We start from the raw sequence: 288,358 nt of genomic DNA on the forward strand, positions 1-288,358 counted from the left end.
TACACCACAAGTTTATCAAGAAATGTTTTTGTTGGATCAGAGGTTCTTTCCAGTAACAGCATTTTTTAAAAACAAAACAGTCTGCTAAATCTCTACAGTGCAGTAAGTAGGATAATGTGCAACTCAAAATTTAAAGTGAATCAAAGTAAGAACATTTATACAGGGGTGATTTTTTTTGTCTTGCTGTTGTGCTGTTTCCAAGTGTAAGGAGAGACGATGCAAGATGAAAATTCAAAACAATTGTTAACTTGCTCCTGTTGGACTCCCCATTTTGAATTTCCAATTCATCTAGACTTGGGCGGTTCCCGTTACCACGGGAACAAGTGGTGGTTTCATGGCTATATTTAAAAGGTTGTTCAAAGGCTGTCATTTTACTGCTAATCAGTACTGGGGCACTGCAACTTTCTCAGCTCCTGGCCATGTTTGGGAGACGGACATTGATTGTAAGCAGCAGTTGGGCCAAATGGCCGCCTCCTGCACCTTAGCACTTCCGTGATTCGTGGTAGAAGTGGAAACAATGGAAACCGATGGAGGTTCCTGCTGATGTGACTGGGCAGACAGACGAATCGTGCTCAACAAAAACAGAAGATGCTGCAAAATCTCAGCAGGTCTGACAGCGTCTGTGGACCTCTCACAACACCAGGTTAAAGTCCAACAGGCCTATTTGGAATTAGGAGCTTTTGGAGGACTGCCCCTTCATCAGGTGAGTGGAGAGGTAGGTTTCACAAACATGGCATATATAGACAGACACAATTGCAAGATAATGGTTGGAATGCAAGTCTTTTCGGTAATTAAGTCTTTACAGATACAGACAATGCGAGTAGAGAGAGGGATTATCACAGGTTAAAGAGGTGTGGATTGTCTCAAGCCAGGACGGTTAGCAGGATTTTACAAGCCCAGGCAAAAGGGTGAGGGTTACATGTAGTGTGACATGAACTCAAGATCCCAGTTGAGGCCATCTTCTTGCAAGACACGTGACAGTGCAGAATGGCAAAGCAGAAACTGATAGCCAAGTTCTGCATGCACGAGGACACAGTGGAAGGGTACTGTTATCTTTCACTAATCAGGAGGGCTGTGACAAGTGGTGTTACTTAGGGATCGGTGCTGGGACCTTTGCTGTTTGTAATACATGTAAATGATTTCGAGGAAAATGTAACTGGTTTGATTAATATATTTGTGGACCACACAAAAGTTGGTGGATTTATGGATAGCGATGAGGGTCATCAGAGGATACAGCAGGATCAGTTGAAGACTTGGGCAGAGAGATGGCAGATGGAGTTTAATCTGGACAAATGTGAAGGAATGCATTTTAAGAACATAAGAAATAGGAGCAGGAGTAGGCCATCTAGCCCTTCGAGCCTGCCCCACCATTCAATAAGATCATGGCTGATCTGTCGTGGCTCAGTTCCACTTTCCCGCCCTCTCCCCATAACCCTTAATCCCCTCTCTTGTCAAAAACCCATCAACCCGCGTCTTAAAAATATTTAGTGAGGCAGCCTCCACCACTTCAACGGGCAGAGAATTCCAGAGATTCACCACCCTTTGAGTGAAGAAGTTCCTCCTCAACTCCGTTCTAAACCGCCCCCCCCCCTTATCTTGAGGCTGTGCCCCCTAGTCCTACTGTCTTTTTTGAGCGGGAAGAGTCTCTCCACCTCTATCCTATCCATCCCATTCATCATCTTATGCGTCTCAATGAGATCTCCCCTCATTCTTCTAAAATCTAACGAGTACAAGCCTAGTTTATTCAGCCTCTCCTCATAGCTCAACCCCCTCAACTCCGGTATCAGCCTAGTAAACCTCCTCTGCACTCCCTCCAAGGCCAAAATATCTTTGCGCAGGTGCGGCGCCCAAAACTGCACACAGTACTCCAGCTGCAGCCTCACCAATGCCCTATAGAGCTGCAGCAAGACCTCCCTACTTTTATATTCAATCCCCCTCGCTATGAACGCCAGCATCCCATTCGCCTTCCTGACCACCTGCTGCACCTGCAAGCTGGGTTTTTGCGACTCATGCACAAGGACCCCGAGGTCCCTCTGCACCGTCGCCTGCTGCAGTTTTTCGCCACGTAAGTAATAGTCCTTCCTACCATTATTCCTACCAAAGTGTGCAACATTAAATTCCATTTGCCATTTCCTGGCCCATTCGCCCAGCCTATCTAGATCCTTCTGCAGACTCTCCACATCCTCCGCACAATTTGCCGTTCCCCCAATCTTGGTGTCATCAGCAAATTTCGACACTCTACACTCGGTTCCCTCCTCCAGATCATCTATATAAATGGTAAAAAGCTGAGGCCCCAGCACCGACCCCTGGGGCACTCCACTAGTCACCATCCGCCAATCCGAATAGCACCCATTGACCCCCACTCTCTGCCTCCTATTTGACAACCAATCCTCTATCCACGCTAACACCCTACCCCCAACTCCATGTCCCTCGACCTTCTGCAATAACCTCTTGTGAGGTACTTTGTCAAACGCCTTCTGAAAATCCAGAAAGACCACATCCACCGGCTCTCCTCTATCCACTGCCCTAGACACATCCTCATAGAACTCCAGTAAATTTGTCAGACACGACTTCCCTTTAATGAAACCGTGCTGCGTCTGCTCTATCAAGCAATTGCCTTCAAGATGCCTTGCAATTTCCTCCTTAATGACGGATTCTAACATTTTACCTACCACAGACGTTAAACTAACCGGCCTATAATTCCCCGCCTTTTGCCTGGCACCCTTCTTAAACAACGGCGTAACATTAGCCGTTTTCCAATCTTCCGGCACTTCCCCGGAATCCAGCGACGTCTGGAAAATAACCACCAAGGCATCCACTATCACCTCCGCCATTTCTTTCAGAACCCTCGGATGCATTCCATCCGGTCCTGGGGACTTGTCCACAATCAGCCCCTCCAGACTGTCGAGCACCGCCTCTCTAGACCTTTTGGAAGGTCTAATAAAGATAGGAAATATGCAATAAATGGCAGAACCCTTAAGAGTATTGATAGGCAGAGGGATCTGGGTGTACAGGTACACAGATTACTGAAAGTGGCAATGCAAGTGGAGAAGGTAGTCAAGAAGGCAAACAGCATGCTTGCCTTTATCGGCCAGGGCATTGAGTTTAAAAATTGGCAAGTCATGTTGCCGCTTTATAGAAACTTAGTTAGGCTGCACTTGGAATATAATGTTCAATTCTAGTTGCCACACTACCAGAAGGACGTAAAAGCTTTGGAGAGGGTACAGAAAAGATTTACCAGGATGTTGCCTCGTATGGAGGGCATTAGCTATGAGGAAAGGTTGGAGAAACTTAGTTTGTTCTCACTGGAATGGCAGAGGTTGAGGGGCAACCTGACAGAAGTCTACAAGATTATGAGAGGCATGGACAGAGTGAATAGTCAGAAGCTTTCTCCCAGGGTGGAAGAGTCAATTACTAGGGGGCAAAGTTTAAAGGAGAAGTACGAGGCTAGTTTTTTAAACAGAGGATGGTGGGTGTCTGGAACTCACTGGTAGAGGAGGTAGTGGAAGTGGATTCTTGACAAATACATGAATAGGATGGGAATGGAAGGATTTGGTCCCTGGAAGGTTAGGGCTTTTAGTTCAGTCAGGCAGCATGGTCGTTGCAGGCTTGGAGGGCCGAAGGGCCTGTTGCAGTGCTGTATTTTTCTTTGTTCTTTCTGGTTTTGTTTCAGATTCCAGCATCTGCAGTATTTTACTTTAATCTTCAAGGAATCATCCTCTCCCCTGTCCTTGTGATGTACATCACAAATCAACCCCTTCGCAGAGCTTCTGTGGTGTTGCTCACAGTGAGTTTGAGAACCATAATATTTTATTAACTCTCCCCTAATTTTCCTGGGTTTGCCAGTCCAGTTCTGTAACCATTTGGGCCCCTCACCCTAGTCCATGCAATTTTGAATTAACTTTTTAATGTTTAAAAGTTGATTTTTTTTAAATAAAATTTATTCCATTCTTACAGTTATAAAGCCAATGCTCAGAATGGACCAGGCAAACTCAAATCCATTCCTCGCTTGCTCCAACAGCCAAATTCCGATCCAAATGAATCCAATTCATGGCCCCTACAAGAGAGACAAACAAGATCCAAGCTGACAACATAAGGCATTACACCCCATCTTTGGGTTTGTTCTGACGCTTGAGCTTAGGCTGAGAAGCAATAATGCTGAGTTTTGTCAATGTAATAAGCAATGCCATTTCATGTCCAAAGAGGTTTGTCCACCAGCACTAGCCGTGGGCTCTCTGCTTTAGGCTGTGGCTTGTCACTGCCACACAATCATTCTGCTCCATTGGAATGATTGTCATTTCCCAACTACAAAACAGCGAACAACCAGATTGTGTTCCGGAAAGGACGCAAAAACATTGATAGATTTGAGCAGTAAACCTCATTTCCCATCAGAATTATCTTCACGTAAGTTTTTCAATAAATTATCATGTTTTATTGCAGTAGCAGGTTTTCATCTGAATTAAGAAAGATCAGAGGTGATTACTTTCAGATTTGTGAACTGACGCAGAATTTGAAAATGTGCAGAGAACTGGGAAAGGGACACATTAGGAACAGTCACACATCTGGTGTTCATATTGTATTTTTCACTAATCAGATCTGTGCTGTGTCAGATACTGTCACTGTGTGTATTGTGTTTAGGGTGGGGAAGAGATAGTCACGGTTCACAGACAGACACTTCCTCCTGGTTCCATCGTGGGAAGAAAGCATGTTGATTTTATTAAAGACTGTTAACCTTCACTGATTGCACTCTGGAAATCACTGCGTGTACATCAGCAAGTGTGTGGAATTAGAGTTATTATGGTAAATATTTAGATTCAGGATCCCAGGTTACCTGGACAGAGTTGGAAGTAGGGAGTGCATTGATTTTCTGCTATAAAGTTTGTTTTTTTCAAACAAATTTGTTTTTTGTAAACACTCCATTACTGCCACCTCAATGCAGTTAAGGTGGGTGGCACGGTAGCACTGTGGTTAGCATTCCTGCTTCACAGCTCCAGGGATCTGGGTTCAATTAGTTTGCACATTCTCCTCGTGTCTGTGTGGGTTTCCTCCCAGGTGCTCTGGTTTCCTCCCACAGTCCAAAGATGTGCGGGTTAGGTTGATTGGCCATGCTAAAATTGCTCCTTAGTGTCTTAAGATGCTTAGGTTAGAGGGATTAGTGAGTAAAATATGAAAGGATATGAGGGGTAGGGCCTGGGTGGGATTGTGGGTTGGTGCAGACTCGATGGGCCGAAGGGCCTTTTTCTGCACTGTAGGGATTCTATGATGATGGAGTGCTTTATGTTGAAGGTAATGTCCTTTGGACCCTGTCTGTTTTGTTTGTTCAGATGGGAATTGGAGATCACACAGCACTATTGGAAGGGCAAGGTGTTAGGCAAGGGATGCTTATTATCCAAGTATTGATTTCTCGTGGAGGCTTAACTCAATGTACTCAAAGGCTGGCATATCCAGCCATTTACTAGCTAACTGGACCATTAAAATTAGGAATCATTCAGGATGGAATCTGGAAAGGTAAACATGGACATATTCCTTAAGTGGAAAAGGGTACATAAAAGAAAGAGGACCTGCAAATTATCTAGTGCCTTTCATGATCTCAGGATGTCTCAAAGTTCTTTATAGTCAACAAAATATTTTTTAATATGAATTTGCTGTTATTATGTAGTAAAAAATGACAACCAATTTGCACATACTAAACTTGGTCAATCTAGCTCAGTTGGCTGGATAGCTGGTTAGTGATGCAGAGTGATGCCAGCAGTGTAGGTTCAATTCCTGTACTGGCTGAGGTTATTCTTTCACTTAGATCTGTGGTGTGTCAGTGTGGTTGTCTGTTTAGGATGGGAAAAGATAGTCAAGGTTCACTTAATGGCCCTGCTTTCTCAGCCTTGCTCCTCACCTTAGGTGTGATGGTCCCCAGGTTAAATAACCACCAGTCACAGCCTATGGTCATCTGGAGATTTGGTGACTTTATCCAGCAATTAATAAATGACCAGATTTACTGTTCTTAATTATGTTAGTTGAGCAATAAATGTTGGCTAGGACACCAATGTTCTTCTCTGTTGATCAACTTGTGATGTGAATCATAGAATAAAATCATAGAATCCCAAAAGTGCAGAAGGAGGGCATTCAGCCCAGTGAATAGGCACCAACTTTCCATTAGAGCATCTGACCCAGGCTCTATCTCCATAAACCATGGCTAATTAGTCCCACAACGAATGTATCTTGAGACACTAAGGGGCAATTTAACATGACCAACCTACCTAATCTGCATATCTGTGGACTGTGGGAAGAAACTGGAATACCTGGAGGAAACCCACACAGACATGGGGAGCATGTGCAAACTCCACACTGTGGACAGGATTTTAACATCTTGCTTGTCCTGAAATCATAAAATCCTACTCGAGGTCAACAGACCTTCCCATTGTCCGTCTCTCGCCTACTCCAATTTCTGTAGTGGGCAGGGTGAGTAAAATTCCAGCAAGACAGTTACCTAAGCCAGGAATTGAACCTGGGTCCTTAGTGCTGTGAGGCAGCAGTGCTAACCACTGTGTCATTGTGCTGCCCCAGCTATGTAGGATAGTTTGTGTCCACTTGCAAAGCCCAGCATAAATGTATAGATTTGGAAATTAATGAGGAGACAGGATGGAGTTTGTTCCAGTTGTTCATTGATTTGTACTTGATCTCAGAATTAATAAATCTCCAATGGGTACTTGACACCAAACTCAGGGAAATGGTTCCTGTTAACTCTGGCACAGCACTTACAAAGATATAACTTTCAGCTCACAGGAGATGAGATCTTCTTTCCATAATGAACTCAAACTAGAAGTGTTTTAGATTAACCCAAGGTTGCTTCTGGTTTGCTGAAACCAGCTGTTTGGCAAATCAGGTGATAAAAATCTAAAGATCAGTTTTGGAAATCCTCATCCAGAAAAGTGAAGTTGAAGCCTAGGATAACTCTGTGGTGCTGAAAGAGTTAAAATATGTTCACAGCATCAGGTCAGAAATTACACCCAATGCCAATGGTCATTTTGGAGTTTTTCCTCATTAGTTAACATGTGCAAAACATTTTTCTGCAGACACTTGAATAATGTCAGGAATTTGTTCACATTCTGCCAGGAACTTTGGCAATGTGAAATTTCCACAATTTACAAAGTATTAAAATGCAAACCGGCCAGACAGAGTTTGAGGGCAAGTCTTGTTGTGGAAGAGATATTAGGCAGCATTTGGAATGAGCTTGTAATTCAAAACTTAGGACGCAGTAGATGAACAAACAGCAAAACTCACTTTTATCTCTTAAAGAACATTCCCTTCCTGGAGGAATGTTATTTCAAATGGAACTATGCAGTTTAAAAAAATATAGAATCATACAATATAATCCCTACAATGCAGAAGAGCCATTTGGCACATTGAGTCTGCACCAACTCTCTGCCAGCATCTTTCACAAGCCCTCTCCCCTGTCATATCCATGTAACCCCCACACATTTCCCATGGCTAGTCCATGCAACCGACACAGTTTGGGACACTAACGGGCATGTTAGCATGGCCAATCCACCCAACCAGCATGTCTTTCGGACTGTGGGAAGAAACTTGAGCATTCAGAGGAAACCCGTGCAGACACGGGTAGAGAACATGCAAACTCCACTCAGTCACCCAAGGCTGGAATTGTACCCGGGTTCCTGGAACTGTGAGGCAGAAAGGCCTTTAGTGAAAATCAAAATACTTTATCATATTATGTATGTAATATAGGTTTTTATTTTGCAATGGTGGTGACTCATAGGTGAGATCTCGGGGCTTGTGTGTTTTAACATAAACACCTTTATTGGTGGGCTTTAACTACTTACAGGTCTTGTGTGGTGTAGTTTCCACCATGCAAACGAGCTGCGTAGACTGGTGTTCTGGACCATTCCCTGACCATGTGACCATTCACATCACACTGTGGGTGATGCCACTGTCCAGCTAACTCTGGCTCTGCCAAGTATCTTTCATTGTAATGCAGAGTAGGCACATCCCAGACTTCATCGCTCTTCCCAGTAGCACTGTGGGTGCTTGTTTAATGCCAGTCTTTTAAATGAATCAAACACACCAGACTGATAAGGGTAAAAAGATTGGTTATATAGAGCCAACTGACAGAAACAGGCCATTCAAATCCAGTTCAAGTCTCCTCATATTTCAACTCAATGTATCCTCTATCCTTTTTACCCTCATGCACCGCTGTTCATCCCCATCTTCTCAAGGCAATTGCAGGATGGGCAACAAAACTGCATTCCCATGAAAGAAGTAAAATAAAGACTTCCTCAATTCTGGATTGAAACAGCGAGTAACTCCTGGCTTGACCGTCAACATGCATTGTAACGACAGAAAATTAGGTTTGAGAAAATCACTGTCTTAAAAAAACTGATGCCAATTTGGCGGCTAATTATTTTATTCTTTCAGGGGATGTGGGTGTTACTGGCTGGACCAACGTTTATTGTCGAACTTTAATTGCCTAAGTAGCTTGCTAGGCCATTTGTGATGTCAGTGAAGATTAAGAGATTTATATTTTTAATCATGCTCTCTGCAGCTCACAGCCTTAGCTGATGTAATTGGCACTGGATTGTCTACTAGGAGCTCTTTTATTGCTCTTTCAGTGATTTAAATGAGGGTCATTTATTTTTACTTTGGGAATTAGTTTTATGACCTTGCATTGTCAGGTGGAAAATGAGTTGTTAAGTCAGTTCTGAGCTGCAGGTTTTAGTTCAGAAGGGAGTGGATATCAAACTGAAAGCAATGTCTGTCTCTCTCTCTCTCACCCTGGTTTTGGAAAATTCTGGTGGTTAGCTGGAAGTCTTCCTGGAGTAGAGAATCTGCTGTTGGTGGCTTGACCAGAGAGTCTCCCTGGGGTTCTGGAAAACTGTTCTGACTTTAAACTGTTCTGAGTATTTCAAGAGAACTACAGCATTCATCCAAAGGACTCAGATCCAGTGTTACTTGAGCATTAGTCTTTGCGGTGTTAAAGCTATGGAAGGATTTTTTGTTTATGGGACTGGTTTGATTGGAATATTTTAGATATATTTGTTAAGGGTTAAACATTATTGTGGTTGTTTTGTTTTGTTTGTAATTGATAAAAGTTATTGCTAATTTTCTTTCCATACATGTTAACTATATTCTTAAATAAACTTTGTTTAATAAAAGCTCCCTAGTGGGACACTTGAATCATACCTGAAGTGAAACCTATCATGCTTATCTCAGCCAAATTCAAGCTGCAAACTTATGAGCCAGGCGGCCCCATAAAACACTTTGGAGTTTCTGACCTGAACCATAACACATTTCAGAGGGCATTTTAACAATCAACTGCCTTGCTGTGGCTCTGGAGTCACATGTAGGCCAAACCAGGTAAGGACAACAAGTGTGCTTCTCTAAAGAACATTAGTGAACTGGATGGGCTTTTCTGATAGTTGATATTGGTTTCATGGTCATCAGTAGAATTTTAATTCCAAATTTTGTTTTACTGAATTCAAATTTCGCCATCTGCCATGGTGGGATTCCTTAGAGCATTTAACTGGATGACTAATCCAGTGCCAATATCACTATGGCACTGCCTCCCTTTGTGAACACCTTGCCCTTGTATATAAATATGAAATGCTGCGTTAAGCCTGTCGATACATAAATAAAGTCTTTTCCTTCAATAATCAAAAATAATGAAGGCAAGTTAACTTTTTGGCTGTACACCTTAAGCATTAACCTGTCTCTCCGTTCAGTACCTGCTGCATAGTTCAGGCAATTCCTGTTTCCATTTCAGATTTCCTGTATTTTCAGATATTTTTATATTTTAAAGAAGAATCTGAACACAATGAAAGTTATTGCCCACCCCGGTTCCCAAACTCCGTCCGACCTGTGTTCCAAGCCAAACATCTTTACCTTTCCTAAGACTTGGTCTTTGGAGAACAGCTCAGCTTCAGGCACTTTTAAAGTAAGTAACCAGCTGGAGACATTTCAAGTTATGAAGGAATATATTGACATTTTTTTTTAAATGAACTTCAAAGGCTCCAGAGAGAAAAGTTGACAGCGGTCTGTTGTGACTTAACTCAGAACATTAAAGAATGCAGCATAGTCAGAGATGATTCAGTCCAGTACTGTCCGTGCTTCTTTCAAACAGCTGTCCAAATAGTCAGACACCCCTGTTCTTTCTCCGATAGCCCTGCAATTTCTTTTTATCCTTCTCGAGTAGATATCAAATTCGTTTTGAGGTCTAAGACATGTACTAGCTCCATTTCTAAAATTTTTTTCAACAGTAAGTTGAGTCAATTCAAGTGGAACCTAAAAGCTCGCTTGGAAATTGCTTCAGATGCTGCTCAGGAGTTGTTTGATGTTCAGTTGCTAAATGCATTTCACAATTTATTATTGATATGAAGCTACTGCTATCTCTGCTCTCTGGTCTGTGCTGAGTTCAGGTCCTTCACCAGGGCAATAGCTACAATAAGCTTCAAAAGTTTCTTAGACATAGTGCTTTTAGGCAGTGTTCAGTTGAAATCAGGATGAAAGCAAATTACTGCGGATGCTGGAATCCGAAACCCAAAAGAGAAAATGCTGGAAAATCTCAGCAGGTCTGGCCGCATCTGTAATGAGAGAAAGCTTTTAGCTTTGACAGAGGATCATCAGGACTTGAAACGTCAGCTGTTTTCTCTCTTTACAGATGCTGCCAGACCTGCTGAGATCTTCCAGCATTTTCTCTTTTGATTTCAGTTGAAATCATTTGAGTGTGAAGTCAGGTCGAGTTGTATTGTATGTCTGAGAAGACTCACTGTCTATGATCACACAAATAAAGAAATGGCCAAACACTGGCAGTGTTTGTAAGGCCGCCTTCAAGAATCAGTAACTGCATCGAAGAGAGGAAGTGAAAGCACAAAGAAACCCATTTAGGAATTTGAAGCTTCGATTTGCCATCCACAAAATGTAATGAACGCACAGGCCTGAAATCTACTTTCAAACAGTCCACTATTGCTGCCACATTCATTTCTTTGTCTATGGATCACATACACTAAATACAAAGAAATCTGATAACACAGCAAAAAAAAATGGTCTTGTACCAGTCCTTCCAGAAATGGTGCTGACCCAAGCTGTGGAATGGTTGCAGCAGAGAATAAGTGCTCTTATGGTGAAAACCCTAATGATGCACTTGCAGTGATAGCTTTTTGGTCACATAGAAATCCTGCAAAGAAAGATTATACGGGTTTCAAAAAATTTATATAATTTATGGAATACAGATGTTGCTGTCAAGGCCAATTTTTACAAATGCACCACAGAAAACATCCTTTCTGGTTGTGCCACAGCTTGGTTTGGCTCCTGCTCTGCCCAAGACCACAAGAAACTACAAAGAACTGTGAACGAAGCCCAGTCCATCACTCAAACCAGTCTCCCACCCACTGACACTGTCTACACTGCCTCGGCAAAGAGCCAGCATAATTAAGGACCCCACACACCCCGGACATTCTCTCTTCCACCTTCTTCCATTGGAAAGAAGATACAAAAGTCTGAGGTCATGTTCCAAATGACTCAAGAACAGCTTCTTCCCTGCTGACATCATACTTTTGAATGGACCTACCTCGCATTGAGTTGATCTTTCATTACACCCCAACTTTAAATGTAACACTCAATTCTGCGCTCTCTCCTTTCCTTCTCTATGAATGATATGCTTTGTCTATATAAGGAATATTTTTCACTGTATACTAATACATGTGACAATAATAAATCAAACCAAATTTGTTGCCCATCCCTAATTGCATGACCAAGTCACAAGTAGGGCAGATTATGTAGGAATGGCAGATTTTCTTCCCTAAAGAACATTAGTGAACTAGATGTGTTTTAACCACAATTAGCAATGGTCGTTATTAGACTTTTAGTTCCAGATTTTTTATTGCATTCAAGTTTCACCATCCACCATGGTAGGATTTGAACCCAGATCCCCAGAGCATTGCCCTGGGTGTCTGGATTGTCAGCACCTTAATTCTAACCAAATAGATGGTGCCGTCAGTTCCTAAACTACATCATCAGTATTTTTCAATACTGCCAGTCCTGCTGCACTTCTTCCTTCTCCATCTTTCCTGTAGCCAGGAATATTAAGTGCTCAGTCCTAATTTTCTTTGCTATTTGATTCTCTGATCTACTGTGCACCTTGTCTTTTTGCTCTTTAATGTTTCATCCTGGTGTCCATTAAGTTACAGCGGTACAGTGGCATAGTGGTTAGCGCTGCTGCCTCACAGTGCCAGGGATCCAGGTTCAAGAGGAATTTCACAATAACTTCATTGCAGTGTTCGGTGTAAGCATTATTTGTGACTAATGAATAAACTTTACTTTTCAATTGTGGCCTCAGATCACTGTCTGTGGAATTTGTACATTCTCCCCATGTCTGTGTGGGTTTCCTCCAGTTGCTCCACAGTCCAAAGCTCAGGTGGGTTAGAGGCATAAATACGTGGGGTAAGATGCTCTGTCGGAGAGTTGGAGCAGACTCAGTGGGCCAAATGGCTTCCATCTGCGCTGTAGAATTGTAACCATTTTAAAGTGAAAGATTTTACTGATTCTTCATTCCAGTTGTCATTGTTCTAGTGCTTTGTGATGTTTCAGATTTGGTAGTACATTTTTTCCAGTTTTGTCAGATTCTTTTAACCGTCTGCAGATGTTATTTGAATGGAATGTACTTGGAGCCATTTTATTTCCCTGCCTAACCCAACCAATTTACTAAAATTCAATCCTGTTAACCCTATTCTCCAAAACAAAGTTGCTTTTATTTCTTTACACACAAGCAGCTTGGTATTATTACAAATTTAAGGGTTGATTTAGGAATAACTTTGTGGGGGGACATATTAGCAATAAAGTCATTTTTAAAATCAAATTCTTTTCACTACAGGTTCTGTCAACAAGAATGTACACAAAGCATTAATAGCTCACCCAGCTAAGATACTGGATGACTGACTGGGAAAATCAAATTTGAATACAGTCCATGCAGAATTAGTTGATCTTGCCAGTAGTATGCTTTAGTGTTAATTAAGGTTAGTTTTAAAGGAAGGATATGCTAGGGTTTCCAGTCCAAAATGCAGAGGCCCTTGTTATGAGAAGTACATATGCGAATGTTACACTGGAATGGGAAGGGGCACAGCGATTCTCTCGAATAACCTGCTGCCATTCATGGTTTAGGTTCCAGCCTGAAGAACAGTAAAGGTCAGCACAGTGGTTAGCACTGCTGCCTCACAGTGCCAGATTGGGTCACTGTCTGTGTGGAGTTTGCACATTCTCCCTGTGTCTGTGTGGGTTTCTTCCGGGTGCCCCAGTTTCTTCCCACAGTCCAAAGGTGTGCAGGTTAGGTGCATTGGCCATGCTAAATTCTCCCTCAGTGTACCCGAACAGGTGCCAGAGTGTGGCGACTAGGGGATTATCGCAGTAACTTCATTACAGTGTGAATGTAAGCCTACTTGTGACTAATAAATAATCTTTACTTTAGATCATCCAGTGCCATGGAACAAAATACTAAACAAAAAATTGGTGTGAATGTATTTAAATAGCTAGAAATTATTGGACCACAAAAACAGGAAAATGACCAACAGATCTTTCAGATCTAAAGATTTTAAATCTGTTTTAAGTAAATTTTTAATCTGATTTTAAATAACAGATAATCAGAAGTAAAACTGTGTGCTTTTAGCAATAATGAACTCCAGAAATGATACCAGTTTTGTGGTAGCATTGGGCAGTCATGAAATCTGACACATGGTTTAGAAACATTTGTGTGAATATATTTTCCTATGGATTAAATTCAAGTGCTGGCCAAAATCACAAAAGTGCCTGAACCTATTTTCTCATCAGATTCCAAGATCATCTCAAAACTGTTCCATCAGCTGGCAATCATTAGGGACGTCTTTCAACAGTTTTGTCTTTCACTCGAGGTAAGGTAACGGTTCTCATAAACTGATTGAGTTCCCCTTAACTAAAACCTATATCCTTTATAAGTGCTGATGGAAAGCATGTCAGTGGACCAAACAGTGCCTGCTTGATCACTGGACACAATGTGAAGTACTCACCATCATGCCGATCTATTCTGGAAGGCTGTAAATACACACTATTGTCATTCAGGCTATTACTAATAGATTTGTTTACAAGAAAAACACAAGATGCAGAAAGACAAATAAACCAAAACATATAGTGCAATACATAAACTGTTTCTAAACATTTAATTACAATTTCTTTAACTCTTTCAAGCAGCTTCTGCAGGATAACAAAGGAGATGACTGACCAAGAAATCTTCTTATCCACTTCACTTGATATCAGCAGTACAAAAGCGTCATGAAAACCTCAAAACTGACCACAAAATTATGCAGACAGTCTCCCTCAGTGTTAGTTGCTGAAACCACATCCTGTATCATTCACACACACCAGGAAATAACCCGGGTCCGTCTTAAAACATTGCAAATTGTAATGACTGACTGACCTCAGATGTGGATATGGTGACCATTTCAGATATACACACTAAAATTTGTAGAAAATGCCCGATGTACCTTACAAACAAATGTACTTCATATAAGCCAACAGCTATAACCATTTAGTGCAAAACCAACAATCTGAAATTCTGATGCAAGTTTAACAAATATCAGGACATCTTAGTGAACCTCAAGTTTTTGATAGCAGTTCTTTGACTTCAGTGATTTCTGTGAATGCTTGCTCACAAAAGACATCAGTCAGATTCCTGCTCTCCATCTACAATGTGGTTAGTTGCTACATTTCCTGTGTCATTATTTGCCCAGTTGGAATTGTGCATTATTACAAATAGGCCTGCTCTGCCATTCATTATGATCATGGCTGATCATCCAACTCAATAGCCTGATCCTGCCTTCCCCCATATCCTTTGATCCCCTTTGCCTCAAGTGCTGTATCTAACTTCTTGAAAACATACAATGTTTTGATCTTAACTACTTTCTGTGTAGTAAATTCCACAGCCTGACTACTTGCTGGATGAAGAAGCTTCTCCTCATCTCTGTCCTAAACAGTCTATCCTGTATCCTCAGACTGTGACCCTTGGTACTGGACACACCCACCATTGAGAACATCATTCTTGCGTGAACCCAGTCTAGTCCTGCTGGAATTTTATAGGTTTCTATGAGATCTCCCCTCATTCGTCTGAACACCAGCAAATACAATCCTAACTGACTCAAACTCTCCTCATGTGTCAGTCCTGACATCCCAGGAATCTTTTCTGCGTTCTCTCTAGAGCAAGAACACCCAAGGAGACCAAAAATGCACAAAATATTCCAGGTGTGGCCTTACCAAGGCCCTGTATAATTGCATCAAGACATTCCTGTTCCTGTACTCAAATCCCTGCGCTATGTAGGCCAACATATGATTTGCCTTTTTTACTGCCTGCTGCACCTGCATACTTACCTTCACTGACTGGTGTACGAGGACACGCAGGTCTCATTGCATATTCCCCTCTCCTAATTTATGGACATTCAAATAGTAATCTTGGTTGGGTTTATTTACTTCTGTTGGCCTGAATGGTTATTTGAAATGGGAAAACCGCAATGCCAACACACTTATTTTCACACGGAGTTCTGTCTTTATCTCTGTTTATCTCCATTATCTCTGAGCCCTATTTCAAAAGTGACTTGCTAGCTATTCTTCAACATGAGCAAATTGCTTAAACTCTCACTTAATCAATTTTCTCTATATCAAATAGAACATGTCAGGAGTTGGGTTGGTGAAACTTTGCAGCTGTTACTTCAGCATATTTCTGCTCCTATGTCTTATGGTCTTATAATGTACTCCTGATTACTTCTCAAGCCATCTTGAATTTGGATTTCAAGTACTTTTTTTTCCAGAGAGAAAAACTAACCAGAGTTTCTACAAATTATAAAAGCTGCGATTTTCTGCTCATTTCAAGTTTTAAAAACTCCACCTGGGAACCACGAATTTCTGAGAACTTACCAGCAGGGAGAAAGATTAAGAAGGAACCAGGGAAAAAGGTAGGCTATGTTTGAAGATTTAGCACAGCTATGATGTTGCCAGACTGAAGAAACCCCTGACACTGGATATCAGCCTCATCAAGAATAGTCAAGGCAGCCAAACCCCATTCTGGAAACTGCTCCATGAATTACGGATTATTGGGATCTGGTGGGAAAGTGGAGTTGAAGTTGAAGGTTAATCATGACCTTACTGAACGGTGGGCCAAGTTCAAGGGGTTGTTTAGATTACACCTGCTCCATTCCTTATGTGTGAAAGGTATGTAAGGAACAGAATTTTTAAAAAAGCAGTCGGAAGATTTAATCATGAAGCAAACCCCATTTTTACCCAACATGCTAAAACCATAACTTGGAAATTTCGCTCATCACCAGAATGTATCTTTTCAGATCATCCATTGGCTAGAGAACAATTCGACACATATTTTCCCCTTCAAAGTAAATAAAGAGCTGTGGTTTGAGGATACATCTAACATATTAATCACCGTGTATGAAAATTCAATCTGTAAAACAGAGCAGTTCATAGTTTACAGGGAGAGCTGATTAAACACAAACATTCAATGAGGTGTATTTAAAGCATGAGTGGAAATAGACAAAGACTAGAATACAGCTCAAATATAATTTTGTCTATCTCATGCAAACTTGATAGAATCTTCAATTCTCACAATATACAAAGCTGGAAGATCTTGTATGTACATGTTGGCTGTCTAACTCTTTTATTTTTAATATTTTATTATTAGTGTCATAAGTGAGCTTACATTACAACTGTAAGAAGTTACTGTGAAAGTCCCCCTAGTCACTATGCTCTGGCACCTTTTTGGGTACCTTGAGGGAGAATTTACTATAGGTGCATTGGGCAACTAGCATAAATACTGCGGATGCTGGAATCTGAAACCAAAACAGAAAATGCTAGAAAATCTCTGTAGGTCTGACAGCATTTGTGGGGAGACAGTAGAACCCATGCTTAGAGTCCAGATGACCTTTGTCAGAGCACCTAACCTGCACATCAATCGGACTGTGGGAGAAAACTGGAGCACCTGGAGGAAACCCATGCAGTGATGGGGAGAACGTGCAAACTCCACACAGACAGTGACCCAAGCTGGTAATCGAACCTGGATCCCTGCTGCTGTGAGGAAACAGTGCTAACCACTGTGCCACCGCCACGGCTCCCCCCTCCCCACTCCCCACTAGGATGCAAACCTAGCATTGCACATAGTCCCTCTTTAACTCTGCAGTCTTTTTCAGTTGCATTGGCTTAAGTGTTAAACAGATGAAATCTTTATTGTACAGAATCTCTGCTGGAGCTTGTCTCTTGCATTTCCATTGCATTAATTATGAAATTTATTGGCAAAGTTTATTGATTTATATAAGTGTTTGAGCTGTACAGTTTTTAAAAAAAATCACACCATTATTATCAAAGTAACAGACTTTGCTGATTTTTTTTCCCTCCCAACCTTAATGTTCACCAGCTATCTAAAATTTTTTAGACGTAAATCTTATGCTATCAGTTACATTAACTTCAAGAATTAATCCATATAGAAAGAAATTCTAAGAAACTTTAAATAGCTCATGAACTTCAAGGTTGGGAGAAAAGAAAATCAGTAAAGTCTGTTACTTTGATAATAATGGTGTGATCTTTTTAAAAAACTGTATAGCTCAAACACTTATACAATCAATAAACTTTGCACTAATTATGCAATTTATTGACAATGAAAATGTGAGAGACAAGCTCCAGCCGAGATTCTGTACAGTAAAGACTTCAATGCTGTACACAAAACCCCATCTGTTTAACATTAAGTCAACGCAACTGATCGCTTCTTGGCCTTTTGGCTAAGATCAAGTGTAGTATCGACATGCTGTACTTGGTTGAAGTCATTAGTTTACATTTTAGCTTCATTTGAAGCAATTTTTAAAAGCGGCATCTCGGCTTTTTGGCTAAGATGCAAATGAGATCAAGCCTTGGAGGAGGAGCTACGTGTACTCCAATCAGTTTGGACCATGTAGATCAAGCCCAAGACAGGAGGTGAGACCCTGTCTTGTCAGCTTGGATCGGGAATGTGTCAGCTTGGATCGGGAATGTCTCAACTTGTTGAGACTCTGAATTGGACTTGATTTGATTGAACTGGAATAGAAACAAAAAAAAGACTGCAGTGTTAGAGAAAGACTGTGTGCAATGCTAGCTTTGTGTCTTAGTTAGATACCTGTCAAGTCTGCACAATATCTTCCAGCCTTAAATATTACATTGTAAGAATTGAAGAATTTTCTTTATTAAGTTTGCATGAGATAGACAAAGGTATATTTCAGCTGTATTCTAGTTTTTGTCTTTTTCCACCTATGCTTTAAATAAACGTCATGGAAGGTTTGAGTTTAATCGGGTCACCTTGTAAACCACTCTGTTCTATAGGCTTTTTAAAGTGAGATGGAAGGCCTATCAAAACTGGTTAAGGCAGCGACTAACTCATCCATAAAGACCGCTGGTTCAATGACTGTTCTAACCACAGTTAACTGATTTCAGCTGGGACATCAGACTCAGTGCCTTCAGGTTATGAAGGGAAAACTGGCTGGAGTTCTTGTTCCTGATTAAACAAAGGTCACTTGATGGTAATGTGTCCATATATGACCGTAACATGCAAGACGAATCAGGTCCAGAGGGTCTGCAGTTCAAGTCAACAAACTATCCAGGCCACACAATATACTTCTATTTTATGCAGCATGCAGCAATTTAAGATTTTTATTAACTTGCATACTAATGTTATGGACAGAAGACTTGCATGAATTGCAGGAGCACTCATCTATTTAAAACTGCCACAGTAATTTCCCATGAGGAAGTTCATTCTACCAAAGATTAAACATTAAAATTCAATGATTTTTTTTCCCCTCAAACCACAAAGATAATTAAGCAAGGAGTCTACAACAGGCGATGATTAAAATCTGCATTACTATTCAACTCCTATCAGTTGTATTGTGCTGATGACATTCCCATTGCAGCACAGAAATCACAGATGGGGTTGAGAGTAAATATAGGCAGACGAACAATTGCTTTTCAAAGGAGTTAATTGACATTGCATTAACCACTTTTGATCAGATTCTATTCAGTAAATCTGCCACTCTCAGACAATAATGGTGATGATTGGTGGGCGTGGAGAACCAGAATTTTAAATCGCATAAAATGCTGGCTAGACACAGCAGATCTGGCAGCATCTATGTAGAGAGATCTCACTCCACGGATGCTATGATGTGGAGATGCCGGCATTGGACTGGGGTAAGCACAGTAAGAAGTCTCACAACACCAACTTAAAGTCCAACAGGTTTATTTGGCAGCACAAACTTTCAGAGTCTCAAGCATCTTCATCAGGTGAGTGAGGACTTCTGTTCACAAACAGGGCATACACAGACACAAACTCAATTTACTAGATAATGGTTGGAATGCAAGTCTTTACAGGTAATCAAGTCTTAAAGGCACAATGTGAGTGGAGAGAGGGCCAAGCACAGGTTAAAAGTTACTATTGTCTGTACCTTTAAGACTCGATTACCTGTAAAGACTTGCAGCCCAATCATTAGCTTGTAAATTGAGTTTGTGTTTTTATATGCCCTGTTTGTGAACAGAAGTCCTCACTTACCTGATGAAGGAGCTTGGGACTCCAAAAGCTAGTGTTGCCAGATAAACTTGTTGGACTTTAACCTAGTGTTGTGAGACTTCTTACTGTGCTCCACAGATGCTGCCAGACCTGCTGGGTTTATCCAACATTTTCTGCTTTTATTTCAGATTTTCAGCATCCTCAGTAGTTTTTGATTTATTATTGTCTCATGTATTGGGATACAGTGAGAAGAATTGTTTCTTACGTACTATACAAAGCATACCATTCACAGAGAAGGAAAGGAAAGAGTGCAAAATGTAGTGTTATGTCACAGCTAGGACGTACAGAAAGATCGACGTCATATAAGGTGGGTCCATTCAAAAGTCTGATGGCATCAGGGAAGAAGCAGTTCTTGAGTCTACATGGCTCAGACTTTTTTTTGTTTCCTGACAGGAGAAGTGAATATATCCAAGATGTGTGGATTCCTTAATTATGTTGGCAGCTTTTCCAAGCAGCAAGTGTAGACAGTGTCAATGGATAGGAGGCTGGTTCGTGTGATGGACTGGGCATTGTTCTCAATTCTTTGTAATGTCTTGTGCTCTTGCACAGAGTAGGAGCCATAATCAAGCTGTGATACAACCCAGAAAAGAATGCTTTCTATGGTGCATTTGTAAAAGTTGGTGACAGTCATAACGGACGTGCCAAATTTCCTTAGCTTCCTCCTAAAGTGAGGCATTGGTGGGCTTTCTTAACTATAGTGATTTGGCTTGGAGGGACCAGGACAGGGGGTTGCTGCATGTTTCCAATTCTCTTTCTCTCAATCTTTCATGTAGTGAGAGTATTGTTGGCAAGATCGGTATTTGTTGCCCATACTCTCACGCCCTTGATGTGAATGGCATGCTAGGCTATTACAGCAGGCAAAGAGTCAACCATGTTGCTGAGGGTCTGGAGTATACGCAGGCCAGACAAATAAGGACGGCAGATTTCCTTCCCTAGATGGGTTAATAGTTGTCATGATCACCATTATGGAGACTAGCTTTAAAATCCAGATTTACAAGTAGTTAGTACAGAACTTGAGCATTGCTGAAAAAAGACATTTTGTCAAAGCTGGAACTCAGACTGGGCTGGCTAGATGGATACAGAAGTGGCTGGTTATAAAAGACAGTAGTGGTGGAAAGGTGTTTTTCTGTAGTTAGTAGTGTTCTGCAGGGATCAGTGCTGTGACCTCTGTTGTTTGTAGTATATATACGTGATCTGGAGGAAAATGTGGGTGGTCTGATTAGTAAGTTTGTGGGTGACATGAAGATTGGTGGAGTTGCTGATAGTGCTGGGGATTGTCAGAGGATCAAACAGGATAGAGATAGATTGGAGACTTAGGCACAGAAATGGCAGATGGAGTTTAACCAGACAAATGTGAGGCAATACATTTTGAAGGATCGAATTTAGGTGTGAACTCTATTGTAAATGGCAGAACCCATAGGGACATTAACACACAGAGGAATCCGAGTGTGCAGGTCCATAGTTCCCCAGAAACGGCAACACAGATGGCCAAGGTGATTAAGAAGGCACATGACATACTTGCCTTCATTGGCCAGGGTATTGAGTACAAGAATTGGGAAATCATGTTGCAGCTATATTAAACCTTGGTTAGACTGCATTTGCAGTATTGCATGCAGTTCAGGTCACTACACTACCACAATGATGTGGAGGCTTTGGAGACAGTGCAAAGAAGGTTCACCAGGATGTTGCCTGGTCTCGACGGTGTTGGCTATGAAAAGAGGTTGAATAAACTGGGATTGTTTTTACTGGAAAGATGGAGGCTGAGGGGACACCTGATAGTCGGCTACAAAATAATGAGAGGCGTAGACAGGGTGGATAGTCAGAGGCTTTGTCCAAGGGCAGAAGTATCAATTACAAGGGGGCACAAGTTCAAAATGAGAGGGGGAAAGTTTAAGGGAGAAGTGGGGGGTGGTGGGGGATAAGTTTTTCATGCAGTATTGTTTAAGGTTTACTTAGGCACATGAGCGAAACTGGGATGGAGGGTTATAGGAGACGGTTTTAAATTAGGATCAGAGACTTGGGATGTTCCTGGAAATCTAATGCTACGTGTGTTGATGTTTTGTCTCTTTTACTCCGCAGGTGCGTCGGTCCACCTTGTTGTCTAACGAGGGGCATGCACATGGTGGGTTGTGCGTGGGCTGCTCCTGGATGTTTTGCGAGTGGCCTAGTACTTTGTGTCGTTTGTGTACGCTTAAAACTGGACCAGCAGATGGGCACCACAACAGCTTAGTGACTATCACTGTTTGCTGTGCAGATACATGGATTTGGGCCAGTGTCTGTAGGAGTTTGCGCATTCTCCCTGTGGTTGCGTGGGTTTCCTCTGGGTGCTCCGGTTTCCTCCCACACCCCAAAGATGTGCTCTTAGGCTGATGGGTGTAACAAATTGTCCCTAAATTATTCTCCCCTTAATCTGGTTTCCAATGGGGATACCATAAGCATAGACACGGGTCAAGGGTGGTGTAGAAAAAACACATTGTTAAGATGGTGGCGCGGGCTGGTTGGGCCAAAGGGCCTGTTTCTCGTGCTGTGTTGTTCTTTGTATGCCTGGAATCCACTGCCAGAAGAGGTCGTGGAAGCAGGCACATTAGCAACATTTAAGAGGCATCTGGATGGGTACATGAATAGGGAAGGAATAAAGAGTTTATGGACTGAGTAAGAGCAGGAAGTTTTTTTTAAGTTTACTTAGGGCATCATGATGAGTGGCTTGGAGGACCGAAGAGCCCGTTCCTGTGCTGAAATTTGTTCTTTTCATCTTGCATTCATCAGGCCAAATGCAAGAATACCAATGTCAGGGGAAACATCTATATCATGTGAGTAGAGAGTGTTGATTGGTTGGGAAGTGGGCTCTGATTGGTAGAAATATCACCATGGAAAATGCAGCAGTTAATGGTGATCGACAGTTAACTGCCAAGCATTGTTTGAAAATTTACACCAGACAGCTTGACTCTGACTAGTCAAGCATTGCCCTGAGGAATGAACCAGTAAATGACTATCACTTAGTTGTTAACTGAAATAGGGGCAGTGTGTGTGCATGTTCTGTCTGCAAAGTAACACACATATCTTCCTGTACACACAAATGCACCACACTGCAAGCCTGACTGAACAAATGTAATATACCACATTATTCATCTATGTGATAGGCAGAACGTCTTTCTGGCTTGCCAGCAGCATCCTGTTAGTGGCGAATACCACTTTTGTTGCTACTGCATAGTAGTGTGAAACAGCTAGCTTCGTCTGTTACTTAATTTTTTGAGACACCTTGTCCATCCAGGGTAATGTGTGGTAGAGTGTGCACTTTTCAGGACTGAAAGTAATAGCCTTAGACCCAGTGCACAGTGACCTGATCAGGGTAGCCATTAGCCCACAGGATGTCTTTGATGCATTCTATTTTAGCATCAAGCTTACATGGTTAGCAAATCGCCTGGGCGCTATTTATAAGGTGGCCGATAAGGTCAATCCTGTAGTGCATAGAATTGTAAGAATCCTAACATATGAACTGACCAGTGAAGGGAGGCTTGTGATAGGTCATGTTAGAAAACTCCTGACAGATTTTACAACTAATACAGCAAAAGGGAATTCACGTGGTGGCTCCACGTCAAAGGTGAACCCAGGATGTAGCCTGGTAAGACATGCAAGAAAATTACATGCCACTATGGATTTAAATGTAGAAAAGGTATAAGCTACATCTGACAGGGGGAAGTGGCACTAGGAAGGGAGAAAGTTGGTTGTGTGTGGAGGTTATTGGATTGGAATTAACAGATCAGAATGCTAGCCAATAACAGCCAATCCCTTCACTTTTCTTAACCGGAATCACTGAAGCCTACTGTCGCTCCCTTTGTGCTACTCTGGCTGAGCCTGTTTGTGTTTCTCAACAACTCATCTGAAACAGCAGAGTCATTGGGAGTGAAAATATAATTCTTTATAATGTTCCTTTGGTTCTCTTGAAGCTTGTTCATTTTGTACAAGTCCTCCTTAGATTTTGGAAAAAATCAAGTTGCTTACATTATAATGTTGAAAAGCTTAATATAACAGCCCAAAACCTGATCAACAGTCTTTTCTCCAAAGAAAGAAAATAACTACACTGAACCCTGGTAATGCATTAGAAACAAGAGGCTTTAGAGATGGCAAATGTCCAGATGTTTCTGATTTAAAGACGGTGCAATACAGCATCAGGTACTTCACATCAGCATTTACAGAATAAAGCATGACAAGTCTTTCTTAATGCTGCCAGGAGAAAATACCTATTACATTATTGTGACTTTTTCATTTTCCTCATAATTCATTTAGGGCAGTGTTGTACTGCAGACTATTTTACCCACTAAGATCTGGATTGAGACGGGCCCAAATTCATTATCGTCACAATCATTACGGTAGGCAGAAAGACTTCAATCCAGGTTTCCAAGATGAAAGGCAAGTATGCTTAACCTACTGTGCCAAACAGACCTGAGGGGCTTTAAGAGGTACTGATAATGTTGCAGATCATACCTAGCTTACCAGGACCAGGGCAGGATAAATACGTCATTAGGTACATTTATTTTGAAGGTAAGTTGCTTTAACATTAATATTTTACATGCACATCAATACAAACATCTGGCTTCCAGCACTCAACTTGAACTCATCATATGCTCCAGGGAAGAGAGCACAAACATTTAATACGCATTCATCTGTGTGCAGTCAGCATATTTATTATTGGCTAGTCACAATTTCCATTGACGAAAGCCAAAATGCACAGTGTTCAAAGGCTAGCCAACCAAATATAATTATACAACAAAACAACTGGAGTGTCGATGTCTTATAATGCAGTTTTTGTTAAATATGTTCAGACAGATTTGAAAGTTAACAAGTTAAATGTATTGTAAAGCTCACTGCATTCTTAAGAAGTCTATTTTCAAATAAGATTACCAACTACTTTTTTTAAAAACTATACTTCCATGAATATGTCACCGGCAGTCTGATTTCTGTGTAAACTCACCAAATCTTTGAAAATACAATCTAATAATTTGCAAACCTGTTAATAAGATTGGAAGACTCAATTTCTGATACTGCACATTTCAATTACAATATGTGTAACATTCTCTTAGGCCATTGTTCCTTAAAACATAGTAGGTAGTCTCACAACACCAAGTTAAAATCCAACAGGTTTATGTGGTAGCACAAACCTTTGGAGCTTTGCCCCTTCATCAGGTGAGTCTGATGAAGAGACAGTGCTCCGAAAGCTTGTGCTACCAAATAAACCTATTGGACGTTAACCTGGTGTTGTGAGACTACTTACTATGCCTATCCCAGTCCAACGCTGGTGACGCTACATCATACTTAAAACATGGCAGGCCAGGTATTAGATCAAGCTTGGTACTGAAAAGCTTGGTATATACTTAATCACATTCACAAGTATATGAAGGCTATGTACTGAAAATAAAATGTTACTTTGATATTTTTAAAAACATACTGTAGTTTAGGTTCTGAAGTTTCTTTCAGAAGGTTGGATTCTCAGCATTTTTACAGTAAAAAATGGCAGATCGTAGTCTGGATACAACCTCCTGGTTTCAGAAACATGCAACTGCACTGGGCTGGATTTTGAGCTTTAACAAATTCTGGCAAAGACACACAAATAATTAAGGCCACACAGTCACAATGGATTCAAAGGTTTTGCAACTCAGTTTTCTGATCAAAAAGTTTTATTTCTTTAAAACTGTATTCAAAAAGCCAAAGAAGGAAGAACTCAGTCAATGCTTCCAGCTATCAAATGCAACTACTGAACTTTCCTAAGACATCATCAGCATGATCATGGTGTGATTGAAGTCCCACAACACTGAGATAATTCCCGCTAATTAATATCTACAAAGACTCTGCAATTTTTAAAAATTTTCCATCAAAAGATTTCCTAATATTAAAAGCCGATGGAGTAAAGATCTGAAATTGCTAACTCTATACAATTATATAATTAAAAAGAACTTTACAAAAAAATCCTTCAATCAGTAGGGATCACATCTAAAAAGAATGGAATTCAAAAGTACAGAGCTGCTTTTCACAGTAGGATTGGGATCATAAGCCCCTTGGATGCATACTCAGCATATATCAATGTGCACGAGAAATTAAGTTCTTCTTCTGCTTTACATTATTAAAAAAAACTAAAAACTACTTCAGCGCCTCAATATTTTTCAAATGTCTAAACTGCAAACATGATTCTTGTTTCAGTGAGGCACTTAAATCTTGCCAGCAACATCCTGGGCTGGATAAGGAAACAAAAAACTTTATCTGCAATCTAATATGTTATATTTCTGTATAATCAGCTAGAATATATTAAGAGTTTATCCAGCCAAGACAATGTATGCTTTGAGAATGTGACAGACATTTTTTTTTTAAAACCTGAAACGCAAGAAAAAGAGCATATGTAAAAAAAATTATTCTAAATAATTTATTTCATATTCCTTAATTTAGCACTTGATGATCACAATCCTACTTAATGCATGAGCTTTTTTGGTTGGGTGTCCTGAAGCCTTGTACAACTTCCTGATAATATCAAAGTTGTTATATCCTTTTTCTGAAGTCCTTTACAGGTTTACCTTTAAAAATAGAATAAAAATTTAAAAGCTGCCCCCCCCCCTACAAAAAAAAGGAGCCTTTTCTTTTGCAGACTTGCGAGTTTCGATCATTGTTTATCAAAACTCCATCGAGATCAATCAAATGGCAGAACTGCCCGCTCGCTGGTGCTGAATCTCAAGGAAACTTCTTTAACTTTGAAAAAAGGATACAACAGCTTTTAAATGTAAAACAAAAGTAGAAGGCTCTAGAAAGGTAAAAATGACAATTCATTTTGATAAGATGTCAGAAATTGAAGTGTCAAAGTTCACAACTATTCACAGCTCCTTTAATTCACAGTATAAAATGTTTCATGATTGAAAAATGCTGGAATTTCATTTCTCCACTCTTCACAAACTACTCAACATTTCAGCCTAAATACTGAAATATAATCTGATGTTTTGCACACTAAAACAACCAGTGGGGGAAAAACCCAAAAGCAAAGCAGTTTTCTCAATCTGTGTTTTTAGGTACTGAAATATGTAAAAATCTATGCATCTAAAACTGTATCAAATAGAATGTTTCCATGTAATAAAAAAAAACTACAGAAAACAGTCCAAGTTTACACATTGGCTTAGAATTCTCCTTGTTTTTCAAATGTCCTTTGTGTACTTGGTTCCATTTATAAGATTTGGTGATTATTGAAGGGTTGCTAAATAAACGCAAATGGCAGTGGTCAGATCCTAAAAACGTATAAAAATATTCCACTGAATGGTCAAGCAGTAAGACTTGAAAAAAAGTTGCTTGCAGCATTTTCTTCTGTAACACAAGAAATATTATATTAGTAGATTTTAAATACATCTCTCTCTTCACTAAATCACAACAATGGCTGTGGGGAGGCGATGGCCTACTGGTATTATTGCTCGACTATTAATCCAGAAACTCAGCTGGGGACCTGGGTTCAAATCCTATTACGGCAGATGGTGGAATTTGAATTCAGTAAAAAATATCTGGAATTAATAATCTACTGATGACCAGGAAGCCACTGTCGATTGTAGAAAAACCCACTGGTTCACTAATGTCCCATAGGGAAGGAAATCTATCAACATTACCTGGTCTGGCCTACATGTGATTTCTGAGCCATAGCAATTTCAACTGCTCTGGGGCAACTAGAGATGGGCAATAAATGCTAGCCAGCCAGCGAGGTCCATATCCATGAATGAATTGATCTCCATAAAAAGGGCCTTCCAAAACTAGGTCAATGTTACTGCTGGACTGACATGGATGGTATACAGGATCTGTTGATTTTCAATCCCTGGGGGAAATACATATCTTGGCTCAGCATCACCATGTGCAAGACTAGCTGTGTAGAAGGTACATCTAAAGTAATATACAGCTAATCAATAAAACAAAGGTGCTACCCTATTATCTTAACTATCTACAACTGTTTTATAGAGACAGAATGGTTGAAAGCACAAATTGTTGTTTTAAATGGAGAGTGAAGATGCATATCACACTTCAGCTACTGATGAAAAATCCAAACCAGGATTATGTAATGCAGATTATCACTATTCTATGTCTGCTGTCTAATAGTTCTGATGAGTCTATGACTTGAGGTCCCCTAGGATGTCATTCCTTGTTATAGGACACTGCATTAACAGCTCAAACCTGTCCTGGTGTTGTCATTCAACTCATACCGAGTCTGGTTCAACATATTGGGCAGAATTCTACGAGAATTTTCCTAAGTGTCCAGCTAATGTGAAAACAGGAGAGTTCCTGATCCATTTTTCGGCCCAGTTTTCATGCCCAATTATATGCACTTAGTTTTTGAAAATATGAGCCAGATCAATTCCAGCCACTGGAGGCAGTGGGCGGGGCCTAATTCACCAAACAGCCTGCAGCTTGGATCCGAGCCACAAACTGCACGTGCACAGGAAAAGCAGAAGAAAAACAACACTGACAGATACCACCACCCAGGGCCAGATACAGTCATCCACCCCGCCCCACCACGGACATCAAAGACCACCCCCCCCCCACCCCAAACCCTTTACTGTCCCCCCAGGACCCAGTTGCACATGCCTCCCTCATCACCCCATGGCCCCTATGGCTGAGGGACATGGCCCTCTCCCCCTACCCCCCCCAAACTCCATCAGCACAGCTGCAAGTGCTGACTTGGCTTCCCGCCAATGGAAACAAGGCAAACTGCTTTAAACTCACTAGAATACTCTAATGGGCACTTGACTCACCCAAACTGTCTGCACCTGAACTGCCCTAACAAGGGAAGGCTCCATAAAAACCCCAAGGATGGACAGACAGGCAGGCAGTGCAGGAAGAAATGGCCTCCAGGAAGACAGATTTTCAGATGCAGATCTTGCCAAGTTGCTGGAGTAGGTGGAGGCAAGGCAGGACATCCTGTTCCCTAAGCAGGACATCGCTCCAGGGGAATGGATGGAAATGCAACCTGGGAAGTAGTGGCAGCATGTGTTAGTGCCAGGGCACTGGCCAGGAGAACTGGGAAGCTGTGCTGAAAGAAACTGAATGACCTCATCTAGCATCTTACCCCTCAATGACCCCCAGGTCCCCCCAACCCCAGCACCCTGCATGCTTCCAGTCCTTGACCCCAAGCACTTCCCATCTCCCCTCCAAGAGTATCATAACCCTTGCCCTCTGATGGCCACCCCTGAAACGCTGCAAGGCTCATGCCATCAGATTTTACATGGCTCTTTCTGTCCCTACAGGAGACGAATTCCTATAATTGCCAGGAGAGAGTGAAGACAGGGGTAATGTGCCTGAGATTCAGGTCCTCACCCCTTTTGAGAAGTGGGCACTGGAACTAGTGGGAGGGGGCGGGTGCAGACTACTAGCGACAGCATGGTCTGTCTGAAGCATAAAAGTGAGCACCTGCCAATCTTCCACTAGTTGGAGATATCTGAAGTAAGTTGCATGCAGCCCAGGTTCCTCTCCCTCCCTTAACCTTGTGACCTGTGATGCAGGAAGGGACCCTGATTCACATGGGCCATTTGGCATTTTGACTCACCCTGCTACTCCCATCCATCCTGCCTCTGACACCTTGGAGGGAGCGGATTAAGGGACCTCTGAGGCCGGCACCAGTTTTGCATCAGCTTCCACCTTGCAGTTCACCATTCCAGAGACTCTCACATCACAAGTTAGTGGCAAAGCATCCGGGTCACTCTGGTGAGCACAACACATCTGCTGATGTGCCTTGGATGGAGGAGGGAACATCTGAGGCCTCTGGCACATGGGGGCCTGTCAAAGGTGAGGACTCAGCATATAGCTGGAACTCCGATCACTTCTCCCTCAGCTGCTGGAGATGCAGCAACAGAATGCGGGAGGGGCTGACAGCAACACTGGATCGACTGTGAGGCTGTTGGGGGAAGTATGTGGCTCCCAGACCAAAACTGCAAGAGTGGTGTTCACAGCAGAAAGCCTGGAAATCCTCATCGTGAGTGAGTCACAGCGGAGTCCCAGTTGGCGATAGCTGCAGCCCTTTTGAGAGTGTGGTCCATTCCTGGAGGATCATGCTGAAAGGCTGCAGAGCTTGCAGGAGATCCAGTGGCACAGCGCTGAGACTCAGTGGACTATGGCAGCAGCCTTTGAGAATGTGGCCAAGTCACAGAGGGTCGTGGCTGAGAGGCCTAGTCTCAAAGGGCACTTGCTGCTGCCTTTGAGTCGGAGGCCATTTCTCAGAGTGCCATTGCAGAGGGCTTAGCCACCATGGCAAAAATGCAGGTCGTCCTCTAGGACTGGCAGGGCCAGGTGAAGCGCCGCAGTCCCATGGAGTGACCCAGGGGCCCACTAGAACCCTGAGGGAGGAGAAAGGACTCGAGCCCATCCCAGTGCCTTTCACCCAAGAAACTGCGGCTGTGGTGATACTTTCTGACTCCCCCTTCCTGACACTGGGCATCTCAAGGGCAGTAAGCAGAAGAGGATGTCATGGATACATCCCTGAGACTTGGAAATCATCCAGGGCCCTGAAGAACCAGGGCTTCCAGAGGATGACTGCCAAGGGCATCACAGGCTATGGGGCATGGTAAGCAGCTGGCCACCTCCACCTCCGATGTACATCCTGGGAAGACACTGAGACCGTAGTAGTAGAGCACGTAAGGTTAAGAAGTTGTAGTGGCACTAAGATGACATGGGGTGAAGGGCAACACTAGGTAGATGGAATATTTAGGCACCTTGAAGTCTCATGTTTACAGGTTTTTATATTATCACTTCTTTTGAAAGCACTACTATTGGCAACATTAAATGTTATTTCATCCCATACCTGTGACTAACTTGTCTCTAATCAGCTGCTGACAGGAATGTACTTACCCTGACAGTTGCCAGAGTGACCCTGTATATTGATATCAGTGGGGGAGGCCCTTCAACTCGCTGCCACCAATAAAATCAAAGCGCTCAAATAATTCACTGGCTACAGTGGGTGGCATGCACTGGTAGCGATTTACAGCATCTGTCATGGCATCTCCAGAACCCACAAGAGAGATTCCCACCCCACCCCAATTGCCCCAGAACTCTGCATGGAGATTTAATGCTCCCTTACCCACCTCCCAGATGTGGGCCCAGGTGCCAGCGTGCATGTGTATCTTGGGTCGGAGTTGGACTAGTTTGCAGGGCATCATCACAAGGGCACATAGCGAGTCATCACCACCCTCCATCACAGAAACTCGCTAACACAGCATACCAAGGCCCACCACTCTGGTATTACAACGTTGCAGGAGATTGTAGGACTTGAAGGGGTGAGTAATGGAACCCATATGCAGCAACACAGGCCCCTTAGTGACCAAAGTATGTGGTGATCTGGGCCGTCCTCGTCGCTCTCACATGCCTGATCCTTGCTGCCGCCAGTCCTCCAGCACCTGGGTGCTGTTAGTTGTCATTGTCGTCGTCGTCGTCCTCCTCCTGCTGGACGGCCTCCTCCCCAGCGACCCCCGACTGGTCAGCCTCCATGTCCTTCTCTTCCTCCAAAAGGCCCCCTCACAACTGCACCAGGTTATGTAGGGCACAGCACACGACCACTAAACGGGAGTGATATCGGGGGCTATTTGAAGCGCCCCGCCAGAATGGTCCAGGCAACTGAAACGCATTTTGAGGAGCCCTTTGCACCTCTCCACTATTGAACGGGTAGCAATGTGAGCCCATTATAATGGATCTGCACCTCATTCTCAGGCCTGCACATGGGCATCATCTGTTAAGTCTGAAGTGGATACCCCATATCCCCCATGAGCCATCCCTGCACCCTGGGCTCCTCCTCAAAGACCTCTGGGACGTCAGAACTCCTCAATATGAAGCTGTCATGCAGGCTGCCAGGGTGTCTGGCACAGATGTGCATTATGTTGTGCTGAAGGTCACCCACCAATTACACATTTATTGAATGGAAGCCCTTTCTGTTCATGAATCTTCCTGGATTCTTCACTGGGGTTTTGAGCGCAACATGGGTGCAGTCCTCTGTACATTTGGCTTTCTGCTGGGCCTGATCCAGTTCAAGTTCAATATACTGGCCAACCCGGGCATATAGGGATTGTGACCTCCTTCACAGACTTGTGGACAGATGATTGAGAAATGCCACAAAGGTCTCCACTGACAGCCTGGAAGGGTTCAGTGGTGTAAAAGTTTAAGGCAGTCATCACATTCACATCCAGTGGAAGTTGGCGCCCCCTGTGCCCTGAGATGGCAGGACTTGCAACAAATGCCACAGATATTGCACTGTCTCCTTTTGGAACTGGAGACGTTGGTGGCACACTATGTCCGACAGAACACTCGCGGGCAGAACTGCCGATGTCTCTGCTCTCGCCTTCTTCTGCACCCCCCACCCTCCCTGGGGCAAACGGCAACCATGTTCTGCCTCTGGCAGCAGTCTGCATCGACTACTGCGAGCGGTAAGGCATGGTCCTCGTTTGGCCACAATTTATCCTCTTGCTCCTTCTCCTCATCTCCAACAGCAACCAAAAGAACATCAAAGTCAATGGGTTGTATTGCAAAAGCCATCTTGGCAATCTGAAGGGGTGGGGGTGGAAAATTGGGGAAAGGCAGAGACAGATGGAGAAGTTAAAGAACTCTGCTTGCCCCCAGCCCAGCAACACAAACTCCCCATACATCCCCACTATAGACCCCTGGCAACACATACTCCCCATACCCCCCTCCCCCACCACAGACTCCCAGCAACTCACACTCCCCATACTCCCCCCACCACAGACCCCCGGCAACACATACTCCCCATACCTTCCCACCACAGAACCCCAGCAACACACATTCCCCACATCCCCCACCACAGGCCCCCAACAACACACCACTTCCCATACCCCCACCACAGGCCACCAACAACACACCACTTCCCATACCCCCACCACAGGCCCCCAACAACACACCACTTCCCATACCCCCACCACAGGCCACCAACAACACACATTCCCCATAACCTCCACCACAGAACCCGAGTAACACACTCCTCATACCCGCTCAATCTTACTGATCAAGTGCCTGAATGTGACTTTTTTACATGAGGTGTTTTCCTGACCAATCCGGCTGCACCTAATAAGGTGGTTAAGGCGGGTGAGCTGGGACACTTGGGAGTGAAGTTCACTAATTACATTGTGATAAATGCTAAAATAAAAGAAATTTGATGTTTCGCCCTTTTTTGGGCAGGCTCCTGATCGCGCCAATATTTTTCCTCGGTAAAATGGGAATGGGTGGCTTTCCCGCTAGTTGCAGCACGCTCGATTTTACGATATTTTCCTGCCACAAAACAGGTGCGATGAGGTCATAAAATTCTACCCATAAATACTGGTATACAATCTACTCGGCAATTTGTTTCATTTAATGATGCTTCGGAAAAAAAATACTACTGTCTTTCAATATAAATAATAAAAAGCTTTACCTGGCCTTATTCCTCAGCTACCTCTGTCTCTTGATGTACCACTACCTTGGTCACTGACATATCTGGATGTTGCTCTTTGGCTTCTTTGATGGCTTGTGCCAAAGCCTGCAAAAAAATCAAGAATGTTAAAGGAGGAACAGAATAATCTTACATTTGTCTAATCGCGCTGCTGCAACATGTTATTATCAGATGTGTTTTTTTCTTTACCATTTCTTTGGTGAAACTTGCATGTAACTTTTCTTTAAAAAAAATGTCAATGCAAAACTTAATAAAATTAATAAAAGATCGTGCCTTGAGTCGAGCAATATGGAGAGAAAAATATAGAATCATACAATCCCTACAGTGCAGAAGGAGGCCATTTGGTCCATTGAGCCTGCACCGCTAACAATCCCACCCTTTCCTTGTAACCCCACGTTTTTACTCTGTTAATCCCCCTGACACTATGGGGCAATTTAGCATGGCCAATCAACCTTACATCTTGGGTGGAAACTGGAGCACACAGAGGAAACCCACGCAAACATGGGGAAGAATGTGCAAACTCCACATAGATAGTTACCCAAGGCCAGAATTGAACCCAGGTCTTTGGCGCTGTGGGAAAGCAGTGCTAACCACTGTGCCACCATGCTGCCCACTGACACTAACACACATTTGGATTAAGCTACTGATTTCACCTTGAAGCAGGTGTAAATGAACACATTTGTATGAGCACATGCATTGTACAGGTGCAGCACACTGAGCCACAACACACTGCACCATGGGGTGGAAGGATTCTGATTTTATATTTAGAAATCTTCTCACTGTAACTAATTCAAGATTAAAGGAATGAGGGGATGTGGTTGGACAACTTCCTTTAAGTTCCATGTTAATTTTTACCCACCTTCTGATAGCAGGATGAACACTGATGCTGGTTGAGGCCACAAAGTGGGTCGCTCCATCTTGGCCATACCATTACTTCTGCTGAGAAGTAATCTTATCATTTTAAAATTGGGGAAAATTCTCCAGTAGTAACTAATTAGTAATGCAAACTTCAGCACAAATTTTAAATTATGAAACCTGTCACTCACTAACAGCACATGGGGTAGCACAGTGATTAGCACTTGATTCCCAGCGTGGGTCACTGTCTGTATGGAGTTTGCAGGTTCTCCCATGTCTGCATGGGTTTCCTCCAGGTAATGTGGTTTCCTCCCACAGTCCGAAAGATGTGATTAGGTGCATTGACCAGGCTAAATTCTCCCTCAGTGTATCCAAACAGGCACTGAAGTGTGGCAGCTAGGGGATTTTTACAATAACTTCATTGTAATGTTACTGAAAGCCTATTTGTGACACTAATAAATAAACTTAAGAAACTTAAAATATGGTACAATTTAAGCTTGTTATGGGCAAGAAAATAGACAAGCTGCAAAAAAAATTTGGATTGTGGGGGAGCTGGTTTTAGTAAAATAAGACAGGATCTGGCCAATCTAGATTGGGATCAGCTACTAATGAGAAAATCTAGAGAAGAAGACCAAGAGGCATTCAAAAAGGTTATGGGGAGGGTGCAAGCCAGCACGCTCCCTTGAGGGTGATAGATAGGAATAATAAGCCCAGAGAACCAGGGATGATCAGAGATATTCAGGATACAACAAGAAGGAAAAGAAAGGCCTTTAATAAGTACAAGGGGAGCAAATCAGTGGAGGCATTAGTGAGGTATAGAAAGTATAGGGTGGAGCTTAAGAAAGCAATTAGGAATGCAAAGAAGGAATATGAGAAAGTTCTGGCTGCCAGAAGTAGGGAAAACGCCAAGATATTCTATAGTATATCAACGGGAAGAGGAAAGCCAGGGAAAGAGTAGGGCCCCAAAAGAGAAAATGCTGGAAAATCTCAGCAGGCCTGACAACATCTATAAGGAGAGAACAGAGCTGACGTTGAGTCCAGATGGCCCTTTGCCAAAGCTAAAAGGCATAGAAAGTGGAAGATATTTATACTGCAGGATGAGGGAATAGAAGATGAGTCATAGCCACAAAAACCAGGGGAAAGGCTGCTAATGGCAGACCATAAAGAGAATAGAAGGTGTAAATGGCCAAAACAGATGAGAAGCTGAAATCAGAGGGTAAACTGTGACAGAGGAAGATATGGGTGGGTGGGTGGGTGGGGGGGGAGGGGGAGGGGATGGGTGGGACAGAGGTAAAATGGAGAAAAAGGGGGAAAAGGAGCAGCAAAGGGGGAGAAAAGGTAAGAAAAAGGGGGATAAAGTGGGGGAAAGGGTGGGGTGGTAAAGAAAAATAAAGAAAGACAATAAAGAAGTGAAAAGGTAGAGAACAGTTAAAAATGTAAAGGAAATTTTCATCTGTCACAATTTACCCACTGATTTCAGCTTCTCTGCTATTTGGCCATTTACACTTTGTATTCTCTCTATGGATTGCCGTTAGCAGCTTTTCCCTTTGTTTTTGAGGCTATGACTTATCTTTCATTCCCTCACCCTGCAGTATATCTCCCACTTTCTATGCCTTTTAGCTTTGATAAAGGGTTATCTGAACTAAAAACGTCAGCTCTCTCTTCTCTTTACAGTTGCTGTCAGACTTGCTGAGATTTTCCAGCATTTTCTCTTTTGGTTTCAGATTCCAGCATCTGCAGTAATTTGCTTTTAAAGAGAGAACGAACCAAAGGAGCAATCTATGGGTGAAGCTAGAGGACAGTGGTTAGATGTTGAATGAATACTTCACATCTGTCTTCACCCAAGAGAAAAATGAAGGTATGGAATTCACAGAGAGAGACTGTGAAATTCTTGAGCAAATTGACATAGGAACATAACATAAGAACATAAGAAATAGAAGCAGGAGTAGGCCATCTAGCCCCTCGAGCCTGCCCCGCCATTCAATAAGATCATGGCCGATCTGTCGTGGGTCAGTTCCACATTCCCGCCCTCTCCCCATAACCCTTAATCCCCTCGCTTAGCAAAAACCCATCAACCCGCGTCTTAAAAATATTTAACGAGGCAGCCTCCACCACTTCAACGGGCAGAGAATTCCAGAGATTCACCACCCTTTGAGTGAAGAAGTTCCTCCTCAACTAGGACAAGATATTGGAGATCTGGTAGTTTTAATTCAGGTCCAGATGAATTAAGAACATAAGAAATAGGAGCAGGAATAGGCCATCTAGCCCTTCGAGCCTGCCCCGCCATTCAATAAGATCATGCTGATCTGAAGTGGATCAGTTTCACATTCCCGCTCTCTCCCTATAACCCTTAATTCCCCTATCAAAAACCTATCTGCCCGTGACTTAAAAATATTTAGCGAGGCAGCCTCCACCACTTCAACGGGCAGAGAATTCCAGAGATTCACCACCCTTTGAGTGAAGAAGTTCCTCCTCAACTCTGATCTAAACTGCACCCCCCTCTCTTATCTTGAGGCTGTGCCCTCTAGTCCTGCTGTCCTTTCTAAGCAGAAAGAACCTCTCTACCTCTACCCTATCCATCCCTTTCATTATCTTATACGTCTCTATAAGATCCTCCCTCATCCTTCTAAACTCCAACGAGTACAGACCCAGTCTATTTAATCTCTCTTCATAGTCCAACCCCGTCATCTCCGGTATCAGCCTAGTGAACCTCCTCTGCACTCCCTCCAAGGCCAAAGTATCCTTGTGCAAGTGCGGCGATCAAAACTGAACAAGTACTCCAGCTGTGGCCTCACCAGTGCCCTGTACAGTTGCAGCAAGACCTCCCTGCTTTTATATTCTATCCCCCTCGCTATAAAGGCCAGCATTCCATTTGGCCTAGGTTGCTGTAGGAGGCAAGGAAGAAGATTGCAGGGGCTCTGACCCAAATTTTTAAATCCTCTCTGGCCATGGGGGAGATGCCAGATGACTGGAGAACAGCTAAGGTAATTCCGCTATTTAAGAAGGGTTGTACAGATAAACTAGGGAACAAAGACCAATGAGTCTCATGTTAGCGGTGGGTAAAATATTAGAGAATATTCTTGAGGAGAGCATCTATCTCCACTTGGAGAGGCAAAACTTGATCAGAGATAATCAGCATGGCTTCGTTAGAAGGAAGTCATGCCTAACAAATTTGACTGGATTTTTTGAGGAGGTGACCAGGTGTACAAACAATGTAGTGCAGTTGACGTAGTTTACATGGATTTCAGCAAAGCCTTTGACAAGGTCCCACATGGGAGACTTGTAAAGAAGGTAAATTCACATGGGATACAGGGTAATTTGATAAAGTGGATTCAAAATTGGCTCAGTTGTAGGAGACAGGAGGGTGATGGCAGAAGGTTGCTTTAGTGACTGAAATGAAGGAGGAGCGCTTCAAAAGCTAGTAGCTTTTGCTACCAAATAAACCTGTTGGACTTTAACCTGGTGTTGTGAGACTTCTTAGTGACTGGAAGCCAGTGTCCAGTGGCGTATCACAAAAATCAGTGTTGGACCCCCTATTATTTGTCATTTATATAAATGACATTGATGACAATGTGCGGGGTATGATTACTAAGTTTGCGAATGATGCAAAGATTGGACGGGTGATTAACAGTGAGGCAGAGTGTCTTGGGCAACGAGAAGAAATAGACGGAATGGTCAAATGGGAAGTTTAGAAGCAGGTGGAATTTATCCCTGAATATTGTGAGGAGATACACTTTGGAAGGAGTAATTTGATAAGAAAGTACTCAAGGAATGGTAGGACACTAGGAAGTTCTGTGGAACAAAGACACTTTGGTGTGTTTGTCCAAACATCTCTGAAAGCACAAGGACATGTTTACAGGGTTGTGAAAAAGGTATATGGGACACTTGCTTTTCGAGCATAGATTACATGCAGAAGTCATGTTGGAGCTGTATAGAACTTTGGTGAGGCCATAGCTAGAGTATTGTGTGCAATTCTGGTTGCCACATTATCTGATGTGATTGCATTGGCAGGGGTGCAGAGGAGATTCACCAGGATGCTGCCTGGGATGGAACATTTAAATTATGACAGGCTGTGTAAGCTTAGGTTGATTTTGTTGAAACAGAGAAGACCTGATCGAGGTGCACAAAATTATGAGAAACATGGACAGAGTGGATAAGGAGCAGTTGTTCCTCTTAGTTGAAGGGTCAATGATGAGGGGACATAGGTTCAAGGTGAGGAGCAGGTGGTTTGGGGGGGGGGTGGGAGGGGGATGTGGTTTTTTTACCCAGAGGGTGGTGACAGTCTGGAATGCGTTGCCTGGGAGGGTGATTCATTAAAATGTATCTGGATGATACATTTATTAAAGATACATTCATTAAAATGTATCTGGATGAGCACTTGGCACATCATAACATTCAGGGCTATGGGCCAAGCACTGGCAGATGGGGTTAGTTCAGGTGTTTCTAATGTATTGCTGTAGACTTGATGGGCTGAAGGGCCTCTTCTGCGCTGTATGATTCTAACAGATTATTTGTTCATTTGAGGTTTAATATCCTTACTCAAGATTTTACTTTTTTTAAATGAAAGCTAGAAACCTATTGCATAGTTTAAAATAATTTTCACCTGATCGTGATCAACATCTGTATCTCCTGTGATTACAATCCGTTTCTCAATTCTGGTTTCTGAAATTCCTCCCTTAATAGTCTGAAAGATAGTGAAAATGGCAGCTTAAATTATATTGTATTTACGCATTCATCTTAGTATATAAATTTCTGTTTCTTCACAAGATTGAACCGGAATGTTGAGCCATATTGGCCTGATGGTTGGCTGAATAACAGGACTGGCGAGTTGAACTCTACATTTCCTTCGCACAAAAAAAAAATCCTTCCAATCTAAATTCATATATGTTATAAACCCACTACACTAGAAAATGTAACCAGGTAATTTTGGTCACACAACAGCAACAAACAATCTATGAAAACCCTCAAAATGTTTCATTAATTTTTCCTTACCTTTGTGATTTGAGTGGTTGTAGTGGTGGAGATAGTCTCAGATGTGATGGTCTGGGCGCTCATCAATACTCCAGGTTCACAATCACCATTACCATCATCCGCCTGCAATAAATTGCAACAATTTATTAATTATTAGAAGTTTAGTAAAGAGGACGTACAGTATTGTGATGGTGATACATCATCCATGATGCTCACACCCCAATGTTGAATTTTTAAAAATGAGATCTAGTCTACAATATCTGTGAAAGGGGGCCATTCTTTTTTTTAGATAAATTAATCGCATTTATCTATACTTTTTAAGTAATAAAACATTCAATAGTGCTTCATAGGGGTGTAATCAGACCAAATTTTCAAATATAGTCAAAGATGGAAATCTTAAAGAGAGATGGAGAGGTAAATGGGACTTATGGTGGAAATTCCAGAGTCCAGATTGCCTGAAAGGCATTGTTGTCAATCTTAATTCAAAAGGGAGAGAGTGATACACTCTGATAGAGCAATGCTGGAGGGACGCCGAGTTCTTGGAAGACTGTAGTGCTGGCAAAGGTTGCAGAGGTAGGAAGGACCATACCTGTGGAGGTATTTGAACGTAACAGTGAGCATTTTAAAATGAATGCGTTGGTGCCAGTTGGGATACAGGTAGCAGAGTTTTGGAAGAGTTCAAAGATTATTGAGTTTGAAGAATGGGAGGCCAGGCAGTAGGGCATCCAATTCTGTAGAACAATAACTTTGAAAGCTAACAAGCAGATTAAAATGCTTTGAAAATCATCTTAAACAAGTTATTGCATAATTAACATCAAATCAGTTCCAAAGTTCCAATTAATAAGACGCTATTGTAAATCCGTTAATGTCAGTTTCATGGGAAAGCTATTTTCATTCTTCAAAATAAAATTGTTGGACAGCAGAAAGTTGGTTCACACACAAAATACATTTTTCACATAGTCAGCTCCCACAGAGTCACTTCCCTGTGTTGAGGAAAGTGCAGAAACAAATCAACCAGTGTCTCTTGTACAGTTGCTAGCCATAGTTAGTGACCAATGCCTGGAAGTAGATGTGTTATCATGGTCAGAGTGTAAAGCCCTGAGTGAATTGCCACAAGCTACTTAACAGTAGAGGCTGAAGTGGAGTAATTGAAATAATTCAACTTTTAGATTTATACAAAGATTAATAGCTTTGGAGTAGACAAATGTAGTTATGGGCATTAACAACTTTAAAGAATACTTATTGGAGCCCTTTCTCAGCACAATGGTTTTGGAAAGTTACAATCACAAACTTAGCGATCTTCACAGGAAGGGTAAGCAAAAGTGTGATCAGAACCATAGAGTTGAACCATCCTCCCAGTATTGCTGCAACCTGAATATTTCTCATCTAGTGAAATTGGATAACCAAAAAAAAGATGTTACACAGACTTTGTATCAGAGAGACACCCTTTAGAAACAGGTTGCATCTCCCAAGCATGCTTGTGAATAAAAGTGCCTGTTACTGCAACTTACAGGCTGGGGTGATTTCAATCTTCCACCACACAAGGCCATCACAGCTGATTTTGAAACATTCCTCACCTGATGGTCACTTTCCAATAGGGATTACTGAATTCTTTCACAATTTTAACCCAGTTACTGAAGCCAACTGGAGAACCTTGTGGGGTGACATCAGTTCACAGCATTTACTGGGGACCAAACCGGGAAGTTTCCTAATTTCTATGGCTCAGTTAATTCACTGATTAAGCTCAGTGAGCCATGTCTGAGGCACCCTCCCAAAATAATGCCAAATCAAAATACAAATCTCAATTAAATTCTCCAATTATGATCAAGATAAGCTGACTTTACAATATTTTCAAACCTGTGCAGCTTCATAGGTGATGGTCTTTGTCTCAGTGTGAACAACGGGAACTTCATTTGTTGCAATTTCACTTTCGGAGTTGGGCATGTCAGAGATGGTCACAGTTTGAGTCTTTACAAGTGGTGGCTATTCAAAAGCAGAAACAGTAATCACGTTTACTGAAAGATTTTCAAGTAGGCTTTTATACATGGCAACAAAATTGAACATTAGTCACTTTTGACAATGGCAAAACAATTATAATGCTGTTACAATATATCGTAGACCACTAGAGCACAGTAGCAAAATCTATTCAGTACCCTTTTACTAGCTATCCCAAATTACTTTTAGATACATTGAACTGCACGTCAAGCAGCAGAAAATCAGTGCTGCAACTGGATCCGAATTGCCCTCTTGTAGCAACTGGTACCTTTTCATTTTGCCACTGAGGTTAACTCACTAAATACAAAACTGGAATACTTAGTGATTAAGGAGCGTTTCCTGACACTGTTTATTTATTTTGTCATGAATATTAGTGGTTATCATTCCTTATCTTTCCATATATTTTTGTTGTTTTATTTTTAAGCAGCCACTGGAGAGATGCTGAAAGATCCCCTTTCCAATAACCCATTTTATGAATAAACAAATTAAACAGGGGTGATTTGACAGGATGTCAAAGGAGAGGCTGGATAGACTGCGACTTTTTTCTCTGGAGCGTAGAAGGCTTAGGGGTGGTCTTATAGAGGTCCATAAAATAATGAGGGGCACAGATCAGCTAGATAGTCAATATCTTTTCCCAAAGGTAGGGGAGTCTAAAACTAGAAGGCACAGGTTTAAGGTGAGAGGGGAGAGATATAAAAGGGTCCACAGGAGGAATTTTTTCCACACAGAGGGTGGTGCCTGGAACAAGTAGTAGAGGCAGCTACAATTCTGTTCTGTAAAAAAGAGAATAGACAGTTACACGAGTAAGATGACTATTGAGGGATATGGACCAAGCGTGGGAAACTGGGACCAGCTCAGTCATAAAAAAAAGGGCGGCATGGACAAGTTGGGTTGAAAGGCCTGTTTCCATGCTGTAAACTCTATGACCAAAACACACAGGGAACAGATTACCCAGTGTTTATACCAACTCCAGAGATTTAACAATTTTGACAGGAAGCTTAAGAAACAGCATAGCACCATTGAGATTTGAGACTTTTTTTCACTCAGTAGAACATTTAGCAATTAGTAATGATGGAAAGCAGTGACCTCTGGTCACCCAAGGCAAATAGAACCTCTATCTACATTTAATATCTTTCAATAAATGTGATCATAGGTGAAAGTAGGTGAAAATGTGAAAACTGGGGGAAAAAAATCAAAATCTGGAAGTCAATTTGTAGCAGTGGTTGCTTTATACCTCACGGAATGATAGGGTTCGAAATATAGAATTTACAAGTTGGATATTATAGACTCATCTGCTATTCCCAGATGCAGGAAGCAGCTAACTGTTAAACTTCGACTATCAATTGTCATGGTTCAAAATGTGCAATGCCAGGAATGAACTAGTAATCCTGACAACAGTAATGAATATAAAAGATTTAGATAATTGAGTAAATTTCACATATATAAACATATAAATTTAAAAGTAAGGATTTGTTGCTGATATGCTAAGAAAAATGTGCAACCAAAACCTGAAAGGAAATAAAAATATATAGCTTAAATGTTAAAATAATGACTGTGACTTTCAACCTTGTTTTTTAAATCAATTTACTGGTGGGCACTACTAGGAAAAACAAAGAAATTTTTCTGTTACCCAGCCCAAAACTAATAATTGTGGCGTAGTTTAACAAAAAGTATTGAAATGCAAATCAAATTCATGACGCATAAATAAGCTGTGTCTGAAAATGCTGCCCACCTATAAGTATTATTCTCTTATACAGGAAATTAGTGTTAAGCGTTTCTACCACCACCATTTGTACCCATTGTTAATGATCACCATGCAAAAAGCAACATTAGTACTGGAGTAGGTCAGAGTTGAAATACAAAATAGATTAGGTAAAGGCAACATTTGTCATAGTTTCTCAATTTGATTGCAAGTCATTTGAAACGTACTTCACCAAAATTTCCCAGTGTCTAGAAACCACTGACACTGAAGCAAGCAAACGCCAAACAACCCTTTGCTTTTCAAAAAACAGAAGTATTATATAAATTATGTTTTGAACATATCTAAATATATAGTCAGATTTTCTCAGGAGCTCATGTTAAACTAACATGCTGCAGTGTCTTGGTTTTTTTTAAATGGTGGAAAATAGGTCAGTAATAGGAGTTGAAAGAACCTTGTGGTCTCCTACTTCAACATTACCTGAAAGCATCGGATTAGCTGAGGAGGTTCACGGTAATGAGACACATCACCATTTATCTTTAAAGGTCGTTCTTTCTGTTCCCCTTCCTTCAGATGGTCCTTTAGTTGAGGAGCAGCAGAGCTCGAGAGGGCCTTTGCTGTAATCTCCTCTGAAGCCTCAGCCTGCATATTCAAGCCTATTTCTGACCTGTTTTGCCACTTCAGCTCCTTGCTCTGAAAGAGGTACAATCCTTCCTCCTCCTCGCTGCTACTCACAGAGAAAGGGATAGAATCCCATCCCTGTGAATGTTCCATTGGGTCGGCCACTCGACTCATGCTGAAGCCATTTTCCAGCTTCAGTCCCTCTATTTCTGCCTTGTGATCAACTTTTACACATACTGACTGCTCTTCCAGTTCTGATTTCAGACTGTCATCCACATTCTACAAGAAAATGGCAGAAAATAAGGCCCAAAACAATAATGTCAAACACAACTATAGTTGAGTCAAGATGTCAACAAAGAAACTTCCCACCATTTCTCTTATGTTTTGTACTATTTTGTTATTGTGATAACAATCAGACTTATTGTGTTGAATAAAGGACTGATTTTAGTTACAATAGTTCTGTTGAGAAAAATCACAAAAGCTTGGAACCTCAGCAAATAAATATTTTGAAAAGTGAAATAGCAAGGTATTTACCGGAGGAATCTTGAGGTAATGAGGTTATGATTCTGGGAGTGGGGACAGAAATGAAGTTGAATTGCTCTTGCAGAGAGCTAGCACAGGCTCGGTAAGCTAAGTAACTCCTCATGTGCTGTAACCATTCTGTTGTAACTTCATTCCAAACTTTAAAAGGGAAATAGAGTAATGTCTTAAACAGCTTTACTTGCAATTTTACATGTAACTTTATATTCCCTGATAAAAGCTTCTTTTATTATCCATATGTCAGTGTGTTGAGCGTGCTAGAGAAAAAGTAATGGAAGTAGTAATGGGATTAAAGGCTAACAGGTCCCCCAGACCTAATGGCCTACATTCTAGGGTTTTAAAAGAAATGGCTCCAAAGATAGTAGGTGCATAAGTTTCAATCTTCCAAAATTTCCTGATTCTGGAAAGGTCCTAGCAGATTGGAAAACTGCAAATGCAAGAGAGAAGCAAGAAAGACAGCAGGAAAGTAGAGGCCAGTTAGCCTAATGTTTGTCATTGGGAAAATGCTCAGATTCATTATGAAAGAAGTTACAGCAGAACATTTAGAAATTCATAATATTATCAGAGAGGGTCATTTGATTTTGTGAAAGGGAAATCCGTTTGACAAATTAGAGTTCTTTTGAGGATGTAACAAGTAGGATGAATAAAGAGGAAACCAATAGATGTAATGCATTTGGATTTCCAAAAGACATTTGGTGAGGTGGCAGATAAAATGTTATCACACAAGAGCTGATGGTGTTGGGAATAATACATTAATATGGATAGAGGACTGGCTAACCAATAGGATAAATCAGTCATTTTCAGGATGGCAAACTGCAACTAGCAGAGTGTCACAGGGACTACTATAGGGGCCTCAACTGTTTATAATCTATATTAATGACCTGGATGAAGGGACCGGCTGCATTGTAGCTAAATTTACTGAAGATATGAAGATAGAGAGGAAAGTAAGTTGTGAGGATACAAGGAGTCCATAAAAGGATATAATAGGTTAAATAGGTGGGTAAAAATCTGGCAGATGGCGTGTAATGTGGGAAAATATGATGTTGTCCACTTTGACAGGAAGAATGAAAAAGCAGATTATTAAAATGGAGAGAAACTATAGAATACTGCAGTATAGAGGGATCTGGGTATCCTATGAATCACAAAACTCAGTACGCAGTTACAGCAAGTGATTAGGGAGCCAAATGGAATGCTGGCCTTTACTGAAAGGAGAATGAATAAAATTAGTAAATTTTCCTACAGTTACACAAGGAACTCCTGCAGTTTTGCTCACCTTAAAGAGGGGCGTTCACGCAGCAGAAGCAGTTCAGAATTCATTAGGCTGATTCTTTGTATGAGAGGTTTGTTTAATGAGGAAAGGTTACATTCAATGGAGTTTAGGTGAATGAAAGGTGATCTTATTAAAACGTAAAAGCCTCTGTGGAGGCTTAACAGACGAGACGCTGAGAGGATGTTTCCTCCGGTTTCCAGCCAAAGGAGTGCAGGTTAGGTTGATTGGCCACACTAAATTTCCCCTTAGTGTCCCAGGATGTGTGGGTTAGGGATTAGTGAGGTGAATACATGAGGTTACAGGGATGGGGCCTGACTGGGATGCTTTGTCAAAAAGTTGGTGCAGATTTGATGAATCAAATGGCCTCGTTCTGCACTGCAGGGACTTTATGATTCTTGTGGAGGATTCTAGAACCAGGGAGCACAATTTCAAAATAACATCTTTTTAAGATGGGGGTGAGGAGGATTTTTTTCTCTCAGAGGATCATTAGTTTGGAATTCTGTTCATGAAGAGGACATTGGAGGCTGGAACATTAACAATTTCAAGGCTGAGTTAAACAGATTTTTGAAATGACAAGGGGTCAGGAGTTATGGTGGGGTTGGGGGGGGCGCATGAGGGAGGCAGGAAAGTAGAGTTAAAGCCACAGTCAGATCAACCATGATCTTACTGAAAGGTGGAGGAGGCTTAAGGGGCCATAGGGTGTATTCCTACTTCTATTTCACATGCAACTGCAAGTCCAAATTCTTAATTTTTGTAAATAGTGTAAGCCAACATTAAAATCAGACCAAAGATACACTTCACAGACAAACTAATGGAAAAAGTCACCTCCCACAATATATTCAACATGCCTAATGAAAGGAATTTGTAAAGCCATGCCAATATCTACCTGTATTAATCAAACATTGCAATTTATTCATATCTATATTATATAATTTGCAGTCCTCTTCCATGGCCCCAATTTCCTCTTTCTAAGTTGTGCCCAAATAAGTGAAAGCTATTCAATATAAAACAAGAAGATTCAACCTACACCAAAACATGTCTGCAGAAAGGCAATTTGAAAGTCGCATTAGGTGCAAGACTTCTCAGGAAATACCTAACAAGGAATTAACACAGATTAGAACTTCCCAATATTAAGGCTTTCTACTGGAAACAGTTCTGCGTATTAAAAATTACATTGTAAAATAAGTTGCCTTTCTGAAAATTGGGAGACCATTGCTGGTCAGAAGTAATACAAGATTCAATACTGAACACAATATGTAACAGCCAATATGAGAGAAACAGACCCTGGATGAAAACTTGTCCCCATTTACATCACTAGTAAAAACTCAGCCAGCATAATAAAAGTTATACACATTTATGTTACATGATACTAGTTACAAGTTAAAAATCCACTGGTTAACAGGTAGTCAAATTTGATGAATTTCATGATGAATGGAGTGGCACAGTGGAACAGTGGTTAGCACTGCTGCCTCACAGTGCCAGGGACCCGGGTTTGATTCCCAGCTTGGGTCAATGTGTGTGTGAAGTTTGCACATTCTCCCAGAGTCTGGTGGGTTTCCTCCAGGTGCTCCAGTCTCCTCCCACACTCCAAAGTTCTGCAGGTTAAGTGGACTGGCCATGCTAAATTGTCCCTTGGTATTAGGGGACTAGCTAAGGTAAATGCATGCGGTTATGGGGATAGGGTCAGGGTGGTCAGTGTGGACTTGATGGGCCAAATGGCCTCCTTCTGCACTGTAGGGTCTATGATTCTACTCATTTTTAATTAGCCAGTAGATCTTGCACACCATATCACTTTGTTTTGGGGGATGGATGGGAAGTAGGAGGAGATCTGTATTACCTCTTGCACTTTGGGATGGGTAGAAAACAGTAGTTCTGACATTGAAATACCTCAATCACTAGAACTGTACCATTTTCTGGGAAAAAAAAACCTGTATGGTACTGGTAAAAAGTTAAGTGATTCTAAGCCATCAGCTGCTGAGAATGTGTGAAAACAAGAGGCATTGAAGAGAAAGATACAGGAAGGATAAAACACATATAGCACCTGAGGGTGTGAAACAGAGCAAAGCAAAGCAGATTTATTTGGAGTCTGTTTCTGTCCTTCACGTACAGTCTTCTCAGGTGTTGAATATGGGAAGTACGTTGTTTGGAATATTGCTGGTTTCTCATTGGTACGGAAATGTCCATATAGGCCTTCTATTAATTTCTAGGTAGTCAGCAGGAAACAGTGGAAAAAAAGAGGAAAGAAGAAAAAGTAATAAGCTCAGTAGTTATAGACAGCAGAATGAGAGAGATTCATTTCACAACAACATCAACTCATATTTGATGAAAAGTCCAAAGGCACTTCACAGGAGCGTTATCAAACAAAATCTGCCACCAAAACACTTAAGGAGATATTAAGTCAGATGATCAAAAGCTTAGTATAAAGAGGTAAGTTTTAAGGAACATCTTAAAGAAGGAGAACGAGGCTAAGAGATGGAGAAGTTTAGGGAAGGATTCCTTAGGGCTTTGGCAGCTGAAGGCATGGCCATCAATTGTGGAGCAATAACAATTGGAGATGCTCATGAGACCAGGATTAGAAGGGTGCATGGATCTCAGATTGGTCACTTTCATTTAAGAGTTAAAATAATAGCAATTCTTAAACAAGAAGTGATTTTGACTTGCTTTCCTTCTTTTGCAAAGGCTTGGTTTCAGACAACTTACTCGTTATAACAGAATGTCTCAAATTCAGCACTGGAATCTGAATGTTAATTCACTAACATAATTTAGTAGATTGAGTAGCTTAAATATATATTATACTTGACTCAAAAGACCCCATGAATCAGTCAGAATTTCTGAAGCTACAGTATCCCTTTTCTGAATTTCAGACTTATTCGATGGTGTCAAAATTTCGTTCATGAGTATTGCTGAAATAACCCACATTGTGAAGGTCGCATTTCTACATCATTTTGCCAGGAGTATTTTCTTGAACAGCTACATTTGAGAGCTGGCAAAGGGATACTGCAGCTTTAAAGAACATCTATATAACAAGCAGGCATGCAGTGAAACATGAATCAAATTACAAACCTTCTGCAGAAAGCAACAGAAATTGCATAACCGTATTATTTTGGGTACACATACACCATAGAAACAGGGTTTAAAATACTTGGGTGCCCATCAAATTTATTTTGGGAGACCCAAAGGTGTAAGCATCTGAAGGCTCCATTGATCATAGTGTAGGCAATAAAATATTAAACACTGATACTTACAGGACTTTATTTCAAAAATCACACGTTTAAATTTTTAAAAATCACAACTGCAAAGGAACAAGTAACAACCTAATCTTGTCTCTATAAATGGTACAGGTACAAGTTCTTTGAGATTGCACAAGAGATGATATTTAGATGATCTCTTGAAATTATCATTCTGAAACAGATATTTTAGCACATGATACATTAAACTAAGATATTTTTGAGTGCCCAATTGATATTTAATCTACAGGATTTTTAACAGTGATTATGTTATGTCAACAACATTTTTAGTAGGGTAGTGCAATGCATTTGATTCCCAAATTGATCACAAATGATAATTTTAGGAAATAATGAACTAGAATTGAGCTGGTGTGATGAATTAAAGTATTAAAAGATTCCATACCTAAAAATCTAAAACTTAGTGGCTTAATGAAAACATTGCTTTTGACTGCCATTGCACTTAAACGGGTTCTCTGTTATTGTTGCAACAGATCCTACAAATAGTGATTAAAGACTGCATGAATACAGGAAACATCTGATTAAAGCACCATGTGATAGAATTTTAAATCTGAAGTTTACTGTTCTAAAGTAAAATTTATTCAAATCATGTATTACAGCAAATTTTAACCTGTGTTAAAATGGCTTGTATGTTTTGCCACAGGGTTTCTTTTAAGTTGATGGTGATAGTAATTTTTCAATACTGCAAAATCTTTTAAATTTTATATTGTGTCATTAGAAAAAATGAAAGAAAATATGGAAATCTCCACACTGAAAAGGGAACAAATAAGTGTTAAAATTCATGAATTACTTAAAAAGTAATTAATAGTTTAGTCTAAATTAATTTTACATTTAAGCAGGCTGACAATGCTGATGAGATTTAATTAGAACAGACTACAGCTGATTAAATAGGCTGCACATTTCATGCTCAAAGCATCAAAATAAAAGGCCATTAGTTGCCAATAACTTTTTGTGCCTACAGAAGTTTTAAGTTATGCATTCCATACTAGGAATTTTGACATTCAGTGCAAAAGATTCATGTGCATGGGGCAAAGATGGTTTTATAGAAATTTTTATAAACTCTTCAAAAATTTGACAGACCAGCATTTTCTTACACCCAAGTTTCAAAAACTCATCATTCAGATGGACACCATTCAATTTCACAAGTATTTTAATCCCTCTTGGGAAAAAGAGTCAACTTGAAGTCCATCTGGTGATCTTGCTGCTTTTAATAATTAAATATGCTCCAAAGTAAAGGCCTTAAAACAGGATTAAGAGATGCAGTGGCCACATGGCCAACAGAAAGCAAGCTAAGTGTGATGCCACGTGGCAAAACTCTGCCACAGTCATGTTCAGGGAGAAAGGAAAACAAATCATTCCAAAGCAAAGTAGAGGCTTTTCCTTGACCTACGTAGACTGCAGTTTTGTGAAATAAACTACAATTACAAATCCTAATTATGAAGGAAGAAGAAATTTAAAGTCCTCCTGCTTAGTGTACCTAACCCAGGGCAAGTTAAGATTGCTTCAATTATACTAACAATACAATTATGTCATTATGTCTAAATAAAGCCATTTAAAAAATGGCAGCACGCTACAATATATATTACTGCTAAAGAAGTAGCATATTTGCTTCCACATAAATCCACAATGCCAAAACAAAACCTCTATGCATAATAATGCTGTACAAAGCTTATGTACAAAGTGTTCCAAGAACAAAATGCAAATTTTGTTTAAACATCTGGAACAGCTGCCTAAGTAGGTCAAGACAAGGATACCGTGTCTATCACCTCCATTCCAAGCAAAAACAAATCATTACTCATTTATATCTGGTACAGCCAAGGTGTCAGTTACAAAGCCATAAAAATGAAATATAAAACTGCAATGCATATAACACTTAGGAGCACTCACCAGTAACAACTGTAGTTTCAACTGCTGGGTATTCAACATAGTGAAGTTACATAGTAGGAATGCTATAGCAAAGTGCTCAATTAGAAAGCATATGTACAACAGCAGTTTGTTACTTTTTGTATGAACGAGGATCCCCTATTCACAATGTAATTCAACTCAGGCATTCCATGTTTAAGATAATGCATCCAGGATACGTCTCTCCCTTCAGTTTTCATTTGGAATGTGATCAAGAAGAATGTTGCTCATTAATCAAAACACCCATTTGCAGCAGAAAGTACAAACATTAGAGACTGACCAGGCAGTTACAGAAATACCTGTATAATTAAGTGGTTTGTTTTAATGTGATTCTACAACTTTTCAATTATGTAATTTATAAAGACATAGTGACAAAACTGTATTTATTTATCAAATAAGGAGCAGGTGAGGTGGATTATAGCCTTAATATTTAAAAACAGCACATTCATACTTTCCCATTTTTTCCTGTAACGACATATGATGATTATGTGAAATTATAATCCCAAAGAAACAAATCCAATTACTGCTACAAAAATCTTTTAAATGCATCAATGTACTGTTTCACTGCAAAATACTTTTAGACAATGCATGTTTTTCACATATTATGTGGGCAATTTCAGAATAAACAGAGCTGAGCTGTATAAAGTTTATAAATGAAATTTATTTCTGTTCTATTTAGAAATCTTAAGCATTTGATGCATGGGATAAACTTTCTGCACTGCCAAATTTTAGAAACATCTTACTAAGCTGCAACTATAGATGAACAAATATCACATGTTATTTTGATAGCCAAGACAATTGTAGGTAAGTTCTGATTGTGTATTGGATAGTAGACCATAATTTTACATTAGGTTAAGGACCACAGAATAACATATTAAGGTTCATAGGGCTCTTCACACCTATCCTAAAAATTGCATGCATGCACACTCTGCAAAAATCTAAAAAAGTTTATTGGAAGTATGTGATACAAGCTAACTTAACACTTCTACAGATGACAAATCAGTATATTCCAATGTCTCCTAATGCAAAATAAACATTATATAGGGCAAGTCACAGTACATATGCTTGTTTCTTAAAATGTTCCAATTAGCCACACTGACAGTGGCAAAATTAAGGTATGGCAGATCTGATTTGAATTGAAACACTGCATTGATTTGGTATGCTCATGAAAAAGAAAGGATATCTCAGCTTAAGTTTTAGAAATACATCAGAATTTTGCAGAGTTGGTATTCATCCTTACGGTGTTTATTGCCTATGAATTGTTGTGAAATCAGGTTTGACATCTTTAATAAAACTAAAAGAAACATATCTTCTGGCTCAGGATAACTGATATTGCCAAAATCTTCTTCAGAGAACGCGATCAGATCATTCGTGAAGTAGAGCTTTGAAGATTCAAGTAAAGTTTACTAAGTGCTTGGCATCAAGATTTTACTTATTCCAAAGGAACAAGCTACAGTTAACTTTATAAAAACATAACCAAAATGAACAAACAAGCCTTTTTAAAACATTTTTTGCCATCATATTTAATTACAAATGAAGGCTATCATTTTAACCCTAATTAGCTAAATTCCAAAAAACTGATGTTTGTATCACCACTATGCATCAAAACTATTTTAGTATAGTCAGCTACAATAATTCAGGATGTTGGGCAATTACCACAATCTTTCCCTTCTGTGCATTTTTGTATCTCATATGTCCACTATCCTCTGTACTGCAACCGTTACCACTTTTGTGTCACTTTGCACCCTAGAGCAATCTCCCCATTTCTATCAAAAGCAGGTAATGGCAAGAGAAAACTGAACATGTTTCTGTACTTTTAGATCAGGATATTAACTGTACAATAGATTGGAGCTGCAGAAAAGTCTGGTTAAATATAGTCCACAAAAGTTGTTCATCTACAGACTTCAACATGCATGCGTATTTCCCTCCAGTTTAAGTCTTCATTTTAGCAATTAAAGTCACTGAACTTAAGTGGGTTTTAAATGCAACTGTAATTGATTTAAAGTAATAAAGTGCTCAGGCATTCTGTTCAAACTCTGGTCACGAAGAAATTTCCATTAAAAAAAGACTTACACTTTTCTACTGATTTCCCTTTCAGACATTCACTACAGTGTATGCTACTGTCTAATCAGCAATTAGATTGCATTGTTCAAACAAGTTAACTTCTCCTTCAACTGCAACTACCTTGTCAAATGCATGGGATGCCAGCTTAATAGTAAATTGCAACCAAAATAACTAAGGATAGAAAATCCATATGATAAAAGCTAAATATTTCTGTATCATTTATTTTAAACTTCACAGTCCACTTACAAGTTCTATGTCTAAAATAGATTACATTTTATATTCACTATCTGTGATCTACTGTAAATTTGCAAAACACTCTTCAGCTGATTCAAATGACCTCCTAAACCTGCTTAGGGAACCCGTTCATACAAAGAACTCAAACCAATTTCCCAGGATTAAATGATATCTATAAGGTGCAATATGGACTGGCAATGAGTGAAAGAAAACTCCCAGGCTTACCGTCCATTCTCTGCAATTAACAATAAAAATGTTATATATTGTAGTTATACATCGTTTATTTTATTTTAAATTTTTGATTTTAATTTTTTTGTTTAAACAGATTTTCTCTGAAGGTTTAAGGAGTCAATGGAATAAACTGATTAACTTGTGCCTTCAACTTATTCCATCAAAATACTGGTTTTACTTTTTCATAAATTCCTACCATGTTTTATGATTACATGATACTAACCTAACCAACATGCAACTGTGTAAATTAATAAACAAAGTTTAAACAACATGTCGATTTATCAGCACAGTTCAAAGGAAAACAGCAAGCCTGCAGATCAAGTTTTCATGATGGCGTGTTTATTTTTCTTACATATGTACACAAAAAATAAATCCAGGAATATACAAGGTTGCACTGAAAGGGTTTATTTGTATACTCTATTCATTCTGAGAGATAGAACATATTGCGAACTTGTTCTATAATTAATGTGGTTGAGTCTGGAAAATTGTTTGTCTGCAATTCATGATGGGGGAATTCCATGGCACCAAATCTAACCACTCACCTATACATGTCTTTGCAAATTATGTGTGTTTGTATCACCTGAATTCACCAGGAATACAACTTAAAAAAGATTAAAAGTACAATTTAAAGTCATAAACTTGTCATTAAGGTTATTTGTATAGAAAAATAAACTTTTGAAAAATGTTGTAACTGCAGACTATTTTATGATACTGTTAGCCAGTCTCAGACTTTACCTGTCAAAATTTGAGTAAGCATCTAGACTATTACTATCAACATCAGACTAAACATTTAAAATTCAATGCAAATATACAACCAAGTTCTATCTAGAAATAAATTACTTTTTAAATTATCACTTACAAATTGACTAGCTGGGATTTTCTGGCCGCACCGCAACGGGTTGCCCCGGCAGATGTGGACAGCCATTCAAATGTCTCCAGGCCTTGGTGTGACCGGAAGATATTGCTGATGGGAGGGGCTGAAAAATTTCAGTCTCCATGCTAGTTTTGCTTTTTCCAAGAACCTTTCATATTTCAAATATATATGATCTCAACAGGTGGCCATTCATCACACTGCTAAAAACCAAACGTGTTACTCTCTAGTTGCAAAATGTTAAAAAAAAGTAACATTCATTTTCACCTATCCAATCTTTCATTACCTCAAAATGCTCTTTTTGCATACACTCATACTTATTTCTTCTCCTCAGTGCCCTAGCATCCTTTATACAATTGCTGATATTAATATGTATCTGTACCCTGCTCTCCACTTCTTCTTCCACGCTCTCAAATACCCTTACATATCCAGATCCATATCCAGTGAATGTCCAGCACCATCAGTGAAACATCGAACTATTAATGTGGAAGCCCAATGAAAAAAAAACTTAGATAGAATATTTACGTAAACTGGTATCAGTTGTCCCCTACAGCGATAACCTTGAAGATTCAATTGAATAAAACATATTCAGGTCATAACACGGCCTTACATAAAAACTCTCGTAGCATCTTTTCTTGCATTCCCTGGAAAATGAATTTGAATGATAAACTATTTTCTCTTCCTTTCACCATAATAGTAACAGCATTGAATAATAAAATTCTGACATTTGATAACATTTTCATGAATATCTATATAGATATATTGACTGAGCTACAGTCTGACAAATCATTGAATATAGCTGCTACATATTAGTTTATTTCCTGCAAGCCAATGAGGAAACTCATTACTTGAAGATATCATATTCAAAAATATCTCAAGTTTTACAACTTGAGGTCTTTTTTCCCCAGGTATTATTTCATTGACTGTACTATGTTAACTTAAACCATCCACATATCTCAAGGTAGTAAGTGCCAAATTCTAAGTCATTGCTTTATACAAAACACCCTTAACATTAAGCACACTTTGATACTCCTGTAGTAAGAAATGAACACTAGTCTCCTATACTGTATCCTGATATCTAGTTTCTAAATGTCTCAGCAACACTATTACCAACTGGTACATTCAATTTCAACTCGCTTTTTAAACTGGTACAGTAACTTACTGGACAAGTATTCTGAAGCACAACCACTGTCGTTGAACAAATTTCAATAACGAAACTGACATAGTGCCATAGTTTTTCTAATTACAGTAGCTGTTGCATAAAGCTGTTTTCTTCTGGTCTCCTCACATGTATGCAATTCTACTCATCTGCATTCCTCAAATGGATGTTTATTTATACTTAAAAACAGGAGATTAAAAGTTGGCAAACCCAATAGAACAATTTGAAGATAATTGGAGTGAAGTCAAAGCAAGGCATTAATAAGTTCACTAAAATCATTTACAGTTAGCATGACATTGTGAACCACAGTTTGATTCAAATGGTGTAGCTGCTGTATGTATTTTTAAATATCCTGCATTAGGAATGACTAAAGGAGCTAAAAACTATTTGCTTGTTATCGAATGTACATAACATTCAAGTGCAACCTGCTGTATGGAGAAAAGTTGAATATTATTGCTCTGTCTTGTACTGATCAGCTTGAAATGCTTTGGAATGTTCTTTTAGATATTTTAAGAATAAAGTATATTTTTGGGGAAAAAAAACTGTAGCCAGAAATAATAACATCCTTTTGTTTACGAATAAAGAGCAATTTCAATCATTTTCTCAACTTGCACCAACTTTTCATCTTACATAAATCAGTCTCTATTTATTCAAAATTTTGCATTTCACCTACTGCCTGCTGTATTGCTCTGTAATTACCATTTTGAATACGACTACAGAAACCTTACAACTAGAAACAAAAATTACGCATTCCTGACACACAATCTAGCATTTGGCTAATAGCACGTTTCTTTAAGATCCTCACTCAAGTTTGAGCAAAATTACTTTGGAATGAGTTAGCCAAAATGGAGGGTTAATTTCCAGCTTAACATCTGTCAACATTATCTAAACTAATACAATAAATCCAACTACTTAGCATTATGTATGCAAAAGGTACATTTCAATGCACCTTAGCTGAGGATGGATGTACCCAAAATACTCATATTCAATTAACAGGATTAAAGTGAAGCGTCATTAAATCATATATATATAAACCACATTATTCATTTAGGTTTGCAGATTAGGTTCAGACATACCATATATTCTTGTTCCAGTCCTAAAATGATTTGAATTTAAGTTTGCTTGCACTTTGTATCACAGGGCTGAATAAAACAAATGCTGCTAATCAGATATAAGGTTCTAGTTTGCCATCTCTCAAAGTCCACCATCATGAATGTAACTAGGTAGAAATAATAAGAGAGGTTGCGTAATTACCATCTAAATCATCCTTCACACATCCACCATCCAACTTGCATATGACCATTATCCAACTGCCACTCTCAACCACAAATCAAACTCCTCAGATAACAACTTGCAGTTATATAGCATCTTTAACATAATGTAACCTGAGGGTGATAGAGCATCATCAATCAAAATTTGGCACTGAACCACATAGTGGGACAATAAATAAATGTTTAGTCAAAGAGGTAGATTTTAAGGAGTGTTTTAAATGCAGCAAGAGGCAAGCAAAGGACAAAACAGTCAAGGCAGCCTGCCTGAATGACATGTCATTCACCACCCTAGACATTCACTCTCCACCACCATTGCACAGTGACAGCTGTGTATCATCTACAAAATGCATGGCAACAACTCACCAACGCTCCTACAACAGCAGATTCCAGTCTCGCAACCTCTACTACCTCAGAGGGCAAGAGTAGCAGATGCATGGGAACGGCTGCATGTTCCCCCACCATCCTGACTTAGAACTACAGCACTATTCCATCACTGTCACAGGTCAAAATCCCTGAACTTCCTAACAGCACTGTGGGTGCACCTACAGCATATGGACTGTAGCAGTTTAAGAAGGTGGCTCACCACCACCTTCTCAAGAGCAATTAGGGATGGGCAATAAATGGTGGCCTACCCAGTAACACCCTTATCATGTGAACATATAAAGTTAAAAACATTTGAAAAAGAGTTTAGGTAGGAAATTCCAGAGTTTAGGGCCTAGACAGCTCAAACACAGCTGTCAATATTTTTAAAAAATGATGTGCAATGGTCCAGAATTAGAACAGTATGGCTATCAGGGCAGATTGCCAGGATGGACAAAGTTACCAAAACAGGGAAAGGTGAGGTCAAGGAGAGATTTGCAAACAGAGAGTAATAAGAGCATGGAATGCCCTGCCTGCAACAGTAGTGGATTTGTCAACATTAAGGGCATTTAAATAGTCACTGGATAAACACATGGATGATATTGGAATAGTGTAGGTTAGATGGGCTTTAGATTGGTTTCATAAGTCGGCGCAACATCGAAGGCCAAAGGGCCTGTACTGCGCTGCAATGTTCTAAAATTTTAAGATTGTGGTTCTGCCGGACTGGCAGCCGATGTAGGTTAGCAAGCACAGAGGTGAAGTGTGAATGGGACTTGGTGCAAGTTAGTATATGGGGAGCGGAGCTTTGGATGAGCTCGTTTATGGAGGTTGGCCTGGTCAGTGTTGGAATATTTAACTCCAGAGGTAACAAAGATGAGGATGAGGACTTTTGCTGATAAGCTAAGGCAGCAATGGAGCCAGGCAACATTACAGAGGTGGAAGTATAGTGGATACATGGATGTGGGGAGGCAATGGTCTAGTGGTATTATCACTAGACTATTAATTCAGAACCTCAGGTAATGCTCTGAGGACCCAGGTTCAAATCCCGCCATGGCAAATAGTGGAATTTGAATTCAAAAAAAAAAATTCTGGAATTAAGAATCTACTGATGACTGTGAAACCATTATCGATTGTCAGAAAAACCCATCTGGTTTACTAATGTCCTTACCTGCTCTGGTCTACTAATGTCCTTACCTGCTCTGGTCTACTAATGTCCTTACCTGCTCTGGTCTACTAATGTCCTTACCTGCTCTGGTCTACATGTGACTCTGGAGCCACAACAATGTGGTTGATTCTCAGCTGCCTTCTGAACAAAGGCAACTAAGGATGGGCAATAAATGCCGGCCAGCCAGTGACGCCAATGTTCCACAAATGAATTTTAAAAAAGTGATTAGAAGCATATCCACAGAAAATGCTGGAAAATATCGGCAGAACTGACAATATCTGTAGAGAGAGAGAAGAGAGCTAACAGGGGTAATCTTAAGTCTGTGCTCACTGTCTGCGGGAATGGTGAGGGTTCAATATCCAGCAAAACACAGAAGCTGTACAGCTCAGCAGCGAGATTGCGATTTCTGTTGCCCTTCACCAGTGATGTAATTCTAATCCATTTATATACATTATAATTTTAATAATTTTCAATACATTAACATTTGATTAAAGACACCACTCACCATATAGTGAGCCTAAGGCATACTTTTAAACCTCATCGACGTGATTTGCAACAGGGTCATCCAGAGGTGAAGCTGTCATGGGGTTCCCCAGGTTGGCACTATGCAGGGGGCAGTGCCAGGACTGACTCCAGTGGGAGCCTCATGGGTGAGGATTTATTTATTGGTGGTGGTAAACAGGATCGGATGCAAGAGCTGGAAATGTTGGCAACAGATGTTTGGGTGGAGGAAGGGGTCCAGTGCTCAGAGGTTGTGGGGAGGGAGTGTTGGCTCTGACTGAGAGTTGGAGAATGTTCTGATCACTGATTTATTGGTATGTTTAGAGCCTGCCCCTCAGCATTACAGCAAGAAGCACGCCCACTTTTTTTTTAGGCAAAGTGCCATAAGCTCTGGAAAGAAAACCAGCATGTTTCTCTGGAGAAAACCACACCAGTTTTTAGTCAGCCTTGACACTTTGTTATTTTTTGGTAAGGATGCCCCCAACCTTTCAAGTCTGGGCAATTCTTCACCACAGCAGGGTTGCTAACTGTTTGGTTCAATATCAAGACAATTTTCAGGGAGAGGGATGAAGTCGGTGGCTAGGGAAGAGTGGGGACCGAAGATAGTGGTGTCAGTCTTTCCAATATTCAGTTAAGAGGCAATTCCTGCTCATCCTGTACATGATGTTGAGCAAGCATACCGACAGCTTAGAAACAGTGAAATGGCCCACTGCCTCACATGCAATCAACACCCAACCTGTTGCCTCACACAAAATCACAGTCCAAATCCATATCAACAACAAATTTTGATACCATTCCTCTTGTGCCCATGTCCAAATCATGAACAGAAAAGAGCAATGAATTCCTGCAGAATGCTACCAAGTGCATCCACCAATCCAAAGAACATTCTACTCTTTGCCTTCTACTTCGTACATGCATAATAGTTTTGCACTTACAGATAGAAATAGGATTAAAAGGACTGTATTTTCTCAGCTTGCTTCTGAAGCAAAAACCAGTGAAACTACATTTGACTATAAAAATTAAATAACAATTCATAAATACAATTAAATTCTGCCTAAATGCTTCCATCTTCAGAAAGTCAAAAAATGTACTTGAAATAAAAGCAATATTTTTGTCTCAATGCACACATTTTTGCCTATCCATAATTTAAACAACAACATTCTGCAAAAAGTTTTAAAAAATATCCTTTACACTTTAATATATGTCCTGATGTCTCATTATTCTACACGTAAACTGTAGTATCATCTTGAAATATTGGTATGTTATAATACTGATACAGTAATATATTAATAATAATTTCAGCACTAACATTCCAAAGCAATTAAGGGTCTATTCTGTAGATGATCAAATGGAAGCGGAACAACAAACCTATATACGGTTGTCAGAATACTTGGCTTTTCACCTGCCTTTCTTTATCAACTAAAGCTGAACAAAATGCTTATTTGCTGTAAATGCCAAATAGATTAAACTCTGCTATCAATAATGTTTAAAATCTGACTGTTTACAGCATTGCACCATTTTAAAAGGTATAGTATATAAAATTAAAGTATCCATTTAAAAACCAGGGATGAAGAAATACATAACACCGAATATATACTGAACGGTATTTGTGGCATCAAAACTCCTTAAAAACCATAAATTTGACAGAAATTCAAAGGGTGCAATCGCTATCTTTTAAACTGTTTTGGAGACAGCAATTGGATAAGGGCCCTTTAAACCAAGGGGTTTACAGTATGAGAAGTATGAAGCAGTTTTGGCAAAAGTTAGAAATGTCATTAATAGTGTATTGAATCCAAATACAAATGGCACAGCATGCCACAGCACAAATACAGGTAGAAGTCTTAACAATGACGAGGAAAACTATTCAAGAATTGCACTGTACTCAACGTAATAGAATAAATAAATAACACACACACTCACAGAGAGCACAAATTTTGTGAGTAACAAATCAGAAATATAAATTAGACAGGAATTTCATTTAAGAAAAACAATGTAGGATTGAAAAATACAGCTCAAAAAAGGCCAAGGCCCGACCGGCTTAGAATACAGCTTCAAATGAAAGCCTGTTTGCACTCATACAAAGATAAGCCACCAAACTGTCAAAACAAACACTATAAGGAATGACATTACAAAAGAAATGCGAGGGCGCTGAAGTGCAATAGAATAGAGGTGACAAGATTTAGATTTAGGTTTGTCATCAGGAATCTGAATGGAAACCTTTGGGGAGTTTTCTTCTTTGCTTTCTTGTGCAAGCTCAGTCCCTGTTGTTTCCTGTTTTCCTTTTATCTTATCTTCTTCCTGTACTAACAGAGCCATTTTCTTTGTCTGCTTTCATGACAGAAGACCAAGAGAAAAAGAGATGAACAAATGCAAGATGGAAAACTTAGTTTGAAATAAAAGTGGTGTGCAAAAAGAAAAGGGAACAATGTGGCAGAGGTAGGAATACAAAACAAAATCAAAAAAATGTAGTGAAAATTTGGGCTTGAGGAACTTTCCTATGTGGATTTTTAACTTTGAACTTCAAAATTTAAAAAGGAATGACAGCAAGAGTGATGTGTATTTTCAGGAAAAAGGAGGAAAGGAAAAAAGAATAAAATGTAAAAATATTGTAACAGAACAGGGTTCACTTGCACTTTGGTAGCTTTTTTTTTGAAAATGTATGGCCATTTCCTCATGCAACCTTTAAATCAGCCATGCACTGTTATGTAGGCATTCTTAAAGCTGCAGCAGTGGAAGTCTTCACTGTTAGTTTTGGGAACTGTAAGAGTAGAAAAACTAATGTCTGTTGTCTAGCAACTAAAATATAATTTAGCATTGATGAGATCTGTTTGAGCAAATAAAATATTAGCAATCACACAGCACAATTGTAACAACTTTACCTCTGGCCCACCAAGCTTCTTTTCAGGGTGTAAGCCTGAAATCACCATGGCCTGTACACACATAAAGTTAGCAATTTTAGATATTTCAAATACATATTTATTCTATGCACTCATTTTAATGGCAACACAAGAATGTAGAATTCCTAATTCATTAAAACATCTCTATCATTCACCATTGGGATAATGAGCTGAAGTCATTAATCCCACGCAGAGGATTATTTTCTTCTTGTGTTCCTTACCAAGTTATACCATCTTGTGAGTTCTATCCCACAGCTCACATCTAGTGGAACATATCAATCGTTCTTAGAGGTTTTGTTTTAGTTTTCAAATTGATTTAATAAAAGTAAAGTACAATAACTTCTACTAATTATGGAAATTAGTGTTTTTATTTCATATTTTATCATGTGTTGTAAATCACTGTTTCATTTGAAGTCAAAGTCTTAGAAGAAAGATTTGAAAATTGGTATTTGCAGCAAATTACTAGTAGAATAACAGCATCACCTAAACAGGGTGAATATTGTTCAACTCGTTCAGTCTCCTGCACAAGGCGTGGATAATTGTTGTAAAGCAAAACAGGCTGGACATATCCTGTGTGAATAGGTGTCTAGAAATTAGTGTCAAAATTGCTGGCCCTAGTTCCAACCTCAGTACTAGTTTACTTGACCTGGGAGAAACTTTAATCTGGATGAAAATTGGGATATGTCATCTAAAATATGCAGCATCTTTCTGAAGTGCACTTGACAAATTCTTAATGGATCACTAAGTTAAGCTATGTTCTATTTTTATTAAGTTCTGCTATGTTTACTGATGTTTTAGGGAACTGTGTTTAAGTTAAATTCCATTCTTATTACATGGAATTCTAGGGTTTAAACAGTGCATTGCAGATAAAATTTAGCCAGTCTTCACAAAGACCATATATAAGTGCCATTACTTGCAGGTTGAATGGTTCCAATCCTAACTAACATTTGCATCTATAATAGGACCATTTCTTTGTCTACCTGTAGTTACATAAGAACTTAAGAACATAAGAAATAGGAGCAGGAGTAGGCCATCTAGCCCTTCGAGCCTGCCCCGCCATTCAATAAGATCATGGCTGATCTGTCGTGGCTCAGTTCCACTTTCCCGCCCTCTCCCCATAACCCTTAATCCCCTCTCTTATCAAAAACCCATCAACCCGCGTCCTAAAAATATTTAGCGAGGCAGCCTCCACCACTTCAACGGGCAGAGAATTCCAGAGATTCACCACCCTTTGAGTGAAGAAGTTCCTCCTCAACTCCGTTCTAAACCGCCCCCCTTTTATCTTGAGGCTGTGCCCCCTAGTCCTACTGTCTTTTTTGAGCGGGAAGAGTCTCTCCACCTCTATCCTATCCATCCCATTCATCATCTTATACGTCTCAATGAGATCTCCCCTCATTCTTCTAAACTCTAACGAGTACACTCTGGACCAGGCCTTCTTTCCTGCTCTGTCAAATGTTGAGAGGTCCACTCTTTCTACAGTTGTTGCTCCTGCCATTGTACTTCCCACTTCCCATCTCAATATACTTAATTGCCTTCTACTACCTGTCAGCTGGACAGCTGCACAGATTCATTCCCCCACTTCAGACAGTTAATCCTACCAAAATAGAAAAGCACAATGTTCCTTCTTCTTTCTACCTTACCATCTGGGAGAAAACCTCTCCAAGTTTCTTGCCATTATTCTTTTAACTCCTATCCATCTACTCAACAATGCACTTCAATATTTCCACTCCTTTGTAAATAATTCTCTCATGCGCAATTATAGCCTACTTAAGCTCCCCAATATCCTTGCAGGTGTCTTCTTCTCACTCATCTTGGATACACATCATTGCCTATGTTATTGTGGCTCTCTCCTCCAGGTGCTGCCACTCAACTTCTCTAAGCATTTTCACATAATCCTTTGAGTATTATATCTCTGGCACCTCTCTTTCAGTGTCTTAATTATCTAATGGCCACTTCAATCTTAATGGCAAATTTCTGGACAGAATCTCCTCACTCCTGCTTCTGTGTTGCGCAATGGTTCATTTATGGCAATTTCAACACACTCACTTTGCCCCTTCTCCACCCAATCTTTCTGAATATTACCCTGTAAGCTTTGTCAGCATATGCCATACTACTTCCTCTTGTCAATTCCTCATCTTTGTTGGCATCTTTAATCTCCTTCGAACTCTGTTACACTATCCATCCTGGAGATAGAAAATCTCCCCTCTGCGGAATACAAAAAAATTCCCATTCTCCGGCACTTGTCCCATCATAGCACTGCTGCCACTGTTAACTTTCTCAATCTGTTTTAGTTTTAACAACTTCACTGCCAAGTTCCCCACTGTTTCACCATCTATTGTTCTCCTGGTATACCTCTGCCTCTTCAAGTCTTAGAACTGCAGGCACAAATGTAAATGATACATAAATGACCTCTGCAATCAAATGTTCTTACATTTATCCTGGAGGGCAAGGGCAGTTTCAATTTTCAACAAGGAACTGCCTTCATTGACTACCTTTTGCTGCTGTCAGATTATCAATTTACCTTCCTCAGTTTCTCCCCAATTTCCACAGCTCTCTATCATTAGGTAGCTTCTCACTTATGTGCCCATGGCCCTCAAACCCATGTCAACACCCACCTCCTACATTTCCAGCACATTTTCAACCCAAATCTTGCCAAAGATCTATTTTTTTGGCCAATACTCAGTAACGTTACCAATAGTTCACCCAAGTGATTCTCTCCTCAAAAATCTTATATTTAACACCCATATTACATCTACCATCTTTCTTCAACATTGTTAATAATTTCATTTCCTACCTCTGCACTTATTTTCATATCACATTCTGTCTGAATTCCTTTGGGCTAGTTTCTATCCCACCCATTGTACCAAGCCAACTCTCTTGAGTGTTTAGTGCCAGGCATAATACTTTGACAAAACAATATTGTTGAACTTGTATAAACTGCAAAATTGAGGACGTGACAACATTTGCCAAATTTTTAGGACATAAAACAGAGGGGAAAAAATAACCTGTCTGCAGTTACTGATGTAGATTGCAACAGGCCAAACTCACTGTACCATATTCAGATCATTTTCTCTCTGAGCAAAAAAATATATTGGACTGAAGCCAAAAGGATAAATAACAGCTTGGGCACCATATAAGGTATGGAAAACAAAATACTAAAACGGGATATTGCATTCTTTAAAGATGTGCCCTCAAAAGGAATTTTCACCTTTATACTGTTGTTATCTTTCGTATGTGGAAAATGGAGAATTGAATCATTCAGAATGGATATGATGGATTGAAATTTAAATAGCAAAGACTGAACTACAAACATTTTATAAAATTCTTACTTCAAGCTTCGCATATTAGGATAAATCAAGTTACATTTCACATTGTGAAATGGATTTCCTGTTTGGCAAATATATATATACACACATACACACACACATTAACAAGCATATGTAAAATAGAAGAATCTGAGAACTACATGCCAAATTTATATAATGTTATGTATAAAGGTTCCTTCCCTCTGTACCTGGTTACAAACAAGTCACAATAGTGACTTTGGCAGGAATAATAAGATTAGGAGGGATTACTATTTAAAGGGCGAAAAGCTGCAGCATGCTACGGTGCAGAGGGACCTGGGGGTCCTTGTGCATGAGTCGCAAAAACCCAGTCTGCAGGTGCAGCAGGTGATCAAGAAGGCAAATGGGATGCTGGCCTTTATAGCGAGGGGGATAGAATATAAAAGCAGGGAGGTCTTGCTGCAACTGTACAGGGCGTTGGTGAGGCCGCAGCTGGAGTACTGTGTGCAGTTTTGGTCGCCGCACTTGCGCAAGGATATCTTGGCCTTGGAGGGAGTGCAGAGGAGGTTCACTAGGCTGATACCAGAGATGAGAGGGATTGACTATGAAGAGAGACTAAATAGACTGGGTCTGTACTCGTTGGAGTTTAGAAGGATGAGGGGGGATCTTATAGAGACGTATAAGATAATGAAGGGGATGGATAGGGTAGAGGTAGAGAGATTCTTCCCACTCAGAAAGGACAACAGGACTGGAGGGCACAGCCTCAAGATAAGGGGGGCGGCAGTTTAGAACGGAGTTGAGGAGGAACTTCTTCACTCAAAGGGTGGTGAATCTCTGGAATTCTCTGCCAGTTGAAGTGGTGGAGGCTACCTCGCTAAATATATTTAGGACACGGGTAGATAGGTTTTTGGTAGGCAAGGGAATTAAGGGTTATGGGGAGAAAGCGGGAAAGTGGAACTGAGCCACTTCAGATCAGCCATGATCTTATTGAATGGCGGGGCAGGCTCGAAGAGCTAGATGGCCTACTCCTGCTCCTACTTCTTATGTTCTTTTGTAACGGTCTAAGATGAAGCCAACAGTTGATAAGCTGAAAGGAACTAATTCTAGAGATAAGGGATTAGACAATAGGTATGACTTGAGGTTTTATTAGTGACATGGTTCTATGCAGGCTTGGCAACCATGGTTCGATATAGGTACTAGCGCTTTTTGGTGTTGGTTTCTAACTAGATTCATCCATAAAATCTTAACAGGATTGCAGTTTTAAATGACTGGAAGACTGAAACAATACAATCAAATAAAGCAAAGTATATAGTTAAACAATAGAGTTCCCCACTGAAATTCTGAAACACAACCACAAACATGAAAATAATTTTTGAATTGAATGTTGAACAGATCATATAGGAAACCAATTTAGCAAAAGACTAATATTTTCAACAAGTCTATCTCAGGGTTCTAGGAAGCATTAGTTTAAAGTACTATTCACTTTAGCTATAGTCAAATTCAAACCAAGTTTTATTGCCAACCTATGTGAAACTTAAGTGTCTGCATTTGAATCTATTTAACAGCATTAAGCGAGGACAAAATGTAAAATATTAGGAGATATGCAAATATTCACTGGTGGGGATGAGAGGATAAACAGGCTCTTCTGAATCTGAGATATGTTATTGAGTAACGTAAAGGAAGCTTTTCTAAGTAGGTATCTGACCAATGGAATACACATGCAGGCTTCCTTAATACCCTAAAGAATGAAAATTTTCAATTTTCCAATAATGACAACTCTCAGCGAGGTTGGCACATTTTAAAAATCAAACATGCTCACAATGCCCACACTGTTTGTTTTATTCAGCAACACTTCCCATGACACCATTCATTGGGTTGAAGGGATTTTAGTTTGTAAATAGAATATATTTTAAGTTTGAATTATGAAGAGATCAGAGCAAATTATGAAGAGATCAGAGATCAGGGCCATAACTTCCTTGGAATACCAATCAGCGTTGGATTGTTGCTCTGAGCCCAATTACTTATGTAAAGTTTTTTCAATGCTGTCTTGCCTGATCTTCTGAGCCAGGTCAGGCATGAACCTGGTAGCGCAGCTCATCCTTGGGGCCCAGCGCTGAAATCCAGCTCCGGTGAAGTGAAGGAGGACACACCTCTATTTTTAATGGCACCAGCTGCTGTAAACCAGGTAAGTTAAAAGTCCCACTGAAATTCAAAGTCTTTGCCAGTTCAGGGAGAAGGTAAGTGGATAGGATTTGGGGTCAGCAAGGGCTTTGGGCCATGTCCAGTCGAGACTGGAAGTGGAGACGATGGGGTTTTAAGTCCTGTGGGGGTCTGGGTCTATACAATAGTTACCCAAAATTAGACGAAGGTTTAATTCTTCTAACTTTTTCTGAGTAACTACTGGTATAACCCTGTCAGGACTAACTGACATTTGTGATTTAAATCGCGTTTCCAGATGCTTCTCAATGCAGGGTATTTGCCCAATTTGTACTACTGGGTATTTGATACGCAAACTTTACCTGTGAAGTTTTGAAAGGGGCTTCCCTGTGCATCTCTGGAGTATCCTCCCAAACTGATAGTGGGGAGCTTGGAGGTTACAGTCCATTTTTTTTGCTAGGGGATGATCGGTGCACATTCAGTATATTTCCACAAACACAAATCTATATAATTTATCCAGTTTATCAAGCAATCCCACCCACCCCCACCAAAAATATCATTTTGCTAAAGTTATTTTTTCAGTGGGGGGAGATCAGACTGTGAGGGTGCCTGCGATCAGCCTGGGTGGCGGGGAGGTCGGCAGGGGCTGTATCTTGTGTCACGGGCCCCTGTGTTTGCGTGGGGGAATGGGAGGGGGGGGGGGGGAAGCTGCTTCAGGCTGCCTGCACTAGCAGGGGCTTGACAGCTTTCTTTTTTCTATTATGATCAGAGGCCTACACGTGCACACTACCTTCCTCTACAGGCTTTTGGGCACATTAAGCCCTGCCTACAGGCTTCTGTAACAAGCAACAGGCACACTCAGAAATTTTAAGGCAGACTGCATGTGGTTGGGGGGGGGTAGGGGCCTAAAAACACACCTAAAATACCTATCTGAAAATCTCCCAGTTTCAAGTCTGCCCAGCAGTTAGGCAAAAATTGGTAAAATCACCCCCTATATTTCTTACTAGTCAAAGATGTAATGGAATTTTACGAGCAAAAGGATGAGATTCCTTACTGGTTCTCCAGAATGTGGATTGGAATAATTAGAAAGTAGAAAATTGTAATTCACAAATGCAATTGCCAGTAATTGAAATTTAAGTTAGATGGCCAAGAGATGTGTGATAACATTGATGAAAATAATAACTTATCTGAAAGTGTCTAACACCATTCATATTTCTTGTCCACCTGCACAATGGCTCATGTGCCAGAGTAAATCTTACAGGTTAACTAGCTTTTTTGAACTTTATTTCTTTTGAGATTTAATCTGGTTAAAGTCAGGCTTAATCAGGTTTAAATAAGTTAGAACGAAAGAACATCCACCAAGAACGATTCAATTAAGTGAAAGTATGTTACTAATAAACATATAGAAGTGTATGCTCAAATCATAAATACATTGACAGATTTAAGAATGAAACTTGGTGCTATCTTTGGCTTATTTCAACATAATATTGAATGAATGACATTTTTGACAAGAGCTTTTATAAACAGCTATAAAATTATATAAGGATGATCTCCATTTCTATATTCCTACCATCGCCATCTTTCCAAGTTCATTCTTACTCATGTTTTGCTCCACAACTGAGGAAACTGCAGGCCATTGGCTTCCAAATCTCTGTCAATATTGTGCTTATCTAACAGAAACCATACAGGCCATTCACACTCTCAAGTTTATTCTGCCATTTAATTAGATAGCAGACTCTGTACGTTCTCCCTGTGTCTGTGTGGGTTCCCTCTGGGTGTTCTGATTTCCTCCCAGAGTCTGAAAGACATACTGGTTAGGTGCATTGGCCATGCTAAATTCTCCCTCAGTGTACCCAAATGGGCACCAGAGTGTGGCAACTAGGGGATTTTCACAGTAACTTCATTGTTAATGAAGTGTTAATGGAAGCCTACTTGTGACACTAATAAACATAAAAAAAATGGCTTATCTATAACTCAACTCCATTTATCCGCATCCAATGATACCAAATCTCAACTGACTCCCAGTATCTACAGTCTTCTGGAAGACAGTATTACACATTTTCATTACCTTTGAACCTCAAAATAAAAATATTCTCCCTGATCTCCTCAATTGCCTAGCTCTGATTTTAAGATTGTGCCCTCTTGCTCTGGATTCTCACACCAGAGGAAACTGCTTCCCTGTATTTACTTGATTTTATCATTTTAAACAATTTTGTAGAGATCATTCTGTGGTAAATGGCCATCAGAACACAAACTTTTTAAATGGAGAGAAAAAAATCAAACTTACTCCTTCTGTGCCAGACTGAACTTGTCCGTTGATATTCAACGTTCTAAAAGGTGAGTGTGCCGAGAGCCGTTTATCCCATTCACTAGGGCGTGGTTCAGGTACAGACTCCATAAAGCTGCGCTTCAGTTCGCTAATACTAGCATGATGTTTCATTATCTCATCTTGGGTTTTGTCTAGATCCTATTACAAACATGAAACAGAGGGGAGGAAGGTCTTAGATATTAGAAATTCTGAAATAAGTTAAATGGAAAGCCCATGCTCTTAAAAGGGACATTCAAACCAGATTAATTAAGCAACCAATCCTTTTGAGGCAATACGAATAAAGCACAAACAGTGAATTGTATTTTATTTCTGAAATAGCTTTTTTAATCTAAAATGTACTTAAAAGCTTTCTTGCTTAAATTATACTTTTATCATCAACATTTGTGCTAAGTTATGATAAAAAGCAAAAAAAGTATTTTTTAATCATTTCGCCCCTTTTCCCTTGGAAGTATCACCTCATCCTAGAGAATGGTCCTATGTGCACTAGCAGCCCTCTGGAACTTTGTATGGGAAGAATGGCCACTTGGGCAAGTTCCAGTGACTGTTTCCTGGAAAATTGCCAGTGTTGGTATCGCAATTGAGATTAAAGCCATCGGCCAATACCTGCACTTTCCAGTAGGAATTACTGGCTGAATTCTTTCCTAACTCAAGGAATCACTTTTAAGAAATCTCAATTCATCCCCCTCTGATAAAAAGGCAAAATGAAAATAGATTTGACTGACCATTTTAGTGTATATCTCTGTAAAAACACCAAAGTCTTCAAGTGAACTGCTCAGTAGTGAATACTCTGAAAATCAATCAATATGGAAACTAGAAAGAAACAAATCTTCGAAACTGTGCAGTCTGGTCACTTGTAGCAACACTACAAATCCTATTTTCTTCCAGTGAGCTGCTCTGTTAATTTACCATGATGTTTAAACATAGTTACAGATGAAATGGAACACACACAAGACCAGAAGCAACATAAAAATATTTTGATTCTCTTTATAAGCTTATGGCTAGGAAGCTGGATACACAGTACCTTGCAACATAAAAAGACAGTGGAGAAGAATGAGCATAAAAGTTTGTGTTTGACATGCCCAGATATTTACTCTCAGGATCCTCTGAACTTGCCTCTTCAATTTTCGTAAACTTACAAGTACTACTTTTCTCTATCTTTTGTAAGATTTCTGCAGCTATTTAGCTTATGAGAAATGGAATTTTTAAAATAAAGCCTGATCTGACAGCAGCTTATTCACATGCTCAACATGTTCACATTTAAAATGCATCTAAGTAAAGGGGGAAGAGCAATATTAAGCATCAAGGTTCAAATTCAATAACCATTCCATAGTGGTACAGAACAGCTGATGAGGATGGAAAATTTTGTATGCAACTTTTCAAAGCAATTGACCAAAATAAATCAGCTGATTCACATCAGATCAGTAGTAATAAAGCTGGCCTCAAATAATGATGTAATGATGCACATCAGGAGATAACTAACCAACACAATCAATATGTACTTCTTAAAGTTCAAAAGGAATCAATGATATCCTGGTAAGTTAATGGGAAAAGTCTCTCATTAATGGGAAAAAGCTCCCAGATTCAATTCTATTTTTGCACTGTTTTTGGAAATCTCAACTAATAGAGTAGTTGCAAACATCTTCAGTGTTAAGGTCCTCAGTTCCTCATCAGTACTTATTGTGAACTCTCCTGGAAAGGAGTCAGTGTGAACACTAGATGAGAAGCCTCACAAGAGGTTATTGCAGAAGGTCAGGGGGCATGGAGTTGGGTGTAGGGTGTTAGCGTGGATAGAGGATTGGCTGTCAAATAGGAGGCAGAGAGTGGGGGTCAATGGGTGCTATTCGGATTGGCGGTTGGTGACTAGTGGAGTGCCCCAGGGGTCGGTGCTGGGGCCTCAGCTATTCACCATTTATATAGATGATCTGGAGGAGGGAACCGAGTGTATGGTGTCGAAATTTGCTGATGACACCAAGATTGGTGGAACAGCAAATTGTGCGGAGGGTGTGGAGAGTCTGCAGAAGGATCTAGATAGGCTGGGCGAATGGGCCAGGAACTGGCAAATGGAATTTAATGTTGGCAAATGTGAGGTTGTCCACTTTGGTAGGAATAATGGTAGGAAGGACTATTACTTACGTGGCGAAAAACTGCAGCATGTCTTGCTGCAGCTGTATAGGGCACTGGTGAGGTCGCAGCTGGAGTACCGTGTGCAGCTTTGGTCGCTGCACTTACGCAAGGATATTTTGGCCTTGGAGGGAGTGCAAAGGAGGTTTACTAGGCTGATTCTGGAGTTGAGGGGGTTGAACGATGAGGAGAGGCTGAATAAACTAGGCTTGTACTCATTAGAGTTTAGAAGAATGAGGGGAGATCTCATTGAAACGTATAAGATGTTGAATGGGATGGATAGGATAGAGGTGGAGAGGCTCTTCCCGCTCAGAAAGGACAGTAGGACGAGAGGGCACAGCCTCAGGATAAAGGGGGGACGGTTTAGAACGGAGTTGAGGAGGAACTTCTTCACTCAAAGGGTGGTGAACCTCTGGAATTCTCTGCCTGTTGAAGTGGTGGAGGCTGCCTTGCTCAATATTTTTAAGATGCGGGTTGATAGGTTTTTGATAGGCAAGGGGATTAAGGGTTATGGGGAGAGGGCGGGAATGTGGAACTGAGCCACGACAGATCAGCCATGATCTTATTGAATGGTGGGGCAGGCTCAAGGGGCTAGATGGCCTACTCCTGCTCCTATTTCTTATGTTCTTAAATGATCTAGATTCAGCTGCAATGATTTCCACAGTTCAATGGTCAGCCTTACCCTATTAAGATAATATCAAATAGAGGAACGCCAATGGAAATATAACTTGATCAGCACGACCAAGGAAACAGAACTAAAAGGGGAAGGAAAAAATGAGTGGCAATGTGTGGTGATGCAAAATTACCCCAACTTGAGATTTACACAACCAGTTTGACGCCTGAATGAACTTTTCTTTTGCATGTTTCCTTTCCTATTTTCTCACTTTTATTTCCATACCATTTAAAAACTTTTTTCAGTTCTTTTGATCCTGGTTTTTTACTGCAGATGTTTTAAGATCATGCTCACACCATTTAAATTTTCTTTGTTTAAGTTCAAGTTCCTATTCCTTAAATCTACCTGGAAGAGCAAACTAGATCAATGTCACTGCACATCTACCACATTCATATGAGCACTCCAGAATCTTTCTATGATTTAGCAGACAAATGCAATTTGGAAGCTGTTGTATCTTAGGTGCAAGACTTCTCTTCAACTTCTTCAATTTGTTTTGAATCTTCAAAATATGCTTCTAATCGCTGAGGTAGGAGGACAAGAAAACAACAGCCACAAGTATTCAATATTACATGTCAAACTCAAAAGTGATCATTCTTCTTTTGACCCATTAAGTTTTATGTAGGATTAATAAAAGAAATTTGAGCCAATCAAGTTGCCAAATGGACAAGCATAATTCAGCAAAGAGTAAAATTGTGTTTCAAGGCTGTTAGCAAATTAACCCAAGGGGACACTGTCTTTTTAAGCATTAAGTGCTACTGTGGTTCAAGAATCACCATTTTATGAAGAGTGCATTTATTCTTTTGAAACTTTTTTTTTATATTCACAGAAATGTATTTCTGTGCAAACATTAGCAGAACTCTGGTCAAAAAAAAGGCAAAATTAATTTACAGTTCTAATGCCTTCTTGGACCTCACTGTGGACTTCCATAATGGGTGATCTTAAATGACCACCTTCCCAACCATACTTTCAAGCAGCTTGAAGAAAAAGAAACACAAAACATGCCATGGCTTGCTTATAAAGAGGCAGTACTAAAAGAACAAAAACTCTGGTTGCGTTTTGGTTACATGCAGCACGTGCAACATTGTACGAATGCAGCCAAAAAATGAATGCAGAACTCTGGACTAAAGACAAATTGATGAATAACAAGCTTTCAGTTCATACAAACCTCCAACATTAAATTGCTATGCCTGACATAAATGTTTTCACCCTCAACTTTCTTTGATCTCTTCTGCGAAATGAAAGAAGGGAAAAAAGAAAAGCACAAAAATTAAAATACTGTTCTTGTGGCATTGCAAAGTAGCAAATAAAAGTGTTCAAAAAAAAAAGTTCCATTAGCGCAGCATAATCTAGACAGGATGATCATGGAACCACAAGAACACACCCAGATTTGATCACCAAAAGAAAAAGCAGAATGAGCAATTCACTATTGATGGGGAGAACATATTGTGATTAAATAAGGAAAATGATGCTTGGGTCATAAGGACAAAGATTCCCAAACACCATCTCATTAGAAAACTAAAAAATGCTAACCTTGCGCATTCGGACAACCTCTTCCTCTCCATCAGGTTTTGGCTGTTTAAGTGTTGAAAAAAAATGAAGTTCAGTAATACTTGTCCATGTTAACTTTAAAACTTTTTTTTAAAAAAGTTCACAGATTTTAACCATTTTCATTCCAATTTATGGAGACAAACCTGTGATTTTTCATTTGCTGTGGTAGGAACTGGTATGACTTCAGCCTGCTGCGTGATGACCTGCTTTATCAGAAATAAATTGTAGATTTAGGATAAATAATAATCTCAAGTATATAATTTTACAGAATAATTTGTAAAGCTTTAATAATATCAAGCTGAAAAATGCTATTTAACATTTACAAACATTATATTTCTACGTTGTAAAGTTAAAAGGTAAAGTTTATTTATTGGTCACAAGTAAGACTTACATTAACACTGCAATGAAATTACTGTGAAATTCCCCTAGTCACCACATTCCAGCACCTGTTCAGGTCAATGCACCTAACCATCACATCTTTCAGACTGCGGGAGGAAGCCAGAGCACCCAAAGGAAACCCCCACAGACATGGGAAGAACGTGTAAACTCCACACAGACAGTGACTCAAGGTGGGAATTGAACCCAGGTCCCTGGTGCTGTGAGACAGCAGTGTTAACCACTGTGCCATCCTTGTTACACAGTTAGTGGGCATGGTTAGTGAGCTTATATTCCATTTCCAGTTTTTAAAAATTATTTTTGATTGTCAGTCTTCAACGTGAAAGAGAAGCTACTCCTGCAATCCAAGCTGTGATTTTGTAAATCCTGATGTACGTAACTGCAGCAAGTATCAATAAATTTAAGCAGACTTCATATACAAAAAGGTTATGTTCTATCTTATCTCCCTGTACTGGATATCATTGCAGGAAGAATTTGGTACTGATTCAAGTTTAAGCATTTTAATGACCAATGACAAAAAAAATTAAACAGAAGCAGTGTGCACATTTTTTTAATACAGTGCATCACCATTAGCTGTTGTCCTGTTCCTCTTACAGTACAATACTTAAAATGTATTCTTTCACTGGATGCAGTCTTCACTGACAAGGTCAGCATTTGTTGTCCATTCGGCCCTTTGAGCCTGCTCTGCCATTCACCTTGATTACGGCTGATCATTGAATTTCTCCCCCCTTCCTCCCAGATCCCTTGATTCCTTTAGCCTCAAAAGCTATATCTAATTTCTTCTTGAAATCAGACGTTTTGGCCTCAGTTACATTCTGTGGTAGTGAATTCCATACCTTCACCATCCCTGTGGGTGAAGAAATTTCTCCTCACCTCAGTTCTAAAAGATACCCCTTATCCTCAAACTAGGACTCTTAATTCTGGACTCCCTCACCATTGGAAACATTCTTTCTGAATCTATCTTGTCTAACCCTGCTAGAATGTTATAAGTTTCTATGAGATCCCCTCTCATTCTTCCAAACTCATGTGAATATAACCCCAACTTAGCCTCTCCTCATATATGGACCTGCCATCCCAGGAATCAGCCTGGTAAACCTTTGCTGTACTCCCTCTATAGCAAGGACACCCTTCCTCATATAAGAGCACCAAAACTGTACACAATACTCCAGATGTGGCCTCAGCTCTGCCCTATACAATTGCAGCAAAACATCCCTTTCCCTATATTTAAATCCTCTTCCTATGAAGACCAACATACCATTTGCCTTCTTTACTTCCTGCCCTACCTGCGCACTTACTTTCAGTGACTGATGCAAGAGGACTCCATGCTCTTGTTGAGTGTCCATGTTTCTCAATTTACATCCACTCAAGTAATAATGTCTTTCTATTATTGCTACCAAAGTGGATAACCTCACATTTATCTATATTAAACTGCATCTGCCATGTAAATACCTACACACACAGCCTGTCCAAATCATGCTGAACCATCTCTACATCCTCCTCATAGCTCACCTCCCCCCCGCCACCGCCACCACCCAGCTTTGTACCATCTGCAAATTTAGAGATGATACATTCAGTTTCCTCTTCCAAATCACTAATATGATGTGAACGGCTGAGGTCCTAGCACAGATCCCTTCGGAATCCCACTAGTCATTGACTGCCAATCAGAAAAAGACCTATTTATGCCAACTCTTTGCTTCCTATCTGCTAATCAGCTTTCTATCCATCTCAAGACATTACTTGCAATCCCATGTGTTTTAACTTTACATACTAGCTTGTTATGTGAGACCTTGCTGAAAGCCTTCCGAAAGTCTAAATAAACCACATCCACTGGTTCTCCTCAGTCAATTTGTTACATCCTCAAAAAATTCCAACAGATTCATCAAGCATGATTTCCCTTTTATAAATCTACGCTGACTTTGTCTGAATATACCACTGCTTTCCAAATGCCAAGTTATGAAATCCTTGATAGTAGACTCCAGCAACTTCCCCAGTACTGACGTTGGGTTCGCTGGTCTACAGTTCCCTGTTTTCTCTCTACCTCCCTTTTTGAATAGTGGGCTTACATTAGCTATCCTCTAATCTATTCCAGAGTCCAAGAAAGTTTGGAAAACAAGCAACGGAGCTATTTCCAGGGCCACTTCCTTAAGTATCCTGGGATGAAGACTATCAGGATCTGGAGATTTATCCACCTTCAATCCCATCAATTTCCCAAACGCATTCCTCTACTACTATTGATTTCCTTCAGCTCCTCAATAAAACATGTTTCTCTCAGCACTTCTGGCACATTGCTTTAGTCTTCGCAAAGGAAGACATGAATAAAGTACAAATTTAATTCCTTAGCTATTTCTTTATTCGCTGTTATGAATTCTCCTGTTTCTGACTGAAAGGGTCTATATGAGTTTTTGTCAATCTTTTTCTCTTTACATAGAAATTTTTACAGTCAGTTTTTATGTTCCCTGCTAGCTTACTTTCATACTCTATTTTTCCCTTCTTAATCAATTGCTTGGTCCTCCTTTGCTGAATTTTAAATTGTTCCCAATCCTCAGGCTTATTGCTTTTTCTTGCCAATTTGCATGCTTCTTCCTTGAATCTGATACTATCTCTAATTTCCCTTGTAAGCCATGGTTTGGCCACAATTCCCTTACCACTCTTGCGCCAAACAGGAATAAACAACTTCTGGAGTTCACCTATTCGTTCTTTAAATGCCTGCCATTGCATATCCACTGTCTTTCTTTCAGTAATGTTTCCCAGATCATCATGGCCAATTCATGTCTCATACATCATAGTTACCTCTATTGAGATTCAGGACCCTAACCTCAGAATCAACTAAAGTTGCCCATAATAACAGATGTTCCTTTAACACATGCATTACTGATTTCCTATCTAATGCTTTTCCCAACATTACCACTCAGTTTAGTGGTCTGTATACCACACCCACAACGTTTTTGCCCCTTGTTGTTTCTTAACTCAACCCATACAGATTCCATATCATCAATGCTAATAACTTTCCTCAATATCGTACAAATATCATCTTTAATTAACAATGCAACTCCACTATCTTTTCCTTTCTGTCTGTCCTTCCTAAATGCTGAATAGTCCTCAATGTTTAGTTCCTATCCTTGCTCAACTTGGAGCCACATCTCCGTAATGCCAACTATATCATACCCATTTACATCCATCTATCTGTGCAACTAATTCATTCATTTTGTTTTGAATGCTCCGAGCATTCAGGGAACTAAACCTTAAGGTGGGCACTTGTAATTTTCTTTTTCCTCTTTCCTACTTTTTTTTAAAACTTGATCCTTTTCTGACTCTGGCCCTTGATTCCTCTGCCTTTCACTTCCCTTATTCTCCTTACCGTCTTTTCCTCTTGTTCTTAATTCCCCCTGAATCCTTGCAAAGGTTCCCATCCCCCTACCATATCAGTTTAAACCCTCCCCAACCACTCTAGCAAGTACCCCCACCCCTGCAGGTAGGAATCATAGAAACTCTACAGTACAGAAAGATGCCATTTGGCCCATCGAGTCTGCACCGACTATAATCCCACCCAGGCCCTACCCCCATATCTGTACATATTTTACCCACTAATCCTCTAATCTATGCATCTACAGTCAATTTAGCATGGCCAATCAACCTAACCCACACATCTTTGGACTGTGGGAGGAAACCGGAGCACTCGGAGGAAACCCACATAGACACGAGGAGAATGTGCAAACTCCACACAGACAGTGACCCAAGCCGGGAATTGAACCCAGGTCCCTGGAGCTGTGGAGCAGCAGTGCTAACCACTGTGCTATTGTGCCGCCCAATGACAGGTTTCTTTCCATAGAGGACATTAGTGAACCAGATGGGTTTTTAAAAAAAAATAATGAGACTTTCATGGTTACCATTAAAGATTAGCTCCAGTTCCAGATTTATTAACAGAATTCAATTTTGCATTAATCTGGATCTCTGGATTATTAGTCCAGCAATGTTATCACTATGCCATCATCTCCTCTAAAGATATTTTTTAAAAACTCCATTCTTCACTTTTGCCTCCAGAAATTATTTCAAATTTCATCATGTAGCATCTATTCTACTAGACAGAAATCAAGAGGGATAGCTGCCATTTATATCTCATAGTACTGCAGGAATAGAATGGAAAAATAGCTAATATCAGCATTTAATGTAATTGCTCTAGAATAACACTGTCACTGGCCAATCACTTTTGAGAAACTACTTAGCAAGTATGGTTACCTAACGCATGATATCCAACCCTGAAATAAACTGCTCCCCCCCTTCACCAGGTCCTGAGGGAGATATCAATTTATTGTACTCTTAAATAACAGTACTAGTTTCAGTAGAGTCATAGATCAAAGAACTCTATAGCATGGAAACAGGCCTTTCAGTCCAACTTGTCCATGCTACACTTTTTTTTAAAAAGACTAATCTAATCCCAATTTACTGTGCTTGCCCCATATACCTCAATACACGCTTTTTAAAGGACAAAACTGTAGTTGCCTCTACTACCACCACCTCTGGCAGCTTGATAAAGGTTCACTGTAAAATTGGACAACAATTGACCAAGACTTCAACTCAATATCAAGAAGACTGAGCTAAAGATCTATTAACTAACATTTTAAATGCATTTAACAAAAGTACGTTAAAACAAGTAAAAGGTTTAGCTCCAAGAATATACCTTAACCTCCTGGGCTGGTTCTGATCTTTTTTTGTCAACTAGATGCTCTTCTTGTTTTACCTCTACCTTCACTTCTGCTTTAGCTGCTTTTGATTCTGTTACTCTTGTCTCGGCTGTGGGTGGGCTGCTGGCTTCCACTGAATGACTTTGAGTTATGGTTGGTGCAGAGGTAGTAACTGCCCTTGGGCTTCTGTCTGGAGTCCCAGCTACTGCCGCTGTAAGAAATGCATCAAGCTCACTTACTGGAATTATACAAACAATACAAATTTGCTATTTATCATTATTTAGTGTAGGAAAATGCAAAAAATGCAATAAAAGTGCAAGGAATTTTGGAATAAGTAACTTGTACCTTTAGGAATGAGAATGTCAAGTAGGTATAAACAAATGATTTTATCCACAAAATTTGTTGCTAATCTGCATAAAGGTTTCAAAACAATCAGTTCTTAAATCTTGCTGACAAGCTTTCATCTTGCAATGAGTGAATTTGCCGAATTATGGATTTTATCAGAAGACAAAAGCCTGAACTAAATAATGGGCGTAAAATGTCATTAATCTTGAAGTAGTGCAAACCAGGATTAAGATACATCTTAAATGAAAACAGAAAATGTTGGGAATCCCCAGCATGTCTGGCAGCATCTGTGGAGAAAGAAAGAGTTAATGCGTGGAATTTTCTCAAAGATGAGCAGAGTGGAGCAGCAGGAGGGAAAATGACAAGGAAGCCACCAGTCTCAAAGGTGGCATTCCCTGCCATATTGTTTGGAACAAAACCGAAAAAATGAAGTGGCAAGGCCCACAATGCAAAGGACATCCAGATACAAAAAACTGAAAACAAGCCTCCCCTCTCCCTGCATTGCCCCTCTCCCCCAGGGGATGTACTGACCTGTGTGCCTCTCGTGGGTTCTGCTCACCGGATGTGCAGGTTGTGGAGGTCCTGTCATAATTCTACACCAAATACATAATCTAACATGGGGAGGGGAGATTTCCACTGATATTTGTATTTAAATGCATTCAAATTGGGATTCTGTTATGCCATTGGTGAGGCTGCGGGTGGGAGTGATGGGACAGGACATTCTGCCAGTGTAAACCACGTTTTGGACTCACTGAGATTTCTCCGATTCTGCCATTGATCTCCTCAGCCCTTGCACTCCATCTCTCCAAAAATAGGAGTACAAAATCCCCCAATGTTTTAAGATTGTATGATTCTTCTTCAGAACTAAAGAGGGAGAACTGTAATGGAAGTTATACTGTTTCAGAAGAGGCAAGGCAAAGAAAAAAAGTCAGGGATAAGTGTAAACTAGGAAAAATTGGGCAAAGGTGTTTAGGGCACATGATAAAATAAGTGTTAAAGACGGAGGAAGCTGCAGATACTAGGATCTTCAGAAGACCATAAAGTGTCTAATCAGGACTCAATATTGAGTTCAACAACTTTAAACTGTGAACTTTCTCCTCTATCTTGACCTTTATTTTTAAACACAAAATTTTTTTGACCCAACACAATGTACTATTCCCCAGCCCCCCCGGGCCATCGTTACTTATTCTTGTGATTTGCTTGTACACGGTGTGGACCTTTGTTCTGCTATTAACACATTCTGTTATCTTACTTTCTTTATGCCAGTATCAGCATCTTCTTTAATCTTTAACACTACCATTAATATTTCCTTTATCCAAGCTCTAAATATCTTTATCTAATATGTCCTCACACACCAATCTACTTTGGCTTTCTACTTTGCTCCATCCCCTCTGAAACAATGCAAAATCCATCACATTTCTATTGCTTTAGCACTGAAGAGTCACACTGACTCAAAATGTTAACTCTGTTTCTTCATGGATGCTGCCAAACCTGCTAAATTTTCTGCATCTTCTGCTTATGTAAGAATCATCTATTCTTAATTCAAAATAACTGAATTATTTTCAGTTGTAATTTCCCAATGCTCCACAACTCTCCAAAACATCTGTGCTTGCTAATTCTGTCTTCTTGGGCAACCCCAATTGTAATCATTTCACCATAGGTCACATGCCTTCATCTGCTTTGGTTCCAAGCTTGGAACTCCCTCCTTAAACCTCTCTATTTCTAATTATTTATTTAAAATGCTCTTTAAAATATGCTTCTTTCATCAAGTTTTATGTGGTTCACTGTCAATCTTTGCTCTATAATGGTCCTGGGAAGTGCCTTGGGACATTTCATAATGTTAAAGGTATAAACACAAGTTATTATTTCTCAATGTATTTATGCTGTTTAATTCAAATTTGTTAGGAAAAATGTTACTATCAGAGTAGATTGTGGGGCTGAAATCTTGCTCATGCTTTGCAGGAACATTATGTCATACTGCCCAATATCAACAAATGCACTTTTAAGAGATAAAGGTATAATTATAATGGTTCAGTATTTATCTGCAACATTATTGTGAAGTTCAATCTCAAATAAAGAAAATGTCATGTCAAATTTTAAATTATGTAAGGTGAAGAGAGAAACACCGTCAGCTGGCCCAGATGTACGAGACACTAAAACAGGCTCCAAATGCACTTATTCAGAAGCTAATTTATTGTATTCTTCTACAATGACTCATCTGATACTGCATATTAATCTATAACAGCTTGACTCACCAAAGCAAGAGCAACATTTATTTTGAGAACGTTTTACATTACAAACTTTAGGTCCAATTTTAATATGCTGCAAATGTTCTCACTTAACATGCACTTTGTTGAGCAATTGCATGGTGTTTTGTGCAGTAATGCAAGTGTGTATCTCATAAGAACTTAAGAAACGTGAACTGTAGTAGGTCACAGGCCTGTCAAGCTTGCTTCACCATTCAAAAAGACCCTGGCTGAATTTCTACATAAACTCCACTTTCAAGTGTTATCTCCACATTCCTCAATTCCCTTAGTCTAAAACCCTTTTGATCTCTATCTTGAATACACTCATTGACAGAGTGTACATCATCAACAAGGTGTACTCCAGAATCTTGCAAGGTTTTTATGAACAGCAGCTTTCTTTAACACTGAGAAAGACAAGGGCAGCAGGTGCATCGGAACCCCAACACTTGCAAATTCCTTTCCAAGTCACATTCCAACCTAACTTAGAAATATATTGTCCTTTTGTCTTGTCATTGAGGGCACTTTCTACCCAATATCATTGGACCATTGAGCAGTAGTTTAAAGAAGGTGGCTCACTAGCACCTTTCCAAGGGCACTTAGGGAAAGGTAATAAATTCAGTGAAGCCCATGTGTAATGGATAACCACATAAAACTATCCTCTCTAGGGTAGAGATGCCACAGATTCACAACCTTCTGAGTGAAGAATTTTCTCGCCTCAGTTCTAAATTTAAAAAAAATGGTTAACTCCTTCATAACCTGAGATCAGGATACCTTGCTTGCTGCTCCCCAACCAGGGAAATAAACTTTCAACATCTACCTTGTCAAACTCTAAAAATATTACACATTCAAATGAGATCACCCTTCATTCTTCCGAACCAGAGAATAATATGCCCATTCAACTCAACCTTTCCTCACAAATTCCTGGGATCTGAAATTTGTACTATCTGAAGAACCTTCATTGCACCCCTCTCCAAGGCCTTCCCGAGGTAAGAGGATCCAAACTCTACACAGTAATCCGTGTGTTCTCAGCAAAGCCATATAATTCATAGCAATACTTCCTTATCCTCATTCTCCATCACCTTTGCAATAAAGACAGATAAACCATTTGCTTTCCTAACTGAATATTAATTTACACATTAACTTTGTAATTCATGCGCAGGGACCCACGATATTCTGACTTCTAGCCTTTATGAACTATATTTTGTGTTTCTGCTCTACTTAGCAAAGTGGATAATTTACACTCCCCCCATTATACTCCACCTGCCATCTTCTTGTTCAATCATTGAATCAGTCTATATTCTTTTTTATCTTTATCACAGCTTACTTTCTCACCTAGCTTTGTATAACCAACAAATCTGGATTCAGCAGACTCTGCCCCCTCATTCAAGTCATTGATTTTATCCTAATTATCTGTGGTCCAAGTACTGATTGTGCAGCAATCCACTGGTCACACCTTACCATCTGAAAATGAGCTGTTTATTGCCACACCGATTTGTGTTGACAAACCTTCAAGTTATGCCATGTTCCCAGTCCCAAGAACCCTAATCTTCTGCAATAACCCCTCATGTGACATTTTATCAAACGCCTTCAGAAAATCTCAAAATGGCATAAGCATCTATTGCCTTGTATCTTCTTTTCTTTGGTTGCCTTAATGTACAACTTATAGAACAATATATCTTTCAATTGAAAGTCTGATGTATTTATTGCGGTGTTATACAAGTATTTCAGTAGTAAGGTCAACATTTGCTGTCTGGTTGTGAAATCTTTAAAAGTAGATAATATTTTCACATTTGCACGCGTCCAACTTTGGGACTATGCCTACCATAAGAGTCTTTAGAGCACTAAGTTGAAACTTCGAGGAACAAATGATTTGGGCTTCATTAACATTTTAAATAAATTGTTCAACTATCAAAAATCTCTGTTCAAGAAATGTAAATAAAACTCTGAGACCATCCACCACTATACAATATAGGAACAAGTCAGTGACAATGCAGGAACAGGTCATCACCGAACAAAGTACTGAACTAGTAGTAACAATGCATAAAAGTCCCAGGTTAATCAATTAGAACCTAGACCAGCAAGCACTGCACCAGTTAATGTGAATGGAGAACCTGAATAGTTAAATTTGATTAGAAGAAATTTCAACATGGAAATGGGGAGTAGAGAGGGTTGAAAAGAGAATTACAACTAACCCATAACACTGGCAAATTTAAAAATATTAAACATTACAAAAACAAGCTTTATAAGCTTAACTAAATGTTGCATTACTCCAAAATAACTCATTAGAAACCCATGAATCATTACTCTGTGATCCTCCCAACATTCTCCTTCACTGGATTGACTCTGTCTACGCTTCCTGCTGCCTTGGCAAAGCAGCCAGCATAATTAAGGATCCCACTCACACAGGACATTCTCTTTTCCACCTTCTTCCGTCGGAGAAAAGATACAAAAGTCTGAGGTCACGTACCAACTGACTCAAGGACAGCTGCTTCCCTGCTGTTGTCAGGTTTTTGACTAGAATTACCTTGCATTAAGTTGATCTTTCGCTACACCCTAGCTATGACTGTAACACTACATTCTGCACTCTCTCCTTTCCTTCTCTATGAACGGTATGCTTTGTACAGCATGCAAGAAACAATACTTTTCACTTATGTTAATACATGTAACAATAATAAATCAAGTTATGAGTACAACATTCATTCAAAAATGGCTGTGTATGTGACATTATTTGTATATTTTCAAATGTGGTTTTCTTTTTTATCTTAGAAACCAACAAAGATTAAATTATTGCTGCTTTCATAATGAACTACAAGTATGACAATTCAAATGGCTGTTTAAATTAAGGTGGTTCCCGTTCTTTCAAATGAAGCAGGAACCTAGGCTAGCGCTTCATAAATTTAAAATTGGTTAGAGTTCTGCAGTTTTCATGGTTTTTAAGTAAATGCACTGAAGGGCAGCTTTCCCTTCAAATCTTAGTGTTTTAAATCAGAATGCCCTCACATCCAGACTTTACATACAAATTCAAACTTCTCATCAACAAATGCTTTGCTTAATTATTTAAAACAAATGCTGAAGTGCTTGTAAATATGCAAAGTTAGTTCCTTTTCAAAAAGTAATCTCAGAAAGCACAGATTTTCATTTACTTTGTTGTTTTGTTAGTCAGGGTACTTCAAAATAATTACACAAGATTGCACAAAACATTCCTAATGCCAACTAGATGCAAGAATGACAGAATTTGGATTAGTTGTAAAAAAGAGTTGGATTTGGCTCCAGGTGAGCTCTTTAATTTTAAATCATGCTTTGCAAATTAAACACAGGATGAACACAAATATTTCAAGTGGTCAGTGCAACAATTCAAACGGAGGTTGCAAAAAGGAAAGATTGAAGAAACAGGAGCACCGCAGAGCTTTAAGCCAACAAACTGGTACCTGGCTGCTCTCTGGGTGCTTCAAAGCGTCTGGGTTCAAAATCCTCGTCCACTTGTAATTCAACAGAAGTTTTTGGAAACTTACGTTTAGCTGAAGAAAATGTGTACACGTTAATAAGTTATTTTTAATGCATTATGGTGAGCACAATTCCAAAATTTGTGGTTTAAATTATTTGAAATCTATTAAATGTTCAATCTTATTAAATATTTATTGGAAGGAAAGAGAGAAAGTAGCTCTTTTTAAAACTGAATTCGCACATTGGAATAGATGCAAAATTTCCTAGGGGATATTCAAGTGTTGGTGCATATCTAAGTGCATCAATTTTGGATTCTGAATAGCAAATGTTGTTTTACTCCAAAAAGGAGTCAAAATATGATTTATAACTTTACTTTCATATCATTCACTTGTTAAAAACAAAATCAGTTATGGTGTGTCTCATCAGGATGAATATGTAACATGAATGCTGAAAAATTATACTTGGCCCCAAATCATTGCATTTCTCATTGTTACAATGAGTAATAAATACTGAACATTTCGTCAATAAGAACTACAGTAATTCATAAAATCCAAACTCATCTAAAAATGTTTAAAAGATTTTCTTCAATTCAACTCAAATTTTTAAGAACAAGCTTAGTTTTGTACTTAGTTCAGAAGAAAATTCAACTTTCCTTTTCTCAGTCAATCTATCATTTTATATGCAGTTACTGTTTAGACCAAAGCATCAGTTCTTACAGATTAAAGCCTGGTAGAATAAACAAAATGTAAAGTTAAATATTTATTTAGTAAAAAGTAACACATTTATTTAGCTAACAACTACAATCATTATGGATGAACATTTGTTATGAAGAATGTCCTGAAAGGTAGACGTGGCATTTTGAAGTGTGGCACATAAAAATCCATGTGTTTCTGGAAAATTAAGCATCAGTCCCACACTTAAAGTTTCTACATAAAAAACAATTGGTTTTTAAAAGTTTAAAAGTTAACTCACACTACACGCAGCAATCAAATCACTCTATTCAATCATCTGAATATTCTGCAATACTTTGTGTGCAATGAAAATACTGCGTGATTTGTCAGTGACCCATTATCTCTTCAACCTGTACTGCAATCTAGGAATGAGATCAAAATTCACATGTGAACTTTCTTCAGAGGGAGTGTAAACTTCAAAGCTACTTTTTATCAATTCTCTAATTCCTTTTCTAAGTCCACTTTTTAATCAATTACTTGATAGTATGAAATGCTCTTTGCAACTTTAAAAAGTACTCAGCACTTGATAAGGCACATGTTTGCAAGTTTTGGAACTGTGAAAAATGAAGGTCAAATCTGATTTAAAATATTCAGATCCATTATTAGATCCTATAAAGATTGCATAATTTATAATACAAGAGTGAAGGTAAGATCATCAAATTAGAAACAAGAACTTCCAAACTTACGATAAGTATGTTTTTTTTGCAGAATTTTACACGATAAAACTCTTGCCTTTCCCCATCCTAAGTTTTAATAAATTACAATATTTCTAATCATTGGTGCTTTGAATGTATATTTGAAAAAAATGAAATGACCAATGTATGTGTGAGTGAACCCGAGGTCAAGTTGCAAAAATGGATTGGATACTTTTATTAAAGGCCTATAAATTAAGCTTCAAAAGTTTATCTATTTGCTATTACTGTCGTCAGTTGGTTCAATTCACAAAACACTGCACAGAACATCAATAAGTCATCCTTCATTGACAACTAAATTACATTATCTTGTATTTCTAATGATATAATGCACGTTTTGCAATCTCAGATAATTTTACCTCCATCAAGGCTTCTGGATGCCCGTTTGCTGGCTGTACGTTCAAAGCGAGGTGCAGGTCTGTCAATCAGAGCACTTGCTTCCCTGGTCTGAGCCTGGGTTCGACCACTGTAACGGAATTTGGAACCCAGAGACAGGAATTTGCTCTTCGATGTGGATTCTGGTGTCGTTAGTCTAGCAAGAAAATATAAGCGGCAAGTTAAATATCCTGAACAAAGCTTCTAAAAATACTCTTCCAACCGATGCACAAATATTACTGATCTATTTGTCGCCCAATCTCTGATTTTTGCTCTTGAAAATTGTGGCTCTTGCTGGCATATTGTTCCTGCAGCCTGATGGGACTTCACCAAGTTGTCATTTTTCATTTAAAGGGAAGATAGTAAATGTTGGAGGGATATTTGACAATGGAGGAGATCAAGTCTGATCCTAATCTTGTACTCACTTGGCCTCCACAAATGCAAGCTTTTTAGTAAGTGACTGATAACAAATTGAAAGCAAGAGTGACTAATATTCCTTCTCCTTGTCTGTAGTGCTGAGGCAAAATGCTAGCTGATGGCCAGTTGAAGTCAGCTAATACAGCATAAACTAAGAATTAAACATGGGATTTTCTGGTCTGTATGACATAATTATAACACCAAATGGTGCATTTGCTAAATGACTCAGGAATTCTAGTAAGTTTTCTTTATTAAAGTGAAAATAGCTTAAAAGGTAAGAAAAAGTGAGCGCAAATTCCAAAGCACAAATAGCACTGACAGTAATATAAATACTTCAAGTTCAGAGAAAATGTCAGAAAATAACACAACAGCTCATAAGAATGCAGGAAAGATGAAAACCAGAAAGTGTAATAAGAAGTGTGAGAAAAACAGCCTTAGAACAAAAGGCTGTTGACTTAACAAGGGTTTTATACACAAATGCATAAATATAAGAGACAAAATAAATGAATTAATTGCACAAATCTAGCTTGTGGGGCAAGAAAGGTGCACTTACTAAGATAAACTGGGTAGTATTAGGAAATAAATATTATAGGTTATGAACATTATTAGAAAGAATAGGGAATTTGGGAATGGAGGTGGTGTCGCAATATTAACAGTAAATACTCTTTCCTAATGTTATAAAAGTTGAAACTTTGCTTAAAATCAAGGCAAAGAAAATATGATCTGGCCTCCAATGGCAGCTAGGCAAAGCAGAACAGCTCCTGAAGTCAAATGAAATAACAAAACCTTCTCCTTCCTGTGTTTTCATGTACTAATTGTTCCCTATCCACTGATTGGTGCTCCTGAGTCAAAGTATACATCCCTTTCTATGGTATGCTCTCACTCAGAGATGGAGGGGTGGGGTTGGGGTGCGGGAGCGGTGTGGTGTGCACATGTGAATTGACAATGACAGGAGTAACACATACAGAAGGAGGGAAAGAGAAAACCGATATACAGTTCCCAGCACAAGAAGCCTATTTCAGAATTAAGCCGCTTCCTGAGCTGGTGCGGAGTTACAAAGCATAAAAACAATTGCTAAAATTTCCCGCTGCTTCTGTTAGGGGGTCTTCCAGTCTCGTTAACAAGCCCCCCTCTCAGATTCCCTGGAATTGGAGGGTGCGAACAACAGGAAAATCCATTGACATCCATGGGACAGGAAGATCCCAACAACAGGCCATCACCACAAAACATACTGTGGGGTGGCGGAAAACCCTGTCCAGTAGGTCTGCTCTCCCCTGCCAGACATTTGGATATGGAAGTAAAAACTTAAAAAGGAGAGAAATATTGAAATGACCAGCTTCTGAAACAGAACATGACACAACAAAAAAATCTGTTCTGCGTTAAGGCAATTCAATGTTATTATTGAGGTAACTAAATTAATTCAAATTGTGAATTTTATAGAAAATTGGAAGTGGTGGGCCCAATTGTCCCAAAAAATTCTAAGTGCTGAACTGGTAGGAAAACTGATGTAAATCACGATTGTTTATTCAGTGAGACTTCAGACTTGAATCTCCACACTCTCTGCAATGCAGAGGTCACAATCGTGAATATCATTAAAAGCTCGAGGGGGGAGGAGCCAGCCCCCCCAATCACTGGCCTCCCTCCAGCCCCAACCGATCCCCATGCAAAGTGGCAGCGGGACCCTGCACACCCACCGATCGCCCAAATCCTGCCCACAATAGGCCCCATGCTCTTGACAATACCTGATGCCCGCTGGACATGGGCACTTGGCTCCTTGGGCAATGCCAGGGGGCACAGGCTGGCACTGCCGGGGTGCCCATGCCACAGGCACTGCACCTGCTACCCAACTCCTTGGGGGGGCCCCGCTTGCCCCCCCCTTCACTCCAGCGGGGTCTCCCGCTAGTACCCCAAATGTGGGGAGCTACTCTAAACCCTGCCAGACTGAAATACTTCTGGCGGGGTGGGAGATACTAACGGGCCAGGACAATTCAGTCATGGGCCCAATAATTACACTCAAATTACATGAAAAATAGATTAAAATCACTTACCTGGTCTTCCTGCCAGTTTCCAGCATGGTCTCGACTGCTCTGTGGCGATGGCGCATATGTCGGGAACGCATGTGCGAATCTCCCAACCTTACCCGCCAAAAGATGAGCACGTCGCGATGGGAGAAACCGGCCCAATATCTGTCTTGCTCCCCCTTTATGTGGTTCTAACTAGACTTTGTGAGATTAAGTATAATATTACGAGAATTATTCTGAGGTACTCCATGTCAGATCAGGTTGGACAGTTTCACAGCTTCTTTAGTTGAACTGCTTATTCAGGACTGAATATTTGAAGAAGATTTGCATGGGAGAAGGATTCTGTTATCTTGCACTCTAAATGTTTTTAACGTAATGGAATAGCACGTGGACTTTCTTTACAAGATTCTTGGTTTTCTTAACATCGTGCACTGTACACATACCTGAAAAAGGTATGATTTTCCACGCATACCTTCCACAACTTCTTGGCAGCACGGTAATTGGGCAGTTTGAACCCAATAGTGCTTTCACATTGATCCTGAAAAATATATACAGAACACATCAGCACTTCAAACGTTAATGAATTACATACGAAGCACAAATAATTTCAAATGTTTAGGAAGAGCAGTAGAGAATGTCTCAGTGTCAGGCCATTTGAAAGTCAGACCACCTGAAAGTACGCAATACCCTCTCTGGCTTGCGCGCGCGCCTTCTCTGGCAAGGACGTGGACATCTGGCCAGTAGTGTACTGGAACTATCAAGTCTAGGCGTAACAAAGATCTGCTTGAGCATTTCAGCAGATGAGTTGAGGCAGCAGTGGAATTGAACAATGTTACAGGGTAAAAATGGGTGGTAAAAGTGAAATACTGTGGATACTCGAATCTGAAACAAAAACAGAAAATGCTGGAAAACATTAGCAGGTCTGAAGCATCTGTGGAGAGAGAATAGAGCCAACGTTTCAAGTCAGCTCTGACTAGGCCAGCAATATTGTCCATTTCTAAACGCCCGAAAGAAGATGCACTGCAGCAAGTCACCAAGGCTCCTTTAACAGCACCTTCTAAACCTGCAACCTCCACCATTTAGGTCCATGGTCTGCATGTGGGAACACCACCACCTGCAAGTTCCCCTTCAAAGCAAACACTCCTGAATTGGAAATATATCACTGTTCCTTTACTGCCACTGGGTCAAAATTCTGGAGCTCCCTGCTTAACAGCACTAAAGGTATTTCTACAACATACAACTGCAGTGCTTCAAGAAAGGCAGCTTGCTTTCACCTTCTGAAGGACAATTAGGGATGTGCAATAAATGCTGGCCAAGCTAGTGAAGTCCACACCCTGTGGACAAAAGAAAAGAAAAAGTTCCAGCATTATTTTGGGAAAATGTGAAAAATAGAATAACACGGACAAATAAGAAATGCCATTGCTCCTCAGTAACGTTTTAATTATTCATTGCTCGATGAGATTCCTATCCAGTCGTGCTAATTGCAAATAATACAAGCTCTGAAACAATGAATTTCTTCTTTCAAATATACATTTACATTTTTCATAGGCTTTTTACTTTGGGGCATCCCAAACTGTTCACCAGACAATTAGAACGTTTTGAATGGTGGTCCCTGTTTTGATACAAGGAGAATCAATAGGAATTCTCCACACGGCTAGCTCCCACAGTTATGAGCTATTTGACCAGGTAATCCATTTTATTGATCTTGTCATGATGTTTAGTCTTAAGTTTTGCACAAGTCTGGCAAGTTCATTTTCTATCCCAATGAATGTATTTTGTGTCTCCGATTCCACAGTTTGAGATCTTTATGTTGCTGTTTATGTACTTGGAATCTGTCTTGTGGTGTGAGACTGAGTAAGTGGCACTATCTATTCTTGAGAAATGATAAAACAAGGCAGCTTTGAAAGTTTTATAAAATAAATATGTGGCGCTACCTACTGGTAGAAAGAATAAATTACAGTTCTCAAGGTTTCTTAAACTAATACACTTTAGCACTTCATTTTCTCTTAATTTTCCACATTATTCCCTTTTCATGAAAATAGTATTTTACGCTGGTGCTGACTGCTTTTTAATCCTTCTTTCTCAGATGATCCTTGCAGTTAGGTGACTGGTAGCTATGATATAGTCAAGCTTAATGGTGATTTTGGTTGGTGTCCAGCAGGAACGGACGGATACCGAGTAAGAGTGATAGCTTTGGCCTTATCATTTTATTGTTGCACTCTTTCCAATCTCCAACCCCACCCCTGCTGCACTGGCAATGTTGAGGCCAGTTCTTCTGGTCTAATAGCTGATTTTGCTGAGATCTGCTTGCTAATCGTGGTTTGAATCTGCGATCACTTAGCTCAGTACCATAACTGCAAGCAAAATAGAAACAAAAACTGCAAGAAATACTGAGCAGATCTGGAGAAGGAAACAGAATTAATGGTTGGAATTCTCTGGCTATTCACATCCTGCCATCGCTGCCAGATAGGACAAAGAATTTGGTGCTTAGCTAAATCTCCATTTACTGCAGCCAGATGGGAGAATCCTGCTGGCGTGAATGGCTGGAGAATTCTGGCCAGTGTTTCAGATCTGGGTCACAGACCTGAAACGTTAACTCTGTTTCGTTCTATCTTGTGGTATGAGACTGAATAAGTCTATCCTTGGGGTGGTGGTGAAACAAAGGCGGAACACAAGTTTTGAAGGTTTTAGAAAATAGATGTGTGGCACCATCTAGAGAAAGAAAGAATAAATTACACTTCTCAGGGTCTCTTAAAGATTACACTGCTTCGCTCTGTAATCAAATTGCTGAGTATTTCCAGCATTTTCTGTTTTTATTTGGCACAGTGCTCCATCATGCAGTAAAAGTTTTTTTTTAAAGTAAAATTTACTTATAAGTCATAAGTAGGGTTACATTAACACTGCAATGAAGTTATTGTGAAAATCCCCGCGTTGCCGTACTCCGGCACCTGTTCGGGTACGCTGAAGGAAAATTTAGCATGTTCAGTGCATCTAACCAGCACATCTTTCAAACTGTGGGAGAAAACTACATTACCCAGAGGAAACCCACACAGACACAGGGAGAACATGCAGACTCAAAGATAGTAACCCAAACTGGGAATTGAACCTGGTTCTTCCTGATGCTGTGAGGCAGCAATGCTAACCACTCTGCCCCTGTGCCACCCTTAGTGAAAAAAGATGCAACACAAATATTAAAAGCAGATTGGGATTTCTATAATGAAATTCTCACTGATCTAGAGGCAAAAGTTTATTAATTTGTGCTCCATTCTTGGATGTTACTTGGGCCCTATGGTTTAAACAACTGTTTTATTCTCAACCTTGTTTCGTTCTACCTTTTCTACACAAAGCACTGTTAGCAGAAATGGGACCATATGCAATTGCAGACAATTTTTCAACATCGGTACAGAATTGTTTGGGACATAGAAGACAGAGTAGGAATGATGAGTATGTATTCCAAGTGGCAGAATCATGACGTCCCTCCGGGATATGTTCTGGTACCTCATCTCCTAGCAGATGAAAGTTAGAAAATGGAATTAATAGATTGTGGCCAAATCTGTAGCAGCTAGAGTTCAACATTGATGTTTTATCGTCCACTTTGGGCCTAAAACAAATAGATTAGAGCACGTTCTGAATATTGAGAAGCAAGGAACTGTGGAGGAAGAGAAATTTAGCAGCCCATATACATAAATCACCAAAGTTAGTGAGCAGGTATGAAAAAAAAATAATTGATGGTCTTCATCTCAAAGGGAGCTGGAATACGAAGATGTGGAAGTTTATGCAGTTGTACAAAGCTGTGGTTAGCCCAAATCTGGAGTACTGTGTTCAATTCTGGTCACTACACTTCAGGAAGGATATATCGACATTTGTGGATGTGCCATACAATTTTCAATTTGGGAATCCCCGAGTTAAGTTAGGAAATCAGATTGCATAGACTGGGCTTTTAATTCTTTTAATTGGTATCAATAGGGAGAAACTATCTCCACAGAGAAGAGAGTTCAAAGCAAAGATATAACCTTTAAACTAAATAGCCCAGTGATTCAAGAGTGATGTCAGGAAGTACTTCTTCCCTTAGATATTCAATAACAATACCATGAAACACTAATAACATTGACTAGAAACTTAACAAGGACAGCCATGTAAGTTCTGTGACTCCCAAGTGGGTGGCACAATGATTAGCACTGCTGTCTGACTGCGGAGGCCCTGGGTTCAATTCCCGGCTTGGGTTTCTGTCTATGCCAAATCTGCATGTTCTCCCTATGTCTGCATAGGTTTTCTCTGGTTGCGCCAGTTTCCTCCCACAGTCTGAAAGGCATGCTGGTTAGGTACATTGGTCATGCTAAGTTCTCAGTGTACCCGAACAAGCACTTTGCGAATTTTCACAGTAACTTCAAGAGAGGGAACAAGTGAGCGTGTGAGAGAGAGAGACAGTGAGGGTGAGTGCAAGAGAACAAGCAAGAGAAACTGTGAGAGTCCAAGATAAACCCATTAACCACAACTCCATTTTCTGTGTTTTCATCACGTTTTATCCAACTGATAGCATTCATCTCTGCTCAATCTCAATGATTTTTATTACCAAACATCCAATGTTAACACCACCAGCCAATATTAGCTGACAGTGAAAAATAGAAATGCAATATGTTTCATTAATTTGAAAACTTTACGGTATTATCTAAAAGTATGAGCTGATAATCCAGAGTACATGAATTCAAAACCTACTGCAGTTTGCAAAATTGAATTCTATTTATAAAGCCTGAAAATAAAAGTAACCAAGAATCTATTCGATTATTGTAAAAACTGAAGTGTATCACTATTATTCCTGTGAGGAAATCTGTCTTTAACTGGTCTGACCCACATGCAACTCCAGTCCTATATAAATAAAAACTGCAGCAGGCGACGGTGCAGAGGGACCTCGGGGTCCTTGTGCATGAGTCGCAAAAAACCCAGCTTGCAGGTGCAGCAGGTGGTCAGGAAGGCGAATGGGGTGCTGGCCTTCATGGCGAGGGGGATTGAATATAAAAGTAGGGAGGTCTTGCTGCAGCTGTATAGGGCATTGGTGAGGCCGCAGCTGGAGTACTGTGTGCAGTTTTGGGCGCCGCACCTGCGCAAGGATATTTTGGCCCTGGAGGGAGTGCAGAGGAGGTTTACTAGGCTGATACCGGAGTTGAGGGGATTGAGCTATGAGGAGAGGCTGAATAAACTAGGCTTGTACTCGTTAGAGTTTAGAAGAATGAGGGGAGATCTCATTGAGACGTATAAGATGATGAATGGGATGGATAGGATAGAGGTGGAGAGACTCTTCCCGCTCAAAAAAGACAGTAGGACTAGGGGGCACAGCCTCAAGGGGGAGGCGGTTTAGAACGGAGTTGAGGAGGAACTTCTTCACTCAAAGGGTGGTGAATCTCTGGAATTCTCTGCCCGTTGAAGTGGTGGAGGCTGCCTCGCTAAATATTTTTAAGAAGCGGGTTGATGGGTTCTTGATAAGAGAGGGGATTAAGGGTTATGGGGAGAGGGCGGGAAAGTGGAACTGAGCCACAACAGATCAGCCATGATCTTATTGAATGGCGGGGCAGGCTCGAAGGGCTAGATGGCCTACTCCTGCTCCTATTTCTTATGTTCTTATGTTCTTATATGACCGATGCTTAACTCCCTTCTGACTGGCCTAGCAAGTCACTCAGTTGTATCAAATAAATACCAGCTGTTCAATCAGGTGGCCCAATAATAACTCTTCAGAGTAATGAAGGATGGGGGTTAAATGCATTCTATGTGAGCAGTGACCGCTAAGTGTGTAAGTTTGTGCATTAAAAAAAAATCAATTTTCCATTAAGGAAATGTGGTTAACATGCCCGCTAATTTGAATCAGCATCAAGAAAGCACTCGGTTAACACCCAGAAATTATTTGGGGCAAATGGGTTATTTTGACATTTTTTCATAAAGGCAAACATTTAAAGTTAGAAGATACGAATAACTTCACTTTTTAAACTTGCTCCTGTTAACTTCAGGACATACGTACCTCTCCTGGACGAATTTTAATGAAGAAGCTGCTACGTTTGTATGAAATCTTGAGAACTTTAGGCCAGGCAAAGCGATTTATTCTCAGCCTGTCTTTGTAGACAAGAAGACCACCTGAACATACACCAAGCATGATGTCCACTCCCTCCAAGTCCTAAGGACAAGACAATTAAAGAACAGTGAAAACCAAGAGCTACACATGGCCTGTCAGAAGGAAATCTCTAGTTTGTTTACCGTATTAAATAGCAGCAAACCATAACACTTATGTATTTGCGCCATTCAAAAGACGCTAAAACCAAGTTTTACATTTATGAATCATAGCATCCAATTTTCTGACCAACTTTGCTGGGAAAAACTGTACGTGCTAGGCTAACAGTTTCATGTTTTCACGTTTCACACATTTCCTGCCTTTAAAAGATGCAATATGTCTCTGCTAATTAATTGCATAAGTTCAATTTAGAAACCATTCACCACCCAAAGATCAGAGGCCAAATGCCCATGACCACTGAAGTGTTCCCCACAGGAAGGAAACAAGTCTTGCCTGGTAATTGTTAAGCGGTGTTCATTCATCCATTGTCGTAGCGTCTGCATGGCCTCCCCAACGACGTCTCCTCTGGAGCCTTCAACATGTCATTGATGAAGATGAATATCTCGCCAATGCCATCTCCACACCCCCAATTCTTGTCTTCAAACAACCGCACGACCTCAAAGAGACCATGTCCGCAGCAAACTACCCAGCTTTCAGGAGAACAGTGACCATGACACCACACAACCCTGCCACAGCAACCTCTACAAGATGTGCCGGATCTTCAACACAGATGCCATCATCTCACGAGAACACCATCCACCAGGTACACGGTACATACCCTTGCAACTCAGCCAACATCGTCTACCTGATACGCTGCAGGAAAGTATGTCCCGAGGCATGGTACATTGTTGAAGCATCTGCATGGTCTCCCCAACAGATGAATGAACACCGCTTGACAATCACCAGGCAAGAGTATTCTCTTCCTTTTGGGGAACACTTCAGCGGTCACAGGCATTCAGTCTTTGATCTTTGGGTAAGCGTTCTCCAAAGCGGCCTGCATGACACATGACAATGCAAAGTCGCTGAGCAGAGACTGATAGCCAAGTTCTGCACGTGAGGATGATCTCATCCGGGATCTTGGGTTCATGTCACACTATCTGTAACCCCCACGACTTGCCTGGACTTGCAAAATCCCACTAGCTGTCCTGTCTGGGGACAATACACATCTCTTTAACTTGTACTTAATGCTCTCTCCACTCACAATGTCTGTACCTTTAAGACTTGATTAGCTGTAAAGACTTACATTCCAATCATTATTCTGTGAATTGAGTTTGTGTCTTTATATGCCCCGTTTGTGAACGGATCTCCCACTCACCTGATGAAGGAGTAGCACTCCTAAAGCCAGTGGCGTTTGCTACCAAATAAACCTGTTGGACTTTAACCTAGTGTTGTGAGACTTCTTACTGTGTTTACCCAGTCCAAGGCCAGCATCTCCACATCAGCATTTATTGCCCATTTCTAGTTGCCCCTGGGATAGACAATAAATGCTGACCAGCCAGCAATGCTCATGTCCCACGAATGAATAAAAAATATCAAATACCTTCTGTGTGGCTCAGTGTCAGACTTTATTGGTGTCATACATGATTGCTATAAAAGAAAGCAAGTGTCTTGGGACATTTCATTATGTTGAAGATGCTTTACACATATGCAAGTTATTATCTGGTGATCAGAAAAGTACCGCAAGTCCACAGATAACCTCATGATGCTCCACTTCTCCTGCTTCCACCCTAAACATGTTAAAGAAGCCATCCCCAAGGACAAGCTCTTCGTATACAAAGGATCTGCTCAGATGAGGAGGATTGCAACATACACCTTCAGACACTGAAAGGTGCCCTTCTAAGAACAGGATATGTTACTCGACTCATTAATTAACAGTTCTGATGCGCCACAGCAAAAAACTGCACTACCTCCTCAGAAGACAAACATGGGACATGGCAGAGTATCCTTTGTCGTCCAGTACTTCCCTGGAGCGGAGAAGCCATGACATCTTCTCTGGAGCCTTCAACATGTCATTGATGAAGACAAACATCTCGCCAAGGCCATCCCTATAACCCCGCTTTCTTGCCTTTAAACAACCGCACAACCTTAGACAGACCATTGTCCGCAGTAAATTACCTAGCCTTTAGGAGAAGGGTGACCATGACACCACACAACCCTGCCACTTCAACCTCTGCAAGGCGTGCCGGATCATCAACACGGATGCCATCATCTCACGTGAGAACACCATCCACCAAGTACACAGTATATACACTTGCAACTCGGCCAACGTTATCTACCTGATACGCTGCAGGAAAGGATGTCCTGAGGCATAGTACACTGGGGAGACCATGTAGACGCTATGACAACAGATGAATAAACACTGCTTGACAATTACCAGGCAAGAGTGTTCTCTTCCTGTTGGGGAACACTTCAGTGGTCACAGGCATTCGGCATCTGATCTTCGGATAAACGTTCTTCAAGGTGGCCTTCACGACATACGACAATGCAGAGTCGTTGAGCAGAGACTGATAGCCAAGTTCCGCACACGAGGACGGCCTGAACCAGGATCTTAGCTTCATGTCACACTATCTGTAACCCCCATGACTTGCCTATGCTTGCAAAATCTCACTGACTGTCCTGGTTGGTGACAATAGACATCTCTTTAATCTGTGCTTAACCCTCTCTCCACTCACATTGTCTGTACCTTTAAGACTTGATTACTGTAAAGGCTCACATTCCAACCATTATTTTGTAAATTGAGTTTGTGTCTTTACATGCCCTGTTTGTGAACAGAACTCCCACTTACCCGAAGAAGGGGCAGCGTTCCAAAAGCTAATGGCTTGTGCTACCAAATAAACCTGTTGGACTTTAACCTGGTGTTGTGAGACTTCTTAAATCAGAAAAATACCACAGAGCACCCTGATGGTGGGGCTGGTGGGAAGGAAAGAGTATATTGTTGAGAAGGACATTGATAGGGAGCTGTACCTTATGTTGGAGTGGAAATAAACTCACTTTAAATAAGTTTGGAAATTTGAAGAGTTACAAACGAGAGAAAATGTAAAAATTTCAGTTGTGAAATACAACTCTGTCTAATACATGGCCAATTTAGCATCCATCTGACAAACTTCCCAGAAGAGATAAAAGAATTCTCTGACTGACCTTGGTTACATTTATCTTGCTCTGACTAGAGTGCTTGCACTTCCTATTAATTATACAATGCTACAAAAAAGAACTGCACATTACTTATTTCCAATATGGAAAAGCAGTGCATTTATAAATTAATGTCACTGGGGTTTAATAGATAAAAGCTTCCTCTGTTGTAACAGGGACAATAAATCTCCTGAAGCACTGTATAAGAATGCTGCAACATCAGCAAAAAATGTGCAGAGTCATTTCAGCATTCATTGATCCTAAACAGAAAATGCATAAAATATTCCGAGGTGTTCCAAAGATAGGACTGAAGCACCGAAGGAAAGGATTAGGGGGTTTAACTGCAAAGTTTGGTTGAAAATTTAGGATGTGGGACTTTTTGAAGGAAAGTGAGGGGTTGTAAAGTTGAAGTTTATTTATTAGTCACAAGTAGGCTTACATTAACACTGCAATGAAGTTACTGTGAAAATCCCCTAGTCACCACACTCCGGCGCCTGTTCAGGTACACTGAGGGAGAATTTAGCACAGCCAATACACCTAACCAGCACATCTTTTGGACTCTGGGAGGAAACCGAGGCGCCCAGAGGAAACCTACAGAGACACAGAGAAAATGCTCAAACTTCACACAGACAGTGACCCAAGCTGGGAACCAAACCTGGGTCCCTGGCACCGTAAGGTAGCAGTGCTAACCACTGTGCCAGGAGTTCTAAAGAGTAAGGGGGGGCAGAATATTCTGCAACCAGTGAAGCAAAGGGAGAAAATGTACAATAGACTGGTGAATTGGGTATGCATAGCCATAAAAAACACACAAGCAGTCCTTCCTTCCATCCACATGTTTAAACAAGAAGAGCATTAAAAAAAAAGGGCCAAGAGTCCTACATAGAAGAATCAATATCAATTCCCCCCAGTAGCACATAGCATGGTCGGTGTACCTACACGTCAGGGTCCACAACAGTTCAAGAAAGCAGCTCATCACCACCTTCTTAAAGTTAACTAAGGGCAAATAAATGCTAGTCTAGTCAGTGATGCCCACATCCCCGTAAATGAATTTAAAAACAAACTCATCTGCTGGATTAAAAATAAATCTTGAGCAGTACCTCTGTCTTGACCAAAATATTGCTCTACTTCAAGTAAGCTCCTTAAACAAAATCCAATTTCTCTAAAACATAAACCCATTTAGGAGAAAACGTCTTACTGATTTGATCTTGTTATACAATTTTTTAAACACTTGGGAATAGATGAGATCTTTAGAGCCATAAGTCACAGTATCTAGGATCCACTGATTTTTTAATGAGTGAGAAAGTATGGCCATCTTTTCCTCCTGAAAAACAGTGTATTTAACAATCTGATGCTGCTGGCCACTGGGAAAGGGGAATCTCTTGAATAGTTACCCCAGTTCAATTAGTGGAATATATAAATTGCTGTTTTTATATGAAATGTGTAGGTTTAATTTTTATTCATTTTTGTACAAGTATGTTTCCTGCACATATTATAGTCTTTTTTTTCCACTGATTTGTCTTTTATCATTACTGCACCATAATTAAAACAGTATAATGTAAGGTGGCGGCAATATACAAGTTAAAACCCTGTCACCACTGGCCACAAAAAAGTTCAAAATTGCAAATAAACCATTAATAAATATTTTTAACCGATTGTGTGTATCTACAAATTCTAGATGAAAATACAAATGGCAAGTGTAGGTCCACTGTGAGACCACAGTCTTAACATTTATAAATCCTATTAAATATTTATTCTATACAGGCTCAAAAGTTAGAAGATGTACTGAGCTACATGTAAAAATAGTTTTTAATTACTGAATTAGCCACTGAAGTTGATAAACTAAACATCTGCAAATGGAACACTGTACTATAGGTTTCTGGATCTCAAGCTGCTTATAAACCAATCAAATCTATCAACATTTATTTGCACATTCCTGCTGCCAACTATTCTCTGATTAGCTAGTTAAAGTCTGATGCTAAAAGACGCATAACATTTGAGAACTGAAACATTCAAACAACTGCTCTTAACACGGCTGATTTATATTATTTATGCTACCCGGTCCAAATGTTTCTATTTAACAGGCAGAAAGTCAAGGATAGATGTTTTAAATCAGCTATTTTAAGCCAATTATAAAAGCAAAATACGGTGATACTGGAAATCTGAAACAAAACCGAGCTTCAGTGAGCATCAACCTTTGTTCTCCCATTAATACATTCTGACATTTTACCTTTATGCCACTACTACCACCTTCTCTGGCCCTTCACACTGCCATTAACGCTTCCTCTGTTGCTTAACCTACATATCTTTGTTGTAATCTCTCCTAGCTTCCACCTATCACTGACCTAACATGCTCCAGTTGCTGCACCCTCTTATACAGTATATCATCAATCGCATTTCTCCCTCTATTTAACTCTCAAAAGTAATACAGATTCAAAACATTAACTATTTGTCCCTCCACAGATGCTTACAGACCTGCTAAGTTTTCCCAGCATTTTCTGTTTTTGATTCTAAACCAGCTGCTGCAGATTAAACAGCCAAGTAAATTTTATCTCAACTTTTTGACAGGTGAAGTGTTTCTTGCAAAAATAGGTGTTTTGTTTCTAAGCAGTTGATTAAAGAATTGAAAATGAATAAACATACCTTAGCTGGATGGAAGTCCACACCATACATTGAAAGTTTCTTTGCATTCTCCAAGAATTGCAGATCTGCTTGTGCTGGAGTCATAGCCCTAGGAAAAAACATTGTTAAAGCCAATAACACAGAACATGAATAGTCACATGTTTCATTATCCACCAAAACTGCAATGTGGTAGCAACTTCTGAAAATCTCTGACTTAACAAAGATTGTTCTCATATTCATTTGTATTTGCATGAAACACATTCTCAGACAACTGGACAGCAATGTGCTTGAAGCTTGCAAATTCAAACAATTTGCTATGAGTTACCCACAAAAGTGTTGTGACTTGCCATTTATTATCCAGTAGGGCATCACAAAAACATTAGCCTTGTATGAGCAGTTCCCCTCATGACTTGATTAAGATAGTGAATAACTGCACCATAGAACAGGAAGTTGCACAATACCAACCATGGATTGTGCTGTGCTCGCAGTTTTCAACCCAGGATGGTAAGGGAGCTAAAATTGATCTTAGTTCATTTGGTTTAGGGGAGATAATACAGACTACAGTTCTGGCTCCTGATCAATGCCTGGAAACTGTGCATGTTCAGCCACATTAACAATTCAGATTCACGCACTGAGAATGGTCACTCCAACAAAGTGATCAGCATCCACAGTCAAGGAACGGGGTGGGGGGGGGCAATAAGCTAATGGGAAAGGGATACATTTAAGACATGTCTTCATTACAGATGGGAGTTAGCATAATTTGGGAAAAAAAACCATTTTGAAAGATTCTAACAGCAAACGAAGGATTAACTTCATGACATTGCTCAAAAAAATTCCACCTCTACACTCTGGCTATTCATATTTCTATAAATAACCAAAAAGGCTCTAATAAACCAAATGTTGATGACGTGAACAAATTCAATAAACATAGAATCTGCATATGAATAGCAGCTCTCGATTTAAACTTTGATCATTTAACACTGGGTGAGGTCAAATTGGCTATATGCTGGGCCCACAACTACAAAACAAAACACTCACCGATACAAACAATTACAAATACTGCCAACCAAGGGAAGAGAAAGAGAAAACAGAATGCAGGCCAAGACAGATGTACATGTAGTAACAGGGCAAAGGTCATGCATCTTAAAAATGTAAATAATTTGTTTAAAGTATTGCATGATTTCCCAACTCAATGACTGATCTCAACCTTTTTTGGATACTAGGAAAATTGATTCATAGTTCAAAAATAATAGCCACTTATATAAATGAAAAATCAAAATGAACACAATTCACATAGTAAAAGTGCAACGTAATTTAGTAAGTTTTAGCATCAGTGGTAGTACACTTGCATCCACAACCATTTGACTCAGATCGATATGCCACTTTCAAGGCTTAAGCCCATGACTGGGGTCAACGTTTTAATGCAGTGTCGAGGAAGTTGTGGAGCTGATGCCATTTTTTTGGATGAGGCGACAAACCAAGTTCCCACCTGCCTTTGTAAGTGAATATAACAGATCCCATAGCACTATAGGAGTAAGAAATGTTCTACAGCTATCCTTGCCTAAACTTGAAGATGTTGCACAGTGGCTAACACTGCTGCCTTGCAGGCACAGACTCAATTCCAGACTTGGGTGACTGTGTGAAGTTTGCATGTTTCCCCGTATCTGTGTGGGTTTCTTCCGGGTGCTCCGATTTCCTCCCACAGTCCAAAGGTGTGCAGGTTAGGTGGATAGGCCGTGCTAAAATTATCCCTCAGTGTTAGAGGAATTAGTAGGGTAAATATATGGGGATAGAGTATGGGTGGGATTTTTCAGTGCAGACTCGATGGGCCAAATGGCCTCCTTCTGCATTGTAGATTCCGTGAAAATTTCTCTCTCAACTAACATTATCAAAAATGTTCTCAGTATCCCATTGTTGTCCATGGTACCTTGTATGCAAATTGGCTGCTGTGTTTTCTGCATTATAACAGTGACTACCTTTCCAACGTACTTCAACGCCTGTGATGTGCTTTGGGACATCTTGAGGGCTTGAAAGACACTAAATAAATGAAAGCTCTTTTTTTATAGAATATGGTTCATGAAGCATGTATGTCATGTATGTCAGTTGTTAGTTTTTATGCATCAAAGCATTTGAATATTATACAAGAACATGGAACTCACAATTAGTGGCTTCTTAGCTCCCTAAAAATAATAGTGTTTCAATGCGATAAAATCTGAAGTTACAAATATTATCAATTGTCAAGAGGGATCATGTATACTGGTAAAATATTATGGGGCGATGCTGGCATTGTACTGGGGTGGACACAGTAAGAAGTGTTTGTCTTGTTTGTGAACCCAACTCTCCACTCATCTGATGAAGGAGTGGCGTGCCGAAAACTCATGCTACCAAATAAACTTATTGGACTTTAGCCTGGTGTTGTGTGACTATAACTGTTTTACCAGTAAGAAATCATGTGTTTTGAAACAATTCAATTAATTTCCAAGATAGAATAAGCAGCTTGCTTTTCCATAATAATTGTTGATAACTGAGCACTCTAACATGCAAGTTAATACATATTTTAAAAATAAGAATGCGTACCTGTGTGTTTTATGAAGCTCCATTATTTTCTCTTCCAATTCTTTTGTTTGATTTGGAGCCAACTTAAACTCACTAACATAATCTGTTCCATGTAACTCTGGATCATATTCACCTAGTTCTGACTGAACAGTGTAAGATCCCAATAGAGCAAGGGTAACAAATGAACATGGCAGACATCCAGTAATGATGTCCTGACGCAACTGAAGACACAAGTAGTATCTGGAAAGAACACAAATTTGCAACCACATGTGGATCAATAACTGCTTGACTTTAGTCAGAAAGTCTAGCAAGCATATTCTTCATAATAAATAATTCAATTTAAAAGAACACAATCAATCATATAATGGGTGAGATAGCATCCTCCCAATCATGGTATAGTGCATGGTGGTAAAACTGAATCAAAGAACGATGCAGCAGCACAGAAGAAAGCTATTCAGCTCATTGAACTTGCAGTGGCTATTTCAAAGAACACAGTTGGTTCCTCTCCTCCCCCAATTCCTCAAATTTGTTTTTCCTTTCAAAGCATTGAACAAATTCCCTTTTAAAGGTTGCTAATGAATCTGCTTTCAACACACATTCAAACCAAACCAAATGCTAACAACTCATTTTGTGAAAAAAAGTTTGCCCTCATGTTCTTGATTTCTACTGTCAATCACCTTAAATTGGTGCTTCCTTTTTTTCGCCTCTAGGCATTGGACCACATATATGTTACTTTATATCATAACACCTCTATTAAATTGCCTCTGCTCTAAATTCTTTCTGTACCCACTCCAACTGCTTCATGTCCTTCCTGAGCTGTTGGGGACTACAGGTGTGTGTGCGCGTGTGTGAGGCTAGTTGGCCCAGCAAAAAAAAACTTTAGAGTTGGCCACAGGGGCTACTGGGTGCGAAGGTGGGCTCTTTAAAAGGCCATTCTCAGTAATGTAGGGTTTTGTCTAATTTGCAATGAAAAAAATTGCCCTAACTTCCTTCCCGCGCCCCCCCTCACCTTACCCCCCATCCTTCTAGTACACAGTCTATGCCACCTTATGCTCCACTTTGGCTCCTCCTGCCCTCATGCCAAGGTATGCATCCCACTATAGCTTCTCATTTTTAAAATTCTCTCACAGGATGAGAGTGTCTTTAGCTAGGCCAGCATTTATTGCCATTCCTTAGTTGCCCTCGAGGAGGTGGTGAACCCCTTCTTGAGCTGCTGCAATCCATATGGTGTTTTAAGGGAACAGTTCTAGATTTTGACCCAGCGACAGTGAAGAAATGGTGATATAACTCCAAGTGAGGACTGTGCGCATCCTGGAGGAGAACATGTAGGCATTAGTGTTCCGCTGCATCTGGTGCCATGTCTTTCGAGGTGGCAAAGATCACGGGTTTGGTTGGTGCTGTCAAAGGAGCCTTGGTGAGTTGCTGCAGTGCATCTTGAAGATTGTACAGAGTGCTTTCACTTTACAGGGTGGTGGGAGAAGTGGATATTGAAGGTGGTAGATGAGATGTCAATCAAACAGATTGCTTTGCCAAGGGTGGTGTCAAGCTTCTGGAGTGCTGTTGGAGCTGTCCTCATCCAGCCCAGCGGAGAATATTCTATCACACTCTAGACTTGTGTTTTGTAGTTGGTGGACAGACTTTGGGGAGTCAGGCGAGTTACTTCCTGCAGAATTTCCAGCCTCTAACCTGTGTGGCTGGTGTGCTTCAGTTTCTGGTCATTGGTAACCTCTAGGATGTTGACAATGGAAGATTCAGCTATGGTAATGCCATTGAATGTCAATGTGAAATGTTTGAATTGCTCTTGTTGGAGATGGTCATTGCATGGCACTTGTATGGTATGAATATAACTTGCCATTTATCAACCATGGTGGACGTGTATTTGAGGAGTCAATACCTGAGTCGCCTTGTCGCAACTGTTGTTGAACATTAAACGTTATTGCACAATGTTTAACATTATTGTTTTTTTTAGTGTCACAAATAGGCTTGCATTAACACTACAATGAAGTTACTGTGAAAATCCCTTAGTCGCCACACTCTGGCACCATTCGGGTACACTGAGGGAGAATTTGGAATGGCCAATGCACCTAACTAAATGCTCAATGACATTCTTACTTCAGATCTTCTGATGGAGGAAAGCTCTTTGATGAAACAGCTGCAGTTGGTTAGGCCTAGGACACTACCCTGAGAAATGCCTGCTGTGATATCATGGGACTGAGATGATTGACTTCTGACAATGGCAGCCATTTTCCTTTGTGCTAGGTATGACTCCAGCTGATGGAGAGCTCCCCATCTTGCTGATTCCCACTGACTCCAGTTTTGCTAGGGCTCCTTGATATCAAGGCAGCATTTGACCAAGGGCAATAATGGAACAAGGCTGTAATGAGGTGAGGAGCTGAGCAGCCCTGGTGGAACCCAAGCTTAGCTGTAACCTGCTTGCAGATTCTGAGCAAGTACCTCTTGATAGCACTGTCAACGACACATTCGATCACTTTGTTGATGAACAAGAGTAGACTTGTGGAGCAGTAATTGGTCGGATTGGATTTGTCCTGCTTATTGTGGACATGATGTACCTGGGTAATTGTTCACCATTGGCAGGTAGATTAAAATGATGCAGCAATATTGGAACAGCTTCACTCAGGGCACAGCTAGTTCTGGAGCACATCTGTGCAATTGCTGGAATGTTGCCAGGGCCTACCTTGCAGTATCCAATGCCTTCACCCATTTCTTGATATCACACGGAATGAATTGAGTTGTCTGAAGACTGACATATATGATATTGGGGAGCACAAGAGGAAGAGGCAGAGATGGATCATCCATGGCATTTCTGGCTGAAGATTTTTGCAAATGCTTCAGCCTTGTATTTTGTACTGATATACTGGGCTTTCCACATCACTGAGGATGTTAAAATTTGTGGAACCTCATCCACTGGGTAGTTGTCCATTTGCCCACCACCATTTATGACTGTATGTGGCAGAACTGCAGAGCTTAGATCTGATCCATTGGTTGTGAGGTCATTTAGCTTTGTCTATTGTATGCTGCTTTGGCCGTTTGGCATGCAAGCAGCCCTGTGCTGTAGCTTCACCAGATTGCCAAATTTTTTTTTAGGTATGCCTGGTACTGAAGCTGGAATACCTGTTGAGATGGAGTTGCTTGCAGAAGGAAGGTGTCCTCAGGATGTTAACAGCAAGTCTTTATTAACTACTTGTAACTATATATGATGCTGCAAAGGATACAGATATGGAACTATCTTCATTCTCAGTCTTCTGACTTTACTTCTCTGGTCAACACTGCACTGGCCTTATGTGCCACCTTACATCATTGTGTGGGTGGTACTGATCCCAGTTCCACATTAACCCTGTATAAACCATCTTTTCTATGACAATGCTGCCCTGCAGGGTTGATCCCTCGATCTGGTGGTAGTGGTAAGAGTGGGGGATATGCTGGACCATGAGATCACAGATAGTGATTGTATACAATTCTACCACTGCTGATGGCCCTTAGTGCCTCACACAGCCCAGTATTGAGTTGCTAGATCTGTTCAAAGACTATCTCATTCAGTATGGTGTTAATGTTACATAACATGATGGAGGGTATTCTCAATGTGAATTTGGGACTTGGGTTTCCACAAGGACTATGTGATGGTCACTCCCATCAGTATCGTCATGTACTGATGCACTTGTGACAAACAGATTGGTGAGGACAAGGTCAAGTAGGTTTATCCCAAAAGCTGTAGGTTGGTTCCCTCACCACTGCCATTGACCCAGACTAACAGCCATGTCCTTTAGGACATGGCTAACACTATCAGTAATGATGCTACCAAGCCAATCTTGCTGATGGACATTGAAGTGCCCCAACCAGAACATGTCTGGTAATCTTGCCACCCTCAGTGCTTCCTCCAAGTGGTATCCAACATAGAAAAGTTGATTCATCAACTGCAGTGCAGAGATGGTGATGGCGGTACCTGCGACATGACTATCTCAGGCTGTTGTTTGAATAATGTCTCCTAATTTTGGCACAAGCCCCCAGATGTTAGTACTTTGCAGGGTTAACAAGGCTGGGTTTGCTGTTGTCAGTTCCAGTGCCTAGGTCAAGCCAGTGATCCATTTGGCTTCTGGATTCATTCCTTTTTGTAGTCTTCATGGTGGTTTTAATATAATTGAGTGACTCGGAGGCCTTTTAGCCATTTCAGATGGTTTTAAGAGTCAATCACATTTCCATGGCTCTGGAATTGCGTGTAGGCCAGACCAGTTAAGGATTGGAGATTTCCTTCCCTAAAGGACATACCTGAACCAGATGGAATAGTCCAAAATCATTCCATGGTCGCTATCACCAAGACTAGCTTTTAATTCCAGATTTATTAATGGAACTTAAATTCCACCAACTGCTGTAGTGTGATGTGAACTTGTGCTCCCAGAACCTTAACCTGGGGCTCCAGTTTATTAGTCTGGTCATATTCCCTCTTGCCAAGGTATGCTCCATCCCATCCCCAAAAACGTTTAAGGCCACTTATGCCCAGCAGGCCATGGTATGATTTCCCCCTAATCCCCTTTCTCACCATGCCAAGCTATGCCCCACTCACCCATCATTTATCATCCCTCAGCCCTCCATGCCTAATCCCACACAGGAGCCAGCCAGGTCAGCAGTGCAGGTTGAGGACTCGTGGCCCGAACCAACCTGTACACACCCTTAAAAGGCTCTTCTATATGTTGGAAGCCCAGGAAAAAGATCAGGTATACCTGAATTGGAGCCCACCTGCCATTTTTAAAGGGTTCCTGAGTCATTCAGACATCATGAAAATCCAGTCCTACATTCCCATTTGTAATGCCTTAGATCCCAAAAGCTGGTGGTTCAGATCTGGAGCACAATCTCTAAATGGCATTATCATAAAAACATAAGAAATAGGAGCAGGAACACAGCCTTCTGACATGCTCTGCCATTCAATAAGGTCTGGAGTAGAGAATGTCAAAGGTTTTAACCCACAAGCAAAGACATTTTTTCTCCCTCCTCCTGACATTTAGTACTGCCAACTAGAGCAAGAAATTGGTTTGTTTCCCACTAATTGTAAATTTTTAGGAGTTTTAATAAAAAAAACAACTCTTTTACCTTGTGATGTCTTCAGTTAGCTGTGCAGGATCAGGTGGGTAAAACTTCACATTGAATGTAAAATCCCAAGGTCCACCTGAAGTACAAAGAATTGTCATTATCCTGTCCACCAATTGGTTTTCAAGGTGTTGCAAGGTTAAATTTAAATTATGGGCTTTTATTCCTTAAAACTTGGCAAAAATTGGTAAATTAAAATGATGTTTTATTTAACCTTGTCTGGCATGTTAGATGTGTTGAGTGGTCTTTTCTTGTTTCTATTAGGAACGTTTAGCTCAAGGAGGGCAGAGAGAGATAAATCCTAAGAATACCTGTTCATAATCATTACAGTGACTTTTGGGACTTATTTGTGAGATTAAGTGAAAACATAATAGCTGCTGTAGCCAAATAAATTCACTGGTGTTCACACATAAACAGCCACTTGGATGAGGTATAGAGGACAAGGGTGGGATTTTATGGCCTCGCTTGGCCCAAGACTGGAAAATTGCATCAGAGGTCAATGGATATTTCCATTGTCCGTCCCTCGCCTGCTTCGATTCTGTGGTGGGTGGGGGCGGTAGAATTTCGGCACAAGAGTGCAAATGAAATCATATTCCAACAGGGAGCAGGAGGAAAGAAGAACAGACTTGTATTTATCCAGCATCTTTCATGTCATAAGATGTCTCAAAGTGCTCACAACCAGTGACTTCTGAATTGCAGTTACTGTTATGTAGAAAAACATTTGAAGCCAAATTGTACACAGCAGAGTGCTGCAATCAGCAATGAGACAAATGACTAGTTATTGCTTTTGTGATGCTGAATAAATATTGGCCAGGACAATGGGGCAATACTCCTATTGTTCTTCAAATATTAAACCATGGGATCTTTTCCATCTACCAGAGCAAGCAGACCATTGCTTTAATGCCCTATCCAAAATGTGCCATCTCTGACAAATTGCAGCTTAACTTAATACTGCAAAGAAATGCAAGCAAAGGTTACTTAATGATCCAGTGGACTGAACCAAACACAAAGAGAAAAGTAAAATTTTTACAGTTCTTTTCCACGTTGACTGTCCATTTTTGTCTGATTACACTTCTAAGAACTGCCTTCCTCTGTTTTCCTCTGTTAAAAGGACAATATAAACTCAAGCTGTTGCACAATAAAAGATATATTTTCAATAAATTCCTTTGGCAACTATTTTTGTTCAATTATTCATGCCAGAATTTGACCACATTATTTATACTAACACCCCAATGCTACAGTTACTGCATTGTGGGGTGGCAGCCTTCAAGTTAGTCATTACACTGTGATAAGGCATAAATCTACCTCTATAAAATCACTTCCTTTCAATACTGAAAACCCTAAAGTTCATATACAGCCTTTTGGTGTCACCAATATCACTCTTCTCCACATTATTTCTGGAATATCCAGGTTTCTCTTAGATCTCAGTTAGTTAATGTTCCCTCTTGCTATGCACGGCCAACTTGTACTATGCAGTTCATTAAAGGTTGACATGCAGCCATGAACATCTTAATAAAAAATGCTGCTTGCATGTGGCCTGCTTGCTCCCTGTGCAGCACATTCCTGATTACTACGTTCCACCACAGCAGTGCAGCTTGGAGGAAAACATTGGTCTCTGTAACCCACGATGTGGTCTAACCAGAGAACTGTACAACTTAAATATTTCCTCAGGTTTGTACTGCAACATTCAGTTGCACACTGGCTTTGATCGTTTTTGCTGTGCAATGTACACTGGTAGCCAAATTACTAAACCCCTTAGATTGCTAGTTTCTTCCTTGCTGTTCTCTTCCTTTTTTAATTCATAACTGTTTTAAGATGTGACTGTCTTAATAAAACAATCCAATTGCAAACTGTAATGAGGAAAATACAAAAAACCCATACACGTGGAATGCTTCCTAGTTTGTAGTGTACACCAAAGGAAATAGAACGTTAAAATCTCTGCATGATGGCTGAAATTGATGCTACTAATCATAAGGTATTATTTGAAGAGCTGACAAGTTCTTGCACGAGGAATACACGAGGGGTTAAACACGTGGATATTTCTTAGCATTTCTGCATGAAAGCTTACAGATTTTGTTTACTGCTTCTCAGCAGCCTTAACAGTTAGTGAAATTTGGGTGAGATTTCCAATAAACAACACTAAGACAAATCAGTAATTTATCCCACTGATACGTTTGTGAAGCCTAGCTGATCACAGACATAGTGGTACATTTCCCTATATTACAGCAGCAGCTATACGCCATTAGTATTTCAGCATGTGAAGTTTTTTGAGGACAAAAGCCTCAAGGACAGAAAAGATTTTACTCGACTGTGGTCACAGAATTCAATACCTTGAGTAAGTTTTCACTCAAATATCTTGGAAGCTGGCTGGACCACGGTTTGACTTTTAATTCCCACATTGACATTTTGTAAGCTTAGGTTGAGTCTAGACTTCCTCATCACAACAAGTCCTGTTTTACTCACTCTACCAGGTACACCATAGTCCAGATGTTTATCGTGCCGGTTTTTGATTACATTGATCTCATTTATAAAATGAGCTGCAAAACCTCGTGGTAAGTTAGACATCCTCTTTCACTTTGTAATTAGATTTGTGAGTGGTGTCCCTTTTCACACCGATCGTTGTGACCTTAACTTATTGATTATCTGACCCTCTTTGCACACAAGTCACTAACTCTAATGGCTTCTGTTAATTTACTGAACCTTGCTAGGGAAAACACCTCGCTATCTGAAATGTTTGTTATATTACTGTCTCTCCTTATAATCTGAGATCTTATGACATGATCAAATTGATCATTCCAAGGGTAAGCACAGTCTTTTGGGTCATAATTTATTTCCATTTGTGACTGCCAGTGACGGGAACTAATTTAATTACTGTGGATGTTCTTCACCAAGGGTTAAGGCTCTGTTGACTGATTGTGTACTTGCTAAACTGTCAATTCTCTTTCATTGCTAATTTGCATTTTATTGGTATTATGAATAGAATTGTTGTGCAATTTCTATTGTTGCAAATGTTAACCTGTTGGCCAGGTTGTTATTGGAAATGGGAATTGGCTCTCAATTGACCCAGCTGGCTAAATAAAGGTTAAATAAAATGAATAAATTAAAAGGAGAAATACAAATGCAGGTTTCTCCTTTATTGAGAATGGTAGGAAGGACTATTACTTAACGGGGCGAAAAACTGCAGCAGGCGACGATGCAGGGGGACCTCGGGGTCCTTGTGCATGAGTCGCAAAAACCCAGCTTGCAGGTGCAGCAGGTGGTCAGGAAGGCGAATGGGATGCTGGCCTTCATAGCGAGGGGGATTGAATATAAAAGTAGGGAGGTCTTGCTGCAGCTGTATAGGGCATTGGTGCGGCCGCAGCTGGAGTACTGTGTGTAGTTTTGGGCGCCACACCTGTGCAAAGATATTTTGGCCTTGGAGGGAGTGCAGAGGAGGTTTACTAGGCTGATACCGGAGTTGAGGGGGTTGAGCTATGAGGAGAGGCTGAATAAACTGGGCTTGTACTCGTTAGAGTTTAGAAGAATGAGGGGAGATCTCATTGAGACGTATAAGATGATGAATGGGATGGATAGGATAGAGGTGGAGAGACTCTTCCCGCTCAGAAAGGACAGTGGGACTAGGGGGCACAGCCTCAAGATAAAAGGGGGAAGGTTTAGAACGGAGTTGAGGAGGAACTTCTCCACTCAAAGGGTGGTGAATCTCTGGAATTCTCTGCCCGTTGAAGTGGTGGAGGCTGCCTCGCTAAATATTTTTAAGACGCGGGTTGATGGGTTTTTGATAAGAGAGGGGATTAAGGGTTATGGGGAGAAAGCGGGAAAGTGGAACTGAGCAGCAACAGATCAGCCATGATCTTATTGAATGGCGGGGCAGGCTCGAAGGGCTAGATGGCCTACTCCTGCACCTATTTCTTATGTTCTTATGTTCTTAACGAATTTGAGAAAACTGGTGTGGAATTCTCCAGCTCCGGGGATCTCACGATCAGAGATTGTGGGCTCAAGGTCCCACCCAGAATCTGTTATAAACAAATTACAACAGTGAAATGAAATGTAGACTCTTACCATAAGAATAAATTTAGTTTTCCCTAAAATACTGGATGAGGGGATTACTTTCTGTAACTCTGCCCTCTGTACCAATTAGGAAACATTTCATTTTAAGAAATCAGACTAAAATATCCTGAAAAAATGCACCCAAAGACAGAACTAGAACAAAATCAAAGCCATCACTGAAATCCCTCAATGCAAAATGAGCCTATGTCGCATTATTCACATGATCATATTTTATAACTTATTTTGCATGGACAAACCCTTACAAATTTTAGAATATATTGGACAAAAGGAGGGAGTTTTTTCACTGTTTGAGTAATTCAACAACATGGTTTTGAATGAATTAAATTTACTGTACACAGAAAGATTCTTACCTTGTAACTGCTTCTTAATCTCTTTGGTGAGATCTAACCAACTCTGAAATAAGAAAATAAAAATTACATTAAATGCCTGTCAAACAAAATTAAAAGTGTACACCACACTGGATGAACAAAAGAGTGACATATTAACGAACAGTCCGTTAACAATAATCATGAAAGAAACCTCTTCAATACTTTCAAAGTATACAAAAACCTATTTAAGTAATATCTGATTTGATTTATTATTGTCACATGTATTAACATGAGGTGAAAGGTATTGTTTCTTGCATGCTATACAGACAAAACATACTGTTCATACAGAAGGAAAGAAGAAGGTGCAGAATGTTATATTACAGTGATAGCTGGGGTGTAGAGAAAGATCAATTTAATGCAAGGTAAGTCCATTCAGAAGTCTGACAGCAGCAGGGAAAAAGCTGTTGTTGAGTCGGTTGGTATGTGACCTCAGATTTTTGTTATCTTTTTCTCAAAGGAGAAGGTGGAAGTGAAAATGTCTGAGGTGCGTGGCTGGCATGGCTTCTTTGCCAAGGCAGCAGGAAGTGTAGACAGCATCAATGGATAGGAGGTTGGTTTGCGTGATGGATTGGGCTCCATTCACCACCTTTTTGTAGTTATTTGCAATCTTGGGCACAGCAGGAGCCATACCAAGCTGTGATACAATCAGAAAGAACACTTTCTGTGGTGCATCTATAAAAGTTGGTGAGAGTCGTAGCTGATGTGCTAAATAATACTGAGGGTCAAAGATTTTGTCTTAAACAAGAACCACAACTGCCCTTTCAGAGGTGGACATAAAAGATCCCAGGGCATTAATTGAAAAAGAGCACAGGGTTTCTCTTAAGAGTCAAAAGCCAACAATAATGAAGCAAATTATTTGTTTGCTTATGTAACTGTTGATTGTGGCACCTTACTGTGCATAAATTTACAGCCAGATTTTTCAACTAAATGACTAAACTTCAGGTGTAACTCATTGGCCATGAAGTAAAAATGGGTCTGTTCAAAGTAAAGCCCTACATATTGAGAAATGATTTCTTCCACGAAATATGCTGGACAAAGAAAATGTTTTATTTACCCAGGAATGTTCCAAGAGAATGTAAAATACCAATAGGAAAATTTAAAGAATCATGTAACTGGAAATTTGCCTATTAACAGTACAGTACTTAGCTTAATTATGGTTTATCCATATTAAAATGAGTAGAAATTTCTTCCGATATTGTGAAGACTAAGACCATTGTTTACAACCCCACTATTAAATTCCATTCCCTAGCTATGAACTTCATCGCTCTTCCTGGTAAGTCTGAGATTAAGCCAGCCTTTTTGCAACCTTAGGGGGCACGGTGGCACAGTGGTTAGCACTGTTGCCTCATCGCCCCACGGTTCAATTCCAGCATTGGGCACCTGTCCTTATGGAGTCTGCATATGTTCCATGTCTACATGGGTTTTCTCCAGTTGCTTTGGTTTTCTCCTACAGTACAAAGATGTGCAGGTAAGGTGAATTGGCTATGCTAAATTGCACCTTAGCGTCCCAAGAAGTGTAAGTTAGGGGAATTGGCAGATTAGAAATGGGCCTGGGTACAATGTTTTGTTGAAGAGTCAGTGCAGGCGGGCTGAATGGCCTTCTTCTGCACTGGAAGTATTCTAAGATTCTAGGGATTCAATGATTCTTAGTGTCACATTTGATCCCAAGGTGAGGTTTCAAACTTGTATCCATAACAACTAGTATTGTCTATTTCCACTTATGTAACATCCCGACTTCACTCTTCTCAGCTTATCTATTTCCGAAATCCTCCTGGTAACTGGTGGGAACACAAGATAAATGCTTTGCACCAGCTTTCAGTCTTATTTTAGAACACAGAACAGTACAGCACAGTACAGGCCCTTCGGCCCTCGATGTTGTGCTGAGATTTTGATGTGATTAGTGGGCCCGGGGCTGAATTCGCCAAGCCCACTATTATCTCCCACTCCGTTAGGAGTATTTCGCTCCAGCGGGGTTCAGAGTAGCTCCCCACTTTCGGGAAATAGTGGCTCCACCTGGCTGGAGTGAAGGGGGCAACTGGGGACCCCCAGTAGGTTGGGCGGTAGGGGGATGGTGCCCCCTAGACATGGGCCCCAGCACTGCCCAAGGGACAAAGTGCCCATGCCCAAGGGGCAGGACCAGCTGAATGTGGGACCTAGAAGTGGGGGTGAGGAGTCCCACTGCCACTCTGCATTGGAATTGCTCAGGGCTGCAGGCGGGGGCCAGCAATTGGGTCAGTGTGCTGGAGGTGGGGGTGCTGCTCTGGGAATGCTCGTGGGGGCCACGGTAGGAGCTGCCACCGGGCCGCCTGTGTTTTCGGGATAGGCAGCACTGCGGGGGTCATGGGCTGGCTAACGATCGATCGGGCCAGCGATTGGGAGGATGACAGATAGGGGTCACTGTGTGTGCGCAGAGGCCTGGAGCCATCAGCCTCCAGCGTGAATAGGCCCTGCCCCCCCGAGCTTTTAATTATATTCACAATTGTGACCTCCACATTGCATAGAGAGTGGGCGGTCTGAGTGTGAAGTTGCACTGAAAAAACTGGGGTGATTTGCACCACTCTTCCCACAAATTTGACACTTAGAACTTTTTTGGGAGAATTATAGCCAACTATTCCAATCACTCCTGGATGGTCTCAAATATTCTAACCCCTGCAAATTTGAGATCATCCAAACTCTGCTGTTTATGCTTTAACCTGCAGCAAGTCACATCCCACTTTCACCCCCGTGCTTGCTGACCTGCAATGACTCGAGCAAGTTTAAAATTCTCTTCCATATTTTCAAACTCTCCATGGTCTTGCCTCTCCATATCTCTGTACTCTTCACCCATCCCACAAACTTCCCAAGATATCTATGCTCCTCCAATTGTGGCTTTTTGTGCAGCCCTAATTGAACATTGGAGGCCATGCCTTCAGTCACCTAGGCCCCAGGCTCTGGAATTCCTTGACTACACCTCTTGACATCACTTCCCTCCTTTAAATCACTCTTTAAAGCCTTTCTCTTTGACTAAGCTTTTGGTCATCTGACCTGGTATCTCCTTATGTGACTCAGTATCATGTTTTGTTTTCATAATCCTCCTGTGAAGTGCCTTGGGATATTTCATTACGTTCAAGGAACTGTATAATTTGTTGTTTACTTTGTTGGTAACCTTTAATCTTTCTGCAATCAGGAGATCATATGAATGTTTTATAGTATGAATAAATCTTTAGGCCATTCTCTATTTGGGCACTTCAGGTGAGAAGCTGCATTTGCTGATTGAGGACACAGCCCTTGATTTTTCTATCATTGAAAACTTTTTATCTTAATTTTGTTCAATTAATGAATATAGTGCTAGTTAGGTCAGATAACATAGCATCATCAACATAACATTCCACTTATGACAAATAATGTCCTGCTGCAGCCTTGGCTAAAGACATACTAAAGATTGATGATGTACTCAACTATTCAGATCACGTTCTACTCTTAAATCCTAGAAGCAGTGTGAAGTATTTAGCAATTGATAGTTTTTACCCATCAAATGAACCAAGGATTCAACTCAGCCTTTCAATCAGTTCTGAAGGGTTCTCTTTTGTTTTCCTGTGTTTTGATACTATGGGAAAAATGCAAGTGACTAAAGCTCCAAAGTGCATAGTTGAATCTTTTCACTGAAAGCCCTTTAAACTACAGTACATGAGAAAAAGAATTCTTCTATTCAGCTGGACAAACATTTTAGATCTGCTCAGTAACAATCTTTTGAAATACACATCAAACCTGATGCAATAATGTGAAATTAAAACATGCAAAATTTAATGTTTATACTTAATTTGTTTACAGACCTCAAATAATTTCTAATCTATACAATATAAGATTGATAGAGTACATAAACTTGCCAATTCATTAAGTAAATATTTCTCCTGACAGAAATTTGCCTTTTAAGAAGTTGTGTGCATATTTCAAATGCCCCAAACAAAGATCTGTCACATTAGTACTTATCATTTTTGCATAATGCAAAAGCTTTTAGTTGCAAACCTATGTAGTTAACTGCCTACAGTGATCTGTAACTTGCATTGTTTTACAAACATATGTAAGGTGCTGATGTAGAAACACTACCACAATATTAAAAACCTGCAGTGCAAATACAGATATGGTGCCAAAATGTTTGAACGCAATATATGTGCCTCCAAATGCAAGCTGCTGGATATGGTTTCTGATAACAAAGGAACACTAGCTGGAGGGAAACTTAATTAGTAACTACTAAATCTTAAATTTAAATAAAGTTTTAGAAGAAACAAATCAAAGATATATCTTTACTTCTGAAGACTACGGCACAGGGATAATGTAATAACTACTATTCAAAAGAAAAGTGTTTTTTTGGGATTAGTTAACAACTAGGTACAACCTGCCTTTGCAATTTATATACAATTCCTATTCAGTGACCCCTGCTGCAAGTGCACATGCATATGCATATTGGCTCAGCTGTTATGCATCTCCAGAAAATAGGCCTGCCGACGTTCACTGCACAATCATAAATAATGGCCAACGGGGAGAATGAGATCTGGTAGGCGTGCAACAGTAGCTCAGCCAGATCAGGAGAAAATTGGTGCAGGAACAAAAGAAAATGATTTTAGAAGTTAAACTCAACATCAGTTAAGAGTTTATTGCACTCTATACATCATTGCCTGGAGGATATTCTCCTGTATCTCATCTAACAAATCCAAGTGTCTCATGACACCACTGACTGAATTTTAGATTTTTAAACGTGCTTCCTCTTATAGCATATGATTAATGCCATAGTTCATATATTTTAGATGTATAGATTTTTAATTTTCTTACCAACTTTTACACATGTACCACAGAAAGCATTCTTTCTGGTTTCATCACAGCTTGGTATGGCTCCTGCTCTGGCCAAGACCGCAAGAAACTACAAAAGGTTATAAACGTAGCCCAATCCATCAAGCAAACCAGCCTCCCATCCACTGACTCTGTCTACACTTCCTGCTGCCTCAGCAAAGCAGCCTGAATAATTAAGAACCTCACTCACCACAGACATTCGCTCTTCCACCTTTTTCCATTGGGAAAAAGATACAGAAGTTTGAGGTCATGTACCAACTGACTCAAATCTTGGTTGCATATTTCACCCTCAACACCAGCAACAGGACCCATAATTGTGCTAATTTCTCTCTTCGGGAATTTATCCTGTAATTCTGTTTGTTTTCTGGGGAATTGTAACTCTGTTACCTTTCTTTTATTCAAGTGCTTGAGATGTACTTTTTATTTCATTGACTCAAAATTATTACAGAAAAGCTGAAATGAATAATCAATAATCCATCCAACTGAAACTATTTATAGCAGGATTTAAGGTAATTGTACATTTTAAATGTTCATAAATTACTGGTTAGGAATCAGTTGGAGTATGTTATGGAAAATAAGGGATTTGGGGATAATATGGGAAGGTGGAGTTCAGAAAAAAGGTCAGCCATGATCTTATTGAATAACAAAGCAGGTTCAAAGAATTGAATGACCTACTCCTGATCCTATTTCTTATATTCTTACATTTAATGTTTCAAAAAACACTGACTATACATAGTGATACTGAAAATGGGGAGTGGTACTACAAATGTTGCATTCAGAGTAGTAACAAACACTGAGGGAATATGTATAGGTGCAGATTTTCATCCTGTGACACTGAGTTTGTAGAGAATGATTAGAGAATTAGAGAATAATCATCCAGCAAAAATTGCAAAACTAATTAAACTAGAACTAAGCAAAGAAAAGTAAATCAAATGAAAGTAAATTCATTGAAAATAAATATTGTTTTCCAAAGTATTTTTCAGTATAATAATTTTGTTTGCATTTCGGTATGTGTTTCATATTTGTGGGATTAAAATTGTTAATTTAAACGATTGCGTGAAAGATAATTATTCAAAGTGTTGAACGATGCTGTAAATTCAGTCCATATGTCTGTGGGATTTATTATGCCACGAGAACAATTTCTTTATCATATTTTTAACTTCTATCCCAGACATGGGGTGGGCAACCCAGCTTGTTGTTCTAACACTGTAGGGAGGAAGCAGCTTTCGAGAAATTGTCTTTTCCTACTTTCAACATGCCCCATGCCTTACATCCGTCACAGCAATGCACTCAAGAAACGATGCAGTCCCACAACACACTTATTTCTCACAACTAAGCATCCCATGGTGTTCTCAAGTTCATTACAACCCAAAGATAAATAGTACCCACTAACAAATGATATGTTAATTAAGATGAGCCATTAATCAAATTCTGAACGCCTCAGTGAGGGAGCAGTGAAAAAAGAAAATCACATTTGAATGCAGTTGTTATACTATGCAGTGTAGCAGGGCCATTACCTTATAGAGAGCAAATAGTGTGATCCTGTTTCCCTCATATTTGCAAACAAATTAAAATAGCTTACTCTCTGGTTTGTTGAATCCCAAATTGCCAGACCAAAATAATCCTTCTCCAGCAGATTAAGGTGTTGGCACACTTTGGTAAAGAGCTCATGTCCCTTCGAATGTCTCTGCAATAAACAACATAATGGACAAATTATTTTATTAAATGGTAATTTTGTGGTATGCTATGTTTTGACTGTTAAATTGACTGTTTAATGCTCAACATTAAAGCTCACAAGAGCCATGTCACTAAATACTGCACATGCATTACAAGATTATAATAATGAATGTTGTCACTAGGATTCAGTAAAATATATTTTTAAAAACTAAATGTTTTGTTCGATGCTCCACAGGTTTTCCACCAAATGTTAAACATTATTTTGAATTGTGCAATGCTGGCATAAAATCCTGGTGGTTGGAACATTTAGTGATACTGTAATGATTCAGAACATACTTGATACAATATATGAGTGCCAATATACAAACAAGCCTAGTGACAGCACTAATTGAGGTTACTTTCTCACGAAAAATGGACTACAAATGAAAACATTTTCCCCCTGTAACTAAAACTTTATTTTGTTGATTTGGACATGTTTTGCATTGACATAAAACTACTGCATTAAACACCGACTCCCATCAACTGGCAGAATCGATGCACCCCCTGGCTATCAACAGTTAGACAGGATCCATTACTAGGCCATGCCAGGATCAGTTCAAGCATTTATTTTGCACTGGGTGGGCAGTTCAGCTCTGGGGTCTTGCATTCACTGGGAACTAAAGGAAGTTTAATTTCAGAAATCTGGCAGCATCATGAAAGCATATCATTATTTATACAAAACCAATAATTATTTAATAAATCACACTAACCCTATCCTGCATATCATAAGTTGATTCTGGCTACTTAAAAAGGTGCTTACCTGCATTTGATGCAAAATACTAAAAAAGTAACATGGCAAAATTATTTTTAGAAACAAATTTGAAAGCTGCTTAGCCGCACCCTAACACCATCTTTCCAAGGAACTCATAACTATAGATAATCTTGTTAAATTCAATATCCCCTTTCTCTTGATCTGCAGACTTTTAAAACTCAAACTTGGAATTAATTCACATCTAGCTTTGTAGTTTCTCTGCTCCCATTTTCTTCAACCTTGTTGATATTCAACATAATGGGCCTTGCAGTCCGCTTGTGCTTTTCATTAAGAACAACTGAGGTAGACCATTCACACAGCAGGTTAGGGCTTTGGATTAAGATTCCCACTACCCTGCATCACACAGAGGGGCTCATTTTGCAACCCCATTTATGTGCAAGCAACAGAAGTAGACTACTCAGCCCTTCAAGCATCCTCTGTTATTCAACAAGATCATGGCTGTTCTGACTGCACCTCCTGCTTAACCCCAGTAACTTTTCACCCTCTTGTTCATCAAGAATCTATCAACCTCTGACTTAAAATCATTCAGATTCTGCTTCCTCTGGAAGGGGGTTCCAAAGACTCACTACCCTCAGAGAAAAACTTCTCATCACTGTCTTAAATGGACAACACAGTAAAAAGTGAATTCACCTGAAGAAGAGGGAAACCTTGAAAGCTAGTGAGTTTACTATCAAATAAATTGTTTGGACTTAAACCTGGTGTTGTCAGACTTTTTACTGTGTTTATCCCAGTCCAACGCCGGCATATCCACATCATTAAATGGACAACCCTTATTTTTAAACAGTTATTCCTAGTTCTACATTCTCCCACAATAAAAAACACTGTCTCCACATTGACCTTTTCAAGGTGCCTCAGAACCTTACATTTTCAATCAATTCACCTCTTGCTTCTCTAAACTCCTGCCGATACAAGCCTACCCTGTCCAAACTTTCTGATAAGATAACCCGCCCATTCCTGGTATTAGGAAACCTTCGCTGAGCTGTTTCTAATGCATTTTCATCCTTCCTTAAATAAGGAGACCAATAGTATACACAGTACTCCAGATGTGGTCTCATTAGTGTTCTGTACAACTGAAGCATAACTTCCCTAAATGTATATTCAATTTTCCATGCAATAAATGATAACAGTCTAGAAGCTTCCCTAATTACTTGCTGTACCTGCACACCTTTTGCAATTCATGCACCAGATTCCTCTGAAACTCAGAGCTCTGCAATTTCTCACCATTTAGATAATATTTAACCCTTCCTGCCAAAATGGTCAATTTTACATTTTTCTATATTTTATTCCATTTACTATATCTTTGCCCACTCAGTTAATCTACGTCCTCTTCAAATTTATTTTTCTACCTATCTTTGTATCATCAACAAATTTAGCAAACGTATCTTCTATCACTTCATCCAAGTCACTTACATAAATTGTAAAAAGTTGAGGGAAAGCACTGATCCACATGGCACATTAATTACATTCCACCAACTACAAAAAGACCCATTTATGGCTAATCTGTTACCTGTTAGCTAGCTAATGCCGATATGTAACCCCAACACAGAGCTTTTATTTTCCACAATAACCTTTGATGTGACACTTATCAAATGCCTTCTGAAAATCTAAGTGTAGTACATCCACACCATCCCCTTTATCCACAGCATGAGACTTAAAAACATAGAAAATAAAAAGCAGGTGTAGGTCATTTAGTCCTTCGTGCCTGCTCCACCATTCATTTTGATCATCAAATTCAATACATTGATCCCACGATACCTTTCGCCCCCAAAGGCTATATCTAATTTCTTCCTGAAATCAGATGGCATTTTGGCCTCAATTACTTTCTGGTGTAGTGAATTCCATAGATTCACCACCCTCTGGATGAAGAAATTTCTCCTCACCTCAGTTCCAAAAGGTTTACCCCCTAATCTCAAACTATGACTCCTAGTTTCAGACACCTCCACTATCGGGAATATTCTTTCTGAATCTACCTTTCTGAATTTTGTAAGTTCTGATGAGATCCCCTCTCACTCTTAAATTCCAATGAATACATCCTAACCGACTTAGTCTCTCTTCATATGACAGACTTGCCATAGAATCCTACAGAATCATAGAATTTTACAGTGCAGAAGGAGGTTATTCAGCCCTTTGAGTCTGCACTGACCATTCAGGCCCCATCCCCATAACCCCATGCATTTACCCTAGCTGGTCCCCGAACACTAAGGGCAATTTAGCATGGCCAATCCACCTAACCCACACATCTTTGGACTGTGGGAGGAAACTGGAGCACCCGGGAGGAAACCCACACAGGCACAAAGAGAACGTGCAAACTCCACACAGACACAACCCAAGCCGGAAACTGAACCCGGGTCCCTGACGTTGTGAGGCAGCAGTACTAACTGCTGTGCTACCATACTGCCATCCCAGAAATCAGCTTGGTAAAACTTTGCTGCATTCCCTCTATACCAAGAGCATCCTTCCTCAGATAAGGACACCAAAACTGCACACAATACTCCAGGTGTGGCCTCACCAATGCCCTATACAACTGCCGTTAAACATCCCTATCCCTGTACTGAAATCCTGTCACTATGAAGGCCAAAATACCATTTGTCTTCTTTACTGTACCACACGCTTACTTTCAGCGACCTCTTCAAAGAACTCCAGTAAGTTGGTTAAACATGATTTCCCTCCCACAAAACCACGCTGATCTATCTGATTGCTTTAAATTTCTCGAACTGCCCTGCCAGAACATCTTTAATAATAGCTTTCAACATTTTCCCTCTGGTAGATGTTAAGCTAACTGAACTGCAGTTTCCTTCTTTCTTTCATCATCCCTTTCTGAATAATGGCTTCACATTTGCTATTTTCCAGTTGAATGGCACCTTTCTCGAATCTAGGGAGCTTTGGAAAATTAAAGCCAATGCACCAACTATCCCACTCGCCACATTTTTAAGACCCCAGGATAAAGTCCACTAAGGTCTAGGGATTTGTCTGCCATCAGTTTGTAAGTATCATTTCTCTGCTGACCGTAATTTTCCTGAGTTACTCCCTCCCTTCCACTTCCTGATTTACAGCTATTTCTAGGATGTTATTTGTATCCTCTGTAGTAAAGACTGACGCAAAATATCTGTTCAATTTATCGGTCATCTCTTTACTTTCCATTATTAATTTCCCAGGATTACTTTTCTATAGGACCAACATATTTATATAACTTCTTACTTTCTATTTTTATATTTGTAGCTAGCTTTCTTTTGTACTTTTTTCCCTCTTTATTAGTCTTGTCATTTTTTGCCATTCTTTATATTCTGTCCAATCTTCTGATCCATTACCCATCGCTACACAATTATACGCTTTTTCTTCAAATTTGATATTGCCTTTAACTTGGAAGTTTTTCTTTCTCATTGGAATGTATCTGTTATGTGCTTTCTGAAATATCCCTTTAAACGTCTGCCTCGAATCTCTACTGACAGATCCTTTAATCTATTTCTGAGTTCACTTCAACTAACCCTGCTTTCAGTTCCACATTACTGCTGTTATTTACGTTTAAAATACTAGTCTTAGATCCATTCATCTCTCCCTCAAAATTAATGAAAAATTCAATCATTTTATGATCATTACTACCCAGGGATGTCTTCACAATGATGTTAACAATTAATCCCATTTCATTGCACAAGTTTAGGTCTGGTACAGCCTGCTCTCTGGTTGACTCCAGAATGTATTATTCCAGGAAACTATTCTGAAAACATCCTATGAACTCATACAGGCTAGCTATGCCCATCTGATTTTTCTAGTTTATATGCAGACAAATTTCTCTAACTGCCCTGCCAGAACATCTTTAATAATAGCTTTCAACATTTTCCCTCTGGCAGATGTTAAGCTAACTGGACAGAATTTCTTTCTTTCTCCATCTCTTTTTGAAGGGATTATCACTGTATCTTTCTGACAAGTTACTAACAATTAAGATTACCAAATGGAAATAGAGAACAAAGGTTTAAGAGCTTTAGTGAAGGGCTGAAGGGAAATGTCAGCGGGGGATCACCCCAGAGCGTCCTTGCACACCTAGTGGCTGGTTAAATGGTGCGAAAGACAAATACCTGGAGGCAGGTTCCCTTCCCATCCTCTCAGTAAGGAAATGGTGCATGAGGACCAAAGAGGAGGCGGGAAAACATAAATAAAAGATTTGTTTCACACTTTTATATATAAATAATAAAATATTATTGCTTAGAAGTTTACTTTCATATAGATTTGCAAACTATTGGGCATGTGTCATTTGATTAAAGGTTCTGAGAGTTTGTAATGAATCTCTTTCAAGTTGATTCTTAAAATCTTAGTCAACAGTTGAAGGCTACACAGAAAAAATTAATTCCATTGTTCTTACCTCAACATCACATTGAAATTCGGTTTCATCCAACAGAGTCACCTTGCAGCGCATGGTTTTGGAATTTTTGGTGACCTTAGGAGGTGATTTTGAAACCTTGTCAGTTTTTAGCTCTGGTTCTGTACTTTTGTCTTGTTTCTCTTCTGGGGTTTTTAGCTTTACTTCATCCTCAATTACTGGATCTGGCTCAGGATCAAGATCTTCTTTTTCTTCTTGTGCTGGCTAAAACAAAAATCAAAATCACATTTAACCAATGGAGATGTTTTTTCATGATTCATGCTGTAAAACCATAAATAGCCTAACATTCAAACTTATTCTGAGAAAAAGTGCCTCTGGTATTGTTCATGGTCAGTTGATGAATTGTTTACGAACAAGATAGCAAAACAGTTGTGAAAAATTTTTTTTTTTAAAAATTCACCCTTCAGCAGGCCAGTTCCCCAAAAAAACTGAATGGAAAATGCTGATGACATACAGAATTATAAAAGGTAGACAACATCACCAAAATTTGTGACAAATTTGCATGTTCAGGAAGCATGCGCACTATATTTAATATTTATTACATAGATTTTACTTGCTTCAATTTCTTTGTGTGACTTCTCCAGACCTATATTGAATTATAGTCAAGTCAAGTTTATTTATTAGTCATAAGTAGGCTTACATTCACACTGAAATGAAGTTAGTGCGAAAATCCCCCAGTCGCAACACTCCAGTGCCTGTTTGGGTACACTGTGGGAGAATTTGGCACAGTCAATTCACCTAACCTGCACACAGGGAGGACATGAAAACTCCACACAGACAGTGACGCAAGCCAGGAATTGAACCTGGATCCTTGACACTGTGAGGCGGCAGTGCTAACCACTGCACCATATAGTTACCCAGTTTTTTGCCTACATCCAGTAATTAGATTTTTAATGGGTGGTACCCTTAAGTACAGAATAAGCACTACTATTCTTGTCACAATAAAACTGATTAGTTAATTTATTTGACGAGTTTAGAACTGATTTGCATCATTACACCTCGTCAAATATCCACTTTTTCCTCTCAGCATAACATGTATAAATCTTTCATGTGGCAGATTTCCTCACCCCAAAGAATGTCTTATTGTTGCAGCATCTTTCAGGTTGCAAAAGTTGTTATATAGTCAGAACAATTTAAATAGTCAGGCATCACTCATACAATGTTCTAGGTTGTAGAACAACAGGACTTTTTTTTACAGTAAAAATGCCAAGTCCTGTACTTAGCTAGCAAACTTGTGATTCTAGATTTGATAAAAATCACTCTTCTTACACTCTTTACACTACTTACATCCAGTAAAGTAAGAAAGCCCTCAATACTGCACTTTGCTTGAATACTTAGTTGAATTGCTATCAAATAAAACATCTTTCGTAGCAAAAAAAAGGGAATTGTATTCATTTGAATATCAACATTTTACATTTTGAACGTGTTCAGGTCACACTATTCTTGCGAATTCATTTGCCAATTTTTTTTAATGAAAGGTCCTTAACATTGCAATTATGTGCTGTTATCCGAAAGAAAGATTTGGGAAATACTGTATGCATATCGGTCTTTGCTAGGTTTTAACACAAATTTTAGTATTAGAATTTAATTATACTATTCTGTTTAACAAATTAGTTACACACTGTACAAATTATTTTCAAGAAAGTACAAACACTGTTGACAGATTGTTGAAAATTATTCTCCAAGTATCTTCTAACATGCCACAAAACCTACATGCTAGCTACAATGAAATTTTAATGTCTATACTTCCTTACGTGTCGATACATTCCAAAGATTTATCCATCACTGTGGCAGTGCTGCTACAAACAGTCATTTCCACATATCTGCTGACAAAACTTAAGCAAGAAAGATTAAGTATAAGGAGGACTGATTTTCTTGGGCTTTGGGAGCTTATTTGCCAGGACCTGAGGATGACACTTTGGATGCCCACATTATTACATGGATGAATTTAAAAGACCTAATGTAAGCCTAATAAAGGTGACGGTTTTCCAGACATCAGAAAACTTTTCACGTACACTGGTGAAACTTGAACTCAAACATAGGATAACAATTTTGATCCAAAAACAAACAAACACATTATGAGAAAAGGCTGGGGAAAAATTATTTTCCATCCAAAATATTACCCTATTTATTCTTGAAGTGAAAAAGTAAACCACTCAATCACCAAAGAAAAATATGCTGATTGCACCCTTTCCATTGATCCTTCCAGCTGCATGGATGAATTTATTTAATTGACTATTGCTGGGATTCAAGACTGTCAACGATTGTACTGATTTGCAACACTTGACACTTATTTTAAAAATGTATTAAAAATTAACATTGTCACTTACAAACAGTTTAACCCCTGCATTATAGGGTTCCAACATAGGGTAAAAGACCAAAACACTAACTTTGCCCTCCTCCCACCATAGGTGCAACCCAGTCCGCTGAGGTATCCAGCATTTAATTCCATTACCTTTGTGCTCCCGACAGCTAGGGGGGTCAAAACAAGCCATGAAAACAATTTTATGAAAGTTGTGCACATCTCCAGAATGGATGTGAGAAGCTTTTCTATAATCACGCAGCTCAATTAATTAGAAAGAAAAAGCAGAATAGTTAAATAGCAGAAGTGGAGAAAAAAGGAAAATGGTTAGAAAGAACAAGAATGCAGCAGAATTCTTTTTATTTTTAAGATTATGCTTCAAATATTTAAATATTTTGGATAAATACTAAATTAATTTCAGTAATATTTTCAATTATTTCAACATCACAGTGGTTCAGCTAAAAATTTGCAAACTCCAAAGGCAGGAATTTCTCTGGACCCAGGATCACCCATCAGATTAATGCGTATTTCTTGCCAGTATATATATTATCATTACAGAGTGGTAAACACTTCTTGGGACTTAGAACTGCTTTGGTGACAAAAGACGTCAATTGCAAGTCACCAACCTTAAAAGCAACACAATATCATTTTCCACAACTTATCACTAACCAACAATGGATGAATTCAACAGTACCTGCGTTTCAGCACTGCTCAGGGAATGTAGATCTAAAGTGGCTTCTTCTTCAATATTATCATCCAACTCCTGATCAGCGATAGGAGCACCTTGTTCCTTTTCTTCTGTTTGTTCTATTGAACTCTGTTGTTGTTGCAGTGGTATGGTGTTGTCTTCCACAAAAGCTACCCCAACCTCCTTCCCACCCTCTTCCTCTGAAATCTGAGACTTGGGTCTCCTCAGCCAGCCAGGTAGGAAGCGTGCCAATCCTTTGCTGCCTGAAGACTGTTCCTTCTCTGCCTCCTCTTTGTGGGCTGGACCGCCGTTGACTGGTGTTGTTGGGGTTTGTTTGTCCACCACTTCTTTTGGCTGTTGATTCTCCTTTGGCTGGGTTTCTGCTTTGTCAAGGTTGGGAGGCTCTTGCTTTTCAGAGGTTGGCTGTTGCTGTTCGGGACTTCCTGTCACAGTACTTGAGCTAACTTCTGTGGCCATGATGAAGCTGCATTTAAAAGTTAAAAAGCACCGTAAGATACAAATGCTCATTTACACGGGTTACAGCTAAGTGAGGGAAAATTATCGTTCTCAAACTCAATTCAGTAATTCCTATAGAATTATCCCAAAATACATTTCTGAATTGTCCAAACTGCTGAGCCAAAAAAGAAATGCTATCCAGCAATAAGTTGATGTCACAAACAACATAATATACAATTCAAAGCAACAAGGCCATCCCTGGAGACAGAACATACAGTTGTAAGTATAGCTATCTAAAAAACTATACATACCAGAATCTGAGGTTGATTTTTTTACTAATCCTGTTGGGTAATGTCTGGCAAACTAATTGGTACAATTTGTATGTGCTGTGTGGCTAAGTTGAGAGAAGCTATCCCAGAATTTCACTGTAATTGTGTTTTTGTAGTGACAAAGCTGGGTAGTATTATTAACAAAAAAACTTGCAAGATACGTACTATTAAAGTATGTAGTTACACCCAAACTCTATGGAAACCAGTACCAAATAAATCCACATCATTTCCCAAGGGGACCACATCATTGGGTCAGTCATCACCTGCCCTGCACAACAGAAGTTTACTCCCTTGAAATAACTCCCCAAACTGTCAAAAACAATTGTACATCTGGCCCTGCCTTGTATATTGCACTCCAATAAACACATTTTTTATGGATTACTTAACAAAGTGCCAATGAATCAACAACTCACAATTCCCTCATGCATCACTGGAAGTTTTGAGCGCCATGCAAAAACCACAGTACCCCACCTGGGGGCACCATATCCCACTAATTTAGCTTAGTGATCAACATACTGGTCCAAACCTTGTGGAGTGGTGCATCTTAGTGGGGCATCTCACTGCAAATGGGTTTTCCTACAACCTTCAACTTGTAAAATCTTTGCAGCAGAAGTACATGATAATAACAAAGTAAACAACTGGACCAACAGTCTATACCACCATAACAAATTAAATGTAAGAATTGAAAAATAAATAGGAATGACAGAGGGGAGAGGGAGAGTTGGGGTGCAAAGGGATTAGAGAGAGGGAAGACGACAGATGGAATAGAGAGAGACAAACAGATGATACATCAAGAATTTTTAAAAATTAGGAATTTCCTACAAACAAGAATGAGATTGGACAGTATAAACTTTCCCTTTCTGGACCAGAGAGGTAGATTGGCACAGCACTAACAATTAGCATTAATTGTTATTAAAATCATTAAGAGGTTAATCGTACTCTTAAATAACAACCACAACTTTCTGCAATAATCTTAACAGGTAATTAATCTACAAATACATCAAGTTCTTAAAAGTGACAAGTGGTTAACACTTTGTTCCTGTTTGAGAGAAGCCACGATGGAGAAGTGCAAGTCAACCAGCATTTCCTTGAGATTTGCAACTCAAGCTTTCTCTTCTAAGAATCTGAATTCACCAGTAAATTTGCACAGTAATTATACTGTACAACTTTATATTTCCAGCAAAGTTTGCCTAATTGATTGAATAACTTGCTCTAAAACTGAATCTACCAATACCACAACATCACATACAGAAAGGCAGTTTCATGCATTGTCTAGAAGATGCCGAGGTTACTTCCAAAGTGTCACACAACTCATTGGAGGAGGACTTGGATGACAGATGGTGGGCAACCTTCTTTCAATCTTTTTGAAGCATATTCCAAGTAGTCTTAAACAGATTAGGAACTAGAGCACATAGTTTGGAGGAGGAGGGGCCATGACCTAGTGACATTGTCACTGGTCTAGTAATCCACAACCCAGGGTAATACTCTACTCAAATCCCACCACGGCAGATGGCAAAATATGAAAAAGTCTAAAGATGATCATGAAACTATTGTTGATTGTTGTAAAAATCCATCTGATGCTTTAGAAAAGGAAAAATGCCCACCTGTCTTCATGTCTATATGTCCATATAGGTAGAACTGGGAAATAAGAAGGGGGAAGTCACTTTGATAGGATTGTATTATAGGCCCCAACAGATGGCGGGAAATTGTGGAGCAAATATGTAAGGAGATTGCAGGTAGCTCCAAGAAAAATAGGGTGATAATAGTAGGGGCTTTTAACTTTCCTAACATTGACTGGGACAGCCATAGTATTAGAGGGTTGGATGGAGAGTATATTCAGAAGGAATTTCTCATTCAGTATGTGGATGGCTGACTAGAGAGGGGCAAAACTTGACCGCCTCTTGGGAAATAAGGAAGGGCAAGTGACAGAAGTGTTAGGTCTGGCCCAAAAGTTAAAATTCTAAGTTGGGACAAGGCCAATTTTAACGGTATAGAACATAGAACATAGAACACTACAGCACAAACAGGCCCTTCGGCCCACAAGTTGCGCCGACCACATCACCTACCAACCTACAGACCTATCTATAACCCTCAATCTCATTAAACCCCATATACTCATCCAGAAGTCTTTTAAAAGACCCCAGCGAGTTCGCCTCCACCACCACTGACGGCAGCCGATTCCATTCACTCACCACCCTCTGAGTGAAAAACTTACCCCTAACATCACTTCTGAACCTCCCTCCCCGCACCTTAAATCTGTGTCCTCTCGTAGCGACCATTTCAAACCGGGGAAATAGCCTCTGAGAGTCCACCCTATCTATCCCTCTCAACATTTTGTAAACTTCTATCAGGTCGCCTCTCAACCTTCGTCTCTCCAGGGAAAAGAGTCCCAGCTCCCTCAACCTAACTTCATAAGGCATGCCTCCCAGTCCAGGCAACATCCTTGTAAATCTCCTCTGCACCCTTTCAATAGCTTCTACATCTTTCCTATAGTGAGGCGACCAGAACTGCGCACAATACTCCAAATGAGGCCTGACAAGGGTCTTATAAAGTTCCAGCATTACCTCCCGACTCCTAAACTCAATCCCTCGATTAATGAAGGCCAGTACACCATACGCCTTCTTGACCACCTCCTCCACCTGCGAGGCCGATTTAAGAGTCCTGTGGACCCGGACCCCAAGATCCTTCTGCTCCTCAACACTACTCAGACTTCTGCCCTTGATAGTGTACTCGTTCATCCCGTTGGTTCTGCCAAAATGGACGACAACACATTTATCCGCGTTGAAGTCCATCTGCCACTTCTCCGCCCAGTCCTGCATCCTATCTATGTCCCGCTGCAACTTTTGCCATCCTTCCAGATCATCCACAACACCACCGACCTTCGTGTCATCAGCGAACTTACTTACCCATCCCTCCACTTCCTCATCCAGGTCATTTATGAAAATGACAAACAACAAGGGTCCCAGAACAGATCCTTGAGGCACTCCGCTGGTGACTGACCTCCATTCAGAAAAAGCCCCATCCACAACCACTCTCTGCCTTCTGCAGGCAAGCCAGTTCTGGATCCACAAGGCCAAAGGCCCTTGGATCCCATGCCCTCTCACCTTCTCAAGAAGTCTTGCATGGGGGACCTTATCAAACGCCTTGCTGAAGTCCATGTACACTACGTCCACGGCACTTCCTTCGTCAATGTGTTCAGTCACATTATCGAAGAACTCAACTAGGCTTGTAAGGCACGACCTGCCCTTGACAAATCCATGCTGACTATTCCTGATCATGTCAAACCTCTCCAAATGTTCGTAAATCTTGTCCCTCAGAAGCCTCTCCATCAGCTTACCAACCACTGAGGTCAGACTCACCGGTCGGTAATTTCCCGGGCTATCTCTGTTCCCTTTCTTAAAAATAGGAACTACATCCGCAATCCTCCAATCCTCCGGAACCTCTCCCATCTCCATTGACGACGCAAAGATCATCGCCAGGGGTTCTGCAATCTCTTCCCTCGCCTCCCACAGTATCCTGGGGTACATCCCATCTGGTCCCGGCGACTTATCTACCTTGATAGAATTCAAAAGTTCCAACACATCCTCCTCCTTAATATTCACGTACTCAATCCTTTCCATCTGCTGCAAATCCATAACAAAATCTCCCAGATCGGCTTCCACCGTGAATACTGAGGCGAAGTACTCGTTAAGCACCTCCGCCATTTCTTCTGGTTCCACACAAACCTTTCCCCCCTCACCTTTTATCGGTCCTATCCCTTCTCTTCTTATCCTTTTACCTTTCACATATTTATAGAAGGCCTTGGGATTCTCCTTAATCTTACTCGCCAAGGTCTTCTCATGACCCCTTCTGGCTCTCCTAATTTCCCTTTTAAGTTCCCTCCTACAGTCCTTATACTCCTCAAGATCTTTAACATCTCCTAATTCCCTGAACCTCTTGTACACCTTCCTTTTCTTCCTGACTAGGTTCAACACATCCTTTGTGCACCACGGTTCCCTCGACCCACCAAAACCCCCTCGTCTCATCGGAACGTTGTCATTCAGAGCTCCAGACACACATTCCTTGAATATCTGCCACCTTCCTTCGGTACTTTTCCCTAAGAACGCCTCCTTCCAGTTTATTTGTCCAAGTAACTTCCTGACTTCTTCGTATCTCCCCTTACCCCAGACAAACACCTTCCTAGCCTGCCTGATCCTATCTCGTTCCAACGCAATTGTGAAGGAGATAGAATTATGGTCACCATATCCAAGATGCTCTCCTACCGAAAGATCCATCACCTGCCCTGGTTCATTCGCCAGTACCAGGTCAAGTACAGCCTCTCCCCTCGTAGGCTTGTCCACATACTGCGTCAGGAAACCCTCCTGAACACACCTAACAAACTCCTCCCCATCTATACCCCTTACCCTAGGGATATTCCAGTCGATGTTTGGGAAATTGAAGTCTCCCATCACGACAACTCTGTTATTAAAACATCTCTCCAGAATCTGTTTCCCTATTTGCACTTCAACTTCCCTGTCACTATTGGGCGGCCTATAGATTACACCCAGCAAAGTTTTTGACCCTTTGCTGTTCCTAACTTCCACCCACAGAGATTCTGTAGACAATCCCTCCACGACATCCTCTTTCTCTGTAGCCATGACACTTTCCCTGATCAACAGTGCCACGCCACCACCCCTTCTGCCACCCTCCCTGTCCTTCCTGAAGCACCTGAAGCCTGGCACCTGAAGTACCCAGTCCTGTCCCTGAGACATCCAAGTCTCCGTAATGGCCACCACATCACAATCCCAAACAGCTATCCACGCCCTAAGCTCATCTACCTTATTCACTATACTCCTTGCATTAAAATATATACACTTCAGCCCCTCAGTCTGGGCATTTCCCATCTCCACCACCTGTCTAACCTCCCTCGCATACTGCCTGCGGTCCTCCCCTACCTGGGAGCGAACCTCCTCCGTCCCAGTTTCCCCAACACAGTTCCCTCCCCCCATCCTTTCTAGTTTAAAGTCCCCCCGGTAGCCTTAGCCAGTCTTCCCGCCAAGATACTAGTCCCCCTGGTATTTAAGTGCCACCCGTCCCTACTATAGAGGTCCCACCTACCCCTAAAGAGGTCCCAGTGATCTAGGAACCGAAATCCCTGCCCTCTACACCAGTCCCTCAGCCACGCATTCACCCTCCACCTCATTTCATTTCTTCCCTCATTCTCCCTTGGCACAGGCAGCAATCCTGAGATTACTACCTTCGCTTTTCTCTTCCTCAGCTGCCTACCCAGTTCCCTATAGTCCTTTTTCACAAGTGCCTCCCTCTTCTTACCTACATCAGTAGTACCTATATGTACTACTACCTCCGGTTCCTCACCCTCCCCTTTCAGGATGTCTGGGACCCGCCCAGAGACATCCTGGATCCCAGCCCCAGGGAGACAAACCACCATCCGCGACTCCCTTCTACGTCCACAAAAACGCCTGTCTGCGCCCCTCACTGTGGAGTCCCCTATTAATACTACCTTTCTGCTTCCCTTTTTGATTTTTTGGCTCACTGGCTCAGCTCTAGAGAGCTGGCCATCGCTTCCTCCCTCAGATGAGCTGTCCCCCCCAGTAGTACTCAGGCCAGAGTACTTATTTTGAAGGGGGACATCCACCGGAGTGCTCCCCATCACCCGTGTTTTCCTGGTATCAGGCAGGAACTTTCAAAAGTTAATTGGGGCAGTCTGTGAGAAGGCAAAGGGACTTCTGGTAAGTGGGAGGCTTTCTAAAACCAGGGTTTAGGGTAAGCACATTCCTCCTAGAGTGAAGATCAAGGCTGGCAGAAATAGGGAATCCTGGATGACTCAGGATATTGAGGCCCTGGTCAAGAAGAATGCAGCACATGACATACATAGGCAGCTGGGATCAAGTGAATCCCTTGAAGAGTATAGGGGGTGTAGGAGTGGAGTTAAGAGAGAAATCAGGAAGCCATATAGGGGACATGAGATTGTTTTGGCAGATAAGGCAAAGGAGAATCCAAAGAACTTCGACAAATACAAAAAAGGGGAACGAGTAACGGGGCCTCTTAAATGATCAACAAGGTCATCTGCGTGCAGATCCATAAGAGATGGGTGAAATCCTAAATGAATATTTCTCATCAGTATTTATTGTTGAGAAAAGCATGGATGTTAGGGAACTTGGAAAAGTAAATAGTGATGTCTTGAGGAGCATACATATTACAGAGGTGGTGGTGCTGGAAGTCTTAAAGCGCATCAAGGTAGATAAATCCCCAGGACATTGTGGGAGGCTAGGGACGAAATACAGGTCTCCTAGCAGAGATATTTGAATCATTGATAGTTACAGGTGAGGTGCCTGAAGATTGGAGGGCGGCAAATGTTGTGCCTTTGTTTAAGAGAGGCTGCAGGGAAAAGCCTGGAAACTACAGGCTGGTGAGCCTCACATCTGTGATGGGTAAGTTGTTGGAAGGTATTTTGAGAGACAAGATCAACAGGTATTTAGAGACGCAAGCACTGATTAGGGACTGTCAGCATGGCTTTGTGAGTGGAAAATCATGTGTCACAAATTTGATTGAGGTTTTTGAAAGGGTAACCAAAAAGTTAGATGAGGGCAGTGCAGTTGATGTCATCTATTTTTCTTGAATCTTCAACAATTTCCTTCCAACAGGTACTGAGGGATTTTCACAGTAAGTTCATTGCAGTGTAAGCCTACTTGTGACACTAATAAACTAAAAAAAAATGTTTCTCTATCAAGCATTAAGTTCAGAGTCTTAGACAAATCACTGAAAACAATGAAAATAGTTACTTCAATACTGCAATATTCCACAATCTTGCATAAATCTACAACATGTACAACACATTTCTCAAGCGTATAATCTGATCTGCCCCTTTCTAATATTATGCTAGACACCAAAACAAAAATCTTGCATTCACACAACCTCAAGTATAGTAACTGTTGCAATATTATTTGCGTCATAAGTAGGCTTACATTAACACTACAATGAAATTTCTGTGAAAATCTCCTGGTCATCATACCCCGGTGCCTGTTCAACTACATAGAGGGAGAATTTAGCATGGCCATTGCACCTAATCAGCATGCCTTTTGCAGGAGGAAACCGGAGCACCCAAAGAAATCCATGCAGACACGGGGAGAATGAGCAGACTCCATACAGACATGACCCAAACCAGGAATCAAACCTGGGTCCCTGGTGTTGTGACACAGCAGTGCTAACTACTGTGCCATTGTGCACACTGTTAAGGTTGCACATCATGAGATAAATACAGGCATTCCATGATTTTATGATGTTTGAGTTACAACAAATAGCACTTACAATATTTATAAATTGACACACTTTTGGCTTTACAATGGCACGCCAGTGAATTGTTGGTTTTTACCAATTGTTATGCTCCTTTATGTTCCACTTTTCACATCAGCAGAAGGACAAATTACTTCTGAGATATAGAAGTGTTTTTGAAATTGACTATTATATCATGGGAAATGTACTACTATAAAGCAATTCTGCTGAAGGAAAATTCCAAAAACTTCTCACTATTCAGTGAAAAGAGCATTTTGTGCCTTGGTTCAGGAACCAATCGCCTTTCTATAATGTTATTTCTGTGGAAAAACTGGTTCCGACTTATGGCATTACAATGTGGTTTTCGGGGACCAATTGTGTCTCAAGTCCACAGACCGCCTGCAACCAAATACTCAATTTTACTGATTAAATGGGAAGATAAATATTAGCCAATAGAGAGCTCCACAACACTTATTTGATTGGTGAGACAGAAACCCATCTGAGAAGACACAAAACCTCAGTTTAACTACTCCTCTGAAAGACAGCAACTGTGACAGTACATCATTTCCTCAGTACTACATTGAAATATTAGCCTAGATTATTTGCGCTTCAGAACAGAATTTGAACCCATTAGCTTCTGACTTAGAGGTTGATGCTATCACTGAACCAATGTTGAAACTGAGTGTGTATTTTTATAACAAAAGTAGAATCAACTTAGAAATTCTTTTGTTTATTTGAGGGAAGGATTTGCAGCAAAATGCTTAGAAGAAATACAGAACAATGAGATGTTTTAAGCGAGCTTTTGCATGTTTAACTCGAATTTTACATCAAGAAGTGATATTTACTCTAAAGCATTCAACATGACCACATTAATGAGATTGTATTATAGACCACCCAACAGTCAGCGAGAATTGGAGGAGCAAATCTGCAGAGAGCTAGCAGACAACTACAAGAAACAAAGTTGCGATAGTAGGGGATTTTAATTTTCCACATATAGATTGGGACTCCCATATTGTTAATGGTCTGGACAGGTTAGAGTTTGTAAAATGTGTTCAGGAAAATTTTCTAAATCAATATATAGAGGTACCAACTAGAGAGGATGCAATATTAGATCTCCTATTAGGAGGTGAGTTAGAACAAGTTTCGGAAGTGTGTGTAGGGGAACACTTTGGTTCCAGTGATCATAACGCCATTAGTTTCAACTTGATCATGGACAACGATAGATATGGTCCTTGGGTTGAGGTTCTAAACTGGGAAAAGACCAAATTTGAAGAAATGAGAAAGGATCTAAAAAGCGTGGATTGGGACAGGCTATTCTCTGACAAGGACATGATTGGTAAGTAGGAGGCCTTCAAAGGAGAAATTTTGAGAATGCAGAGTTTGTATGTTCCTGTCAGGATTAAAGACAAAGTGAATAAGAATAAGGAATCTTGGTTCTCGAGGGATATTGGAACTCTGATAAAGAAGAGAGAGATGTATGACATGTACAGGCAACAAGGAACAAATAAGATGCTTGAGGAGTATAAAAAGTGCAAGAAACTATTTAAGAAAGAAATCAGGAGGGCTAAAAAAAAAGACATGAAGTTGCTTTGGCAGTCTAGGTGAAGGATAATCCTAAGAGCTTCTACAGGTATATTAAGAGCAAAAGGATAGTAAGGGGTAAAATTGGTCCTCTTGAAGATCAGAATGGTCAGCTATGTATAGAACCAAAAGGAATGGGGAGATATTAAATGGGTTTTTTGCATCCGTATTTATGAAGGAAATTGGCATGGAATCTATGGAAACAAGTAGGAAAGTCATGGAACCTATACAGGTTAAAGGGGAGGAGGTGCTTGCTGTCTTGAGACAAATCAGAGTAGATAAATCCCCAGGACTGGATAGGGTATTCCCTCAGATCTTGAAGGAGACTAGTGTTGAAATTGCAGGGGCCCTAGCAGATATATTTAAAATGTCGGTATCCATGCTTGATTGGAGGATAGCTCATGTTGTTCCGTTGTTTAAAAAAGACTCAAAAAGTAATCCGGGAAATTATAGGCTGGTAAATTTGATGTCAGTAGTAGGTAAATTATTGGAAGGAGTACTAAGAGATAGGATCTACAAATATTTGGATGGACAGGGACTTATTACGGAGAGTCAACATGGCTTTGTGCGTGGTAGGTCATGTTTAACCAATGTATTAGAATTTTTTGAGGTTACCAGGAAAGTGGATGAAGGGAAGGCAGTGAATGTTGTCTACATGGACTTCAGTAAGGCCTTTGACAAGGTCCCACATGGGAGGTTAGTTAGAAAGGTTCAGTCGCTAGGTATACATGGAGAGGTAGTAAATTGGATTAGACGTTGGCTCAATGGAAGAAGCCAGCGAGTGGTAGTGGAGGATTGCTTCTTTGCGTGGAGGCCAGTGACTAGTGCTGTACTACAGGGATCAGTGCTGGGTCCATTGTTGTTTGTCATCTATATCAATGATCTGGATGATAATGTGGTAAATTGGATTGGCAATTTTGCTAATGATACAAAGACTGGAGGTGTAGTGGACAATGAGGAAGGTTTTCAAAGCTTGGAGGTGGATTTGGACCAGCTAGAAAAATGGCAGATGGAGTTTAATGCAGACAAGTGTGAGGTAGTGCACTTTGGAAGGACAAACCAAGGTAGAACATGCATGGTAAATGGTAGGACACCGAAGAGTGCAGTATAACAGGAGGGATCGGGGAACACAGACACATAATTCCCTAAAAGTGACGTCACAGGTAGATAGGGTTGTAAAGAGTACTTTTGGTACACTGGCCTTCATAAATCAAAATATTCAGTATGAGAGTTGGAATGTTATGATGAGGTTGTATAAGACATTCGTGAGGCTGAACTTAGAGTAGAGTATTGTGCGCAGTTTTGGTCACCTAATTGCAAGAAGGATATTAATAAGGTTGAAAGAGTACAGAGAAGATTTACAAGGATGTTGCTGGGACTTGAGAAACTGAGTTACAGAGAGAGGTTAAATAGGTTAGGACTTTATTCCCTGAAGCGTAGAAGAATGAGGGGGAGATTTGACAGAGGTGTATAAAATCATGATGAGTATAGATAGAATGAATGCAAGCAGGCTTTTTCCACTGAGGCTAGGGGAGAAAAAAACTAGAGGACGTGGGTTAAGGGTGAAGGGGGAAAAGTTTAAAAGGGAATATTGGGGGGGGGCTTCTTCACACAGAGTGGTGGGAGTGTGGAATAAGCTGCTAGATGAAGTGATGAATGGGGGCTCACTTTTAACATTTAAGAAAAACTTGGACAGGTACATGGATGAGAGGGCTGTGGAGGGATATGGTCCAGGTGCAGGTCAGTGGGACTAAGCAGAAAAATGGTTCAGCACAGCCAAGAAGGGCCAAAAGGCCTGTTTCTGTGCTGTAATGTTCTATGGTTCTATGTGTTCCAACTCCAACACAAAGGGCCAGAAAAGACCTGCAGAATCAAATGATTGTTCTGTTGATTTGGGAACCAAGGCAGCTATTCTTGACAAAAAGCCTACCACCTTTAATGCATGGACTCAATATGATGAATGAGTGCTTATTTTTCCCCTGAAGAATAGCCAAGATGTTTTGTCACTATCAGCCACCCATACTGGCTTATCACAGTTCTTGATGCTTTCTGCTCTCAGACCAAGCCACTGAGGGATGACACAAGCTCATGTATAGTAAGAACCTTATTCAATCACCTTATAACCTCAACACAACAAAACCTGTCATCATGTTTAATTCAGTTATATAATGGATCTCAATAGCTAGAGCTCCATAATTAGTGTGGGGTGCCCTAAGAAACAGATTTATACCCAATCTATCACAGTTATTACATCCTACTGCATTTAGTGCAATGGCAGGTGAATTTGACATTGCAGACACATTACAATGTTGGTGTTATTGTAATCTTGTGTACTTGGAAAGAGTATTAGTAAAAACTCACAGATGGGATAAACTTAAATTGCCAAGTTTGACTTGTTAAAACTGGCCCAGAAGGGAAGCACTGAGTAATGCAGGCGTTAACCAGCATATTGAGATCATTTTGGTGCCCAAGAAAAAAACAGAAGCCTAAACTCCTTTTGCTCAATTCACAAACACTGCAGAACATACTGTAAACAAAATGTCTGGACTGTAGGGCAAATCAAAGCATGATTAAAAGGGTGACTCTAGGAGCAAACTTAGCCACCTCATTTGAAGGACAATCTTTTGGACCAAGTAGTAAGTAGCATGACATTAATGTTGCAGCAAGTTCACTTGACGAAGCAGGATATCCACTGTGAAACAATATAATCTATCAGAACTGTTTAAGCAAATATACATTAAAACTGTTTCAATTGGAAGATTCATTTATGCTTATACCACAAGTATAGCAACATAAAAAAAATATAAAATTATCCAAAAGTCCCCATCCCAGCTTTAAGGCAGCAACTTTTTCCAAGAACTTCAGAAAATAGCAATATCAAGAGAAAATAAAACCTCTTACTATCTGTGGCTAGGGGGGAGAATATCTTCACAGATGACATGGCCCTGACAAATTTCCCTCAAGAGCCTAATATATTTTAATCCCCACCTTGAACACACTGCACTGTTCTACTGTTCAGCTGAGAGTTTCTCAAGCGCAGAATTATGCTTTTGCTGTGCAAAAAAATAAGTGGAATTGCTCTTGGGCTGAAGCGGTTCCAAGGTAAAAATGCCAAGTGTTAAAAATTCAGAATGAAGTCTGTGGGAGAATTCAACGACCTAAAGTCAAACTCCAACAGGAAGGTGATGACAACTGATCGACCAACCTAGGTCATTTATGAAACCTATTCCCCTCTAGCACCAACTAACTCTGCAAATCCAAATTGGTAGAGTAGTTGGCTAGAAAAACATTAAGAAGTTTATGCCAGTGAACTGATAAAGTACATTTTAGCTGGTTTCACATTAGTTACCTCTGGTGTCTCATCAATCTCTAACTTGGCACCCTCCTATTTCCCATCTGCAAGTGATTCCTTGGTGACATCACCTGAAAAGATAGTATTATTTTCCACAAATGTGTCGACAATATCCAGCTCCACCATAACTCCATATCTCAAGACCATCACTGTCTCAGACTGTGATATTCGGTACTGAAAGAGCAAAGATTTCCTCCAATGAAACACTGGGGAAACGGAAGTCATTGTCTTCAGTCCTCATCACAAAATCCATTCTTTTGCCACTCTCTTCACAGGTGGAATTTTACTGTTCGCCCCACTCATCGACACGCAGAGCTAGCCGGTAAAATTGTGCTAGAGCCGAGAAATCAGGATTGTGCCTGATTTCTCAGCTCATGATCTTACCAAACCAGATTTCAGGCGAGGTCAACCTCTCACCCATTTCCAGCGAAAGCCCGAATAAATTATTTAAATTTACTTAAATATTCATTTTCATGTGATTAGCTAACCTGGCACTCAATCATCTGCATCAGATTGCTGGGGAGGAGAAAAGGCACGATCACTCTTGGTTCAGGCTGGCGCCAGCAGCAGATGCCTGACAGATCCCTCTCTTAGGTCCCTGGTATTACTAATATGCATATGCAGAAATCTGCACATGTGCAATAGCTCTCCCTGGTGCTGGCTGGCGAATTAAACCCACTGCCTGTAGTAGCTAGAAACAGTCTAGTCCATTTTTAATGCACCGTGTGCACAAGATTGGATATAAAAATTCACCCATAAAACAGATCTGTAACTCTCGCATTTTCATGCTAGGTGGACACTTAGAATTTTTCTCCTAAAATTCCGGCCCATGTCTCTACCTAACAACTATCTGAGGCTGATCCAGAACATTCACAACCTTAGTGTTACATCTGATCCCAAGATGAGCTTCCTACTTCACACCCACAATTCAACCTCTGTAGTACTGCCCGATTCCACCCTTATCTGCAACTTAACTGCTCTGAAACACTTACCTGTGCCTTTGATAACTCCAGACTTGACAATGCCAAAATATTCCTGGCTGACTTCTCACGTTCTACACTCTGCAAAATTGAGGTACTTCAAATCCCTGCTCTGTGCCCCAATTGAGACCACACTGTTTTCACCCATTTCACCTGTGTTCGTCCAGTTAAGCAACACCTTAATTTTAAAATTCTCCTCCTTGTTTTCAATTCCCCCCATGGCTTTATCCCTCCCTAATTTCAGACTTACAGCAACCCTCCCAATTTCTGCACTTCCCCAGCTCTGACCTGTTAAGCATTAGATTTTAATTATTTCATTATTAGCAAACTGCTTTCAGTTGTTAATGCTCTAAGTTACAGAATTCCTTCCCTAAATCATTTTTTTCTTTTAAGATGCTCCTTAAAACATCATGCTTTGACCCAGCTTTTGATCACTTGGCTAAATATCTCCTTATGCAGCAAATATCTCCTTAGGAGCCCAAATCCTAGAGGATACTGGTATTCACACTGCTGCCAACAGTATCCTTTAAAAAAAAACCTTTCCTCACTCAGTCAACATCTACTAATATGAGGTGTCTGCTTCCTTCCAATTCCGAAAACGTACTATTCTACAAAACAGAAATCGTCATGAAAATCAGATTTTGTTGTTCAAAGCAAGCATTTTGTTCTCAAATGTTTTAAAATATTTAGGGTTTGATCATAACATCATAATACATTCAACTTTATAAACTGCCATGTTAGACTAGTTAATTCTTCACATTTGAATACAACATGCTGCATTTGAACTACAAAACTCACCACTACATGATCTGTGGAATATTTGGATTTTAAACACAATGATTTACAACAAGCAAAAGTTAGTCTTGTGCTATTATGAAATTTAAGCACTACTGCCACACATCATTTTTCTGCAACATAAAACAAGTGAACAGAAAGCACCCAACATTTTTAAATCCTTCTAAACATGCAAACATTTGCACTAAATTAACACCAAATGTGTTCAGAATGGGTGAATTATTTTTGAAATTCCTTATAACAAATGAATCAATGTATGAAGATTCCATATAGGTAGGTTTATTCCTACTGTACATTATCAAATTCAACAGCAATCTGAGACCTCTACAATTTAATACTGGTCATACTATTTCTCAGTATTTATTACTACATTTTTCAGTGTTTTTTTAAATTTGTTCGAGAGACACGGGTGTTGCTGGCTGGCCAGCATTTATTGCCCAAACCTATTTAAAGTTTAAAGTTTATTTATTAGTGTGACAAGTAGGTTTATATTAACACTGCAATGAAGTTACTGTAAAAACCCCCTAATCGCCACACTCCGGCACCTGTTCAGGTACACGGAGGGAGAATTTAGCATGATCAATATACTTAACCAGCATGTCTTTCGGACTGCGGGAGGAAATCGGAGCATCCGGAAGAAACCCACGCAGACATGGGGAGAGTGTGCAGTCTCCACACAGACAGCGACCCAAGTGGGGGTGGCCTCGGCGAGATGTTTGTCTTCATCAATGATGTGACACAGCAACCTCTGCAAGACGTGCCAGATCATCGACACAGATGCCATCATCTCATGTGAGAACACCATCCACCAGGTACAGGTACATGCTCTTGCAACTCGGCCAACGTTGTCTACCTGATAAGTTTCAGGAAAAGATGTCCCAAGGCATGGTACATTGGGGAGACCATGCAGATGCTACGACAACAGATGAATATCACCGCTCGACAATCACCAGGCAAGAGTATTCTCTTCTTGTTGGAGAACACTTCAGCAGTCACGGACATTTGGCCTTTGATCTTCAGGTAAGCGTTCTCCAAGGGGGCCTTCATGACACATGACAACGCAGAGTCACTGAACAAAGACTGATAGTCAAGTTCTGCACACGAAGACAGCCTCAACCGAGATCTTGGGTTCATGTCACACCATCTATAACCCCCAAGACTTGCTTGGGCTTGCAAAATCTCACTAACTGTCCTGTCTGGAGACAATATAACCTGTGCTTAACTCTCTCTCCACTTACATTAGAGGAGTGCAATATCCAGGGTAGGAGTCTTAGCAGTGTTGAGGAGCAGAAGGATCTTGGGGTCCGGGTCCATAGGACTCTTAAATCGGCCTCGCAGGTGGAGGATGTGGTCAAGAAGGTGCATGGTGTATTGGCCTTCATTAATCGAGGGATTGAGTTTAGGAGTCGGGAGGTAATGCTGCAACTTTATAAGACCCTTGTCAGACCCCACTTGGAGTACTGTGTACAGTTCTGGTCGCCTCATTACAGGAAGGATGTGGAAGCTATTGAGGGGGTGCAGAGGAGATTTACAAGGATGTTGCCTGGATTGGGAGGCATGTCTTATAAAGATAGGTTGAGGGAGCTAGCTCTCTTCTTCCTGGAGAGACGAAGGTTGAGAGGCGACCTAATAGAGGTTTATAAAATGTTAAGAGGAATAGATAGGGTGGATTCTCGGAGGCTATTTCCCAGGGCTGAAATCGTCGCTACGAGAGGACACAGGTTTAAGGTGATGGGAAGCAAGTACAGAGGAGATGTTAGGGGTAAGTTTTTCACTCAGAGGGTGGTGAGTGAGTGGAATTGGCTGCCGTCGGTGGTGGTAGAGGCGAACTCGCTGGGGTTTTTTAAAAGACTTCTGGATGAGTACATGGGATTTAATGGGATTGGGAGTTACAGATAGTTCTATGGCTTGGTAGGTATGGATGTGATCGGCGCAACTTGTGGGCCGAAGGGCCTGTTTGTGCTGTAATGTTCCATGTTCGACATTGTCTGTATCTTTAAGACTTGATTATCTATAAAGACTCATATTCCAACCATTATTTTGTAAATTGAGTTTATGTCTTTACATGCCCCGTTTGTGAACAGAACTCCCACTCACCTGATGAAGGGGCAGCGCTCCGAAAGCTAGTGGCTTCTGTTATCAAATAAATCTGTTGAATTTTAACCTGGTGTTGTGAGACTTTTTACTGCATCCACAACAGCACAGATTTATGATTAATATGTCTGCACAGTGGTGAGTTTTAGTGAAGTGTAGCCTTCATAAGGACAAACTAAAGCTATTGCCACACACCAAGACATAGGTCAGCACTGCTGCCTCACAGCGCCAGGGACTCATGTTCAATTCCTGGCTTGGGTCACTGTCTGTGTGGAGTTTGCACATTTTCCCCGTGTCTGCATGGGTTTCCTCTGGGTGCTCTGGTTTCCTCCCACAATTCAAAAGACATGCTGGTTAGGTGCAGTGACCATGCTAAATTTTCCCTCAGTATACTTGAACAGGCGCTGGAGTGTGGTGACCAGCGAGTTTTCACAGTAACTTCAAGTTTACTTTTGATACTAACAAACAAACAATAAAACTCTGAATTTAAAAATAACCTTGAAAGGCTTTCCATGAAACAAGACTAACTGAAAGATTGAAAATGTTCCTTTAACTAGTCAATTTCAGCTAAAGATTACAATATTTTCTTCAAAGCTAAAATAAAAACATGACAATTATTAAAGGCATCCAGTCATCATAATTTCCCTTTCACTTCCACAACTGGCCACGACATTAGTAAATTTAAAACATCTCTATGCAGTTGACTTTCAGCTGAACGTATGAACAAATAATCAGTTGGAACTGGTAATAGGCCTAAACCAAGCATTATTTCTTTTGCTTATAGCTGCTGGAATCAACATGGTAACCAAAAGATTTTCACTCCAAAGATGTGTCTAAAGAAAGATAATCAATGGCTGGAATGGAATGCATATGCATAACAATTCCATAACAATTCATCTTACATTAGTGAGATTACCACCAACAATTCATGTCGCTGTATAGCAATAACATTAACCACCAATTGTACATTGATTCTTCACAGGTGTTACTGCTAGAATTCTGATAAGTAAGATTACAATGAATTAAAACGAAATCATAAATCACGGCTTTGCAATTATATTCTATCTGGTTCTACAACACCACCACAGAAATTTCCAGAAAATAAATTTAGTGATTTGTCTGACACTGTAATACATTTCACACATCTGGTAAAGATAATGAAGTGGAATCAATAATATGTGATGCAACATCAAATCTGAGGAAAAATAATCAGAGGATTGATAGGAAAATAACTGACATGTTGGGGTATCCAGTATTTAGAAAGGATAGACAAAGAAAAACGGAGAGGGTTTCATTGCTGGTTAAAGAGGAAATTAATGCAATAATAAGGAAGAATATTAGTCCCAACAATGTGGAATCTGTACGGGTAGAGCTGAGAAACACCAAGGGACAAAAAACAGGAGTGGGGTTGTATACAGATCCTCAAACTGTAGTACTGATGTTGGGGATGGCATTAAATAGGAAATCCGAGATGCACGTGATAAAGGAATATCTGTAATCATGGGTGGCTTCAATTGCTTATAGATTGGGCAAATCAAAATTAGTTGCGATATCATTGAGAAATTCCTGGAGTATATATGGAATTGTTTTCTGAACCAATATGTTGAAGAACCAACTAGAGAATAGGCCATCCTAGACTGGGTATTATGTAATGAGAAAGGAATAATTGGCAATCTAGTTGTGCAAGGCCTCTTGGGAATGAGCGATTAAAATATGATAGTATTATTTATCAAAATGAACAGTGACATCATTGATTCTGAGACTAGAATCCTGAATTTAAGTAAAGGATACTACATTGGATTGAGGCAACAGTTGGTTATGATGGGTTCAGAAACTTAAAGGGATGACAATGGATAGGCAGTAGCAATCATTCAAATAGCACATGGGTGAACTGCAACAATTATTCATTCCTGTCTGACAGAAAAATAAAACAGGAAGGGTGGCCAAACCATGACTTACAAGGGAAATTAGAAATATTATTATATCCAAGAAGCATACAAATTGGCGAGAAAAAAAACAGACCAGGGGATTGGAAGCAGCAAAGGCCAAAGGGATTGATTATGAAGGGGAAAATAGAGTGTGAGAAAAAGCTTACAGGGAACATACAACTGACTGTAAAAGTTTTTATACCTAAGAAAAAAGACAATCAGAAAGAGAGGAATTTATAATGGGGAACAAAGAAATGGCTGACCAAATGAATACTTACTTTGGTTCTGGAGGACACACATAATGTATCAGAAATGTTGGAGAACACTGGTTTAGAGAGAGGAAGAAATTGAAGGAAATCAGTACTGGTAGAGAAGTGGTATTGGGGTAATTGATAGGATTGAAGCCAATAAATCCCAGAGTATCTGAGGAAGAAGTCTCAGACCTAGTGGATGCATTGGTGGTCACCTTCCAAGACTCTATAGACTCTGGAACAGTTCCTTTGGACTGAAAGGGAGCTAATGTAACCTTACTATTTAAAAAGGGAGGTAGAAGTAAAACAGGGAATTAAAGACCAGACAGCCAGATGTTGGTAGTGGGGAAAATGCTACTCCATTATAAAAGATTTAACAAAAGAGCACTCGTAAAACAGTGGTAGAATTGGACAGAGTCTGAAAGATTTATGCAAGGCAAATTAGGCTTTACAAATCTACTGGAATTCTTTGAAGAGGGAACTAGTAGAGTTAATTTGGGAGGGATGAATGGATGTGGTTTATTTGGACTAAACGACAAACATTTCCCAGCCAAAAGAAATAGGCAATATTGACAAAGCTCTCCAATAGCCTAGTTACAAATAATGAGCAACTGGGCCATCTGTGTCAAATTCAATTCCTTGTTATTCTGATTCAGTGTCAACTTGAATGAGCTTAGCCAGGGCAATAATAAGGATGCTAAAAAGTGACTTCAGCAATTCTGGCTTTAGACAATTTTCCTATCCTTGATTACAACTCGATGGCTCCCGTATGCAAGAGTGGCTGGTAAAGATTTGTGTGCTCCCCATGGTCAGACAGCCCACTGATACTCGCTGTCTAAGCTTGAACAAGTAAAATTGTCATATAGGTAAGTATAAGGATTGTTATCGGTTGAACAATGTCCTAGGAGGCGGCTTCGAGAACACAACAGGAAATAAAACTTGTAACAAAATAAAAACACTGCAGCCCTCAGAGGATTAAACAAACTAGACATAATCTCTCCAGATTCCCTTACAATCTGCTCCAGTCTACTCGTTTGAGGCCAATCCATTTATATTGCTCCCAGAGCCATTATGTAACCAGTAAAGTACTTGGTGTTAACTATGTGCAAGTATTTCTGCAAAACAACTGTACAGCCCCACTTATGATATAGACATTGCTTTCTATATTAGAAATATAAGAACACCTGCTCACAGTACTAGAGCTTCACAAACTTCACAGAAAATGGACAGAGATATTTTTCAGAGTTTAATGGCATGCATATTGTCCAGATCTTGACAATCACAAACATTCAATCGTCAGCCCAGGGCTGTGGAATTATAACTGCAAACTGGAACAACGTTGGCCCTCAAAATTTAATTTTTTTTTGCTAGCATATTCAGGAGGTGAAAATAAGCCAAATCCACAAAGAGAACGATTTCAAAACTATAGTGTGAAGGCCAAAATACTTCTTGTCAAAGGGGATAAAAAGAATCCATCATTTCATGTTCAGTTGCCACAAATGGTACACATGTCCAGAAAAACACAATAGACCATCCTTCTAAATACAATACTGTACCACTTCTAACACTTCTTAATAGTACTCACGCATATGTAGTTGTAATGCTCTTGACATTCTTACTTAGAGCTACATGCAAATGTCCGTGGAAACAAAGTTATATTAAAAATATCTCCAGATACTCAGCAGTTGCTCCAATATCCAAAATGTCAGTAGTATAAATGTAAGAATTGGGGGGGGGGGGGGGTGTGCAGAGGGGATCCTATTCTTTAGCTCAGTCGTAGCACAGTGGTTATGTTACTGATATTATTGAGATTATTAATTGTGAATGCAAGTTTAAATTACATCACGATTTGAACACATGAATGCAATTTTTGTTGCTCAGATCTAAAATGAACTGCATGAATTGGTGGTAGAGGATGATCCAAAAAGTAACTTTCAAAAGGGAATTGAATAAATATTTAAATGAAGCATATACACATTTGCAAAAATGAAGACTACTTATATAGCACATTTGATGTAAGAAAAGCAACAAGGTATTTCAAGGAGCAATACAGAGCAAAATTTAACACTGAGCTACATAAGGAGATATCAGGGCAGATGGACAAAAGCTTGGTCAAAAAGGTAACTTTAAGGAATGTCTTAAAGAAGAGAGGCAAAGCAGGTGAAATCCAATTGGAGGGATGAAGTATGGAATTCCAGGAAAAATGGGCATGGATTTGGGAGGCAACAACACAGCCAAGGACTATAGGAATGGAAAGTCTGAGAATGGGCAGCAATTTGCAAAGATTGTTGGGGGAAATAAGAGTATGCTTTTCCATGTATTGGGAGACCTTTCAAAAGGGACAGCACAGTACAACAGACCAAATGGTCTCCTCTGCGCTATAAGAGTCTATGATAAACTCATGACTTAGACATAATCACAGTTATGTGATTACTTGTTTTATGCTGTCTCCATAGTTTCATACATCATTGGATTTGTGCATGCACTACACCATGAACAACATTTACGGATGCTTGTTTTGATACTTTCTATCTCACTGGATCCTCAATTTGCATTGAAGTATGATTAAAAAGCATACAATCACCAATTTCAATTATTGCATTGTTTACTTTAAATCCGCAATTAGTCCACAACGTCAATAAAAACAGTATTGCTGCATGTTGTTGCACCTCTAATTGCATTTGAATATGCTCTATTTGGGTCTCATGAAGCAGGAGATTAAATGCCACTTCAATGAAATTGTTCTAAATTTTAATAACAAGCTTTAAAAATTTGCTACACTGAGCAGCAACCAACTCTACAGGGAAGAATGACACCACATTAAAAATTTGACATTCTACAAATTAAGTAGTAGCCACAGCCAAATTGCAGATAGAATAATAAAACACAGGAGGCCATTCGGTCTGCATTGGCTCTTTTGATGAACAATCCTATAGTCCCACTGCTCTGCTCTTTCTCGATATCACTGCAATCATTTTTCCTTTAACCATTTATTAGTCTTTTTGAAAGCTATTATTTAACATCACCCCATCAAACACACAGCCCCAACTCTAGATACCCATGAAAAGATTTTCCTCATTTGTTTTCTGTTCTTTTGCCAATCACCTTAAATCTATTATTGACACTGCAGCCACTGAAAAAGATTTATCTATCTAAACCCTTCACTACTGTAAATACCTCTATCAAATTTCATCTTAGCCTTTTTTATCCAAGGAGACCAATGACAGCTTCACCAGTCTATATATGTAACTATAATCCTTAATTCCTGGAGCCACAGAACTCCTATAGTGCAGAAAGGGGCCATTTGGCTCATCGAGTCAGCACCAAAAGAAGATTCCACACAGGCCATCCCCTCTATCCTAGCCCCATAACTCCGTGCATTTACCATGGCTAATCCACCTAACCTACACATCTTTGGACTGTGTGAGGAAACCAGAGCACCCACAGGAAACCCACCGGGGGAATTTGTAAACTCCACACGGACAGTCACCAAAGGCCATTCTAGCAAATCTGTTCAGTACCCTCTCCAAAGTACTCAATATCTGTTGTAAAGTTTGGTGCTCTGAAATGGGCATAATACTTTAGTATGGGCCAAATTAGTGTTTCATATACATTTAAAATAACTTCCTGGTTTTTGTACCCTATGCCTCTATTTATAATTGTAGGACAAGCAGAAATATTCTAACCAAAATTATTGCAATAGTTTAAAAAATTAGAAAAAGTAGAGGAATAAGTCATTAGCCTCATTTACAAATAGAAGCTTTGCAGTGGTGTAAATTCACTGATGGTTTTTATATTATTGATACATATTTGTCAATCTCTATGGCTGTGGTGATTGGTTAGCTAAATTGGCTAGATGACAACACTGTGATGCAGATTGATGCCAACAGCACGGGTTCAATATCTATAGTGGTTCAGAGAGGCCTGCCCTTTTCCCATGCTTGATGTGGAGTAGTACTCCTCAAGCTACATAACCAATTTTCTCCATCAGGAAAAAGAGATAAAGGATGCCTATGCTCATTCATAAACCATAGCTCATTATCATTATGATGGTGTTACACTTGAGCAAAGCCAAACGTAATCAGGTTAAACGGGATTAAAGGTTGAGGATAATCAAATCAGAACAAGCAGCAATACTCAGTGTCAATTTTAAAGTCACATACTCTATGTATTTTTATACTGTCCTCCATTTATGGGGCAGTTTTCATTATAAATGAGTCATGCATAATTAAATACCATCAATGTTCATGCTACACCATCTCTATTGGCAATAGGGTGGAATTAGTGTGAGAATTTTATATAGAACTTTACGGCACAGAAACTGACCATTTGGTGCAATATGTCCACATGCCAGTGTTTGTGTTCCTCTTGCCACTTTATCTCACTGAATCAACATTTCATTCTGTTCCTCTGTCCCTCATTTCTTCTCTGACTTCCCTTAAATGCTATTCATCTCAAGCACTCCACGTAGCAGTGAATTCCATATTCTAACCACTCCTGTTTCTCCAGAACTCCTTACTGTTTGTATTGATGACTAGGTTATATTTATGGTTTCTGGTTTTGGACCAGTGAAAACATTTTCTCTACATTTACCCTATCAAACCTCTTTCACAAGATTTACCATAGGCAGTTTTCATTATGAAGGTGGAGATCTAAAACATTAATAACCAAACAAATGGTGAGAAAACATACAATTCACAAAATGCTTCTGTAAGATAATCATACATAATCACAGTGCATACAATGATTTGTACGACTGCAACAGCAGCCAATTTGAACAAACTAAATGTTTTAAGATGACTTTGATGTGAAAGGCATGGTATAAATGCAAATCCTTCCGCTTTTTAATGATGGAGCCAACAGCTTATTCACAAAAATGTTGTAAGATAAAATAGATGTTTATTGAGAAAAAGCATGCAGATGGTTTGCATGCAGATAATAAAGTACTGGCATAGTGGATGTGTATTCCACTACCAATGTAGGTTTCATCGTAGCTTATATAGAATAAAATGGAACAGAAATAAAAAAATACAGAGCAGGTATTTTAATGGATGGATCCTTTACCAATTTATCTGTTGTGCATAGCACATTTTTATTTTGCTTGCAAAAGATTACCATAACTCAGCTTTGTAATTATAGTAACAAACTACAAGAGATTTGCCTTCCCCCAAAAAAGATGAGAAATTTAAATACAGTTTTTTTTCCCACTCTTTTTCCCTACCATCATTCCGCTCAACAAGTGGAAAATTTGACTTTAAATGTATGTTGTCATTTCATGTGCTGCAGTTGTTGCATGAGCGCAATCAAGGTACAGGACAGTGGGAATTACATTTTTGCAATTGACTTTTAGATTGGAAATCGAAACCAATAATAGGTCACATGACTTGCAAACAAATTTGTTGATGCAAAGATTTTTTTAAAATCTCCGTATACACTTAAGTGATGCACCAGTCTAGGTGGTAAGTTTCAAAACTGACAAGTGATATAACATGAGCCAGCAAAATTTCACTGCTTATCTGCTACAAAACTAAATAACCATGTTGTATACATGGGAACAATTACACTGCTGGCATTGCAATACTTGAAACTTTTCACAGTTGCAGTTAAATTTACTTCATGGGTTCTGATGGAGAGAACAAAAATTTAGCATAGTCCCTTTCAAGGCTGATAGGTTTTTGTACAACTATTTTTGTGCGGAAATTCTGAGTTCATGATTTCCTAAAAAATGTACCGTTGAGCCGTTAAAAGCTGTTTTATAAGAATATGATGAAATACTCTGCAGTATAACTAGTTTTCCTAATCCTTTCCTGTTCCACATAAGTACCAGTCTAAAGACAATTTTACCTCTTTCTGAATGGCAAATTAAAATTTCCGCAATACAAAATATGAAAAATTCTTTCATGATTTCTTTCCAGATCAGTTTATAGATGAAGTTTTCAAACAAAACAATGTGAATTAATGCAAAACCATATTAACTAAGGCTTTCTCCGTACTACTCTTGATAGCATTTTGTTTTCAAAATTTGTTCCAGAGGCATGTAGTAAAGATTTCATTTATGAGAAATCAGTGCACTACAGCTGGTTTACTATGCTCTGTCTTCGGAAGGCATGGTGTCACAGTTGTTAGCTGCTGCCTCACAATGCCAAGGACCCGGTTCAATTCCAGCCTCAAGTCATTACCTGTGTGGAGTTTGTATGTTCTTACCATATTTAAAAAAGGAGGTAGACAAAATGCAGGTAACTATGGGCTGGTTAGCTTGACTTCTGTAGTAGGAAAAACATTTGAATCTATCATCAAGAAAGAAATAGTGAGACATCTGGGTATAAATTGTCCCATTGGTAAGACGCAGTATGGGTGAAGGGAAAGTCATGGTTGACTAATTTGGAGGAATTCTTTGAGAACATTACATGTGCAGTGGGCAATGGGGAAGCTGTGGATGTAGTGTACCTGGATTTCCAGAAGGCATTTGACAAGGTGCCGCACCAAAGACTGCTACATAAGATAAAGGTGTACAGTGTTAAGGGTAATGTACTAGTATGGACAGAGGATTGGTTAACTAACAGAAAACAAAGAGTGGGAGGGTAAATGGGTGTTTTTCTTATCGACGATCAGTAACTACTGGTGTGCCTCAGGGATCAGTGTTGGGACTGCAATTGTTTACGATTTACATAGATGATTTGGAGTTGGGAACCAAGTGTGGTGTGTCAAAATTCACAGATGACACTAAGATGACTGGCAGAGCAAAGTGTGCAGAGGATGCTGAAGTCTGCAAAGAGATATAGATAGTTCAAGCGAGTGGGAAAGTGTCTGGCAGATGGAGTACAACGTTGGTAAATGGGAGATCATCCACTTTGGTAGGATTAACAGCAAAGTGGACTATTATTTAAATGGTAAATCATTGCAGCATGCTGCTGTGCAGAAGGACCTGGGTGTCCTTGTGCAAGAATCTTAAGGAATTGGTTCGCAGATGCAGCAGGTAATTAAGTAGGCAAATGGAATTTTGTCCTTCATTGCGAGACGGATGGAGTTTAAAAACAGCGAGGTTATGTTGCAGCTGTATAAGGTGCTGGCGAAGCCACACCTGGAGTACTGTATACAGTTTCGGTCTCTTACTGGCACTGGATGGAGTGAAGAGGAGATTCACTAGGTTGATTCCAGAGTTGAGAATTGGCTTATGAGAAGAGACTAAGTAGACTGGAATTCAGAAGAATGAGGGTGGATCTTTTGAAACATACGAGATTATGAAGGGAATAGATAAGAAAGAAGCAGGGAAGTTGTTTCCACTGGCAGGTGAAACTAGAACTAGGGCGCATGGCCTCAAAATAAGGGGAAGCAGGTTTAGGACTGAATTGAGGTGGAACTTCTTCACACAAAGGGTTGTGAATCTGTGGAATTCCCTGCCTAGTGAAGCAGTTGAGGCTACCTCATTGAATGTTTTTAAGGCAAGGATAGATAAATTTTTGAACAGTAAAGGAATTAAAGGTTATGGTGAGCGGGCAGGTAAGTGGAGCTGAGTCCACAGGAAGATCAGCCATGATCTTATTGAATGGCGGAGCCAGCTCAAGGGGCCAGATGACCTACTCCTGCTCCTAGTTCTTATGTTCTTATGTCTGCGTGAGTTTCCTCTGGTTTCCTCCCACAGTCTGAAAGATGTGCTGGTTAGGTGCATTGGCCATGCTAAATTCTCCCTCAGTGTACCTGAACAGACACCAGGGTTGGTGGCTAAGGGATTTTCACAGTAACTTCACTGCAGTGTTAATGTAAGCCTACTTGTGACATTGCTAAATTAAACTTAAAACTTACTCCTTCAGCTGCAGAAATTAGAATTCATAATATTGCTTTTTTTGAAGAGGGGATCCTTTCCGAATGACACAACATACCACACCAGTCATATCTATTAGGAAATCATAACCACACCTTTTCAACATACTTCCTATGAATTGATGTTCAACAGCAATTTCTACTTTGTCTTCAACTGAAATTGACTGGCTTGTTACACAGCAAAAACAAATTTAATCAAAAGCGCACATTCTTCCCTTATTAAACTGCGATTCCCAAAGTCAGAATGTAGGAATAGGAGTAAGCCCATTGAGTGCTGTGCCACTCAATATCATCAGAGCTGATCATCTATTTCAATGCCTTTTTCACCAAAGTATATTGACAGATTTGTTAATATAAATCGCTACTTTAAAAACATACTTAATGACTGAGCTTCGACAATTCTCCTAGGGTAGAGAATTCCAAATATTCAAAACCTTAAATAAAAATAAATTCTGCTCACTTTGGTCCAAAGTGGTTTCCTCCTTATTCTGAAACTGTGTCCCCTGGTTCTAGACGCCCCAGCTAGGGGAAATATCTGACCTGCATCTACCCTGTCTATCCCTTCAACAGTCATGGATCATAATCTTGGAGCTCGCCACCCAACAGTTCCATTACCTCCGCAACTAAATCAGTTCAAGGAAAATATCCATCATTACCTTCTCAGAGCTTCCTCAGCACCATTTATATCCTAATAACAAAGGATTGATAATAAACTGAAATTCAATTTCAGTTAGTCCTTATGATCCAATGGGACCAAAGTAAGCAGATAGGATCACAAACTTTTTAAGAACTGTACTACAAATTGAATTTAACTCGTAGAGCATTGGTGACGTCACCATGAGCAACATATAATGAAGCAACATTGATGTGAAATTAATCAATCCATCACCAGCTGGATGCTTCTTTACAAATTATTATAAACTTTTAATTTAATGAAGTTGTTTATCCATCAGGCAAAGCTAATTTTTATATATACATTTCAGCAGACAGGTTGGCTACATTTATGCTGCTGTAGATTTATCAATATATCCATGGTTTATCTTCATTGATTAAGCTTTGGATTGTACCAGAATTGCAAAGTCTTGCCAGCACCATTGAGTACAACTGCTCTGTACTTTGCTGTAGACATTTATGCTACAGATACTAAAAACAAATACAAGTATTTTAGTTGCCCTCAGATGCTTTTCCCTTTCAGGGGGAGACCTGATTGGTGGTGATTTAACCCAAGGATCACCAACCTCAAAAGTGGGGCAAGTTTGTGAAGGTGGGCCTTCATGAAGGCCCTTAAGCCAAGTATTAGTGTATTAATTTACAGCTTTATGTTTTAGGAAAATCAGAACAGCAGTATGTTCAGTTCCACTGTACTATAATTCCCAAAGGATCAGGCCCAGGAAGAGGAGCGGAATGATTCTAGTGGGGAGAGATTGGGCAGGCTGTGGCATCGTGGTATTGTGACTGGGCTAGTGATCTAGAAACTCAGGGCTAGATCTGGGGATCTTGGTTCAAATCCCACCATGGTAGCTGGCAAAATTTGAATTCAACATAAAAAACTCTGGAATTAAAAATGCAATGATGACCATGAAACCACTGTCAATTGTTGGAGAAAAAACTCCACCTGGTTCACTAATGTTCTTTAGGGAAGGAAAGCTTACCTAGCCTACATGACTCCAGATCCAAAGCAATGTGGCTGAATCTCAAATGTCCTCTGAAATGGAGGGCAGGTATGGGCAATAAATGCTGGCTCAGCCAGTTGCACCCACATACTGTAAATAAATTTTAAAAATTCTGATAGCACCCTTCCACCCACCAGAAACAAGCAGCAAACAAACCAGTTCAGACAAGGTCCCTTCATGAGGCTCACGTCTGCTGATGGCTTAAGAGGCTAATCCATGAGAGGCAGGTTCTGCCACAAATGCCACACATGAAGCTGTTAAGTGTCATTGTAGGCTATTGATTTCTGCATTGGCACTGTTGCCAAACAGCTGTAGCCACTGATCATTGTGGTTGCGCAGACCAGTCTACAGGAGATATCATAACTTTCTCTTTGTCATCAGATAGTGAGTCCCAGTGCAATAATCAATACTTAGAGCCTTCACGCTGTACGTGCAAGCATCCTCAAAGCAGATCTTTGCCACAAGGTCAGCTATGACCGTAATTAATGGTGGAGCAGGTTTGAGGGGTTCAAACAGTCTTTCCATGCTCCTATTTCTAATGTTCTTATGTCCATCACCTAAAAGGTATCAGTCGGGAGTACGATGGAATACTCTCCACTGGATGAGTGCAGTTCCAACAACACAAGAAACTTGGCACCATCTAGGGCAGAACAGTCCACTTGATCACTATCCTATATACATCAGTGTATACCAACTACAAGATGCACTGAAGCAACCTGTTATGGTTCATTTGATCTCAGCTTCCAAACCTGCAACCTTCACTACCTAGAAGCAGATGTATGGGACCGTTTTACGAGTTCCTCTCCTTGATAAGCTCCTCTCCAAGTCTCATACCATCTTGTCTTGGAACTGTACTGTTGTTCCTTTGCTTTCACTGGGTTAAAAACCTGGAACACCCTTTCTAACAACACTACATGAACAGCAAACTGGTTCAAGGTAGCATTTCATCAACCCCTTTTCAAGTGGAATTAGGGGTGGCAACAGATGCTTGTCTTGCATGCAGCACTCATCTCAAATGATGTTTAAAAAATCATCTACACAGATCTCAAAATTCTCAAAAAGAATCAATACTTTCAGCAGTCAGTATACTGAGGAGATTTCCAATAATTATATCTAAAAAGGTACCTATTTTCATATAAGCTTGACAGAGAGTTGCTGCAAGGAAGCCCTCACCCCCACTCCCTTCCAATGTGACGTAGCATCTTGCAATAACATATTTGTTCGAACTGTAAAGTGGCTAAGTCTGCAATACCTATTCAGCTGCATCTTATACATCTATGCATCCACCTTACCACAGAAAGCATCCTTTCCAGATGTATCACAGTTTGGTATGGCTCCTGCTCTTACCAAGACTGTAAGAATCACAAAGAGTTGTGAAAGTAGCCCAATCCATCATGCAAACCAGCCTCCATCCATTGACTTCATCTATATTTCGCATTGCCTCAGAAAAGCAGACAGCACAATCAAGGACTTCATGCTGGACATACTGTCTTCCATACAAAAATCTGAAAAAATGTATCAACTGACTTGAGAATAACTTCTTCCCTGCTGCCATCAGATTTTTAAGCTGATCTTTCTCTTCACCCTATTGGCAACTGCAACACTATATTCTGCATCCTATTCTTTCCTTCGCCCTACGTACTCTATGAACAGTACATTATGTCTGTAAAAGCTTGCAACAACAGTATTTTTCACTGTATCCCAATACATGTGGCAATAGTAAATCAATTCGATCAATTTGATTCAAGGGGATCACTCTAAAAGGTCCAACACAACATTTCTGAAATGTTCAGGGTGGCCTAATCTAGAAAAGTCCCAACTGAATGTCTCCCAGAATATTAATTTATAAATTACAGGCATTGGTAGTATACCAAATCTACACTCTCCCTGAAAATGTACGTTATCAGACTGAAGAAATCTTTCAGATGGGGTGGGGCAATAATTCTAGCATTGGCGATAACAGACAACAAGGGCCAGGTAAATCTTAGGGTCATGCAAATTAACCTATTACACAATATTGTGACAATCCAATACAGTCCTTCAACTCAAATGACAACCACTTATTTTGCACAATAAAAGGAGCACTTCATTGAAAGGCAAATTGAAGTCGTCAAAATAGACACTTCTCTCTCTCAGGTCATGAAGAATATTTTGCCTCTAGCTCAGTAAGGTATTTAGATTCCTAAACAGCCTGCAAAAATATATCTTGCAACTAATTCTCTATCTCTGGTTTGTTACCACATGTTAAAGACATTGCAAATATTAGATTATAGTCCAGTTGAAGCAATTGCTTCATGTGACAGGAAATTGCAGACATGTAAAGCTGCCACCATTTGGTTTCAGTGTGTGTTGTGGGGGAGGGAAAGGGAGTGAACAGGGCGGTGTCACTGAACAGCTCTACTCCACTTGAATAGGGGAGCAGCTGATAACCAGCAATTAAATTACATCAACAATTCTTCTCAAATTTAATGTTTAAACACCACCTGGCTCACTGCTTCCGTGTAGAAAACGACACTTAATTAGGTTTAGGAGTCAAAGTACACTAATTAATCACAAGTCAGCGTGAGCTTACAAATAGCAGATATACCACACAGTAAATTAATGAGATGTTACAAAAAGGTTGAACAGAAATTCTTCTATTAGCCACAGACTTGTATCACTGTAGTTAACAGCAACTGGCATAACTGATAAGGCCCATATGGATGCATATACCATGACCATTATTAAATATAGTAAAATATGAAGCAATTTTGTCACAAACTAAATGTACTGCATGGTTTTGTAAGTGAAAATTTAACCCATTTAAAAGATCATTCCAAATATTACTTCAGTTCCCCACATGGCACCAAAAAAAACTTGTCATACTTATTCAAAACTTTGACCTACTTCATTCAAAATGGAACTAATCCATATCTAGTTTCTTTGTTTTTGATTTCCTATGCTTGTTCGCACTATCCACCTTTTTGAATTACTATACATGCACTATACAAAAATAATTCTTCAGTATTAATGAAATGGTTCCCTAATATCAGAGAAGACACAAAGAAATTCTGACTGCATGAATGTTTCTAATTCTTCTCTATCCCATTCTTACTGGTATAGATTCACAATCTGCTTCCTTGCCCTTTGTGGAGGTTGTGGCACTGGGGGTCAGATCTGATTTGGCAAAGAGCGTGCAGGTTGCAAAGTGAGGTGAAGAGAGTTTGGAGTGTGGGGAAATTGGTGAAGCTGGGGGTGGTGGGACTCTCAGAGTCACGAGGCTCTGGAGCTCTCTTTCTCAAAACAGTGGAAGCAGAATCTTTGAATATTTTTAAAGTGGAGCTAATTAGATTCTTGGTTAACAAGGAAGTGAAAGGTTATCTGGTGCAGGCAGTTATGTGGAGTAGAGAAAATGGTTAATGATCTTTTTCAATGACAGAGCAGACTTGAGAGGCTGAGTGGCCTACTGCTCCTAAATTCTATGTTCATATGTTCAAAGACTGGAGCTCAATCTTCTCTAACTGCTGACACTTCCTGCAGATGTGTTTGTCTAGGACACATGGTGCATCCATGGCTTTCCATATATCTCAAGATGTACATCCCATGTGGCTGAGATATCCTGCCATTCCGTAACTTTAAAAAACAATCAAGGATGAGTGGCTATAATATGATAGAATTTTCCATTATATTTGAAAGTGAGGAAGCTTAATCTGAAACCAGAGTGTTAAACTTGAACAATGGGAATTATGAAAGTATGAGGAGAAATAGGCTCAGGTGAATTGGGAAAATACATCAAAAAGTTTGATAGTGCATTGGCAATGGATAGTATTCAAAGAATTATTACATAATTTACAGCAACTATACATTCCTTCAAGCTACAAAAACACAAATAAAAATCAGTCAAGCATGGCTATGAAAGGAAGTTAAAAATTGCATAAGCTTTAAAAGGCCTATACATTTTCCTGAAATAGTCACAAACTTGAGGATTGGGAGCATTTTATAATATTCCAAGGAGGACCAAGATGATGATAAAGGAAGGGAGCAAGAATGTAAACTTACAAAAATACAAATTGTAAAAGCATCACATAGTTTGTTAAAAGAAAACATTTGGCTGAGGCAAATGTGGGTCCATAACAGTCAGTCAGGAGAATTTCTAGTGGGAGCTAACAAAGCTAAATGATCACTGTGTCTTTCTTCACTGAGGAAGTTGCAAGAAATCTCCCAGAATTAGAGATCCAAGGGATTAGAGAGAATGAGGAATTGAAGGAATTTAATATTAGTAAGCATTGGAGATATTAATGATTGTATTGAATGCTGATGGGGAGGGAGGGGACAATGTGTTTAGTCGGTGGCATGATGCTGGAGGTAGCAGAAATAGCACAGGATGATCCTTTAAATATAGAAGCTGGTAGGATGGAAAGTGAGGACAAGGGGAACCATAAGTGAGGGCAAGGGGAACACTGTCACGCTTCTGGGATGGAGGGGGAGTTGTGAGGGCAGAAGTGTGACAGATGGCTCAGATGGAGTTCAGGACCCTATCAACCACAATGGGGGAATCCTTGAATGAGGAAAATGACACGTTGGAAGCTGTGTGCCTCAAAAGTCTGCTACAGCTGTTGCCTTGTGCCCCTCTCCTCAGCTCAGTTGGGAGTGCACTGGTCAATCACTGAATTAGAGTTGTATTCTGAATTCAACAAGTTGAACATTCCAAAATTTACATATACAATCTTCCATCCTCACTGACAGAACCGATATGGTGGGGCACCTCATTCTATTCAAACAATCAATAGTCAATGCTTGGTCATTGATCTTGCAAAAGTCTGGTTGGGACAGTACTACAATTCTGTTTTACAAGCAAATAAAAATAATTTTTTTATAGTCCTTTCACTCTTATCTCATTCTTTAAGCTTTTCCATCTCTGTCACACTCTCCTGGGGCTTTTAAACAAAAAAAAGCAGAATATAGAACAGTGTTTCCTGCACAGAAGTTTCAGAACCTTGCCTGTGTTTCAGTAATTCTGTTGCAAGACTGTTCTCTCTCTCTCTGTCTGTCTGTCCTTTTTTGTTCCTCTATGGCTGCTCCAGGTGTTTTAAGCCACTCTAGTGATCTACAGCATTTACAATTACATCACTTCCCTCAATGACCTCCAACAGCTACTTTTCATCCCAGCAAGCAGATTAAGATGCAGTATTCAATACCATGTTCTGACCAGAGCACTGCACTGATGTCGTCAGTTTTGTGCCTGTCAACATATTTGCTCACGCTTTTTACTTACTAACATACTAGCGTCTGTTGCTGTGTACCAACAAAACAATTTTAAAATGCTGCAATGACATACAGTTGTTTTCCTCAGAGTGGCAGTGACTGAATTTTAGGTTTTAGATGATGTTTCCAGGTTATGTGCAGATTTTTTTTAAAGGGAGCACCAGACAGAAGAGTCTGAAAAGAAAAACAAAAAAAAACTCACACCTACCTATGACTGTGCGATACAATGGCAAAATTAACAAGCTTAAGGATTGGGACAAGTTCAGTATTCAGCAAAGAAGGACAAAAATTGATCAAGAGGGGTAAAAATAGAGCATGAGAGATAACTTGCAAGTAACATACGTCTGGATAGCAAACATTTCTACCGGTATACAAAAAGAAAAAGATTAGTGAAGACAAATTAGAGTCTGAAACATGGGAACTTATAACAGAGGAGGAGATAGCAGAGCAATTAAGAGAGTAGTGTCTGATCCAACTGTCTGCCCCTCTACCATGGCTGTATTCGTGGCCAGGTGTCCCTGGAAAGGGAGCATGCGATGCCTGAGGGCACCATTAATGCGTTCCATGCGAGCTGGCCATCGCAGGGACTGGGGTGAATTATTGACCTCTTTAATCAGGACGAATGACCTCTTTCTACACTGTAGGGTTTCTATGATTTCATTTCTATGATCACATTTTGATTTGATGTTTTAAGTTTCCTTTCTACCTTGTCTTTAGTTTCGGGCGGTTCCCATCATTTTGGGAGCTGCTCCCTTTTAATTTGTCCCCTTGTTAATTTGATTTCGTTTATTTGGTTGGCCAAAAAGATTGATAATGATTGCCTGCCTAATCAGGGAGTCTTATCTGTATAGATATATTGAGGAATGCCAGGTCCACTGGCACTCTGGATTCTGAATTTGTACTTGAAGCACTTTTAGGAATGGTGATAGGTTTGTAACTAAAGGGAAACTGATGAAGGGACACTGGCCTCTGAGAAGATAGATCAGAACCAACACTAATGTTTCCATGTTCCAGGCAAGAAGCCTGGTGAGATGTGAGTGGTGAGGAGGATGTTAATAAAGGCTTCAAGATGATTTAGACAAGCTGAGCAAGCAGGGAAATACATGGCAGATGCAGTATAAAGTAGATAAATGTGAAGTTATCCACTCCATAAGGAAAAGCAGAATGGCAGAGTTTTATTTAAATTGTGATAAGTAGATGAATGTTGATGTACAAAGGACCTGTGTGTCCTAGTACACTAGATATTGGAAGCAAGCATGCAGACGCAGTGAGGAGTTAGGAAGGCAAATTTTGTTAGCCTTCATTATAAGACATACCTTAAAGTTTATTTATTAGTGTCACAAGTAGGCTTACATTAACACTGCAATGAAGTTTCTGTGAAAATCCCCTAGTCACCACACTCTGGCGCCTGTTCAGGTACACTGAGGGAGAATTTAGCATAGCCAATACACCTAACCAACATGTCTTTTAGACTGTGGGAGGAAACTGGAGCACTCAAAGGAAACCTGTGCAGACATGGAGAGAACTTGCAGGCTCTGCACAGACAGTGACCCAATCCAGGATTTGAACCTGGATCTCTGATGCTGTGAGGCAACTGTGCTAACCACTGCACTACCCTGGCGATTATCTAGAGTATTATGTGCAGTTTTAGTTATCTCCTTATCAAAGAAAGGATATACTTAACAGAGAGGTTCACTAGACTGTTTCCTAGGATGGCAGGATTGTCACATGAGAGAAATCAGGTTGACTGGACCTGTATTCACTGGAATTTAGAAGAATGAGAGGGAATCTAATTGAAACGTATAAAATTCTGATAGGACTGGACAGAACAGATGCAGGAATGCTGTTTTGTTTGACTGGGGGGGGAACCAGAACAGGGGTCATAAGAACATAAGAACATAAGAAATAGGAGCAGGAGTAGGCCATCTGGCCCTTCGAGCCTGCCCCGCCATTCAATAAGATCATGGCTGATCTGTCGTGGCTCAGTTCCACTTTCCGGCCCTCTCCCCATAACCCTTAATTCCCTCTCTTATCAAAAACCCATCAACCCGCTTCTTGAAAATATTTAGCGAGGCAGCCTCCACCACTTCAACGGGTAGAGAATTCCAGAGATTCACCACCCTTTGAGTGAAGAAGTTCCTCCTCAACTCCATTCTAAAACGCCACCCCTTTATCTTGAGGCTGTGCCCCCTAGTCCTAGTGTCTTTTTTGAGCGGGAAGAGTCTCTCCACCTCTATCCTATCCATCCCATTCACAGGCTCAGGATTCAAGCAAGGCCATTTAGGGCTGAGATGAAGAGAAATTTCTTATTCATCTTCAGAATTTCTAACAGAGGGCTGTGGAGGCCAGATCAGTGAATATATTTAAAAAAGGAAATGGATTTCTAGATTCGAAAGGTGTCAGTGAGTATGGGATGGAGTATGACATTGAGATGGAGAATCAGTCATGATCATGTTGAATGACGGAGCAGGCTCCAGGAGGTTGAAGGGCCTATCCCTGCCCCTATTTGCTTCTGTATGGAAAACACAGTGCAATTTTGGATCAGGCAAGAAAAGCTGCGTAAAGCTGTGTGAAACTTGCCGGATTCACAGCTATGTTTTCTCACCTGATTAAAAGAACTCTGTGCAATTTCAAAGTGTTAGCGAGCATCTCAGCCAGCTGAGGAAGTGAGGCTTAATCATGCTAGCATCACTAGGATTCTGAGATCGGGTGTCATTTTAAGGGGCATTCCAATCTTAAAGTTAAGGCGCTCCTCTCTTTCTCCTCCCTCTCTGCTCCCCACTCTCCCCATGGAAAAGGTACACTCCACAGAACCCTCAACAGACAATGGCAATACTCACATGCAGTAGGGAAACTAACCCTCCCATCTAGAACCCAATGTGTGCACAATGGCTAAGCAGTATTATCACTAGCCTATAATCCAGAAACTCTAATGTTTTGGGGACTCGGGTTCAAATCCCACCATGGCAGGTGGTGGTATTTGAATTCAATAAAAAAAACTGGAATTAAGAATCTATCAATGACCATGAAACCATTGTTGGAAAAACCCATCTGGTTCACTAATGTCCTTTAGGGAAGGAAATCTGCTGTCCTTGCCTGGTCATGGGCAGACGCTACAGCAGCAAGCCTGGTAATTATATGTTAATACATTAAAGATGTTCTGATGTCATTGTCATGGTCAGGGATGATCTCAAACTGAGATCTCGCCAACACAAATCCCGTTTTAGGCCACTCACATGCTTTAGCAGCCATTATGTGATTTGCACCAATGGCACAGCAACAGTTTCCCATTCAAGATGTGAAAAGACCCTTCTCTTAACCAGAAGAGGAAGTATCTTCAAGGAAGGTTGTCTGCAATAGGTTATTCTTAAATAAAAACAAAGCGCAACTACAAAACAAACTCTCAGCAAAGATTCCACCAACCATTTTTTATTTTCAACACTTACACATAGATCAACTGTACTGTGGGAATTTTGCAAACAAAACAAGATACTTAGGACCTAAAATACTTATGGCATGATCAGTCATATTTTAATACTGCTACTTTACGCTTTATTTGACATATCAAATTATTATTCTCCAGCCCAGTTATATGGGGTACTTTCAGTAGAAATAAACCAAGTCCCTGAGTGAGTGCTAGATGTGATTAGGAGAAATATGAGAAACTATTTCCTGCATTCACATGTGAACTTGTAGATATGTCAGCAAGGTGGATAATTGAGTGACCCTATATCAAGTAAACCAATAGGAGCAAGCCTGGTTGCCCCAGTGACACTAACAGAAATGTAACTGCGCAGATGTCCCTCAAACAGAGCAGAAGCTACTAAATATACATAAAACTTAATTAAGCTCAAAGTCAGAATTTAAATCATGGCATAAGTATCATAATGGTTTAAATACTAATAAGATACAAATCTCAGCTAGCAATCTACAGAAGACATTACCTAGGGAGATCAACAAAATCCACTTTTAGTATCCTATAACTTGAATAGGAAGTACAGGCATTTTTAAAATGAAAACCAATTAATGCTAAGTTTATCAACTGAAACTTTAATGCACTTTTTTCTTGTTGCTTTGCTTAGAAATATGCTAAACTTCGAGCAACATGAACCAATTTTCAACATGCTTTCAAAAACATTCAAATTATGGTTTGGATTTTGCTTACTTATGATTGAAAAGCATTGCATTGTGTTATTAAACACAAGATACTTGCAAGGGAATTTCCATGTTCTTATGATCATTCATTTTAATTTCAGGGCATCAGCTGTAGAAACTCAGGGAAAATGGTTTAGCTCCCAAATAGTAATAACCCAGAACCATCAACAGGTCAACACTCTATGCATCAAAAACATATTAAGCCATTTTAGCTTTGAAACTGGTGAGATTTAGGAAATTTACTGTACTTGATTTTGGGTTGAAAGCACATCTTCTGCCCACAATTGAGAGTGTCTATAAAGACCAGTCTATGTTGATTGGAAAAATGACTAAAGAAAAGGGCTGATGGTGAATTGCACTACACAAACTAAACAACAGCTGCTCAAAGAATAACATGGGCTATAAATATTGTTTTACTTGGGAGGAGGGAGAAAGAGGTCTGACTAAGCTGTTGAGGATCAATCAAAACAAAACTGTGGAAATAATTTCCTGCTGGTAGATCAAATAGATTGCAGCACATCTGCTTGATCTCAGTGATACTGGAGATTAATTGCAATAGAGAAAATGGAATGGTAGTTTTGACTGAACAATCATAGTCTATATATGGCATCATTGCCACTTTAGCCTAGATTTCATATTTGTTTGCATAAATTTCACATACATTTTCTTACAGGAAGTCAAAGAATAGCTGTTCTAAAATCATTAAGGTACTATGTTATGTAATACACAAGTATTATCGAGATGTTGATTTATAGTGCATTCTAATACATGATATTCTGTGATTTTCTTTTAAAACCAATATTCCATTATACTATTCAATTTTACAGCAAAACTGCTGCATTTTGATTATATTTTACTTACGTACTGAATTATTATCTTGTCTTTTTTGGGATTGGAATGCAGGGTTACAGTTTGAATGTGGATTGTTTAACAAACAATTCCTGATGATGGGACCTCCAGGTTTTAGTAGGTATACCAAGTACAAAAAAAGACACTTAATGCTGGGGCAAAGGGCTCAAGAGATGGCAGTCTTGGAAAGAGTGAAGAGATCCAAAGCACTAAAAAGGGTCCTTAGACGTGGTTGTGCCAGCGTTGTACTTTAGGCTGGTGACCTGGGAGGGTTATCAAATAGGCAACAGTCTGGTAGAAAGAAGGCTTTGCAGTGTGGGAATTCTGTGAAGAATGCAGCCCAGGATCGGATCAAGTGACCTGGTTTGTCAATGCTTGCAGCAAGTACGCAAGCAATGAAAGAGTTCTCAGCATTTAGAACACTGAAAGTGGTTATGGAAGCAAGGATGGTGGCACAGATCTGGAGCAATGGAGGGAATATGGAGGTATTGGAAACACCTCCAAATCGAAGTTTGAACTCATCCCAGATTAATGGAGAAAAGGCCTTCTCATCTCAACCAAACTCTTACTTAGGGAGAGCCAAAACTCAGAATTACTCTTCAATATTTAGCAACAAAAATTTTATTCAGAAAATCATAAGGATGTAAAAATGTCACATTTGTGCCATATGAGATTGTGAAATGTGTTCTTCTCTTTTCTATTGACCAAAATTGAGTAGTGTTTGATTTGCTAGTGTTACTATCCCACATGTTGGTGGGCAGCAGTAACTGTATTTAATAGCAAGTAGAACAACATGATGCTCTCAAAGTTATAAAACATCTAAATTTGAACTGTTTTATTCCTAAAGTATACTTACTTAAAATTACCTTCCTTAACAGTTGAAATTGAACATTACTTCAAGTTCTTTTAATGTAGCAAGAGGCACACAGAGGTGCCTCAATACAATTGTAATTAAATATGATATGTAGAATCATAGAAATCACAGAAACCCTACAGTGCAGAAGGAGGCCATTTGACCCATCAGGTCTGCACTGACAACAATCCCACTCAGGCCCCATGCCCACATATTTATCCCACTAATGTGGAGGAACAGAGAGATCTTGTGGTTCACATCCACTGATCTTTGAAGGTTGCCACTCAAGTGGATAGAGCCATGAAGAAGGCTTATGTTAGCATTTATTAAGAGGGGATTTGAGTTTAAGAGCCATGGGGTTGTGCTGCAACTATACAGGACCTTGACGAGACCACATTTGGAATATTGTGTGCAGTTCTGGTCATCTCATTATAAGGAGGATGTGGAAGCATTGGAAAGAGTGCAGAGAAGATATACCAGGATGCTGCCTCGTTTGGAGGGTAGATCTGACGATGAAAAGTTGAGGGAGCTGGGGCTTTTCTCAATTAGAGTGGAGAAGGATGAGAGGCAACTTACTAGAGGTTTATAAGATGATGAGGGGAATAGATAGAGTGGACGTACAGAGACTATTTCCTCGGGTGGATGTAGCTGTTACTATGGGGCATAACTATAAGGTTCATGGTGCAAGATACAGGAGAGATGTCCAAGGTAGATTCTTTACTCAGAGTGGTTAGGGTGTCTACTGTGATAGTGGAGTTGGACACTTTAGGAACTTTCAAGTGATTATTGGATAGGCACGTGGAACACACCAGAATGTTAGGGAGTGGGATAGCTTGATCTTGGGTTCAGACATAGCTCAGCACAATGTCAAGGGCTGAATGACCTGTACTGTTCTATGTTAATCCCTCTAACCTACACGTCCCGGCCAATGCATCTAACCTGCACATCTTTGGACTGTGGGAGGAAACCGGAGCACCCAGAGGAAATCCATGCAGACACAGGGAAAGTGTGCAAACTCCACATGGATACTGACCCTGAACCAAGCTGGGAATCGAACCCCGTCCCTGTAGCTGTGAGGCAGCAGTGCTGACCACTGTGCCATTGCGCCGCCCCAATATACTTTGGGGCAGCATGGTGGCACAGCAGTTAGCATTTACAACATACATTCCAAGACAAGGATACTGCCCAAGGTGGCAGGTGGACCTTGGTCAGTATCCTTTTCCCACTGACCCTTTGCATCAAAATCATCTAGTGTAAACGTCTCAATGAAAAGGCTGCCCTAAGCTTTAGTGTGCCCCTCAGTATGTTGTCCTGGACCTTGGAATGTGCCCATCTGTATCAATCTATAGTGGACCAATCCTTGCACTGGAAAACTAACAAGTTTTGATTAAACCAAAGACGGTCTTTCAACATTTTGATGATCCTTCAGTAACAACTGATGTTCATCTCAGAGTATATCCCTGGGAATAGCCCATACAGCACCGAGTCTTGTGGGGCATTCTAATTGATTTCAATGTGTTCACACTCCACAAGCTTTGTGCTGGCGCAGTCTAAACCACTTCTTACTGGTGTTAACCCGAGAGTGCAAATTGGATGAAGGCACAATTGATTCCAAAGTGAAGTAGGCTGCTTTGTTCAAGTGTTAGATCAAGCTTCAAGTCCACGTACAGGCTGCATTTAGATGATAACTGCAGTTCCAGTACAATGAGAAATTACATTAAGCAGACTGTGGTGGCAATGTAAATACACTCTTGTTACAGTTCTGCTCATAGGTCGTACTTCTGGGATTCTTTCATGTTACTGAACTGTAAAACAGGATACAAGAGTGCTCACTAATTGTCTTAAAGAAACAGAAGTACAATCAAAACCCTTAGCTGTTAATCAAGTTCTACAAGAAGGCTATGGACACAGAGCATACCAAGTCATCGGTAGCATGCTCTTCAAATGTCTGGACAAAGCACTCAGATTGCAGAGTGACTAAATTTATATCCTTTATTATGCCAAGTGTGCTTACAGTCATAAACTGACAGGGGACACGTTTAGGTTACACTAGTGCATAATACTTGGACAATTTACTAACATCACTATGAGGTTAATTTCCTTTCTAGTAAAGGATACTCAAGTCACTAGCAAATTAGCAACCTGCAATTCATTGTTGCTAGCCATGCTTCAAAATTTTTACAATCATTAATCACTGTTACTAGCCATTGCCTTTTAAAATGCTCAAAGAGGTACTGTACTACTGCAGTAACAAATCACTACAATGCCATCATTTCTTACCAGTACCTGTAAATCAAAATATTCCTCGTAGCATAAGAAACAGCTGTTCACAATGCATTGTATTATTCTCAATTGATTTCAAATTGGAACGACGTCATACTCAGACCCATCACAAAATTAGTTTATCACTTTCAGAAAGATTTTTGTCAACCAAACCTGTTTACTACATTATATTGGCAGTCATACATGTATGTTGTTCATATAGACCCTGTTGTTAATCTTACCAAGGTATCAGGGGAACACAGATCCCCAAGGCTAGAAACCTTGATTATGATAGGAGGACATTTCAAGTAGAAAGTAATTCCAGGTACTTCTAGCACACAACTCAACAGCAAGTATAAACACTGACATTACTATAAATCTGGTGCAAATTTATTTACACATAAATCAGCTGAATGGTAACACAAAAGGAGAAAAAGTGGTAAAATTATTTAACACAGAAATGTAATCTTTTGTAAGTTAATACATAATTAATATTATATTAACTATAGAACTATGTTATTGTTCCCTATCTGGAGTCTCATGATACATTGGAAAGGCTTAGATCCTTCCTCATTTAAAACAGAAGATAATTTACGGAAAAATATCCATAAGGAGATTCAAAGTCATATCTAAATTGCAATGTCTCCGTAGCACTTACACAGAAACCACTATGCATCATAGGAACCACACCTAGATTTTAACAGAACAACTAAGCAATAATGCTGATTGCTCAGACAACTCATTTTAAATTGAAAAAAAATCCAGCATTTTCAGATAAGTTCCATGTGATAATTTGTTTATGTGAGCATATCTCTCCATGCTAGAAGTTGATTTCCTGTCATTCAGGAAATTATGTTTCAATCTTAATTTTGCTGCATCACTTTCACATTCTACTAAACAAACATGAAAAGTTAAACCAAGTTAAATGGTCTGTAATAATTGAGTACAGTAAATATGTTGCAAGATAGAATATTACAAAATAAAAAGTCAATATGGCTTAGAGTGCAGTGTTTTCCTAAATGAACCATACTATAATCGCACACACTTTCTTATTTTCCATGTATTTCAATATTTCTCTTTTGCAAGTAATTGAATTTCCATTTGAAAGTTAAGAATTTGTTTCAACAAGAACTTGAGACCAAATTCCACATTCTAGCCAGCACTTCTAAAGATCTTTCTCTCTCAATTCTTTTAATGATTATCTTTAATTTGTACTCTCAATATTACCGCACCAGTCAGGAGAAAATATATAATTTTATAATAACTTTTCATAATCTTGAAGACATCGCTCAAATCACTCCTCAGCCCTTATAAAAATAATCTCAACTGCTCCCTTCACAACTGTAACCCTGCATCCCAGAATCTTAACAAGTTTACACCATGTCATTTTCAGTGCCTCTATGTGCCCTATAATCTTCAAAACTGCAAACACAAATTGAGAGTCCCTTTCTTATTTAAAAGGCAGTTTTATCTGCTTTTCCTGCCACTTTTAATTATCAGTATATCTATACGGCACTGCCTCTACACCAATTAAAAATATATTTCTGTTCCCTAATGCTGTATATTTCAGCTCCATCCATCCTGTTGGCCTATGTTGTCCACCATTCTGTCACAATACAACGTATCCTAATTTAGTGCCATTAGTAAATTAGATAATTTTCCCATAATTCACAAGTCTAGGTGATTTAGTTATATCATAATTCATAGAAGCTTCAATGCAGACACTTACACACAGCTCTCCACATCTTTCCAGTTTGACAAAATTGATCTCATTCTATTCTCTGACTCTTTAATAATGTTCTCATACCCAATATGCCATTATCTTCACCATTTTTGTATGGTACCTTATCAAATACTGCATATATTTCCCCATTAATTCTTCAAATGCTCTCAAAGATTGTCTCTAAAATTGTCTGTAATAATTTTAAATGGCTGATTATTTGCATTTCTACAAGTCTAATTAGCATTACGCTTCAAAAAAAATCAAATGGCATCTGAATTCAACATTTTTGATTGACATCAATTAGTTTCAAAATTGTATTGCAAAATTAAAAACTTTGGCCACATTATACTATGATATCAACAATATCACAGATTTGCATGAGTAGAAAAATTAACCCAATCTGATGCATATACTTTTTTTCATAGGACTCAGGAGCAATTGGCCATTCAACCTTTCAAATCTTCTCCGGCATTCAATAAGATTGTGATTGATTTGGTTGCATCTCAGAACTACTTTGCCATCTGCTTCCCATGACTGTCAACTCTCCAGCTGATCAAAAATCTGTCTAACTCAGCCTTGAATAAATTCAATGATCCATTCTCTCCTGCTTTCTACAGAAGAGAATTGCACAGACTAATGGCATTTTGATAGAGAAAATAATGTCTCCTCATCTTTGTCTTAAACAATAGGCTGCTTATTCTTCAACCATGTCCCCTGGTTCTAGTCTTTCCCACAAGTGGAAACATCCACCCAGTATCTAGCCTATCAAATCCTTTCAGGATTTTTTTCAATAAGATAAACTCTTATTCTTTTAAAGTCCAATGAGTATAGCATAGGTAAATTAAGTGTTTGTGATGACACAGCAAACAAAATAACTTTCTCTGTATGAGTCATTAATTGAGACAATATATATAGCTCATATAAACAGTGCATTGGCTTTAAACAGTGTATCAACCCCATCATTTTTTTCATCTTTATTGCTCTTGTAGGATGAGTACATTAATCATAGCTGATATTGCCATTGTAATAAAATGTAAGCAATGTGGAATGCTTCTACTTTGACTTGTATATACACTAAGGTGAAGTACTGTTGGTTACAGATTGACAAAGTTGGCACTTATAGTGGTAGGAAGTCAAGGTGATAAATTAAGAATAATATGACAATATTGAAACATGTTGACTTATATGGGACTTCTTAGCTCTGGAATTTAAATTGTATGGGAAGAGGATAAACAAATCTTGATTGCTGCCTATGTTTTCACACATTACTCACGAGGAATGTTAAGTTAGCTATATTGCTTGCTGTACAACAGACACATATAACAACTGTCAAATGCTAAGATATTAGAGAGACAGAATGTCTGTTTAGGGTACATTCAAAAAATTGCACCACCCCCACTACAAGTATCAAAACTTCCATAAGCCAGCAAAATTGGGCATTTTTTTCCCCCCAGTAGAAAATGTTCCTTGGTGCATTTAAGAGTATTTCATCTGCCACCTATCTGCCTACTCCACCAACTTGGCTATGTCCTTTTAAAGTTCTATACTATCCTTTTCACACAGTTTACAATACTTCCAAGATTTGGGTCCTCCACAGACTTTGAAATTTCCCCCTGCACACAGATCACTAAGAAAAATCAGGAAAAACAAAGGTCCCCCTATACTGGCCCCTGAGGAACACAATTACAAACATTCCTCCAGCTTGAAAAGTATCCATTAACTAATACTCTGTCACCAATTACTCAGCCAATTTTATATCTACACTGTTGCTTGTCCTTTTTATTCCAAGAGTTATAACTTTCCTCACAAGTCTGTTGTGTGGCACTCTAATGAATGCGTTTTGCAAGTCCATGTACACCAAAATCGACAACATTTTCCTCATTAACCCTCTCTTATCTTTGCAAGAAAGTCCAGCAAGTTATTTAAACATGATTTCCCCTTTAGAAATCCACATTGGCTCTTCCCAATCAATCCACATTTTTCCAGTGACTACGAGTAGAACTTAACTAATTGCTAATAGAAGCTTCCCCATCACTGAAGATAAACTGACTGGTCTGTAATTGCTGGGCTTGTCCTAACAACCTTTTTTTTGATGAAGAGTGTAATGCTTGCAGCACAGCCCTCTTGTACCTCCTCTGAAAAATAATGTCTAGTGCTCCTGCCATTTCAACTCTCACTTCTTTCAATATCCTTGGATGCACCTTATCAGGTCCTGGCACATTAACTTGAAGTACCCATTGTCCCATTGTCTATCCAACATTTCATCTTCATCAATTTTGAACCTTTCAAGTGAGTCTCCTCCTCTGTCACCATGGCCTGGATAGCATCTACTTCGTTCATAAATATCTCAGCCATGCTTACTGCCTCCATGTGTAATTTTTTTTTTACGTCCCTAATCTACACTACTTCTTTTACCACGCTTTACTATTTATATGTCTATAAGATTCCTTTTTATGCTGGCTGCCAGTTTTTCCTCATAATCCCTCTTTACTTCTCCAATGCTCTTTTTCGCTTCCCCTCTGAATCTTCTATATTCCTTTTGGTTCTCACTTGTATTTTCTACTTGACAACTGTAACCTTTTCTTCTTTATCTTGATTTCTAGCTTTTTTCTCAGCCAGGGAGTTCTGGCTGTGTTTGCCTTTTGACTGTGTCCGAGCCATTCCTTTTTTAAAGGTAACCCTTTCCAGACAACCTTTTGTTCCAGTCTAGCTGGCCCAGCTCTGTTCTTTGATTTATTATTGTCACATGTAGTAGCATACAGTGAAAAGTATTACTTCTTGTGCACGATATAGACAAAGCATACCATTCATAGAGAAGGAAAGGAGAAAGTGCAGAATGTAGTGTAACAGTCATAGCTAGGGTGTAGAGAACAATCAACTTAATGCAAAATAGATCCATTCAAAAGTCTGACAGCAGCCAGGAAGAAGCTGTTCTTGAGTCGGTTGGTACATGTCCTCAGACTTTTGTATCTTTCTCCCAACACAAGGTGGTGGAAGAGAGAATGTCCGGGATGCCAAGGCAGAGGGGATCTGTAGATGGAGTCAATGGATGGGAGGCTGGTTTGAGTGATGGATTGGGCTACATTCGCAACATTTTGTGGTTTCTTGCAATCTTGGGCCGAGCAGGAGCCACACCAAGCTGTGATACAACCAGAAAGAACATCTTCTATGGTGTACCTGTAAAAGTTGATGAGGGTTGTAGCTGACATGCCAGATTTCCTTAGTTTTCTGAGAAAGTAGAGGCGTTGGTGGGCTTTCTTAACTATAGTGTCAGCATGGGAGGCCCAGGACAGGCTGTTGGTGATCTGGACACTTAAAAACATGAAGCTCTCGATCCTCTCTACATAGTCCCTGTTGATGTAGACAGGGGCATGTTCTCCTCTACGCTTCCTGAAGTCGATGACAACCTCCCTCATTCTACTGACATTGAGGGAGAGATTATTGTGGCCACACCAGTTTACCAGACTCTCTATCTCATTCCTATACTCTGTCTCGTCATTGTTGGGAATCTGTTCCACAATGGTGGTGCTGTCAGCAAACTTGAAAATTGAACTGGAGCAGAGTTTGGCCACACAGTCATAGGTGTATTAGAGGTATAGTAGGGGGCTGAGAACACAGCCTTGTGGGGCACTGGTGTTGAGAATGATCAAGGAGGAGGTGTTGTGCTCTACGAGTTTGGAAGTTCAGGATCCAGTCGCACAGGGAGGTGCCGAGGCCCAGGCCATGGAGTCTGGAGATGAGCTTCATGGGAATAATGGTGTTGAAGGCTAAGCTGTAGTCAATAAATAGGAGTCTGACATGGCTGTCATGTAATCTAGATGTTCCAGGGTCGAGTGCAGGCGTCTGCTGTGGACCTATTGCGGCAGTAGGCAAACTGTAGTGAATCCAGGAGACTGGAATTGATTCGTGCCATGACTACCCTTTCGAAGCACCTCATAATGATGGATGTCAGAGCCATCGGACAATAGTCACTGAGGCATGCTTGCCTCTAAGTTCACCTTCCCACAATTAATTATTCCTACTCTTAATTGCCAATTTTTTTTTCCACCATTATCTTAAACCTTATGCTACAATAAGCTCCATCTCCTGAATGTTCCCCATTGACACCTTATGTACTTGGCACAACTTATTTCCAAGAACCAGGTCCAACAGTGCATCGTTGGACTGGATACATGCTGTTGTAGAGAATTTTCCTGAACATGTCTAGGAACATTTGGCCTTCTCCACTCTTTACACTAACACTATTCCAGTTTACATATGGGTAATTAAAGTCTCCCATTAACTCTATAACATTGCATCATTCTGTAATTTCCCTGCATATTTGTTCCTCTACATCCTTCTTGCTAGTTGGTGATTTATAGACTACACCAAGTAATGTAATTGTATTCTTTGCTCCTTAGCGCTAACCAAATTGATATTGTCCATAAACCCTCTGGGGCATCCTCTTTCTTCAACACTGCAACACTCTCCTTAACCAGTACCGCCAGCCATATCCTTCTGAGTATGATGTAGTCAGGAATATTCAACATCCAGAAATGCCTTTCCTTGAGCCAGGTCTCTGTTATTGTCACACGTCATATTTTGCATGGCATTCTGCACCTGTACTCACCAACCTTTTTTCCAGTCCTCTGTGCATTCATACACACGCACGGTAATCCTGATTTGGACTTCATTACTTTTTCCCTTCCTCCAATTCCACCTATTAACTCACCATTCCCTCTACCCGCGCTGTCGCTCGTAGTATTTTGTGCACCTTGGTATTCCTTTCAAATATCTTCTCTTGCTTCTTGCAGTGAGTTAGTTTAAAGCTCTCCCAACAGCATTAGTAAAATGTACTGCAAAGAACTCAGTCAAAACTCTGTCCAAGTGCAGCTTGGACAGAGTGCTAGCTGCCCCACAACCAGTCCAGAAATCTGCTTTGACGAAGGGTCATCTGGGACTCGAAACATCAGCTCTTTTCTCTCCTTGCAGATGCTGCCAGACTTGCTGATTTTTTTCCAGCATTTTGTCTTTTGGTTTCAGAAATCTGAAGTCCTCTCTCCTGTACTATCTTTCCAGGAGGGCATTCAATCTGCATTATCATCCTACTTTTGTATTCACTCACACCTGGCACTCTGAACGATTGCTATATTTGGAGTCCTGCTAAATTCTGATTGTAGCATCACACTCCCCCTTTCTGCTCCAGTCATTGGGACCAATGTGGATCACAGCCTCTGGCTGTTCATCCTCCCCCAGAAGAATATGCTGCTGCCACTCTGACATTTTTGACCCTGGCACCAGGGAGGCAACACATCATCCTGGGGTCACATTTAAGGCCACAGGAATGTCTTTTCGTTCCCTTAACTAACAAATGCCCTATCACAATTGTTCTGCCTCCCCTCCTGTACAGCCAATCAACTCATGATGCCACAAACTTGGCTCTGACTGCACTCATCTGAGAAATCAGCTTTCTAAACTGCAAGCCAATTTGTGAGCAGGGCCCTAGAGGAATCCTGTACTACCTGCCTAGTTCTCTTGGATTACCGGGAGGTCACCCATTCCCTCGCTCCCTCCAGGATCCTAAACTGTGTCACCACCTCTCTGAACATACTGTCCACGTAGCTCTCAGGCTTGTGGATACATCATAATGACTCCAGCTGCTGTTTGAGGTCTGAAATCAAGGTGTCTATTTAAATTTTATTTATTAGTTTCACAAGTAGGCTTACATTAACACTGCAATGAAATTAGTATGAAAATCCCCTAGTCACCACACTCCAGTGCCTGGAGGGAGAATTAGCATGGCCAATGCACCTAACCAGCTCAAATAATTTTTAAAATGAAAATCTTAAAACATGCCTACTAGTAGAGAAAGTAATTTTAAAAAAGAGTTTTATAAATTGGGATGAGAAAGAGTACAAAAGAAACTTATGATGAGCCTTTATGAGACACTAGTTCAAATGCAATTGGAATATTATGTCCTCACCCTTCTGAAGTTCATTGTCAGAATTGAAAACTTGAGGGGGTGCTGAAAAGATTTCATTAGAAAGAGTTCCAGGAATGAGAGACTGCATTTACATGAATATATTGTAAAAACTGTGATTCTTCTCCTTTCAGTAGGGAAGGTTGTGAGGAGGCTTGTAGCGTTAGTGTACCTTTAAGAATTTTTTTTTGTTCTCTGCAGTTGAAAGCAGACCTTCCAAGTTTTTTTTCCCACTGTTGCTGGCCGGTGTGCTAGAAGTCCTTTTATTGCTACTTTAATGGGGTTTTATTTATTTTTACTCTGGGATCTTTTATGACTTTGCATTGTGAGGGGGAAGATTGATTGACAAGTCAAAGTCAGATGGTTCCTCCCTAGGAAAAAAATATAAGGATTCATTTTCAGTTTTAATTTAGAAGAGAGTGGACATCAAATTGAAAGCAGTGTTAATCTCTCTCTCTCTGATATTGAAAATTCTGCTGGTTTGCTGAAAGCAAGGCTTCTTGCTTTCCTGGAGTGGAAAATCTGCTGTTGGTAGTAGACTTGCCTAGAATCTCTCTCTCCCTGGTGTTCTAGGAAGCTGTTCTGACTTCAAACTGTTCTGGGTGTATTCAGAAGGCTGCTAGAAGTTACAAGGCTGAGAAGTCAGAGTTTCAATTCTCCAAGCAAAGGACTGAAGCAGTTCTGACTCCAAGCTTCTCTATGCGTGCCTCAAAAGAATTGCAGCATTCAGTCAAAGGACTAAATTCCAGTATCATGTGAGTATTAGTCTTTGCTGTGTTAAAGGTTTTGTTTATGGGACTTGTTTCATTGGAACGGTATTTTGCTTTAAAGTTGATACTGTATCATAATTATTTTTCTCTTGTTTGTAATTGGTAAAAGAAATTGCTAATTTTCTTTCCATATATGTTAACTGTATTCTTAAATAAACTTTGCTTGATAAAAGCTCTCTCGTGGGTCATTTGAATCATTCCTGAAGTGAAATATCTCTTGCTTACCCTAACCAATTCAAAGTGCAAAAGTTATGATCTAGTTAGACTTCATAAAACACTGTGGAGTTTCTGACCTGAATTATAACAGTCTTTATAGATGTGTTCAAAATATCAAGCAGGGTCTACACAGGAGGAACTCTTCCCATTAATGGAAGGGTTGAGGACCAGGGGATACTGATTTAAGGTGATTGACAAAAGAAGCAAAGGTGACAGGAGAGAGAAGTTGTTTCTTAAAAAAACACAGCTAATGGTTATGATCTGAATTGCATTGCCCGAAGATGCTGTAGAGGCAGATTATGACTTTCAAGAAGAAACTTGGAAGGGAAAATTTGCGAGGTCACGGAGAACAGGGGAATGAAACTAGCTGCATTGCTCCTGCAAATTGCTGGTCCGATCACCTCCTTCTGTAACATAACTATTCTATTTTGTAGTTTCTGTGCACTTAAAATGCAAATTGAAGAGCCTTCCAATACCAGTGCAATGGGCAGAATAATCAATTTTGACTGGCTATGAGCATAGGCTGACTGGAACAAACAAGGTCTAGAACCAGACTGAAAGATTGTGGAAAACATGAACATAACTAGCTTTGAGTGTAACCCATTCAAATCAAAAAAAATCCCCAATCATTAGCACTGGCTGAACAGACTCTGCCTATACTTCACTATTACCACCAATAGAAATTTGACCCTTGAGATTTTTAGGCAGCATTTGGCAGCATGATATATGGTGAAATGAACATATACTAAAATGTTAGCAATGGATTAAAAAAAAGGTTCTGGTGCAATGGGAGCACAATTTGCATGTAGTAATAAATGTACATCCCAAAAGTCAGAAAATGTCTTCAGTTTCCAGGTGAAATTCATTCAATATAATATGCTATTCTTAGATATGGTTCAAAGTTTATAAACATATTTTTAAATAGAGCAGTGTACTGCATTAGTGGGCTTCTCCACAATGCATGTGTTTTTTGAAGTCAACCTCAAGATAATGTACTTAACTATGATCTTTAAATTATAACAGTGCACCACCTACAAATCTTATAAGCACAGACTACTGAAATCTGGATGCCAAAATAATATAAATCCCACAAGAAAGACGCCGTTAAGACGGCAGTTCAAAAGGCAACAAACACCTAATTAAGCCACCCCACCCCCTCCTCCTCCTCCTCCCCAGACAGCAAGAGGCAGCAAACACAAAAGGAACGGAGACAAAGGAGGACCCCTGCACTGATCACACTGACCAGTTGCAACACGTCACGTTCCCAAACAATAGATTTTTTTTAAAGTTTATATACATAGGAAGCGTGATTTGCCCTGCCCAGTATCAACAGCTAAAGTTCATTGTTTGTGCAAGGATATACAATTGTTAGAAATAAATAAACTGATTCACAGCCAGAACGGTAACGGATGCAATGGCAGTAACTACAGTTAGCGTTCTGATTGTATTTGATAGTGACAAGTCCTGAGTACAAATGTTTTAAATACTACATTTACAGAAACCAGGTAGAAGTTTAGACATGGTAACGAGTGCATCGCCAGAACGTAGAAATATTAAAGGTAAGAATATTTCTTTAATAGAAAAGACAAAATTATTCAAAATAAAAATAAATATTCTAACTAGTAAACAGCTTATACTCGGAAGAACCTGTTTCAAAGATGCTTCATTGAATCTACACAATTAATACCTCAATGCAAAATGGCGTCTGTTTTAAAATCATCACAAAGTACTAGAATTAATAAGGAAAATGCTCAAAATGCAAAGCAAAATTCATAGCAACTCACCTTGATTTGCAAAACGAAACAGGTTCAAAAGAACAAGGAAAGCATACAAGAATCCTGAAAATCACGTTTCACTCATACAATGTACATATCGTACGTAAGCTCCAAACTCATGGGAAGTATCAGTTTCTGTTGTGGGTGGGTCAGAGTATGTAAAACACCGAGCTAGTGACTCAAACGCGCCAATCATATTAACCTAACTCACCTTGTACCCAATCACTGAGCAAAAGATAGAACAGTGTGGAGCATGCCAAACAACAGCAGGCAGTGCACCCCCTGAGCAACCTGGATCAGTGTATGTCAACAGCTCAGAAACGTAGCACAATAATAATCCAGCACCTCCCACACCAGGTGTCACTGCTCGGGTTCCACCTTGCCTACCAAGATTGGTTCAAAAAAAAGTTGTCTTAATGTTTAAATTACTCCTGTAAAAACCATCCTATATACGGTCTTCCATTAAATATTTATACATCTTTTTAAACAATAAAGACATTTGACGATTGCTGCCAAACTGTCCACTATTTTTGCTTTGATTTTTTTGCTGACCCCATCCTGTCTGAACTGTAATGCCAGACGACCAACTGTTAGTCTCCTGTACCCCACAAAAATGCCGATCCTTTATTCTTCCGCTTGGCGAATGAGCGTAAGTCACACCGACCACAGGGCTGATCATTTCAACATCTTCATCCATTTACAAACGCGCATTTTTAAAATCAAGTAAACTTAGGCAGCAATAAACAGCCAATGTGCTTTAATCTTGGGGTTTAGCTCACAGCGGCACAGTCACCCGTAATATAAATAAATGTATGATCAGATTAGTTCATTATTGATCTGAGACATCTATATTTAACAATATAATGGAACTGGATATTGAGAGCAACCTGGATTTATCAGCTCCAATGCAGAACAATGAAAAATTGTAATTGACTAAAATACCAGTATATCCGGGGCTTAACAATCGCTCTCAGCTAAAGAAAATATTCTTTTAAACATTAATTGGAGTGTATCGAGTTCACCAGTCGGGAGCGGCGAGAGATGGCAGGACAATAAAGCAAAAATTGAACAGCTGTGTGGTACTGCAGCAAGGGCTGGAGAGAAAAAGGCAAACATAGCATCTGCTTTTAGAAGACCAAGCAGTTACCATAGCAATGAGGATCACAGCAGTACGAAGATGGCGATGAAATTACTCCCTAGTCTTTACAATTGATGCGAGAGAGGACTGTATTTGCAATAACAGATCTCTATAAAGACTGGAGAAAATATGGTCACATTCTATTCAATACTGCAGTAACACCACTACTTAAATCTTCTGCTCCGATTTGTGCATCAGCTGATCTCCACCAGGATAGCAATTCAGTTGTCATATTTCTTAGGAGCCTTGAACACAGAAGAGGGGTAGAAAGAAATCAGCCAGAGCTGCCAGTCTCAATTACAGCCTAGTGACATCTGCGGGACACAACATGTGTACATGTTGTTGTGAGAATAAGTTCTGGTTCAGATGTGATGCCCCAGCAGTTAAATAGTTTACTCACTGTCACTGGCTTGCGGGTTGTTTCAGAGGGCTACCTATACCCTTGGAATTGTACTCCAACATAAGTCAGAGCCTTAGAGGACAGAGGAAAAACACAAATGAAGCAGAGAAAAAAATTCTAAATTGCTCAAATGTCTACAGTATTATTTCCACTATTCACATTTAAAAATCCAGCTGAAAGGGTTCAAATATGAAACAGAAATTCCTGTAAGAAAGAAAAATGCCACAATTTTCACAATTCTACTACTGTTAGATCGACAATAAATTATTTACCCATACTATTGTTTAATTACTTATTTTTTTACCTGTATTGGCTTTGGTATTTAAACTGTCACATTGAAATGTGAAAAACAAACTCTCTTAAAAACCAAGTTAAAATGTTGGTGATAAACATTTGAAACTGGCTTCAAGAATAGCCATAATAATGTAAATATTTAAATATTTAGTTTTTCAGGGGGCTCACGAGAAAGCGTTCTTCAATTAAAATTTATTGTCCATTAATTTGGCTATTGACAAAAACATTATGATTTTAAAGAAAAATACTACAACACATTGATAATTACCAATAATGGGAAAACAAAATTACAGCACATTAATAAAACCACAACACGAAATATTCCATAGCTATGTCGATCTGGATTCTCAAATTATATAATCTTCAATCTTCATTATTTTATTCACTGATGTTTAAGTAAGAGCCTAGGTTATTTGAACAATACATCTGATTTACACAGCAATCAAATTAAATGACATTCATGTAGAACCAAAAGAATCTCAAGTGCCCAATAAGTTATTTATCCCAAACCAGAATCACCTGCAATTATTTAACTGCCTAATACATATTTGTTTTAAAAAACACAACCTACCACAGTAGTTTATTTCCACCATGCCATTGGTTGCCTGCCACAGAATCCACTGAAACACTGGATAGGGAAAGGGTTAAGCACAGGTCCTGCTGTGTACAGGCAATATCCCAATGAATACATAATTTCCTTCCTTAATTAGCCAGTCATAAAAATAGTCCAAATAACAGGCTGAGCAATTAGGTTGCTCCCCAAAAACAAGGAAAATTTATTTGATCTTCCAATATGCCTTCTGAAAAAAAAACCAAATCTATTTCATACTCCTTTCCCTCTGGCCATATTCTAAAGTTCTACAAGTAAAACCAAATCCAAACTTTCATTTCAAACGAATATCCCACTGTCAACCATTGATAGAAATATTGCGTATGCAACATTTCTTTATAATTAGTCATGGAGTGGCTAACTATTCTTTCCAGTATGGAACACTTTATAAAATGAAGTAACAGAAATATGCAGCATAAATCAGTCATGTCTCTTACATGTTAACTAACTCAGTCATGAATGTTGAATAACACTATGGTGTTTCTGCTTTGCATTACCTTTCATTAACACGTCACAAGGTTGTGTATTCAGAGACTTGAACACAAAATCCAGGTGTAGTAGGTTAAAGCATTGCTGAGGAAACACTGCACTCTGTCGGAGGTTCCAACTGCGCTCTCAAGGACCTAAGCAATGTAATAGTACTATTCGAAGATCAGCAGGGATCGTCCTGGCCAATAGTTATCCTTCAACCAATACCACATCAGCTGGATGTCTGGTCATTTTTTCACTCCTGTTTGCAGAACCAGATTAGCTGTTGCAGTTAGAATCATAGAATCCCTACAGTGCAGAAAGCGGCCAGTCAATTGAACCTGCACTGATACCAATCATACCCAGACCCTATCCGCATAACACCATATATTTACCCTACTAATCCCTCTAATACAAAGGATCAATTTAGCATGGCCAATCTACCTGACCTGTACATCTTTGAACTGTGGGAGGAAACACATGCAGATGCGAGGAGAACATATTCACAGTGGAAAAGGATCTTGGTGGTTGTAGTGTAGTCTTGCAGTGGACTGAAAAGCTTGAGTATGTTGACATTAAGAAAAAGAATACGTTGGAGCTTTTGAAAAGCATCAAGTTAGTTAAGTCGCCGGGACCAGATGGATGCACCCCAGGTTACTGTGGGAGGCGAGGGAAGAGATTGCAGAGCCTCTGGCGATGATCTTTACATCATCAATGGAGACGGAAGAGGTTCCAGAGGATCGGAAGATTGTGGATGCTCTTTGTGATTTTTATAAATGACCTGGATGAAGAAGGGGAGGGATGGATTAGTAAGTTTGCCGATGACACAAAGGTTGGAGGTGTTGTGGATAGTTTGGAGGGATGTCAGAAGTTGCAACAAGACATAGATAGGAGAAATGGTAGATGGACTTCAATCCAGTCAAGTGGGTGGTGATTCATTTCGGCAAGTCAAATGGGATGACGGAATATAATATTAAGGGTAAAACTTTTAGCAGTGTGGAAGATCAGAAGGATCTTGGGATCCGGGTTCACAGGACGCTCAAATCATCTTCGCAGGTACAGGATGTGGTCAAGAAGGTGTATGGTGTACTGGCCTTCATCAATCGTGGAATTGAGTTTAGGAGTCGGGAGGTAATGCTGCAGCTGTATGAGACCCTGGTCAGACCCCACTTGGAGTACTGTACTCAGTTCTGGTCGCCTCATTACAGGAAGGATGTGGAAGCCATAGAAAAGGTGCACAGGAGATCTACAAGGATGTTGCCTGGATTAGGTGGCATGCCTTATGAGGATAGGTTGAGAGAGCTCGGTCTTTTTTCCTTTGAGGACGAAGGATGAGACATGACCTGATAGAGGTGTATAAGATGTTGAGAGGTATTGATCGAATGGATTCTCAGAGGTTTTTTCCCAGGGCTGAAATGGATGCCACGAGAGGACCCGGGTTTAGGGTGCTGGGGAGTAGGTACAGAGGAGATGTCAGGAGTAAGTTTTTCACTCAGAGGGGTGGTGGGTGCCTGGAATCGGCTGCCAGCAGTGGTGGTGGAGGCGGATTCGATAGGGTCTCTTAAGAGACTTTTGGATAAGTACATGGGACTTAGTAAGATAGAGGGTTATAGCTATGCCTAGTAGGTAGGGATATGTTAGGCGCAACTTGTGGGCCAAAGAGCCTGTTTTTGCTGTAGTTTTTCTGTGTTCTATGTTCTATGCAAATTCCACACAGTCACTTGGAGCCAGAAGTGAATCTGGGTCCCTGGCACTGAGGCAGTAGTTTATTTATTAGTCACACTAACACTGCAATGAAATTACTGTGAAAATCCCCACATTCTGGTGCCTGTTCGGATACACAGAGAGAGAACTTAGCATAGCCCAATACACCTAACCCACACATCTTTGGATTCTGGGATGAAGCTGGAGCACGCAGAGGAAATCCATGCTGACACAGGGAGAACATACAAACTCCAAACAGATAGTGACTCAACCCAGGAATCAAACCAGGGTCCCTGGTGCTGTAAGGCAGCAGTGCTAACCACTGTGCCACCTTGCCACCACTGTGCTACAGTTCCCCAAATTACAACAGAAATTGCATTTCAGGAGTACTACACAGGGGTATCCCAAAGTTATGAACGTTGAGATGAGAATTTAAATCCTTGAATTAAATTAATGCTGAACTGATGTACTAAAATACTGAATGCGTTAATGAAAGAAGAATGTGTTCATGGGGTGGAGTGATACATGCATGCAATGTAGTAAGCACTCTAACAACTGAAGCTTGTTTCCTATGGCACATAGAGCCATGATTTGCAGTAGCATTATCCCAAAACCTATATTAGTATAATGGAATGATTCGTAGATAATGTCAGACACATTTCAGTAGGTCAGACAGCATTTGATTTAATTTATTAATTGTCATATGTGTTCGTATATAGTGAAAACTATTGTTTCTTGCTCACTATACAGACAAAACATACCATACATAGAGAAGGAAAGGAAAGAGTGCAGAATGTAGTGTTACAATCATAGCTAGGGTGTGGGGAAAGATTAGCTTAACATAAGGTAGGTATATTCAAAATTCTGATGGCAGCAGGGAAGAAGCTGTTCTTGAGTCAGTTGGTACGTGTCCTCAGAATTTTGTATTTTTTTCCCTGACGGAAGAAGATGAAAGAGAGTATATCCAGGCTGCATGGGGTACTTAATTATGCTGTCAGCTTTTCTGAGGCAGTGGGAAGCATAGACAGTGTCAATAAGTAGTGGGAGGCTGATTTGAGTAATGGTTTGGGCTTCATTCACGACCCTTTGTAATTCCTTGCAGTCTTGGAGAGAGCAGGAGCCATACCAAGCTGTAATACAACCAGAAAGAATGCTTTCTATGGTGCATCTGTAAAAGTTGGTGATAGTTGTAGTGGACATGACAAATTTCCTTAGTCTTCTGAGAGAGTAGAGGAGTTAGTGGGCTTTCTTAACTATAGCATCGGCATGGTGGTGGCGGAAAGGTTATTGACAAAGCAGCTGAAAATACTTGGGACTAGGAAACTTTCTTGAGAAAGTCCTGCAGCAATAGCCTGGTACAGTGGTGATCAACCTCCAACAATCACAACCCAACAATCAAACTCCAACAATCCTTTGTACGACTAGGTACAACTCCTACCCAGAGGAGTTACCCTGATTCCCAATGATTTCAGATTTGCTGGGGCTCCTTGATGCCACACTCAATCAATAGCGACCTGCCCTCTGGGACAGTATTCATGGTATTAAATTTAGTTTTTGTGACACAGATTTGGATGAAAAAATTGACCAAGGTTCAGAATCAACGAGAGTTTCCTGGCACAACTAGAGACTAGAGGTGGGATAGGGCTTTAAACTAATTAGGCAGGGGAGGGTGCAGTGGTGGGAGAAATTACAATATCTAAAGTAAAAGAGAGGGTATGGGTGTGGGAAAATGTTGAGGATGTCCCAATAATAAAGGGAATAGGGAGCATGAGATAGGTTAGTAGCGTTCCTTCAAATAAGGTCCAGATAAAGGCTGGTATAAAGACACTTTACCTGAATGCACGAAGCATTCGGAATAAAGTGAATGAGCTGGTGGCGCAGATCAGCACAAATGGATATGATCTGGTGGCCATTACAGAAACGTGGTTGCAGGGTGACAGGGACTGGGAGCTGAATGTCCAGGGGTATCAAGTGTTTAGGAAGGACAGACAGGACGAAAAAGGGGGTGGGGTAGCTCTGTTGATTAAGGATAATATCAGGGTGGTAGTAAGGGAAGATATAGGCTCCAAAGAGCAAAACGTGGAATTGTTGTGGGTGGAGTAAGGAACAGTAAGGGGAGGAAGACGCTGGTGAGTGTGGTCTATAGGCCCCCAAATAACTTAGAGGTGGGGTGGGCTATAAACAAGCAAATAAATGATGCATGCAGAAATGGAACGGCGATAATTGTGGGGGATTTTAATCTGCACATTGATTGGTTGACCCATGTCAGATGCGGTGGGCTTGAGGAAGAGTTCTTGGAATGCTGTTGGGATAGTTTCCTTGAACAGTATGTGACGGAACCTACAAGGGAGCGAGCTATCTTAGATCTGGTGTTGTGTAACGAGGCAGGAAGAATTAGGGATCTTCTTGTGAGGGATCCTCTTGGGACGAGCGATCATAGTATGGTTGAGTATTTGATGCAGATGGAGGATGAGAAAGTAGGGTCCTGAACCTGCGTCTTCTGTTTGAACAGAGGGGAGTACGATAGGATGAGAGAGGAATTGGCAAATGTAGATTGGGGGCACAGATTGGTTGGTAGGACAGCTGAGGAACAGTGGAGCATCTTTAAGGAGATCTTTTTCGGTGCTCAGCAGAAATATATTCCGACGGTAAAGAAGGGATGTAGGAGAAGGGATAACCAGCCGTGGTTATCGAAGGAAATAAAGGAGAGTATTAAAGTAAAAGCTGATGCGTTCAGAGTGGCTAAAAGTAGTGGGCGATTAGAAGATTGGGAAAGGTTTAAAAAATCAACAAAGAATGACTAAGAAGTTGATAAAGAAAGGAAGGATAGACTATGAAGCCAAACTAGCTCTAAAGACAAAAAAGGACAGTAAGAGTTTTTACAAATATATGAAAAAGAGGAGGCTGGCTAGAGTGAATGTTGGACCTTTAGAGGATGAGAGGGGGGGATTTAGTGGTGGGAGATGAGGAAATGGCTGAGGCCTTAAATAAGTTTTTTGCCTCGGTCTTCATGGAGGAGGATGCGAATAGTTTGCTGGATATTAAAGATAGAAGGATGGTAGGAGTTGAGGGCCTGAATGCGATTACTGTCACTAGAGAGGTAGTGCTTGATAGACTAATGGGACTGATGGTGGACAAGTCCCTAGGACCGGATGGAATGCATCCCGGGGTTCTGAAGGAAATGGCAGAGGTGATAGTGGATGCCTTAGTGATTATTTACCAAAATTCACTGGATTCCGGGGAAGTGCCGGAAGATTGGAAAATGGCTAATGTTATGCCGCTGTTTAAAAAAGGTAGCAGACAAAAGCTGGTTAGTTTAACGTCTGTAGTTGGAAGAATGCTTGAATCCATCATCAAAGAAGAAACAGTGAGGCACCTAGAAAGGAACAGTTTGATAGAGCAGACGCAGCACAGATTCGTTAAGGGGAAGTCGTGTTTAACGAAGTTATTGGATTTCTATGAGGATGTGACTAGTGCGGTAGACAGAGGGGAACCGGTAGATGTGGTGTTTCTAGATTTTCAAAAGGCGTTTGATAAGGTGCCTCACAAAAGGTTGCTTCAGAAGGTTAGGGGGCATGGAGTTGGGGGTAAGGTGTTAGCATGGATAGAGGATTGGTTGTCTAATAGGAGGCAGAGAGTTGGTATCAATGGGTGCTATTCTGATTGGCGGTTGGTGACTAGTGGAGTGCTGCAGGGATTGGTGCTGGGGCCTCAGATATTTACCATTTATATAGATGACCTGGAGGAGGGGGGCTGAGTGTAGGGTGACGAAATTTGCTGATGACACGAAGATGAGTGGAAAAGCAAATTGCGTGGAGGGCGTGGAAAGTCTGCAGAGGGATCTGGATAGGCTGAGCGAGTGAGCGAGGACCTGTCAGATGGAGTATAATGTTAGCAAGTGTGAGGTTATCCACTTTGGCAGAAATAATAGTAGGAGGGATTACTATTTAAAGGGCGAAAAGCTGCAGCATGCTACGGTGCAGAGGGACCTGGGGGTCCTTGTGCATGAGTCACAAAAATCCAGTCTGCAGGTGATCAAAGAGGCGAATGGTATGCTGGCCTTTATAGCGAGGGGGATAGAATATAAAAGCAGGGAGGTTTTGCTGCAGCTGTACATGGCGTTGGTGAGGCCGCAGCTGGAGTACTGTATGCAGTTTTGGTCGCCGCACTTGCGCAAGGATATTTTGGCCTTGGAGGGAGTGCAGAGGAGGTTCACTAGGCTGATACCGGAGATGAGGGGGTTGGACTATGAAGAGAGACTAAATAGACTGGGTCCGTATTCGTTGGAGTTTAGAAGGATGAGGGGGGGGATCTTACAGAGACGTATAAGATAATGAAAGGGATGGATAGGGTAGAGGTAGGAGAGATTCTTCCTGCTTAGAAAGAATAGCAGGACTAGAGGGCACAGCCTCAAGATAAGGGGGGGGTGCAGTTTAGATTGGAGTTGAGGAGGAACTTCTTCACTCAAAGTGTGGTGAATCTCTGGAATTCTCTGCCCGTTGAAGTGGTGGAGGCTCCCTCGCTAAATATATTTAAGTCACTGAGGTGGATGGGGCTTGAAAATCCCACCCATAAACCTTGCACAGTACTGGATCAATATGTGAACCAATTGGTTAAAAACACACACAAGCACACTTGACATCCAGTAAGAGACAGTAAATATTTGAGTGACCAATATTATAGTGTCCAAAATACAGTGGAGTTGAAGGTCAGGGTTATGATAGCAAAGAAAATGTATACAACAGAAACATTCTACTTTAGATAGGAAGACTGAGAGGCAATGAGCTCAGGAAATTGCATCAGATAGCATACTGTCAAAGGGAAAAAAGAAAGGCAACAAAATTAATCATGTCTAGCAATACAATTTGCACAGTACAAAACTAGGAATGAAGTAGTTATTGGTGGAAAAGATCCATGGAAGTAATGCAGGATAAACAAGCAAAACAATCATGAATAGCATTGTAGCCAAAAAGATTATAAAAACAAGATAAAGGAGATGGAAAAACTGCCAAGGGTGAGATGGGTGGCAAAGATGTTAACTGGATGGTGCAGTGCATTATACACTAAATGTTTCACTTGGAAATCTCAGCCTCACTGACGAAATAAATATCTCATGCAAAAGGCTGTAAAGGTTCCATACAAGCTAAGTTAAGAGTCCCAACATGATTCATAAAGAGATTGAACTTGCAAAACAAAACTGTTCTTAAATTACTGAGGCCAGAGATCGGTCGGTGTGAAAAATGGAACGTGTCACACTGGTGTAGTCATGGGTGTTCTCTTAGAGGGAGCAGTTCTCCACGTTTGGCCGTCTACCTGAGAGTCCTTTTTAAAGGTTGCCAATTCTGCCAATATGTAAGTTTCTTAGAGTTGAGAATTGATCTCTAGGCACTGTAAAAAGCAGTCCAACAGAAAATATTCTCTTGATTAGATGAGTTTGCTTTTTATCTGGCTGTTACAGTAGTGCAGCAGTACCAATGGCCAGACTCGTACAGCAGAAAGCTGTTGATAGTGCAAGAGTTTGTGGGTATCTGGCATGAATGTTGTGATCTTTGGTATGAGAAAGTGTGAATTGTTATCTATTGGTTTGCTCTCTGGTTGCAATCTTAGATGCACAAGTAATATAAAAGTTATTACGTAAGCCATGACAATGTACAAATTTATAGAAGCAGGGAACTTCACATCCTCCTTCAATTCCATACAGAGCACTAAGTAATTGTTTATTTCTCAAAAGCTACCATTTCCAGGCTGATAAAACGGTGTGTAATTACAGCTGATTTCATGAATTCCTATATCCTATAATACCACTATTTGTCAAGTTTTAGTTTGTCTGCAACTAGGATTTTCAATTGAAGTTGAAAGCATTGGTGTGGGAATAACATTGTCAGCAGTTGAAACCTCTGACTGAAGTTCAGGGAGAACAACCTCATTGTACAATGACAAAATCTAAATGGTCCAAATCTCAAACCATTAGTCGCACATCATTCAAGCTGTTTACTTTGTTAATGCTACCTTTTTTCACTCTGTCCCCACCACCCCTCCACCATCTTCATTGGAACTCACCATCATCACCCTCCATACCAAACAATTATCTTCTCCTCAACAGTTACTGATTCTACTGGTGCTCAAAACTTCTCACCTGATAACTGCTAACACTACACCATAAGCAAAGAATCATAGAATCCCTATATTGTAGAAAGAGGCCATCCCACCGACTGAATGTGTACTGACTCACTGAAAGAGCATCCCACCCTGGCTCTTCCCTCTGCTCGATCCCTGTAATACCATACATTTACCATAATCCACCTAACCTGCACACCTTTCTACACAAAAGGAGTTCAGTTATTAGTGGTGAACCGCAAGGATCTGTTTTGGGACCATTGCTGTTGGTCACTTTTATAAAAGACATGGATGAGGGCATAGAAGGATGGGTTAGTAAATTTGCAGATGACATTAAAGTCAGTGGAGTTGTGGACAGTGTGGAAGGATGTTGCAGGTTACAGAGGGACATAGATAAGCTGCAGAGCTGGACTGTGAGGTGGCAAATGGAGTTTAATGCAGAAAAGTGTGAAGTGGTTTACTTTGGAAGGAGTAACAGGAATACAGAGTACTAGGCTAATGGTAAGATACTTGGTAGTGTGGATGAGCACAGATCTCGGTGTCATGTGCATAGACCCCTGAAAGTTGGCACCCAGATTGATAGGGTTGTTAAGAAGGCGTACGGTGTGTTAGCTTTTATTGGTAGAGGCACTGAGTTTCGGAGCCATGAGGTCATGCTGCAACTGTACAAAACTCTGGTGCGGCCGCATGTGGAGTATTGCGTACAGTTCTGGTCGCCGCATTATAGGAACGATGTGGAAGCATTGGAAAGGGTGCAGAGGAGGTTTACCAAGATGTTGCCTGGTATGGTGGGAAGGTCTTATGAGGAAAAGCTGAGGGACTTGAGGCTGTTTTTGTTAGAAAGAATGTTAAGAGGTGACTTACTAGAGGCATATAAGATGATCAGAGGATTAGGTAGGGTGGACAATGAGAGCCCTTTTCCTTGGGTGGAGATGGCTAGCATAAGGGGATATAGCTTTAAATTGAGGGGTGATAGATATAGGACAGATGTCAGAGGTAGGCTCTTTACTCAGAGTAGTAAAGGCGTGGAATGCCCTGCCTGCAACAGTAGTGGACTTGCCAACATTAAGGGCATTCGAATGGTAATTGTATAAACATATGGATGATATTAGAATAGTGTACGTTAGATGGCTTTAAATTGGTTTCACAAATTGGCGCAACATTGAGGGCCGAAGGGCCTGTACTGCACTGTAATGTTCTATGTTCTATGTGGAAGGAAATCAGAGCACCTGAAGGAAACCCACACAGACATGGGGAGAATGTGCAAACTTCAGAGTCACCCAAGGATAGAATTGAACCCAGGTCACTGGCACTATGAGGCAGCAGTGCTAACCACTGTGCCATGCTATAAGAATCTAAGCTTTGCAATAAAGTTCTCAAATTGTGCAACAGTGTTACATGTTCAGATGTCATATACTCAACCCTCGAAAAATATCTAAGAAAAGTTGGCAACCCTAGTTTGATGCAGAAACTGGGTGCTTAAAATAGATATATTTCCTAGAGAATTAGAACAACAAAGCAGGAAATATTAAAAGAAAAGGTGAATATTGTTATAAATGTTTTTAAAAGCAAACAGGTTAAAATAAATTAGTAAAGCCACTGGAAATTGTACAACACACTTGGGATCTAAGTAGCCGCACAGCAGCAAATATATTAAGAAAATCTTTTCTGTGCTCACAAACAAGTGGATATTTGAATTTCTAGGGTGTGGAGGAAGTACAAAAATAAATAGAAACTTTAGATAATGTAATCACTTATGGGCTGAGGAAGCAAAAAGGCACAAGTCAATTGGCCAAATTTGCATACAAAGAATACTTTAAGAAGTCCGTATCAAAACCTACATCTCTGGCATTCTTTTTATGAGGATTAATTAGAAATACTAGTGCCAGATGATGAGAAAGTAGCTGATTTAATGCCAATATTTAAAAAAGGGACAAAGAAACTGGGATCTATTGAGCCTTACATTATTATCACATGAAAGAATAAGTTAGCACTGCAATCATAGCCGGGTGAATGGAGAGTTCTAGCCTCTCCATTCACCTGACAAAGAGGTTAACCTTGAAAGCTTGTGAGTTTACTATCAAATAAATCGGTTGGACTTAAACTGGGTGTTGTCAGACTTCCTACTGTGTTTACCCCAGTCCAACGCCGGCATCTCCACATCATGCCTCATAGCGCCAGGATCCAGGTTCAATTTCTGGCTTGGGTCACTGTCTGTGCGGAGTCTACATGTTCTCCCAGTGTCCGTGTGGGTTTCCTCCAGCTGCTCCGGTTTCTTCCCACAGTCCGAAAGATGTGCTGGTAGGTGCATCAGCCATGCTAAATTCTCCCTCAGTGTACCTGAACAGGCACCAGAGTGTGGCGACTAGGGGATTTTCACAGTAACTCTAATGCGGTGTTAATGTAATCCTACTTGTGACACCAATATAAAAAAAAGTGACCTAGATAGGTGTGGAATGATGAGGTGGTAATCAGCACCTATTTACAGATGCCAAAAAATAAAATGCTTCCACAGCTTTGACAAAGGGTCATCTGGACTCGAAACGTCAGCTTTTTTCTCCCCTTACAGATGCTGCCAGACCTGCTTAGATTTTCTAGCATTTTCTCTTTTGGTTTCAGATTCCAGCATCCGCAGTAATTTATTTTTATCCTATTTTTAGATACGCAGGTCTTGTTTCACTATTTTCCCTTGAGGTCATATCGTTATAGCACCAGGCACTTTACTGCTACATCAGCATTTACCAGTCAAATATTGTACTAGTACCACCCAGGTGGAAATCAGTTTATTCAACACTGACAGAGAATCTAAACTGAAAGACAGCTGGGGCAGACGTTTCCTTCTAGGGTGGGTAATTGATGGTGGGACCATTTCTGGATCCCAAACCTGCCCAAGAGAGAAATCCTGCCACGGTTTCACTGTGGCAGCCCTTAATTGTCTTGAAGATGAGTTCAACAATGCCTTAGCAAACATAAGGGTGGATGGATACAGAGGCAAATACAAGCCTGATTTAGGCAGACTACGGCAACTTTTGTTGCGTCTATCATTTCACTGCTTTACCGTCTGCGTGAAAGATGTCTCAGGAGAGGCTGCAATCTGGAACCTGGAGCATGGCAGCCCCTTGATTCATAGATACAGCGCTGGGGATTACCTCTTCAGGGATGTGAGGAAGAATAGGAGGCTGCCCATCAAGGCCAGGGATGGCAATGCTGTACTCACTACTTGTCAGCTATAGTGCGAGAGGTCCAGTTACATGATTTGCTCTAGTATGGAAAGTGTAACACAGCCTTCAGGATAGTTTTCTGGATCTTGAGCCAACCGCAGACATGAAGAGGGAGGGAATACAGGGATATGGTGCAAGTAAGGACAGAGGTTTTGTTTAGTTTAGTTGGGGCATCATGATCAGCATGGGCCTGGAGGGCCAAAGGATCTGTTCGTGTGCTGTACGTTTTTTGATTCTTTGTTCAGACACACCAGCTGAGGAAAATGAGAGCACATACTGCTCTTGAGGATGGGAGGAATAGGTACCCAAGCACTTAGTTACTTCTCAGGAACCTCTGTATTGTCCATCTACATCCTTCTTTTTCATGTCCTGCATCTCCTTTTCATCCAATGAGCTGTGACCACCCAGTGCTTCACTGTCTTCAAGTTCCACAACTCTGTGAAAGATCAGGTTATGGCTAGTGCAGAATTACAATGAGTGATACCCTTGCAGGGCACTACCCAACTAGTCCAAGCACTAGAACTGCATCTAGAAGTCCAATGACCTGGTCAATGGCTGTACTAATGAATAGATAGCTTTGGTTGTAGCACATCTCTGCATGTTTCTCGGATTCCCATAGAGTGAGTAAGTAACCATCTCTTCAAGGGGTATCTCTTGTTTCCTGGAATCCATCCATGAAGTTTGGGTAGGAGCATGCAGAATTGACAGAAGATGAAGGTATCATAGCTGCTGCCAGAGAAATGGACACAAGTGCAGAAAGCTCTTGTTGGGATCCCTAGACCAGTTGAACATCAAGGGTGTGGAGGCCCTTCTTATTGCTGAAGCTCAGTTGCCGGTCACTGGGTGTCTTGATGGCCACATATGGTGTAGTTGATGATGCCCTGTGCTTAGGGAATTCAGTGACAGAGGTGAAACCCACTACCTTCTGTGCCTGCAACCAGGATGGGAGTAAAGAGAACAGTTTATCTAGCTCCACTGCTCTGTAGGTCACACCATTAGATTAAAAATTTACTTCATTTACCTAAATGGCCAATTATTTACCATGGCTACCATTAGACCCAGGATAAAAGAAACTTCAACCAATTTTCTTTCAATAAACTCTAAATAATTGATTTATTATAAAACAAAACTTTTTACTAAACCAAGCTGCAAGAACTGGTTAACACATTATAGAAGTATGACTATCTATCCCTTTTTAAAAATACCCCAACAAGCACAGACTAAAACAGATAGGGGGAAGGATTTTCCACTGTGCTCACCCCAAGACCAGAAAATCCTGCCCAAGATCAACAGACCTTTGCATGGTCTGTGTCCCACTTTGATTTCCATGATGGGCAGGATGGGAAAATTCCATCCAGGGTCTTTGCAGAGATGTGCTCCACAAATTAAGGATGAAGTTTGCAGGGTTTCAGCACTGTTGATGTGGAACTCCCTTATGTGAAGGTTGGAGGTTCTCACCAATGGAGCTTTGGAATGGAGGAAAATACACAGCTGGATCAATTCTTCTAACTTCAGCTTTCCAAATGAAGACAAGTTATACACGTGAGGGTTCTTTGGGTTCAGGTTGATAACCACACACACAATTCCAGGCAAAGAGGAGAGAGAGAGAGAGTGAGTGAGTTAAAGCCTTCCTTCTTGGCTTATTTCCCACAATTGGATGCAGAACAACAGGTTCAAAACTTAAAGCTCCTCTATCAGGTGATTTCCAGTAAATCATTAGCCTTCGCTTTAAAACAATTTTTTACATCAATTAAAATAATTGTATATCAAACAAACAACTCTTGACTCCCAAATCTTTCCACATCCCCCTAACCTGTATCCCATACCATGGTGGTCATAGCTGAAATCATGTGATTTCCTAGAGAAGGCATGTTTGTTGATGGTCCAAGTTAAACTTTTAACCTTTCAAGCGTACAAATATTAGCATCCTAACATATTTTAAAAGAAAAATACAATTTGTGAAGTTTTCGCATTCCCAACAAATGTACTAACCAGCTGTTACAAATAGACATCAGTGACATGCAGTAATGGTCCATAGTTGATTCTTAGAAGGAGCCAGAAGTGAAGAAGTTCAAAGTCTAAGTGCCTTTGTGGCCCCTGGCAGGATGGCACACTGGCATAGTGGTTAGTACTGCAGCCTCACAGCACCAGAGACCTGGGTTCAATTCTGGCCTTGGGTGTCTGTCTGCATGGAGTTTGCACTTTCTCTCCATTTGCACTTTCCTCCCACAGTCCAAAGTTGTGCAGGTTAGGTTGACTGGCTATGCTAAATTGACCCTAGTGTCAGTGGAATTAGCAAGGTAAATGTGCCTGGTTACGGGAAAACGATCTGGGTGGAATTGTGGTTGGTGCAGACTCAATGGATCAAAAGGCCTCCTTCTGTACTGTAGAGATTCTATGGCGAGCAGTGCTATGAGGTCTTTAGTAACCAGGGCACATACCTCTACGACCATTGCCTGAAGCGTCACAATCTCCTGCATCACTAGCTTTCAGTCATCTTAAGGTAGCTGTCTTTATCGGTACTATGAGGGTATGGCCTCCATAAATTAAAGGATGAAGTTTACAGGTTCCAGCACTGTTGATGTGGAGCTGTTCCTGCTCTCTGTCCCTCTTCTCGTCCCTCCAAATTCCCAAGGAACTGAAAGTTGTGTAAAGGGAACTACTCTTCATTATTACTGAGCCCAAATTCTGAGAGTCATGCCCCAATTGCCAGCGACTGCCTTCCTCGCGCTCACCAATTGTGTTTGGCTGACTCATCTCCTCTTCTCACAGAGCCACAAAGCTAGAAGAATGATGACCTATCACACTGCTTGAGCACTGACTAATCACTTTCCTCACAATCTGTGTTGACCTCAAGGCACCAGTGTGCCAATGAGCTCCTCTCTGCACTATTCACCCTTTCATGGAATCCACCTGAGGTGGCCACGGCTCCCACTTCCATTCACTTGGTTTGTCCCAGAAAGTGCTTGTAACCCATGCATCCCAGTTAACATGTCCCTCAGTTAACATACCCCTTAACAAGGTCTCAATGAGTTCTTTAACAATCTGAATTGCCATGGTTAATAGATTGGATGGGATCATGGGATTGCAAACCCCCCCTCCTCTCCCCCAACCACCCTCCATTCACCTGGTTTGTCCCAGAAAGCGTATGCAACCTGTGCACCCAAGTTAATATGCCCCTCAGTAAGATCTCATTGAGCTTGTCCAAGTGAAAATTGCAACTTCAGAAATCCAGGACACCAACCATTGTGAGTATTTTCATTCCCCGCCCACCTCCTTTGACCTGAAAATTCAGCCTCTAGTTCATTTGGCTAGATGCCACATCAGTCAGTACCAGTATACACTGGGCCTGTGAGTTAGTGTTCATTAAATTATACAGGCAATGAGTGTAGGAAGTTTAACTTCTAAACACTCCACCCAACGTCATTATGTTTAACTGAATCCTCAGTGCAGGTTTGAAAAGATAAATAACTTGCACATTTGAGGAAGAGGAAATGTTGAGTAAATTTAGAGTAAAATTAAAAGTATGCCCAAAGGTTTGGCAATGTAACATTTAACTACATTACTAAAATTTATTTCATTCTATTCTTTTCCTTAATCCTAATTTCTTTTCAATTCTTACTGCAAACAGCAAAGGCTATACAGAATAGCATCCAGAGGCTCCATTAAATGCAAGTTCTATACTTCTACTTGAAAAAGACAGAGGAACCAAAACATTTTTTCTAAAACTAATTAAGTGGGTTTACATCCAACTTTACAAAAGCAGGCTTTTCAGAACCCACTCAATAAAGTTTAACAAAGACCATCTTAAACTTTTGAAAATTCACAACATGGTTCCTAAAGACACATCAACTACTCAGATAGAAACAAAAACAGGCTGTTACTCTAGTGAAAGAAGATTCTCTTTACAAAAATGGGAAAAGTTTTTAAAGCATTTAATACGTCACATAATTGAATACTTTTTATTTGCAAGCCCCCAAAGTGAGTACCAGCAGGCTGTGTAGGCTTGGAGAGCACCAATTCTGTCCTCAGCCAACATTCACATTTTCAATTTGGAGTAATTATTAAACAGATATCAAAAAGCATGAACCCCAAACAATTTTCCAGAAGCACAATGTAGGTAGTCCTTAGACTTACAACACTCCGTGGTTTTCAGGAAACAATTGCAAGTTGAAACATTGTAAGTGGGAACTGATTTATCCCAGAGGAACAAAGATATAAATGGGGGATTGGTTTCTGAATTAGAGCTCACAATCACTCAAGGGGCACCCACTGGCACGGTGTCATAAAGTTGAAACAGATGTTATACAGTTGAAATGGGCGACAATTCATAAACATAATGTGTCATTCGTCATCACTTGAATGACATAAAATAGAGAACTGCCCGTAGGATGTTTTATTATATTGAGTGTGTGAAATAACTGCAATGTTGTTGTTGCTGCTTTTTGGTGGCTAATTCTAGTACCCTGTTAACCAGTGTAGTACATAAACTAGTAAAGCAAATTCACAGAATTGACACTGGGATCTCCTAGTCTCCAAGGCCTTGATGTAGGCTTACATTAACACTGCAATGAAGTTCGCTGTGAAAGCAGGCTTTGGGGAGGGGAGATTGGGAACCCCAGGAATGTGAGCTTCCCAGAGTGACGTGGAATCATAACTCCAGGGAATGTGATTTCTAGCTCCCGCCCTATCCACTCACCCTTCTAGGTTGTCCATCTGAAAACCAGTCTGATTGATCAGCTTGTCTGTTGGACAGAGATGACTGCATGGGTAGGCTTAGTGATGGAGGTGAATAGCTATATCATGGTTGTGGAGGAGGTTATGCTATTTGAGAGTTCAGATTGCTTAGAGTTATTGGGCATAGAGGGAACATTTCTGCTCCTCCTAATCCACAAGCCATGCTTCAGAAGCATTTTCATTGTGATTTCAGTCCTTCTCTCCTCCTCCTTTTGCCAGGATTCCTTATAAGAACTCCCACTCACCTGATGAAGGGACAGTGCTCCGAAAGCTTGTGGCTTGTGCTACCGGATAAACCTGTTGGACTTTAATCTGGTGTTGTGGGACTTCTTACTCTGCTTACCCCAGTCCAACACTGGCATCTCCACATCAAGGATTCCTGATGCCAGTGAAACCAGAACAGCAGCATTTAAAGATATAAACTTTACTAAAATGAAAGTACACAGCCCCCTTAAAAAGATTTCAATAACCAACCCACCTCCCAAGAGCAGATTGCTGACTTGTCCCTCATCCTGCCCACTTCCAGTTTTAATGGAGGCAAGTTTATTTTTGTCATTTTTACTACCAGCATGACTCAAACCTATCCATATGACTAACGTTTCAGTTAAATGGTGCCTTTATTGTCTTTAAACATTCGTTGTTAAAGCTTTGAATATGTGCAACATATCAACAATCTGGATTTTTTTTGCATCAATAAGAAGATGACTTTTATCCCTGACAGACTCGCTTTGCTGGGCCTGGGCTTACAATTGCTCCTATGCTAAATGAAGAATAAGGTACTTAACATCAAGTGCACTTCATCACAACTAAAATGACACCCTTGTTGAAAAACTTAATTATAAGGTTGGGCTTTAAGAACAATTTGCAAAGCAGCATACCTTTTCAGGAATCTGGATTACTTCCAAATGCACAGCATGGAAGATGTTTCTCCTGCATTATAGGAAATTATTCAAAACTTTTGCCCTTTTTTTGAGAAAGCAATCTACAGTTCTCTACAAATAGACAGTCATCAGTTGTTAATTTGTAAAAGAAAACTTCCTCTAAGTCATGTTTGTTTATTTTTTGAAAACTGACGAGATAGAATATTAAATTGCTAAGATAACCGAAAATAAGGCAATTTATAATTTTACCTACACCCAATATTTATAACAATTCTCAATGTATTGCTCATAACACAAAGAAGAATGTCAATACAGTTCTGCTGAATGCACACAAATTATACAGCACACATTAGACAGACAAGTTTTTTTAGAAAATTCAAAACTTGTTTGCAAATCATATTAATGGGGCAGTCATAAATTACTGTTAAAGTGTTAGCTTTTGATGCTTTGAGAGGTGGAAGCTCCACGCAAGAAATGATGCAAGTGCTGTAATATTCAGTTTGCAAAGTGTCCTTTCAAGTTGGTTCAATGGGACAGTAAATTAGGCCAACATTCCACACGTAGAGACACCAATGTAACAGATAATCATATGTGGTGGGCAAATCTTTAAATTAAAACAAATTAGTGCCTGCTCTTCCAAAATCTGTCATTTATACTTACGTTGAACTTGTTTTATATATACAAAATTAGCTCCCAATGCAACCAAAATTTACTGCATTTTAAATCTTTACAGAACTCCTGATGTAAGTTTTGCTTGTTTAAATGAGCTCCTTTATCACTGGGTGGAGTGTGTGCTAAATCTAATACCATGTGGTTACTGCAACAATCAGGGCAAGATTTGACACAAAATTAAAAGTAAGATACTGCAGATGTTGGAAATTTGAAATAAAAACAGAAAATGCTGGACAAACTCAGCAGGTCTGGCAGCATCTTTGGAAAGGATGTGCCCTTCTGACTATGAGGTAAAGTAGCCATGTTGTGGAAATGCTGGTGTTGGACTGGAGTGGGCACAGTAAGAAGAAGAAGATGCGGTGCTCCGAAAGCTTGTGATTCCAAACAAACCCGTTGGACTTTAATCTGAAGTTGTGAAACTTCTTACTATGAGGTAAACTTTAATCTGCCTATTTTGCTTACAATACGACCCACCTTCCAGGCAATATATCTGATGGTTGCTTTTAAGTGACGCATTACCAAACTTGAGCTTATATTGTAAATGAATGCAGATTTTGGACAAATTCTACTCAAGTAAAAAAAAAATAATTTCTTTCAAGTAAAGCTAAACAATTCCAACTCATAACCAACTGATTTTACAGTACATATTCAGGATAATTGGATCTTAAAATTTATTTGAAAACTAATATTCATTTTAAGTTAACCTTATAATCAACTTATTTTGCTTATTCTCGTTCACCTCTATTGATCTGAGTCTCAGCTGTGTTCAGACGCAGGGAGAACATGCAAGGCACAATTAAACCCTGATCCCAGGAGCTGTGAGACAGCATTGCTAACCACTTTGCAACCATGCAGCCTCTTTAATTGTCTTTGATTACTTTTCCACACCCATCTACTATTTCATATTAAGTCTCATCTGTGCTGAAATAAAATCATGCTTGTTAGCATAGTTTAATATTATCAATAAGGACTCATCAACTTCGAACACAGACTCCACATTTTCTCCTAATGTGGCGAGCCCAACCCAGAGCTGATTGAGTGTCATTGGGATTTGTCCCCTTCATCGTCAGGTTAGATTACCTGAAGGTGCTGGGGATATGGTTCAGAGCGGCTGGGTGTGTGCCAAACACTGGAAGGAATGTGTTGCCAAGGTAAAGCAGAAACTGGTCATCAGATGTATGATACTCTTGGGGTCGCTACACATGGCTGCTGGCTCATACCCTGGTCCTGTGCCGTAGCAGTCACCCAAGCCATCTTCAAGTTCATCTGGAGATCCAAGATGGATTGTGTCCATAGGGACACCATACACAAATCTCTGGATAAGGGAGAAAAAGATGTACTGAATGCCATTCTCATCCTAATGACCACCTTTGTTACAGCTGCATCAACCAAGTGCCACTGCATGCTGAGGTTCTACCTGTCCTCAGTCTTGCAAAGGGTGGATGTGGTCACATTGGCGTGGAACACTTCAAGTAGTTGGACTGTGTCATATCACTGTCCCTCATAGAACACTTCAAGTAGTTGGACTGTGTCGTATCACTGTCCCTCATGGAAAAATTTGTTCAGAAAATCACCTCTGATGATCAAGCAATGGTCTGTATGTAATGTCCTCAAGGCTCTGAGGGGAAAAAAGATGGTGGATCCTGTTGGATGTTTCCCTGAGCAGACTGTCAGTGTCATCTGGCAAAGTGTCTCAGCACCAGGCTTTCAAACAAGCACCAATACCTAGCTTGTCTGGTGGTGAGAAGGGCACTCCCCATCAGGTCCATTATGCAGAGCTGAGGTATCTGCGCCACCGCATACTGCCCTCAAAGTGGAGACAGGAGGGGTTGAGCGGTGCATTCAAGTTTGGGGCAGCATCCCACCCAAGGCGCAATGGGGAAAGGCCACTGTGTAGGTCCTTTCAGCCAATGTACACCGAGAGGCTGGTAACAGGGTGAAACCTTTTGGACTTTGTCCTTAATCCTATCTCTGTGCAAATGTATTGAAGCGCTCAGAGTGGAACATGATCGATGTATATAGTTTGAAGAGAACTGTACTCTCTAATGAAAATATTGAAATATATGCAATGTTCTCATTATTGAACTGAAGCACCCGAGTGCATCGTGATGTCTGGAGAAAATGTAAATGTCATTGGATTTTCTGTTATAATTTGAAACATTTTGTATTGTGTCTTCAGCTTTTATGTGAATAAAGTATATTTTTTCAAAAATAGCTATTAATATTAAAAGGGCTATAGATAAAAGGGCCGCTAATAGTAACTGGCCCACTTCAGAACCTTTTAAGTAAGCAGGTCTGATTCTGTTGGAATATCTAATTGAACTTCTATCGTGTCAAATTATTGTGCTGATGTGGGCTCCTCTCGATCCAAATTATATTCCCAGCAGATTGTTGCTCAGCATATTTAAGCCATTCTGAGTTTAATTTAAGAATAACAATTTAATATAAATTACACCAAAACACTGCTGTGAAAAATGTTAAAATTTCTGATTGAATGCAAGGAACGGCAAATGGAGTTGCGTGGAAAAAAAAAGAAGAGGGCTACAACTAGCTATTCTTTCTGTCTGTCCCTCAAAATACTATAGTGACTGCATCATGAATGTCCACAAAGTGAATGCACCATGACTGCTGTTTGGAGACTGTGCACTCACCTACAATATTCTGTTCTTCTATGTTGACACCACCTCTGCATTGATGAAATATGAGCCTTTCTTAGTCATATAATAAGTTGCTTAATGGCAACTCGTGGCTACATGATTGCTATCAATGCCGTCTGCTACAGCTTTCTTTCAACTTACTCTTTTGTGGGATGTGGGCTGTGATTGGAGGGCCAACTACTGCAATGATTACAGCAATAATGGCAATACTGGCTATAAGAGCAACTGTTACAATGGTAGTTAAGCATAATGGGAACTTTGGTCAAATTATGGTTTAGAAGCTGCAGTAAGACATGACCTGACACTTCCTGTGTTGACCAAATAATGATAGTTGTTTGGGCTATGCTTTTTTGATTCAATTTATTATTGTCACATGTATTAACATACAGTGAAAAGTATTGTTTCTTGTGCGCTATAAGACAAAGCATACCTTTCATCGAGAACAAAACAAAAGAGTGCAGAATGTAGTGTTACTGTCATAGCTAGGGTGTAGAGAAAGACCAACTTAATGCAAGATAGGTCCATTCAAAAGTCTGACAGCAGCAGGGAAGAAGCTGTTCTTGAGTCAGTTGGAACATGACCTCAGACTGTTGTATCTCTTTCCCGACAGAAGAAGGTGGAAGAGAGAATGTCCAGGGTGTGTGGGGTCCTTGATTATGCTGACTGCTTTGTCTACACTTCCCATTGCCTTCGCACAGTCAATGGGTGGGAGGCTGGTTTACATCTTGGATTGAGCTACATTCACAAGCTTTTGTTGTTCCTTGTGATCTGGGGCAGAGCAGGAGCCATACCAAGCTGTGATACAACCAGAAAGAAAGCTTTCTATGGTGCATCTGTAAAAGTTGGTGAGAGTCGTAACTGACATGCCAAACTTTCTTAGTCTTCTGAGAAAGTAGAGGTATTGGTGGGCTTTCTTAACTGTAGTATTGGCAAGGGAGTACCAGGACAGGTTGTTAGTGATCTGGACACCTAAAAACTTGAAGCTCTCATCTCTTTCTACTTTGACCCCATTGATGTAAACAAGGGCAGGTTCTTCTTTACACTTCCTGAAGTTGATGACAATCTCCTTCACTTTGTTGACATTGAGGGACAGATTATTGTTGCTGCACCAGTTCACCAGATTCTCTCTCTCATTTGTGTACTCTGTATCGTCATCATTTGAGATCCAACCCACTACAGCGGTGTCGTCAGCAAACTTGAAAATTGAATCGGAGGGGAATTTGGCCACACATATATAGGTGAATAACGAGTACAGTTAGGGGGCTGAGAACATAGCCTTGTGGGGCACTGGTTTTGAGAATGATCACGGAGGAGGTGTTGTTGCCTATCCTTACTGATTGTGGTGTATGAGTTCGGACGTTCAGGATCTAGTCGCAGAGGGAGGTGCCGATGGCCAGGCCACGGAGTTTGGAGATGCGTTTTGTAGGAATAATGGTGTTGAAGGCTGAGCTGTAGTCAATAAATTAGGAGTCTGACAGGAGTGTCCTTGTTTTCTCAGTGTTGAGTGCAAGGCCAGGGACATGCCGTCTGCTGTGGACCAGTTGCGGCGACAGGCAAACGGTAGTGGGTCGAGGTAGTCCGGGAGGCTGGAACTGATTCGTGCCATGACTAGCCTTTCGAAGTACTTCAATAATGATGGATGGCAGAGTCACCGTCCAATAGTCATTAAGACGTGCTTGGTTTTTCTTAGATACCAGTATGGTGTGCTGGCCTTCATTAATCGAGGGACTGAGTTTAGGAGTCGGGAGGTAATTCTGCAACTTTATAAGACCCTTGTCAGACCCCACTTGGAGTATTGTGCGCAGTTCTGGTCACCTCACTACAGGAAGGATGTGGAAGCTATTGAGGAGATTTACAAGGATGTTGCCTGGATTGGGAGGCATGCCTTATGAAGATAGACTGAGGGAGCTTGGTCTCTTCTCTCTGGAGAGACGAAGGTTGAGAGGTGACCTGATAGAGGTTTATAAAATGTTGAGAGGAATAGATAGGGTGGATTCGCGGAGGCTATTTCCCAGGGCTGAAATGGTCGCTACGAGAGGACACAGGTTTAAGGTGCTGGGAAGCAAGTACAGAGGAGATGTTAGGGGTAAATTTTTCACTCAGAGGATGGTGAGTGAGTGGAATCGGCTGCCGTCAGTGGTGGTAGAGGCGAACTCACTAGGGTCTTTTAAAAGACTTCTGGATGAGTACATGGGATTTAATGGGATTGGGAGTTATAGATAGTTCTATGGCCTGGTAGGTATGGATGTGATCGGTGCAACTTGTGGGCCGAAGGGCCTGTTTGTGCTGTAGTGTTCTATGTACCAGGAAGATGGTCATCCTCTTGAAGCAGATAGGAACCTCAGATTGTTGTAAAGAGAGTATGAAAATATCTATGAATACTCCCGCCAGCTGATCCGCAGAGGATCAGAGAGCTCGTCCGGGTACCCCATCTGAGCCAGTTGCTTTCTGTGGATTGATCTTCAAGAAAGCTGCTCTGACATCTGCAATGGTGACCCCAGATACAAGTTCATCCAGGGCGTCCAGGGTGGAGGGCATGCTCTCGCTAGCCTTTTGCTCAAAATGGGCATAGAATGCATTGAGCTCATCAGAGAGGGGTGCGTTGGTGCCAGCGATTTTACATGCCTTCATTTTGTAGCCTGTTATGTCTTGCAGACTTTGCCATTGTCGACAGGAGTCAGTGTGGCTAGCCTGGGATGCTAGCTTGGTCTGGTACTGTTTTTTGACATCTTCAGTGAATCTCCTTGGATCATATCTGGCTTTCTTGTATCGGTCAGTGTCGCTTGATTTGAACGCCTCAGACCTGTACTTCAGCAAGCAGTGGTTATCCCTGTTCATCCATGGTTTCTGGTTGGGGAACACACAGATTTGCTTCTTTGGCACACGGTCTTTTACATACTTACTACTGAAGTCAGTTATTGTAGTGACATACTCGTTTAGGCTGGTTGCAGAGTTTTTAAATACTGACTGGTCCACCGACTCCAAGCAGCCCCATAGGCGATCATCCGATTCCTCAGATCAACATTGCGCAACTTTCTCTGATGGATTCTCCCGCTTCAGTTTTGCTTGTAAGCCGGGAGCTGGAGCATAGCCTTGTGGTCTGATTTGCCGAAGGGTGGGGGTGCGATAGAGCAGTAGACATGTTTGATATTTGTATGGCAGTGGTCTAGGATGTTTGGGCCTCTGGTGGAACAGGAGACATGTTAGTAGTATGCGCTTGAGTTTGGCCTGATTAAACTCCCCAGCCATGATGAACAAGGCCTCGGGATGTTTCGTCTCAAGGCTATTCGTAGTGGTGTGAATTTCATCCAGCGCAATCTTCATGTCCATATGGGGTGGGGATGTAAACTGCCATCAGGATAATGGAGGTGAACTCCCGCAAAAGGTAGTAGGGGCGGCATTTTAGCATCAGATTTTCTAGGTCTGGGGAGCAGAAAGTTGCCAGTGTTGCTACGACTTGGCTCAACGAGGTGTTGATTAGGAAAGAGACCCCACCTCCCCTAGCCTTGCCTGAGGCTGCTCTGTGGTCCATTTGATGAATTGAGAAGTCCTCTGGCTGTAGGCAACTGAAGCAGGAGTGAACCACATCTCTGTGAAACAGAGTACATAGCAGTCCCTCAGCTCTCTTTGGAAAGTGAGTCTGGCTCTAAGTTCATTTAGCATGTTTTGACATGCTAGACATGTCAGAGCCATTGGTACCATATATACTGAGGTGACTAATTTACATGCAACCTTGTTATAAATATTTGGGAGTTGTTTACCAGCAACTCCATTGGCCTTGATCAAACATTGTGATTGGTTTCTGATGATATCACTGGCTGAGTGCCATACAACTTTCTGGAAAATTAGGACAGTTTGGGGATATAAGGTGTGTTTCAGTCTTCGTCTTCAGTGATAACTTGAGACCATCATCGCAAGTGTGCCGTAAAGGAACATCTTCAGAGAAGACAGAAGAACCATTACAGAGACTTGGATAGTGGCCATTACAGAGACTTGGATATCTCAGGGACAGGACTGGGTACTTCAGATGCTTCAGGAAGGACAGGGTTGGGGACAAAAGAGGTGGTGGAGTGGCACTGTTGATCAGGGACAGTGTCATGGCTGCAGAGAAGGAGGATGCCGTGGAGGGACTGTCTACAGAGTCTCTGTGGGTGGAAGTTAGGAACAGCGAAGGGTCAATAACTTTGCTGGGTATTTTCTATAGGCTGCCCAATAGTGACAGGGAAGTTGAGGTGCAGATAGGGAAACAGATCCTAGAGAGATGTAGTAATAACACAGTTGTCGTGATAGGAGACTTTAATTTCCCAAACATCGACTGGAATATCCCAAGGGTAAGGGGTTTGGATGGGGAGGAGTTTGTTAGGTGTGTTCAGGAGGGTTTCCTGACACAGTACGTGGATAAGCCTACGAGAAGAGAGGCTGTACTTGACCTGGTGCCGGCTAATGAACCAGGACAGGTGTCGGATCTCTCGGTAGGAGAGCATCTTGGGGATGGAGATCATAATTCTATCTCCTTCACGATAGCATTTGAAAGAGATAGGATCAGGTAGGCTAGGAAGGTGTTTGTCTGGAGTAAGGGGAAATATGAAGACATCAGGCAGAGAATTGGACGAATAAACTGGAAGGAGGCGTACTTGGGGAAAAGTACAGAAGGAAGGTGGCGGATATTCAAGGAATGTTTGACTGGAGCTCTGCACGATAACGTTCTGATGGGACAAGAAGGTTTTGGTAGGGCATGGGAACCGTGGTGCACGAAGGTTGTGGTGAACCTAGTCAGGAAGAAAGGAAAGGTGTATAAAAGGTTCAGAGAGCTAGGAGATGTTAAGGATCTAGAGGAGTATAAGGCTTGTAGAAAGGAGCTTAAAAAGTAAATTAGGAGAGCCAGAAGGGGTCATGAGAAGGCCTTGGCAGGTAAGATTAAGGAGAATCCAAAGGCCTTCTACAAATATGTGAAAAGTAAAAGGATGAGAAGAGAAGGGATAGGACCTATAAAAGGTGAAGGGGGAAAAGTCTGTGTGGAACCGGAAGAAATGACAGAGATGCTTAATGAGTACTTTGCCTCGGTATTCACGGTGGAAAGTGATCTGGGAGGTTGTACTACAGGTTTGCAGCAGTCTGAAAAGATTGAGTATGTGGATGTTAAGGAAGAGGATGTGTTAGAACTTTTAAACTCTATCAAGATAGACAAGTCGCCGGGACCGGATGGGATGTACCCCAGGTTACTGTGGGAGGTGAGGGAAGTGATTGCAGAGCCCCTGGCAACGATCTTTGCTTCGTCGATGGAGACGGGAGAGGTTCGGGAGGATTGCGGATGTGGTTCCTATTTTCAAGAAAGGGAACAGGGATAGCCCGGGAAATTACTGACCGGTGAGTCTGACCTCAGTGGTTGGTAAGTTGATGGAGAGGTTTCTGACGGACAAGATTTATGAGCATTTGGAGAAGTTTAGAATGATCAGAAATAGTCAACATGGTTTTGTCAAGGGCAGATCGTGCCTTACGAGCCTAGTTGAGTTAGAACATAAGAACATAAGAAATAGGAGCAGGAGTAGGCCATCTAGCCCTTCGAGCCTGCCCCGCCATTCAATAAGATCATGGCTGATCTGTCGTGGCTCAGTTCCACTTTCCCGCCCTCTCCCCATAACCCTTAATCCCCTCTCTTATCAAGAACCCATCAACCCGCTTCTTAATGTAACTGAACACATTGACGAAGGAAGAGCGGTAGATGTGGTTTACATGGACTTCAGCAAGGCATTTGATAAGGTCCCCCATGCAAGACTTCTTGAGAAGGTGAGAGGGCATGGGATCCAGAGGGCTTTGGCCCTGTGGATCCAGAACTGGCTTGCCTGCAGAAGGCAGAGAGTGGTTGTGGATGGGTCTTTTTCTGAATGGAGGTCGGTCACCAGTGGAGTGCCCCAGGGATCTGTTCTAGGACCCTTGCTGTTTGTCATTTTCATAAATGACCTGGATGAGGAAGTGGAGGGATGGGTTAGCAAGTTCGCCGACAATACGAAGGTTGGTGGTTTTGTGGATGATCTGGAGGGATGTCAGAAGTTGCAGCGGGACATAGATAGGATGCAAGACTGGGCAGAGAAGCAGCAGATGGACTTCAACGCTGATAAATGTGTAGTGGTCCATTTTGGCAGGACCAATGGGTTGAAGGAATACAATATCAAGGGTAGGAGTATTAGCTGTGTTGAAGAGCAGAAGGATCTTGGGGTCCGGGTCCATAGGACTCTTAAATCGGCCTCGCAGGTGGAGGATGTGGTCAAGAAGGCGCATGGTGTACTGGCCTTCATTAATCGAGGGATTGAGTTTAGGAGTCGGGAGGTAATGCTGTAACTTTATAAGATCCTTGTCAGACCCCATTTGGAGTACTGTGCGCAGTTCTGGTCACCTCACTATAGGAAGGACGTGGAAGCTATTGAAAGGGTGCAAAGGAGATTTACAAGGATGTTGCCTGGATTGGGAGGCATGCCTTATGAAGATAGGTTGAGGAAGCTGGGACTCTTCTCCCTGGAGAGACGAAGGTTGAGAGACGACCTGATAGAGATTTATAAGATGTTGAGAGGAATAGATAGGTTGGATTCTCAGAGGCTATTTCCCCGGGCTGAAATGGTCGCTACGAGAGGACACAGAGTTAAGGTGCAGGGAAGCAAGTACAGAGGAGATGTTAGGGGTAAGTTTTTCACTGAGAGGGTGGTGAACGAATGGAATCGGCTGCCGTCGGTGGTGGTGGAGGCGAACTCGCTGGGGTCTTTTAAAAGACTTCTGGATGAGTATATGGGATCTAATAGGATTGGCGGTTATAGATAGGTCTATGGCTTAGTAGGTATAGAAGTGATCGGCGCAACTTGTGGGCCGAAGGGCCAGTTTGTGCTGTAGTGTTCTATGTTCTATGTTCTATGTAACCACGAGGACAAATCTACATCATGAACAGACTTGTCATTTCCAGTGGAAGAGTTAAAGTGAATGAGTTAAAAAGTGTTGCAACTGTTCTAAGTTTGAGTTTTGGTACCTAAAATGTTGAATAAATGAAGGTTCATTTAAGTGAATCTGAGTTGATTCCTGTCCTTTGGTTTGTTATACTAAAGTAAGTACCTGGAAATAAGTTTTAAGTTTACAGCTGGATAACAGGATGTTGCTGGCTAAGCCAGCATTTATTGTCCAATCCCTAATTGTCCTCGAGAAGGTGGTGGCAAGTCACATTCTTGAACCACTACAGGCCATATGCTGTAGGTACATCCACAATGCTGTTAGGGATGGAGTTCCAGGATTTTGATCCAGTGACAGTGAAGGAACAGTGATATATTTTCAAATCAGGATGTTGTGCAGCTTGGAGGGGATAGTGATGTTCCCATGCTTCTGCTGCCCATGTCCTTTGAAGTTGCTGTTGAAGGAGTCTTGATGAGTTTCAGCAGTGCAAGTTGTAGCTGATACATATTGCTTTTTCCTGGATGACATATAGCTTAAGTGTTGCTCCTCTCTGGCCACAAGGGAGCTCCCAGACGATTGGAGGACAACTAATATGGTTCCATTTTTCAGGAAGGGTGATAGAGATAAACGAGGGAATTATAGGCCAGTGAGTCTCACATCAGTGGTAGGGAAACTATTGGAGAAATTCTGGAGAGAATTAATCTCCACTTGGAGAGACAAGGTTTGAACAGGGGTAGTCAGCATGTCTTTGTCAAAACTCTTATCTAACAAATTTGAATAAATTTTTCAAGGGGATGATTGGATGTCTAGATGAAATAAGTGCAATTGATGTAATTTGTATGGATTTCAGCAAAGCCTTTGACAAGGTCCCACATGGAAAATTGATAAGTAAGGTAAAAGACATGGGATCCAGGGTAACTTGGCAAGATGGATCCAAAACTGACAGTGTTGGGAGGGTGGCGGTTGAAGGCTGTTTGTATGACTGGAGGCCAGTCTCCAGTGGCGTACCACAGGTATCGGTGCTAGGTCCCTTACTGTTTGTGATTATATATAAGCAATACGGATGAGAATGTGGGGGGAATGATAAGTAAGTTTGCAGCTGACATGAATATTGGCAGGTAATATTGGTAATAGTGAGGAGGAACATCTTGTATTGCAAGATGACATAGATGGGTTGGTCAGATGGGAGATCAGTGGCAGTGAGAATTTAACCCTGCAAAGTGCAAGGTGATGCACTTTGGAAGGAATAACAAGAAAGTACTCAATGAATGGCAAGACACTAGGAAGCTCAGAGGGATCTTGGGGGTGCTTGTCCACAGATCCCTGAAGGTGGCAAGACAGGTTAATAGGGTTATTAAGAAAGCATTTGGGACACTTGCCTTTATTATTTGTAGCGTTAATTATAATAGCAGGGAAGTTATGTTGGCGCTGTACAAAACTTTGGCCAGCCACACCTGGAATAGTATGTACAGTTCTGGTGTCTCACAATAGGAAAGTTGTGACTGCACTGTGAATCACCAGGATGTTGCTTGGCATGGAGCATTTGAGCTTTGAAGAGAGGTTGGATAGGCTGAGGTTGTTCTCTTTAGAACAAGGAAGACTGAAGGGGAACTGATTGAGGTGTGTATGGTTATGAAGAGTATGGACAGGGTGGATAGGAAGCAGCTGTTCCCCTTAGTTGAAGGATCAATAATGATGGGGCATAATTTTAAGTTGAGGGGATTTGAGGGAAAAAAAACTTCACCCAGAGGGTGATGGGAGTATGGAATGCACTACCTGGGAGAGTAGTAGAGGTGGGAAACCATATAAAGTACGTGGAAGAGCACTTGAAATAGTATTTAAAATCTCTGTGAGATGGTTGCCAAATTTGCTGATGACACAAAGATTGGTAGGAAAGTAAGTTGTGAAAAGAACATTAGGAGGCTACAAAAAGATATAAATGGGTTAAGTGAGTAGGCAAAGATCTGGCAAATAGAGTATAATGTGGGAAATATAAATTTCTCCATTTTGCTAGGAAGAGTAAAAAAGGCACGCATTATCTAAATAGTCAAAGATTGTAGAGCTCTGGGAAGTAGAGGGATTTGGGTGACCAGTTGCATGAATTGCAAAAGATTAGTATGCAGGTGAAGCAAGTAATTAGGAAAGCTAATACAGTGGTATGTGTGCAAGAGAAATTTAATACAAAAGTAGGTGGGGGGGGGGTATTATGCTTCAGTTGTACAGGGCCTAGTGAGACCAGACTTGGAGTACAGTATTGGTCATCTTATTTAAAGGTGATATATCACCTTATTTAAAGAAGGATATAAATGCTTTGGAAGCAATTCAGAGAAAGTTTACCAGACTAATACCTACTCTAAAGAGTCATTGAGACTCGAAATGATAGCTTTGTTCTCTTTCCACAGATGCGGTCAGACATGTTGAGATTTTCCAGCATTTTTGTTTTGTTTCTAATACCTGAAATGGATGAGTTGCCTTATGAAGAAAGGTTGGCAACCACTGGAATTTGGAACAGTAAAAGGCAACTTGATTGAAACATAAGATCCTAAGGGATCTTGACAGAATGGATGTGGAGATCATATTTCCTTTTGTGGAATAGTCTAATATGGAGGGGTCACCATTTAAATTAAAGAGTTGCCCATTTAATATGGAGATGAGGCGATTTTTTTGTCTCTTAGAAGATTGAGAGTCTTTGGAACTCTCTTCCTGAAAAGATTGTGGAAGTAATGGAAGCAGAATCTTTGAATACTTTTAAGGCAAAGCATACTGATTCTTGGTAAGCAAGAGGGCGATAGGTTATTAGGTATAGGCAGAGTAGAGATTTTAGATTACTACGAGATCAGCCATGATCTTTTTAAAAGGCAGAGCAGGCTTGAGGGATAGAATGGCCTACCCCTGTTCCTTGTTAGTATATCTCAAAACAATTTTAATACAATAGAAGACCAAGCATCGAACTTACATCCAATTGCAATGCAACCCTGAAAAATGTCAGTCCATTTGATGTCAGCTTTTAAGTCAATAAGCTGAAAGCCGTAGAAATATTGATTACATAATTCAGTTAAGATTGAATAATGTCATTCTAATAAACTGAGTAGAACAACCTCTATAATAAATGACAACAAGTGTCTGCAATCATAAACAAAGCCTTGAATAAATCTGTATACTACTTGTATTTCCTAATGTTAGGGATCAGAGTAGAAACTCCAAGGTATCTAATACAATTAGCCTAGACCTCAACTTTTACAGTTAATTTGGCATTAGGGTGAGTATAAGCTGTTTTGCTTGTGGTATAATTCATCTGACCTGCTCAGAAGCTTTTATTGAAACAAATTTTATTTAAGAATACAGTAAGAATATAACAAAAAAATGTATAACTTTTACCAATTAAAATAATTAAACATGACAGAAGTATAATTCTTAGCAGCTACTAATCTCTATTGGTCCAATTTAAAGCAATAACCTCACAAATATTTCAGAATTAATGAGCACAAAAAGCAAGTATGCTCAAGCGTTGCTAGATTTCCAGCCTTTTAACACTTTTTGGACATAGATCCAGGCAGCAGTTTCCAAACAGCAACTCTCAGAAAAAGATCCACTCTCATCTAGCTGAATATCAGAGAAAGAGACTCATCTCCTAGCAGACTCAAGTCTTCAACTTCAGAGAGAGGAAAAGAAAAACAGTGCTCTCTCAACACCAAGCAGCATCTCAACAGAAACTAAACTTGGATTCTGTGTTAGCGAAGCTCCATCCAGTTATATGACCGTACCTGTCAATCAGTCTAATTAAGTTCTACTCTGCAAAACCCCTGGTGAACAGCAGAACTGCATTAGTTCAGATTAAAACAAACATTCTAGCAGTTAGGAACCATTAAGCTGTTGCAGTAACAATATAGGATGCTGACTATAGACCCAGCAGTACTGATAAAATGGAAGGACCTGCTGAAACATTCAGAAATCTGACTAAAATACATTTCTTAAAGGCGCAATATTGTCACACTAATTAGGTAGTCGGTGCAGACTTGATGGGCTGAATGGCCTCTTTCTGCATTGTAAGAATTCTATTAATCAATAGCAAGCCAGAGAAATCACAACGAAATGGGAAATCATTAAGTTCCATTTAGTCCAGGAGAGAGAAGTTTTGGCTAAGTCTGTCATTGCAGCAAAATAATACTGAAAAACCAATACAGACTTCAACTGCCTAAGCCTGAAGTTCTGGAATTCCTCCCTTTTCTACTCCTTTAAGATACTCCTGAAAACCTCCCTCTTAGACAAAGTTTTAGGTCGCCTGTCTTTTACATTAAAGGCACGATATAAATATATCGATGTTAGTTTTATGCAAAAAAATAGTGTTCCGGATAAGAATAATAAACTATAATTACTGGAAATTTGGAAAAAAAAGGATAGAAAATGCAGGTTACACACAACTGGCCGAATTTAGTTGGCATGACAGGGGCCTGGACATCTGGCTTGAAAGCTGAGGCTAACGCCACCTTGGCCTTTTGTGAGGCTCATGGCTGCATTATTCAGCCACCAGTGACTGATCAAATGCTGTCAGGATTCCTGTTTCTTTAAAAGGGTGGGGAAGTTGATGAGGGATTTGTGCTGCCATAAGGGTAGCCATTATCACCAGAGATCCTCCATGGAGGCCTATCCCACCCCAGAGGAGGACCTTAATTGGCTCAATTAATCTCTGGGCAGGGGAGCCATCCTCCACCTTGTCCCGGGCTACTAAAATGCCATTGCATGGTGAAAGTGAAGGTGATTCCACTTCTACTTTCCTTTGCTATTTTATGGATCCTTTCATATCCCAGCCTATCCCTGGAGGGCATGTAAAATTCATAAGAACATAAGAACATAAGAAATAGGAGCAGGAGTAGGCCATCTAGCCCTTCGAGCCTGCCCCGCCATTCAATAAGATCATGGCTGATCTGTCGCTGCTCAGTTCCACTTTCCCGCCCTCTCCCCATAACCCTTAATCCCCTCTCTTATCAAAAACCCATCAACCCGCGTCTTAAAAATATTTAGTGAGGCATCCTACTAAAAAGAAGAAAAAATAGATTAATATCTTGGTTTGAGACTTTTCATCAGAAACCAGCAGTTATACTTAAAAGGACTTAACCGATGCATATCTCCGTCTTCTCTCTTTTCAGATGCTGACAGACCTTTTCGTGTATCATAGGCGTTTTCTGTTTTTATTCAATTGTTCTAGTTCAGCTATAGAAGTCAGCCTCAGAACTATTTTAAATATAAGTAAATTTAATTTTGGATACAAAACAAAAACGGAGAAAGGAAACTGAAGGACTGACTCATTCTGAATCAATGCACATGCAGTATAATGCTGCATAAAGTCCTGTAACAGAAATTCAATCAACTGGGACTTGCTATACCAAAACTCAACAATGTGTCCAACTATGTTTTAGGGAATGAGGTTTCCTGTACTGAATCATTTTATACCAATTCTAAGATAATATTCAACATTCAAGAAAAAGGTATAAGGACTCTCGGTCTCATTATGTAATGTGCAAATGAGCACTTGTATCAGTGCAGTTATAACTAACTGCTTTTATTTCCCGATGCTCTGAAACATTCCTTTCAAAATATCTAAGTAATCTGACAGAAGAGCAATTTGTACAATGAGCTTATGTTCATCTTGGGGGGCATCTGAAGTACAAGTTACAGATAGCTTTCCTTGTCAAGTTCTATTGAAACTGCAAACGGCATCCAGGCAGTAAATAATTAAACAACTTTAAAGATCACAATTCAAACATTGGGGTTTACATAATGGGCGTTCCTCATTTAGAAATACTGAAAAAGCAAGACACAAAGGTCATGGAAAAAGCCCAGCTTTAAATAAACAACAAAGCTCACAATTCCATTAGACACAGAAAAATAGATGCTTGCTTGACATCCTATTTTATGAATGCAAGATAATCTAGATGGAAAAGGTCATTTAGCCCATCAGCTCACTCCATTCAGAGCTCTTGTATGAATACGCTATACCCAAACTATCTGTTGATTTCCTGCTTCAAGAATACATCCTTTTCCCTCCATCTCCTTTGAAAAATAGATCAGTATTAATATCTTCATTAAACTCAATCCAGCTCAGGTTATAAAGTGCCATCTTAAATCATTTAATCACTGTTTTGGGTATCTATTTCACACACTGTAAGATGCATTGCAGAAACTCACCAAAGCTATATTGAAAGCACTTCTCAAAACCAAATTCTAAAAGGACAAGTACAGCAGGCACTTGGGGACAGCCCCATCCCCAAGTCACAGTGCATCTTGAGTTGGAAATATAATTGCTGGGTCAAAATCCTGCAACTCGCTATTGAATAGCACTTTGGGAGTATCTTCACTACAAGATTGATGTGTCAAGAAGGTAGCTCAACACTACGATCCCCACGACCACATTTTCTTTTCCAAGGAAAATTAGGGATGGGCAACAAACGTTGATCTTGCCAGGGGCACCCACATCCCAGGAATTAATGCATATGATTACTTGCTGCCTTGTGGAGGAAATCCTTTAACCTTGTTTGATGTTTGTGAATTTTGTAGAATGCAAATTGTATTTTTTCCAACAGCACCCCAATAGACATTCCTTGATCAGGAGTAGAGAAAAAAAATACCTACACATACTCAATGTATTTAAATGGAAAATGCCGAACATGATGCGTTTGATAAGGTCCCCCATGCAAGACTTCTTGAGAAGGTGAGAGGGCATGGGATCCAAGGGCCTTTGGCCTTGTGGATCAAGAACTGGCTTGCCTGCAGAAGGCAGAGAGTGGTTGTGGATGGGTCTTTTTCTGAATGGAGGTCAGTCACCAGTGGAGTGCCCCAGGGATCTGTTCTAGGACCCTTGCTGTTTGTCATTTTCATAAATGACCTGGATGAGGAAGTGGAAGGATGGGTAAGTAAGTTCGCTGATGACACGAAGGTCGGTGGTGTTGTGGATGGTCTGGAAGGATGGCAAAAGTTGCAGCAGGACATAAATAGGATGCAGGACTGGGCGGAGAAGTGGCAGATGGACTTCAACGCGGATAAATGCGTAGTCGTCCATTTTGGCAGAACCAACGGGATGAACGAGTACACTATCAAGGGCAGGAGTCTTGGTAGTCTTGAGGAGCAGAAGGATCTTGGGGTCCGGGTCCATAGGACTCTTAAATCGGCCTCGCAGGTGGAAGAGGTGGTCAAGAAGGCGTATGGTGTACTGGCCTTCATAAATCGAGGGATTGAGTTTAGGAGTCGGGAGGTAATGCTGCAACTTTATAAGACCCTTGTCAGGCCTCATTTGGAGTACTGTGCGCAGTTCTGGTCGCCTCACTATAGGAAGGACGTAGAAGCTATTGAAAGGGTACAGAGGAGATTTACAAGGATGTTGCCTGGACTGGGAGGCATGCCTTATGAAGTTAGGTTGAGGGAACTGGGTCTCTTTTCCCTGGAGAGACGTAGGTTGAGAGGCGACCTGATAGAGGTTTATAAAATGTTGAGAGGAATAGATAGGGTGGATTCTCAGAGGCTATTTCCCTGGGTTGAAATGGTCGCTACGAGAGGACACAGGTTTAAGGTGCGGGGAGGAAAGTACAGAAGTGATGTTAGGGGTAAGTTTTTCACTCAGAGGGTGGTGAGTGAATGGAATCGGCTGCCGTCAGTGGTGGTGGAGGCGAACTCGCTGGGGTCTTTTAAAAGACTTCTGGATGAGTAAATGGGGTTTTATGGGATTGGGGGTTATAGATAGGTGTTGATGTGATCGGCGCAACTCGTGGGCCGAAGGGCCTGTTTGTGCTGTAGTGTTCTACGTTCTATGTTCTATGACTAACGATACACGACACCGCTGGCAAAGCAATGGGCCCATAATTTATTGGACTTGATCTGCTTATGTTAATGCAACAATTATAAAATCTACGTAAACATTCAAGTTGAAAACTGTCTGATAAAGTAGCATGGAGCATAAAGCTATCTTACAAAGACATTAAATGAAATCAGTAACCAGTATAAAATTATAGTAATTATATAGCATCAAGCACCCCCTAATACCGCGTAATGCGCAGAAGTTATCTGATTGCTTCTCTAATCCTGTCTAAGGTTTCATGAGCCACAATCCACTTAAAGATTTAGAAGCACAATGCTCACAGAATTACACTGTCTTACAAAAATAGCGTGTTGCTAGAAGGCAAACCTTAAAGTGACTTTTCATAATGGCCATGCTAGCCACTCAGTTCAAGGGCAATTAGAGATGGGCAATAAATGCTGGCCCAGTCAGCGACGCCTGCATCCCATGAACAAATAATAAAAAATAAAATTCTATGTGCAAAACCACGTATTTCCTGGGATTCTAAAGAAACTTTCTCAATTCTGTTTTTCTTTAAAATCATCTCCTCATGGTGTTAATAAATAAAATCAGATAATAGAGGAAATACTCAGCAGATCAGGATGCATATGTGGAGAGAGCGATTTAATGGTTCAGTTGATGACCCTTCATTCGTTTTCAAGAAAAGTTACTGACCTCAAATTTTAACCTTTTCGCTTCACAGATGTTGCCGGATCCACTAAGTATTTCCAACATTTTCTGTACTTTTTTCAGATTTCCAGCATCTGCAGTATTTTGCCTTTGTTCACATTGCATTATTTGGTGGAAAATTCTAAAACATCACAGCTTAGTTACAATTTTGGCTTTATGATTTTGATTTGCTGCAGCTTTCTCTGTCAAACTCCAAAGAAAAATCAAATGCGAAAAGAACAAGAATACAGAGCTTTTGAAAATAAATGTTACTAATGTTTAAAACAAAATACAGAAATGTACAAGTATCTTTTTAACCTAAAAATATATATCTGGTTTTCAAAATGAGTGCTAGTGAAAACATGTCTCAGTACATTGTGTTTGGACCTAATGTTACGCATTTTCAGTAGGGGTAAATTTAAGCTTGGTTCTGGAGTCCTGATCTGAAAGTAGTTTTGTTAAAATATTATTTAGAAATTTGAATAAAATTAAATGGTCTCCTTGATCTAATTTTATGTGGGCACAGCTAAAAACAGATATAGGCTCATATATTCCATAGGAAGCACCTAGATACACCTGTACTAAATTTAATGCAGCAAATTTAGTATGTATTTATTAACACATGAATAATATCAAATTTCTCTTGCACCAATGGCACAAATTTAATATTTTAGAGAGATGGTATAACATTGAATGCTTTACTAGAATGGTTCCCAAGGTACAAACTATAATGTACTTTAAAAAGGAACTGATTTGAAATGGAAAAAAAATAAGAAAGGAAGAGCAGGAAAATGAGATTAAAGTAGATAGCACAAGTGCTGCAATTGGAGTCATAATTGTGAAAACCCTCAAGAATCCTCCTTAATCATATCTACCTTAGTGAGAAGGCTACAATTCCTGGCAGGAATCTAATGATTGTCTTCTTTCTTCCAATTTGTCTCTTCATTCACCTGATGAAGACTCAGATTTTGGATAGATCCCAATTTGGTTAAAATTTAGATTTCAAGGATGACAGTAAAATATTTTTTAGTAGGTTTCCATGGTCCTGCATTTGGGGGCTGGGAAGTGGGGTGAAGAAGGATTCTCAGAAGTAAGATTCATTTCCCTCATTCTTCCTACATACCATGTTGTAAACGCATGTTTGTTTACACCATCAGGTTCAGCAGCCTCTACAAATTTCATCATCAAAAGTTATTTGGCTGGATCCTAAACAGAAAAATGTGCCTATGAAACCACATCCCAAAGAATTAAATCGAAGAGGAAGGCTCAGCGAAAACTGACAGGAAGAAGAAAATCTGATTTCATCCCAGATATGCAATACTTTCACTTTTCATTGTACTGCCATCTTGTGGCTATCACAGATATATTAAATGAAACACCAGAACATCAATTAGGAGCATAGGTAGACCATTCAGCCCCTTGAGCCTGATCTGTTATTCAACTGGATCGCGGCTGATCTTCTATCTCAACACTATTTTCTTGCACTATCCATATCCATTGATACCTTTAATATCTAGAAATCTACTGATCTTGGTCTTGAACCATACTGGGGTAGAGTTCACCAACCTCCGATTGAAGAAATGCCTCCTCACATCAGTCCTGAATAGCCTAGCTCTTACTCTGTCTAAGACTATCTCCTGGTTCTAGACACCCCCCTCTCCCCACAGGCAGGGCAAACATACTTCCTGCAATCTAAATCAATGAAATCACCTCTCATTCTTTCAAACTCTGGAGAACTTAGGCCCAATATTCTCAAACTCTCCACAGAACAAGCCCATTATCCCAGGGATCAGTCTGATGAACCTTTGTTGCACACTCTCTCCAAGGCAAATATATCCTTCTTTAGGTAAGGAGACTACCACTGAACCTGAACTTCAGGTTCAGCCATATGTGCTGTGTGGGTGGCAGAGTGGCACAGTGGTTAGCACTGCTGCCTCACAGCATCAGGGATCTGGGTTCAGTTCCCACCTTGGGTCATTGCCTGTGTGGAGTTCGCACATTTTCCTGTGTCTGCGTAGGTTTCCTCCAGGTGCTCCAGTTTCCTCCTACAGTCTGAAAGACATGCTGTTAGATGCGTTGACCCGAACAGGCGCCAAACTGTGGTGATGAGGGAAATTTCACAGTAACTTCATTGTAGCGTTAATGTAAGCCTTACTTGTGATTAATAAATAAACTTTACTTTACTAAGGCTCTAAACAATTGCACCAAGACTTCTTTAATACTGTTCTCGAATCCTTAGTAAAGACCAACTCACCAGATACCTTCCTGACTGCTTGCTGTACCTGCACACTCACTTTCAGTGACCTATGAGCAACAACACCCACATCCCTTTAGATAGCAACACTTCCCAATTTCTCACATTTAACAAATACTTTATACTTCTGTTTTTTTCTACCAAAATGGATAGCTTCACATTTTTCCACTTATATTTCTTCTGCCATTATCTGTCTAAATATCCTTAAAGCTTCTTGGCATCCTCCTCACATCTCACATTCTCACCAATTTTTGTGTCAACAGCAAGCTTGGAATTCAACATTTGGTTCCCACATCCAAATCATTGATATAGATTGTGAATAGCTGGTGCCCAAGCACAGATCCTTGCAGTACCAAACTAGTTGCACCCTGCCAACCAGAAAATGACACCTTTATTCCTACTCCTTTTTTCTGACTGTTAACCAGTTCTCACTCCCTGCCAGTATATTGCCCCAATCCCACATATTCTAATTTTGTTTACTAATTTCTAGTGTGGGACCTTATTGAAAACCTTCCAAAAATCCAAATACAATAGGTTCCCCCTTATATATTCTGCTAGTTACTTCCTCTAAAAAGCTCAACATGTTTGTTATAAATTATTTCCTTTCTTTAAATCCATGTTCGCTATGCCCAATCCTGTTATTTTCTAACTGTCCAGTTATTATGTTCTTTGTAACATATTCAAACATTTTCCCTATTACTGATATAAGGCTAATAACTCTGTAGTTCCCAGTTTTCTCTCTCCCTCCTTTTTTAAATAATAGGGTTAAATTTGTCACCTCCCAATTTCCAAGAACTGTCCCTGAATCTATATAATTTTGGCAGATAACCACCAATGCATCTACCATCTCCGTAGCCACCTCTTTCAACATCCTGGGAATAAATAATATATACAAAATGTACAGGATTCTTTCTAAATTAGATAAATTTTAAAGCAATAGCTGATTATTCATGTTAACAAAATGAATTCAACCAAATAAAATTCTTCTGAAATTTATGTTCTAGTCTCCAACAGAAAGGTCATAAAAAATTTTATTGGACATTTCAACTAAATTATGTATAATATTCGATTAATGAATTATTAATTATTTATACCACTTAGATACCCTCTTAAGTGATTCAAAAATCTGACAGAATTTTCACGTGTGTCTAATTGCTTGTTTTCTTTTAACTGATTCAGGTTTAATTGAACTTGCAGAAGGAAAATGTTCTCCAAACCCCCCCCATACCTCCTTCACCATTTTAATCTGGATACAGTAACTGAGCCTTTATTCACTAAGACTAAATAAGCTCCAAACAGTATCATAGCCCTGACATTGACATGGCACAAAAACTGATGAAAATCAAAAATTATTGCCATCGCCAGTAAGTAAGCCATGGACCAAATATGACATCAAGGTGCCCCTGCAAAACTCAAATGAACAGAAAAATAATTTCAGTAGATAAGAGTTGACAAAGGCCAATCACTACAGCTGGTAGATCATCAAGGCACTGTCCATGGCTCAACCATCTCCAACTGCTTCCCCAGTGATTTAATGTAAATGTTTTGATCCATTCCAACTCCTGGAACAGATGAAGCCTATGGGGGGATCTAGATAACATCTACACCCAGGCTGATATGTAACATTGGCATCAAATGGTAAAAATTACCATCTCCAGAAAGAAATGAGCAACTATTGCCTGCACACGACCATCAAAATGTCTAACATTATCAAGGGGTCACTGTTGATGAGAAACTTTGCTGGATCAGCCATAACATAGGATTGCATTGGTTATACGACACAGAAATAGGCCATTCAGCCAACCAGTCTATGCTGATCCTTATGATCCACTCAAGCCTCCTCCCATCTTTCTCATCAAAATCCGCCATTGTAACTAGTGTCTTCTTCCTTAAATGCATCTATATTATTTGGTCCAACCACTGTGGTAGAGAATTCACATTTTCAAAGAAGTTTTTTCTGAATTTCTTAGTAACTACCTTATATTGATAACCTTTAATTATGCACTTCCCCACAAGAGGAAATATTTGTTCTGTAATCACACTATCAAAACCTTTCATAATTTTAAAAACTCATTAGGTTGTCCCTCAGTTGTCTTTTTTCAAGAGAAAAGAGAACCAGCTTGTCAAGCCTTTCCTAATATGCATACCCACATATTTCTGGTATAATTCTTGCAAATTTTGTCTGCACTCTCAACAGTGCCTTTAGATCCTTTTTTATAATATGGTAACCATGCTAGCTGTATGATCTAACCAAATTTCAATACAGGTCGAGTATGACTGCCCCATTTTTCAATACTATCATTCTAGCAATAAAGTCTGGTGCTTAGTTTACTTAATTGTTAAATGGTCTACCTAACCTGTGATACAATCTTTAGTAGTTAATGTATTGGTACTCCAAGATTTCTTTGTTCCTCTACTTCACCTAGACTTGTACTTTCCAAGTAATAAATAACCTCTTTATTCTTCCTACCAAAATTGTATTACCTAACATTGATCTGCGTTCATTTACCATTTTGCAAATTTATTAATGTCATCATTATCAATGCCATGGATGCAAGAGCAAGGCAGACACTGGCTTCTTCGAAACAACTGGCTCCAAAATCCTGAAATTCCCTACCTTCTCAATGTCAATAATTGCTGGCCTAGTTAGCAACATCCACATCCTGCGAAATATTTTTAGAAAGTTCTGGTATCTCTATGACCTCAGGAACTGCACCAGTTCAAGAAAAACACTATCATATTAGCATTGGTCATGTTACCTAGAACCAAAAGTAAAATTTAACAGTGGCTCTCTACAGTAGGTAATAGCGCAGATCGAAGATCCAACCTGGAACCTTTCTGGTCTATATTTAAAAATACAACACTATCCACAGTACATCCATTGCACATTGTCTAATAAGAATCTCATCTTCAACCCATCCCATCCCATTTCAAAATGTTTCTTGCATCCCAAAGAGATGTCACCCAACTTCTGGCTGTGCAGCAGGGAAAGTTGATGATCTATCAAATTTGTAAATCTGCTGAATTTCTGTGCCCAATTACTTCAGAAACATGGGCCACGATTCTCCCATCGTGACCTGCAACTTTTCTGGCAGGTCGCAGTGGGAGATGCCCATTGCTGGCTGTATACTGGGATTTGCGCATACGTAAGAACTTAAGAACATAAGAACATAAGAAATAGGAGCAGGAGTAGGCCATCTAGCCCTTCGAGCCTGCCCCGCCATTCAATAAGATCATGGCTGATCTGTCGTGGCTCAGTTCCACATTCCCGCCCTCTCCCCATAACCCTTAATCCCCTTGCCTATCAAAAACCCATCAACCCGCGTCTTAAAAATATTTAGCAAGGTAGCCTCCACCACTTCAACGGGCAGAGAATTCCAGAGATTCACCACCCTTTGAGTGAAGAAGTTCTTCCTCAACTCCGTTCTAAACCGCCCCCCCCTTTATCTTGAGGCTATGCCCCCTAGTCCTACTGTCCTTTCTGAGCGGGAAGAGTCTCTCCACCTCTATCCTATCCATCCCATTCATCATCTTATACGTCTCAATGAGATCTCCCCTCATTCTTCTAAACTCTAACGAGTACAAGCCTAGTTTATTCAGCCTCTCCTCATAGCTCAACCCCCTCAACTCCGGCATCAGCCTAGTAAACCTCCTCTGCACTCCCTCCAAGGCCAAAATATCCTTGCGTAAGTACGGCACCCAAAACTGCACACAGTACTCCAGCTGCAGCCTCTGGGAACTTGTGTGCATCTCCCAGAGCCAGCGAACAGTTGCTGGTCAGACCATGCTGGAAACTGGTGGGAAGGCAGGTAAGTCATTTGAATCTTTTTAAAACGTATTTTAAATCTAATTATCAGAAACTTTCGGGTCCTGATCGAATCTCCCAAACTGCCAGGAGTATTTCATTCTGGTGGGGTTTACACTAGCTCCCCACATTTGAGGAACAAGCAAGAGACCCCGCCGGAATGAAGGGGAGGCAATCGGGACCCTCCAAGGAGTCAGGCAGCAGGAAGGAGGTGCCCCTGGGCATGGGCACCCTGGCAGTGACAGCCTGTGCCCTTAGCACTGGCCAAGAGACAAAGTACATCGTGGAGTGCTAAGGAGTCATAAAGTATTGGAAATATTAAATCGCAACATCTAATATACAACAGTAACATAATGCAGTAATCACATGGAACTGAAACATGAATTGATACAGTATCTCTGGGAAGAAAAAGGAAACATTTGTCAGAAGTGATTAACCACACACACAAGTCAAAAGTTAGTGATAACGAAGATTATTAAGTAGCAGACTAAGACATTTTGAAAAGAGCACAGCATTCAATTCAAAAGATAATTTTAAAAAACTTAAGAGAAAATGCTGGAAAATCTCAGCAGGTCTGGCAGCATCTGTAAGGAAAGAAAAGAGCTGATGTTTCAAGTCCAGGTGACACTTTGTCAAAGCGTAAAGACAGAAAATGGGAGACATTTATACAGTAGGGTGAGGGAATGAAAGATAGCCACAAAACCAAGGGGGAAGGCTGCTAGTGGCAGTCCATAGAGAGAATGGAAGGCGTGGATGACCAAACAGCAGAGAAGTTGAAATCACAGGGTAAACTGTGACAGATGATAATTTGGGGGGAGGGGGAGATGGGTGGGAGAAGTGTAAGATTGAGAAAAAGGATGAAAGGGGAACCAAAGGGGGAGAAAATAAAGAAAGACAATAGAGAAATAAAAGGTAGAGAACAGTTAAAACTAAATAAAATTAAAACAAAGAGGTTGAGGTGGGGTAGAACTAATCATCTGAAGCTGTTGAATTCGATGTCGAGACTGTAATGGGTGTTCGGGTGTTAGGCTGTAATGTGCCTAACCAGAAGATATGTTCCTTCAGTTTGTGTTGAGCTTCACAATAGATATTTTTTCAGATGTACTGGGGAACATATTTCTGAAATAGTTGGGCAAAAGTAGTCACTTCGTAGAAATTCGGCAGATTTGCAAACTTGATGAATCTTCAACTTTCCCTGATGCACAGCCAGAAGTTGGACCACACCTCTTTGGGACCCAAGAAGCACTTTGAAATGGGGTGGGTTGAAGGTGAGATCCTTATTGCACAGCATGCAACTAATGTACTGTAAAGCATATTGTATTTTTAAATACAGACCAGAAAGTTTCCAGGTTGGATCTTCAATCTGTGCTGAGATTGCTGAAAAAGGAGAAACATAAGCCAGGGTTTCCTTCTACTGTCAAGTAACCCTATTAGGTTTGTGTATCTTGTACATGTATATTCGGAGATTCCAGCATCTGCAGTAATTTACTTTTATGAAAAAAACCTTAATTGAAAAGCCAAACAACTTCCTCAACACCTTTGAGGCTATATTTATTCATCATTCGGTAATATATAGGATTCCACTGATTATAGTATCCAGAGGTTAATTAATTAAGATAAAATCCTGTTTCTAGTCTCCCTGAATTCACAATATACATCTATATTTCCATAGCTAACAGTGGTCGAATCATACTTCAATAGTACAAATTAAATTAAGGAAACACATTAAAGCCAGAATAAAAAGAAATATTACATATACTAGAAACCTGAAATAAAAACAGAAAATACTGGAAAAACACAGCAGGTCTGTCAGCATCTGTGGCGAGGGAAACAGAATTAATAGGCACAATTTTATGCTCTTTCCATTCCCTCCTCCCCACCCATGGCCCATTCCCCAGGCCACGAATCCACCCAACGTGCACATCTTGGATGGAGACAGGAATCTGGAGCACCTGGAGGAAACCTACACAGACACAGCAAGAATGTGTAGACTCTGTACAGACAGTCATCCAAGGCAGGAATTGAACTTGGGTCCCTGGTGCTGTGAGGCAGCACTGCTAACCACTGTGCAACTACATTGTCCCTCAGGCAGAAAACCCACCCCATCATCCACCAAGGCCTTTAAGTGACCACTTACAGGCCTTTTCCTGCTCAGCCTCAATTTTTAGGCTGGTAGCAGCAGGCTGGGTAGGTAACTGACCAAAATAAATTTCTCCATCTCAGGCAGGAAGGAGAGAATGGTACCTCAATCTGAAAGCCCCCTCAGAATTGGGGCACCCTCCACTGCAGAACATTGCAATTCCAGAAATCCCACTCCCCTCACCCCAACTTACCCCAGTGACTGCAAATTCTCTCAACCCCCCAGGGACTCACCTTATATGTGGTCCTGGGATTTAGTTCCATGTAGAGTGTTGCTGTACTGTTTCTGGCCACTGCAGCACTGTACCTGACCAGGTGTGAGAGCTGTTGGCTAATCTGATTGGCCAACATCTCCCAAAGGAATCTTTCTTCCAAAGGTAGTTGAAAGTCCCACCCCACTGCCAAATCAACACTCAAGTGAGCGTTCAATGAAGGTGGGAGTTCAAGAGTTGGCAGTTGCACGTTCGGTGTTGACTCTTGGGCTGGCAAACGCTGATCACCTACCATCTTTAAAATAACTACCCAATGTTTCAAGTCCGTGTGATTCTTATGCAGAGCTAAGGAGAGGGAAAACTGTGGTAGATTTTATACAGTTAGGGAGCAAATGGAACAAAATAGAAATATCCAGTGGAAGTTGCACAAAGATGTTTACGGCACAAGGGAAAGAAAAAGTGTTGACAGCAGCAAATGCTGGAAAATTTCAGCAGGTCTGACAGCATCTGTGGGCAGAGGTTAGAGCCAACGTTCTGACACAGAGTGCTCTGATGAAGAGTCATCCAGACTCAAAACGTTGGCTCTATTTTTTCGCCACAGATGCTGTCAGGCCTGCTGAGATTTTCCAGCATTTTTGGTTTTTGTTTCAGATTCCAGTGTGCGCAGTATTTTGCTTTTATGTTAATGGCAGTGTTGCATTGACCTTTGTTCTCCCGTTAACACATTCTGCTATCTTGCCTGTATGTCAATACCAGTGCCTCCTATGGTCCTTTACACTGCCATTCACACTTCCCCTGTCTTCTGTTCTAAACGTCTTTGTACAATCTCTCCTAGCTCACACTTCCAGTGGATAAAAGCAAAGAACAAAGAACAAAGAACAAAAATCAGCCTGGGAAATAGGCCCTTTGGCCCAAAGAGCCCGCGCCGCCATCTCAACACCACCAGTCCCCCTCTCCACCCATGACCCCTGTCTAATGTTTTATGGCCATCCAGATTGAGGGAATCTGATTTAGGGACAATTTATTCCTGCCAATCAGCCTAACAGCACATCTTTGGGGTGTGGGAGGAAACCGGAACACCCGGAGAAAACCCACGCAAGCACTGAGAGAATGCACAAACTCCCACAGACACTGGCCCAAATCCATGTGTCTGCACAGCAATCAGCGATAGTCACTGAGCTGTCGTCTTGCCCAGTATCTTGTCCAGTTTAGGCACACACTAACGGCATGAAGCATTACTGCAGATGCTAGAATCTGAAACCAAAAGAGAAAATGCTGGATAATCTCAGCAGGTCTGACAGCATCTGTAAGGAGAAAAAAGAGCTGATGTTTCAAGTCCAGATGCTCTTTGCATGACAAACTGTCACCTGGACTTGAAACATCATCTCTTTTCTCTCCTTACAGATGCCACCAGAACTGCTGAGATTATCCAGCATTCTCTCTTTTGGTTTCACACTTTCACTGATGTTCTATTTTGCTCCACCTGATCCATTCCCTCTTTATTAATATAAAATCCATCACATTTCTTCCTCCCTTTAACTCTGAAGAAGTCATATGAGCACAAAACAATGTCTATGTTTCTCACTCCACAGATGCTGCCAGACCTGCTTAGTTTTGCCAGCATTTTCTGTTTTATTTCATTAAAATCAGCTATAATCAAACACTATTCTGTAAATACCACCAAAGGCCCTTTAGCAATTGTATTCTCTTAAGTTGAGCAACTGGGGAATATGTTTAATCGAAACTGGGGGTGGATGAATGCTCCGTTACGCGTTATATCTGTTTACCTGGAAAAAAATATGTCCCTGAAGTAAATTTTTCAAAACGGGAACCATCAGTATTCCTCAAACTGGGATGCTATCTTCTAACAATTCACTACAATATTATGGTAAGAAATTTAAAAATACACAAGTTTGAAAGTACCCAAATGAGAACGTGATTTTATCACAGACAACAATCATCTCACAAAATATAATTACATGGAAAATGATGAATCTAGCTGATTATAATAACAGAATTTTTATAAAAATGTTTCTATCATACTGTATGCTCTTTGTTATGATGCACCTTGGTAAAAAATTCACAATACATAACTATATTACAGATACAGCAACTGCCCAATCTAGTGTTTGCTTCACCAATGATGATTATGAGTGGACGGTATGTTTTGACACTTTAAATTCCAGTAATACTCATTCAAAAAAAGACCCTCCTATATCAGTCAACAGTCTATGCCCATAAAACAGGGTCCACCTGAACAAGCAAAAGAAAAGCAGCATTATAGTCAAAACTAGCCACTGAATTAATTATGAATGTGTAATTTGTAAACAGCATTAATAATTGAAAGATGTAGAGCCCTAATAAACTTCAGATATACCAAGTACATTTTATATAATGTATATACCTTCCTTGCAAATATATATGGCCATGGTACAGCTAAAACTGAAAAAGGTACAGAACTGTAAATTCAACCAAGCCAACAAAGTGAAAAGATGCACGTTGTTCTTTAAAAGTTGTTTAAGAAAACATCTAATTTGAATGCAAACATTCAGAATATCTTAATGTTCAAAATTACAAATCTAAATTGTAAAGTTGTTTTGAGGGACCAAAATAAATGACAGCTTATAATTACTTATTTATGGTTTGCTTAAACACCAAACATGAGCAGAAAGAATTCATATAACCTTGTAAATAATTATACTGGCCACCAGTGTAGCAGTGAAACAACTCATTTCAATGGGCTGCTGCACTTTTTCCCTCTATGCTTTTTATTCATAGAACTGGCAAAGGTATGCTAAGATACATTTTTTATTCTCAATTTTTGGCTACAAGTTTAGGTTATTTACAAATTTGTGGTCTACTTGACTATAAACCTAGTCCAAAATAAGACACAATAAAATAGTAAAGGAACACATAACAAGAAATTGAAACTATTGTGGGATAATGTACACATATCAAGGAGTAAAACATGTAGTCACATTATCAGTGTAGTACACTCTACATCACTTCAAATAAAGTTGCTTGATTATATGCAAGGAAACAAGAGGTCTTAGGTTTGATGTTGAGTTTGGTTCATAACATTGAGTTTGGGACCACCAAAAACCAAAAAGAGGTTGAGAACAAGGACGCAAAACTTAAATGACATATTATCTTTGCCATGATCCACTTTGATTAAAAAATGCATTATATATCAGTATTAAAAATACAGTAACTGCACAACCTAGTGCTTGCTTCAACAGTAATGATCTTTTGTAATATGAGTGTACAGTATGTTTTGACATTTTAAATTCCAGGTCAAACACTGCATTTCAATAATTTTCATCCAATGGAACAAAATGTTCAGGCCCAACATTCAATAGATCAATTCAATCATAATTTAATAATTCATGCCCAACAACTAAACCTTCATTATTGTACTGATAAAAGCCAGGAATACAACAAAAATATTTCTACAACATTATTGGAACTGTTTCTGTAAATCTTGCATTCAAATAGTCTCCATACTCACCAAAATGACAGACATCAGAATGAACCACCCATACATTGCCGATTTCCATCCAGAATGTTTCATGGAAAAATGAAAGAAAAATATTATTTCAGATGTGCAACCCAACAGCAAAGCTGTATCACTAAACAGACATAAATTTCAACTTGAAGCTTAGTTTTAGATAACTATGACCCAATATTGATACAGTGCACTGTAAAAGTGCTACTTGGGGCCTAAAGACATGACACTATTGGCATTGCCTAATAAAATCTCAAGCTATTAATATTACGGTATTTTTGGCAATTAGAATGGATATCACATAAATTCCTACAACTTCAATTCAGAAAATAAAACATAAATAGGTATTGGCCAAGAGCTGATAATTATTTTAAATGCATATGGCATGGAGACCAAGAGGATAAATTGTAGGATGAGTCATAACCTTTTGCAAACAATTAAGATGACAATTCACCAGACTGAATTCGTATATCATACTGTACCAATGTCAGAAGTACAAAAACAATAAATTCAACATCAGTCCCATTATTAGAACTAGAAAAATACATTTCTCCTTATTGCTAGGTTAGCTCAAAAGGAAAATAAGCAGCAGAGTTTTACTGATACATTTGCGTCACACTTTGACGAATTTATTGGATTTTGACAAATTTATTGGATTTCTATGAGGATGTGACTAGTGCAGTAGACAGAGGGGAACTGGTGGATGTGGTGTTTTTAGATTTTCAAAAGGCGTTTGATAAGATGCCTCATAAAAGGTTGCTACAGAAGGTTAGGGTGCATGGAGTTGGGGGTAAGGTGTTAGCGTGGATAGAGGATTGGTTGTCTAATAGGAAGCAGAGAGTAGGTATCAATGGGTGCTATTCTGATTGGCAGTTGGTGACTAGTGGAGTGCCGCAGGGATCGGTGCTGGGGCCTCAGCTATTTACCATTTATATAGGTGATCTGGAGGAGGGGGCTGAGTGTAGGGTGATGAAATTTGCTGATGACACAAAGGTGAATGGTAAAGCAAATTGCATGGAGGGTGTGGAAAGTCTGCAGAGGGATCTGGATAGGTTGAGCTAATGGGCGAGAACCTGGCAGATGGAGTACAATGTTAGCAAGTGTGAGGCTATCCACTTTGGCAGAAATAATAGTAGGAGGGATTACTATTTAAAGGGCGAAAAGCTGCAGCATGCTACGGTGCAGAGGGACCTGGGGGTCCTTGTGCATGAGTCGCAAAAACCCAGTCTGCAGGTGCAGCAGGTGATCGAGAAGGCGAATGGAATGCTAGCCTTTATAGCGAGGGGGATAGAATATAAAAGCAGGGAGGTCTTGCTGCAACTGTACAGGGTACTGGTCAGGCTGCAGCTGGAGTACTGTGTGCAGTTTTGGTCGTCGCACTTGCGCAAGGATATTTTGGCCTTGGAGGGAGTGCAGAGGAGGTTCACTAGGCTGACACCAGAGATGAGGAGGTTGGGCTATGAAGAGAGACTAAATAGACTGGGTCTGTACTCGGAGTTTAGAAGGATGAGGGGGGATCTTATAGAGGTATATACGATAATGAAAGGGATGGATAGGGTAGGGTTAGAGAGATTCTTCCTGCTTAGAAAGGATAGCAGGACTAGAGGGCACAGCCTCAAGATAAGCGGGGGGGGTTGCAGTTTAGATCGGAGTTGAGGAGGAACTTCTTCACTCAAAGGGAATTCTCTGCCCATTGAAGTGGTGGAGGCTACCTTGCTAAATATATTTAAGTCATGGGCAGATAGGTTTTTGACAGACAAGGGAATTAAGGGTTACGGGGAGAAAGCGGGAAAGTGGAACTGATCCACTTCAGATCAGCCATGATCTTACTGAATGGCAGAGCAGGCTCAAAGGGCTAGATGGCCTACTCCTGCTCCTATTTCTTATGTTCTTATTGTGATACTGGCATTTTTATGTTTTGACCAGAATAATAAATGCACTTATAATGCGGAATACTTATTTCAACAGTTTGTGACTCAACTTAAAAAATATTTTACTTCATGATAAAAATGGAAAAAGGCTTTTTCTTTATATTATGAATTCCAGTCAACTCCTATCATTGACGGGGGTCCGTTCCAATGAAACCTCAATGGGTGAAATCACAAACTGTGAACTTGCATGTGCATAAAGACAGTAAGAAGAATGAGAGAGTTTAACAGTTGAACACAAGTGTCTAAATTGCAGATGAGTGAAGTTCTGCGGCTGAAAACCATGATTTGGTATATATACACATTCATGTGGATAAATGAATTCATGATGGAGAGGGTCATGAGTGACAGGAATTGACAGTACATGATTACTATTGTCAGATAGTGTTGGTTATCTTATACTTACACAGTCACAATCCTGTAATTTAGATTAGGAAAGTTCTGTCAACGTTCCAGAATAAATTCACAGGCTGCCTTATTTTCTGCAAATTCTTCCTTTAAAATAATTCAAAAGAAAGTGATTGTTAAAACAGAGTGCAAATGGTCAGAAATAACTGGATTCTTCATAGTCATAAATATACTAAATAGATTGAATCTCATTGTCAATTAGTTTGATAAAGGGATGTTCTGATGCTTTGCCAAATTAACCATACAAAAGAAAGCATTTTTGTTTTTACTCCATAATTCAGGTCAATAATGCAAAATCACATTCCTGTTTATTGAAACTGTACATGTTTGTTGTTCTGGTAACACCAAGAAATCTTGACAATGAGACATGTCTCATTGATGAGACAATGATTTAACAATCACATTTCTCGTGATATTAAGCAGTGATATCCTGCTTTCAGAATAGCTCCTGATCTTTTACACTACAATCAACTGCCTTCATTGATAATCCTCAATGTGATGTTGGGATAAATTTAAAGCCAGAAATTCTTAAAAAATAAACATTCCCCCACACACTGCCACACTAAACAGTTGTCTTACACACCCAATGAAACCACAGGGGCTCAGAGAAAACATTTTTCTATATTTACAGAGTCTTCAAACTATTTAGTTGTTTTGCATGATAAAATATGGTAGAAAGCAGGCAAATCCACCTGGATATTCTCCTGGCAATAGAATAACTGTTGTGTGATCAGACACCAGAAAAGCAAAATAATCAGATTTGAGCTCAGCCCTCATCTGACAATCAACTGTGATAGGGGAAGAGATGGAGAGATTTGAAGAGCAAATTCTAAAGCTCAGGGCATAGACAGTTGAATGGAGGTCTTACGGCACAGTGTATAGTGATGCCTCTGAGCCATAACTCCAAGTACAAGTCCAACTCCAGAATCTGATAGCCAAGGAAGGCGTGTACATAATGGGCCAAACAGGTTGAGTACCAACTTGTAAATACTTCCACCAACTTGTAAATACTTCCAACATATGCTTACAGCAGACAGCAAAACTAGGAGAGTTCCCTGATCAACTGTGTGATGGAACTGAAATTGAAGCCTTTACCATCACTATTCATAACTCTGGATCACAACACGTATGTGAAAGTGTATGTTATCACAGCTACTCGGAATCCTTGGAGGACAAGTTGACTGGAATTTGGTGTGGATCAGATGCAGGCCAATAGCACAGGATTCAATCCCCATTCTGGCTGGGGTGGATTCAGGACCTGCTTTCTTGCCCTTCCCATGGTCAAGGTCATGGTGCTGTGGATTGGACCTGCCTTCAGGCAGAGAACTGATGAGGAAGGAGGTGACAACAGCAGAATGTCCCATCATTGCTGGCCGTGCAAAGGTAACATCGGATGCATAGCTGTCAGAATTGGAGACACAGAGCTCTTGATGGTTTCTAGGGTGGAGGGGGATACAGTTATATGGAGGGCAATACATTTCCAATCTATGTCATACAACCAATGCAACAATAAGCATGTTCTGTCAAAAGAATAAAAATAAATTGGGTAGTTTTTTTGCAGAATATCTCTGAACAGTACTGTGGACCTTAACTTCAAATGCAGAATTAATAGGACATGAAGTGACTATCTGCGAGATAGAAGGAAGTAGCAATAATCAAATCAAAGGGGTCAACATGTATTTGTCAGCAACGCTTAATTGTATTCCACACTGGATCTGGCTCTATATTTTCACTCGTTCCTTAGTTTCGTTCCTTGGAAGGAAGTACATAAGTGATGAAATAATCACAGAATTGTTAGGGTGCAGAAGATGAACATTTAGCCCAACTTGCCTGCAATTGTTCTCCAAACAAGAGTCATGGTTTAGTGCCATAATACATAACATCTAATTACATAATGCATTGATTGATAGCATAATAATTCTTAACTAGCACAGCAATGATACATTGTAAAGAAATAATTTACATTCATGTAACTTCTTTCATGAGCTCAAGACTCTAAAGAGCTTCACAGCCAACTAGAAATAAAGAAAAACTTGCATCTTATTTTTCATCCAGATGGGAGAACAGTGAATTTGCCAAGACTCTACTAGTTGTACAGCTTTGGAAGATAGAATCAACCAGACTGGAAAAGGCTACTGCAATCCATTTGGCTGGTGCCACAGACCAGCTGGCCCAATAATTCAAACTTTTAAAGACAATGTTAAAAAGATACCAGCTGTCCATGTGCACAGCAATAAAACTGGAGTGTCAGAGTGGTTGTATAAGTCTCGGTTTAGAAGACTGTTGTATGTTCAATAGGTCTAAAGCAATTCTGAATCTTATATGGTTGATCATCAACTGTTTATTGTTAATACAAAACTATGCACGCACATACATATGAGCTAATTCCATGCTTGCTTCTACACTAGTCTCTGTCAGTCCACAACTGACTCTAGTCTTTGGACATATGTCTCCTTGCATCACACCATGGACGGTACTGTTTTCTAGTCCAATATTAACCCTTGCTATGCTAGACACCTTTATATTACAAAGACCAATGCTAATTCTGATATTAACAATGCCAGATATCCGAACTAAAACTACCTGAAACAGTAACTGCTTTTCTCTCAGCACAGATGCTGCCAGTTGAACAATTCAAGAAATCTGTTTTTATTTTAATGCTACTTTTAAGCCTGATGCAATTCTCCACACTTCTGATGAAGCATTTTAGCCCCATGAGACAGTAAATAGTGCCAGCTGAAAAGCTTGCACTGGCACAATGGACCAAATGACCTTCTGCAGTACTGCTCAGCAGGACAATTACTGAGCCACCCTCAGAATATTCTGGAGAGCATACTGTTCATTTCTATACCAACAATGCAATCACACGATTATCCACAGAATCCATTCATTTGCTAACTTCTACATATTAATAATGGAGGCAACTGTGCACCGAGAATGAGGAAGTACTAGCAAAATGATAACCATGATCAATTCCAATCAATATTATGGTATCTAATGAGCTATTGTTTTACAGAACAATTATTAACTTTTGTGACCATATAATTATTAGATTCTATTGCATTGCTGCTCAAACCAAATCCATTTGCAGTTTGTATCAAACTACTTTGTAGTTTTGTTATTGATAAAGAGTCAAGGCTTCAATGCTCAGCTGGTGGATTCTTGGCAGCTAACAGCTTTTATCTTCAATGACTTACATTAACAGTTTTCAACTATCATTTTAAAGCTCTGGTCCACTTGTGATATCTCCCACTTCCTAAAATAGCAAGTAAAATTTCAAATGGATGCTGCAAGTTTAACTCTCATACCACATCTATTGGATATAGAACTGACCAGTTACTCAGGACATAGGCAATGGAATAAGTTATGCTGGCTCATCCTCCCTCAAACTGATAAAACTACCTAATTATCCATCCAGTTTCTACAACTTTCATTGACACAACTGATTGTGATATTCATTTTGTTCAAAAAAGGTTGTACGAATAAGCCCAGGAATAACAGACCTGTCAGTTTAGCCTTCAGTAGTGGGTAATTATTTGGGATGGAATCAATAGTCACATGGAGAAATATGGCTTGGTTAGGGAAAGCCAGCATGGATTTCTAAAGGGGAAATCATGTTCAACTAACTTACTGGAGTTTTTTGAAGAGGTAACAAAAAGTGTTGATGAAGGTAATGCTCATAACATGATGTACATAGACTTCCTAAAGGCATTCCATACAGTACCACACAACAGACTTGAGAAAAGTTGTAACTCATGGAATAAAGGGACAGTAGAAACATGGATAAAAAAATTGGCTGAATAATAGGAAGCAGTCAGTGACGATCAATGGATATTTTTGGGCTGGAGGAAAGTTCGTAGTGAAGTTTCCCAGGGATCAGTACTATCATAGAATCATTACAGTGCAGGAGGCGGCCATTCAGCCCATCAAGCTTGCTTTTTATCTTGCTTTTTATGTTTAATTTAAACATCTGAATTTAAATTCCCCAATTGCCATGAAGGATTTGAACTCTTGGTCTCTAGATCATTATTCCAGACATCTGGATTACTAGTCCAGTGACATATCCACTAACCTATCATTCTTGTGAAATTTAAGATATAATAAAATATGCATAAGCATAGACAGCAAGTATAGTTCTTTCTTGAATCCCCTTCATGTCAGTGTATTGATTATATGCTAATTAGTTTGTTTTTGTGTTTTGAGCTAAGCCTCCATATTATCTGCAGACAGCAGGCAGGGAAACATTTTAAAAAGGGGGATTAATGGTTTTTAATCACCCCTAGACTATAATTGAATATTTTTAGAATAAGTTTCATTTTAGATATTGATGTGTATGCTTCTGCTTTTATATATTTTCATAAGCATAGATCTTATTTGAAAAGGAATGTTTCCCTGACATTTCAGTTCAACTTCATGGAAGAGTTGCACCTCTTTTCTAACTCAGCTCTAAAAGAACACCAAGTACTGAAGACGCTGGGGGAAACCGCCTTGAAAAATTCACTGCTGGTTTGAATTAATATCAGTGACCATTCCAAGCATATACATTATGGATGTATTATTTTCGTTGAACAAGAGTGATTGGACAATCTTGTTTCTATTAATGGAGATAGAGTATATGATGTCATACGTAAACACAGAGTGATATACCCAGAAGAGTTAAGTCACTTTGTCATCTGGTTGGGAACAAAACAAACAAGGTTTTCCCGAAAAACGTATTCAACGAATACCAGAATTAACAGCTGACCACACTGCTAGGCATTAAAGTCTCAGAAACTTCATTTAAATAGCATTGGTATTAATTTGTATAAAATGTCACGTAGTTTCAATAATGGAACAAAAAGAAACAACCGCTGAAACAAAAAAAAATCCAAAAAACAGCGTACTGAGAAGATTCAAGGCGTAAAACCACAAAATCAATAATACCAGCTATCTACGGACAGCAGACGGCAGTGTATTAGAACTCTGCTAATGCTGTTAAAAACTGTCATGGATACACAGATGCCCTTATTCAGCTGGCACATCAAGAATCTAACGTTAACTCGTTCACTAAGAATCAAATATCACTCGTGCACGTTTGAACAAAGCTTTCAACCTTTATAGCTGTTCAATAGCTGCATTCCCAGAAACAAGTTAGATGTGAACATCTGAGTTTGCGTTGAGTTTGTTGCAAGTTACACCAAGAAAAACTAACACGAATCAGCCGTTTTTCTAAACGAAAATTTTGCTGCCACATATAGAACCATCCCTTCAGAATTAAATGTTTTCGTTTCTTGAGATTAACGGAAACATAGCAACCGCATTACCACTACAGTGGGGATCAGATTAAGATTTTATTGGGGCCAAACAAATATTACGAAAGCTAGAGGGGAATCATTCAGTATAAATCGCTCTACCCAATTCTGTCAGTTTATCCTGTCCGGTTTTGTCAATGTTCCAAATACTGTTACTGGAGGCTGCAGCAATTTTCAGGTTTATAAATACTTTTAAAAAAAACTTTTGGCGTTGAAATAGTGGGAAAATTTGCAACTGTAGAATTTCTACCCATCGGTAGGAAACTGGTGTCCCCTAGAATTGTGCCTGTGATCTCCCTCCCTCCCTCCTTTTGCCTGGAGGAGGGACTGAGGTGCAAATTCCGCAGTGCTGCTGCTGCCGTTCCCTTCACTCATTCCCTCTCTCCATCTCAGGCACAAGATCCAAAAGCTCCTGTTAAAAGTCGGAGGTCGGGGAAAAAAAACTCTCAATGAAGAGTTGGGGGGGGGGGGGGTGCGGTGGAATTAAGTCACGTCCCTCACCCCCCCCCCCCAGCCCTCACTCTCCCCCCCGCCCCCCAGCCTCCACACACCTGGGCCGCTGCAGGTGAGCAGGGGAAAAGATGCCCTAGCAACCAGCGTCGGCCCCTAGTTACCCACCTCAAAGCCCAGGATTTTATGATCAAATCTCCGTGACAGCAGCACCGAGCGCCTCAGAGATGTCGGCCAGTGTCAGAAAAAGTCCTACCTGGAAGGGATCGGATGCTGCACTAATTGTTTTCCTCTCTCCCCCCCGCCCGCCTGGCGTCTCCCGCTCGGGCTCTCCCCCGGCCTAAACCGCCTCTTCGCCAGCGACACGCCGAGCGCCCGCCTCCCCTCACTGCCGATTGGCCGCATCGCCGCTGATTGACGTGCCGATTCTCCCTCACCATTGGTCAATTTAGCCATCATTCAAACCGACAGGGGCAACGCCCCCTGTCCCTCCACGGTAACCCCGCCCCCTGCCCCCTGTTACTCATCCGGTTGAGTGACAGCAAAGAGGGGAGCTCTTCAGCATTGCATTGCATTGCAATGATGTTGTGCCGGAGGGAGAGGAGGTAGCGAGAGCAGGCTTCACTGCGTATAACAGCCCGGTGCAATGCAGCTTCAGTTCCAATCTTTGTCGGACTCTGCTGATCTGAGCATGTTGCGTAACATGATACCTGCTTCTGTCAACAATCGCACCACCCCCTCCGACACAGCCACACAAATTGCAACTATATTTATGTACAGTGGTACAGGTTGTTCTGTGTTCCAAAACAGTAAAACGCCCCAGGGTTAAGATGACATTGAGAACATTACTTCGAGTCGGTCTTGTGGTTCATGACATCATCTCAACCTCTGCATGGCTTACTGTGTTGTATGAACTTTAGCTTACCTGTTTAATTATGCAATACTTACCTGGTATTTTGTACTATATATCCAGCGTTTGTCATGTGGCCATTCTGTATTTTCTTATTACTGGTGCCTGACTTGTTTTCAACCTGGTGTTGTCAGACTTCTTACCTTGTTTTCTCCATTCATCTTCAATAAAAATACCAGCTTTAAAAGACAGTTTTAAATGATTTACTTGTATTCACATTTTTAACATTCGATTGTAAACATAGTTTACAAGATGCAAAAGAAGAGATGCACGACATAGATTTGTTGGAGAAACTTAAAATGTTATTCATCCTGCTCTCTTTCTACGTGTTTCATTTATAATCTAAAATCAAAATAATAAATACATTTGTATGAAGTTACCCACATTTATTATAAAAAAACTTTGAAAGGTAATGCAGTGTTAAGGCAATCCACAGCATCTATCTGTTTAAAACTAAATCTTTAAAATATAAGAAACATTTTAGTTTTCTTACTTGTGGTCTTTAGCATGGCACCAGACTCATCATCACAGCAATGTTTGCAGCGTGGGTTATATTATTGGATTAGTAATCCAGAGACCTAGACTGATGCTCTGGAATTATGAGCAACTGCATCATGGCATCTGTGGAATTTAAATGCAGTTAATGAAATAACTCTGGCATAAAAAGGAAGTAACAGTAATGGGAACACTGCAATAATGGGATTGTAATAAAAACTCATCTGGTTCACCAACCCCCCTTAGGAGGGAAAGTCTATAACTTTTACCCCATCAGGCCTATGTGAGACTCCTAGACAAAAACAATGTTGTTGACATTTGACTGCCCTCTGAAATGGCCTATCAAGCCACTGAGTTGTCTGAAAGTTGCCCTTCTCAAGGCAGTTAGGGATTGGTAATAACTGCTGGCTTTGCCAGTGATGTTCACATTCTGTGAATGAATCTTCTTCTTAGATAATCCCCCAGAATCAAGGATGACTTGCTTCCACTCCAGTTCAATGATGGCTGCTGAGTCCAATCTGTGATCTGCATATTTGCCACATACAAGGCAGGTGGTGCATGAAGGTTGGGACAATAGGTTTTCAAACCCTTCTTCCCTCCCTCTGATGCCTCAGCATCACCTCTGCACAATCCCAACAAAGTCTCTTGATAGGCTCAGTGCCTTCCTTAATAAGCCTTCGCCATTTCAAACAGTCACAAGTTAGGGACTCCGATCAGCGTGTTAGACTTCTTTGGATATGCCTTGAGAAGACCCCTAAAACATTTCCGTCTCCTAGGAGTTGCTTGCAATGACCGAGTTCCAAGTAGAGCAGTTGCTTCAAGAATCTAGTGTCAGGCATATGAACAACATGTACTGCCCTGCAGAGCTAGTTTTGAGTGATTAGCGCCTTGATGTTGGGCAAGTTGGCTTGGGAGATTTCAACGTCCAGCAGTACTAACCACACTGTCGATTGACTGGATGTTTGAGCAGATGCCAGTATTGTTAATGATTTATGTTGGTAGCCTGCACTGTTGAAAGAAGAGGTGCATTGCAACTCTAGCAGTCATGCCAAAAGTGAGTCGAATCTCAGAAAATAAAATAAATACTCTTTTCATGACCATCAGATGTCTCAAAGAACTTTATAACCAATTATTTACTTTTGAAGTGTAGTCACCATTGTAATTTAGGAAATGCAACAATCACACACTGAAATGTAATAAAACCAAATAATCTGTTTTTGGTTAAATATTGGCCTGACCACCAGGGAGAATCTTACTGCTTCTCTTTGAAACAGTGCCATGGGATCTTTCACTTTGGATAATGGCACAACATGGGAGGGAGTAGATTCCAAGGTTTTTGCATGTGCACTGGAAACCTGAGTGAAGGAGATGGAAAGTGGGAGAGCCTCCGCAGGAAATCTTTCAGAGATATATTCTGAAGGCAGTGGGAGCAGATAGCTGCAATGCTCAATGTCAGGATTCAAGGCTCAAGAACCTGGTTGCAGTGAAGAAGGAAGTTCAATTACATTATGAAAGTGGTTAAGATCAGTGAATACATCTTCAAATACCAAACACTACCAGCTGCAAAAACTACTTTCAGATACTCCTCAATTTGTTACAACCACATCAGCCACCAACCAACTATCTCTATCAATCATGACTCATAGCCAACAGTTATAAGCTCCACTGGACCCTTGTATACTTAGTACTGCTGCAAACCTCACACCCACATCTCACAGCTTGCACACACTGCCAGACATTCAATAATGACAGTCATATCAGCCAAACAGATTGCATGACATTCCCTGATACAATTCCCTTGGAGAACAAGGACGCTGACAACCAGAGGCAGCAGGAACTAAATGGAGGTGGACAGTCACACCTGCATTTCCTAATTCCCATTGAGAAGATGATGCTGGTCATTACCGGGACCACTATTGCTAAATTCTTGGCCAATGGAGAAACTCAAACCATCAAATATTTTTATATCTAATCGTTCTTCTATTCCTTATCTCATAGTCTTTTATTTACAAGCTGCAGATGATGTAAGAAGGCATCACTTACATTCTCCGTTTCTCCACCACAACTTTCTTGTTGCATCTTTCTCCTTTCAGATATTGAAAAAGTTCAGACAGGGGAGGGACAGAAAGAAGAAAATGATGATGTGATGCACCATCACTTGATTTCACACTCATAGGCACGAACTCAGGGACTGACATTGTATATATAGAGGATAGCATAGAGGTGCAATCTGTACATGGTGAGAAATCTGGCATATGAGTGGCCTGCAGCCAGGATAGGAGACAAAGGTTGCATGGGTTATCAGTGCGCTGCAGCAGAGAACTCAGACAAGCACCTCAATGGGAAGTGTGTTGAAGAGGATGATTGTTGCCTTCCTGATGAGAAGATTGTATGTGGTTCTCATTGGAGCCACTGTTACTCCCCTAGACTGGCACCTGCACTACACTGTTTGGAAACAGTATCCTGGAATACAGTGAAATCCTGCAAGCTTGCTATGCTGAGAAGGTTGTCAGAAAACCTACAGTTAATGTCAAAAAGCATGGAGGGCTCCACCTCCAACCTCCAAAGGAAGTTTCCTGTCTCTCTGCTTTCTGCTAATGCACTGTGCCTCACCTGGGCAACAGGGCTTTGCTCAGAGGATTTCAACATTCCACAGAGGCCTTTTTGGAGGAAGTGGAACATAGGAAAGATGTAAAATGATGCCCAAATGATAAAATAAAAAAGATGTCCAGCAATATGCAGGTTAGGTGGATTAGCCATGCTAAATTGCCCCTGAGTGTCACAAGATATATAGGTTAGAGGGGTTAGCAGGGTAAATATGTAGAGTTACAGGGGTAAGGCCTGGGTAAGATTCTCTGTTGGAGGGTCAGTGCGGACTCGATGGGCCAAATGGCTTCTTTCTGCACTGTAGGGATTCTATGGTTCCATAATGTCACATTTGCAGGGGACTCTCCAGACCCAAAAACCCAATGGCAGCAGGTAACTATGCAGGTCAATATTTTTCCAGTATAAAACTCCATAAGCACGTTTGTGGACCCAAGCATGACACAGCATTCTGATGGCCAGCATGTCTGCTTCCATTGCAGCACAAGCAGTTTCCCCAGTTTTCCTGTGGAAGCTCAGATTGCTGTTGTGCAAGGTCAGCCTGCTGCCTTGGAAGCTCAGACTGCCATTGTTATGGGTGTGGATCACAGGGTTTCACTGTATTCCAGGATTCTGTTTCCAAACAGTGTGGTGGAGGTGTCACTCCAGGGGAGTAATGGTGGCTTCAATGAGCACCAATACACAGTCTTCTCTCAGGAAGGCAGCAATCATCTTCTTACCTCAGTCAATTCATCAGTGCCCTTATAGTTGCTTGTCAAAAGGCCAGTCCAGACTGCTGCCACCCATACTGAGATGGTTCAGTCTACAGTTGCTCTTTCTCAGCCCCAAGTTGCTCAAGGCCACTCTTAAGGGAAGTCTTCTCCACCCAAAGTCAGCAACCTTCCACTGGCATTGCCGGAGCCATTGGGGTAACACTGAATAGGAACACCAGGACAGGCAAAGGCACACAGAAGACAGGCGCTAAGAGAATGCAAAATGAGGGGATTAATTGATCTTTGAAATGGGAATGATTATATTTATAAATTTAGTTTGGATATTTATTTTGTTGTGGATTTTACTTTTATTTTGTGGCCAAATGAACAGAGTGATGGTCAATGACAGAGGAGTGGTAAGGTGTATAATAGTTTATCATTGGGGAAATTGGAGTTCTGGTTACTGATATTTAAGACAATCAGGGCAGAGTGAGACCTCCTCTCTTCCTCCTCTTCCTGCTCATACTCTTGTCCCTGAGCAGCTTACTTGGTGGCAAGTGCTGTCTATCAGGCAGTAAAGATGTAGAGCATGCAGCAGACCCCCACAAATCTTGACACTCTGTGAATATTGTTGGGTTTTTCCAAAGCGGTCCAGCCAGCAGATATGTTGCTTCAGCACACTGATGGTCAGATCATTTTATGCGGAAGATTGACTTTCATTCTTTGCATGTAGTGCATTGTCAGAGTCATCGGCCATGTAGTCAGAGGATGGCCCTTGTTGTTCAGTGGCCATTCGTTCATTTGCTGCAGTGGTTCAAATGCAGCTGGCACAGCAGATTGGCCATCATGACTGCTGCCAGCAAACCAGTCAATGAGCAACCTGCGTGACTCTCTGGCCATAGCCACACGTTAGCTGGACGTTGAGGAAGTGGAATTCCTTTTCTCTCCAGTACAGGACAAAGTTCGAGGGGTTTGGTTTAGCTCAGTTGGCTGGACAGCTTGTTAGTGATTCAGGGCAATGCCAATAGCGTGCCTTCAATTCCCGCACCGGCTGAGGTTATTCATGAAGGCCCACCTTCTCAACTTTGTCCCCCGCTTGAATTGTGGTGACCATCAGTCACCACCAGTCAGCTCTCTCCCTCAAAGGGGAGAGCAACCTACGGTCATCTTGGACAATGCGGCTTTACCATACCTAGGACAACGTTGATATGCAGCACCCACAATGCAATGTGTATGCAGTCAGTGGCAGCCTGTATCGTATGGAAGCCTAAAATCCTAGTGACACCTATATTCACTCCACCTGCTTTGTTCCCTCAAGAAAGAATTAAATGCAGTTAACTCTCAAGAATAGAGTGTGTCAATAACCTCCTTTCTCAACGATGGATAGTTAATTGTGAGAGTGAAAATATTTCCTGCTCCAACCTGGAAAAAGCCAGGTGCATAGAATTCATCCACACAGTCACCTTCACAGCCACTGACAATGCAGCCCACATCCTCGTCTGGGGCTTCAGTTGGACTGAAGCGCGTATATCTCATATTGCTCCTCACTGAGGTTCAGTTCAGAGAATTGCTCCTTAAGCACATTAGATGGATGTCGCCTCCTGCTGAGAACTCATCTTAACCTCATCTACCTTCATTTTCCAGCAGTTTTTCCTGCTTTACGTGGCCTCTGTTCATTCTTCAAGTCATGCTGAGTCCTACCTTAGAGTGGCACAGTTCACACTGCTGCCTCACAGCGCCAGGGACCCGGTTCAATTCCGGCCTTGGGTGACTGTGTGGAGTCTGTATGTTCTCCCCGTGTCTGGCTAGGTTTCCTCTGTGTGCTCTGGCTTCCTCCAAAGATGTGTGGGTTAAGTTGCCCTTTAGTGTCAGAGGGAATTAGCAGGGTAAATATGTGGGGTTATGGGGTAGAGCCTGGGTGGTATTGTTGCAGGCTTGATGGGCTGAATGGCCTCCTTCTGCACTGTAGGGATTCTATGATTATATGGTTTTATACTAAACCCCAAACACTTCTGAAATTGGAATAGCAGCCAGAAGAAGTTCAGCCAGCAGCAGTATCAACAGCTGATGATTCCTTTAAATAGAGTTAGTGGGAGGTCGTTTCTGATCCTAAATGTATGTTTGGCTGAGTGAGTTTAAGAGAGAACATTGAGCTCCAAATTAGTACAGCTGGTGTCAAATTGGCATTGCATGCTGATTGATGTCAAGATCTCCCTGCTCTGCATACTTTGAACATCCATTCACTATGTGCAATAATGCCCTTGTCAATATGGTGCTCAACACAACTCATTTCAAAAATGTGCACAGTTGTCTGTTGCTTAATAGAAAACTCAATCTTTGCAATGGGATGAAAGAGACAGCTCATGGACATTCCATCCTTTTCATGTGCAACACCGGATAAAAAAAAACCACAATATGTAAATTCACATTTAAATAAGCCCAAAAGTCTGAAGATGCAAATATTTGCGACAATGGGCAACATTCACCTCCAGGCCTCACAAGCATAGATATATTCGTGGAAAGACTACTTTGAACGACTCCTCAACTGTGAATCCAGAGTTGCAGCTGATAGACTACAAACTCTCCCTCATGCCCTCTGAAGCAATATTGGTGGGAGAGCTGCAACAACCATTCAAAAACAGCAAAGCCTGTGACCCTGAGTATATTCCAGTTGAGATCTTCAAAGCTGGCTAACCCTGCTCGTTGCAAATCTCCATGCACTCATCTATAGATTAGGGAGGAAAATGAACTTGCAACTTCAGGAATGCAACAATAGTAACCATTTTCCAGAAGAAGTCTCACAACACCAGATTAAAGTCCAACAGGTTTATTTGAAATCATGAGCTTGAACCTAATGAGCGCGCTGAGAGCCTAATGAACCTCCTTTACTCACCCGGGGCAGGAACAGCGCTCCGAAACCTTGTGATTCCAAATAAACCTGTTGGACTTTAACCTGGTGTTGTGAGATTTCTTCCTGTACCTTCCCCAGTCCAATGTCGGCATCTCCACATCACATCTTCAAGAGGGCAGATAAACCTTGTTGTGGAAATTGTCGAGGTATTTCCCCCTTATCCATAGCAAGGATAGTTTTGGCACACATTCTCCTGAATCATCTACTTCCTGTGATTGAGGAAATCCTCTCAGTGATTGTGGCCGTGATACTCCCATCTCGCTGTGCTAGAAAATTAGCTCAGTGGGCCAGGATATTGTTGCCTCAGCCAATTCGTGAAGTTCACGCACGCGTTCGCGCCAAACTAGCGTCTCCCAGCACCACATTTCCAGTGGCGTCTGCTCTGTGCTGGAAATTGGTGGGGAGGTGCCAAGACCATTAACATGGCCATTTTAATTTCATTTGAATCTGGTGGGTGGGCCTTAGGCTGAAGTTGCCAAGCCCACCAGCATCTCCCTGCTTGCCTCCTGCCAGAGTGGTTCACCCCAGTGTGGATTAACAGTAGCTCCCCACTTATGGGGAACTAGCTGTAGTGAAGTGGGGGGGGCAACCATGGCCACCCCCCCCAACCCCCACCAAGAGTCAGGTGGAGGGGGGTTTCCCCTGGCCATTGATATCTTGGCAATGCCAGCCTGTGCTCTCTGGCACTGCCCAAGGGGCAAAGTGTCAATGACCAGGGGTCACCTTGGCGCTGCATGCCAAGCATAAGGCAGTCAATGGCGGGGCATATGGGGGCAGGGCCTGATGGCGGCAGGGCTGAGGGGGTGATTGGAAGGGTGGGGGAGGTCCCACTGCCACTCTGCATAGGGATCAGTGGGGGGAAGAAGGAAGGTCAATGAGGGACAGGCTGGGGGAGGGGTCAACTGAAGGACGGTCAGCCTGCTGTGGGGGGAGTCAGCACTGCAGGGGGAGGGCACCAGGACTGCGTTGGGGTAACGGTCAGGGGGTGGCTGGTGATCAGGGCTGGCTGGGGGGGGGGTCAGGGTTGGGCCCGGGAATGGGCCAGCGATTGGGCCATGGGGTTGCGGAGAGACGGCATTGCCAGGTTCACAGGGCTGGCCAGCAATCGACCTGGCCAGCAATCAGGAGGCCATTGATGCGAGGCCACTGTGCATACACTGAAATCAGCACTGCCAGATCAGCCTCTCCAGCAGGGATAGACTCCACCCCTGAAATTTAGTGATATCCACACTGATGGCCTCTGCAGTGCACAGAATATGGGAGATTCTAGTGTGAACTCCCACTGAAAAAAAACAGCGTGAATTACTCCAATTTTCACACAAATTCAACACTTAGAATTTTTTTGGGAGAATTCCAGCCTGTGTCTTTGGGTCTTACAGCAGAACTTCCAACATGGTCTTTGTTGGCAGACAAATCCAAGAAAGCATTGAAAACAACACCAGGAACTTTTCATTACTTTCATCGATCTACCCAGAGCTTTTGACTCAATAAATCAGAAGATTCTCTGGATTGTGCTGCCAAGATTTGAATGTCCAAGAAACGTCATCCCAATCCTGCAGTTTCTTGATGATGAAACTATCTCCAGTGGGATATCTGAAACAGTCACTATCAAAATCTGGGCCACGGTTAAACATGTCTTTGTGATAGGCCCCATACTATTCAGATTGTAGCTGAGATGAGCTATTTTCTCTTCTCTGGTATGAATATTAAAAAGCGCCAAAATATAAAGCCCTTTAACTTCAGTTCCCCCTCCATGTCAAAATTAATGCCATAGATAGATCTATAGCTTGCGGGTCATAGAATCCCTGCAGTACAGAAGGAGGCCCACTTGGCCTGTTGAGTCTGCACTGAGCACAATCCCACGCAGGCCCTATTCCCACAGCTCCACACATTTACCCTGCTAATCCCCAGACACTTGGGTCAATTTAGTGTGGCCAATCAACCTAATCAGCATGTCTTTGAATTGTGGGAGGAAACCGAAGCTCCTGGAGGAAACCCATGCAGACACAGGGAGAACGTGCAAACTCTACACAGTCAGTGACCCAAGGCTGGAATTGAATCTTGGACTCTGGTGCAGTGAGGCAGCAGTGCTAACCACTGTGCCACCGTGCCATCCCTGACAGAAATATTGTTATCCATTCTGCCCCAGATTTGCAAGCCACTGTAGGGCTGGCTCTGCCAGTGATGGGTGTCATCATGGGCAGGATGGGAAAATTTGGAGAGTGGTCAAAATCAATTGACTGGAAAATCACCAGGCAGCTCTTTTCAATTTTGAGTACAAGAAGATTGGCCTATTCTTGAAAGTTGCCAAAACAGAACTCAAATATCAAAGCTAGTTGGTCAAATGCTTTACTTCCCAAAAATGTTGAAAGAGAAATTCTGAAATATGTTGAGGACTTTCCACACCTTGGCATCCATCTCTCTCAACACGTACACCAGCTCAGCCTTTTGCAAACTATAGCAGCGAGTATTTGACAATAACAAGACATCTGAAAGTCAACCGAAGTTCTAGTGTATACAGCATTTGTCAGTACCATGCTCCTATACTACACTGAGACTTGGACTGTGTATCAGAGGCACGCTGGAGTACTAGCGAAATTCTAGCAGCAATGACTGTGCCTCAATCTTTGGATTAAATGAGAGGACCATCAAACAAATTTGAGTGTCCTGCACAAAGCCGGCTGAGCTAGCATTCAAGCAAAACTCCTGCAAAATCAACTTCAATGTACTGCGTCCAGTTGGATTAAAATCACCTCCTCCATCAGGTCCTATTTTCTCAGCTCTTGAATGGCCAACGTCCCAAGGGAGGACAAAGAAAAACCTTCAAAGGCACTCTGAAGCTCTTGAAGTGTAGTAGCATTAGCATCAATGAATGGGAGAAGCTTGCTACCAGTCATTCAGAATGGCAACAGCTTGTCCATCTAGCCACCTCACACTTGGAGCACAATAGTAAGGCAGAGCAGCAGCAGAGAAGGAAAGAAACATCAACAAATCCTGCTCGCTGGATCCGACCACATCACGGGCTTTCGTGTCCCATGTGTTCAAAGATCTGTGGATCAAGAATCGGCTATTTAGTCACATTAGGACCTGTAGTAAAAACCCATGACCCGAGTAGACATCACCTTTGAATCAAGTCACAGCTGTTAACAATGATGAAGAAAACAAGATCAGTTAAAAAAAATGGAATTGCTGACAATGGTGATACAGTTTGTGGGAATGGATGAACTCGTAACTGTGATTCCAAGGTGTGACTGAGAATATTACACTGAAGAATGATATGATGTGGAAATGCTGGTGTTGGACTGGGGTTGGGCACAGTAAGAAGTCTCACAACACCAGGTTAAAGCCCAACAGGTTTATTTGGAATCACAAGCTTTTGGAGCGCTGCTCCTTCATCAGGTGAGTGGGCTGTTCACCTGATGAAGGGGCAGCGGTCCAAAAGCTCATGATTCCAAATAAACCTGTTGGACTTTAACTTGGTGTTGTAAGACATTTGACTGAAGACTTTTAAAGAGAGGAAGAATACACAATCGTTGAACAGTTAAAGGCACTATGTAAACACAACTTTTGTTTTCTCTCCCGAGCATAATCCAGTCACAGTGAATGTGCTGCAAACATTTATTTGAATTCTTGTACCTGATCTAGTCCTGGTCCAACTGTTATGCCCCTTCCTCCTGCCACTCCCCAGAACTATTTATTCACTCATTAACATTTTGATAAAGCCATTTATTAGGACAAGAAGAGGGCACTTATGTTATTGATGATGCAAAATTCTTCCTATCAAATCTCTCCCTGTCTCAACATTCACTGAGATCTCTTTTGCTAAAGCAGGTTGAAGAATGAATGTTGGTCAGGACACTGGGAGGACAATGCTACAGATTTTGAACAACCATTTGAGAAGCAGACAGCACTTTGGTTCCACAACTCATCTGAAAGACTTCCCAGGCAATGACCATCACCAGTAAGAGAGAATCTAACCATTTTCCCTTTGATATTGGTGTTTCTATCACTGAATCCTCCACGATCAACATCCTGTGGTTACCATTGACCAGAAACTGAATTGGACTAGCTATATAAATACTGTGGCTACAAGAGCAATCAGAGGTTAGGAGTCCTGCAGTGAGTAACTCACCTCCTGACTCATCAAAGACTGCCTACCATCTACAAGGTACAAGTCTAAGTGTGTGACGATATATTGTCCACTTGTCTGGATTAGTTTAACTCCAATAGCACTCAGGATGCTCTACACCATCCAGGACAATGCAGCCCCGCTTGACTGGCATATCATCCAGCCCCTTTCACATTCACTCCCTCCAGCATTGAAGCACAATAGTAGCAGTGTGTACCACCTATAAATGCACTACAACAGCAAGGCTCCTTAAACAGCACTTTCCATACCCTCAATCTCTGCTACCCAGAAGGTGGCAGAGGCATGGGAGCACCACCACCCACAAGTTCCCTTCAAAGCCATTTACCATCGTGATTTGATAAATAAATCACTATTACTGGATCAAAATCTTAGAATTCCCCTTCTAACAGCACTTTCAGTGTGCTTACAACACATGAACTGTAGCAATTCAAGAAGGCAGCTCACCATCACCTCAATGGCAATTAGGGATGAACAACGAATGTTGACTGAGTCAGTGCTATCCACCTCCCAAGAATGAATAAATAAAACTCATAAAATGACTGTCGGCTAATTCTAGTGGGAAGCAGCCATGTGACTCTGAGCTAATTGTCTTTAGATTAATGGCACACTGGAACTGTACAACCAATTTGAGTTCCAGTTAAGTTGTTGTTAGTTCCAAGCACTAATCAGAACTCAATTATTTTCCGGTTTGTGTAGGAGTTCTCTAACAGCTGTACAGTTTAGAGATAGACTTCCGAAGATATTTTAGATACTTAACTCTCATATTGAAGCCATTGGGCTAAACTTTCCACTAAACTGCCTAATTCTAGTGTAGTAGCAGAGAAAATGGGATGGAAAGATTCCACTACCAGATCCACACTCTCAAACAGCCACATCATATTTCCACTTCCTCCCACAGTAGAGATTAAGATGTTCCAATTTTTGACTGCCTCATCTTCTTTATATGATGGCAGTGTGGGGTCAGGGACGCAAACCAATGTCCCTGCTGTCCCAGGTTTTGCCAGAATTAGGGTTGTGGTAATTCCCAGGCCAGGCAGGGCACACATAAACTGATTTATGATTAGTGGCCAACTCTCTCTTCCTTATGCCCTCATAATGTTATCGGAACAGGTCTAGTCTCAGTGACTTAATACAATTTGCACCAAAGATCCAAATGATGAATTAAAATGATAGTTTGCCCTTGCAAAAATCTTCTACAGTTAATGTAATAGTGTCTAAAATAACTCCATGGATAAAGGACACATGACAACAAACAGTGATTTGTGATGTCTGCACTATGCTTTGGAAAGCTGAGACATTCTTTATATGGCATCTGACTGAGACACGATCAATAGTGGAGGAGGGAGAATGCCTTGGATAATCATCATATTGGGAAATTTAGAATGATTTTGCAACTTAATAGCCTCAAACCTGAAACAAAAAGACCAAATTTGCATTAGTTCCTCTTAGAACAAATAATGCTCACAGCGAGCACTAGATGAGGAAATTAATAGGTAGAAAATCAAGCCCTGCAGTCTTGCAATTACCCAGGCCATACTCCCAGCAAGTGCAGCTTCATGCACTTAAGCTACCATGTAGGCCTTGATTGCTAAATTAAAGAAACTCACAGCATTAATGCCACTTCTGAACACCAAACAGATACTGAGCAGCTTCAGTTTCTCTGTTCTGTTTTTGTTCAACTTTTGAATATCTTTGCATCAAGAGTGACTTGTGATGATATTAGTGGTGAACACCTCATAATGCCTCATAATTAAACGTAAGTTAGAATGAGTGGAAAAACAGCCATTAATTCGAGGTGCTTCAGCTAACAGGGTTTCTCTGGCCACATATGTTAATTCAATTGAAAAATGAAGAAGGGCTTAGCATTTGGTTGATTTTAAACTATGAAATGATTTGGAAATGCAAATATATTGCCTGAAAAGGATTACTATTTAAAGGGCGAAAAGCTGCAGCATGCTACGGTGCAGAGGGACCTGGGGGTCCTTGTGCATGAATTGCAAAAACCCAGTCTGCAGGTGCAGCAGGTGATCAAGAAGGCGAATGGGATGCTGGCCTTTATAGCGAGGGGTCTTGCTGCAACTGTACAGGGCATTGGTGAGGCCGCAGCTGGAGTACTGTGTGCAGTTTTGGTCGCTGCACTTGCGCAAGGATATTTTGGCCTTGGAGGAAGTGCAGAGGAGGTTCACTAAGCTGATACCGGAGATGAGAGGGATTGACTATGAAGAGAGACTAAATAGACTGGGCCTGTACTCGTTGGAGTTTAGAAGGATGAGGGGGAGATCTTATAGAGACGTATAAGATAATGAAGGGGATGGATAAGATAGAGGTAGAGAGATTCTTCCCGCTCAGAAAGGTCAACAGGACTAGAGGGCACAGCCTCAAGATAAGGGGGGTGCAGGTTAGAACGGAGTTGAGGAGGAACTTCTTCACTCAAAGGGTGGTGAATCTCTGGAATTCTCTGCCCATTGAAGTGGTGGAGGCTACCTCGCTAAATATATTTAAGACACGGGTAGATAGGTTTCTGATAGCCAGGGGAATTAAGGGTTATGGGGAGAAAGCGGGAAAGTGGAACTGATCCACTTCAGATCAGCCATGATCTTATTGAATGGCGGGGCAGGCTCGAAGGGCTAGATGGCCTACTCCTGCTCCTACTTCTTATGTTCTTACGTTCTTTTATTAACAACATTGCATTCAGTTGAATAAAAAGAAAACTAGGCCTCAGTTATGTGGAGAAACCCATGTTACTAAGGTTGTTGCTGTTCGAGCAAATTTGACTCAAGTGTTCAAAATCATGAATAATTTTGATAGAGTTGAAAAGGAGACACTATTTGCACTGGCAGAAGCATTAGTAAACAGAGGACACTGATTCAAAGTGATTGAGAAAAGAACAAGGCGAAAATTGTTTTTAAATACAGAGAATTGTGTTAACTGCAATGTGCTGCCTGAAAGAGGGAGCAGACCAAAAGAGAAGGGAACAAGAAAGCAGGGTGGCATGGTGGCACGGTGGCACAGTAGTTAGTACTCCTGTCTCACAGCATCAGAGGCCTGGGTTCAATTCCAGCCTTGGATCACTGTTTATGTGGTGTTTGCATATTCTCCCTGCGCCTGCGTGGGTTTTGTCCGGGTGCTCTGGTTTCTTCCCACAGTCCAAAGAGCTGTGGGTTAGGTGGATTGATTTGTGCTAAATCGACCCCAGTGTTAGGGGGATTAACGGGGTAAATACATGGGGTTACGGGAATAGGGTGGGATTGTGATCAGTGCAGACTTGATGGGCTTAGTGGCTGCCTTCTGCACTGTACGGTTCTATGATTCTATGACTATGGAGAAACAGCAGAGGAATAGGATTAATTGGACAGCTCTCTCAAAGGCCAGACATGTGTTTTTTTTAAACTTTAGACATTGCTGTCAAATCCAACATTTGTTCCTAGCCTCTAATTGCTCTTGAACTGAGAGCCTTGTTAGCCCATTCCAGAAAGTAGTTAAGAGTCAGACATAGTTGGGTCTGGCGTTACATGTAGGCCAGACCAGGCAGATGGCAGATTTCCTCTCTGAAACGGCTTCGATGACATTAGTGAACCGACAATGATAGTTTCACTGTCATTGATACCGAGCCTAGATTTTTATGCCAGAATTTTATTATCTTGCTCAAGCTACCACAATGGGATTTGAACCCATGTCTCAATATCATTAGTTAGGAACTTTGGCCTACTAGTCCAGTGACATTACCACTGCACCACCGTCTTCTCTTAATAAGGAGAGGCTGGATATAATGGGCCTTTTTTATCTGGACCATAGGAGGCTTAGGGGTGATCTTATAGAGGTCTATATAATAATGAGAGGCATAGATCAGTTAGATAGTCAATATCTTTTCCCAAAGGTAGGAAAGTCTAAAACTAGACGGTATAGATTTAAGGTGCGAGGGGAGAGATACAAAAGATCCAGGGGGGCAATTTTTTCACACAGGGAGGGATGAGTGTCTGGAACAAGCTGCCAGAAATAGTAGTAGAGGCGGGTACAATTTTATCTTTTAAAAAGCGTTTAGACAATTAGATGGGTAAGATGGGTATAGAGGGATATGGGCCAAATGCAGGCAATTGGAACTAGCTTAAGGGTTAAAAAAAGAGGTGGCACGGACAAGTTGGGCCGAAGGGCCTGTTTCCATGCTGTAAACCTCTATAACTGTAATGACTATGATAGGTCATGATAAGCCAGATGGCCTTCTTTGTGCTGTATGGTTCCATGATCAGCTATTTACCATTTATATAGATGATCTGGAGGAGGGAACCGAGTGTATGGTGTCGAAATTTGCTGATGACACCAAGATTGGTGGAACGGCAAATTGTGCGGAGGGTGTGGAGAGTCTGCAGAAGGATCTAGATAGGCTGGGCGAATGGGCCAGGAACTGGCAAATGGAATTTAATGTTGGCAAGTGCGAGGTGGTCCACTTTGGTAGGAATAATGGTAGGAAGGATTATTACTTATGTGGCAAAAAACTGCAGCAGGCGACGGTGCAGAGGGACCTCGGGGTCCTTGTGCATGAGTCGCAAAAACCCAGCCTGCAGGTGCAGCAGGTGGTCAGGAAGGCGAATGGGATGCTGGCCTTCATAGTGAGGGGGATTGAATGTAAAAGTAGGGAGGTCTTGCTGCGGCTGTATAGGGCATTGGTGAGGCCGCAGCTGGAGTACTGTGTGCAGTTTTGGGCGCCGTACTTACGCAAGGATATTTTGGCCTTGGAGGGAGTGCAGAGGAGGTTTATTAGGCTGATGCCGGAGTTGAGGGGGTTGAGCTATGAGGAGAGGCTGAATAAACTAGGCTTGTACTCGTTAGAGTTTAGAAGAATGAGGGGAGATCTCATTGAGACATATAAGATGATGAATGGGATGGATAGGATAGAGGTGGAGAGACTCTTCCTGCTCAGAAAGGACAGTAGGACTAGGGGGCACAGCCTCAAGATAAAGGGGGGGCGGTTTAGAACGGAGTTGAGGAAGAACTCCTTCACTCAAAGGGTGGTGAATCTCTGGAATTCTCTGCCCATTGAAGTGGTGGAGGCTACCTCGCTAAATATTTTTAAGAAGCGGGTTGATGGGTTTTTGATAAGCGAGGGGATTAAGGGTTATGGGGACAGGGCGGGAATGTGGAACTGAGCCACGACAGATCAGCCATGATCTTATTGAATGGTGGGGCAGGCTCGAAGGGCTAGATGGCCTACTCCTGCTCCTATTTCTTATGTTCTTATGTTCTTATGATAATTTTTTTTATTGAAATAGCAATCTCAGGCATGATCCCATGTGACACAAGCCATATATCAGCTAATTTTGGATGTTACAATTTACCTCAGGTTCGGAAGGGAATGGAATCGAATGGCGTCCCTGTTTATGAACATTGTCCAATCATATTTGCTGAAAAATGTACTTACGTGATTTTTAGTGAGAATAGGATTGGGATTTTGCTCTCTGTCAGATAGTCAGATGGCACACGTTGACCTGCATACAGGGAGGGTTATCTATCTGCCTCCAAGATATATGGAATTGGGCTGCAGAAAAAGTCAGTAACATTGGGAGAGAATTCTAGAGTATTTGATGAAATGGTATAAAGTAATATTCCAATGCACTAGGCTTGACAATTATTGAAGTAATTGCATGCAGATTCAATTTGTTGTGCAGGAAAAGGATTAAAGGCAATGGTCTATGTGCCCTGTATCAGATTTATTGTATTAAGTTTGTCTTAATTCCATTTTACAGTAAAGATGGAAATTAAACATTGAAAAAGAGTAAACGATACAATCAAGACAAACTTTTATTTAAAACAAAAGCACATTTGGATGCATCAGGCTGGCTTTATTACTCAGAACATGAGCCAATAATTCACTGGCATTTTGCTCTCGCTTCTATTAAATAAATGGATTAATCTGCATTGCACACAGAACATTCAAGTTAGCTGAGTCATTGGGCTGGGTCTCCATCTGCTGCTGGTGCCTCACTGTCCAAAAAGGTGTACAATTCAGTAAAGCAGACATTAACAAAAAGCATTGGATACATTATATAAAGGAGCATATTTGTACAAGGTCAAGTGTAATGGTGCTTTTTTTGAAAAAGATTGATATTCAGAAGTAAGACAGTCAAAGGCAAAGTATTGTTTCTCTTGAAATGTTAACTGGTATTTCCATCTTCAGTTCAGGATGCTACCCGAAATGTGTTTTTTAAAAATGTCAGTTACTATAATTGATGTTAGATGGTTTTAAAAGCTGTACGTGGACACAATTGATTCACTCATCATATGGAGTTGAAATATTGCCAGCATTTTAAAACATTTGGAGGAAATGTTTTTTTTTAACATCTTGCCTTATCTGCACACTGCAGAAGCAAATATTTATTGAGTACAAGGGGCTTTCTGAAAAGGAAATGCTTGCAATATTTAAAAAAAAGCACATGAAACAGCTTAAAGAGGAACCATCTGCTAAGGTTTTAAAATATCGACAAAGAAAGCAAATAGATTCTCATCGACTTTCTAACATATTTATTCAGGTTAGTCTAACACTGCAGCAAATACATGTTTGAATGATCTGACTGAAAAATAAGTAACAAAAATACAAAGAGAAAATGGCAATATATTTATTTATTTTTACTCCTGGGGTGTGACGTGTCGCTGGCTGGGCCAACCCTTATTCATATTGCTAATTGTCCTTGAACTGAATGGCTTATATAACCATTTCAGAGGACATTTAAGAGTCAAACACATTGCTGTGGGTCTGGAGTTGCCTGTGGGTCAGACCAGGTAAGGGTCTGAACATTCGTGAACCAGATGGGTTTTTATGTCAACCAAAAGTGGTGTCACGTGGTCATCATTAGAAACCCAGGACCTCAGATGACTTGTCCAGTAGTAATACCAAACCAGAACCAGCTCCCCACATTTTCAGCACATTACTGCACAGAATTTCATCCCAGAGTTGATCCAGCTTGGCAAACCTGAGTTTTGAAAAGGACAGTCTGAAATAGGCGTTGGTTGGGTGACCCCAGGACGACCCCAGGAGCAGGAGTAGGCCAACTGGCCCCTCAAGCCTGCTCTGTCATTCAATAAGATCATGCCTGATCTTTTCATGGACTCAGCTCCACTTACCCGCCCGCTCACTATAGTCCTTAATTTCTTTACCATTCAAAAATTTATCTATCCTTGCCTTAAAAACATTCAATGAGGTAGCATCAACTGCTTCACTGGGCAGGGAATTCCACAGATTCACAACCCTTTGTGTGAAGAAGTTCCTCCTCAACTCAGTCCTAAATCTGCATCCCTTATCTTGAGGCTATGCTCCCAAGGTCTAGTCTTACCTGCCAGTGGAAACAACTTCCCTGTTTCTATCTTATTAATTCTTTTCATAATCTTATATGTTTCCATAAGATCTCCCCTCATTCTTCTGAATTCCAATGAGTATAGTCCCAGTCTACTCAGTCTCTCCTCATAAGCCAACCCTCTCAACTCTGGAATCAACCTAGTGAATCTCCTCTGCACCCCCTCCAGTGCCAGTATATCCATTCCCAAGTAAGGAGACCAAAACTGTACACAGTACTCCAGGTGTGGCCTCATCAGCACCTTATACAACTGCAGCATAACCTTGCTGTTTTTAAACTCCATCCCTCTAGCAATGAAGGACAAAATTCCATTTGCCTTCTTAATTACCTGCTGCACCTGCAAACCAACTCCTTGAGATTCTTGCACAAGGACACCCAGCTCCCTCTGCACAGCAGCATGTTGTAATTTTTTACCATATAAATAAGAGTCCATTTTGCTGTTATTCCTACCAAAAATGGATGACCTCACTTTTACCAACATTGTACTCCATCTGCCAGACCCTTGCCCACTCACTTGGTCTATGTATATCCCTTTGCAGATTTTCAGTATCCTCTGCACATTTTGCTCTGCCACTCATCTTAGTGTCGTCTGTGAATTTTGACACACTATATTTGATCCCCAATTCCAAATCATCTATATAAATCGTAAACAATTGTGGTGCCAACATTGATCCCTGAGGCACACCACTAATTACTAATCGCCAACTAGAAAAATACCCATTTACCCCCACTGTTTGCTTTCTGTTAGTTAAACAATCCTCTTTCCATGATAATACATTACCCTTAACACTGTGCACCTTTATTTTATGTAGCAGTCTTTGGTGTGGCACCTTGTCAAATGCCATCTGGAAATCCAGATACACCACATCCACAGGTTCCCCATTGTCCATCGCACATATAATGTTCGCAAAGAATTCCACCAAATTAGTCAAACATGACCTTCCCTTTATGAACATATGCTGCAGCATACCAATGGGACAATTTCTATCCAGATGCCTCATTATTTGTTCCTTGATAATAGATTCAAGCATTTTCCCTCCTACAGAAGTTAAGCTAACCAGCTTTGGTTACCTGTCTTTTGTCTACCTCATTTTGTAAACAGTGGCGTCACACTTGTTGTTTTCCAATCTGCGGGAACCAACCCAGACTCCAGCAAATTTTGGTAAATTACCACTAGTGCATTTGCTTTTTCCCCCGCCATCTTTTTTAGTACCTTGGGATGCATTCCATCAGGACCAGGAGACTTGTCTACCTTTAGCCCCCCCCCCCCATTAACTTGCCCAACTACCTCTTTCCTGATAATGATAGTTTCTAGGTCCTCACCTGCCATAGCCTTCCTGTCATCAATTTTGGCATGTTATTTGTGTCTTCCACAGTGAAGGCTTATTCAATGCCTCAGCCATTTTCTCATTTCCAGTTATTACATCCCCCTTCTCATCCTGTAAAGGACCAATGTTTACTTTAGCCACTGTTTTTCATTTTATATATTGGAAGAAAGTTTTGCTATCTGTTTTTATATTCTAAGCTAGTTTACTCTCGTAATCTATCTTCCTTTTCTTTATAGCTTTTTCTCGTGGCTTTCTGTTGACCTTTAAAGATTTCCCAATCCTCTAGGTTCCCATTAATCTTTGACGCTTTGAATGCATTTTCTTCCATTTTGATACCCTCCTTTATTTTCTTAGATATCCATGGCTGATTATCTTTTTCTACAGTTCCCCCTTATCGCTGGTATATACTTTTGCTGAGCACTGTGAAAGATGGCTTTGAAAACATAAGAACATAAGAACATAAGAAATAGGAGCAGGAGTAGGCCATCTGGCCCTTCGAGCCTGCCCCGCCATTCAATAAGATCATGGCTGATCTGTCGTGGCTGATCTGTCGTGGCTCAGTTCCACTTTCCCGCCCTCTCCCCATAACCCTTAATCCCCTCTCTTATCAAAAACCCATCAACCCGCTTCTTAAAAATATTTAGCGAGGCAGCCTCCACCACTTCAACGGGCAGAGAATTCCAGAGATTCACCACCCTTTGAGTGAAGAAGTTCCTCCTCAACTCCGTTCTGAACCGCCCCCCCTTTATCTTGAGGCTGTGCCCCCTAGTCCTACTGTCTTTTTTGAGCGGGAAGAGTCTTTCCACCTCTATCCTATCCATCCCATTCATCATCTTATACGTCTCAATGAGATCTCCCCTCATTCTTCTAAACTCTAACGAGTACAAGCCTAGTTTATTCAGCCTCTCCTCATAGCTCAACCCCCTCAACTCCGGTATCAGCCTAGTAAACCTCCTCTGCACTCCCTCCAAGGCCAAAATATCCTTGCGCAGGTGCGGCGCCCAAAACTGCACACAGTACTCCAGCTGCGGCCTCACCAATGCCCTATACAGCTGCAGCAAGACCTCCCTACTTTTATATTCAATCCCCCTCGCTATGAAGGCCAGCATCCCATTCGCCTTCCTGACCACCTGCTGCACCTGCAGGCTGGGTTTTTGCGACTCATGCACAAGGACCCCGAGGTCCCTCTGCACCGTCGCCTGCTGCAGTTTTTCGCCACGTAAGTAATAGTCCTTCCTACCATTCTTCCTACCAAAGTGGACCACCTCACACTTGCCAACATTAAATTCCATTTGCCATTTCCTGGCCCATTCGCCCAGCCTATCTAGATCCTTCTGCAGACTCTCCACACCCTCCGCACAATTTGCCTTTCCCCCAATCTTGGTGTCATCAGCAAATTTCGACACCCTACACTCGGTTCCCTCCTCCAGATCATCTATATAAATGGTAAATAGCTGAGGCCCCAGCACCGACCCCTGGGGCACCCCACTAGTCACCAACTGCCAATCCGAATAGCACCCATTGACCCCCACTCTCTGCCTCCTATTTGACAACCAATCCTCTATCCACGCTAACACCCTACCCCCAACTCCATGTCCTCTGACCTTCTGCAGTAACCTCTTGTGAGGTACCTTATCAAACGCCTTCTGAAAATCCAGAAAGACCACATCCACCGGCTCTCCTCTATCCACCGCCCTAGACACATCCTCATAGAACTCCAGTAAATTTGTCAGACACGACTTCCCTTTAATGAAACCGTGTTGCGTCTGCCCTATCAAGCAATTCCCTTCAAGATGCCTCGCAATTTCCTCCTTAATGACGGATTCTAACATTTTACCTACCACAGACGTTAAACTAACCGGCCTGTAATTCCCCGCCTTTTGCCTGGCACCCTTCTTAAACAACGGCGTAACATTAGCCGTTTTCCAATCCTCCGGCACTTCCCCGGAATCCAGCGACGTCTGGAAAATAACCACCAAGGCATCCACTATCACCTCCGCCATTTCTTTCAGAACCCTCGGATGGCCCTCCACTATTGCTCAATTGTCCCACCATAGAGTTTTTGCTCCCAGTCTATCTCCGCCAACTCCTCCCTCATCCCATTGTAGTCTCCTTTGTTTAAGCACAAGGCACTGATGTTAGATTTTACCTTCTCATGCTCCACCTGTATTTTAAATTGCTTCTTCCGAGAGGATCCCTAACTGCAAGATCATTAATTATTCTTGTCTCCTTACACAGGACCAGAACTAGGATAGTTTGCTCCCTCATAGGTTTCATTACATACTGTTCAAGGAAACTATCGTAGATACATTCTATGAGTTCCTGCTCAAGGCTGCTTTGACCGACCTGGTTTGACCAATTGAAATGTAGATTAAAATCTCCCATGATAATTGCTGTACCATTTTTACATGCATCAGTTATTTCTTTGTTTATTGCCTGTCCCATCATGATGTTATTATTTGGTGGCCTCTAGACTACGCCTATCATTGACTTTTTCTCCTTACTATTTCTAATTTCTACCCAAATGGATTCAACCTTTTTTTCCATAGAACCTTTATCATCTGTTACTACTGCCCTGATGTCATCCTTAAATATCAGAGCTTACCATCCTGCCAGTGCCTCAAAACAGTTTGATAACCCTGGATATTCAATCCCCAGTCTGACCATCCTGCAACCATGTCTATGTAATGGCTGCCAAATAGTACTCTTCGCAATGATTTGTGCTGCCAACTCATTTACCTTGTTTCAAATGCTATGAGCAGTCAGATAAAATGCCCTTATGCTAGTTTTTACACCTTTTTTATGCAGAGGTTTGCCAGCCATGGAGATGAGCTGGCACAAAGCCTGTCTCTGTGTTCGAGCACTGTGTTTACATTTTAATAAACAATAAACATCCCCCCAGTCTCATCACTCTCACCTACCCACACTCCCTATCTATGCTACTCTAAGCCAATCTATATCTCCCCATCCTTCTCCCCGGCCTCTCATAGCTCCGATACCAGGCCATGCCTCTCATAACCTCCCCGATGCCAATCTAGTACCACTCATGTTACCTTATAATCCTCCCCACCATCTTTTGTCCTTACCGTCTTCCATGTCAACTCACTCAGTATTTTACACTTCCTGAACAGTTCAACAGTTCCTGGACAGCTAGACAGTTCCAATGAGTTTGTGGTAAAAATATTTTGTGGATAGTCGGATTGTGTCCAACGATGTTTAATTATAACAATTCCAAAGAGTGCCTTACCTGTCCCAAAGATACCCTGGGACTGCACTCAAAAAAGTATCTTATCTTTCATGGCATTACTGAAGAGGTTTCTTTCTCTAATCAACAGACAGATGGAGAGGGATTTTTTTATAGTGAGATTCAACGCAGTTCCATTCAAATTGTATAAATGAACTAATTTAAACATACTTTAAAGGAATAAAATGTTTGGATTTTGAGGACTGTAGGAGGAAGGAAGGAAGTACAGAGTCAGGGAAGGAGTTCTGGTGTTTTCAGCTTCTGGGAAGACATAAGTTACAGTTGGAGTGACAGTTCTTTGAATCATGTGGACTTGTTTACTTCAATTACACTTTGAAATAAATCATGAGCTTGATGCAGATTTGCCATGAAAATATTGTTCCATTATGACACAGCTCCAATTGTCACTGACTTTTCCTATGCTTGTGTTACATGTTTAATGTTTCGATTTTTCTGAACAAACTTCTCAACCGCAGCTGATCAGAAAAATCATTTCAACTTCTGTTCAATTCCGGCCAGGTCACTGTGTGTGTGGAGTGTGCACATTCTCCCCGTGTCTGTATGGGTTTTCTCCGGGTGCTCCGGCTTCCTCCCACAGTCCAAAGATGTGCGGGTTAGGTTGATTGGCCATGCTAAATTGACCCTTTTGCCAGGGGCATTAACAGGGTAAATGTGTGGGATTGTGGGGGTAGGGCCTCAGTGGGATTGTGGTTGGTGCAGACTCAATGGGCCAAGCGGCTTCCTGTTGCACTGTAGAGATTCTATGATTTTATTATATGATTATCTGAATTCCACTTTATGTTACACTCAATTTGAAATGTCTACTTTCCATCTGAGCATTATTTACAGCAATTATTGACCAGTATAGTACAGTACTGCTTCAATGCATGGACAGTGAAGCTTGGAGTTGAGTCTTTCCAGGCCCCACACTGCAGCATTTTACGTTAAGGATGATATCTGAAATGAATTAAAAGGACGTTGTCTTCTTGAAAAATAATGTTTAGGAATTTTTTCCTTGTTTGGATAGAGGAGGAACCAGATAAAACAAAGTTTTACTTTTGTTATGGTGATATCAAGTTTGAAGTGATGTATTTATGTATTTCCATGTGGTTTGCCACAGCAAACCATGTAGATTTTCTTGGTCTGGATGTTGCAGAGGCTTTTAAAAATAGGATGGAAACTCATAAAATTTGGTCATTTCCAATACTTCCTACTTGGAGCAGGAAGGAACATGTGAATATTATGGAAATGAGTCTCAAGTGATGTAAACATACCTTGTTTTCCTGACTCTTTGCACAGCAGAGGTCCAAATGGCAGAAGGAAAATGGACCTTTGTGGTTGTGAACAGTTACTTTGGACTGAATAATTTTTGAAAGTTATAACTTCCAACTTCCTGAATTGCCCATCAGCTAAGAGAGGAGCCAGCTGGAGGAGACAGAATGGCGCTGATGCTGCCAGCTAATTAATTTCCTCTCTCATCACAAGCCCCTTCCTAAGTGTACTCTTACACAGAGGGAATGCTGAGGTTGAGATAATGTCCTGAAGCCGCATTTAAGGCCTATTAAGCACTTTGTGCCCATGTCCAGCAGATGGACATGATGTGGAGATGCTGGTGTTGGACTGGTGTAAACACAGTAAGAAGTCCCACAATGCCAGGTTAAAGTCAACAGGTTTATTTGTAGCAAACGCCACTAGCTTCTGAAAGCTAGTGGCATTTGCTACAAATAAACCTGTTGGACGTTAACCTGGTGTTGTGAGACTTCTTACAGCAGATGGACAGACAGAGGAGAAATCAGTGTCATTGTGCTTATGAATAAGTCAATCTCATGAGGCCAATTTCTATTTTGAAACTCGCCATTGATGGCATGGTTTGTTAGAGGATTAACCTAAGTTAGCATTATATGCATTCAAGTCAAGAACTTCTGTACAGCACTGTTAGAAACCCTGTCCCGGAGTTTACCTGGCCATATCATTAGCCATACAATAGCGTATGATACCAGAGAATTTAGAAAGAAAAGTGACAGTCAATTAAAGGGCAATGGAAAATGTTTTAAGTGGTAACATGAGCAACTATGACCAATTTGAATTTGTCGGTATGTGAAGTTTGCCAGATTATTTGAAATTTAAATAAGTTCTCGTTTTTAGAACATAGCTTTAGATAGAGATCTGGAGAAACTAAAATCTCTTTACAACCAATTAAGCATAGTCATTGCTATAATGTAGCAAACACAGCAGCCGTTGTGTATGCAACAGAGATCCAGAAACAGCAATGAGATAATGACCAGTACCAGGATTTTCTGGGATGGGAGTTACTGCAGCAGATTCGGCGATCCATTGGTCACCAGTGAGATCTTCTGGTCTGCCAAAGTTTGTGGACTTTTGCATGTCTTACCTGCCACTCTGCAGGGAACCCACTGTAGTGGGGTTGAGGAGTAGGAGGAGATGGTGGGGAGGGCACAGTGAGTGTGCAGTGGTGGGGGAGGGTTGACTTCAGCGGGATTGGAAGATCCTGCCGACGGAAAGGGCCGGAAAACTTCACCCCAGGTCTTGTTTTCTAGATTTTGGTTGAGGGACAAATGTTGGCCAGGTGGAGAACTCCCTTCCTCTTCTTCAAAGAGCACCATTCTTGGTCTTTTTCACCCATCTGAATGGGCAGACAAGGCAAAAGACAATGCAGCACTCTCTCAGTATTGCTTAGGCGTGTCAGGTGCTCAAGCCACTTGAGACAAGACTCAAACCCATATCCTTCTGAATCAGAGGCAAGAATGCTACCACTGAGCCATAGCTGGTATATGATGATACGTAATATTTTAGTGTTTAGTGCAGCACACCATCTTTCCCCAAAATAAACGCGTTTAAATAGGAATTTGCCATTATATCATGCTGACCACCCACACACAGACATCTGGATAACAATCCAGCAGTCAGCCTGTGCTTATGGTATAAGATACTATTGATCTCAATAGAGTGCTGCAGATTACTAGTCATCTCATGACAATTATGCATCACTCAGCTGGCTCACACACATACTAAGTAAGGCTAAGATTATACACTACACATGGTGTGTGGGCTAGTGTGTTCATAATATTTTGCCTTATTATACTGGATTTCTCTTCATAATTATATCCTTGGATCAGAAGAAAGTGGTATTACTGTACACAAAAGAAAATTATATGTAATTGATGCTACACACAGTCATACTTTAATATTAAGTGCCTTTTAGCTTACCCCATTTTTAAAATTGGTGTTAAGATTCTGTCGAACAATTTGGGGACTACAGGAGCAATGCCACATCTCTGACTCTGATAAAAACCACAAGAATGTTCTGTAATAATTACAAGACCCTATTATAAAATGGTTTCGACCTCTCCCATTCTGTCTCATTCATTTAAACGATTAAGCTTTAAAAGCAAAGTTGGCATCTTTAAGTATTACTTCCTACTTGTCCGCCCCTTTAACTCTTTTTTCAACCTTGATGATGCAACACCCTTAACCTGCTTTAAAAGCATTTAAAACATTGCTTATATTACAACAAAAACTTGCACCTATGTAGCACCTTCGTTGTCATGGAGGTGACACGTTTGTGCGTTTAATAAAGTGTAAATTATGAAATTGCATCTTAAATAAGGCTAGTGATGTAAAGTCGTCAGGGGAGGGGGGATTTCTCACCAAAAAACTTGCGCAGTGGGCCGGGAAAATCTTGCGGGGGGGGGGCAATGCACGGGATTCGCGCTTGTGTTCCAGTCCCAATAGTCTCTCCCAGCGCCAGATTTCAGGCGGGGTTAGCTCCATGCTGGAAATTGGAGGGGAGATGCCGGAATGGTTTCAATACTTGTGTTAATATACTTCAAATACAATTAGTGGGCCCGGGACTGAAGTCTTGGGGTCCGCTAGCATCTCCCCTCCCCCCGCCAGTGTGGTTCACTCCGGCAGGGGTTACACTAGCTCCCCACTAATGGGAAACCAGCAGCCCAACAGCGGTGGAGTGAAGTGGGGGGGGGGCGTGTAATCTGGGTGCCCCCCCCCCCAGATGGTCAGGCAGTGGGAGGTGGCTGCCCCATGGGCATTGACATCCTGACAGTGCCAGCCTGTGCCCCCTGGCATTGCCCAAGAGGCTAAGGGTCAATTCCCAGGGGCACCTTGGAACTGCCCATCAGACATGAGGTCGTGGCAAGGGGGTGGGGCCTATGAGGGGGGTGCCTAGGGGGCTATCAATGGGGGTGAGGGGGTCCTGTTGTCACTCTACAGTTGGGATCAGTGGGGGAAGGAGGGAGGGCAGTGATCAGGACAGGCTAGAGAGGGTGGGGGTGGTGCTCAGTCTACTGGGCTGTGACAGGAGGGGGGGTAATTATTAGAGGGGGCTGCTGGAGTCTGAGGTGGGTTGGGAGGGAGGGTTGGGGCTGGGCGTGGTAGCGGTCATAGGCCAGTGATCAGGCCATAGATGTTGGAGGGCTGGTGTTGCGGGGGTCGCAGGACTGGTCAGCGAGCGATCTGGTAATCAAGAGGCTGGCTGTGCGGGGCTACTGTACATGTGCTGATCTCAGTGCTGACGGATCGACATGCCCACATGCTGATTTCCAGAAGGAATAGGCCCCAGCCCAGAAATGTAATGATATTCACGTTAGTGATCTCCGCAGTGCATACAGCGTGGGAGATTCTTCTCTGAACTCCACTGAATAAAACAGCATGAATTACTTCAGTTTTCACATGAATTCGATACTTAGATTTTTTGGGAGAAATCGGGCCTTGATTTGTATGTATTATTGGGATTTTTTGTGAATCTTAATCTGGTTTGATTTGATTTATTATTGTCACATGTATTAGTATACAGTGAAAAGTATTGTTTTTTGTGTGCTATTCAGCCAAAACATACCGTTCTTAGAGTACATAAAGGAAAGGGGAGGGTGTAGAATATAGTGTTAGGGTGTAGAGAAACCCTCTCATAGCCAACCAGATATATAATTAGACCCAATTTCATTAGTACAGATAAAGGGTGGACGTCATTTACTCAGTATGGTAAGGCTTTATTTGCCAACTAAAAATCCAGGTAACAGCAAGTTCAAATCTCACCATGGCATTTTGAGAATAAAGAACAGATTGTTTAAGTGATGTAACTGAGCTGCTGGTTAGATTTGGGGAATGTCTGATTTGAATCCACTTCATACCAAAAGGTTTCTACATAACTCAGTTTCATTGGTGTTATGGTTCAGGTTAGAAACTCCGAAGCGTGTTATGAGGAGCGCCTGGATCATAAGTTTTGTATCTTGAATTTGGCTAGAATAAGCATGAGATGTTTCACTTTAGGTGTGATTCAAAAGACCCAGTAGGGGGCTTTCATCAAACAAAGTTTATTTAAGAATATAGTTAACATGTATAGTAAGAAAATTAGCAAGAACTTTTGTTAATTACAAACAAGAAACAAACTAACCACAATAATGTATAACCCTTAACCAATGTAAATCAGATGTTCCAAACAAAATCAACATTCAATAAATAAAACCTTTTACACAGATTTATCATTCATCACACAGAACGAAGCTCACATGATATTGGGATCCAGTTCCCTGGGTTGAATGCTGATTTCAAATGAACTTGAAAATTCAGAGTAGTTTGTAATCAAATCAGCTCCCCAAAACACCAAGGCACAGATCCTTTACTGCAGTATGACAGCCAATCTTTCTTTCAGCTAACTGGTTAAATTTTCAAAGCAAATCAGAGAGAGAAAGCGACTTCTTTTCCAGCTTGTTTCTAAGACTGCCTCTAACGCGACAGCCAAAATGAAATGAAAGCTGAAAAACCTTGGTCACCTCACCTGCCCACGTTTTTTTTTCCCTCCTCCTTCCAGCAATGACATCACCCAAGGCTTTGACCATGATTTAAAATAAAAACTCTTAAAGGTACACTAACCTTGCATTGGGCTGCAACTGCCAAATGGGCAAAGCATTGCCTGGCAGTCCTCTGTGAAAAGGCTGGTCTCTGTCTATAGGCATTGCCCACTGGCAACACTGGGGCAGGAGAAGGCAACACTCTCCCCTTTGATTTGTGACTTGCTGTAAGCCACTCAGAAATATTTTTGATTTAGAGTTAATCGTTTCCTGCGACATCTATCCAACACAACATGTTCTGACGCACCTTCATTTGGTTTTTTAGTTCTCTGTATATAATGCCACATTTTAATTATTACCTCAGGTATCATTTCAAGGCAGTTGGGGTTGCTAAGCAGTTTATAACTTTTCTGGAGTTATTCCATTCATGAAATGAGCATGTTTTCTTCATACTAGAATGTGTTAAGTTATTGCGGTATTCCATGTACAAATAGGTTAATTTTAAATGGATTAACACATAATAATTGCACTAACACACTAAAGACTCCTCACTCAATCCTTTACAGAAATTAACAGTGCACAGCTAAAAATAAAGAATTAAAAATTGTATTCGGCCTTATTGTTGTCTAACTGAGACAGTGAGCTGATGATCTACATTCAAGCCTCTGCCATTGTTTTTAAGTATTGGATACAACATGTGTAAGAGCAGTCTGAAAGAATGGACAAACTTGGGGGGTGGGGGCAAACTGTGGGGGCAAACAATCCATGCAGCCCCTGTAAGGCAAATGCCACCATTGAGCTGTCTCTTGATTCCAGTGGGCTGATGATAAGACCAGGTTTGGGTCTGCAGTTCTGGCCAGGAGTTAAAACTCTCCCTTTATCTCAAAGCATTTCTACAAAATCAGGCACTATTTGAAGTGTAGAATTGCAATGAATGACAGTTTGATTTATATTTAGAAGTGAACGAAGAGCATAAGAAAACTAAGGGGGTGGGATTCTCCAGCCTCCCAGCCGCGTGTTACCCAGTGGTAGAAGGCTGCGTGTTCATGAGCAGCAGGGTTTTCTGGTCCTGCCGCTGTCAATGAGATTTCCCGTTGACCTCACTCTAAACCGCTGTGAAACTCACCGGCAGGGTGTTATGCTGCCGGTGGGACTGGAGAATCTCGCTCGTGTGAACAGTCAGAGAATTCTGGCCAAGGACTAGGAGCGGGAATGGGCAATTCAGCCCCTCGAGCCAACTCCGCCATTCAATATGACCATGGCTAGCCTTGTCTCATCCCCAACTCCACTCTCCTGCCTGTTTTCTATAACCCTTCGACCCCGTTACTAGTGAAATTCCTCCTTAAATTTACTTCAAATGTTTCGGACTCCACCACACTCTGGGATAGGGAACTCCATAGATTTGTCACCCTTTCAGAGAAGTAATTTGGCCTCATCTCTTTTTAATCTACCATCCCTTATCCCAAGTCCATGATCTCATGTTCTAGATTGTCCCACAAGAGGAGCAATCTGCACTATGTTTACTTTGTCAATACCTTGTATCTTCTTATATACTGCAATTAGATCTCCTCTCATTCTTTAAACTCTAGAGAGTATCACTTAAGCTGCTCAACTTCTCTTCATAAGACAAACCCCTCATCTCTGGAATCAATCTTGAGAACCTCCTCTGAACTGCCTCTAATGCCATTACATCTTTCGTCAAATAAAACCAAAACTGTACACAATACTCCAGGTGCCGTCTCATCAGTGCCTTGTACAGTTGCAACAACACCTGCGTACTTTTATACTCTGTTCCCTTAGCTATAAAAACCAAAATCCCATTTGCTTTCTTTGTTCCTCCTCCATGATTAACTGCAACACCGGTGCCCTCCAAGGCCGTATTCTCAGGCCTCAACTATACTCCTTATACACCTCTGTCTGTGTGGCCAAATTCCCCTCCAACTTGATTTTCAAGTTTTCTGATGGCACCACTGCAGTGGGTCAGATCTCAAATAATGATGAGATGGAGTACAGGGAAGAGAGAGAAAATTTAGTGAACTGGGATGATGACAATAATCTGTCCCTCAATGTCATTAAAATAGGACGTAGTCATTGACTTCAGGAAGCGTAGTGAAGAACATATCCCTGTTTACATCAATGGAGATGAAGTGGAAATGTTTGAGAGCTTCAGGTTTCTCGGTGTCCAGATCACCAACAATCTGTCCTGGTCCCTCATGCTGACACTATAGTTAAGAAAGCTCACCAATGGCTTTACTTTCTCAGAAGACAAAGGAAATTTGGCATGTCCGCTATGACTCTAACCAACTTCTACAAATGTACCATAGAAAGCATCCTTTGTGGGTGTATCACAGCTTGGTTTGGCTCCTGCTCTGACCAAGACCACAAAAAACTACAAAAGATTGTGAATGAAGCCCAGTCCATAACACAAACCAGCCTCCCATCCATTGACTCTGTCTACACTTCCCGCTGTCTTGGAAATGCAGCCAACATAATTAAGGACCCTTGCTCCCCGGACACACACACCAACTGACTCAAGAACAGCTTCTTCCCTACTGCCATCAGACTTTTGGGTGGATCTACCTTACATTAAGTTGATAATTCTCTAACCTAGCTATGACTATAACACTACATTTTGCACCCTTGCCTTTCCTTTTCTCTGAACAGTATGTTTGTCCATAAAGCGCCTAAGAAACAATGGGGGTGATTCCCCCCAAAAATTTCTAAATGCTGAATTTGCATGAAAACTGAAATAACTCCCACTGATTTTTTGAGTGGGATTTTCAGAATGAATCTCCCACACTCTGAGCACTGCAGAAAGTCTGAGCAGAATTCCCTTTGAAATCAGGGGGCAGAGCCCATTCTCGCTGGAGACACTGGCAGCGCTGAGCGGGCCACTGCGCTTGTGCCAATCTGTCAGTGCTGAGATCAGTACACGCACAGTGGCCCCATACTGCAGGCTCCCGATCCCTGGCGCCAGCCCTATGACCCACCAGAGGGGCAGTCCCCAATCGCTGGCCTCCCAGACCTCTCTGGACAAGCCCCAATGTCTCCCTATCTTGCCAGCCCTGATCTCCCTGACCTCTCTATCCTCTTGCAGTCCCGACTCCCCCCCCCCCCGGCATCCCCGACCCTCCCGGCAGCTGTGCCCACCAAGCCCCCCACGCCGATGGCCAGCTCCAATCATCCTTTCCTGCCCTCTGCCACTGATCCCAATACAGAGTGGCAGCGGGAACCCTCCACCTCCAACAAGTGCCCCATAGGCTCTGCCCCCTCAGACTCCACCTCCTTGGCATTGCCCCACTACCTGGTGGGCAGTGCCAAGATGCCCCTGGGGCATTGCCAGTTTGCCCTGGGGGGGGGGGGATGGGCTCCATGGCCTCTGTTCCTCCAGCAGGGTTGGGCCACATGCTCCCTGTTAGTGGGAAGCAGTAGTAAACCCCAGTGGAGTGAACCACTCCTGGTGGGGGGAGGGGGAAGGGGGAAGGGGGAGGGGGAGACACTATCAGGCCCGGAGATTTCAGTCCTGGGCCCGCTTGTAGATAGCAATTTAAAGATTTAAATCAGCTCCGTGCTGCCTGAGTGGGTGGTGGAGACAGGTACAATCATCTGGGTGAACACTTAAATCACTAAGGCATAGTTGGCTACAGACCAAGTGCTGATAAATGGGATTAGTATAGATTGGTATTCGATGCTTAGCATAGTTACAGTGGGTCCAAGGGCCTGTTTCCGTGCTGTAATGATGCAACTTGCATTGAAATGAGTCACTCCGTCAATCCTTTTATTCTTTCATGGGATGTGAGTATCAAGGGCAGCATTTATTGCCCGTCCTAATTGCCCTTGAGAAGATGATTGTGAGCAGCCTTCTTGAACTGTTGCAGCCCGTTTGGTGTGAGTACAGTCACAGTGCTATTAGGAGGATGTGTGGCTTGGAGGGGAACTCGCGGGGAGGGGGGGATGGTGTTTCTATGCTTCTGCTGTCCTTGTCCCGCTATGTGGTGGACTTTGCAGGTTGGGAAGGTGCTGTTGAAAGTGACTTGGTGAGTTGCTGACATGACAACCTCGTGGCGACCTTGTGTGGGTTACCATTGTAATGGCACCTGTTTCTTCTAGCTGCTCTGTGCCGCTGAGGACAAAGCCTCCACTCAGAGCAGTTGATTCTTCTATTCATGTATCTATTATACTAATTGCATTTAGGTAGTTAATATTTTATTCACCACTCAAGCTATGTGGTAGCACATCCGATAGCTTCAATAACATTTCAAAAAATAGGCTCGCAAAGGGAGAATAATAATCTTTGAGCAAAAATAACTATAGCCAAATTGCTAACTAAAACTAAAATTGCTGCTAAGTTTATTGATATGACACCTAATAAATGCAATTATTCTCTATATTAGGTACAACATGAAGAGTTTTACTTATCATATTAAAAGGGCCAAAGCAGAAAGGCAGCCAGCCATGCATCGAACTGAATGATATTTGTCGCATGTCCTTTCACTGGATTTGACAACAAAACAGGACCTGCATTCGTCAATAGGATGCTTCATTCAAAAGACATGGGGCAGAATTTTCTGTTCTTTTTTCAAAGTGCTGGCTCAGGCAAGAAAAACAGCAGTGCCGGCTTTTCCCGCCATATTTTCCAATACTCCCAAACAAAATGCTGGACCCAGTCAAGCCCATTCGGTCATCAGTGTCAGCCTTCCAGAGATTGAGGTGTGATTGCTAAAGTGTTCCCAGATCTAACAGCGATAAATATGAGACATTAGATTCCCCCCATGGACATGGAGACTACCTCTCCCCCAACCCCCCATGCAATGTAGGTGCATCCTTATGGGTGGGTGAGAAACAAGGGTGCTCTAGTCAAGAGAATGTAGATGAGCGATGGATGGTGTTGTGTAATCTGGTCTCCATGTACGCCTAATCTCTCCCCACTTCTCTCACTGCTCTATCACAACTTCAGGGGTTTGTCCATAAGCCCATAAGATGTTGCAGCAGATGTAGGCCATTCAGTCCATTGAGTCTACTCCATCATTCAATGCAATCAGTGACTGATCTGCTATGATAATTCCCAACACCACTTTCCCATCTTATCCCCATAATCCTTGACTCCCTTACTGATTAAAGATCCGCCTGTCTCAGCCTTGCACATACTAAATGACCTACAGCCCTCTGCAGTAAAGAATTCCACAGATTCACTCCCCTCTGAGAGAAGAAATTCCTCCTCATCTCCATCTTAAATGGCTGACCCCTTACTCCTGAGGAAAAACATCTCTGCATCTATCCTATCAAACCTTCTGAGTATCCTCCATGTCTCAATAAGATCACCTTTCATTCTTTGAATTAATACAGACCCAATCTACTCAATCCCTCCACATAGGAAAATCTCTCCATACCCAGGATCAACTTAGTGAACATTCTTTGGACTGCCTCCAATGCCAATATATATTTCTTCAGATAACAAGACCAAAACTGATTTGCTGTGGTTTTATACATTATTGTCACTGTTCACAGTATTCCAGGTGATGCCTAACTAGTGCCTTGTATAGGATTAACAAGATTTCCCTATTTTCATACTCCATTCCCTTTGAAATAAAAGCCAACATTCCATTTGTCTTCCCTATTATCTACTGAACTTGCCTGCTAGCTTTTTGTGATTTATGCATAAGGACCCTCAAATCCCTCTCTGCTGCAGCTTTCCATAGTATTTCTCCAATTAAATAATGTTCAACTCCTGTATTCTTCCTACCAAAGTGCATGACTTCATATTTTCCTATATTATATTCTATCACCAAGTTTTGCCCATTCACCTAACCTGTCTGTATCTCTCTGTAGACTCCTTGTGTCATCCTCACCATTTGCCTTCCCAGCTATTTTTCTGTAATCCACAAACTTGGCAATAGTACATTCCCTCATCCATATCATTATAACATATTGGAAATAATTGTGACCCCAGCACTAATCCCTGTGGCACTCCACTAGTTACAAGTTGCCATCCTGAAAATGCTCCTTTTATCCCAACTCTCTGCCTTCTATTAGTTAGTCAACCCTCTATCCATTCTAATTTACTATTCTGAACTCTTATCTTCTTAAGTAGCCGTTTATGAAATCCAAGTATATTACATCTGCTGGTTTCCTTTATCTATCCTATTTATTATCACCTCAAATAATTCTAAAACATTTGTGAGGCATTTTCCCTTCCATGCTGACTCTGCTTGATTATATTTTATATTTCTAAATGTTCTGCTAGTACATATTTTATAATGGACTCTAACATCCTCCCAATGATAGATGTTAAACTAACTGGCCTATAGCCATCTGTTTTTTGTCTCCCTCCCTTTTTGAGTTAGGGTGTTACATTGGCAGTTTTCCAATCCTCTGGGACTTTTCCAAAATTTAAGGATTCTTGGATGATTATCAGTGCATCCATTATCTTTGCACCTATTTCCTTTAATATCCTTGGATGCAACCCATCAGGCCCAGGGGACTTATCGCCCTTTAGCCCCATTAGCATCCCTAGTACTTTGCCTCTAGTAATGGTTATTGTTTTTATTTCTTCTCCACCTTTTGTCCCCTGATTATTTAATACTTTTGGAATGCTATTGGTGTCTTCTGCTGTGAAGACTGGCAGACGTATTTATTTAACTCCTTTATAATTTCCTGGTTCCCCATTATTACATCCCCAGTTTCGTTCTTTAAGAAGCCTCTTTCCACTTTGGCCACTCTTTTCCTTTTTTTCTAGAAGCCCTTGTTGTCTAATTTTATGTTACTTGCTAGTTTACCCTCATAGCTTACCTTCTCCCTCTTTAATATTTTTTGGTCATCTTTTGTTAGTTTTTAAAACTTTCCCAATCCTCTGGCTTATCACAAATCTTTGCCACACTGTATGTATTTTTGCTCTCACGTCAATACTATCCTTAACTTCCTTGATAAACTATGGTTGATTTATCCCCTTCCTAGAATCCTTCTTCCTCATTAGAATATATCTTTGTTGTGAATCTTGGATACTTTTCATAAATGTCTGCCATTGTTGATCAACCATCTTTTCTGCTAAACCCCTCTCCCGGTGCACTCCTGCCCCCTCCGCTCTCAGTCCTTTTTAATTACTCTTCTTTAAGTTTAACACATTTGCTTCTGTCCCAAGTTGTTCACTCTCAAACTGGGTGCTAATTTCACCGTGTACTAGGAAGTTGGAATATGGAAGGTAAAGAACTGGACAAAAAAATAAACTGGTAGGGATTTAGCTGCTCTGCGGATTAGTGAAATTAGAATAGTAACAGGGTGAAATCAATATTTTGCTAAGCGGAACAGGGTGGTACGATACAGCAGTGGTTAGCACTGCTGCCTCACAGCATCTGGGACCTGGGTTCGATTCCTGGCTTGGTGGAGTCACTGTCTGTGTGGAGTTTGCATGTTCTCCCCATGTCTGTGTGAGTTTTCTCTGGTTTCCTCCCACATTCTGAAAGATGGGCTGGTTAGGTGCATTGACGCAGATTGCGGCGACTAGGGGAATTTCACAGTATCTTCACTGTAGTGTTAATGCAAGTCTTATTTGTGACTAATAAATAAACTTTAAAAAAGAAACCTAGGGACCTAGATCATAGCCACAGCTAGTTGCAAAACTGAGTTCTCTCAAAACAAAATCAAGATGTTGTGCAAAAAAGAAAGCAGAAGAAGTCAGACCCCATTAGTTGTACTCTAAACTAGAAGGTCCAGAAGAAAACCACAAGTCCTAGTTAGTTATTATTTGGCCCATAGTGTTAAAACCTATGGGATGCTGTTTTGGGGAAAGTGTATTCTCAGAGTTATATGGCAATAGATAGATTTAGATTATAGGAGTGGTGGGTAATTAATTCAAGTATACCGTCTGAGTAACTGTTATGGTAGTCAATTGTAAAAGTTGTTCTTTTCCTTTGTATTTCTTGTTGTGTGTTTAACAAATTTTAAAAAGCATTTTATTATTTGAATAATTTAAAGCAATAGTGACCCCATTCCTCACTGGGTTTCATCTCTTTGCTCACATTTCTTCCAAATCAAAAAAAAATTCAGACCCGGTGTTCCAAGTTTTCCTTCTGGGACGCCCTTGCATTGAACATCTGCGGGGTTCATAACGCATGTTACGATCACTATTTCCTAGGGGATCTTTTACTCCGAGATTGTTTATTAAGCCTGTCTCATTATGTATTGATGTGGAGGTGCCGGCGTTGGACTGGGGTAAACACAATAAGAAGTTTGACAACACCAGGTTTAAGTCCAACCAATTTATTTGATAGTAAACTCACTATCTAATTAAATATCTATCTAAATAATCTAATATTATCTAAATAAATCACTTTACTATCTAAATCACTATCTAAATAAATCACTTTACTATCAAATAAATCGGTTGGACTTAAACCTGGTGTTGTCAGACTTCTTTTTGTCATTATGTATTACCAGATCCAAAATAGCCTGATTCCTGGTTGGATCCACAACATATGTCAATATTTATAGTGGGTGCCAGAGAATATTATAGTATTAACATAGGGTCCGTGAAAAAAGTTCAAAACTCCCAGTCTAGGTTTTAACCTGAGTAAATCGAAAGTTCCTGAAATTGCTGTCTTTTTCAGGGATGCTATGTGACCATTTTTGGGCTTGTTTCCATTTTTAATCTCAACATTTTTGTTTCAGGCTATTCTCACAAAGCAAAGACTCACTTCCTATGCCCTTAAGCTGGTTTCCATTTTGGCATGGATTCTAGGTAGAATAGGATAATGGAGAAATAATTAGTTTGTAGACTATTTCAACATGTTCAAGTAAACGTGTTCACAGGACTTTGACTAGCAAAGAAATTTGAGAACCATATTTTAGTCATGAAATGCCACAAAAATAGATTCAGAATAGTAAGTAAACAAGTAAATAATCAACAAAGCATGATATATAGAAATATATGCATATATTTTAACTTTTTTGGAGTAGAAAATAACAAAATCATTTGAAATTCAAATGTTAGAACTTTGGCTGTAATTGTTTCTTAGTTGTATTTTTTTTAAATTATTCTCTCCTTAACAAAGGCAGCATGGTGATACAATGGTTAGCACTGCTGCCTCACAGCACCAGAAACATGGGTTCGATTCCTGGCTTGGGTGACTGTTTATGTGGAGTTTGTATGTTTTCCCCGAGTCTGTGTGTGTTTCCTCCGGACACTCCGGTTTCTTTCCACGCTCCAAAGATGTGTGGGTTAGGTGGATTGGCCATGCTAAAATTGCCCCTTAGTATCAGAGGGACTAGCTAGGGTAAATGTATTGGATTATGGGGATAGGGTTTGGGTGGGATTGTGATTCGTGCAGACTCAATGGGCCGAATGGCCTCCTGCATTGTAGGATTCTGTGAACAACTGCTAGTTGATCTTATTTTAATCCGATTATCCTATTTTATACTCTCCTTTTGAAGATTTCAGATTAATCTTAGTTTGAAAAGCATAGGCTGATTAATATCCTGAAGTATGAAACCTAGGGCTGAGCAGTGATTTATATAACTATTTATTAAATTTTAGAAGTTGCTAGACACATCTGAAAAAAGTCATGCAGTGATTGAAATGAATGACTTGGCTCCTACCTGAAGTGATTTGCTCGCAATAGCTTTGTCAGGCATTTCTATTCTGCCCAGGAGTGCTACTCTGACCCCTAACCACTTCAATTCTCCTTCCTCCCTCCTCCTGACTTCTCATTCCAAATGCTATTTTCCAAACTAAATGCAATACAATTTTGAATTCATCCTTTTATGGGGCATTTTCAGTTGTCAACACCAGCTTAACAATCCCAGACCTTAGCCACCTGCCACGTTGTCTGAGAAGCAAAGGTGCTGGGAATAGGGAATCTTAACCCACAATATCCGGCCTAAAACTCCCTGTAAACAGCACCCCATATCTGGAGTGTCCAATGGAGAAGCCAATCCTGATGTCTACTGCCTGGGGTGTGGTCCTCTGGGTGACTATTCTCATGTTATTTGGGTTCCGTTACTAGTTTTCTTTTTTTATTCATTCATGGGACATGGGCGTCACTTTCTGACCAGCATTTATTGCCCATTCCTCATTGCCCTTGGAGACCAGTTGAGAGTCAACCACTTTGCTGTGGCTCTGGAGTCACATGTAGGTCAGACCAGGTAAGGACAGCAGATTTCTTTCACATTAGTGAAAAAGATTGGTTTTACTGACAATCGGCACGGTAGCACAGTGGTTAGCACTGCTGCTTCACAGCTCCAGGAACCTGGGTTCAATTCCTGGCTTGGGTCACTGTCTGTGTGGAGTTTGCACATTCTCCTCGTGTCTGCGTGGGTTTCCTCCATGTGCTCTGGTTTCCTCCCACAGTCCAAAGATGGGTAGGTTAGATTGATTGGCCATGCTAAATTGTTCCTTAGTGCTCTGGGATGTGTAGGTTAGAGGGATTAGTGGGTAATATATGTCAGGATATGGGAGTAGGGCCTGGGTGGGATTGTGGTTGGTGCAGACTTGATGGGCCAAATGGCCTCTTTCTGAAATGTAGGATATGTATAATTTCTATTTCATCAATGGATACTTAATTCCAAATATTCTCTTAAATTGAGTTCAAATTCCACCATCTACTATGTGGGGGATTCGAACCCAGGTCCCCAGAACATTAGCTGAGTTTCTGGATTAATAGTCTAGTGATAATACCACGAGACCATTGCCTCCCTGATACTGGCATGATGGGTTTAACAGAGTCTGGGAAGAGGAGACGGAGGTTGATATTTCAGAGGTGGTTAAATTGTCAGAGTCCTCACAGGAAACCTGTCTTTTCTCCTTTCCAGCATTCTGTGGCTGGCCCTTGTGAGGCATGATGGTTACTTTTTGTCTCTTAACTTGCCCGACTGAGGTGATTTTTTTTGTACCGTTTGCCACTTTTTACTTTCTTCCAGTTTTTCCAGAAGGTGTACCTTCTAACCATTCGATCCATGAACTACCCTTTCTGTAGCAGGGTCAGTGTTCCTGTGTCTTGGTTTCCACCTGCTGTTCCCTGAGCTCTTTCATTCCTTCTTGTAATTACCATCCAGCTTCAAATTTTCAGTAAGTGGTTAGCATCCAAATCAATAACCTGCCTTTACTCTCTCCAGCCACCAGCGACACTTTCTGATTTTATATTTCTTGGGTACGGATAAAATATCATGGGAGTGATTTTCCCAAACTTGCGCAGAGTGTTGGATTAGGTGAGTAAAGCTGTGTGAAACTCATCGACCTCACAGATGCCTTGCCTTGCCTGATTTAACAGTTCTCTGTGCAATTTCAGACAGCTGGTAAGGATCATGCAGCCAGCTGGAGGGGCGGGGCCTAAACAAGCCAGCAACCTCGGGATTCTGAGATTGGGCTGTCATTTCTAAAAGGTGCCCCCAAGGACATTGGGACTTCCCCCCTGCAGATATTGGGACCCCCTGGCAGAGACCCCGCACACAGAAGAGAAATCCCCCATAATGGAGGAAGGTAACCAGAGTCCCCTACTTGTGTGCCCTGACATTGCCCCACTCCCTTGCCCCCTTGACAATGCCCCCTTGGTAGCACTCCTGCAGTACCAGAAGGCACTGTCAGGATACCAGGGGACCATGCCTGCCTTTGTCCCTCAAGCCCCAGTGCCTACAGGTATGTCTGCACGCCTGGTATGGTCATCATGACTGTTTTTTTCTTAGTAGTGATTCAGGTGGGTGTGATGTCATGCCACTGGGGGTATGGTGGGGAGGGATTGTTGTTAGATGTAAGGATGTTAAGCCTTTTAATAATATGATAATCTATTATAATGTATGGAAATTAGGTTCACGCCCTTTCTGGGGATGAACCAGATCACCTCACCCCCCAGAGAGATGGGAACAGATTTCGATGCCGCAAATCCTGTTCACAACTGCTCCTGAAGTTTAGTAGCCATTATGGGATTTGTGTTCCTGGCTAACCGAAAGCCTGAGGCTGATGGGAAAGATCGGTGGCAAAAGAGATCAAAGTAGACAAAGAATGATCTTTTTAAACAGCTTCACAAACTCAACAAATTAACCACCAGCAAAGATGATCCACACCTCCAGAGCAAGAGTACCATGAAAGGTCCATCGATGTCAACGCTCTCTTAGGGCATGGGCAGCATGGTGGCACAGTGGTTAGCACTGCTGCCTTGTAGCGCCAGGGACCCAGGTTCAATTCCCAGCTTGGGTCATTGTTGGTGTAGAGTTTGCACATTCTCCCTGTGTCTGCATGGGTTTCTTCTGGGTTCTCCAGCTTCATCCCACAGTCCAAAGATGTGCAGGTTAGGTGGATTGGCCATGCTACATTGCCCCTTAGTGTCAGGGGGATTAGCTAGGGTAAATGTGTGGTGTTATGGGGATAGGGCCTGGGTGGGATTGTGGTTGGTACAGACTCGATGGGCCGATTCCGCACTGTAGGATTCTATGTTTCTAGAAAAGAGGGAAAATTCTTATTCCTGTTTTCCCAACAATTGCAGTTTGTTTTAAGAACAGATGCTTCTTCAAAGTGATTGCAGAATCTAAATCTTCAGGATGAATTGTCTGATAGTGTAGAAAGAGAGAAACCACTTCATTTGCCTGAAAACTTTGCCAGTTAATCAGCATTGTTAACTCACAATGTTCCTTATTGTCACCAAACAAGTTTAACCTTGAACAATATTCACTCCACTAATAAAACCATCACATCAGTGATAATTTTAATTTGTTGCTCTTGGCATCACTGGAAATCATTGAAAGGTATTTTGTATCTATTTGATGAAACCGGTTTTGTACATTTTTGGAACAAGGGAATTTTACATAGTTCAGACCTACAATTAGGAATATTAAATAAATGTGAACTTCCCTGATGTTGCAACATGGAAAATGAAACTGTTACAAAATATAATCAAAAATGCATAATTTCTACACCTTTGACATCAGCTTCACTGCAGCAGGAATCAGAAGCAGAGTGAAGCACTCTAACCCTCCCTTAATATATTCTGATCAGAGGTTCAAGAACACCACCCTCTGTCCTTATCTGACCTTCTTCTTATTTTGTACCGATGCCATTCCTGCAGCCACTCTGAGTGAGACTATTTTTAAACATTTTACTCCATTCTTAAAGTTACAAAGCCAATGTGCAGAGTGAAGTGGGCAAACCTGAATCCATCTCCTTACTTGCTCCAAAAACTAAATTCAAATTGAATCCAATTCATGGTCCCCATTAAAGAGACTTCCTGAATCCAAGCTGCCAAGAAAAGGCATCGCACCTGATCTCGGGCTTGCTTTGACACTTGATCTTAGCTAAAAGGCCGAGAAGTGATTCCAATTCAATTCCCGATCCCAATTCAATTCCCAATCCTATTCCTGTGCCAGTTCGTCCTGAGATTTTGGCAGTGTTATGTGGACTCATGCTACTGGCAATTAGGTTGAGGCTTTCCAGAACTCGCAATGAGAGGCAGTTTCATCCTCCTGCTCTGTGCTAAATTTGAACAGTAAGAAGTCTCACGACACCAGGTTAAAGTCCAACAGGTTTATTTGGCAACACGGGCTTTTGGAGTCTTAGGCTCCTTCATCAGGTGAGTGAAGAGCTGTGTTCACAAACAGGGCATATATAGACACAAACTAAATTTACAAGATAATGGTTGGAATGCGAGCTCCAAGTGAAGAGGATCTCCAAGGAGATCATGCATATCGACACAGACATCAAGTTTCCACGCTCGCATTCCAACCATTATCTTGTAAATTTAGTTTGTGTCTGTATATGCCCTGTTTGTGAACACAGCTCTTTGTTCACCTGATGAAGGAGCCTGAGACTCTGAAAGCTCGTGCTGCCAAATAAACCTGTTGGACTTTAACCTGGTGTCGTGAGACTTCTTACTGTGCCCAAAGCTGACATCTCCACATCTAAATTTGAACCACAGTCTCAGAGGTGAGTGGACAGTATTCAATAGACAATCCAGTCATCTTCAGCTTGAATTTGCAATTAACATATAAAGAACATTTTATGATAATTATGGTGTTTCCTGTCTCAATAATTTGTGCAGGATAAACTCCTGCTTGGTTTTAGAGGTCTAGTTGTCATTTTGTAGTTAGAAAAGGATCATTAGCATCGAGGCAAATAAAGTCCAACCTTTAATATCTGGCATTGGTGGTGAATCAAAAGTGCTGATTAAAGGAGAGTTCCATTTACAAATGAAATTAAAACTCAAATGAAAATATTCGATAATACAGTATATAGGCTCAGGTTCTGGGTCACTTCAGAATTGTTTCCAGTTGGTAAAGTGATGATACATACTAGGGGAATGTCAGAAGTCTGGTTAGCAGAGAATTCCGGTTGGGAGAGGGCCGGATAACACAAAGTTTACTGTAAATTTCCAGGCACTCCATAATAAATTGTCCACCAAATCACTCTGCTTTCTTTGCAATCATCTTGCCCGAGATTACAAAGTGTCTGGTAAATTCCCCAGATTTTTTTTTGTTTTTATTCCAATCCAATCCAATTCAGAGTCATTCCCGATCCGAGCTGACAAGACAGGGCTCCCACCTCCTGACTTGGGCTTGATCTACATGATCCAAGCTGATTGGAGTAGGTATAGCTCCTCCTCCAAGGTTTGATCTCATTTGCATCTTAGCCAAAAGGCTGAGATGCCGCTTTAAAAAATTGCTTCAAATGAAGCTAAAACGTAACCGAATGACTTCAACCAAGTCCCCAGATTACTTAACAATAAATACTTGGATGGAAGGTGCTTGGCCTGAAATATCTCCCTTCATTTTCAAAAGCCTCTTCAAGATTAACCTACACAACCCAACCACCAGGATCTAATGCAAGTGACCCGTCAAATCAATGCCTGTTCTGTGGAAGGAGCAGGAAAACAAGCATTTTTCTTCTAGACTTTGATGAGAAATAATAATAATGGCTGTGGGCTGGGCATTGTTTCAACTCAACTTGAACCTGAGCAACCCAGAGAAGGTCCAGCTATAAATCACCTCCATCATAACCTGACTCAGCAGCACATGAGACAGGGTCTGTGTAACAGCTTCCCTCTCGTGCCTGTCACCTGCTGCACCTGCACAGATGCAAAACAGATGAGAAAAACACCAAGGAAAGCTGACGACAAAATTAATAGCATGGTGCACGTAAAAAGAACATTGGAAACTTTATAAATGAAAGGATCCGAACTGGATTCAAAAAACATTTGGTAGGCATTGAAGATAAGGGTGAAGTCATATCTAATTTATTGTAAATTATTATTTTTAATTGCCTTCACTGACCTCCTTTGATGGTGTGCCGGCTGTGGCTCAGTTGTTTCTGGTCTTGCCCCTGAGTCAGGAGGCTGTGGGTTCAAGTCGTGCCCCCCCCACAGGCTGACATTCCAGGCCCGTCAGCCCAGCCCCACGCAAAACACCAGGCTCAGCTGCAGGCCCCAGCACCATCAGTCTTTATTTATTCGGGCAATACCTGCAATTCCAGCAGTGGCCACCTCCCCTGGTGGCGCAGTTGGGACAAGAGAGATGGCGGCCAGTCAGTTGCACATGCAGCTCTCAGAGGCAGGATGTCCTCCCGGGGTGGGGCTGGATGTTCCACTTCAAGCCAATTAATGGCCAGACAGTGACCTGACCAATCTGAGACGGGGTTTACCCCTGACCTTTCAGCTGAAATGGGTTGGGGGGGTGGGGTTTAGTGGGGTGCGGGGAAAGGGAGGGGCACCATCTCCATGTACAATTCCTACTCTGGTGGCAAAGCAAAAGATCCATTAGATTGGTAAACCTGAATTTAAAATCTGGAAGCAGACAGGAGGCCAGTTAGGGCTCAGAGGATATATTCAATATTTGTTCCTGCTAAACCAACCAAAAATAACATGCTGTTTTTCCACTGGAATCAGATGATGACTGCAAGCATTCCCAGCCCTCATTGCTCAGAACAGGTTGTGAACAATAGAATAGTTTGATAATTTAGTGGATTCAGGGATATTAGGAGTCAGTTACAAAACACAGGAATGGAGTCACATGTAGGCCAGACTAATAACTGCAAACAAGAGAGACCATCACCGGTGAGGGGAGAGTCAGAATGAGAAAGAGAAGCTGAAAGATGATGAAGAAAGAGGAAGAAAGAGACTTGTGTTTGTACAGCACCTTTGACACCCACCTGACACTCAATATGCCCAACCTTTGAAATGTACCTCAATGCTCCCTCAGTGCCTCATTACCCCCTCAGTACCTCAATACTCCCTCAGAACCTCAATACTCTCAGTGCAGCAATACTCCCTGAGTGCTTCAATACTCCCTCTGTACCTCAATACTCCCTCAGTGTCTCAAAGCTCCCTCAGTGCCTCAATACTCCCTCTGTACCTCAATACTCCCTCAGTCTCAATGCTCCCTCAGTGCCTCAATACTCCATCAGTGCCTCATTACTTCCTCTCTACCTCAATGTTCCCTTGGTGCCTCAATACTCCCTCAGTGCCTCAATACTCCATCAGTGCCTCAATACTCCCTCAGTGCCTCAATACTTCCTCGGTGCCTCAATAGTCCCTCAGTGCCTCAATATTCCATTAGTGCCTCAATACTCCCTCAGTGCCTCAATACTCCCTCAGTGCCTCAATATTCCATTAGTGCCTCAATACTCCCTCAGTGCCTCAATACTCCCTCAGTGTCTCAATGTTCCCTCGGTGCCTCAATACTCCCTCAGTGCCTCAATACTCCATCAGTGCCTCAATACTCCAACAATGCCTCAATACTCCCTCAGTGCCTCAATGTTCCATCAGTGCCTCAATACTCCCTCAGTGCCTCAACATTCCCTCAGTGCCTTAATATTCCCTCAGTGCCTCAACATTCCATCAGTGCCTCAATACTCCATCAATGCCTCAATACTCCCTCAGTGCCTCAATACTCCAACAATGCCTCAATGCTCCCTCAGCGCCTCAGTACTCCATCAGTGCCTCAACATTCCATCAGTGCCTCAATACTCCCTCAGTGCCTCAATACTCCATCAGTGCCTCAATACTCCATCAGTGCCTCAATACTCCAACAATGCCTCAATACTCCCTCAGTGCCTTAATATTCCCTCAGTGCCTCAACATTCCATCAGTGCCTCAATACTCCCTCAGTGCCTCAATACTCCCTCAGTGTCTCAATGTTCCCTCGGTGCCTCAATACTCCCTCAGTGCCTCAATACTCCATCAGTGCCTCAATACTCCAACAATGCCTCAATACTCCCTCAGTGCCTCAATGTTCCATCAGTGCCTCAATACTCCCTCAGTGCCTCAACATTCCCTCAGTGCCTTAATATTCCCTCAGTGCCTCAACATTCCATCAGTGCCTCAATACTCCATCAATGCCTCAATACTCCCTCAGTGCCTCAATACTCCAACAATGCCTCAATGCTCCCTCAGCGCCTCAGTACTCCATCAGTGCCTCAACATTCCATCAGTGCCTCAATACTCCCTCAGTGCCTCAATACTCCATCAGTGCCTCAATACTCCATCAGTGCCTCAATACTCCAACAATGCCTCAATACTCCCTCAGTGCCTTAATATTCCCTCAGTGCCTCAACATTCCATCAGTGCCTCAATACTCCAACAATGCCTCAATACTCCCTCAGTGCCTCAATACTCCCTCTGTGCCTCAATACTCCATCAGCGCCTCAATACTCCCTCACTGCATCAATATTCCCTCAGTACTAGACTGAGTGTCAGTCTAGATTTTGAGCTCAAATTCCTGCAGTGGATTTTGAACCCATAACCTTCTGACTCGGAGGTGAGCGTTAGCACTGAGCTGAGACTGACGCCAGTTTGGTTTTTAAATGACAAACCTGCAGTTTTATGTCTCTTTTCCCTCCAGCGATCGCCTCCAAGTTAATTAATAACTTTCACAAGTTGCTGTAGTAGAATTTGTGCTTAACCTCTAGCCCACTAACAGTAACAAAAATACTCCAACATTCAGAGCAGCAGAAAGTGACTATCACTCCAGCCTAATCTAGGATATAAGTAAATCCCAGCACCATCAACAATAAACACCCCCATCAGTCAGCAATGTATCAACATTATAAATAGACTTATCAGCAACTATCAGTTTCACAGTGACAGGATGTTTTTGTCCAGTTTTGTTTAGGGATTATCAGATTATGTTTGTTTATGAGATGGAATTTGCTGGCTGGATACTATATTTCTGAATCGCCACAGCCACTGAGAGAGACAGAGAGGGAGAGACAGAGAGAGAATGAGTTGGCAGTGCTTCAGTTTTTTTACAGTGTGATGAATAGGGGCTAGAACAGCTGCTCGTGTTGATGCAATAACAGCTCTCTCGAGTCCTGTCGGCTGCGTATGGCCTAGTATTTTCCGTTTAGTGGGACATCACTTACTACGAATGGTGCAATTTTCAAGAACATTTTGTTTAAATGACACCCCCTGCCTGTGCTTTCACCAGTGAAGAGAAAGACAGTACAAGGGAGAAGGAGAAATCGGCGTCAGGCACTATTTCTTTTGCCCGGGTTTTATGCACTGTTATATCCACACGTTCACTCCTTTCCTGCAATTTATGGGGAGGTGATGGCCCAGTGAAATCACTGCTAGACTATTAACCCAGAAACTCAGCTCATGGGGACCCAGGTTCAAATCCTGCCATGGCAGTTGGTGGAAGTTGTATTCAATAAACAACATCTGGAATTAAGAATCTCCTGATGACCATGTTGTAAAAACCCACCTAGTTCACCAACATCCTTTAGGGAAGGAAAATTTTAGTTTTAGTTCAGTCGGGCAGCATGGTCGGTGCAGGCTTGGAGGGCTGAAGGGCCTGTTCCTGTGCTGTAATTTTCTATGTTCTTTGAAATCTGCCGTCCTTACCTGGTCTGGCCTACGTGTGACTCCAGGGCCACAGCAATGTGGTTGACTCTCAACTGCCCTGGGACAATTAGGGATGGGCAGTAAGTACTGGCCAAGCCAGCGATGCCCATGTCCCACCAATGAAGAAAGAAAACTATTGAATGGAAGCAAAAATGCCGGAGTAAATCTGCTCCATTACTGTGACTTACAGCACAGTTTACTGTACACACAGAACAAGCTAACTCCATACAAATTGAATTATTTCCTTTAGGAAATGAACAGTAAATAAGTAAACTATTACTGCATATGGAACAGCGTTAAGAGATTGTGGGCAGATCAGAAACAAATCTTGCACTAAATCCATATTTGGGATGGCTGTTCCAAGATCTCCCCGATCCTTGACTGGGTTACAAATATTGTTTGATATGTGAGGGGCGATGCTGCTCCCACAAGGGGAAATTTCTATTAAGTTAAAAGCACAATTTAGATGCAAATTGTTGATCTCGACTGATAATACTGTTGTTAGTCCATTGTTCCTCCTAAGCTGAAATCACTGCTTTAAACCTATTTTTGTCCTACAAATAAAAAAAAACGCCTGCTCAATTTTGCCAGATCATTCTCTCTCTGGGCAGCATGATGGAACAGTGATTAATACTTCTGCCTCATAGTGCCAGGGACCCACGCCCAATTCCCAGCTTAGGTCACTGTCTGTGTGGAGTTTGTACATTCCCCCTATGTCTGCAAGACGTGGTGATTAGATGCATTGACCTGAACAGGCGCCAGACTGTGGCAACTAGGGGAGTTTCACAGTAACTTCATTGCAGTGTTAATGCAATTACTTGTGAATAGTAAATAAACTTTTTTTTAATGCCTGAAGATGGTGGATTTCCATGTGTTGGTCCCTCTTCTGGTTTTACCCTCTTCTGCAGGTTCTGGCTGACCAGGACACCCTGCTGGTCAGATCATGACTTCAATATTTATCCTATTTTCTCTCCTACTCTTTCTCTGTTAATAATGCTGAGGGACTGTATATCAATCCTGGAAAATAGTGTGATCAAATGGTGAAGAAATACAAACACATATAAACTATGTGAAATGAAGTACGATTTTTTAAACCGAGAAGGACTGCAATCCACTATAAAATACATTATGGTGGAGGCAACAAGAATAAAACTCATTGCACACACAATCTGCAGATAAAACATCCTGCAGCAGAATTAGAAGTTGCTTCAGCACCAAATTACAGAGAAATAAATTACACATTGTGTTATTTTTATGCTCAGATGGGTTTTACTTTTCCTAGTATTAAAGCTTTAAGTGAGAAAGGTCTGATGACTAAAGAACAAAGAATGAAGAAAATCACAGCACAGGAACAGGCCCTTCGGCCCTCCAAGCCTGCACCAACCATACTGCCCAACCGAACTAAAACCCCCTCCTCCAGCAGCGAGTTCCAGGCACCCACCACCCTCTGTGTAAAAAAGACTTGCCTCGTACATCCCCATTAAACCCTGCCCCTCGCACCTTAAAGCTGTCCTCCCTAGTAATTGACTGTTCCACCCTGGGAAAAAGCTTGTGATTATCCACTCTGTCCATGCCCCTCATAATTTTGTAGACTTCTGTCGGGTCGCTCCTCAACCTCTGCTGTTCCAGTGAGAACAAACCAAGTTTCTTTGAGGCCCTGGAAAAGAATGAATTAAAAGAATTGCACATATTTGATGAACCTTGGTTTGAATAATAATGATGTAGGATGTGGAAGAAGATTAGGGATCGTGATTCGAGGTGAAGAAAGAATGAGAGAGAAGTTCAGAGGCACCTTGACAATCGTTCAGATTGCGAGCTAGCACAGGTTAGTTAAAAGAGAAAAGTTTGAGGTTCAAGTTGAAAGAGGGATTGATAATTTGAGATCAAGTTTCTACTTGTTTCTTCTCCACCAGGGAACTGAAATTGTATCTTCTTGGATTTGGGAGAAATATAAAGTAAAGTTTATTTATTAGTCACAAGTATGCTTGTGTTAACATTGCAATGAAGTGACTGTGAAAACCCCTTGGTTGCCACACTCTGGCACCTGTTCGGGCACACTGAGGGAGAATTTAGCACGGCCAATATAGAACATAGAACATAGAACACTACAGCACAAACAGGCCCTTCGGCCCACGAGTTGCACCAATCACATCAACACCTATCTATAACCCCCAATCCCATAAAACCCCATTTACTCATCCAGAAGTCTTTTAAAAGACCCCAGCGAGTTCGCCTCCACCACCACTGACGGCAGCCGATTCCATTCACTCACCACCCTCTGAGTGAAAAACTTACCCCTAACATCACTTCTGTACTTTCCTCCCCGCACCTTAAACCTGTGTCCTCTCGTAGCGACCATTTCAACCCGGGGAAATAGCCTCTGAGAATCCACCCTATCTATTCCTCTCA

General features: G+C 40.9%; 1 protein-coding gene and 1 non-coding gene across 12 annotated transcripts; one reads left to right on the plus strand and one right to left on the minus strand.

The window, feature by feature from the left end:
• The first annotated feature begins 17,781 nt into the window (after positions 1 to 17,781).
• Positions 17,782 to 17,973, plus strand: LOC145358043 (U2 spliceosomal RNA). The gene has a single exon (XR_013889417.1). It is a non-coding gene; the product is annotated as a U2 spliceosomal RNA (small nuclear RNA).
• Positions 17,974 to 33,026: 15,053 nt separating this feature from the next.
• LOC145357784 (protein 4.1-like) lies at positions 33,027 to 238,003 on the minus strand. 11 transcript variants are annotated; one of them, XM_080211268.1, is made up of 23 exons: positions 237,889 to 238,003; positions 231,892 to 231,978; positions 126,980 to 127,457; positions 123,966 to 124,187; positions 118,703 to 118,807; positions 112,276 to 112,318; positions 107,861 to 107,936; positions 102,779 to 102,997; positions 100,223 to 100,310; positions 94,367 to 94,519; positions 88,800 to 88,894; positions 85,903 to 86,075; positions 84,105 to 84,194; positions 78,082 to 78,296; positions 73,151 to 73,210; positions 72,990 to 73,031; positions 72,625 to 72,687; positions 68,624 to 68,803; positions 43,045 to 43,464; positions 40,728 to 40,853; positions 38,892 to 38,993; positions 38,503 to 38,583; positions 33,027 to 33,131 (listed from the first exon to the last, which is right to left on the minus strand). In XM_080211268.1, exons 3-23 carry the CDS (start codon positions 127,448 to 127,450, stop codon positions 33,033 to 33,035), a joined length of 3,123 nt encoding a protein of 1,040 aa, XP_080067394.1. In that variant the 5' UTR covers positions 127,451 to 127,457; positions 231,892 to 231,978; positions 237,889 to 238,003; the 3' UTR covers positions 33,027 to 33,032. The 11 variants fall into 11 exon arrangements, with proteins under 11 accessions (XP_080067394.1, XP_080067396.1, XP_080067395.1 ...); XM_080211270.1 differs by lacking the exon at positions 237,889 to 238,003 and adding an exon at positions 237,801 to 237,886; XM_080211269.1 differs by lacking the exons at positions 231,892 to 231,978; positions 237,889 to 238,003 and adding an exon at positions 229,559 to 230,160.
• Positions 238,004 to 288,358: the final 50,355 nt, after the last annotated feature.

This window comes from Carcharhinus amblyrhynchos, chromosome 24 (assembly GCF_965287045.1).
Source record: "Carcharhinus amblyrhynchos chromosome 24, sCarAmb.v2.hapA, whole genome shotgun sequence".
Lineage (NCBI taxonomy): Eukaryota > Metazoa > Chordata > Chondrichthyes > Carcharhiniformes > Carcharhinidae > Carcharhinus > Carcharhinus amblyrhynchos.

Coding starts and splice junctions, on each gene's coding strand:
- LOC145357784 (XM_080211268.1), bottom strand. CDS start 127,450: ATGGCCACAGAAGTTAGCTCAAGTACTGTGACAGGAAGTCCCGAACAG. Junction 72,688..72,989: donor AGGTTGTCCGAATGCGCAAG/GTTAGCATTTTT, acceptor TTCATTTCGCAG/AAGAGATCAAAGAAAGTTGA. Junction 38,584..38,891: donor CAACCACTCAAATCACAAAG/GTAAGGAAAAAT, acceptor ACTATCTTTCAG/ACTATTAAGGGAGGAATTTC.